At 38.4% G+C, this 243,793-nt stretch overlaps 1 protein-coding gene across 1 annotated transcript; it reads left to right on the forward strand.

The window, feature by feature from the left end:
- Window positions 1–104,110: 104,110 nt before the first annotated feature.
- On the forward strand, window positions 104,111–243,121 carry PDE5A (phosphodiesterase 5A). Its single transcript, XM_089911296.1, is given in 24 exon segments — window positions 104,111–105,032; window positions 123,077–123,665; window positions 134,522–134,611; window positions 162,739–162,810; window positions 164,462–164,551; window positions 167,796–167,933; window positions 170,228–170,295; window positions 178,463–178,571; window positions 180,059–180,146; window positions 190,778–190,953; window positions 194,142–194,201; window positions 197,565–197,567; window positions 205,404–205,451; window positions 205,454–205,543; window positions 207,323–207,469; window positions 212,169–212,294; window positions 213,699–213,793; window positions 221,959–222,046; window positions 225,733–225,833; window positions 227,516–227,593; window positions 229,462–229,525; window positions 234,810–234,884; window positions 236,388–236,471; window positions 238,608–243,121. Coding segments are annotated over 24 exon segments (2,739 nt in total). The 5' UTR covers window positions 104,111–104,910; the 3' UTR covers window positions 238,746–243,121.
- Window positions 243,122–243,793: the final 672 nt, after the last annotated feature.

Below are 243,793 nucleotides of genomic sequence, written 5' to 3' on the forward strand. Positions count from 1 at the left end.
ATTTTTCTAAGTTTTCTCTGATACAATATTTTTTTAGAACTACCTTTTCTTTTCATTATTCTAGATATCACCATTTTGCCTCTCCTGTGTTAGAGCAAACACAAATAGATGAGAGAAGATTTAGCAAGTTAAAAATAATAAGCACTTTAAAAAAAAAAAGAAGACTTGGTAAGGATTATTTGATAATGTGTTCTTCAGTAAATCTATTTCTTGGCTACACCTATTAAAAAAAAAATCACACCCAAGGACGATGTTAGAGTACAACTATTGTGAAAGCACTCTTTATCAGCTGCCAATTGAAAAAAAAAATCTCAGCAGGCAATGAATTCAGTCAACATAGACCTTCTGAGTTTCAGACCTGACCTGCTGAAAGGAATGAATAAAGTTAAGATGCTTTTACGTATAACTTTTAATTCTGCCAGATTAAACACCTACATCTCTTTTCCCTAAATTATTAACATGTCTAGGTAGGGTGAGATTATTCAGAGGTTATTTTTCAAAAAATTTCCCAAACTCTGGCACAGGATTGGCAATATCCCTGTAACGTTCTTTCATTTAAAGAGTGGTGCTGAAGGAGAAAAAAATCATTTTAGTTACACACTGTAAACTGTCTAGCTGACAAAGAGCTTTCATAAGGATATTTGTTTCGGTGAAATAAATTGGTATTGATGCAGAGAAACTGATTCGAGAGAAAAGGATGCCAAAGAGGAAACAATGGAGGGATATAAATCAAAAAGTAATATAAGGAAGAGATTTAGTGACTAGCAGTAAATTGCTTATTCATGGCCATTTATTGATATTATACTTCCAACAAGATGCTATAAGTAATACTAAAATCTTTATATTTTAGAGGCACATTTAATATTTACTCAAAGTCTTAAGGAACTCTTCACTCTATTTAATATACTTTTTTGCATATCTGATATAAAATTATAGATATAGCAAATATAGTGTATCAACTGAAAAAAAAATACACAACCTAAAAGTTGAGAATTATGTTTTATTCAGTGGACTTTCTGAGGACTTAAGCCCAGGAGTCAGCCTCTCAGATAGCTCTGAGGGACTGTTCTGAAGAGGTAAGGGAAGAACCAGGATATATAGGAGTTTTTACAACAAAAATCAGGTAGTCAAAACATCGAAAGATTACTGTTAATTAAAGAAAACCAGACATCTCAAGTTAATAAATTTAGCACTTTTCTGTATATGGGAAGATTCAAGAGTCTGGGTTCATTGAGATCATTTTTCCATCCTGAATCCCCTCAAGGGTGCACAGTCAGGGCAGCTGCAGTGGTTGAGGGCTAGATGGCCCCAACATCCCTTGTTTACTGACATGGCAGGCGACATTCTTATTCCACAAGCAAAAATATCCCATTCTTATCCCTACTGTTTTCCCTTCCCCTACAGGTATTTGGAGGGTCATAAGGCAGAGTGTTTAAGATTTCATGTCCACACTTGGTAACCAGTTTGACAACCTCTTAAGGTCCGAGGATTATTTTATGGTCAGTACAAATTTAGTCTTAGCCAGTATGCCAGAGCTGGCTCATCCTGTCTGTAAGACCCAATTATTAAACTTTCAGGAGGTTTTGGAGCCAACCAACAGCACCTTGGTAGTTTGAAATTGGCTATGTGGGAGTATTTACACCATGTTAATTGTCACACACACACACACACCCCCAAGCCTGAGAGACGGTTAATAAACATTTACCAGTACACTACTGGCCAGAGCTATTCTTTGACTTATGAAAACACCAAGGAAAATAAAACCAATTATATAATTCAGCTTTGACCAAAAAGCTCTCTAAAACATTTTATGTGTTTTTTTTTAACCAATAATTTTAGAATTTCAGGAATTGGTACTATCAAATTTAAAGAATATAGGCCAATCAAATCATATTAGATTAGGCTTATCTGTAAATAATTCTTATTTATTTTAAAGCTTGAAATAATGTCTTTCAAAGAAATATATTCACTTTATGCAGATGCATTCAGTTAAGTGAGTTCCATGAACTCCAATCCCTTCCTTCTGTCCCTCGTCTGTTTTGAGGATTCAGCTTTATTGATTCCACAATTTGACATCCTCAGAATACATTTGTCTTATGAGTAACTTTATACATAAAAAAATATATTTACATTATTAGCCATTTGGGATTATTCCTCTTGAATAAAGACCAAAAAAAGTCAGAAGACAATACAGTTGACCCTTGAACAACACAGGGGTTAGGGGCTCCAACCCCTGAGCAGTCAAAAATTCATTTATAACTTTATGTCAGCTCTTCATATCCATGGTTCCATATCCGGATCCAACCAGCCAAAGATTCAACCAACTGCAGATCATATAGTATTGTAGTACATATTCAGTGAAAAAAATCTGTGTAAAAGTGGACCCTCGTAGTTCAAATCCATGTGTTCAAAGGATAACTAACTGTAGTCAAATCGATAGAAATCAGAGTGACTGTAAATGTGAAATGTAAAATCCCCTGAGGAGGAGAGAAGGAGACAGCTTCCCAGGCTCAACATTATTTGGAGACAGCTGTGGTCAGGGAGGACTTCCTGGATGAAGTGATGACCAGATTGAGATCTGAAGGGACACCACACTATAATGATTGAGACATGAGCTCTCATAAATTCCTAATGGACAATAAAAAGATAGTAATACATCCGCACATGAACCTACTAAAATTTTTCCCAACTAAATTTTTATAGAAAAAACAAGGCTGTTTTATTCACTTTGGCTTTAGTTTCACATTTGAGGAAAGCACAATGCTGGTAAATACATCTTCTCTTATTTCTCTGGTGAAAAATAGGCCCTGGATCTCTGCATAGTAAGTACTTAGCACCTTTGTGGCAGTGTCAATATAAACCAGATTCTGAGGGTATCGTCTACGTTTACAGGTGGACAGGGTTCACAGTGAGGTGAGAGAGCTTAAACTTTTCTTTTTTCCTGGGTTTGGCTCTTGCTTAGTATCCCTCAGGAAATGAGCTGTTAAGGGATGTGCTGCCACATCAAAATTCTGAAAGAAGATACCTTAAAACCATCAAAGTAAACCTTCCTTTGGATAATTTAGCAGGCTGATTATAGCACATTTCATCACTGACCAACAGAACAGAAATAAGTACTACAGCCAAAGGCTTGTTCCAGAAACATTTCTGACCAAATAGTTTTCTCAAGCTTTAGCTTTGTGGGTTCATATTTAATCACTTCAGCACTTTGCTGGTTAAACTCTGATACGAAATGTGAATCCCAGAAAAGTGTTTCATCCCAAACAGCTGGAAAATTGGTAATTCCTTTTCCCCTACCACTTGCTGTAGATTCAAAAAGATCATTCCAAATTGCCACTATTTATTCTGCTCAATAAATTGTCTTGTTCTGTGGTTTTTCAGGAACTTTAACCAACAGTCCTAGTACCTTTTTGTAAATGTTGTCTCATTTTAGATAACTGCTTTAAACAAATGATCTAATCTCAGAAACAAATTTATGCCAGCAGATTCAGACACAAGCCCTCCAGAGCACTGGTATCTATACTCCACATAACACGTAAGAACAGAGTTTCCTAGGTCAGGCAGGACAAGACCTCCACACCAGTGAACTCCTACCTCCTCTCTGATTCACATCACCATTATGTACAATTTTTCTCTAAATCGGTTTCTTTTAAAATAAATCAAGTATTTTTGTAAAATTACAGATATTATAATACTACTGATTTTCTTTGTTAAAATATTACTTCAATGACACTAACGCTGAAAAGTTATAAATGGCAAACGGCTTTTTCTTAGAGCATACAAGATACCAGATACACTGCTGCTTTCTGTGAACCAGTGATGTTCATGAACTTGATCAATGTATAATCATTTAAAAATCCATTAGGATAGAGTATGAGCCAGCTGGTGTGAATCTGGCTGTGTCCACCACTTTTTAACATCCGTTAGGGCAGTGGCCAAGTGTCACGTACCACAGCTGGATTCTCTCTGAGTGAATGGCAGTTGACCAGAGGGGAACTGAAATGCAAGGGTTCCCTGAACATATGCTCTTGACTCTAAATAATTTATTTGAGGCCCTTGTTTTATACCACTAAAACCAGAGTGTCCAGGTATGAGGGGGTCTAGCCCAGATGGAAGCCTAATCAAGTGAATCTCTGAGTGGGCCAAGCAGAACCAACCCCGTCCATCCCTTTCCCCAGGATCTTAGAGCTGATGGTCTCAGAAAGTGCTTTAGCCCTACCTCTCCCTTTAGTTCTGGGCTCTATGTCCAGCCCCCTCATCTAGACCCATTTTTAAACTGCTAGGAAACTCTGGGTAGACGGCATATCCATGTGGAGCACACATCTGTATGATCATTCTCTGTATGTGTTTGGACCCTTTACTATGAAAAAGCCATCACAGGCCCCATTTAGCCATCTGATTCCAGGTTGGTTCCCTGTCAGACTCCAGGAATTTTGTTAAGCAAAGGAAGAAGCCTCTCCCAGTCAATCTTAACCTTCTGATGCAGGCATGTTAGTTCTAGATAGCCCCACAGACCTAAGCTACAGTAAGGCCATCAGAGCATTATATGATGCAGGGCCTTTCTTCACGTTAGCAGCAATAGCTTAGATACTGAGAACAAGGACGGGTCTTTTTCCTCCTGTTGTATTACATATTTTATTAGTAATCTAATAATCACAATATTAATATGTTTGTGCTGCTTAGTCAATGCCAGTGAGTTTACACTGTCAGTATTTTGTATCACTATTTATCCTTAATATTTTTCTTTGGGAGTGCCTTTGAACTAAACAAAGAAGGATAATTCTTCCTGTTTTTCCATTTCCTTCTCCATCTCCCGTCCTTTGGGCTGTGTTATACAGAACACTAATTTATAAAAAGAATGGTCTCTCAGAAGTGATGAAATACAAAAACGTTAAGCCCCTTCATTGCTATGTTTGTTTCAAGTCTTACAACACTGAATTCTAATTTAGTCTCAACATTCTAAATTAACATTCCAAGGATTCTTTTATCTAGCAATGATGCAAAATACCAAGTTGAGAGTCAATCACAAGAAGCAGACATACAATTTCTACATAATTTATGTTTGGCTTTGCATTCAGGCGCCTGGGAGAACACTAGAACAATAATGTTTGCCGTTTTCAGGTAACTTCAGTTTCCACTGTGCAATATAAAACCATTCGAATAGGATTTTTAGCATTCTTTTCATTACTTATTAGACTCTCATTTAGTGAGACATAGTGTGTATATGAATATGTCAGCTTATTTCTCGTTTCCCCCAAATACATGATATTATACTTTCAAGTTACGGGCTAAAAGTAGAAAAAAGATTCACAAACATTGTTTATGTTTGCTTTTGCCTGACTAATGGCAGTTGTATCACATGGCCCTGGCCAATGCTTGGGGAAGGCTGCCAAGTACACACAGACAGGCCAAACGTCAGTAAAGATAAGCAAGTCACAATGCGTGGTTTGTGGTGGCACCAAACACCTGCTTAAAATAATTCCTCAAAATAAAAGAAATTCACTTAAGGGAAACGCAGCTTATTTTAAGAAATTTTCCTCTGGTATATTTCTTCTTTTTAAATTTCAATAATATCCTGTTGGATAGTCATTTTTGTTTGGGCAGCTTCTCATATGAGGGCCATAAATCACAAGGAGACACAGACTTGGTCTCCTCTGTCCCACACAAAGGCAACCTGGAACCCTTGATTAATGCTTTGCTTTCAAATTAATGCTAACTGTTGTTACATTAACTTGGGAATAAATTAAAACTATCAATAAGAAATAATAAATCTCAGAAACGAAATTGAGTTATTTGTAGTGAGGTGGACGGACATAGACACTGTCATACAGAGTGAAGTAAGTCAGAAAGAGAAAAACAAATACCATATGCTAACACATATATATGGAATCTAAAAAAAAAAAAATGGTCTGATGAACCTAGGGGCACGACAGGAATAAAGACGCATACATAGAGAATGGACTTGAGGACACGGGGAGGGGGAAGGGTAAGCTGGGACGAAGTGAGAGAGTAGCATTGACATATACACACTACCAAATGTAAAATAGATAGCTAGTGGGAAACAGCTGCATAGCACAGGGAGATCAGCTTGGTGCTTTGAGACCACCTAGAAGGGTGGGACAGGGAGGGTGGGAGGGAGACGCAGAGGGAGGGGATATGGGGATATATGTATACATATAGCTGATTCACTTTGTTATACAGCAGCAACTGACGCAACAATGTAAAGCAATTATACTCCAATAAAGATGTCAAAAAAAAAAGAAAGAATAGATCTTTAAAAATAACCACGCTCGCAAGGGTTAGGGGTTGTGGTGTGATGAACTGGGAGACTGGGACTGACATGCATATACTGATGTGTATAAAATGGATGACTAATAAGAAAAAATAATAATTAATTAATAAAAAAAATAATAATAACCACGCTTTAGTAGAATAAGTTGAGCTATCAAAGTGCGGCTATACCTAGAGCAACACTGCAGTGAATTTAACCCAAAGGAGTTACAACTTAATAAAGATATATGAGATGGCATCAAAGCATTTTGGCAAAATATTTTCTGCCACTTTCATGTAGTTTATTTTAAAATATGTTAACTCAGTCTCCAGAATTTTAAAAAAATATCTTAATATCTTCTATAATGTAACTTTAAATAGCATTAGCATTAGTACTTACTGGACTCTTTCCAACATTAGGGTTATGGGTTGAAATTATTGCTTTAATCTCTTGAGTTGAGACATCTCTACTTTCAGCACTTGAGGCAAAGGAGCAGGAATGGCGATGCAACAGAGAGTACGCTGATTTTAGCGTTAACATGTGACTGATCTTAACTGACAAGTCTCTCTTGTCTATTATCACGGCTCTCACCCCATTATCTCTGTCTAGTTCCAACCTTCATTATTTCTAACATGGCCAGCGACAGTAGCTTCCTCTCAAGGCTCTGGGCCTCCAGTCTCCCTCTCCCCCAACCCACCCACTACTCTGCAGGAATCTGGCCATTTGACACCTTTCCTTAAAGCTTTGGCAATTGTTCAACTGCCTATTGTACTTGACTCTATTAAGTAAACCAATTTTCTATTAGGTAAATCAAGTGATAAACCAATTTCTTCACAATTCATCTTTAACCATCGCCTTATCTTTAACCATCCCTTATGCATTCTAAATACCCTGAACTGTATCTTCAGCCTTATCTTTAACCATCCCCTATGCATTCTAAATACCCTGAACTGTAATTTTTACCACAATGGCTAAAACACAGACTGTGTGATCAGACTATCTCAGTTCTAATCCCAGTAGTACCACCTTCTAGACGTGCGAGCTAAAATTAAGCGCTTAATTTCTCTAAATTTCAGTTTTCTCATCTGCAAAATTGGTACCAAAAGGTTGCTGTTAATATTAAATGACACAATTACTCAATAAAGAGTAGCTAGTACTAATCACAGCAAATTAACACTTCATTCACTCTCACACGCCTTTACCCAAAGCTATTTGCCTGATGTGGCCCTCCCACCTGGCATCCTTTTCTCAATGAATTCCTATCTGTCCCTCAAAGTCTGGTTCAAATGGCAACTCTCTTTGAAAGCCTTCCTGTACCGTTTCACTTAGAAAAAGGTAGTTGCCCCCGCTGTGGTAATCTTACAGCATTTTGTGCATATTGCACTGTTACAACATGCGTCTTCCTAGATCTATATATACCTTCTCCCCTACACTGTAAGATCTGCATGGGAAACAATAATATCTTTGCATCCTTGTATTATGGGTTGAACTGTGCCCTCAAAAAAACGATATATTTAAGTCCTAATACCCAGTACCTCAAAATGTGGCTTTATTTGGAAATAAGGTTGTTGCAGATATAATTAGTTAAGATGAGATCATACTGGAGTAGGATTGGCTCCAATCCAATATGACTGGTGTCCTTAGAAGGCAGCAATATGAAGACAAAGAGACAGAGAAAACACCATGTGAAGGTGGACGCAGAGGTTGGAGTGACACATCTACAAGCCAAGGAATGCCAAGGATTGCTGGCCTTCACCAGAAGCTAAGAAGAAGAAAGAAAGGATTCTTTCTGAGGGCCTTCAACCAACACCCTGGTCTCAGACTTCTAGACTCCAGAACTGTGAGACAATAAATGCCTGTTGTTTTAAGCCACCCAGTTTGTGGTACTTTGTTATGACAGGCCTAGGAAACTAACACATATTCCCAGATTTAGGGAAAAAACTCCAATATATTTGTGTTGAAGAAACAAAAGGCTTTAAGAATTTCACTTAATCAATTTGGATTTACAAAGAAAAATAGGAGCACATGTAGATGGCTGTATTAGATCATCAAAAATTCTGGCTCTAAGAATCTATGATTCTGTGTGATTTCCTATTTTAGAGTCATATTTTAACTTCCCCATCTAAAAATTTCTAAGATGATAGATTCTTAAGACTTTGAAAACTTTGCTACATTTCTCCTTGCCCTGTAACCTACACTGATTACTCATAAAACGAAAATTATTATTAATCATCAAGGCAGTGATATAAAGTTTTTCAACAGATGATTCATAAAAATCACATAATTATTCATCTTTATATGTTATCTGTAATCTAAGGATATTGCGTCTGAGATGCTAGAAAATTTTTCTCAAAGCATTGTTACTTACAACATATTTGCTCTTAGTGGTCTATTAATCTATTATAGTGTTATGCTGATATGTGCCCTACACCTAGAAATATTAACTTACACAGAAATAAGAGTGGAGTGTAAAGACAGATAAAACTAACCTTATATTTTAGGCCAGAATCAAGGTCTACTCTCTACTTTAGAAACTGTAGCTAAGAAAGAGGAAGAAAAAAACCTAGAAGAATTTGGAACGAGAAATGTAATTTCAGTCATTGTCGTTAGAAGGGATAATCATTATATAACTAAAAATTCCAAAGTATACAAGGAAGGCAGAATGCCATACTATTTGTGCCTAAAATAACACATTATTATAAAGTAAAACAATTTCATTCTTAGAGCATCGAAAATCCAAGACTATGAAAATGTGCTTTCTGAGATCTCTCTAAGCCTTAACTTTAAGAATCTGCAGTGAAGGTGCTAAATCTGTCATAAAGTAGAAAGCTCTGCCCTCCCTGAGCCAAACAAATATCCAGTTTTCTGACACCTACATTTACTGCTGGCTCTAAATAAATATCTCATCTTTTATTGTTCAGGTCTGTGAGCACAAGAAGGAAGCCAGTTCAGCCAGTCGAAAGAAGAAAGCCAGAGTGACAGTCCAGTTCTCTGGCTTCTGGAATTCCTATGAGTGTACATGTTCTATTCAGTAATCCAATAATCAAACAGCCATGCAATAATCAATAATCACAGGTTATGCTTTATTCCAGGCCCACCATTAGTTTTCTGTGGCAGCTTTGGGTAAGTTGCTTTTTTTCTGAAGATCAGTTTCTTCGTTTGTAAACCGGAATAATGACAGTGCCTGCTTCCTAGGATTTGTTGTGTGGATTAAATGAGAAAAAGCTCAGAGTGCTTAACATAGAGCCTGGAATATAATAATCACCCAATGAAAGTTAACTGTTATCTTCAACATCATTATTACTGGGGCGGGTAATAGAACCAGGAAGCAAGTTAAGGGTAGGACCATGCCTATTAATGGACACCTGATACTAACACTCTAGACGAGTGACTGGCAAACTAAGCCTGTGGTTCAAGTACAGTCCAAAGCCTGCCTCTGTAAATAATCGTTTATTGGAACACAGTCACTCCTGTTCTTTTACATGTAGTCTGTGTCCACCTTCCCCTGAAGGTTGAGTAGTTGTAAAAAAGACCATATAGCCTGCAGATCCTAAAATAGTTATTATTTGGTCCTTTCAAAAATAAATTTTCATGGCCTTCCCTGGTGGCGCAGTGGTTAAGAATCCGCCTGCCAATGCAGGGCACACAGGATCTAGCCCTGGTCCGGGAAGATCCCACATGCCGCGGAGCAACTAAGCCCGTGCACCACAACTACTGAGCCTGCACTCTACAACCCGCGAGCCACAACTACTGAACCCACGTGCCACACCTACTGAAGCCTGCGCACCTAGAGCCCGAGCTCCGCAACGAGAAGCCACCACAATGAGAAGCCCGCACACCTCAACTAAGAGTAGCTCCAGCTTTCTGCAACTAGAGAAAAGCTCTCGCGCAGCAACAAAGACCCAACACAGCCAAAAATAAATAAGTAAATAAAAATAAATAATAAATACATTTGCTGATCCTGCACCAGGCCCTTGCTACCTCAGCATGTCAAAAATGTAGACACTCAGGTTCCTCAGACCTACTGAACCAGAATCTGCACATTTACACAACATCCCCAAGTAACTCACAGGCACATTAAAGGTTGAGATGCACTGGTCAAGGCCAGGAGTCAGCAAACTTTCTGTAAAGGCCCAATAGTAAATATTTTAACCCTTGGGGCGATGCATCTCTGTTGCACCTGTTCAACTCTGCCTTCCTAATTTGAGAGCAGCCATAAACAACATGTAAATAAATGGGCATGGTTCTATACCAATAAAACTATTTATGAAAACTGAAATTTTAATTGCATATAATTATCTTACGTCACAAAATATCATTTAAATTTTTTTCAAACATTTAAAAATGTTAAAACATTTTTTAGCTCATTGACCATACAAAAACAGGCAGCAGGCTGGATCTGGCCCATAGTCTGCAGTCTTAGTCTAGGCTACTGGCACATCACTGCTGAGCCAATACTTTGCCCCTCCCCACTAATTCTCCCCAAGACTCTAAACACCTATTTACATTTTCTAGCTCATGTGGCTTTAAAGAAGTTACATGTTACTTATCTGACTTATCCTAGAATACATTTCTGTTCCTCCTATATAATTTCTAACTTGTAATATATTTCTGTAAATATTTCTGTCAAATGATGTGATGGTATACTACATCTTTTTTCATGAGCAGAATAGAACATAGCACAGAGAAGCTGAGCTAGGAAGAGATGTTTATAGATCTATCTACCTATCAATAGATTTCATATATATGTGTGTGTGTATACACACACACACACACACACACACACACACACACCTGCCTCTGAAGGAATGAAAAATTGATCTTGATGAAGAACTCTTTGGCCCTAAATTTGAATCAACCACATTAAGCATTTCTAAATATGCCGTCAGGCTTCAAGAGTCCTTATTTGATATGCAAACCTTATGATATACTGAGATTTTAAACAAATCAGTATCATAAAAGAAGCTTAATTCATAGAAGCCTTTAATTAATGTTTAAAGCTTACTGAAGTTGAGTTCAATAGAGACCTGTCACTAATAATGGGTAGATAAGAGGTCTTGGTTGAATTAACATAATATTAATAATTTAGGATCAGCAATTTAAGAAACATGAAAGTACTCAAAATTCATCAAGAGCACAATCTATATGAACTATTTGAACAACCTTAGAGGAAACATTTATATTTAAAATTTTTAACCTGAATGAATGTTAGAATAGGTTCTGACTCCTGGTCTAGGCTAGTGCCACATCTTTATATATACTTTTGTTTTTACCTTATTGACTCTTTTTTATCTTTCTACCATCATTCAGTTTTCTCTCTCCTTTCATTTGTTCTGTGAGACAGGCTAAGATAAAGACCTTTTTACTTAATCTGACAAATCCTTTAACTGTAAATCATTCACTAATGAAGTATTTCCCCCAGTGTATTAATTAGGAAGACTTCAGCTACAAGAAACAGAAAATCCTCGCCTAACAAGCTGAAGCCTTATGAAATTTATTATTTTATATAAGAAATTCTGCGATGAGGCAGCTTGGGGGTTGCTAAATTCAATGTCTCAACAACATCATGAAGTACTCAGGATCTTTCCATAGTTCTATACTGCATTCTTCAGGATGCAGGCTTGTCCTTAGGCCAACTACCTTGTATCATAACCACACAAAATAACATCTAGTAAAAATAGTGTCTTTTTTTGTGTGTCTCCTTTTAATTGTGACAAAAATTTTCCCAAAGTTCCCCAGAAGATTTCACTTCTTGCACTAACCAGAAATGCATCATACCTATTGCCAAAATATGAACAGCCAAGAAGAATGGGAAAGCATATGGCCATATTGAAGAGGTTAAATTGTCTGCACAAAAATCCCATATTGGAAAGAAGGAAGGAGGAAGGGTGTAGGAGTTATTGAGTAGTCAAACAACACTAATACTGCAACTGGAATTTGTACTTAGCAAGTTGTCACTAATAAAGCATAACCCATTCATCAGCCAGGGTTAAGCTGAAGGTAGCTAATTAATTTTCAAGAAACAGATAACACTGGGAGAGTCTGACTGTGACCGTATAACCCAAACATTGGCGTAATATAGATCTGAAGCAGCCAAAATGTAATTACAGAATTAAAGGCACATACCACAGTCTGAGAATAGCTATAGGGTTTGGCAAAACCTAACCCTAAAACCTTTCATAGATCAACGTCCATCATGTGATTCAGCCAGCTGGTATCTATAACCGCCACTCTGGCTCCAGCCAACTTTCTCAACGATACGATCAGTTCCAATTAAAATAATTGCTAACCGATTAGAATCTGCATTTTTTTTTAGATTCCTTTCCATCCAGCTCAGTCAAATGTTTGTATTTTAATAATATTCCATTGGTTCCTGAATTCCCCTCACATTTTTGTTGGCTCTTGATCATAAATTTACACTCATCAATAGCAACCAACACTTGCTTTTACAGGTGGGATATTAGGGAGCAGTAGGGGCTGTGGAAAAAATGAAGAGCATATGCTCCACTTATGGGACCAGCTGCTTCTCTGCTTAGGTCTCTTAGCTGATGCTAGTGATTTTCAATATGGTGAGATTTTCCAATTTTTCAAAAGAAATCAGGAATCTAGATGTTTAGGTAGCAATCTCTCAATTTGTCAGTGTTGGCAATTAATTACTGGGTACTGCTTACACAAAGATATTCATTTTGTGAAAATTCCTTGAGCTATAAACTTCGATTTGTATATTATTCTGCATTGAAGTATAATATGTACTTGATCACAAAGTTTACTTTAAAACAAGCAAAAACGAAAAACCAAAATAAAGCAAAGTTAAGTTAAAAACACTCCAATATGATCTACAGGCTATCAGTCCGTGACCACTGGGGAAGCTATCTCCTACAGCTTCATTTCAGGGTGCTCCAGGTGGGAAGAAACAAGGATTGGTCAATTCAGTGGCTGATGGGCGATAAGAGGACTAAAATAAAAAGAGAAGTTGGTGTAGTCTCTTCCTTCTGTCTCTCACTGTCCATCCTTAGTGTCTACCCAGCAGCAGAAAGTACAGAAAGCTTGGTGAGAACAGAGCACTGTTTCTGAGACCCAGCTGGTGAAGGGGTAGCTATGCAGACTGTTACTGTTTATTTTTCCCAACTATTTCCTCAAACCAGGAAACAAAAACCTATTCTAAATATAACCTATTCTAAAACTACTCTAAAATTTCCAAATATAACATAGAAAGTTCTCAAACAAATTTCCTTTTGTGTAATTTAAAAGTCTAAATTAGAAACTGACTGATATTTGTTAATATACAGTAGGACCTGACATGTTTCAGAGATACTTATCTTACTTTCCTGTTATGTTTTGCTCTTTTTCATAGGAATATAGTTATATGTTGGGTAATTTAGGATGGGGGTATCTCTCAGTGGGCTTCACAACAAGTAGTTTTGCTGACCTACTTATTTTAAGTATTTTGCTGCTAAAAATGTGACAGTTATACTTTCTTTTTCCCATGAATGTGGGAAGACACATTTAAACATTTCAACTTGTGAGAATCTGCTTACTTCCTCTGCAGAACATTGAAGAAAAGAAAGTTGCTACTTGAACAGAAAGATTGAAGCATTTAAATATGATCAGATATCTAGAAATAACACACTCCATAAAGAAATTGTGAGAAATCACAACATAAATATATTGTAAATGAACAACTCAGAAATGTAATATAAGAGAATAGGAACATAAGTGATGCTACTAAAGCAACCTTATTAGAATAAGCAAAACACCACCAGACAAATTCTATTGGATTTTTTTTTCACAAAGACTAGAGGAAAAAATAAGATAAAAACTGGTGGTATTAGAGTTTGCCATTCTTTAAACTTAAGGGTGAATTGTAGCTTGAGAATTTTCTAAAGGTTTAATGAATAATTATTTCCCTTTAAATCCAAAGTTTTTCCCTAATAGCTTTTTGGAGAACTATCTGATCCTTGACAGTACACAGCCCTGGCTTATGAATAAGGCAAAAATAGTTTATGAGGGAAGGAGTCTTCTATGTATAGACTTGTGTGTGTGTACATGCTTAAACTGTTTACAATGGAAACGTAACCAGAATAAAGATAAAATTACCGACTGGATTCTTAAATGACATAACTACTGCCTCAGAGTCTTGGGAAAACTATTGCTCAGAAGCTTCCAGGATTCCAAGAAATCAACCAGGAAGTCTAAGAGAAAATGTAGGAAGATTTTAATTAAAAGTTCATTATCTAATCTAAGGTGATTTGAGTGCTTCTATAGATGTTTATAAGATTTTATCACCTGTCGTTAAGGTTCATAAAACACATCATTTATACACACAACAACCATATAAGTCAAACTCTCTAAACTTTAAAGTTACCATCTAGCTTAAGAACATCATTTACCTTGATTTAGTACATTGCTCTAGATTCTTCCTAGATGGAATAGACTAGATATTGGGAAAGCAGCTAAAGACACAGACAAGCTACTGACCTTTATCTTTTCTCTCTAAAAGGCATTTAAGGGCTTCCCTGGCAGCTCAGTGGTTAAGAATCTGCCTACCAATGCAGGGGACACGGGTTTGAGCCCTGGTCCAGGAAGATCTCACATGCCACATGCCGCGGAGCAACTAAGCCCGTGCACCACAACTACTGAACCTGCTTTCTACAGCCCGCGAGCCACAACTACTGAATCCCGTGTGCCACACCTACTGAGGATCACGTGCCTAGAGCCCGTGCTCCACAACAAGAGAAGCCACCGCAAAGAGAAGCCCGTGCACCACAACCAAGAGTAAGCCCCGCTCGCCGCAACTAGAGAAAGCCCACGCGCAGCAACGAAGACCCAAAGCAGCCAAAAATAAATAAATAAATTTATAAAAAATTAAAAAATAAAAAATAAATACAAGGCATCTAACAGAACTTCCTGTTTCAGACAGGTAAGATGTTGGTTTGTGTATATTTTCATCTATACTAAGTATTGAGGCTTTGGAATCGGAAAGATCATTTTGGTCTTTCAAAAAATGAAGGGAAAGTGAGGCAAAAGACATTTTGCGTGTGTGTACTAATCTGTTCCTTTTGCTACTTTGGTTTTTGGAATGGAAGGTGAGATCCTATTGGAGATCAGACCCTAGCTTACTTCTTGAAGGCCCTTCCGATCCTGTGAAGTACATGACTCCATGAATACTTGCACAGACCCTAACAACAGCAAATTCAAATTGTCCCATAATAAGATGCCCTTCAGACAAACAATGACTCTTGTAGTCTATCTGACTTTTACTTCAAAACAAAATACAGGGTAGGAAATTTTCCAAGTTCTCATGCTAAAATTTATTGTCTGCTACTCACCAATGTTCCACATACCTTTATTTCAATCTTTCTTCTTATATTGAGAAAAGTTGAAACCTCCCCATCACCAGTATCAGCTGCTGTCATGAAGCTATAGTGAACAGCCTCCTGTGTTCACAAAGCACCTTACAGATCCTAGCATTCTTAAGCACTCCTGGTTCTTCGGCCTCAGACTCTTTTGTCCAAAGAGGTCACGAAGAAGCAAATTCACTGATCAACATTTAGTTTGTTGGTTTAAAAAGAAGACATTTTGTGATTTATAGAGAGCATTCCACCAACACTATAAGCCATGCATGTGGAGTTCCAGAATACATAAAACAAAATCTGTCTTATTTTTATAATTCCAAATATCAACATGTGATAGAACAAACAGTAATAACAAATACCTATCCTGTGAAACGCAAATCAACACATACTCTCTCACTTCATGCACACTTCTGAAATTATTTCCATACTATCTAGTTCTGTAACCTTAAGCCCAATGGATGGGGGTGGGGGAAAAGCACAAACACGAAACCATCACTCAAGCAATAGAAAGAACATACCCCAGACTTACTTGTTGGTAAGATTTCTAAAAGCTAAGAATGGAAAGCGTAACAGGAAATAATAGTGTGTTTATAAACAGCTTGTTTACGGACCAAACGAGTTAGTCCATGAAAGTACTAATGTGGTCAAATCCATTGTTAAAATATCCCCTTATCTTACACAGCTTACAATTACTTCCAAATGTCACTCGCCTTAGTGACATTTCCCTTTCCTTGTTCTCTATCGCAACATGGTGTGTAAGTAATAATGAACTGAACCAGGACTGGAGGCGCCTAGTGACCCAGATGGTTTTCCCACTGGCTATGCCGGGGCACGGCTTCTGCTCCTTCTGCGACCCTCCTAGTTGCCGAGAGTGAGCCTGTCCCTTTAACCACCCCCCCATGCCCCCCATAACCAGGTCATCTTTTAAGTCCTGAAGCTCCTCCGTTTTCTTGATTCCTGCCCTTTTTTGGGGGGGGGGGTACGCGGGCCTCTCACTGTTGTGGCCTCTCGCGTTGCGGAGCACAGGCTCTGGACGCGCAGGCTCAGCGGCCATGGCTCACGGGCCCAGCCGCTCCGCGGCATGTGGGATCTTCCCGGACCGGGGCACGGACCCGTGTCCTTTGCATCGGCAGGCGGACTCTCAACCACTGCGCCACCAAGGAAGCCCATTTCTGCCTTTTTGAAGGAACTCTGGGTCCCAGGTTTTTGTTGCTGTTGTTTTGTTCTGTTTGGTTTTTGTTTGTTTGGTCCTCCTGGTCTCTGTGAATTTTCTTCGTATTTGACCCCAGGAATCTGAACTTCCCGCCCCCCCCCAGCGCCCCCCGCCCCTTCCCACTTCAGGAGTGACTTAAATGACGGAAGGCAAAGTCCGAAAACGATCAAATTCCAACAGAGTCAGGGACCATTACAGACAGCCTTACAGCGGACACATGCCTGTGACTGTATCCGAGGGCACCGAAAGGGAGGAGGATGCCCTCGAATGCACCGTTGTTTGGAGGAGTTGCTTAAGAATGGCCAACTGGTGTTTTGCCAGAAATTCGGTTTTCCCTTCTATTTTCCTCAACGTGCGAAGGACTTGCGGGGTGAACTTACTCCTTCTAAAACATGTATGCCCTTTTTATCTCAACTCACTCTTCAAGCCTGAACTTGTCAAAGTCTCTTGCAAAAACACATATCCCCATCACGGTACCCCTTACCCACCTCCCCTGGAACATTCCGTCACCGAGCTCGCTGTGTTGCTCCCTAGACTCGTCTGATATCTACCCCTCCCCCACCCCCCGGGGGCAGGCAGGGCTAGGACACCAGGCTTACCTTGGTCACAGGAGGCACGGGGCAGGTGAGGGTGGCAGGGACAGTGGTTTCTGAGTGCTCAGGAGCTGGTGGTGTTTGGAGGGAGCCGTCCTCGGTTAAGCGGCATGAAGAGCAGACGGAGAGCAGCGTCCTGGCTCCGCAGCGGGAGGGCTGTAAAAGCAGACAGCGCCGGCACTTGCAGGCAGGCCATTCCGGTGGCCTCCTGCCCCACAGCCCCTAAGTTTCTGATATTGGGAAGGAACGGTGGCCTTCCCATTGCTGAGACCTTCCTCGCTCCTTGACGGGCTCATGTGGGCGCCTGCCCCGCTCTCTGCCCACAGGGGGCGCAGGGTCTCCCGGCTGCTGAGCGCCTTCAGCTTGCGCATGTGCAGTCTGCTTCCCAGAACTGGCCTGTGCCGGTCTGATCCTGTCACGGCCTGTTGGACCAGAGTCTGGCTCGGCACAGGTGAGCCTCGTCCAGGAGGTAGACCCCACCCCGTAAGCCCCTTCTACCCATTGACCGGCGCAGCTGGCAGGATAGCTTGAGCCAGACCCCTGCTTGCCCTATCTGGGATGTAGAGAAATTGGAACCCATTTGGATGTGTGTGTGGTGGCCACTGCCCTAAACATCAAATTTACTGTGCTGTCCCCGCTTTCACTGGGGCCCAGCAGAGGGAACGGTTTTCACAGTACTTGGCGTGCCTCCCTCCCTATCAAGATTCTTCCTCATACCGTCAGTCCGTCAAACCTGTGGTCCATGGAAATGCAGCTAGGGACAAGCGCCGAGGAGAAATGGGAATCTCTCCTTGGGAGAACAGGAGGAAAAGGCTAGAGAACTTGGCACCCGCGATGTCTCATGCCCTAGGAGAACAGAGGTCAGGAAGCAGTCAATGCTGTCTGGCCCAGCGGGCTGCGGGAGAGGAGGAGGATGGTGACTCCAGCACAGCTGGTCTTGGCTGCTTAGGGGCAGAGATGTAGGGAAGAGGCTGGGGCGGTATCAAAGGAGAAGCTTTCCCTGCAGATCCAAGAAAGGAAATTATTTTGGGAACTGGAAAGGAAAGACCTGGGATCCTTTCTTCTTTTCCAAGGTCCTTAGGAGCAGTCATTTTTAAATTAATAGTCGTCCTTCCAACGGTATTATACGAATTCAATATGATATATGAATTTTAAGAATATAATTCCATTTTTCTCTCTCATTCCTTGTGCCATAATTTTCATGCAATTTATGTCTACTATATGTTACTGTTTATTCAGACACAGTAGCTCCTATGGTAAGTTTTTATTTAACTTTTTAAGAAACTGCTGAACTGTTACCCAAAATGAGTGTGACATTTTACATTCAGCAATATGAGGGTTCCAGTTTCTCTACGTCCCTGCCAACACTTGGAATTGTTAGCATTTTCAGTGTAAGCCATTTCAATGGGTGTATAGTGATGTTTAATGGTGATTTTAATTTGCATTTTCCAAATGATTAATGATGTTGGGTATTTTTTCTTGAGCTTGTTAGCCACGAAGTGTCCAAATCTTTTTCTTTTGTCCATTTCTTAATTGGGATGGTCTTATTATTGAGTTATGAGAGTTCTTCATATATTCTGTGTATACATGTGCATTTACACACTTTGTCAGATATATGTTTTGCAAATATTTTCTCCCATTTTGCAGCTTGCCTTTTCATTAGCAGTCTTTTGACAAGTGGAAGTTTTGGTTTCGATGAAATACAATTTATCAAATTTTTCATGTATTGCTTATGATTGTTTTATCTAAGAAGTCTTTGGCGAACCCAAGATCATAAAGATTTTCTCACATGTTTTCCTCTAAAAGATTTATGGTTTTAGCTCCTATAGTTACATAAATGACCTATTTTGAAATATTTTTTGTGTGTATATGGTTTAATGAAAGAGCTGAGATTCATTTTTTTCCATACAGATATCCAGTTATACTAGTACAGTTTTTGGAAAAGACTATCCATTCCCCCTCTGATTTTTTGATACCTTTGTTGAAAATCAGTTGATTATGTGTGTTGCTCTGTTTCTGCATTATCATTTCTGTTCCATTGATCCATGTCTATTCTTCACCATTATTATATTGCCTTGATTACAATAGCTTTGTAAGCCTTGAAATCAGGTGATATAAATCCTCCAGTTTTGTTACAGTTGTCCATAGGTATCCACAGGGAATTGGTTCCAGGACCCCTGCCCCCCCACAGATATCAAAAGCCATGCATGCTCAAGGTGCTTAGATAAAATGGCATAGTATTTGCATATAACCTTCACAATCCTCCTGTATACTTTAAAACATTTTTAGGTTAATTGTAATACCTAATACAGTGTAATGCTATGTAAATGGTTGTAAATGCTATGTAAGTAGTTGCGTCGCTGGTGCACGTCAAATTCAAATTTTGCTTTTTGGAACTTTCTGGATTTTTTGGGGGGCACGGATATTTTTGATCCACAATTGGTTGAATCAGTGGTTGTGGAACCCATGGATAGAGAGGGTCAACTGTATTTTAAAAAATCATTTGGAAATTCTAGATCCTTTGAATTTTCCTAAAAATTATTCAATAAGCTTGTCAATTTCTACTTGCACTCATTTATGAAAGATATATTTACTGGATATAGAATTTTAAGTTGACACTTTTCTGTCACCATTTTAGAGAGATAAGTCCAGTATCTTTAGAATTGCAAATTTATGACAAGAAGTCTGCTGTTATTTTTATCTTTGTTTTTCTGGATGCAGTGTATCTTTCCTTCCTTGATGCTTTTAAGATTCCCTCTTTAACACCTTTTCAGCAGTTTGATTATAATGAAACTTGGAGAGATTTTATTATGTTTATTTCACTCGGGCTTCATTTTGCCTTTTGGATCTGAGGGTTTATAGTTTTTTTTAATCAAATTTGGAAAGCTTTTGGCCATTGTTTCTTCAAATATTTTTCTCTTCCTTCCCTTCTTCCCTGGAAATTCAGTTGCAAATATGTTAAATCATTTGTTATTGTCTCACAGGTCACTGAGAACTAACGGTTTTTAATCTTTTTTTTTCTCTGTGCTTCATTCTGAATACTTTCTACCACTGTTCAATATGTATGTTGGATTTGTGCTGTTTAAAAGTTCTTGTCTGTTAATTAATTTTACTATCTTTTTCATTTTGGATCTGTTGTATCGACTTTTCTCCAAGTTATGGGTCATGTTTTTTTGCTTCTTCAAATATGCGGTAATTTTGTCTGGATGCTGGACATCATGGTTTTATGTTTTTGAGTGCTGCATTTTGTTATATCTTTTAGGGTGAATCTGAATTACCTATAGTGCTTATTTAGCCCCACTCTTAAGGTGAGGTTCTTCTGGGGTCTCTACTAAATGCATCATATATTCACGAAGGTCTCTTTACTTTAGATTATGGGAACTTGAATGATTCTCAGACCTGAACTCCAGAAATTTTTACAGCTTACAGCTCCCTGATAATTGTTCTGTCCTCTGATATTGTTCGTGTCCAATGATATATTTTTAGATTGATATTCAACCAAAGATTCAGTGGGACTCCTCTGAAGATATCTGGAGCACTTCTCCATAGCTCCTTCCTCCTAGGCAGTCTGTTCCACATATTCTAGTTGCCTTGGCTTCCCAAGTGATAATTTCTGTCTCTTCAATTCACTGACATACCCAAGTTTTGTTTGTATTCCCCCCTTCTTCCTGTACTTCAGTGGAAGTTACTTCCAGGCAGAAAGCCTGGGCAACAGTAGGGCTCACCTAACCCATTTCTTTCTCTTTCATCCAGGATTACTGTCCTGTGTTGCCTACCATCAAGTATCTTAAAATAGTTATTTACTAAAATTTGTGCAGTTTTCTAATTGTTTTTGAATGGAGGGTGATTACATATCCTTGTTATCTCTCATGGCCAAAATCTGACATAACTTAGAATGGGGTTTGGTTTTAGAAAATTCTGAGATTTAGTACCTTTGAAATAGAATTAAAACATACATTTGGCTGTTTAAAAAAAAAATGCAGCTACCTTTATTATTTAATCTCACACATCCTCTGAAGTCTAATTCCTTCTACAAGCAGGAAAAGATAAAAATAAAATTGGACTAATAAAATTAAGTCAACTTCTTTTCATTTTAAAATATTTTGGGGAAAAAAATAAGTCAATTACAGGTTAGTCACAACCGTTTCTCCCCTCTTACAGAGACTTCTCTAAATCTCTTTCCTCTACAACTGGCTTGTGGGTCCAGGCCAACATGGTGGTATAGAGAAAGCTCTTTGGTCCACATGCTGTCTTTTTTTTTTTTTTTTGTGGGGGGGCTACTCGGGCCTCTCACCGTTGTGGCCTCTCCCGTTGCGGAGCACAGGCTCTGGACGCGCAGGCTCAACAGCCATGGCTCACGGGCCCAGCCGCTCCGCGGCAGGGAAGCCCCCACATGCTGTCTTAAGCAATTTTTCTTTTCCTCCCTTATCACTGAATAGCCCACACCAATGCCTGCTGATGTATGACCGGTCTGGTCTTTTTCCATGGTTTCATCTGCTACTGCTGCCTCTGGATCTTATTATGTTCCCTCATCCTAAAGTCCTTATAGTGATTCTTTTCTGTTTTACGGATGGTCTCAATCTGTGACCTTTGTGGGAGGCCCAGGAGCCATCAGCAGACTTTCCTCACCATTTCACAATATGCAGAATTCTTTGAAGCAGTCTTCAAACATTGCCTCAGACATTGCTCTTCTTCCCAGAGACTACATAGCACCAACACAATGCTAAATGCAGGGTTTGCTATAGAGCTTACAGCATTTCTTCTTCCCTCTCCCCAGGGCATTAGCACCCAGGCAGGTGAGTATGTCACTCATATCTATACTCTCCCACTTCTCTTTCTCTAGTTTTCAAATCCTGTTCTTAGTGAAAAGGAACTCCCCATCCTGTTATAAGGAAACTTTCCTTGCAGTATAGTCCTTGTTCTCTTCATGCTGTGGCTTATAAATACAATACTATAGGGTTGAGTGAACCAAACCCAGACTTTTACTTGTAAAGAGAAGCTTTTGAGCCTTATAAAACACTCTTGTTCTTTAACAAAGCATGACTTCATGAATAAAGTCTTGCAATGGTTTAAAAAATGTCAGCTCTTAGACTCAAAAGAGGAATAAAAGACCTCTTTGTTCTGTACCTACTCTCTGAAGCAGTAAATGCCATTGATTCAACAGATAGGGCAGGCATTAAACACCCAGGGACTAGGGAACAAAAAAATAAACACTGATTTAATACCTGAAAAAATATTATCCTTTTACCTTCTTTATAGTAAATCTTTGCATGAGGATTGGCTTTCCTCATATCCTCTTCCTCTCTTCTAGCATCCACATGTTGTAATAATAGTGAGAACTTAAATGTACTGATTGCATAAGTTATGTCAGGCACTTCTCTAAGTGTTTTAACTTCACTTAATCCCCATAACAATCCTATGTGGTATGTATTATCATTACCTCTATTTTACAGAAAGGAAAGCTGAGGCACAGAGGGGTAAAGTATCTTGCCCAAGATGACATAGACACTTTATCTTGGATAAAATTATGTAACCTTTAATTTTCAGAATTTTCATCTGTAGAATGAGGATAACAATTATAATAATATAAATGAGGCAGTATGTATAGCAATTAAGCAAAAGCTTCCCAGATCCAGACTACCTGGGTTCAAATTCTGTCTCTGAGTTACTAGCTGGTACCCTTGGGTTCCTTGAGCTCTCTGTACTTTAGTTGCCTCAACTATAAAGCAGGAAGGATGGTAAATGTATCTGCCTCTGAGGATTATTATGAGGATAAATGTATTAACATAAGTAGAGACTTGGACCCAAACATGGCACATTACAAGTTCTCAATAAATGTTAGCTTTTTTCAAAGGCTCACCCTACCTTATCTGAAATCCTGGAGACGAGGCCAATTTTAGAATTTGGAGACATTTTTTAGAATGGCAGTATGGAACATTACCCTAGTAGGGTCTGAGAAACACCCCTTGACCAAACATTAAAACTTCTATAGCAAAATGCACAAATATTTGCTTTTAATGGGATAAATAAAAACTGAAAATATCCTCATGTCAGTTCAGGTCAGATTTTGCTGTTGAATCAATTATTTCAAGATTTAAGTTTTCAGAGATTTTTATTTTAGACTTCAGATGAGGTATTATGGACTGTATTATTTCATATTGTTCTGAGGATTAAATGAGGTGGTCTATGTAAGCTAAGTCAAGCACAAGGCCTGGCACATAGTAAGTTCTCTGTAAGTGTGCATTTGTCATTGTTATTGAAATTAATACCGTTAGTATTACTATTATAGTGAATCCACAAAATATTTACATCTAGAGCAGTAGCTTCATAGTTCCTTTACAGTATTCTCCTAGACAGTCTTACAGATAACTTCCTATGAAGTTCCTTGATTTCCTTATTCTATCATATTTTATGCCTGGGCATGAAACTCGGCTATCCTCTTTATCTCCTCCACCTTCCTTGGTGAACAGTCCCTTATTTGATCCCCCAGCCTTGTCACTGTCTCATCAAGTCACAGTGAATGAAAGAACACAGCCTCCTAGAAAAAGGAAGAAAGAAAGAATAAAATAATGCCTGTCGGGCTTCCCTGGTGGCGCAGTGGTTGAGAGTCCGCCTGCCGATGCAGGGGACACGGGTTCATGCCCCGGTCCAGGAAGATCCCACATGCGGCGGAGCAGCTGGGCCCGTGAGCCATGGCCACTGAGCCTGCGCGTCCGGAGCCTGTGCTCCGCAATGGGAGAGGCCACAACAGTGAGAGGCCAGCGTACTGCAAAAAAAAAATAATAATAAATAATGCCTGTCATTTGTTGAGTATTTGCTCTGGGATCAGTGCTAAGTACTTTATATAATTATTTTTTTATTGAAGAATAGTTGATTTACAAGGTTGTGTTAGTTTTAGGTGTACAGCAAAGTGATTCAGTTTTATATTTATATATATATATTCTCTTTCAGATTCTTTTCTTTTATAGGTTATTAAAAAATATTGAGTATAGTTCCCTGTGCTATACAGTAGGTCCCTGTTGGTTATCTATTTTATATATAGTAGTGTGTATATGTTAATCCCAAACTCCTAATTTATCCTCCCTCCCCCACTTTCCCCTTTGGTAACCATAAGTTTGTTTTTTGTGTATGTGTGTCTGTTTCTGTTTTGTATGTAACTTCATTTGTATCTTTGTTTTTAGATTCCACATATAAGTGATATCATATGATATTTGTCTTCCTCTGTCTGACTTCCTTCACTAAGTATGGTGATCTCTAAGTCTGTCTATGCTGCTGTAAATGACATTATTTCATTCTTTTTATTTATGGCTGAGCAATATTCCATTGTGTATATATACCATATCTTTTTTTACCCATTCATCTGTCGATGGACGTTTAGGTTGCTTCCATGTCTTGGTTATTGTAAATAGTGCTGCAGTGAACATTGGGTGCATGTATTTTTTTGGATTATAATTTTCTCCAGATATATGCCCAGGAGTGGGATTGCATGATTATATGGTGGCTTTGTTTTTAGTTTTTTTAAGGAACCTGCATACTGCTCTCCATAGTGGCTGTACCAATTTACATTCCCCCTAACAGTATAGAAGGGTTCCTTTTTCTCCACACCCTCTCCAGCATTTGTTATTTGTAGCCTTTTTGATGATGACAGTTCTGACCTGTGTGAAGTGCAAATCATTGTAGTTTTGATTTGCATTTCTCTTAATAATTAGCAATGTTGAGCATCTTTTTATGTGCCTGCTGGCCATCCATATGTCTTCTTTGGAGAAATGTCAATTTAGATCTTCTGCCCATTTTTTGATTGGGTTGTTTGGTTTTTTTGATCTTGAGTGGTGTGAGCTGTTTGTATATTTTGGATATTAATCCTTGTCTGTCGCATCATTTGCGAATATTTTCTCCCAGTCTGTGGATTGTCTTTTCATTTTGTTTATGGTTTCCTTTGCTTTGCAAAAGCTTTTAAGTTTAATTAGGTCCCATTCATTTATTTTTGTTTTTATTTCTGTTACTCTAGGAGACAGATCCAAAAAGCTATTGCTGCAATTTATGTCAAAGAGTGTCCTGCCTATGTTTTCCTCTAGGAGTTTTATAGTATTGGGCTTTACATTTAGATCTTTAGTCCATTTTGAGTTTTTTTTGTGTGTATGGTATTAGATAATGTTCTAACTTCATTCTTTTACATGTGGCTGTCCTTTTTTCCCAGCACCACTTATTGAAGAGACTTTTTCTCCATTGTATATTCTTGCCTCCTTTTTCATAAATTAATTGACCACAGGTGCATGGTATATAATTATCTTATTTAACTCTCTCAAGTACTTTATGGAGTAGGTCTTGTCATTCCCTCTTTACAGACTGAGAAACTGAGACATGGAGAGGTTAAATGATTGCCCAATACTTTAGAAAGAAGTCCCTGAAATTTTTCTTGTGCTTCCTCCTCCCCTCCTCCCCTGTGGGAAAGAATCATAGTTTAGTCATGTTTTCTAAAGGATGCAAACTGTTCCAAAGTATAAGAACCACTGAGATTATAGATATTATTAAAATAGTAGATATTATGGGTAGGATTAATGAGTGCAATCAGCTTCTAGATTCAAGTGAGATATATTTGCAAGTCCACCTTCCAACCTAGGTAGTGTAACATTGTTGACTCTGTGAAATGGGGATTAAAAGACGTCTCCAACAACATACAAGGCTGTAACCCTTTCTTCTCAGCTCACCTTCAGCATTTTCCCCACAACCTCTATCTTATTCCCTCCCTAAATCCTTTTTGTGTACTCTTTCCAGTCTGTCACCCTCACCAGATTAAAATCTCCTTTGAAACCAAGGGCCATGTCTAATTCTTCTTTCTATCCATCCCCAAACTACAATGTTTTACACATAGTGACTTCTTGATATGCTTTTGATGAAACAGAAACTAAAGCAATACCTCAGGGGAAATCTCAGACTGGCATTTCAGCCTCAACTGTGTCCTTATTTTACACATACATCAGTCTCAAAATCAGCTACAGCCCTTACATTCCTTTGAGTTCCCAGAAACAGAAGAATCTGAGGTTCTTGTCAAATAACTATAAAAGAACATTTTAAACAGTATAGTATTTCTCCAGGCAAACATCCTCTTAATTATTCCTGTTCTCCAGTCTCAGAAATTATAAACTGCACTCCCCTTTTCCTCCAGTTCTGTGTGTATGATGCAGATGTGTAGAAATAGGCTGTGGATGGAAACCCTCAAAAATTAAGCCCAAATCAATTCAAGAATTAAAAAAGAAAAGAAATCCACAAACAATCCCTGTCATTTCTTTATTTTTCAGTATAGCTTTCCTATAAAACACACCTATATAAAAATGATACAATAAAAGATGTTTAAATGATACGACTTCATCCCAGTCATCTATGGAGCATATGCTATATAGCCATTTAATCTGAGTCTTTCTGTTCTCCAGAAAACCATCTTTGTCTCTTTTCCTTTAGTAAGGACTTTATTTGCATGACAGTTTGGGTCTTTGTGGGATACTGGCAATATTCTAGGATAGTGAACACTCAAATTTATGTTTCCATATTCACTTAAATATCTGCTGGGATCAGCATGTTCACATGGGGGATTGAGGGGCAGCAGGAAGTGGGGGGTGGGAAAATTAGGAGGCTTGGCTCATTTGTTTTTATCTAAATTACGTATCACAGATCAATGAAAATAAAATCTTTTTCAAAAGATGATTTTCATACGATTAAGAGAATGGTAATTGTTTAGCTGGTAAACATATTAATAAATTTGTGGAGGTAACTGGAGGGAGGGTTAGGGCACTAAAAGATGGTTCCCCAAGGCTCTTTTTGGCGTAGCCACCATTCATATGCTACTTTATATGTTAAACCACATGATTCCGCCACTGAAAATGTAAATAAAATTTGAATTTTAAATTAATAAGCATTGAGAAGTAGAAGGCATTTCTTTTCTTTCTTTTTTCTATTTTTTTCAAGGGCATATCCATTGACCATGCTACATATTCTGGGTAATACGAAGATACCAGAGATTTCAGGGTAGAAAGTATATGCCTAGCCCAAACTTTGACCCATAAAAGTCTTTAGATTGCATCTTATAACTGTTGTCAAATGAATTTATTCAAACAGCAAAATCAATTTAATCATATATTATTTTAGTTTTTTGTTTTGTTTTTAATTTCTTTTTGGCTGTGCTGGATCTTCGTTTCTGTGTGAGGGCTTTCTCTAGTTGCGGCGAGCGGGGGCCACTCTTCATCACGGTGCGCGGGCCTCTCACTATCGCGGCCTCTCTTGTTGCGGAGCACAAGGACAAAAGTTTTGAGGAAAAGGAAAGTTTCTTTTCACCTTATGAATAGTAAATCCAAATCAACTGAATAAGTTAAGAAATTAAAAAATTCAATAAAGAGTTTCAGTTTTCATTTCATCTTGTATGCAATAAACATTAAATTCTAATTTAGAGAATTTAATCTAATCATCTACTATTTAATATTTGTAGATGACATTTATTTCTCATTTAAAAAAATTTTAAATAAAATATATCTAAATTAGAATTTTTTTTTTTTTTTTTTCGGTACGCGGGCCTCTCACTGTTGTGGCCTCTCCCGTTGTGGAGCAGAGGCTCCGGACGCGCAGGCTCAGCGGCCATGGCTCACGGGCCCAGCCGCTCCGCGGCATGTGGGATCTTCCCGGACCGGGGCACGAACCCGTGTCGCCTGCATCGGCAGGCGGACCCTCAACCACTGCACCACCAGGGAAGCCCAGTAGATGATTTTTAAGCACTTCTATTTTGTATAATCAATTTTTAAATTAAAATTTTATAAAAAAGAGAAGAGAGCATTTTTAAAAAAATAAGGAAGACGGGTGAGACATTTTACAGTTTCTCAGTTGCAAGGAACAGCACTTCCTTATCTCATGATGCCAAAAGCTCCCTGCGTGGTGTACTGTGTTTTATTAGATAGAATGTGTCTCTCTCTACAGCAGAGCAGTGATGTTACTTTCCCAACAGCTGATGGGGTCAGTCTGCCTCAGGGCACTCACTGGACCACAGGTTATTACATTCCCAAGACTGAAGACCCTCCTTTTCTTTCCCCAGCACTTAATGCATCGTTTCTCTCTTTAGAAATTCAGGCTTCTTCCTCTGAGAAGTAATACGAAAGTCTGCTGAATTATGGCTCTTTCAAACTGGAGCTTGATCTATCTTTTCTTTTTTAATTCCTGGAGAGTAGATGGAAAAAATATGTTTAATTCCCGATGTAACTCTGACCTCCATTTAATAGAATGGACATTTGAAATTTTTGCATTGAAAAAATTTGTTACACAGTTATTTTAACTTTATTTCAAGAAGACTAGACTTCTGTTGGATTGAAAGTTATGGGTAAAATTGGGGAATAAACGATTCATTAACCAGGAATTGTCACTAACCTAGTTTATTTTAAACACTGTAGATTCTACAAGAGAAAAACATTCTCCTCCAGTTTACACAGTAATGAATGAAATTATGTATGGTGAGGGATCATTTTTGTGGCTCACAACTCTGGAGCCTGTGGAGCCAGAATGGACAAATGAAGTGAAGGTGCTTTGATGTCTAAATTCCATTGATAACTTTTAAACAAAAATAACAGTAGAGTGAGTTGTGGAAATAGCAGTGGAAGAGAGTGGATGTCTCAAGAAAAATATTCACACAATTGTTTAACATTGAACTGATCAAACAAAATAAAATTGTGAGCCATTCTCTTCTAAGGAAAATAGGATGTTTACATTCTTAATTTTTCTTTTTATCTGAGTCCAAGTATGGAGAATCTAAGAGTCTAAGGCTGGCTGGATCTCCCTATAATTCTCCTTCAGAGAAGCCTTCAGTGAGGAATTAAGAAAACCAATATTAGGGAAAGGAAGCTGTTTTAGTGGGAATGTGGAAAGCTGGGAGAAGGGGCTAAGAATATAAAACAATAAAGTCTAAAAGGGAAATACATCCAAAAATCTAAATTCTTTCTCTTTTGCTAGCTACTTGACTAGTGTCAAATGACTCAACTCTAGTAAATTTAAGGCAGTAGTTTTTAATCAGGCATAAGCATCAGAATTACTCACAGAGCTTTTTCATAACACAGTTGCCAAGATGCCACCCTAGGCTTTCTGAAACAGAAACCCTGCAAGTGGGACATGGGCAGAGATCTTTTTTTGAAAAGTTCCCCCAGTTACTCTGAAGCATACTTCAGTTTAAGAACTACTTTTCTCATATAGTCCATATTTCCCCCAGGCCTCACCACTCTGGCTTACAAACAAAACCACAATAACAACTCTGATCACCCTCCAGGTGTAATTGAGGGTCTCATCCACCCATTTCCTTAGTCCCCAAATGCATAGCACAGGGTTGAAGAGCACTCCTCCAAGATTTTTCTGCCTGTCCTCCCTTGCTGAGGTCCTGGCTAGCAGTCACTTGAGAGTGGTACTTAACACTGGCTCCCTACTCAGAGTGCTGACTCCCATCCTGGTTCTTGCAAAGTAAAACCCCTCAAACCCAAACAGGCTTTGTTATCTCAGAACAAGGCTGTGTTATGCCTAGACATGGTGAAAGGATGCTCCTTCACAGTCCAGAGGCAACGGCTCACTGAAAGACTGAGACCTAATCACAGAACTAGAGAACTACTCCCTTCCCCACACACCTCACCACCATATTAATAAAGGTCTATTTACAGCAGTTACTTTTACCACTAAATCATGTTCAGCTCTCAAGAAAAATTACAAGGCATACCAAATGGCAAAAAAACACAGTCTGAAGAGACAGAACAAGCATCAGAACCAGATATGGGGGGGATGTTGGAATTATCAGACCAGGAATTTAAAACACCTATGAGTAATGTGCTAAGGGTTGTAATGAATAAAGAAGACAGCATGCAAGAACAGATGAGCAGTCCTCAAAAACCAAAACAAAGAGAACAAAGAGTGAACAAAACAGAACAGAATATCCAGGGACTTAGGACAACTACAAAAAGTGTAACATGCATAATGGAAATACCAGAAGGAGAAGAAAGAAAGGAACAGAAGAAATATTTGAAATAATAATGACTGGGCATTTCCCCAAATTAAGGTAATATGCCAAGCCACAGATCTAGGAAGCCCAGAGAATACTAAGCAGGATAAATGCAAAAAACAAAAACAAAAACCCTACACCTTGGCGTATCATTTGCAAATTATGAAAAACCATAGATGAAGAAAAAATTCCTGAAAAAAGCCAGAGGGGAAAAAACACCTTATCTATAGAGGAACAAAGATAAGAATCACAGCCGACTTCTCCAAAGCCATGCAAGAAAGAAGAGAATGGAGCATAATATTTACAGTGTTGAGAGAAAATGATGTTTTTCCCTAACCTCTAACCTGCTTCATCACCTTGGCCCCTAAGCCACATGATAGGTGCCTTGGTGCCAGTGGAAACAGATTCATCTTGCAGTCCATGTCACCATCAGGATTCATACTAATTCCATGGGACCCATTAATAGAAGAGACAGCCTCCTGTCCACCCATATCCCTTTCCATTTCTATCTCCAGACACCCTCCTCTTTGAAGATAGTTTCCTTCTATGTAAACTACCTCACCAAAATAGCCTCTTTGAAATTTTAGCTGCACCTTTTCATCAAACACATACCAAAATTCCAAATCCCAGTTTAGGTTGAGATGAGATCCCTATTACACTAGTAATTCTTTTACGACAATACCCTTTCTCTCAAGTTACCTAAAATCTAGCTAAGTCCAAGGGGATCGCAAGGTCTTAGATTAAGTGAGTTGTTAAACCTCTGTGGTTACCCAGAAAATGTAGTTAACATCTGTATTTTCAAACCCAAGGACCAAGTGTCTTTTGGATTGCCCCATGGATAAGGGGAGGGAAAAAGATTGAGAAGGCGTTGGGTAGAAAATGTATACTCAGGTCTCCAATCTTAAAAACTATTTGAAAAAGTCTTTAAAAAATGATACAATGACTTTATCTACAAAACAGAAATAGGCTCACAGACATAGAAAACAAACTTATGGTTACCAAAGGGGAAAGGAGGGGGGAGGGCTAAATTAGGGATTTGGGATTAATAGATACTACTATATATAAAAGAGATAAACAACAAGGACCTACTGTATAGCACAGGGAACTATGTTCAATATCTTGTAATAACCTATAATAGAAGAGAATCTGAAAAAATATATATATATATATGAATCACTTTGCTGTACACCTGAAACATTGTAAATCAACTATATTTCAATAAAAAAATAAATTACAGAAACAGAAAAAAATATTAAAAAAACAGAAAACAAAAAATTGCCTGTATCATATCATCAGTTCCTGATCTCCTTGCCCCCTGCAAGCCTCCTCTGCTCCCTGCTTCACCCCCACTTCCCAAATCTTCTTGTCAGGGTTTTTTACCTTTGCAAGTGTCTCCACCATCAGCCAGGTGTTCAAGTTAAAAGCTAGTTGTCAAATCTGGCTCTTCCTTCTCCTTCCTCTCACCTCCCACAATGGATCTATCACCAAGTGCCATTATACTCTGAATTTCTATTGACTCTATTGTCTCTTTTTCTCCATCCCCACCATCTCTAGTCCAGACTTGACATCATGAAACTAATGCAATATGCCACAACTGATTTCCTCAAGTCCACTTTCATACCCTGAAAATTTTTCTGTGGTACAAATGGAGTAATTTCTTTAAATGTCTGCTTCCCTCCCTATTAAAAATCTTAAAATCTTTTTTGAACGTCAAAGTCTTCAAATATAAATTGAGTATAATGATTTCTACACTGATGGTTATTATAGTAATTTGAGAGAATGTAAAATATATGTATAGACAACATGTATATAAAAAGCCTGATACTTTACTTGGCATGTATCAGAAGTTATTATTTTTTTCTCTCTAAGGTAATTGAGGGCATTGGATTAAATGGAAAAACAAAAGTCCTTTTCAGCTCTAAACTTCTATGATTGTATGTTACTAAAAGAAGCTGGATGTACCTAAATTTTAAATTTGATGCCATACTCTTGAGATTTTCTATTGGTAATAAAATACTGAACCAGATGGATACAGATATGACTCATAATAGGCTATGTCAAAGATGATAAAAATCACTCTTGTCTACATATTACACTTTGCCAGCCCCAGCTCTGTCATCATTTTTCTCCTGGGTCATAGGTTGCTGAAGGATTGCTCAGGCTAGGGAGTCAAAAGGAAAGAGTCAGAGCTTCAGATAAGTCAAGCCTTAAAACAAACTGAAATAAGAGATTTAATATAAGCACCACTCATCTTATCTTTGTCTCAAATGGGCAGGGGTTAGAGGGGACAAGTTTCCAAAAGTGGAAGTGATGGATCATGTTTTTCATGTTAACCCTGAAGAAAGGAGAAAGGAACAGTCATAGAGAGGTGTAACAGATGGTCTTCTTAGAAAGCTTATACTTTATAATTTAATCGAACTGAATTGAATTTAACCCCCACTCCCATTCCAGGTTCTCCTCCACAGGAATCTGAGGGTCAAGACACTGGGGAATGAGAAATTTGTAATATTTCCTCTGGTTCCTAGAACTATTTCATGTCTTCTGAACCTGTATGTATATATATGGTAGCTGGTGAATGGGTTGGCTCCTAAGTGTGGAGTAACTACTAGGCAAGGGATATGGATAAAGAATACAGAAGGAAAATGGTGTTTCTCAGCACCTTGAGATTCAAAATGGAGCTGTGAAACATACATCTATATGTATATATATAGTAGCTTCTTCCAAATGCATAAGTCTATGTTCTGCTCTTTCCCTGATCGTCTTCTCCACATTCTGAACTGCTTCATCATTCGTTTCTTGAAAGGGACCCCTTGGATCAATGACCTATCACATACTCAGTCATTCCTGGAATTTCCGCAGACTTGGGAATCACACCATTTCCTTTTCAATCTGTAGTAGATAAACATATCTCTCTCAATGAATGAAGCATGAGTTTATTTGCTTAAGATAAATAAATAAATGAATGAATGAAGTTTGAGAACTCCCCACAAAGTTGGTTCTTACAGCTTGAATCTCAGAGTCTTCATCTGTAAATTGTGGGTAGAATGCCTACCTTGTTGATTGTCACAGGAAACTGAGAGTTAGAAATGAAAAACCTTATACTCTGCTTGGCAGAGAGTAGGCAGTTATCTTTTCGCTTAATAAAGCTCAGCGATATCCCAAATTTGGAAATTAAATTTGCACACAAATCCCTAGGACTAGCATCGTAAGGATTTTTTAAATAGTTCATAGCTCATGGTTCCAATATACATGTTTAAAAATGTCACATAATTGATGACATCCATTAGACTTCCAAGGACATACTTGGCTTTCTATTATGAATTCCAATACTTGAAAACCTTGGGGGAAAGTCTTCTGTAATAGGGTATGTCAAATACAAGCTCTGTTTTTGCTTATTTATACTAAATAGCCTCTAACCTCCGGTTCACTATGCTGTACGAGATTTATTTACAAAGTCTTCAGCCAGAGCTAGAGTTCCATGAGTTCTGAGTATACATGAACTTCCCTTTAGCAAATTATTTTGGGTCAGTTTCTCTGACGTGACTTTGATTTCAGCATGTTTGTCCACTTATGTTTAGAAACTACATAGTTATGAACAATTTTTTTCCAATGAGAGCTATTTTCTTTTAAGAGTATACTATTTAGAACAAAAACTAAATTTATTGAATACATTCCCACTTGGGTTATAAATTAAGTTCTGTAGACAATGATCATTACATCTTAAGCAAGTCAGGAAGTTATATAATTTTCAAAATGTGTAGTGAACTCAGTTGACCCATATTTTGAAAAGCATTCAGATTTCTCCCTGTGGAATAATATGAATCACACACAAACCCACACTTACCTAGCTTTTTTAAAATGTAGGAAAACTCAGGTTTCTTTTGCTGAGTAAATTACATGTTATTCTTCAAGATAGTTGTCGTGTGACTGCTTTAGTTGGCTAACCTTGTGTTCTCACCCAGATATCATATTATTTTAAAATAAATTGTTTTTATATGAGGTATGGGGTGGGAGATTCTGAAAGTACAAAAATCCGTACCCAAATCTTTAATATTTAATCAGGTTTTTTCAGCACATTCACAAAAAAAGCAAGGTAAGCATATTTGAAAGTTACATTCATTCTTACAATTCATTTTGATACTATTCTTTGTAGAGCATTTATAATATTATTTCCAAAGTGACATGTTCACATATGAAACTTCATATACTGAAAATGCTACCTCCTGCAGAAATCTAACTCAACTATAGATTTAGTGATAAGCTGAGACATTGGCTTAGCTTGAGACTATCAGGTGTGTGTAATGATAATGTAACCATAAGCACCTGTAGAACACTTTACACTATTGAAAGTGCTTTTACATTATCATTTAATCACAAATAGTTACAGACTTCAATAAATTTTTTTGGATTGGTCAAAATGTAGAAAAAAACCCTAAATTTATATCTCAAATAACTTTTATTAGTATTTTACTGATAAGGAGATAGAGCATTTAACCAGAAGAAATAAATACAGGTTATGAACAAATATGTCGGAAAAACGGTTTTTCATTTAACTATAAAAATGCATATACCATGACTACTATCAGCTCTACTGAGTTTACTCTTTTGAATATATAACTACATTATAACTTGAATGGGTTCAACAAGGGCACTGGCCAGATGCCACAAAGCTTAGGGACTAGAGCCTGACGTGTTAAAGCTCAGTTAGGAATTCAACAAGAAGGAGCCAAAATCCAGAGAGGAAATGGAGGGTGCAAATCATTGTTCTTAAGAAGCACAGTAGTCATAGCTGGGGAAACCAAGTATGTGTAATAGAACCACAGCCTAGAGCAGGGCTGACCATGAGAGGCTGATCCAAGGGGGCAACAAACAGATCCAACTGGAATGGAACGGGATCCAAAGTCCTGGGATTACTGGGTGTGGAGTTGGAGTGTGAATTGTATGCCCTCATGGGTCAGCTGGTACTCAGTCAGGTACAGGAGGTAGAACTTACTTAAAGGTGCACATTAGGGAAGACGGATAAAATAGATCAAGTCTTGTTGGTCTTCACTTTGTGGTTATGAAACAGTAGGAATAGTGATGCAATTGCTGACTTCTTATTGATTTGGAATATTACTCAGACTGAATTTTTAGGAATCAGTTTCTGTAATTAACATTTATAAGTAATTAGAGAAATTAGAATGACTATTAAATATCTACTAAATTCCCAATAAAATTACTTTTAGGTCATTTTGAAGAGGATAAAGCTTAAATCCTCCATCCTGATTAATAGGAAGAATAAAAGTATTTCATAAAAGCTTTAGGCCTAGCACATTGACATGATAGATATTAAAAATTATTTGTTGATTGAGCATGCATTATTTCTGATTTGTTGCAGTTTGGGGTGACTCCTTTAATAGTCTTTTAGTAAGTGAAAATAAATAACTGCAATTCAATATTGTTTTGTTTTGTTTTCCTATTTACCTATGTGATTATATAATTCCAGCAAAGCCATTTGCAGGATTTTGAATTCTGATTTTAATTATACATATAGGGTCTTTTTTTGACTAAAAACTGTACTTAATTATCCCCTCTTTTGTTTTCACAGAGGATGTTTCTGCCTTATGTTAGTTTTGATCTTTAATACATACATTTTTCTGAAAAATGTTCTGAGACATTTTTGTGTCTCATGAGGTTAAGGGAAATAAGTCTCCATCAGAGGATGTTGGTTGATACAGGGAAAATAACATGGTAAAATAGCAGGTCAAAGGTAAGTTTTCAAAATGCACACCTCCATTGACTCCATGTGAATTTGTGTGATCCACAGAATCAAACTCTGGAACTGCTGGGAAGCAAAGAAACTACAGAGCAGGCAAAGGAGCAGAAATATGCCAAGGACTCAAGGGAAATTTCAGGCATAAAGAATAATGACATCTAAGGGCCTAAATAATCAAAAGTTGCACCTTATTGCATTTTGGCGCCAGTGTGTGCCTTGAATTAAATATTTGAAATAGCATTTTATTCAGAGACAAGTATATAAATTAAAAAGTGAAATTAAAATGCCCGCAACTAATACCAATATAGAAAATCCATTTCTTCTCCTCTTCTCCTGACCCCTACCCCACAGTCGGAGGTTGACCTTCACTATTTGTTGGCTCAGGAAGAGAAATCACACATCACCCCCAGAAGCTGACCTGACCAGGGCAGGAAACATTTCTCCTGGGAATCATACAGCATTTATAAGTCTCTTGATAGCTGCATCAATGGTGTCTAGGTTTGCCTCTTTTAGCTCCTATTTTTCTATGCCCTCCAAACCAGTGCAAGCAGAGAGGCTTTTTTCCTAGTCCCAGTGCAGCCCCAGAATGGCTGCTGTAGAAGTGAGAGATTGGGAGACATGATGTTGATTCAGTTAAGTCTGATCATCAAGACTGGATTTGTGAGAGGATTTGGGGAGGTAGATTTCTCTTCTGCGCCCAGAACAATATGTTTTTGCACTCTTAGATGCCGCACAGTAAATTTAATGGTAACTGTGTGTTTATTTGTATGTGGCTAGGTGTTTTCCAATATCCTGAGAAAGTGCTGAAAAATACACATGCACATAAACCCATACACACTTAGTGGAGAGGCAGAAAGACCAACTGAACTGTAGTAAAGCTTAGCTTAATCTTCAAACTAGAGAAATGGCATCACCATCAATTAAAAAAAAAAAAACGTTCACAGTCAGACTGCCAGAAACCTCACGCAGGCCAAAGGTCCTCATCATGGCAGCCTTGGAGATCATCAGGAAAATTCTCTTAGAGACTTTGGCTGCTTAGCTCCAAGCGTCAACAGGGACAGTGATGTTATTTTTTAATACTTTTTTAAAATATATTTTTTGCATTTGCCTTATTTATTTTTTTGCTGCGTTTGTCTTCATTGCTGTGCGGACTTTCTCTAGTTGCGACCAGTGGGAAGAACTCTTTGTTGCGGTGCGCGGGCTTCTCACTGAGGTGGCTTTTCTTGTTGTGGAGCACAGGCTCTAGAGCACAGGCTCAGTAGTTGTGGCGCACGGGCTTAGTGGCTCCGCGGTATGTGGGATCTTCCCAGACCAGGGCTCAAACCTGTGTCCCCTGCACTGGCAGACGGATTCTTAACCACTGCGCCACCAGGGATGCCCCAGGGACAGTGATGTTAATCAACAGTTAGCTATCCCGCCTTTGCCTCACCTTCACCTGCCACCACACCCACACATATACCCACGTGTATTCATTCCTTAACACCTTCTGTATTGAGGTGAGTGGTCCCACATTTGTCTCCTTTCTGCTCTTTCCTCAGACCAGAGTGTCAAGATATGAGCATATGTACACAGAAACACATGGCAATCTCCTAAATATTCATTTGGCTAACAGTCCAGCAAATTCCAGTACTCTGAGGATTAACTAGTCACTTTATTTCTTTTGGAAAGCTCTACTATAACTGAAGCCCAACATTTTGTTTATGTTCCACTGTTTATCTTCCAAGGAACATGCTCAAATGTACTCATCATGACAAAGTACCTGCTGTGGAAATACATTTTACAATTGTGAGACATGAAGACTTTTTTTGGAGGAAGAAGGGTTATTATCGAATTTTTTAAGATTTTTGATCCCTTGTACGAGTGGACAAAATATAAGATTCTTAGAGATTTTAAACAACCTAACTTTAAGTAGTGTTTCCAGCCCCTCTTTAAAGTTAAGCAGATCCACCTTTATGTTAAATGGATTATTTGAAACCTGTAAATACAAACAAGTTTCATTTAATTGTTTTGACCTCCTCCTCCTGCAACAGCACTTTTTGAAGAACTGCTAACAAACAGTAAAAGAAAGATTTGCATTTCAGAGCCCTTTCTTTCCCCAGCCGTGCACTAGTGTGGGTTCTAATGAATAATGCAAAAAAACTCAGTGGCAGTAAGCCAAAAAGAGAATAAAGAAAAGCAAAGATGGAGATAAAAAACAACTCCACAAACTATCCCATTAATCCTTGAATGACTGGGAATTGATTATTAGTGAGCTCATTTTTTTTGTTTCAATTATTGACTAGAGAAGGCTGGCTTTGCCGAGCATCATAAAGCATGATTGAACAGAGGCTCTCTCAAAGGCTCAAGTCCCTATTTTTTCCCTAAATGGACGTTAACTAGAACTATACAAGTCATATAACGTTGAGAAAAGAAATTAAGATTTTAGTTTCTTCTCTAAATATATTTTCATGAAAGTAAATTGGAAATAAAAGAACTCAGGGACTTTATTGCTTGTCTCAATGGCTAGATTTTGGGCATTTATATTTAAACAAATAACTCTAATATGATGTAAGTGCTATATTCAAAATATGTGCTATGGAAGACAGGCAATAAATTATATCAGTAGTAATTAAGATGTATATTCTTAGCCTTTTTGACCCACATTTTATTCAATTATCAGCATTCAACAAATATTTGTTGAGCACATATTATATGCCAAATATATCCATCTAACAATGCCAACTATTATCTCCAATTCTCTTTTAAAACAAAGATTATTAAATAAATGGGGATTAATAGAGAGAGCAGATGATTTATTTGTCTTAGGAACATGAGAGGGAGAAAGAATTTAGAGACCTGGATGGACCAGAGGTGTGATGATAAATGTTTAACAACTGGCTGTCCAGGGTTTAAAAAAAAAAAGGAAGCCCCATTTGTAGTGTTTGTTAATTAATGTGGTGTTAATACCACCACCACATTTGATTTCAGTCTACCAACCTGACATCACTGAATGTGGAGTTGGGAAGAGACAAACATAATCCATTCTCCTGATCCCTTATGAGCCCACTCTAGCACATCATTGTTAGTACTCAACAATGACTTTCCGGGGTCACCCTGAGAGCCTATCTATGACTACATAACAGGAAGAACTGGGAGGTTAAATAGCTTTGCAAAGTGACTCATACATGCCCATAGATATATTTATATTTGCCTACATTGTCTTTATCTGTCTTCTGTTAGAGCATCCAGTCTCAATAGCTGTCTTTCTTTAGCCCTCTGCTACACTGAGCAACTGACCTCTGCTACCACAAACAGAAAAACAGCTTCTGCTACGGGAAGCTGGCAGTAACTTTGAGCTACTTCTGCAATATGTTCCACCGTTTTGTCACACAATATTAAAAAGAGGTGTACTAGGGGATGAGATTTAATAAAATCAGTAAACGTTTCTGCTTCATCAAGGAAATTCTTAAATAAAACTTGCAGTTTTCAATGAGAATATGTTAAAATAAGGAATTCAATGACTATAAGCCTTAATTAGAGCTAAATTTCCAGAAGTTCACCCACTATTGCTTTTGTACCATCAGTACAAATGTCAAAACAATTTAAAGGGCCAATAATATCTTAGTTTTATCATGAAAATAATTTTTACCTTGCAGGCCTCATAAAAGCATCTCTGGGCCTGCTAGGGGTCCATGGACAGCACTTTGAGAACTACCACTCTAGTCTAAAGTCACAAATGTCTCTTGGTTTGGTTATTGCAGTAGGCTCCCACATCCATTCTGGCTACCTTGTAATCTATTCACCAACAAACAGCCAAAGTGGACTTGTAATATGGCAAATCTAATCATGTCACTTCCTACTCAAAACCCTCTTATGACTTCCCATCACTCTTAGGATTAAATGAAAACCCTTATCATGGTTGACAGAGCCCTCTATGATTTGGTTCCTGCCTTACCGCTGCAGCCTCATCTCCCTCTGTTCTCCTCTTCAATCTGTTTGCAACAGCTACGTTAGCTTCTTTCTGTTCTTCAAACACAGTAGATTCATTCTAGCCCCCAGAGTCTGCATGTGCTCTTCTCTGTATTTGTAATGCTTTCTCCACTCTCCATTGACCTGATTAACTGGACTTATCTTGCAGTTATCAACTTAAATCTCACTCTTAAGAGGATTTCCTTACCTGTCCCTTGTTAGATCCCCTGTCGTAAAAGCTCACCTTCTTGTAACAATATAATTACTGATGTACTTGTTTTTGAGATCTGCCTCCTCCAAGACCATAACTGTTCTCAAGGAAGAGACTATGTTTGTCACGCTCTCCATAACAGATTAAGGGGTTTGAACGTTCTCTGATTTGATTGAAGGATGTTACCTAGTATGAAAAAGAAGGAATTGGAACTTTATCTACACATAAATGTCAGTCTTTCTGCTCCTTTCACTGTGTATAGCACTGACCGACCCTTTGGACCTCAACTGAGGGAGCAACAACCTTGAAAAGACTTTTATTATTTAAAAAAACATGCAATCTGGAGGTGCAGAGAACATGTCCCTCATTGCCCCTAGGAATTAAGTTAGAGCCAGACCAGCATGGTTGTATTCAAAACTGAAACTCCAATAGTGAAGATTTTGTTATAGGGATAATTTTGTCATACCTAAATTTCTCTTTCCTTTAAGATAATGTCTTTCCAAGGAGATTTCTAAATTCTTCATTGAAAGAGACTTCAAACAATCTATAGATGTGTTCCAGCAAATATCTGAACTCTGGCAGTAAGCATAGCTCAAATGTGGACTTCCACTACACATTATCCAGTCATTTTATTATCTCATCCATTCCTCCATTTTAGTAAAAATATTGAAGTATGTACTAGCTCTGAGTCAAGTCTATAACTTTCTGACTTTCCGGAAAAACTATCATACTCCCAAGCTTAACACCACAGTAAGTCTTACCTCTAGAAAATATTGTAGCTCTCCTTCTATTAAAGAAAAGTGTGCCAGAAATTAACTCTAGGAGGCTCAAAGTTCTTCTTTGGAGTATGCCCAGTGTGACTTGCACGTGTCTTATGCCAGGTGGATGACCAGCAGGTGACTGTAAACAGCAGCCTAAGGAGGTACAATTAGAAGTTAAAAGTTTTAATTATTTTTGGTTGGTTCAAAATAAGGCACCAAAATAAGACTTCCCAAAATACACCTGTAAATATTCTTTATTAATTCTAGTCAAAATGAAATTGATGCATCTTACACAATGCAATGTATGAACAATTCATATTATCAGAATTCCTTGGTGATGAAAAGTGAAAGTTGTGGTTAAATGGCTAAATATTTTATTTAAAATGTCTCAACTACATTTAGAAGCATGTGAGACATTGTTTCCTTTTTCTATTTCCTGCAGTATTCCTCCCAAAGCTAGAGTTTGTTTTAAAAAGATAAAGATTAAACACTGCAGTGAATTACGTCTGCGCTCATGTGCAAACATCTTTTTCTTTTTGCTTGTCTTTGTGAATATTTGAAATCTAATATTTATTACATTGTGTTTGAAAAAGAGACAGGTTAAAATGCAGCTTGAAAAAGAGAAGTTGGTAACTGTAAGAGATCTAATTACAACGAACCTCCTATAACTGGGTCAGCAAGAGGCTAGGAATGAATTTATCTGTGATGGAAATAGGAACTTTTCTGGAACATTTAAATAGCTGATACTGTGCCATTGCCTTGGATGTAATCAGTCATTTTTTTAGATTAAGTTTGAGAAAGGAATCCCAGGTTGAAAAGTTCAGAGCAGAAGGATAGTATCTAGAGACGAGCTAGGAGTTGTGCTTGGAAAAGTAGACATCGCTGATTGCTGAAAGGAAGAAAGCAGCAGGAACCCCAATCCTGTAAGCGTGGAAGCATCAAGGAAAAATTCCATCCTCTGCAGCAGTTGGATGACATTGTTCCTGAATGGTTTGGAATTTACCTATGTCCTTTTATATTTACTGTTTCTAATTTCTTTTTCTATTTGTACTGTTTGATTTTAGGCTGTTCACCCAACTGATGAGTCACATAGTGCTCCATAGTTCTATTAGGTCTCCTCTAAGGAAATTTTTGCTCACAATAGCTGTAAGACTAAATGACTTATCTATGGTGTATTATACACAGATTTCTTGATCGCAAAAAAGCTGATGGCACAATTTGTACATTATCCTGCTTCTTGCTTTTGATTTTCTCCTTGCTTCCTTTAGGCATACTTTTCCCATGGTTAATGCCTTCTCCAGAGCTAGAGCAAGACTTCAAATTCATGCCAGTTATGTTATTAGATGAACACTTTGAGAAAGATATGGAAAATAAGAAAGTACCAGCAAAAGTGAGGTTTTTAAATAATCTATGAGGATAATTGATTCATATTATACATTCTTTCTCTAGAATAGCACTGTCTGGTAGAACTTTCTCTGATGGTACAAATGTTCCGTATCTGTGCTGTTCAGTGCAGTTACTATTGGTGCAACTGAGTAACTAAATTTTTAATTGTATTTCATTTTACTTATTTTAAATTTCAATAGTCACTATATATATAACTGATTCACTTTGCTGTACACCTGAAACTAACATAACATTGTGAGTCAACTATACTCCAATAAAAATTTAAACAAAATTTAAATAGCCACATGTAGCTAATAGCTACTGTACTAGTCAGAGCAGCTCTCAAATATGCCTTTCAGTTATCATGCTCAGCTATACAACGTCATTTCATTAATTCCCAAACTAGCAATTTAGGAACCATGATTATTTGACTTGAACTAGTATATCGCTGACTTTTTGAACTATGAAGAAAATGGCTGATAATCAGATTAATAATGTAAAAAATTTATAGATCAAAAGGTCAACTTTTATAGGGACAGGAACTCATTACAAGACCTAGTTTAGAACTATTAAAACTATTTATAAATTAATATAGATAATAAATTTGTTAGATGATGAATCACTTATAGTATTCATTGATGTGAAGCAGGTCTAAATGGACCTTTACTTGGAAACACTCTTGTGATGGTTAATTTTATGTGTCAACTTGACTAGGCTAAGGGAAGGCCAGGTAAAACTTATTTCTGGGTGTGTCTGTGAGGGTGTTTCCGGAAGAGGTTGGCATTTGAATTAGTAGACTGAGAAAAGAGATCCTCCCTCCGCAAAGCAGGTGGGAATCATCCCATCAGTTGAGGGCCTGAATAGAACAAAAAGGTAAAGGGAAGGCATCATTCTCTCTTCTTGAGCTGGGACATCCATCTTCTCCTGCTCTTGGACATCAGATCTCCTGATTCTTGGACCTTATGACTCTGGGACTTAAACTCTCAGCTCCACTAGTTCTCAGGCCGTTGGGCTCAGACAGAATTATACCACCAGCTTTCCTGTCTCTCCATAACTGCGTAAAGCCAATTCCTATAATAAATCTCCTATATATATATCTGTATATATTCTGTTGGTTCTGTTTTTCTGGAGAACCCTGCCTAATACAACTCTTTAATAGTTATTCATTTATTTGAACTGTATGCCAGACACTGGACTAGCGCTGGAGATTTTTAAAAAGACTTGCCTTCAGGAAGCTCATTTTTGTCCTAGAAATTAAATATGTATCTTTGACTTATTATAGTTTAATATTAACATAAATATATTTACCACCTTGAAGATATGCAAGGACATTAAACCATTTAATGTCCCCCCAAAAAAAGCTCATTTTTAAAGATGCCACCAGCACTTTATCTACTGTATGTCATATGTTTCTGAGCTTTTTCCAGATTAGTACAAAGTAATGTTTTTTAATATTTCATTTAATTGTATTTCATACTGATTATTATTTATATGATTTATAGTTTCTTTAATATATTAGCATATAGTATAGTATATATGTGTGTATAATATATATCTCCAATATTTAAAGTTTTGGCTACATTTTTAGGTAACAATAAATTTAAAACTTTCCAATATTTAAACCATGATTTAGTTTTATATATAGTATATAGCACTAATGTACTAGTAAGTACTATATTCCTCATAATAAGTACTATAAGTTTAACTATACTTATATAACTATAAGAATAACTACATGTATTAAAATAGAGATAAGTAATAGTAATTTCTCCTTTTAATTTCTTGCATTATTATTTTAACACCTTATATGTGCTATCATTAATAAAAATGATGAATTGATTTGCATTTAATGAAAGGGACTTAATATGTTAGCCTTTCCAGGAATATTGAGCATTGGCTATGGGGCCAGACTGCCAAATTGTTCAGTTCCTAGCTCTCTCACGTACTAAATATAACCTTGAGCAAGTCATTAAACTTATCCGTGCTTCAGCTTCCTCACTGGGAAAGTAGAAAATAATATTTGCCTCTTCATGGAGTCCTTGTGAGAATTACCTTAAAAGATTCATAAAAAGTGCTTTACATAGTCCCTGACACATGATAGTGCTCAATAAAACTTTATCTTTATTATTTTTTTTTTTACTGCTACTACTATTGGGAGTGTTGCAAGACATAGATACAATTGAGACCCTGTGTCACCTACTTAGAGGAGATATTTGAGGAAGGGGAGCTTGCCAATATTCATGTATTATTATAGTATACCAGGTAGTATCTGTCTTCACAGAAACTAAGCCAGAGTTTAAATATCAGAAGATTTTTACTCTAGGTATCTAAATTTGTAGATAAAATCTTCAAATATTTTCATTTCCTTATAGAAAGTTAATTTACTTATATTTTTCCTCTCAGTACAAGGTTAGAAATTCCACACTTTTGTAATTTTGTACTTTATTTTAAAGAATGTATGTTTAACATGGAGTCATTGCAGAAGATGTCTCCCATGTTGAAAACAAATTTATTTTTCTCTTAAGGACATGTGTAAATGAAGTTTGAAAATGTAGTATTTACCCTTATGCCTCTAAAGCCAAGGAATGGATATATTAAAAATGTGAAAAACTTCTAAGAAAACTTTTCCATAATAAATACTGTCCTAGAAAGGATGTAATATTTGAGAAAGGCTATGATCCAAAAGCATGATCAGAAATTTTCAAATAGAGCATTGAATTAGATCTCTAAATGCCACCATGCACTCAGTAAACAGATTTAGCTGGCAATGCAAATCAAATTGGGAAAACTGAATACCTCAGTAATGCTTGCCAATTTCTCAAGCCTCAAAGATTTGTATCTTTAAATTCATGCTTAAGTCAGTATTATAGTATATGGAATGTTCCATGAGCTTAGTTTAAGCCCTACATTACAAGGTATGCACTTGTAATTCCACTCCTCAAACTATAGGCTTATAGGACATTTGAAGGAAATAATTGGCTCCAGATATAATCTATTTGCCCTGATTGATCTTAACTGTTTAAAAGTACATGCATAGAAAATAAATGGAAAGTAAATTTTAAAAATATAATAATAATAATTGGCTACAAACTGGAGAGCTAAATAGGGAAATGTGAGCAGTAAGTGTGCTTTTGAACCCGTTTCTCTCTTTGCATTAATTTTGAGACCATTAGCTGCTATAACAAACTTACAAATGTATGATAGCTCAAATACAGTAAACATTTATTTCCCACTCATGTTAAGTCCAAAATGGGAATTCTTTGTTGACAGATGGTCTTCTTTGAGCAGAATTCAGAGACCCAGGTTTCTTCCAGTTTTGGATCCATTATTTTCAACATGTTGTTTCAATATGTCAGGCTAGTCTTCAGCTAATCAAAATGGGATGGAATAAATATCATCAAGTGGAGTGGTTTCCTGGACCAGGCCTGGAAGTAGACCAGGCCACTTCTACTCATATTCCACTGGTTGGAACTCAGTTACATGGCCACACCTCACTTCAAAGGAAGCTGGGAAATATAGCCCAAGATATGCCCAGGATGACAGGCAACAGTGCCACCCTCCTCTGGATAATCTGTACCCTGCAGACTATAGTTTCCTCTCCTCAGTCACTAGTGCTCTCCTGGTTGTTTCCATCACCTCTTCAATTGCTGGAGGAAACTAGTCTATTTAATTCACAGTTATGTGTCAGCCCTGGATGTGCATTTTAAAAGCAGAAGACTGGAGAACGATAACTCCATAAGAAGACAGATGGAGGAGTTTTGTTGTTTTCTTTGTTTTGTTTTTGGTTGTTATTTTGTGGGCTGGGTTGGTTGGTTGGTTGGTAAAACAGGATCAAAAAATAAGCAAGCACCTTAGTCTACAAAAAAAAGACAAATTCTAAAAACCAGTCAATTTTTTTGGAAAATTGTGGGGGGGAGGATACAAATGAAAGAATAGGTAGTATAAATAGCATCTATTTAATTCTGACTTTTTTCTCATGTCTTTAGCTATTCACAATGTAAAGTACTGGCACATTGGTGTCTCTACTGGTATTAAGTAAAAGATGTACCTCATCAAGTCAACAATAGAGACCATGTGTCTTAATTCCTACACTGAGTTAGCATATATAAAAGTAGAAATTGTAAGTGCAGTATGTTCCAAAACTGAAATCTTGACTTTCTTTCACAAACTTGCTCTGCCCATAAACTTTCCCTTCTCTGTATTTGTTTTTAATAAATTTATTTATTTACTTAGTTTTGGCTGCATTGGGTCTTCATTGCTGCGTACGGGCTTTCTCTAATTGCGGCCAGTGGGGGCTACTCTTCGTTGCAGTGCACAGGCTTCTCATTGCAGTGGCTTCTCTTGTTGTGGAGCATGGGCTGTAGGCGTGCCAGCTTCAATAGTTGTGGCACGTGGGCTCAGTAGTTGTGGCTCGTGGGCTCTAGAGTGCAGGCTCAGTAGTTGTGGTGCATGGACTTAGTTGCTCCGAGGCATATGGGATCTTCCTGGACCAGGGCTTGAACCCGTGTCCCCTGCATTGGCAGGCAGATTCTTAACCACTGCACCACGGGAAGTCTTCCCTTCTCTGTTGATGAAACTTTATCCCAAAGTTGCACAAGACTAAAACTGTAGAGTCATTTTTGACTTCTCTCCTTCTCTCATACCTCTTATCCAAGCTTCTCTCTTCTCTTATCCAGGAAATCCTGTTGACTCTATATTCAAAATACCCAGAATATGAACACTTCACTGCTGGTTTGAGCCTCCATCCTCTCTCACCTGGATTACTGAAATAGACCCCTAACTAATTTCACTGCTTTTACTTTTGCCTACTCCCCATCATCTAGACCTCCATCTCCCCTACACACACTCAGAGACTACTGTCAGCCCATGGGGTGGGGGAAAGAAGCAAAAGTTGAAGGAGTGAGATTAGTTAGGATCTGCTGCAGTAATCCAGATAAGAGGCAATGAATGCTCCTACCACCTTCCCTCTCAATCAGTCCACTTTAGCCTGAATGTCCTATAAATATTTCATTGTGTTTCCCATCCTCCTACACAGAATTTCCAAAACCTCTTAAGCCAATTTTTCATTTTCTTTTTTTTAAATTGAGGTGTAATTTACATATAAAATTATGTTAGTTTCAGGTATAAAACATAATGATTTGATATTTGTATATATTGCAAAATGATCACTACAAGAAGTCTATTAACATCCATTACTACACATAGCTACCAATTTTTGTTTTCTTGTGATGAGTGCTTTTAAGATCTACTCTTTCAGCAACTGTCAAATATGGAACACACTATTTTTAACTACAGTCCCCATGCTGTGCATTACATCCCCGTGATTTATTTGTTTTATAACTGGAAGTCTGTATTTGTGCCTTTTGAGCCCCTTCACCCATTTGCCAGCCCCCACCCCCACCTCTGACAAACACAAATCTGTTCTCTGTGTCTATGAGCTTGTGTTTTTAAATATTCCACATATGAAATCATATTGTGTTTGTCTTTCTCCGTCTGACTTACCTCACTTAGCGTAATGCACTCAAGGTCCATCCATGTTGTAGCAAATGGCAGGATTCCATTTTTTTAATGACTGAATAATATTCCATTGTATGTATAATACCACATCTTCTTTATCCATTTATCTGTCAATTAACATTTAAGTTGTTTCCATGTCTTGGCTATTGTAAATAATGCTGCAGTGAACATGAGGGTGCACATATTTTTTTGAATTGGTGTTTTTGTTTTCTTCAGGTAAATACCGGAGAAATGGAAATGCTGGATCACGTGGTAGTTCTATGTCTAAATTTAGGAGGACCCCTCCATACTTTTTTCCACAGCGGCTGCACTAACTTACATTCCCACCAATGGTGCACAAGGTTTCTCTTTTCTCCACATACTCGCCAACACTTGCTATTTCCACGCCCGGTAGTTTCTTCGTAACCACCTTTGCTGTAGACGTGTTTGCCAAAAGCATTCTTGCTGGAAACATTTTCGCCACATAACTACTTAGCCACAGGCAGTTTTGCCATAATAGTTAAAATAACAAAAAATAAAAGAGGGACATTAAAAGGGACATAAACAGGAAACATCAAAAATGAATAATAAAATTAAAAAGACTATCGCAAAATACAAAATACTTGAATACATTTAAAATCTGTGAAGATTCTTGGCAATACTGTGCAAATAACTTATTTTATTTTGTGGTTTGTACCTAAGCACTTGTCTTCAAAGTCTTTTTTTTCATAGTACTTTGTATCTTTTTTCTTGTTTTTTTTGCTTGTTGATCCTTCTCCTTGTTGAGCATCACACTTTTTCTTTTTCACTAAAATTTCTTCCTTCATTAAGATAGACTTTCCAAATACTAGAATGCATATTTATAACTGAGCTTTGTATTGTGTTGTGAAAGCCTTCCACACTGTTGTTTGTTCTTGGAATATTATGTCACATGTCCATTGAGAGACATTACAAAATTCTATGGGAAATGTGGACCTGGCCTCTTTCTCCTCCCATGTAGTGTGTTTCAAAATAAAAAACCAATTCTTGGTGTAAAATCGTCATCATCTGTCATGCTTTTTGTATGTCAAACCAAGCTATCAACCAGTTATTTTATCTTTTACAGCAAAATTGCCTTACAGCCAACTAGTTATGCAGCAAAAGTGCTTGTGGCAAAGATGCTTATGGCAAAAGTACCTAGAAACATTATTTCTTGGTTTTTAAATAATAACCATTCTAACAGGTGTAAGGTGATATCTCTTTGTGGTTTTGGTTTGCATTTTCCTGATAATTGGTGAAGTTGCATTTTCCTGATAATTGGTGAACTTTTCATGTACCTGTTTGGCATCTGTATGTCTTCTTGGAAAAATATCTATTCAGATCATCCTTCCCCCCACCCCATTTTTAAATCAGATTGTTTGGGGGTTTTTGCTGTTGAGTTGTATGAGTTATGTATTTGGGATATTAACCCTTTATCAAATACATGATTTGCAAATATTTTCTGTCATTCAGTAAGCTGCCTTTTCGTTTTATTGATGGTTTCCTTTGCTGTGCAGAAGCCTTTTAGTTTGATGTAGTTCCATTTGATTATTTTTGCTTTTGTTGCTTTTGCTTTCGGTGTCAAATCCAGGAAATCATCAACAAGACTGGTGTCAAGGAGCTTACTTGATTTTTCTTTTTTATGTAATATATAGTACTCTCTAACATATCTTATGATTTGCATAATTTTTATGTTCATTGTTTGCCTCTCTTCCAGAATGTACACTCCACAGAGCAGAGATTTCTTTTGTCATTTTTTCCTATTTCTACCTTTCCAGTGCCTAGAAGAGTACCTGGCACATAATAGACACTCTGTGAATATTTCTTGTATGTTGAATGAATTTTTCTAGACAGCAATATATAATTTTAAAAATTGATGATCCTGTCAGTTTTAAGCTTTTCTAGGTCACTATTACATGCTAAAGAAATTTAATCAAACTCCTTAGGACCGGGACTTTCCTGGTGGCGCAGTGGTTAAGACTCCATGCTCCCAATGCAGGGGGCCCAGGTTCGATCCCTGCTCAGGGAACTAGTTCCCACGTGCATGCCACAACTAAGAGTTTGCATGCCACAACTAAGGAGCCCATGAGCCGCAACTAAGGAGCCCACCTCCCACAACTAAGGAGCCTGCCTGCCACAACTAAGAGACCTGGTGCAACCAAATAAATAAATAATTTTTTTTGAAAAAGAGAGACACCTAGTTCTAAAAAAAACCAACTAAAAAATTCTTGGGGCCAATATTTCTCAAGATGTATTTGATGGAAAATTAATTTCACAAAGTGCTCTTGCCAGACAAGTTTATAAAACATGGCATACCATACCTCTCTCTTGGAGATTTGCAAAGTCTATTAGTATATTATAGTCTCTGAGATAGCATGCTGTAAAGAAACCTATTTAACTCTAATGCAGCTTTTCTCAAATTTACTTAATGTAACTCTTTTTTCATGGAGCAGCTATTAACATCCAATGGAATTATTGCTCTGAAGCTCATATTGGGGAAATATTGCTCTAGACCAATGGTTTAAAAATAAAAATATCCAAATGGGATTTAACCCAGAAATGAAAGATGGACTCAACATATGAAAATCAATCATTGTAATATACTATATTAACTAAATAAAAGATAAAAGCCACATGATCATCTCAATAGAGTCACAGAAAGCATTTGACAAAATCCACAATTCTTTCATGATAAAAACACTCAACAAATGAGGAATAGAAGGGAACTTCCTCAACCTGATAAAGGACATTTACAAAAAAACAAAAACAAAATCAAAACCTCAGCTTACATCATACTCAATGGTGAAAGACTGAATGTTTTCTCTCAATGATCAAAAATAAGAATGTTCACTCTTAACACTTCTGTATAACATTAAACTGGAGGTATTAGCCAGGGAAGTTAGATAAGAGAAAGAAATAGAAGCATCCAGATTGGAAAGGAAGAAGTAAAACCATCTCTATTTGAAAGTTACATGATTTTTATGTCACACAATTAGAATAACCAAGTTCAGCATGGTTGCAGGATACAAAACCAGTTTACAAAAATGATCATTTATATTAATATACACTAGTAATTAACTAGGAAATGAACTTAAGAAAACAATTCTATTGATAATAGTATCAAAAAGAATACTTAGGAATAAATCTAACAAAATAAGTGCAACGTAAGTACGCTGAAAACAAAATATCATTAAAAGAAACCAATGAATACCTAAATAAATGGAAAGACCTGTTCATGGATGGAAAGACTCAATGTTGTTAAGATGGCAATACTCCCCAAATTGACCTACAGATTCAACACAATTCCTATCAAAAATATTAGTTGACATTTTATTCAGAAATTGACATGCCCATTCTAAAATTCATATGGAGATTCAAGGGAACCAAAATAGCAAAAAAAAAAAAAAAAAAGGCTAGAAAACTCACACTTCCAGATTTCAGTACTACAAAGCTACAGTAACTAAGGCAGTGTGGAACTGGCGTGAGGATAGACAAACAGATTAAAGGAAAATAATTGAGAATTTTACAACAAATTAATTATGGAGATTCAAACCCAGATCAGGCATGAAAATCCATGTTTTCCCCACTACCATTTAATTTTTGTTGTTGTTCTCTGTATTCTCCAAAATACCTACCCCAGGATCATGTACCTAGTAATCAGTCAATAAGTAACCAATGTGTGAATGAACAATGCTTCTGGTGATGACAGCTATCTTATAAAGGAGTGAGTGGTATGTAAGGAAGGATAATTATATCTTTAAGTACAACCCACCAGTTACCCTGAAGTCAAAGAAAGAAATTAAAAGCTATAGTTGTCTGTGTGCTGAATACAAAACACAGATTGGGTTTCTATGCTCTAACATCCTTCACCCTTCAGAATGGATTGGTAAGAATATAAGTAAAAATTATCAGCCTGAAATATAAGACACTAAAACTTAAGATCAAAACTAAAATTAGAATAACCAGGAGACTTTCACCTCAGATTCTAACTTTTCCTGCCAACCTATCATTTTCAGCGAGATTAAGATCAGTGTTGGCTGTCTGGGAGGGGGAACATTACATATACACTAATACACATGAATTCTCCTGGGAAGTCCTGGGAGGCACCGTAACTTTTAAGATCCCTGGAAATTTTTAGTCTTGAAATAGATTCACCAAGAAAACAATCCTGAAGAGTTTAACATCGTCAGTAACTAATGTGCACTATCTCAAACCTGGCTCCTCTGACACAGAGAATGAAATGCTACCGCAATCAAGCCTGACAGTAATAGTGTTGAAACACTAAGTGGCTTTCTAACAAATTTAGACTTGACAGTTATTTTCTCTTTCTCTTGTCTTAGTGGATTAGTCCGCAAGAACTCTGCACATTTTCTGGCTGCTGAGGGAAACACACACTAACCTATCTGCCTGCAGGCAGCCATCCAGGATGGATGCCCTGCAGATGAGGCTGTAGGGTGTACTTGTGACAGCTGTTTGACAACAGTGGGGAAGGATGTCCAGAGGAGATTGTGGGTGACTGCTAGGCCAAACTTCTCAACTTCTCATTAGTCTCCTTTTATAGACTTAAGAGCTAACCACAAGCAGTTGCATGCTTTGATAAAAGTAGATCATAGAAATGGAAATAAATGCCATATTTGACACACATTTTAAGCTCATTTCTTTGGACAGTTGAATGTGAACCATTGTCTTCTATGGGGCAGTAATGTCTAACAGGTATTTTTAAAGGCTTTATATTTTATCTAACATTATTATATAAATTAAGCCATTTTAGGTAAAACAAATAGCATCTGAATATTGGTATTTCAATGTTTCTAACCTATAAAATCATCTAGAATAATTTGCTTCATTTTTAGAGCCTAAATTTTCCTGCTTATGAAAATAGCAATAATAAAAATCACCTTTCTGTTTCTTGTGTTACCAGGAAAGCTATTGTGCAGATAGTGTAAAATATCCCTCTGGTATCAATTTAGCCTTGAATGAATGATGTGGGCCTGAACTAAAAGAGTACAGGACCTTATAGGGTGCCTTCTTGGGAGCCGAACTTAAAAGGTTAATTTGTCTTCCTCTGCTTTTAGCTTGTTATGTCATATATGTATTTTATAAGAACCTGCCCAAGCCCTTTTGGAATAAAGTGAGGGTATAAATAATCAAATTTTAATTAAATAGTATAATCATTTAGTTGGATTTTCTTAAGCACATGCTAAGTGATTACAGGGATGAAACAAGGAAACAGTAGAAAATTTTAGTGTTTTATTTAGGAACAGCAGATTGTTAACCACTTAAAATACATAGACCACATACACATAAATAAGGCTCTCCTTAACATTTGGGAGAAATTTTAAAATGAAAAAAATACTGGGAGTGAGAATCAAATATTTATTAATACACTTTTATACTACATGTTATTGCCAGACACTATGCTGGTTGTTTTACATGTATGATGTATGTTCTATTATTACCACTATCCACATTTTACAAAGGAGGAAACTGAGGATCAGAATGGCTAAGGACCTTGCCTGAAGTCACACTGGGAAAACGTAGCAGCCAGGGTTTGAAGCCAGACAGATTGGCTACGGGGTCTATTACACAATTAGGCTGCATTACCCCTCCAAACAGCACAAGACAGTTGTGTAAATAGCTCTGTGATTCTCAGTCCGGAAGGCTCAGTAGCATCACCCTGGAGAGGGGTGAGGGAAGATTAATACACATTCTGATATATGGGCCCCATTCAGAAATCATCACATATATTTTCTAAAATCCCTACAGGTGATTCTATTCTTGCACCCTATGTTAAGAACTACTGAAATAGATGAACCATCAATTTCAGTTTATAAACTAAAGAGCAGCAAGGACTTCGAAGGGATAGTCTATGTTCTGAGCAGGCTTTTTTTTTTTCAACAAAAACTTTTCCAAATATATATTTTCACTATTTCTTTTTTTAAAATTTTTATTGGAGTATAGTTGCTTTACAATATTATGTTAGTTTCTACTGTACAGCAAAGTGAATCAGCCATATGTATATATATGTCCCCTCTTTTTTGGATTTCCTTCCCATTTAGGTCACCACAGAGCAGTGAATAGAGTTCCCTGTGCTATACAGTAGGTTCTCATTAGTTGTCTATTTTATACATAGTATCAATAGTGTACATATGTCAATCCCAATCTCCCAATTCATCCCACCCCCCACTTTCCCCCATGGTATCCATACGTTTGTTCTCTACGTCCATGTCTCTATTTCTGCTTTGCAAATAAGATCATCTATACCATTTTTCTAGATCCCACATGTATGTGTTAATGTATGATATTTTTCTGGCTTACTTCACTCTGTATGACACTCTCTAGGTCCATCCACGTCTCTGAAAATGACCCAATTTTTTTTTTTTGCTGTACGCGGGCCTCTCACTGTTGTGGCCTCTCCCGTTGTGGAGCACAGGCTCCGGACGCGCAGCCTTAGCTGCCATGGCTCATGGGCCCAGCCGCTCCGCGGCATGTGGGATCCTCCCAGACCGGGGCACGAACCCGTGTCCCCTGCATCGGCAGGCAGACTCTCAACCACTGCGCCACCAGGGAAGCCCCAAATGACCCAATTTTGTTCCTTTTTATGGCTGAGTAATATTCCATTGTATATATGTACTACATCTTCTTTATCCATTCCTCTGTTGATGGACATTTACATTGTTTTCATGTCCTGGCTATTGTAAATAGTGCTGCAATGAACAATGGGGTGCTTGTGTCTTTTTGAATTATGGTTTTCTCTGGGTATATGCCCAGGAGTGGGATTGCTGTGTCATATGGTAATTCTATTTTTAGGTTTTTAAGGAACTTCCATACTGTTCTCCATAGTGGCTGTATCAATTTACATTCCCACCAACAATGCAAGAAGGTTCCCTTTTCTCCACACCCTCCAACATCTATTGTTTGTAGATTTCTTGAGGATGGCCATTCTGACTGGTGTGAGGTGATACCTCACTGTAGTTTTGATTTGCATTTCTCTAATGATTAGTGATGTTGAGCATCTTTTCATGTGTTTGTTAGCTGTCTGTATGTCTTCTTTGGAGAAATGTCTATTTAGGTCTTCCACCCATTTTTGGATTGGGTTGTTTGTTTTTGTGATATTGAGCTGCATGAGCTGTTTGTATATTTTGAATATTAATTCTTTGTCAGTTGCTTCATTTGCAAATATTTTCTCCCACTCTGAGGGTTGTCTTTTCATTTTGTTTATGGTTTCTTTTGCTGTGCAAAAGCTTTTTAAGTTTAATTAGGTCCCACTTGTTTATTTTTGTTTTTATTCTCATTACTCTATCTGAGCAGGCTTTTCAAAATCTTTGGAATATAGGAATGATTAAAATGAGTGCAGTGTCACAGTGATAAATACAGTAAAACAGTTTGAGAATAATCACGACCCAAAGAAACCAAGCCACATACATACAGGTCCCAAGCTGTCACTCTTCTGTCAACAAAAGACATCACAGTTGCAGCAGTAGGAGTTAGATTCTATATTCAAGAGAATACGGAAATTTAAGTCCAGAGGTGAAGGAAGGCAGACCAAGGAATACCTCTCTTACAGCATGTGTAGGTTGCACTTTCCATTAATAGAAATGGAAAGAAGTACCAAAGAAGTACCATTGTAAGGTAGCCACCCACCAAGCTAAATATACAGCTGCATACTGCATGTTTACTACATGAAAAAGAATATCCTTTTTAACCTATGTTTTATGGTCAAAACTCTGTGAAATATCTTTAAATTTGTGATAGGAGATCACAGAGATTGAAGGTTAATTTATTAAGTTCATTTATTCTGTACTTAAAAACAAGACTTTATTTGGAGGAGGAGAGAGTAAGAGTAAAGGAGCAAGGAAGAGATTAAGTGAAAGAGGCTAAGTAAAGTAGTAAATTAAAACTAACGTGTGTATTTACCTTGAGAGTTGTTGATTCCTCATGGAGACATATGATGCAGTGCCTTTCAGTGTCAACCCTCAAACCCTTTCAGTTATTTTAGTTCCTGGAGTTTTCCAGAGGCACAGAGGATTTAACAAATTACAGAGACTACCTATGTGAATTATTCACTGGGTGTTTTTGATGTATTTCATTCATATCCACACTGCTAAATGCAATTGTGTTAGGTGCCAAATTCCTGAAAAAAAAGGTAGTTATTTTCTCAATAATGTTTAGATGCTTCAGATCTTTGGGGACATGGTGGGGGTATAAAGAAGTAAATTAATATCTGTGCTCAAAGGCTCCCATGTTTATTCCTGCACTGATATCAACCTGATTTGCTAATGAGGTGACAATAAAATGGTAGTTATAGTTCCCTACTTATATTTCACTATGAGGTTCTTAACTTAAGGGAATAAACTGCTATTTGTGCCCAGAAACGCATTCTTTCACCTAATTTTATCTTGACTGCCATGTAGTAAAAAAATCCTTAGCCTTTATGTGGCTGATTTTTTCCTTTCTTTCTCTTCAGGCTTTACAGTTTTTTGGAGCAGTTTTACTGTTTGAAACTATAAAAGAGTTCCTTGAGAATTTGGAGGACTAGCTCCATATCAATACGAATAAGCCAAAGGACAACATTCTGCATCATCCTTCAAAGACTTCTATTTGCGAGGTATTATACCAAGTTGTTTGATGCTAAGGGGAGAATCTACCAAATGATAAGAAAAGTGATAGCCAAAATAATAATAATAATAATCTGTCATTATTGATCATTTGGGCAGGCTCTAGGCTGTCATTTTCCCTAGCCTAAGTAGTTTGAAGAGGCAGCCTAAACAAATTAATACTCTGGGTAAGATTACAGAGCAAATAGTATTTCAAATAAATATTTGCTGGCGTGGTAAAAGCATCTGGTGATCTACAAGGTATTGTTCAGGGGGGGAGTGTTATCTGAGGAGGGTCATTGCACAGAAATCACGAGGGCTCATCTTTCCCTCTTAACCTGCACTCCGCAGTGTCTGAGCTTGCGCGGAAGACCTAGACTCCTCCGTGAGGCAGGTGGGCAAGTGTAGGTGGAGTCAGCTTTGCCGAGCCAACACCACCTGCAAAAGGGCTCCAAGGTGTCCATTTTGAGTCAAAGCTACGGAACACTGCCTTGGGTCTCAGCTCCATTTTCGAACTCAGCTTTAGCAGCCATTAATACACTAACTCTTTCTCAACATTTGTGTCTACTTTCTACCACTTGGAACTCAGAGAAGAGAGGGTGTGACTCATCGACTCCTAACTTTTTTGTTTTTTGAGTCCTAACTTTCAATGGCCACCTTAGGCAAGTTGCTTCACCTCCCTATATTTTTTAGGAATAAAATGCTCAATACTAAGAGTCCCTTCAGCTATTTCAACTTTACTAAGTAACACATTTTTTAAAGCCAGCTGCATCTGGCTGTAATCAAAAGTAGTCGAATGTGCATGGATGTTGAGAAAAGGGAACCCTTGTGTACTATCGGTGAGACTGTAAATTGGTACAGCCACTATGGAAAACAAAATGAAAGACCCTCAAAAAATTAAAAATAGAACTATCACATGATCCAGCAATTCCACTTCTGGGAATATATTCAAAGGAAACAAAAACACTAACTCAAAAAGATATCTGTGCAGCACCCTCTGCCCGCCCCCCCATTCATAGCAGCACTACTTACAACAGCCAAGACATGGAAATATCCTAAGTGTCCATTGTTGGATGAATGGATAAAGGAGATGTGGTGTATATATGCAATGGAATATTATTCAGCCATTAAAAAAAACAAGAAAATCCTACCGTTTTGTGAAAGCACAGATGGATCCTGAACACATTGTGCTAAGTGAAATAAGTCAGATAGAGAAAGACAAATACTGTATGATCTCACTTATAATCTTAAAAAACAAACAGAAAATGAAACTTATAGAAAAAGAGATCAGACCTGCGGTTACCAGAGGCAGAGGGTGAGGGAGGGGGAATTGGAGGAAGATGGTCAAAAGGTACAAACTTCCAGTTATAAGATAAGGACTAGAGATGTAATGTACAACATGATGACTATGGCTAACACTGAAGAATGATATACAGGCATATTGTATTATTGTGCTTTGCTTTACTGCACTTCAAAGGTATTGTGTTTTTCACAAATTGAAGATTGTGGCAACCCTGCATTATCAGATGATGGTTAGCATTTTTTTTAATTTTTATTTATTTATTTTATGTTTATTTTTGGCTGCGTTGTGTCTTCATTGCTGTGCACAGGCTTTCTCTAGTTGTGGCGAGTGGGGGCTACTCTTCGTTGCGGTACACGGGCTTCTCATTGCGGTGGCTTCTCCTGTTGTGGAGCACAGGCTGTAGGTGCACAGGCTTCAGTAGTTTTGGCACGCAGGCTCAGTAGTTGTGGCTCACGGGCTGTAGAGCACAGGCTCAGTAGTTGTGGCGCACGGGCTTAGTTGCTCCACAACATGTGGGATCTTCCCGGATCAGGGCTCGAACCTGTGTCCCCTGCATTGGCAGGCGGATTCTTAACCGCTGCGCCACCAGGGAAGTCCCTGGTTAGCACTTTTTAGTAATAAAGACTTTTTAATTAAGATGTGTACATTTTTTTAGACATAATGCTATTGCTCACTTAATAGACTACAGTATAGTGTAAATATACTTTTACACGCACTGGGAAACCAAAAAATTCGAGTGACTCACCTTATTGTGATATTCGCTTTATTGCACTGGTCTGGAACCAAACCTGCAATATCTCCAAGGTGTGCCTGTGTAGGCAAGTTGTGAGAGTAAATCCTAAGAGTTTGCATCACAAGGAGAAATTTTTTCCCCCTTTTTTTGTTTCTCTTCTTGTTTTATCTATATAAGAAGATGGATGTTAGCTGAACCTATTGTGATAACCGTTTCACAATGTATGTAAATCAAACCATCATGCTGTATGCCTTAAACTTATACAGTGATGTATGTCAGTTATTTCTCAATAAAACTGGGGGGAAAAAGTAGCCAAATGTGCATTTCTCTAAAAACACCACACTTACGTTCAGGTCTACAAATCTGTGAGACTTTAAAATAGGAATTAAAGATACAAAATAAATTCTCATCTACACCATTTCCTTCTATTCCTTTAAGATAGTAAATCAAATATTAAAATATCTTCTTTCCCATTAAAGGAATTTTACAATTATTATTTTCTTATTCCATTTAGGGTAAAGATTGCATCTAGAAAATTTAAAAGGTAAAAAGAAAAATACTTTATGAAAAGATATATGGATCCAGCATGTATTCATGAAATAAATACTCCAGGGCCTATCATCTCCAAACCAAATTGCTGTGAATCAAAAACTCAAATATGATTGCAAACAATTGCAGCGACATATTTTTGCCTAAAAAGGAAAAGGTTAGAAAAGAGAATAATTTCGTCTTTTGAACATCTAGATGTGCTAAATACTATGTTAGAGACATTTATATGTTTATGTAATTGAAACCCCTGCAACAGTTTTGTGATGTTGATATTTTTATCCCCATTTTTATAGAGAAGTCAATTGAAGTCCAGAGAGATTGAACACTTGCTCAAAAACACACTGTTAGTAAGATCTAGAGTTTGAATCCCTATCTGATGACCCCAGAACTCAAGTCTTTTCCAAATCATTCTCACCGTGTGCTGGCATGAGTTACACTGGGTGGTGGCAGTGGAAAGTGTGTGTGCACAGCTATAATGACAGCGTGGTTTTTCACTTCTGACAGGATAAACTCCCTTTATACTCCCATCATCTATGTTTTTTTTCAAAGAGCATCTATTCAGTCATAAGGCTCACATCCTCAGGAAGCAATTGTCCCATCATTCTTAGAGGACTGTTATTTCCTTAAATGTTAGGTGGAATGAGGTCACACATCAAGCCCATGGCAACCAGTCTTTGTTTAATGTTTGATAATGCATTTGTCTTAAGGTCAAATGGGATTATTACCAGAACTATACTGAAACATAAAAGCAAATGGAAAAGGGACACAAAACAGGGTTGGGTCAGAACTCAAAAAAAAAAAAAAAAGAAAGAAAAAAAACCCATCACAGAATGGATTTGATATTGAAAAGACAAAACCTGGGGAACACAAAAGCAGTAATAGAAATATATTTTACAAATGTCATAAAAATTTGTTTAAAAGACAGATTTCAGCTTTGCAAAGCAAAGGAATGAAATCAAGAAAATGCTTGCTTCTTTGCTGTAGAGGGAAAAAAAACTAGTAACAGATGACATCAAAAACACAGACTTCAATTTTACTCCTTCATATATTACATTTTATTGAAAAAAATAACATACATATAGGAAAGTATATGCATTAGCCTACATATACATAAGTATACATCTCAGAGAATTTTCATAAAATGAGCACACCTGGATAACCACCACCCAGATCAAGAAATAGTACATTTCCAGGATTCCAGAAGTCCTCCTCCAGCCCCTGGCAGTTCCCTGCCCTGCAAAAGTAACTCTCCTGACTTATAACACTATAGATCAGTTTTGCCTGTTTTTGACCTTCATGTAAAGAGATCATAGGGGCTTCCCTGGTGGCGCAGTGGCTGGGAGTCCACCTGCCAATGCAAGGTACACGGGTTCGTGCCCCGGTCCAGGAGGATCCCACATGCCGCGGAGCTGCTGGGCCCATGAGCCATAGCCGTTGAGCCTGCGCGTCCGGAGCCTGTGCTCCGCAACGGGAGAGGACACAACAGTGAGAGGCCCGCGTACCGCAAAAAAAAAAAGAAAAAAAGAAAAAAGAAATCATACAACGTGTACTTCTCTGTGTCTGACTTCTTTTGCTGGACACTATGAGATTTCACCCTTATTGTTACATGTAGCAGTTGTTCATGTTCATTGCTAAATAGTATGTCATTGAATAAATAAAGTGCAGTTTACTTATCCATTCAATATTTATAGATATTTGAATCGTTCCCAGTTGTGGCTATTATGAATGCTTAAGAATATGCATATTCATGTACCTGACTTTCTGTAGTTCACATATCTGCCGTATATGTACCAACGAGTGGAATTGCTGAGTCATTGGCTGTGCATTTGTTCAGTTTTAATACTACGAAAAGTTATTCTGAAGTTGCTGTATCAATTTACATTCCTGCTAATGGTATATGAGAATTCTGGTTGCTCCAAACCGTTGCCTGAGATTGGTATTGTCAGCCTTGTTCATTTTAGACATTCTGGAGGGCGTGCAGTGATATCTTAGTGTGGTTTTCATTTGCATTTCCCTGATGACAAATGAGGTTGAGAACATTTTCACATGTTACTGGCAATTTGGATACACTTTTTTTTTTTTGTCAAGTGTCTCTCCATGTAAGTCTTTTGCAACATTTTCTAATATGTTTTCTATCTTTTACTGATCTGTTGAAATATTTTTTTGTATTCTAATTCTGTTGGTTTGTGTATTGCAAATATCCTCTGCTTTGTGGCTTGCCTTCCTTAATATTATATTTTATCAACATAAGGTTTAATATAGTATGATTTATCAGTAGTTTCCTTTTTGATTAGTGTTTTCTGTATCCTGCTTAGGAAGTCTTTCCCTACTCCAAGTTCATGAAGTTATTCTCCTGGGTTATCTTTGTAAACTTTTTTGTCTTACCTTTCACATTTAAATCTTAACATCACTTTGAATTGATTTCTGTGTGTGGTAGGAGTTTCCTTTCTGAAAAAATACCTGTTCTAGTCGGTCATCCAGGACAAGAGGTAGCACAACAGGAAAATCACACTAAAGTGAAAAAAACAATTTAATTGTAAAGCAGTCTTAAAATATTGTATATGTTTAGATTACTTGTGCTTGAAGATGGGATCCTTATTTATGAAATATATTGGCAGCTGTCACTATAGAGTCAGCAGCTTTATTCTGAAAGGATAAGAAAGAAAAATAAAGTGACTTTTTTTGGACACTAAAGAATACAAAGCCCCTAGTTATTTATGGTGGTGAGGGGGTAGGCAACTCCCTATTCAGAATGAGTTCAGGATCTTTGGCAAGTGTTTTACAGTCAAAAAGAACTAGGTTTATATTTCACTCCTACCACTTACCAGCTGTAACTGCTGCAGTTATCTAACTCAGTGTCTGTTCTCATCTGCACAATTGAAGTCATACCCATCTCCCTGGGTTAAAGGGAGGAGACAATTAGATACCATATATGTTTTATTCATTGTTGTGTCTCCAGCACTTACCACAGCATATGTCACACAGTAGGAGCTTAATATTGCACTCCCACCTGTTTACACTGTCATTATCAGTTATCTACACTCTATTTAGAATAAATAGAGGGGCTCCCCTGAGGGTAAAAAAGCAAGAGGTCATGAAGCAACTTCGAAAACATGAGACTATCTACTTTCGTAATTTGGTCAAAGCAAAATTAGTAAGACAGCTTAATGTTGATACTCAAGAAGAAAGTAGAATATCATTATTTTGAAATGTCCTTGAAAGGCCAGAAATAGAGTAATTAGCATGGCTTTGCAAACCCAAGTAGTGCTGGAAAGACCAATTTAATTTCTTTTCCTTATATATAGCAATGCTGATAAAGGGAAAGCTCTTTAATCTAATCACTAAGGGCTTTCATTTCATCCTACCCAACATTCCTGGGAATATACTAAATTCTTGCTCCTCAAAGTGTGGGCCTTAGCCCTGTATCAGAAGTGTAAATATCACCTGGGAGCTTGCTAGAAATGCAGACTCTCAGACCTACTGAGTCAGAACCTGCATTTTTAGCAAAATCCCCAGGGGATTCTTAAGCACCCTAACTTTGAGAAGCACTGGACCAGACAGCAGATTAAAGTGTCTACTGATCTGATAACCCACACTTAAAAAATAAAGCTGGGAATGGAAGCAAGGATAGAAAGGAGGCGGGGGGCTGGTGTCAAGCTGAAGAAATGGTAACCATCCTGTATTATAAGGTCAGTTTATTTGTTAGCAAGGTCATTTTGACTGCAAGTCCCAGGAACTGGGCACTGCATGCTCTCAGCCAGGGCTATTTATCTTTCCATTTATCACCATTTTTTGGTTCTTTTCTCCACACACACAAAAAAATCAAAATGATTGGATCTTACTTTTACTTTTGATTTCTATCTTAGCTTAAAGAGGACTGCAGGCAAACTGAAGGGAAATAAAATGGAGGAAAGGAAGGAAGCAAAGTCTCTAAAAGAAATTGCAGCTGACATGCTTCATGGTCTCTCATTCAGATACTGATTTGGCCAAAAACTATTCTTCTCATTCTCTGACTTAGAGTCCTAAACTCAGAGTCCTAAACTCTTTATCTATACTTTCTATGTCCTCCCTTTGAAGAGAAAAACAGCACGAATGGATTGGGCTAAAGAGTTTCTACAAAAGTTTTTTTTTTGTTTTTTGTTTCTTTTTTGCGGTACGTGGGTCTCTCACTGTTGTGGCCTCTCCCGTTGCGGAGCACAGGCTCCGGACGCGCAGGCTCAGCGGCCATGACTCACGGGCCCAGCCACTCCGCGGCATGTGGGATCTTCCCGGACCGGGGCACAAACCCGCGTCCCCTGCATCGGCAGGCGGACTCTCAACTACTGCGCCACCAGGGAAGCCCCTGCAAAAGTATTTTTTGTTAGTTGGTTTGTAGAAGTAAACTCTGGTGAACTGAATAAAAGAAATGGGTGGCCCAGATCACTGTAGTGGTCTAAGAACCTAAAAGTTTGTGAATTGCTAGGTGGTTAAGTCCATTCTATTAGTGGGTACCCCAAAGACTTACTGTTTACGGTTTAACTATCTTTCTTAAAGAATGTTGGTAAAAATAATGATAATAGTAACAATCACTAGTATGTATGGATTGGTTAATGTATGCCAGGCACTGTGCTAAGTGTTTTGGATATAGTCCCACATTTAGTTTTCTCAATAAGGTAGATGAGTTAGGGAGATTTTATATCAGTATTCATTTACTGAGTCCCAGAAGGTAAGAGGAAAGTAAAAGTCACAATAACACAAAATATTCACTAATAAGTTGACCACTTATAGAACGAATTCCCACTCAAACAAGCATCACTTCTATTTAATGCCAGCATCCCAGTCCAGGAGCCAAAGTTTTTGTCTCTCACTTTCTTGTTAATTGTATCACACATCCAGCACCACAGTGAAAACCAAAAACAAAGTATAATTGTAGATTTTGGAAAAGGTGAAGTTGATAAAAAAATATGTTGGGGGCTTCCCTGGTGGCGCAGTGGTTGAGAGTCCGCCTGCCGATGCAGGGGACACGGGTTCGTGCCCAGGTCTGGGAAGATCCCACATGCCGCAGAGCGGCTGTGCCCGTGAGCCATGGCCGCTGAGCCTGTGCGTCCGGAGCCTGTGCTCCATAACGGGAGAGGCCACAACAGTGAGAGGCCCGCGTAACGCAAACAAAAAAAACAAACAAAAAAAATGTTGGAACACTGTTCAGATCACAGGCAAAGACATTAACAACTGAGGACCTGGCAGAATTTAGAATAGTTAACAACTGGAAAAGAGAAAATAAGCAAACTTTTCGCAGGTTATGTTCTTCATAAAAGAAGAATTAATCAAAAGATTATGATCCTGCTAAAAAGCCACATGTGAAGTAAAGATTGTCTATTATGATATTATATAATTTTACCCCCAAAAGTATACCAAAAATTAATAACTGATTCATTCTTTATGCAAATAAATAACTTTTTTAAATGTTAACTATGAATCAAGAGGAATTCATTTTCATATAGTTTAGCTTGAATTTTTAAAGATGAATTTGCAAACTGCATGCAATTTGCTATGAATAATATAAAATGATATTTGAAGTGTATTCATTTTAAGTGGGTTTTCCTTTCAGTATCAATCCTGCTCAGGTAAGAAGGCTCTCCTATTTTATTATTATCCTTTTTTAAAAAATTGAAGTATAGCTGATTTACAGTGTTGTGTTAGTTTCTGGTGTAGAGCAAAGTGATTCAGTTATACATATATATATACATATTCTTTTTCATGTTCTTTTCCATTACGGTTTATTACAGGATACTGAATATAGTTCCCTGTGCTATACAGTAGGACCTTGTTGTTCATCTATTTTATATATATTAGTTTGTATCTGCTAATCCCAAACTCCTACTTTATCCCACTCCCATCCCCTTTTCCCGTTGGTAACCATTAGTTTGTGTTCTACGTCTGTGAGTCTGTTTCAGTTTTGTAAATAAGTTCATTTGTACACTTTTTTTAGATTCCACATATAAGTGATATCATATGATATTTTTTGTTCTCTGTCTGGCTTACTTCACTTAGTGTGATAATCTTTAGGTCCATCCATGTTGCTGCAGATGGCATTATTTCATTCTTTTTAATGGCTGAGTAATATCCCATTGTGTATATATACCCCATCTTCTTTATCCATTCATCTGTTGATGGACATCTAGGTTGCTTCCATGCTTGGGCTATTGTAAATAGTGCTGCTATGAACATTGAGGTGCATGTATCTTTTCGAATTAGTGTTTTCATTTTTTCCAGATATATACCCAGGACTGTGATTGCTGGATCATATGATAGCTCTATTTTTTAGTTTTCTAAGGAACTTCTACACTGTTCTCCATAGTGGCTGCACCAATTTACATTCCCACCAACAGTGCAAGAGGGTTCCCTTTTCTCCACACCCTCTCTAGTGTTTATTATTTGTAGACCTTTTTTTTTTTTAATAATTTTTAAAATTTTATTTATTTATGGCTGTGTTGGGTCTTCGTTTCTGTGCGAGGGCTTTCTCTAGTTGTGGCAAGCGGGGACCACTCTTCATTGCGGTGCGCGGGCCTCTCACTATCACGGCCTCTCTTGTTGCGGAACACAGGCTTCAGGTGCGCAGGCTCAGTAATTGTGGCTCACGGGCCCAGTTGCTCTGCGACATGTGGGATCTTCCCAGACCAGGGCTCAAACCCGTGTCCCCTGCATTGGCAGGCAGATTCTCAACCACTGCGCCACCAGGGAAGCCCCTATTTGTAGACCTTCTGGTGATAGCCATTCTGACCAGAGTGAGGTGATACCTCATTGTAGTTTTGATTTGCATTTCTCTGATAATTTATTAGTGATATTGAGCATCTTTTCATGTGCCCATTGGCCATCTGTATGTCTTCTTTGGAGGATGTCTCTTTAGGTCTTGTGCCCATTTTTTGGTTGGGTTGTTTGTTTTTTCAATATTTATTTGTATGGGCTGTTTGTATATTTTGGAAATTAAGCCCTTGTCAGTTGCATCATTTGCAAATATTTTCTCCCAGTCCATAGGTTGTCTTTTTGTTTTGTCTATGATTTCCTATGTTGTGCAAAAGCTTGTAAGTTTGATAGGTCCCATTTGTCTTTTTGCTTTTATTTCTATTGCCTTGGAAGACTGACCTAAGAAAACATTGGTACAATTTATGTCAGAGAATGTTTTGCCTATGTTCTCTTCTAGGAATTTTATGGTGTCATGTCTTATTTATTTATTTATTTTTGGCTGTGTTGGGTCTTCATTGCGTGCAGGCTCTCTCCAGTTGTGGTGAGCGGGGGCCGCTCCTCGTTGTGGTGCGCAGGCCTCTCACCGCAGTGGCTTCTCTTGTTGCGGGGCACAGGCTCTAGGTGCTCAGGCTTCAGTAGTTGTGGCACGTGGGCTCAGTAGTTGCGGCTTGCAGTCTCTAGAGTGCAGGCTCAGTAGTTGTGGCACACGGGCTTAGTTGCTCAGCGGCATGTGGGATCTTCCCAGACCAGGGTTCAAACCCACGTCCCCTGCATTGGCAGGCAGATTCTTAACCACTGCGCCACCATGGAAGTCCCATGTCTTTTTTTTTTTTTTTAATTTAATTTTTTTGGCTGCGCTGGGTCTTCATTGCTGCGCGTGGACCTTCTCTAGTTGCGGCGAGCGGGGGCTACTCTTCGTTGCGGTGCGTGGACTTCTCATTATGGTGGCTTCTCTTGTTGCGGAGCACAGGCTCTAGGCACGCGGGCTTCGGTAGTTGTGGCACGCGGGCTCAGTAGTTGTGGCTCGCGGGCTCTAGAGCGCAGGCTCAGTAGTTGTGGCACACGGGCTTAGTTGCTCCGCGGCATGTGGGATCTTCCCGGACCAGGGCTTGAACCTGTGTCCCTCCCATTGGTGGGCGGATTCTTAACCACTGCACCACCAGGGAAGCCCCCCCCATGTCTTATATTTAAATCTTTAAGCCATTTTGAATTTATTTTTGTGTACGGTGTGAGATTATGTTCTAACCTCACTGATTTATGTGTAGCTTTCCCAATACCACTTGCCAAAGAGACTGTCTTTTTTCCATTGTATATTTTTGCCTCCTTTGTCCAAGATTAATTGACCTTAGGTGTGTGGGTTTATTTCTGGGCTCCACAGTCTGTTCCATTAATCCATATGTCTGTTTCTGTGCCAGTACCATGCTGTTTTGATTACTGTAGCCTTGTAGTATTGTCTGAAGTCTGGGAGGGTTATTCCTCCAGCTTTGTTCTTTTTCCTCAGGATTGCTTTGGCAATTCTGGGTCTTTTAGGGTCCATATAAATTTTAGGATTATTTCTTCTAGTTCTGTGAAAAGTATCATGGGTAATTTGATAGGGATCACATTAAATCTTTACATTTCTTTGGGTAGTGTGGCCATTTTAACAATATTAATTCTTCCAATGCAAGAGCATATGATATCTCTGAATCATCTTCAGTGTTTTATAGTTTTCCCCATATAGGTCTTTTCACCTCCTTGGTCAGGTTTATTCCTAAGAATTTTTTTTTGGGTGGAATTTTAAAAGGGATTGTTTTTTTACTTTTCCTTTTAGATATTTCATTGTTAGTGTAAAAAAATGCAACTAATTTCTGTATGTTTCTCTTGTCTCCTGCTACCTTGCTGAATTTGTTTATTAGTTCTAATAGTTTTTGTGTGGAAGCTTTAGGGTTTTCTATATGTAGTATCATGTCATCTGCATATAATGACAGGTTTAACTCTTTTCTTCCAATTTGGATACATTTTATTTCTTTTTCTTGTCTGATTGCTGTGGTTAGGACTTCCAATACTATGTTGAATACAAGTGGTGAGAGTGGGCAAACTTGTCTTGTTCCAGATTTTAGCAGGAAGGCTTTTAGCTTTTCACCATTGAGTATTATGTTAGCTGTGGGTTTGTCATAAATAGCTTTTATTATGTTGAGATGTGCTCCCTCTATACCCACTTTGGTAAGAATTTTTATCATGAATCGATGTTGAATTTTATCAGATGCTTTGTCTGCATCTATTGAGATGATCATGTGGTTTTTGTCTTTTCTTTTGTTGATGTGGTGTATCACATTGATTGATTTGCGTAAGTTGAACGATCCTTGTGACCCTGGGATGAGTCCAACTTGATTGTGGTGTATGATTTTTTTTATGTGTTGTTGGATTGTTCGCTAAATTTTTTTGAGAATTTTTGCATCTACATTCATCAAAGATATTGGCCTGTAATTTTCTCTTTTGGTATTATCTTTGTCTGGTTTTGGTATCAGGGTGTTGGTGGCTTCATAGCATGACTTGGGGAGTGTTCCCTTCTCTTCAATCTTTTGGAAGAGCTTGAGAAGTATCAGTATAAATTCTTCTTCATATTTTTGAGAATTCTCCAGTGAAGCCATCTGGTCCCAGACTTTTGTTTGCAGGGAGATTTTTTCATTTTGTTTTTTTTTTTTTAATTACAGATTCTATTTCACTTCTAGTGATTGGTCTGTTCAAATTATCTATTTCTTCTTGATTCAGTTTTGATGGGCTGTACGTTTCTAGGAACTTGTCCAATTCTTCTAGGTTGTCCAATTTGTGGGCATATAATTGTTCATAGTATGGTCTTAATGGATTTTTGTATTTGTGTTGTATCAGTTGTTAGTTTTCCTCTTTCATTTCTTATTTTGTTTATTTGGTGGTGCTCTCCCTTTTCTTCTTGGTGAGCCTGGCCAGGAATTTGTCGATTTCGTTTACCTTTCCAAAGAGCCAGCTCTTGGTGTTATTGATGTTTTCAAATTTTTTTTTAAGTTTCTATTTTGTTTATTTTCTCCCTGATCTTTATTATTTACTTCCTTCTGCTGACTTTAGGTTTTGTTTGTTTTTCTTTTTCTAATTCTTTAAGGTGGAAGGTTTAAGTTATCTATTTGAGATTTTTCTTTTCTTTTTTCCTTTTTTTTTTTTTTTTTTGAGGAAGTCCTATATTGCTATGAACTTCCCTCTAAGAACTTCTTTTGCTGCATCCCATAGATTTTGTATGGTTGTGTTTTCATTGCCATTTGTCTCAAGGTATTTTTTAATTTCCTCTTTGATTTCATTGTTGACCCATTGGGATTTTTTTAGTAGCATGTTGTTTAGTCTCCATGTAATAATTTTTTTTTCTCATTTCTCTTTCTGTGGTTGATTTCTAGTTTCAAGCTGTGTGGTCAGAAAAGATGCTTAAAATAACTTCTGTCTCCTTAAGTTTGCTGAGGTTTGTTTTGTGTCCTGCTATGTGGTCAATCCTAGAGACTATATCATGCACTCTTGAAAAGAATGTGTAGTCTGGGTTTTGTTTTCTTTTTTTGGATGTAATGTCCTGAAAATATCAGTTAAGTCTAACTGTTCTATTGTATCATTTAGGATGTCTGTTGCCTTATTGATTTTCTGTCTGGGAGATCTGTCCACTGATGTGAGTGAGGTGGTAAAGTCTACTATTATTGCATTCTCATCAACTTCTCCCTTTATATCTGTTAATATTTGTTTTCTGTATTTAGGTACTCCTATATTGGGTGCATATATGTTAATGAATATAATATCCTCTTCTTGTATTGATCCTTTTTTCATTGTATAGTGTCCTTCTTCATCTTTCTTGATGGCCTTTGTTTTTAAAGTCTATTTTGTCTGATTTGAGTGTTGCTACCCCGCTTTCTTGTCATTTCCATTTGCATGAAATATCTTTTCCATCCCATCACTTTCAATCTATGTGTGTCCTTTGCCCTAAATTGGGTCTCTTATAGGCAGCATATTGTAGGCTCTTATTTTCTTATCCAATCTGCCACTCTGTGTCTTTTGATTGGAGCATTTAATCCATTGCCATTTAAGGAATTATTTATAGATAGGTATTTATTGCCATTTTAAACTTTGTTTTCCCATTGATTTTATATTTCTTCTTTGTCCCTTTTTCTTTTTCCTTTTGTGGTTTGATGGTTTTCTTTTGTATTATACTTATGTTCTCTTCTTTTTGGCTTTTGTGGCTCTGTTTTATGTTTTTGATTTGTGGTTACCCTGTTTTTCAAGTATGTTAATTCATTCCTATCTCTATTTGCCTTAGACTGGTAGTCATATAGGCTCAAACACATTCTAGGGGAAAAAAGTCTCCATTTTCTTACTTTCCTCCCCCACATTTTATGATTTTGATGTCCTCCTTTACATCTTCATGTTCATCCTTTTGCTGTTCATTGTGGTCATCACTTTCACAGAAATTTTTTTAATTCTTTTTTTTTTTTAATCTGAGTACTGGCTTATTTAAGTGATTTACTTTCCAAATGTGATTTTCTCTTTCCTATAGATTCTTACTTCTTTTCTCTTTAGAAAAGACCTTTCACTATTTCCTTTAGGATAGGTTTAGTATTGCTGTATTTTTTTAGTTTTTGCTTGTCTGAGAAAACTTTTCTCTCTCCGTATATTCTAAATGATAATCTTGCTGGTAGAGTATCCTAGGTTGCAGGTTTCTCCCTTTCAGGACTTTGAATATATCTTGCCACTCCCTTCTGGCCTTCAATGTTTTGGTAGGGAAATCAGCCTTTTGGGGGTTCTCTTATAATTAACTCTTTATTTTTCTCTTGCTGCCTTTAGAATCCTCTTTATTTTTAACTTTTGCCATTTTAATTATAATATGTCTTTGGTATAGGTCTGTTTAGGTTCATCTTGTTTGGGACCCTCTGTGCTTCTTGTAACTGGATATCTGTTTCCTTCTTTAGGTTTTGGAAGTTTTCAGCCATAATTTCTTCAAGTACTTTTTTGATCCCCTTTTCTCTTTCTTTCCTTCTGGGATCCCTATTATGTATAGATTATAGTGCTTTATATTATCCCCTAGGTCTTGTATATTGCTTTCATTTTTTTCATTTGTTTTTCTGTCTGCTGTTCTGATTAGGTGATTTCCATTATCCTATCTTCCAGATCACTTATTCGCTCTTCTGTATTATCCAGTTTTCTATTGATTGCCTTTAGCTCAGCTTTTGTCTCAGCAAATGGGTTTTCTAATTTTAACTGGCTTCTCTTTATAGTTTCTACTTCCTTTTTCCAGTAATCTGCATTTCTATCAATAGCCTTTCTCAATTCCTTCAGTATTTTCATTACCTCCTTTTTGAACTTGGGATCTGGTAGACTGGAGATATCTGTTTCACTGTTTGTTCTTTCAGGGGAATTCTCTTTATCTTTTAATTGGGAGTGGTCCTTCTGCTTCTTCATTTTACTTATATTTCTCTGAATCTATGAGTTTAGGAGAAACAATTTTCTACTGTGGTCTTGAAGGGCTATTTTTATGTGGGAGTATTGCCTGCCACGTCTTTCCTCAGTGTGTGTTGGCCGTTATCCCCCTGATAAGGGGTATTTTTGCTGTTGTGGTGACCAGAGCCTGCACTGGATGTTGAGTGGGTCCTCATCTTTGCTCTATGGTTGTCACAGCCCTGTCAGGAGCAGGGTCTGCTCCCCAGGTGTTGGAATAGACACCCCCCGATCCATTTCTGGACTGCAGTATGAGGTAAGCAGGACTAGAGCATTCCTGCTGGAAGAAGAGTCACTGAGTATTCCTCTGTAGGAGCTGTTCACCAGGAAGTGCACTCCGTGGTGTCACCTGTCACCCATTGTGTGGGCTCACAAAGTACATTGTGTTTGGCACTGCCCTCAGCCCGTGGTCAGGCACTGGGACTGCCATAGTTGCGCACCTGGACCTGCCTTGGGAGCTACTGAGTCAGTCCAGGCCCTGGCCCTGCCTCTGCATACTTGACTGCAGTAATCCACTCAGATGTCCCACAGGCACTGAGTTTACAAAGCTGCCTGTGGTACGTAAATGCACAGATCACACAGCTGCTGAGACACTCAGATTTCAGCCCTGCTTCTGAAGTCATGCGGCCCCTGGGAATCCACTAGGATTTCAGCCTTGCCTCTGTGTGCAACTTGATGGTGCTTGCGTGCTCCCAGATCTGGTAGAGGTGGAGCTTCACCCAGCGTGTGCACACCAAGAATGAGACTGCTGTGGCTGTCCCTACCTCTCCCTTTGAGCGCACAACTTAACGATGGGGCTTCAATGGTGGAGCCAGGCTCCTTCCTGATCACACCCCCAGTTGTGGCTTGGACCACACTCCAGCCCCTTCAGGCTGTCTTCATGCAGCCAAGCCCAGTTCTCTCTCCAGGTCTGTTCTCTGAAGCTTGAGTTTCAGCACCCAGGCCCTGCGCTCACCAGCCACCGTGAGGCCTCAGGCTGGGGACTGCAGTGAGATGGTCAGGACCTTCTGTGCAGGTCTCTCTCTGTTCTTCCCACTATAATCCAGCTGCTTCACTCTCCTCTGAGGCTCTGAAGCTCCCTTTCTGTCCCAGCTCATCTTACTGCTGGTGAAGGGCCTTCCCAGGGTGAGTGAAACTTTTCTCTTCACAGCTCTCTCCTAGGGGCGCAGGTCCCACCCTGATTCCTTTCTTTTTTTTTTTTTTTTTTTTTTGTCTTTCATCCTACCCAGTTACGTTGTGATCTGTCTTGCAATTTTGGTTGTATGAGATCTTGTGCCAGTGTTCAGTAGGTATTCTGTGAGACCTGTTCTACATGTAGATGTATTTTTTATGTATTTGTGGAAGGAGGTGAGGTCCACATCCTTCTATTCTGCCGTCTTGATCTGGCTCTTATCCATTTTATATACAGGAAAACTGAGGCTTTATATGGCTTTATAAATTGACTAAGATCACAGCCAGACATCCATTCTGCAAGATCTAGTCTTAGTCCTTCAGAGTATTGCTACTAAAATTAGGATTCTAAAATCATTTCTAATAATAAGAAGTTGAACAATGAAGCCAACAAAATGAGACAGAAGAACTTTAAATTCCTGACCTCTAAAGTTGTTGAAAATAATATGATGATATAAGACATAGAATAGGACCTGGGGAACTCACTGATTTTATTATTTGGGGGTCAAGATGCATCTTCTTCCTTAGAGAAAGTGAATGCAACTGGTAATGAGAGAAAAAGTTTTCTAAAGATATGGTATTTGGTGGATAATTTAGTACAAAGCAAATCTGAAAGATGAGAGAACATCTATAACCATAAAACCATGTCATCCAAGCCCAATGCTACATTCTGCTCAAGTTTATGGACTGTGACCATGTCATTGATTGCACATCCAAATTGAAACAAACGATGCAGTACCTATGGGAACTCTGGATACAACCTTTCATTTATATACATAACTGTAGGTCCCAGGTGTACATGCTAATTGCAGCAGTGACAAATCCCCTCATGATATAAACTGCATGATAAATGGAATATCTGCTGGGCACCACATCTTTTAATTCCAGTTGCTAGAATACATAGCCTTGTCTATTCTTACTTTTCATATATTTGAGGAAATTTAATCTGCTCAAATTTTTAGTTAGATAAACATGATATCCTTGGGGGAGAGGGGAGAGAGAACAATTTTTTATGGTTCATTATCAGAGCTCCCACTGGCTCAAATTAAATGTAATTTTATTAAAGATGTAAACAACAAAAAGCAAGGAAGTTTAATGGTGAGAAAGATGTACTTGAACTGGGGAAGCTGGATGCTTTCCAATATCAATCTCAACTTGAAAACAATCTCAATCCTCTTAGTATAACAAAGAAATTGCAAGACACAAAATGCATACATAATTTGCTTTACTTTTTTAAAAAAAATGTCACTGTATATTAACAGACAGAAATATGAATGCTTATTACTTTAGACTTCTAGGACAAAATAAAATAATTGTGTATAGTTGGTAAGATGAATTACATGGTGATTAATGTTTAGTTGTGCACATTTGCAAAGGTGAAGTGACACTAAGCTGAATGTTCCAGCATGCACTCACATGAGGGTAAAGTTGTAATATTTAAGCTAGGATATCTAAGGTAAGGTTGCATAGAATGGGTGGATTAGGCTTTATACAACTATATAAACGTATGATAGCTTGAAGGAAAAGTCAGGGAGGTTTTTGAGAATATAACGCTTTAATAATAATAATAATAATAATGAAAATCATAGGCACACCACTATGGATCCAGGGTGAATTAATTGTGAATGAATGAATAAATGAATGAATGAAGTAATTAGGTAATGACTAAGCTAAAAGCCTACAAACAAAACTGAGAAATGCTTAAAGTGTATGAATGCAAGATCACTGGATGAATATTTATGTAAGCATAGGAAAAACAGAGCAGTCACCCCAACAGAATATATTTGAACGTGTCAACAGAAGTCTCTCAAAAGCCCTAACACTGCAGAAAATGGCCTGCAGCATCTGGCCCTAACTTATCAGCTTGGAATATCCATCTGGGCAAATCATTGTCACCATTTTTTTGTGTAAACTAAAATAATCATCTCCTCAACTAGAGACTAGAGTCCTGGCCACAGTCACAGTCACCTCATTTGAAAGACTCAACCAAAGGAATGTGTGTGTAAAGGTACAAACAGGCACCATAGCAAATGTCACTTCACCCTACCATATGTTCAAATAAATCATCCAATTTGTAAAACCCACTATCTATATTGAATACCATGTTAGGCAACAGAAAGGAATTTATAGTATGTTTATGAAAGTTTTCAAATAATACTAAGACAGGTGGGTTAATTACAGACAAAAACGAGGTGATAGCTAGTTACCAGGAGAGACTGGTTAAGAAAAGGAAAAAAATCTAAAGAGTCACAAAGGACAACAAATTAAATGTGCTATCTCAATCCTTAGCCCTACACTGTCATATAACGCTTACATATAGGATAAATAGGAAGATGGGAGCTAGAAAGTATTTTTCCCTCAAAGTTAATCTGTGTCAAATCAAGAGCTTTGTATTTGGGGGCCTTATATTGCCCCCAAAATTGGGAAGCAGGAGAGCGTCTTGGAAGAATCTTAGGAATAATAAATAATTTAAAATATGCTAAGTCTTGTGAAACGTTAAAGATGTTTAGATAAGAGAAAAGAATAGCTGTCTTCTGAGAGTCTTAACCTCACATTTATTTCAGTGTAGTATAAAACAAAATATTTGTTTACTGATTTTAGATAGAATGGAACTCTTTATAACTTTTTTACAGGAGGATGATATCAAACCCTTATAACCACAATGAGCTACCACTTCATACCCACTAAGAAGGCTGTAATAAAAAAAGATGGACAATAACAAGTATTAATGAGGATGTAGGGAAATTGGAATCCTTATATATAGATCATGGAAAAGTAAAATTGTGCAATCACTTTGGAAGACAATTTGTCAGTTCCTTAAAAAGGTAAACAGAGTTATCATGTGACCCAACAGTTCCATTCCTTATATATACCTAAGAGTATTGAAAACATATGGCCACATAAAAACTTGTACATTAATATTCATAGAAGCATTATTTCACAGTAGCCAAAAGTATCAAAACCCAAATGTCCATCGATTGAAGAATGGGTAAACAAGAAATGATATATCCATACAGTGGAATATTATTCGCTCATAAAAAGGAATGATATGTGCTACAACCTGGGTGAACCTTGAAAACATTATGCTAAGTGAAAGAAGCCAGACATGAAAGACCACATATTATATATTTCCACTTATATTAAATGGTCAGAATAGGCAAACCTATAGAGGTGGAAAATAGATTAGTTGATCTGGAGAAGGGATGGGGTTGGGGAGTGACAGGGAATGGGGTCAGAGTTTCTTTTGGGGGTAATGAAAGTGTTCTAGGATTAGAAACTTTTGGAATCATATAGTGGTGATGGTTGTACAACTTTGTGAATATAGTAAAAACCAGTGAATTGTACACTTTAAAAGGGTAAATTTTATGATAGGTGAATTATATTTCAATGTAAAAACTGTATATGTGAGTAACTAATATTAGGAAAATAGTTATTATATTTTAGAAAAATAATGTTTTATCTAAACTAAACTAAACTTCTGCAGTTTAAAAATATTCATTAAAAGGATAGTGCACATCAGCTGTTCCCTCTTCTTTAGAAAAGATGAAATAAAAATAGTGGACTGAAATGATAAGATGAATTATACAAGGTCACTGCCTACATAGACTTCCCTGTACAGTGGAATAGAAAACATGCAGACAAATAATTACACTACATGAAATACATGGGGGAAAAAATGAGAGATCTATACAAAGTAATATAACATACAAGAGAGAAGGTCTATCTTTTGGTGGCATCAGTGCTTAAGGAGCTTCAAAGTCAGTATAAATTGATCTGCGTCTTGATGGAAGAGTGCATCTTCCCCAGACACACAGGGTGTGCAAACACATGCAGATACAAAGAGCATGTCGGCTTCATGGGTCTGCAAGTCATTCCGTTGGGCCAGAACTTATAGTTTTTGCAGAAGAGCTGATGTGGCTCAAAAGGTTTTGTGTTTACAAGGAATGAAACTATGAGCTTTATTCCATAGGAGATGGAGAGCCATCAAAGATAATACTCAAGGGCTTCCCTGGTGGCGCAGTGGTTGAGAGTCCGCCTGCCGATGCAGGGGACACAGGTTCGTGCCCGGGTCCGGGAAGATCCCACATGCCGCGGTGTGGCTAGGCTCGTGAGCCATGGCCTCTGAGCCTGCGCATCTGGAGCATGTGCTACGTAACGGGAGAGACCACAACAGTGAGAGGGCCGTGTACCGCAAAAAAAAAAAAAAAAAGGATAATACTCAAGGAAGTCAATTATTCAGATTTAATTTTAAGCAGATCATGCTGGCAGCAATGTGGGTCAAGGATTGGAGGACTACAAGGCTAGAGGCTGAGATATTCTTAGAGAGTAAATGGTTAAGGCAAGTAAATGATGAAGCACTATTGGCAGGAATAGAGATAAGGTGACCAGGTATGGAGATACTTAGAAAGGCACGGTGAGCTGAGGGAAGAGGAGGAATTGAGAATGACTCATTTCTGACTCAGGCAGGAAGATGTTTGTTTGTGTTGTTTCCATTTCTAATAAAATTACATTTAAATTGTAATGTTGAATTTGAAGTGTTTGCTCCAGGATTAGAAATCTAGTTGGTAGAATTTTTGAGTTTTCAGCGAGGGGGAGAATGTCTGGGCTGGAGATATATATTTGAGGGGTCATTAGAACATTCCTGAACTAATGGGGGTGGATAAGATTGAGCAAGAAGAACTGATAGGAAAAAGAAAAGAGGACAAAGGCCAGAAACCATTAGAAGCCTAGATTATGGATAAGGCAGCACAGAGCCTGGCACACATTGCTCAGTAAGTATTTGTCAGATGAGTAGACAAGTGAACATCACATTTGCTCCCGAGGATAGCAGGTAGGAGGAGGGATTGAATATGGAATCAAGAAAGAAGGATGCCACAGAATCTTCTTTCCTAGTTGTTAGTAGGTCACAATAAGAAATAACAATCAGTGCTCTACATTGGTTGGGCATAAAATTTTGGAAATTTTAAGCAAAGAGATGAGATTGCTGAGGAAATAAGTATGAATAAAAAGAAGGCTGAAGACTGAGTTCTAATCAGGAAGAGGAGGTAGATCCAGCAACTAAGAGAGACAAGCAGCCAGTGAGATGGGGGTAAAGGGAGATGGGAGTGGTGTCTTGGAAACTAAATGAAGAAAACAGAGAAGGGGCAGTCATTGCTCCAAATGCTGCTGATAAGTCAAGATAAGACTGAGAGTTTTATGTTGGATATGGCAGAGTAGAGGTCATTAGTGACCTTAACAAGTGCTCTTCCATGAAGCTGAAATGGCAGAAAACCTAACTGCAGTGGGTTTAAGAGAGAGTGCTGTGGAGGAGTCAAATATGTGGGTTCAAATAAAAGATCCAGGCAGAGAATGAGGAAGTGAAGAAAATAGAAACAGGTATGGAGTTCTAGCACACAAGTGAGTAGAGAAATGGCAGAGCTGGTGTGGGATGAGGAGTTCTTTTTAATGAGATGGGAGATATTCCACATGCTTTTAGCTGGTGGGAATAATTTAGTGCAGAAAGAAAGGATGATGCAGAAGAGAGAAGAGATCAGCCTAGCCTCAGAGAGGTTAAGGAGGAACAGGACCCAGTACACAAGCTGGGGGGTTGGGGGGAGGTGGTTGGTAAGAGCCATGCTACTGCAGGAAAAGCAGAGGATGTGGATCCAGATGTAGGAAACTCAGTAGATTTGGTAGAATTTAATTTTGCAGATAAGAAAAAAAAATAGTAATAAATAACTTCCCAAGAACCAGGAAGCCAGGATAGTTAATTTAATTTCTGTCTAAAAATTGTGACATGTTAAATGTTGGCCTAAAGGAGACATAGTATTATTCCTTAAAAATAATACTATTATTTTCATAAAGTAATTTGTCTCTTAGTAAATGTAAGAATAAAATGCTATAAAAGTTTGAATATAGGAGGTAGCTGGTTTTTACATATCAAATAATATGACAGCAATTATATTGGAATCCATGTAAAGGAAACTTTAACACAACTGGAAGATTTCTAGGGTCACTTAACTATCCTGACATTAAACAGGAAGCCATCAATAGCAATATTTACTTTAGGAATACATATCTGGATCCTATGAATAGTCCAATTATTCTTCAAAACATGAGTTACCTTCCCTTATATTGGGCAATAGAGCATTGCCTATTTGGGTCCTAAAGCAAAAGAAAAAAAGTATTATAAGCTCTAAGTCAATTAGCTTTTGTAGAACTAATTAATATAAGGGATAAATTTATCTGAATAGAGTCGTATTTTTATTAGATAGTGGAAAAAGCCTTGAGCAGGCAAGGTAATAGAGATTTCAGAAGGCACTAGGAAACATTTATTTTCTAAATTCAATGCTCAACAAATGTTGGATATGATTATAATTATCACTATTCATGTTTTCACTAACTTGTTTTGCAACTAAAGTTTCTTTACAGTTAGTGATTAGTTTTTCTTTACTGTAAATAAAGCAGTTGGGATACTGTCTGCACCTTATCAGGTGACAATGTGACTTAAACAACCTGGATTTTTATGTCCAACAGGGAAAATAATAATATTTAAATATTACACTTTGCATATATATATTCAATAAATATTTGTTAATTTGGTTTAAAGATTGTACCTATTTCACATGAAGTAATAAATGTTTAACATAATAAACCATCAATCCAAGAAAAGGTTAGAAAATAGTTACTATAAAATCAATTGGAGGACTTCCCTGGTGGTGCAGTGGTTGAGAGTCCACCTGCGGATGCAGGGGACATGGGCTCGTGCCCGGGTTCGGGAGGATCCCACATGCCGCGGAGAGGCTGGGCCCGTGAGCCGTGGCCACTGAGCCTGCGTGTCCGGAGCCTGTGCTCTGCAACGGGAGAGGCCACAACAGTGAGAGGCCCGCGTATCGCAAAAAAAAAGATCAATTGGAGACGACACTGTGATTATATACAAACAAATTCTGACCAACAGAACAGATGTCCTGCTACTTAAAAACATAGAATTATTGCTTTTTGCAAAATACATAAATACAAAGTAAATGTATAATGCAAAGAAGAAATCTCTCTGGGATGCCAAAAGTCAGTTCTCTAGCTTACATAAGAGCTGGATTGTTTTTACCCCTTTATACCAAATAAATGTACCATAAATGCTAGTTGGGAAGGAAAGCAAGCAAACTTAATCTTTTTTTACACAAAAAGTAAATGCTTTTTTTAAAAAGTTAATAATTTGATTATAGACCATAAATAATCACTTAAAACAAATTCATTTAAATTTTAAAAGTACATCTGGTTCCTATTTTTATACTCAAGAGCATTATTCAAGGCACAAGTGTACTTTTAAATTTGAGTGTAAGTGAAATGGTATTTCATAAGTGCCAATTAGGTTTCTCTGCTACATCTTTAAACAACATGGACACATAATTTTAGGTTAATTGCTTGAGTCAGTCTCACTTTGAAATCCCATATTGATAGTTCTGTGATCATTTCAATTCAGAATGCTTGCTAAAAATTATATGTATTGCTGTCATCTTCTCAAGGACCAAATGTTCTTTTTAAGGTACCATAACAACTTGAAACAAATTTTAATGGCTCTGATTCTAGTGATTCTCTTTAACTGTACCCAAAAAGGAACTCATGGCCTTTTCTTAATTTGTTGGATTTTTAAAAATCAGCTAATTTTTTAAAAATTTTAATCATGTCATGTGTTAAAAATATGCAGAGGTTCTACAGCAATTCATACACAAATATATACCCATCTTCACTCTTCACCTTCCTTTACCAGGTAAATTATTACTTGGGCTTCTTGCTATCACAGGAAACTTGTAATTTCACAAAACACACAATGTACAATGTTAGGGAACTGAAACTTGATGACGTAAGATGAATGGGTATATTTGAACTGGCAAGTTTTTAAACTAATGCGGTCCTTAGGAGGTGTTTATTTGGCTTGGCGGGCCCCTAAGTATAGACTTCTGGGTTTGCATAGGTCTTACCATTTTGATACAACGAGCAAGGACTATCTTTCTTACTTGTGTTATTGACTCAGCACCAGAATAAAGTGTTGACAGTACATAGATTAGGATACTTTCAGCAGCAAATGACAGAAAACCCAACTCAAACTAACTTAATCAGATATTTATTAGCTTACTTAGCCAGAACACGAGAAGAAGGAGAGATGTTTTGGTTTCTTTATACACTCCCACACTTTTAAACGTAAGAGGAGATTGCAGATTTCTTTGTGACAGGGATGGGGTGGGGGGTAGAACTAACTCCCCAGAGATCAGGCAAGGTTAAGGGAGGGCTTGGCTGCTGTTTTTTTTTTGGGGGGGGGGGTGGAGGGGGTACGCGGGCCTCTCACTGTTGCGGCCTCTCCCGTTGCAGAGCACAGGCTCCGGATGCGCAGGCTCAGCGGCCATGGCTCACGGGCCCAGCTGCTCCGCGGCATGTGGGAACTTCCCGGACCGGGGCACGAACCCGTGTCCCCTGCATCGGCAGGCAGACTATCAACCACTGCGCCACCAGGGAAACCCGGCTGCTGTTTTTAAATGCAGTGTTTTTTGTTCCCTTTCTAGAAACCAGCTGCAGCTTTAGGTCAGAGCACATTAAAATGAGCCACTTCTGAACAAGCAGCGCCCAGGCCCCAGGCCCTGCTGTGAAGGCCCCGGCAAAAGTCAGGGCTTCGTCCACATGACGTTCCTTCCCGTGCTCGTCCAAGCGGTGCTCTGCCTCAGAGTTCAACTTGCATCAGGTCACCTAGCAGAGATCAGCCATTCCTGGGCTCAGTGAGGAGGTTTGTTCATTTCAGGTGCCCTTAGCAAAAGACTCCCAAGACATTTAAGTGGCCAAAGCTCATTGATTAATGAGGAGAGGTATGCCATGTATAACAGAGTTACGCAGTTCCTGGATCAGGAGCGAAGTTTGCTTAAGCAAAGCTTTTGTTACCATTAGCCTGTCGCATCCAGATTTCAAGACTGGAAAGGATTTGCCTCAAAAGGCACTCCAAAAATTGAACTGAGAAATCCCAAGGAAGCTGCCTGAATCTCCCTGTGTATTCTTATTCAACATCATGTAAGGGACCAGACAAATCAAATTGGTGGTTTTTGCCATGTGGCTGACAGGGTCTTGGTGCTCCGGCTGGGTGTCAGGCCTGTGCCTCTGAGGTGGGAGACCCGAGTTCAGGACATTGGTCCACCAGAGACCTCCCAGCTCCACATAATATGAAATGGCGAAAGCTGTCCCAGAGATTTCCATCTCAATTATAAGACCAAGCTCCATTCAACAACCAACAAGCTCCACTGCTGGACACCCTATGCCAAACAACTAGTAAGACAGGAATACAACCCCACCCATTAGCAGAGAGGCTGCCTAAAATCATATATAAGGTCACAGATACCCCAAAACACACGACCGGACTCAGTCCTGCCCACCAGAAAGACACGATCCAGCCTCATGCACCAGAACAGAGGCACTAGTCCCCTCCACCAGTAAGCCTACACAACCCACTGAACCAACCTTAGTCCCTGGGGGCAGACACCAAAAACAACAGGACCTATGAACCTGCAGCCTGTGAAAAGGAGACCCCAAACACAGTAAGTTAAGCAAAATGACAAGACAGAGAAACACACAACAGATGAAGGAGCAACGTAAAAACCCACCAGACCAAACAAATCAAGAGGAAATAGGCAGTCTACCTGAAAAAGAATTCAGAGTAATGATAGTAAAGATGATGCAAAATCTTGGAAATAGAATGGAGAAAATACAAGAAACGTTTAACAAGGACCTAGAAGAACTAAAGAGCAAACAAACAATGATGAACAACACAATAAATGAAATTAAAAATTCTCTAGAAGGAATCAATAGCAGAATAACTGAGGCAGAAGAACAGATAACTGAGGCAGAAGAACAGATAACTGACCTGGAAGATAAAATAGTGGAAATAACTACTGCAGAGAAGCATAAAGAAAAAAGAATTGAGGACAGTCTTAGAGACCTCTGGGACAACATTAAACACACCAACATTTGAATTATAGGGGTTCCAGAAGAAGAAGAGAAAAAGAAAGGGACTGAGAAAATATTTGAAGAGATTATAGTTGAAAACTTCCCTAATATGGGAAAGGAAATAGTCAATCAAGTCCAGGAAGTACAGAGAGTCCTATACAGGATAAATCCAAGGAGAAACACACCAAGACACATATTAATCAGACTATCAAAAATTAAATACAAAGAAAAAATATTAAAAGCAGCAAGGGTAAAACACAAATAACATACAAAGGAATCCCCATAAGGTTAATGGCTGATCTTTCAGCAGAAACTCTGCAAGCCAGAAGGGAGTGGCAGGACATATTTATAGTGATGAAAGGGAAAAACCTACAACCAAGATTACTCTACCCAGCAAGGATCTCATTCAGATTTGACGGAGACATGAAAACCTTTACAGACAAGCAAAAGCTGAGAGAATTCAACACCACCAAACCAGCTTTAAAAACAAATGCTAAAGGAACTTCTCTAGGCAGGAAACACAAGAGAAGAAAAAGACCTACAACAAACCCAGAACAATTAAGAAAATGGTAATAGGAACATACATATCGATAACTACCTTAAATGTCAATGGATTAAATGCTCCAACCAAAAGACATAGACTGGCTGAATGGATACAAAAACAAGACCTGCATATATGCTGTCTACAAGAGACCCACTTCAGACCTAGGGACACATACAGACTAAAAGTGAGGGGATGGAAAAAGATATTCCATGCAAATGGAAATCAAAAGAAATCAAATATCAGACAAAATAGACTTTAAAATAAAGACAAAGAAGGACACTACATAATGATCAGGGGATCAATCCAACAAGAAGATATAACAATTGTAAATATTTAGGCACCCAGCATAGGAGCACCTCAATACATAAGGCAAATGCTAACAGCCATGAAGGGGGAAATCGACAGTAACACATTCATAGTACGGGACTTTAACACCCCAGGTCCACCAATGGACACATCATCCAAAATGAAAATAAATAAGGAAACATAAGCTTTAAATGATACCTTAAGCAAGATGGACTTAATTGATATTTATAGGACACTCCATCCAAAAACAATAGAATACACATTTTTCTCAAGTGCTCATGGAACATTCTCCAGGATAGATCATATCTTGGGTCACAAATCAAGGCTTGGTAAATTTAAGAAAATTGAAATTGTATCAAGTAGCTTTTCTGACCACAATGCTATGAGACTAGATATCAATTACAGGAAAAAATCTGTAAAAAATACAAACACATGGAGGCTAAACAATACACTACTTAATAACCAAGAGATCACTGAGGAAATCAAAGAGGAAATCAAAAAGTACCTAGAAACACATGACAGTGAAAACACAATGACCCAAAACCTATGGGACGTAGGAAAAGCAGTTCTAAGAGGGAAGTTTATATCAATAAAATCCTACCTCAATAAACAAGAAACGTCTCAAATAAACAACCTAACCTTACACCTAAAGCAATTAGAGAAAGAAGAAACAAAAAACCCCAAAGTTAGCAGAAGGAAAGAAATCATAAAGATCAGATCAGAAATAAATGAAAAAGAAACGAAGGAAACAGTAGCAAAGATCAATAAAACTAAAAGCTTGTTCTTTGAGAAGATAAACAAAATTGATAAACCATTAGCCAGACTCATCAAGAAAAAAAGGGAGAAGACTCAAATCAACACAATTAGAAATGAAAAAGAACAAGTAACAACTGACATTGCAGAAATACAAAGGATCATGAGAGATTTCTGCAAGCAACTATATGTCAATAAAATGGACAACCTGGAAGAAATGGACAAATTCTTAGAAAAGCACAACCTTCCAAGACTGAACCAGGAAGAAATAGAAAATATAAACAGACCAATCACAAGCACAGAAATTGAGACTGTGATTTATAATTTTGCAACAAACAAAAGCCCAGGACCAAATGGCTTCACAGGCGAATTCTATCAAACATTTAGAAAAGAGCTAACACCTATCCTTCTCAAACTCTTCCAAAATATAGCAGAGGGAGGAACACTCCCAAACTCATTCTACGAGGGCACCATCAACCTGCTACCAAAACCAAACACAGATGTCACAAAGAAAGAAAACTACAGGCCAATATCACTGATGAACATAGTTGTGAAAATCCTCAACAAAATACTAGCAAACAGAATCCAACAGCACACTAGAAGGATCAAACACCATGATCAAGTGGCGTTCGTGAACCCAGGAATGCAAGGATTCTTCAATATACACAAATCAAACAATGTGATAAACCATACTAACAAATTGGAGGGGAAAAACCATATGATCATCTCAATAGAGGCAGAAAAAGCTTTTGACAAAATACAACACCGTTTATGATAAAAAAAAACCCTCCAGAAAGTAGGCATAGAGGGAACTTACCTCAACATAATAAAGGCCATATATGACAAACCCACAGCCAACATCATTCTCAGTGGTGAAAAACTGAAACCATTTCCTGTAAGATCAGGAACAAGACAAGGTTGTCCACTCTCACGACTATTATTCAACATAGTTTTGGAAGTTTTAGCCACAGCAATCAGAGAAAAAAGAAATAAAAGGAATACAAATTGGAAAATAAGAAGTAAAGCTGTCACTGTTTGCAGATGACATACTATACATAGAGAATCCTAAAGATGCTACCAGAAAACTAGTAGAGCTAATCAATGAATTTGGTAAAGTAGCAGGATACAAAATTAATGTACAGAAATCTCTTGCATTCCTATACACTAATGATGAAAAATCTGTAAGAGAAATTAAGGCAACACTCCCATTTCCCACTGCAACAAAAAGAATAAAATACCTAGGAATAAGCCTACCTAGGGAGACAAAAAAAGACATGTATGCAGAAAACTATAAGACACTGATGAATGAAATTAAAGATGATACAAATAGATGGAGAGATATACCATGTTCTTGGATTGGAAGAATCAACACTGTGAAAATGACTCTACTGCCCAAAGCAATCTACAAATTCATTGCAATCCCATCAAACTACCACTGGCATTTTTCACAGAACTAGAACAAAAAAATTCCCAAATTGTATGGAAACACAAAAGACCCCAAATAGGCAAAGCAATCTTGAGAAAGAAAAACAGAGCTGGAGGAATCATGCTCCTGGACTTCAGGCCATACTACAAACTACAGTAATCAAGACAGTATGTTACTGGCACAAAAACCATAAATATAGATCAATGGAACAGGATAGAAAGCCCAGAGATAAACCCACGCACCTATGGTCACCTCATTTTTGATAAATGAGGCAAGAATATACAATGGAGAAAAGACAGCCTCCTCAAAAAGTGGTGGTGGGAAAACTGGACAGCTACATGTAAAAGAATGTAGTCAGAACACTCCCTAACACCATACACAAAAATAAGCTCAAAATGGGTTAAAGAACTAGATGTAAGGCCAGACACTATAAAACTCTTAGAGGAAAACATAGGCAGAACACTCTATGACATAAGTCACAGCAAGATCCTTTTTGACCCACCTCCTAGGGAAATGGAAATAAAAACAAAATAAACAAATGGGACGTAATGAAACTTCAAAGCTTTTGCACAGCAAAGGAAACCACAAACAAGACCAGAAGACAACCCTCAGAATGGGAGAAAATATTTGCAAATGAAGCAACTGACAAAGGATTAATCTCCAAAATTTACAAGCAGCTCATGCAGCTCAATATCATAAAAACAAACAACCCAATCCAAAAATGGGCAGAAGACCTAAATAGACATTTCTCCAAAGGAGATACACAGATTGCCAACAAACATATGAAAGGATGCTCAACATCATTAAACATTAGAGAAATGCAAATCAAAACTACAATGAGATATCATCTCACACCAGTCTGAATGGCCATCATCAAAAAATCTACAAACAATAAATGCTGGAGAGGGTGTGGAGAAAAGGGAACCCACTTGCACTGTTGGTGGGAATGTAAATTGATACAGCCACTGTGCAGAACAGCATGGGGGTTCCTTAGAAAACTAAAAATAGAACTACCATATGACCCAGTAATCCCACTACTGGGCATATACCCTGAGAAAACCATAATTTAAAAAGAGTCATGTACCACAATGTTCATTGCAGCTCTATTTACAATAGCCAGGACATGGAAGCAACTTAAGACACATGAATGGATAAAGAAGATGTGGCACATATATACCATGGAATATTACTCAGCCATAAAAAGAAACAAAATTGAGTTATTTGTAGTGAGGTGGATGGACCTAGAGACTGTCATACAGAGTGAAGTAAGAAAAAGAATAATGAAGACCGTATGCTAACACATATATATGGAATCTAAAAAAAAAAATTGTTCTGAAGAACCTAGGGGCAGGACAAGAATAAGACGCAGATGTAGTGAATGGACTTGAGGACACGGGGAAGGGGAAGGGCAAGCTGGGACGAAGTGAGAAAGTGGCATGGACTTATATATACTACCAAATGTAAAATAGATAGCTAGTGGGAAGCAGCCACATAGCACAGGGAGATCAGTTCCGTGCTTTGTGACCCCCTAGAGTGGTGGGATAGGGAGGGTTGGAGGGAGACCAAGAAGGAGGAGATATGGGGATATACGTATATGTATAGCTGACTCACTTTTTTATACAGCAGAAACTAACACACCATTGTAAAGCAATTATACTCCAATAAAGATGTTAAAAAAATAAAATAAAATAAAAATAAGGGACTTCCCTGGTGGCGCAGTCGTTAAGACTCTGCCTGCCAATGCAAGGGACACAGGTTGAAGCCCTGGTCCAGGAAGATCCCACATGCCGCAGAGATACTAAGCCTGTGCTCCACAACTACTGAGCCAGCGCTCTAGAACCCGCGAACCACAACTACTGAGCCCGCGTGCCACAACTACTGAAGCCCACCTGTGTAGAGCCCGTGCTCCACAACAAGAGAAGCCATGGCAGTGAGAAGCCTGCACACTGCAATGAAGAGTAGCCTCCGCTCGCCACAACTAGAGAAAGCCTGTGCGTAGCAATGAAGACCCAACGCAGCCAAAAATAAATTTAAAAAAAAATGTTTAAAATAATAATCCTTTTAATCAGTTTGAGCTTACCCTCTATTTTCTTCAGAGATCCTGACTGAAACAATTGTAAATAATCACGCGAGCCAGGTTCTCCAAAATAGTAACTCCTACAGGTAAAACCACATTTCATTTTGTGGGTAGCCTTTCCTCTAAGCACTTCTGGAATCAGAAAGAGGGTAGGGGGCTGTGAGGGGTTTTCCAGACTACAGACCCAGCTAGGCCCACGTAGGAGTGAATGAGCCTTCACATGGTTCCAACCCCAGCCTGCAGGGCTTCCACCTGAGACTCCAGGTGTAGTGAATTAACGACCCTGATGTACCCCATCTGAATTCCTGACCCACAGAAACCATGAGACATAAAAACTTATTATTGTTGCTTTAAGCCACTACATTTTGAGGCACCTTGTTACACAGCAACAGGTAACTAGTATACTTGTCCTCTCCAGTGTCTGTCCACTGAGGAACTCCCAACCTCTTTCTCTTTTTCGCTGTCCATCATCTCTGACACCTGTGAGAAGAGGTGGTACCAGCACTCACTGACCCTAATCACACAGCAGAGCAGGGTGACTCATTTCTCCCATTTCCTAAGTCTTTCCTGGCAAGACTCCACAGCATAACACAGTGGTAAAGAGTGTACACCCTCTAGCTGAACTGTGTGGCTTCAAGTACTAGCCTAGCTCTGCCACTTACTAGCTGTGAGCCCTTGAACCAGTAATATAATCTCTACATGCCCCAGCGTCTTCATTTGTAAAATGGCTGATAGGGTTATTAGGAGGATCAAATGAATTATTATTTGTATATTGTTCCAGAGCGCCTTATATATAGAAAGTGTGACATAACTGTTTGTTAAATAAAATAAGACAGTATGCCAGCAAATGATCACTTTCCTCACAAAGCAAAAGAATGGGTAAGAGTCACTGAATTCAGAAAACGTAAAGGATGGCATTAAAAACCTAGTCTCTTCTAAAGTATTCTAAAGTATTTCATTAAGGGTAACATACTAATTACCTGATACGACTATATACACATACTGTTTTGCTAATTTGTCTCTGGCTTTCTAAAGCATAATTTTGAACCTCCTTACATAGACTGTATGTAGCTTTCTCCCCTGCTCTTTAATAAATCTTGAGACCTGTATATCAGGTCTGGTATATAAGCCAAGATCCTAACAGGAAACAGATGACACTCGGAGAATTTAATTGACTTTTTTTTTGAAAGGTGGAGAAGATTTTTAAAAGGCAATAACAAAGGATAGTACACCTAGAGATGGCAGGGAGCCGTTAGCTCCCACAGGCTGTAAGGCAAGAGTAGTTCTATGGAGAGGGTTGTCTGGAAGGGACTTTGGCAGAGGGACACAGCCAACCAGGGCTGACCCAGTTGGGAGGTTACCAGGTGTTTGGTTACTTATTGCTGTGAAACAATAATCACGTATTGTGCTTACAATTTTGTGGGTCACTAACTCTGGCAAGGGCACAGCAGAGATGGATTATTTTTGCTTCACAAAAGCCTGGAGTCTCGGCTGGGGTGGTTTGAACAGCTGGAGATGTTTGAGACAGCTTGACAGGGGTCATATATCTGGGGCCTCAGTACGGTTGTTGGCTGGGTTCCTTGGTTCTTCTCCATGATATGCCTGCTGGGATTGCAATATCCTCCAAGATATTGTCTTCACTCACATGTCTGCCTCGGAAGGCTGGAACAACTAGGGGATGGCCAGCATTGCTCTCTCTCCTCCGGCTCTCCCTATGTCTCCCTCCAGCAGGGAAGTCTCAGGGTAGTTGACTTCTTACAAGACAGCACAGAGCTCCAAGAGTGAGTGTTCCAAGAGAGACCTAGGTAGTGGGGGCTTCAAGGCTTCTTGTGATGCCATAGCCTCAGAAGTCTCAAAATGTCACTGCCACTGCATTCAATTGTTCAAGCAGGCTACTTAGGCCAGCCTTGATTAAAGGGGAGAGGGGAATTGGACTCCACACTTCCATGGGAGAAATAGCAAAAAACATTGACGTCATGTTTAGTTTACCATATCAGGTTATTAAAGATTCTGAGCTCATTTTCCTCCATGCCTGCCGTCTCTTTCTGATGCTCCCTATAAACCAAGGCAGCCAATAGCCAGAGGGCAAAAGAGCTTTTTTTTTTAATTCTGCTAAAATCTAATAAACTGAGAAAATTTACAAATTTATAAATATACAAATTTATATTATACTTTTATAATCACATATATTATTAAAATCAATACAGTCATATTCATATTATTTTTAAAAATTGAAGTATAGTTGATTTACAATGTTGTGTTAGTTTCAGGTGTACAGCAAAGTGATTCAGTTTTATATATATGTGTGTGTGTGTGTATATATACACACACACACACATATATATATATATATTCTTTTTTCAGATTCTTTTCCCTTATAGGTTATTATAAAATATTGAGTATAGTTCCCTGTGCTATACAGTAGGTCCTTGTTGGTTATCTCTTTTATATATAGTACTATGTATATGTTAATCCCAAATTCCTAATTTATCCCTCCCTCCCCCTTTCCCATTTGGTAACCGTCCGTTTATTTTCTATGTCTGTGGGTCTATTTCTGTTTTGTAAATAAGTTCATTTGTACCTTTTTTTTTTTAGAATCCACATATAAGTGATAGCATATATGTCTTTCTCTGTCTGACTTCAGTTAGTATGATAATCTCTAGGTCCATCCATCTTGCTGCAAATGGCATTATTTCATTCTTTTTTATAGCTAATATTCCACTGTATGTGTATATATATATATATATATATATATATATATATATATATACCACATCTTCTTTATCCATTCATCTGTCGATGGACATTTAGGTAGTTTCCATGTCTTGGCTATTGTAAATAGTGCTGCAATGAACATTGGGGTGCATGTATCTTTTTGGATTATAGTTTTCTCCAGATATATGCCCAGGAGTGAGATTGCAGGATCATATGGTAACTCTATTGTTAGTTTTTAAAGGAAACTCCATACTGTTCTCCATAGTGGCTATACCAATTTACATTCCCACCTATAGTGTAGGAGGGTTCCTTTTTCTCCACACTGTCTCCAGCATGTATTGTTTGTAGACTTTTTGATGATGACCATTCTTCCTGGAGTGAAGTGATACTTCATTGTACTTTTGATTTGCATTTCTCTAATAATTAGCGATGTTGAGCATGCTTTCATGTGCCTGTTGGCCATCTGTATGTCTTCTTTGGAGAAATGTCTATTTAGGCCTTCTGCCCACTGTTTGATTGGGTTGTTTTTTTTGATATTGAGCTGTGTGAGCTGTCTGTATATTTTGGAAATTAATTCCTTGTTGGTTGCATCATTTGCAAATATTGTCTCCCATTCTGTAAGTTGTCTTTTCATTTTGTTTATGGTTTCCTTTGCTGTGCAAAAGCTTTTAAGTTTAATTACATCCCATTTGTTTATTTTTGGTTTTATTTCCATTACTCTAGGAGATGGATCCAAAAAGATATTGCTGCAATTTATGTCAAAGAGTGTCCTGCCTGTTTTCCTCTAGGAGTTTTATAGTATCCTGTCTTACATTTAGGTCTTTGATCCATTTTGAGTTTATTTTTGTATATGGTGTCAGAATGTTCTAATTTCATTCTTTTACATGTAACTGTCCAGTTTTCCCAGCACCACTTATTGAAGAGACTGTCTTTTCTCCAGTGTATATTCTTGGCTCCAAAGGAACTTGTTTATATGGTCCTTATAGGTCAGCCTTGTGGGGAACAGAGTAGGACCTGGAGGAACAAACAGAAGATATCCAGCATACCCAATGAGTCTCTTATTCCTCAAATACTTGTTTTAAGGCTTTCAAGCACTGTGCTAGAGTTATATAGGAGTGTGTTCTTGAGAACATAGGAATGACCAAGAGGAGAGGATCATATAAGCCCTTCATTACCTACATTTGTATTTCCTATTATTGTACCTTTCATTCTTGCAGTCTTAATCTGTGTTCATATAGAACAGTGTTCTTTGGTTTGGGCTAGAATTTCATTCCCTACATACCCTCAATTTCTGGTGCTTCAATATCCCCTCCAGTTAGACTCCCCTCCAACTGGAATCCCACCATTGGAATATTCCTGGCAAATCGTTCTTACACAGGGTGGGTAGCAACATGTTAGTCTGTGTGTGCTAGCATGCTGGGGCTTGGGATGCAGTGCATTTGTACCCCAAGAGTCTAGCAATGTCAGATACTATGTCCCCTTCCATCATGAGGTTCTATTTAAAAAAAATTTTTTTCTTTTTGATGGAAGGCATGGAATGGTAGAGTATCAGGTGAAGGCCTTAAAATCATACTCTACATCCTTTTCTGTTTGGTTTATCATCGGAATCAAATAGTTAATACCTTTTTCAGCAAAGACTAGGAAAGTAGCATTCTTCTTCTATATCTTCCAGAATTTTTTGCTATCCAGTAATTTTAAAACATATTACAGTTTCTGGTTTTTTTTTTTTGCGGTGCGCGGGCCTCTCACTGTTGTGGCCTCTCCCGTTGCGGAGCACAGGCTCCAGAGGCACAGGCTCAGCGGCCGTGGCTCACGCGCCCAGCCACTCCGCGGCATGTGGGATCTTCCCGGACCGGGGCACGAACCCGTGTCCCCTGCATCGGCAGGCCGACTCTCAACCACTGCACCACCAGGGAAGCCCTACAGTTTCATTTTAAACTAAGTCTCATCACAATTTTCCAGATTCCCCAAGTCAGAAAGAGCTTTTTTCTCCTGAACTATCCACGTACTTCTAGTGACAGGTGGTGTCAGACACATTCATATTTCAACAGGATGTCTGACCCTTCTTGTCCTGAGATTAGGTGATTCTGAAGAATGGGTGGTAGGAATATTCTTATAATTCATTCGTCCAGCAGGGCAGCTAGCAAAAACTTAACAATAAAAAGAATTGACTTTGAATCAGATAAAGATATCCCCCTTAAACCAAACTAAATGTATACCTATGAACTTCCTCTTAGCTGGATCCCCAAAACGCCTTCAGCCACTCCAGTGATATTACTGAAGAAGTCCGAGGAGGAATTTTGGGTGGAAAGAGTCAGTTGTCTCAATCAGTCAGCAGTTAAATAGTTGCAATGATGTGGTCACATTGCTAGGGACCCACTCAGAGTCTCAGAAGGGGTCCTGTAAATGAATGATCCTGGAAGCTCCTGTAACTTTGGGATAAATCCACCCCTGCCCCTTTTGCAGACGAGTTTTCCTCAGGGGGAACCATTGCTCTTCTCTGCCTTTGTACCTAGATCAGGGGCATCCTGATTCAGCTTGGCACACTGTACCCCTCAAAGTCCCGCCGCCCCCAGCCGCCTCCCAATGCTAAATCACAGGTAATAAAGATACATGTTTCAGTTCCTCTCTTCCAGATGTTCCAAATTCCTTATACAAATTCATTCCATCCTAGGGACCTTTTTTACTCAAGGGGTCCTAGGGCATGGCAGCCTTTTGTTTCAACTGTCATTCCCCCTTCAAACAAGGGAAACCTTCCTATACCACATGTACATAACTAAAGGCAAAATATCCCGTGATTTTTAGCAGAAGACCTGATTCAAAGAAACTGTCTGCCTCCTTTCTTACAGGTTGGAAGTGCTCACTTAATTTTTAATTTCCCCCCCTCAAAGTTTACCTACAGGTATTGCCTGCCTCAACAGGCACCCTGTTACTTTTTTTAGGTGACTACAGCAAATACATGTACATATATTTATCAATTACATACTATAATATTTTAGGTTATTATGTGGAGCATACACAATTTACTGTTCTCAAGGACCTTATAATCTGGTATTCAATACTTTACTTAACATTAAGCACCCAGCATGTGCCAGACAGTATTGTGGGAGCTGGGACCCAGTGGTGAATAAAACAAACTCAGCTTTACGGAGCTTACAGACATCAGGAATAAACAAACAAATAATAAATATAGAATATAATGTCAGAGTAGATAAGTGTATCAAGAAAAATATAGCTGTGTTTGACAATGGTCTGATCGTGTGTCCTATTTACTTACTCAGAAGACCCTTCCGAGGTGATACGTGAGCAAAGATCCACATTAAGTGAGAGGTTGAGCTATGCAGCTCTGGGTTTTTTCAAGTCAGAGAGGGCAGGTGTGAAAGCCCAAATTTGGGAGATTTATTTTATCTTAATAACAATAAAAATCGTTAATGAGCTACAAGAGCAGTGAATAAGACATCAGAAACATTATTCGTTCATTCAATAAATGATTACTGAGCCCTATTATGTTCCTAGGGATATAAATATGAACACAAGGTCCCAGGGGTGTTCAACTAAGGCTAGCATGAATAAGACACAGGGCCTGCCCTCCAGAAGCTCATGTCTTGATGTGGAAATAAATTTCAATTAGAGGATTACAATACAGGGCAATGGTTGAGCAGGTGCTATGAGATTACTTAAGAGGTATACCTAAATGAGCCTTGGGTGGGAAGTGGGACCCGTAGAGGGCCTGGGAGTGTGAGTTTCCTGGAGAACTTAATCTCTAAATTAAATCCAGAGGGAACAGTAGGAGTTACCCAGAAGCCAAAGAGAGCAAATTTCAGCCTCTTGCAAAGTCCTGGGAAAGTGAGAATATGCTACATTTAAAGAAATGTGGCACTGATGCTTCTAGAATAAACCAGGTTCAGATCACAAATGGCTTTATATGTCCCGCTGAGAAGACTGTCCTCTATCCAGAGGATAATGGGGAAACACTAAAATGTTTTAAGAGGGAAGTGACTCCATCAGGCTTACACTTTGGAAAGATCACTCTGCCTGCAACATGGAGAATGCATGGCTTCAAGGATAGAAGACAGGAAGTGGGCTGGAGAAAAGGGGATGGATTTAAGAGTCATGATGTATGATCAATCTTCAGGACTCCGTGATTGTTGGAAAAAGAGAAAATTACGAAATGATTTATTTACACCAAAAAGGTGACTTCAGAGAACAGACTTGGAGTCAGTTTTGAAACTGACTGTGCTGGATTTGAATAGATGGAGTAAGGAGTTTAATAGAAAGGAGAGGGCTAGAAATCCCTTCATGTAGCTATTCTCCAGGTAAGAACTATTGAGCTCTAACTGTGTGCTGGGCACTCTGACTACTAAAGTATATTTATTATATCCCACAATGGAACAAGTCTATGTGAGCCATTGTTACTACTGTTACAGAGGAGGAAACTGAGGCATTGGGCAGTCACACAGCTGGCAAACAGGGTTGTGTAAATTTCCAATCCGGATGACAAAAAGCAGTGCCACTACTTTATAAACATTTCTCATTTTACCAGAAAGAAAAAATGTGTTTCCCACCAGATCATAGATGAAGTAATTTTGGCTATTTAAAATACACGACGAAACAGGGCTTCCCTGGTGGCGCCTTGGTTAAGAATCCGCCTGCCAATGCGGGGGACACGGGTTCGAGCCCTGGTCCAGGAGGATCCCACATGCCGCGGAACAACTAAGCCCGTGAGCCACAACTACTGAGCCTGCGCTGTAGAGCCCGTGAGCCACAACTACTGAGCCCTCGTGCCTAGAGCCTGTGCTCCACAATGAGAAGCCACCGCAATCAGAAGCCTGGGCACCGCAACCAAGAGTGGCCCCTGCTCACCACAACTAGAGAAAAGCCCGCATACAGCAATGAAGACCCAACACAGCCAAAAATAAAATAAATAAATTTATTTTTAAAAAACATAGTAAAATATACAAAAAAACAAATTCACTCTCAGCATAAAATAAAAACACCAAAATAATGTCACTACTGAAGAGATGCAAAAAGTCTAATGCAGACTCTGAAAGCATTCAAAGAGGAATTTCCCAAAATGTTTTGAGCAATGGCAACACAGTTTATAAAAACATATGGCTGGGCTTCCCTGGTGGCACAGTGGTTAAGAATCTGCCTGCCAATGCAGGGGACACAGGTTCGAGCCCCTGTCCGGGAAGATCCCACATGCCGCAGAGCAACTAAGCCCGTGCGCCACAACTACTGAGCCTGTGCTCTAGACCCCATGAGCTACAACTTCTGAGCCTGCGTGCCACAACTACTGAAGCCCGTGCACCTAGAACCCATGCTCTGCAACAAGAGAAGCCACCGCAATGAGAAGCCCATGCACCACAAGGAAGGGTAGCCCCCGATCACTGCAACTAGAGAAAGCCTACGCCCAGGAATGAAGACCCAATGCAGCCAAAGATAAATAAATAAATAAATATTAGAAAAAAACAACATATGGCCTTCCAAGGTAACTATTGCAAAGAGAAAATCACTTGCATTGATCAATTCTAGAGTTTTAAGACATTATTGAAATGTTTTTCAGGTTCCCAGACCTAATATGAAAGAAATTTTGCAGGCTTTACTCTCATGCTGGAATATCTTGCACAATACTTCTAATATATGCACCACCTCAGTGATTTCATTGACAGAGAAGAATGAAAACAAACTGAAGGAATTGCGGCCTGTTCTGTGGAGTATCTCCTTCTTTCGACTGACTTACTGATTACCCTTCTTGGAAGTGCTATTATTTAAAGACAACATTTTATGTAAGCATAGCTGGAAATTTTATCCTAGAACTTCCAAATATTATGACTGCATGTTATCACCTTTAAATATATTTTCCATTTCCCTATAAGAAAGGAATGGGAAAATTGAGTCACTGTGACTATATCTATCAATAAAAGGACTGAACTTCTAGCTTCATCTAGATCTCTGTACAACCTTTGTTTTTTTAAAAAATGGAGTATTTTCAAGGCATGTATCAAAGTGGAGTGAAAATTTTTGTACACCTTAAGTATCCCTAATTTGGCGGTCTTGAGTTTTAATTGATTTTACTAAATTGTAAAATGTTGATTTTTGTTTTCAAAGAATTGAGTCAAAGAAGTTTATCCAAAAGTTACTCCTAAAAGGTGAATGTTATCTCCAGTCATGAGGTTCTTTCTTTTTCTCTGGCATAATAATTAAGTCACACTTTTTCTTATATATTTGGAAAGAGGCAGGCTTCACAATGGTGTCTATGCAGCCATCTGAGATTTTTTTAAATGAGGCTGAGCATCAACTAAAAAGTTTTTATCTATAACTTATAAAGGAAAGACAAATGATTCTCTAGGCTAGAATCAAGATCAACAAACCTGTATCTCTTGGCTTTCTTGTAAAAATACACATTTTTGTTCCTTTAACCTTCAAAGAGTTTATTTTAAATGACCTACTTTTAAACTGGTTTTTAGTTAAGTGTGTCACACCTGGATACAGTTAACTTAAAAGTGTTTCACTCCTTGCTATTTCTTTCTAAACTAATTATTTTATTTTTAGTCATTCTGACTAGCACAGGATATTTTCTCTAGAGAATGAAATCTTTTCTTTAGTAGGAAAGTGGATGAAAAAAATATAGATTTGTTCTGGATGTAGGTGTTTTAGGTTATTTCATGTTTCTGTGAATGGTTAATATTATATATCAATTAAAACGACATCATTCCTCTGTTTTAACATATTCTCCATATGCAGGTGAAAGGGCAGTGAGTAACCTCCAGGTTCCCCTCGAGGGAAAAAGTCCACAGTTGTTTTTCATCATGAATCCATCTGTGTTGCATCCCTCTGTCAGGAAAGTGTGTCTAGTATCTGTCCAAAATCTCTCCTGTTTTAATGTAAGTCCATTTCCTCTATGTGTGACCTTCCTTGATATGAAGAACAGCTGCTTGCCATCCTCTGTGTAATGTCTTTTCACATGGATCAGCCTTTGTATATCAAAGTGAATTCTTGGCTGCTTCAAGAGGCTTGGGTAGAAAACCCTATGTTTGATTTGAGGGGAAAATGCTGTGTACTGATTGGAATCATGGCACTGCACTATAACACAGTTTTATTATTCATCGGTTGGCTCTGTCTTTGAAATTGAGAATTATGGTCTGATTTAAATTCACGCATTTAAAATATTAGGCTGAGCCCTACTGTGCAACAACTTGAAACATGTGCTCCACCGCTGTCCTCAGAAAACTGCTATATCACATGAGCCTAGTGCTGCTAAGAATAAGCTGATCTTATTAAGTGTGATACGACTTCTAAAGACCACTAAAAGAAATAACCCTTCCCCAGAGATCAACTGCTGACATATTTACATACATACAATAAGCAAAAGTACTGCCAAAGTACTCTAAGAAAAAGCCCACATTTCTTTTTAAATTGACCCAGCAAATATCTACTGAACACATGCTATGTCCCAATCATGGTGCTTTATTATACAGTATTATTCTAGTTGGATTCCTGAGGGGGCCTCCACGACCCCCTCATCCTGCTGTTTACACCCTGGTATGATCCCCTCCCCTTATGTGAGGGCAAAACCTTGACTTGCTTCTTTCAACTGAAAAAAATGTACAACCTGAAAGTTGAGAGTTATGTTTTATTTGGTGGCCTTACTGAGGACTATATCCCAGGATACACCCTCTCAAACAGCTCTGAGGAACTATTCCATAGATGTAAGGGAGGAACCAGGACACAGAAGAGTTTCTGCTGGGAAACAAAACAAAACAACAACAACAACAACAAAAACCATGTAGTCGAACATCAAAAGACTACTGGTAACTAATCACATACACACACAAAAACAACAACAACAAAAAACAGACAAAACCCAGACATTTCATCTTAATGATTTTTAGTGCTTTTCTATTTATGGGAAGATGCAAGAGTCTGGGCTCACAGAAATTGTTCCTTTGTTATGCATCTTAACTATCAATATCTAGGGCCAGTATCCTGCTTTTCTCCATCCTGTGGGCACACTGTTGAGGCAGCTGCAGTGGCTGATGGCTTGATGGCAGGCAACATTCATTGTTTACTGAAATGGCAGGGAACTTGTTTTTGTCCACATTTCCAACAAATAGAATATGGCAAAGGTATGCATGTATTTATGTGATTATGGGTATGTGACTGTTTGATTACATTATTATAAGCTTATACTGCCCATCTTGATGGAGGCTGCCTCCCTTGCTGGCTTTGAGGAAGCAACTGGCCATGTTTGGAAAATCCGTGTGGCAAGGCACTGACAGTGGCTTTGAGAAGCAAGAGATTGGCCTCCAACCAATAACCTGTAAAGGTCTTCAGCCAGAACCCAGCAAGAAAAAGAATTTCTCAGTTCTACAATCACAAGAAATTGAATTCTGCCAACAGCCTGAGTGATCTTAGCTGAGGATCCTTCTCCAGTTGAGCCTCAGATGAGACTGAAGCTCTGGCTGATACCCCAACTGCCTTGTGAGACACCTCTGAGCGGAGGATCCAGCTTAACCAACCTAGACTCCTAATTCACAGAAACAGAGGTAACGAACGTGTGTCGCTTTAAGCCACTAGTGTTGTGGTAATATCATTGCATAGCAATAAATAATGAAGAGCTCCTCAGTCTTTGTCTTTCTTGACCTTGAAATCTTTGAAGCATACAGGCCAGTTATTTTGTAGAATTTCTCAATCTAGGTGTGTTTTATGTAAATCCCTCAATCTCATCCTCATGATTAGATTCATGATTTTGGCAGTAATGACACAGAAGTAACATTGTGTCCTTCTCAGGATATTCTATTAAAAGGTGTACACTGTTGGTTTGTCCCAGTATAAGTGATAATAAATCGAATCACTTGGTTAGAGAGGCATCCACAAGGTCTCTTTGTTGTAAAGATACTATTTTCCCACAGTAAGTAATAAGAAACCTGTGAGGAGATACTTTCATTTTATTTTATTTTACTTATTTTTTATTTTTTATTGGAGTGTAGTTGATTTACAATGTTGTATTAGTTTCTGCTGTACAGCAAAGTGAATCAGTTATACGTATACATATATCCACTCTTTTTAAGATTCTTTTCCCATATAGGTCATTACTGAGTATTAAGCAGAGTTCCCTGTGCTATACAGTAGGTCCTTATTAGTTATCTATTTTGTATATAGTAGTGTGTATATGTCAATCCCAATCTCCCAGTTTATCCCTTCCCGCCTTACCCCTGGTAACCATAAGTTTGTTTTATACATCTGTGACTCTATTTCTGTTTTGTAGATAAGTTCATTTGTACTGTTTTTTTTAGATTCCACATATAAGTGATATCATATGATATTTGTCTTTCTCTAGAAGTCTGACTTACTTCACTCAGTATGACAATCTCTAGGTCCATCCATGTTGCTGCAAATGACATTATTTTGTTCTTTTTTGTGGCTGAGTTACATTCCATTGTATATATGTACCACATCTTTATCCATTCCTCTGTTGTTGGGCATTTAGGTTGCTTCCATGACGTGGCTATTGTAAACAGTGCTGCAATGAACACTGGGGTGCATGTATATTTTCAAATTATGGTTTTCTCCAGATATATGCCCAGGAGTGGGATTGCTGGATCATATGGTAGCTCTGTTTTTAGTTTTTTTAGTAACCTCCATACTGTTCTCCATAATGGTTGTACCAATTTACATCCCCACCAACAGTGTAGGAGGGTTCCCTTTTCTGCACACCCTCTCCAGCATTTGTGTGTAGACTTTTTGATGACGGCCATTCTGACTGGTGTGAAGTGATACCTCATTGTAGTTTTGATTTGCATTTCTTTAATGATTAGTGACGTTGAGCATCTTTTCATGTGTTTGTTAGCCATCTGTATGTCTTCTTTGGAGAAATGTCTATTTAGGTCTTCCACCCATTTTTGGATTGGGTTGTTTGTTTTGTGATATTGAGCTGCATGAGCTGTTTGTATAATTTGGAGATCAATCCCTTGTCAGTCACTTCGTTTGCAGATATTTTCTCCCTGTCTGTGGGCTATCTTTTTGTTTTGTTTATGGTTTCCTTTGCTGTGCAAAAGCTTTTAATTAGGTCCCATTTGTTTATTTTTGTTTTCATTTTCATTAGTCTAGAAGGTGGATCAAAAACGATCTTGCTGCAATTTATGTCAAAGAGTGTTCTGCCTATGTTTTTCTCTAAGAGTTTTATAGTATCTGGTGTTATATTTAGATCTTTAATCCACTTTGAGTTTATTTTTGGGTATGGTGTTAGGGAGTGTCCTACTTTCATTCTTTTACATGTAGCTGTCCAGTATTCCCAGCACCACTTTTTGAAGTGACTGTCTTTTCTCCATTGTATATTCTTGCCTCCTTTGTCATAGATTAGGTGACCATGGGTGTGTGGGTTTATTGCTGGACTTTCTCTCCTGTTCCACTGATCTATATTTCTGTTTTTGTCCCAGTACCATACTATTTTGATTACTGTAGCTTTGTAGTATAGTCTGAAGTCAGGGAGTCTGATTCCTCCAGCTCCATTTTTCTTTCTCAAGATTGCTTTGGCTGTTTGGGGTTTTTTGTGTTTCCATACAAATTGTAAAAATTTTTGTTCTAATTCTGTGTAAAATGCTATTGGTAATTTGATAGGGATTGCATTGAATCTGTAGATTGCTCTGGGTAGTATAGTCATTTTGACAATATCGATTCTTATGTGAGGAGATACTTTAAGCTATGTAGATATCCCACCCATCATCACAGTCTCATTAATTAGTTTTAGCAACTATTAATAATTTTCTAATTACTTGTTTCCTTTTATATTTATTAGTTGGCATTCTACTGTAAGGAACATTCCTTTCTCTTCTATTATTTGCTTATCTAGTTATTTATTTATATCAGTATGGAATCACAGTTTCTTGTTTTAGTCAATGGTTTAAAATTTGCTGCTATCAGTATATATTTTGATATTCCAATTGCTTCAGACTTGTACATTTGAAGCCCCTTTCATATATGTCCTCTGTTCTGATATGTTGGTATCATTTCTAAGTCTTTCTTATTTTCTGTCAAAACAAGATTTTCCAGGCATATTTTGTACTTTCCCTGTCACAAACCTGGAATCTTTCCTCCAAAGACTCCTGGTGTCTTTTAAAGTGAAGAGTGGTATTTAGAAACCAAAATCTGGGACTAAGTGTACTCATTGTCACATGAATGTCATTGCTTCTAGTATCTCTCAGTGACAGTGGAATATATACTGAGATAAGTTTATTAAAATATGTGCAAGACATGTACACTAAAAACTGTAAGACATTGCTGGGAGAAATTTAAAAGATCAGAATAAATGGATAAATATACTATGTTAACAGATTCTAGGACTCAGTGTTATTAAGATGTCAATTATGAAGATGTCTTCTGCTTAGCATCTCACAAGGCTGCAATCAATTTATTGGCTGGGATCATGGTCTCATCTGAAGCTTGACTGGGGAAATATCTGCTTCTGCGCTCACTCCAGTTGTTGGTGGCATTCAGTTCCTTGCCGTTATAAGAGTGAGGAATTCATTTTTCTTTCTGGATAGAGCTCCTTGTAGGCAGTCAGCTGGAGGCTGCCAACAGCTCTTAAAAGCTGCCTGCAGGGCTTCCCTGGTGGCGCAGTGGTTGAGAGTCCGCCTGCCGATGCAGGGGACACGGGTTCGTGCCCCAGTCTGGGAAGATCCCACATGCCACGGAGCGGCTGGGCCCGTGAGCCATGGCCGCTGAGCCTGCGTGTCCGGAGCCTGTGCTCCGCAAAGGGAGAGGCCACAACAGTGAGAGGCCCACGTACCGGAAAAAAAAAAAAAAAGCTGCCTGCATTTCCTTGTCATGTGGGATTTCCCCACATGACACATGCACACACACACACCCACACACATTTAATTTTTAACCTCCAATTCCATTTCAACACCACAATGTACCTTCTAGGCTTCCTGTTCAACAATGGGAAACCTAGATCCCATTATATGTGCAAATGTATTTACTCAATTTTTTCAAGCCTGGAACATATAGGTTTGCTGCAAGGAAACAGAAGATATTATGTGGTATTTGAAAAAAAAAAGGCAGGAAAGATGTCATGACTTTTATAATTCGTGTTCTCTTTTTTGGAAAAGGAATTTGATCATCTGTGGTTTTGTTTGTTTTTTCTAGTTGTTTGAATAAAACCTTTAGCAGTAGAGGTCAGTAAAAATCATGCAGAAGCTTGTAAGCCATGTTAGAGAGTTTGGATTTTATTCAATGGGAATACATTGGAGGGCTTTCTGTTAAGTCATTGCATGTTTGTTTGTTGTAAGTAGCATTCACATCATTTTCCAAGTTATTTCCTGGTAATGTTTATTATTTACTCATTCTTCAACTTATTCTAAAACAAGATTTGAGATGGTTAGAGCAATCCATACCAAAAAGTTAGAACATACATAAAATAATGGGGCAAATTGGAATAAAGAATAAATGGAGCTGGAGAACGAAAGGCCAGGGTGAGGCCAGTTCAAAATATGCTTAACTTAAAGTACTTTAAAGTCACAAGAGGTACTGTTTTATCTGAGTTTTCTAGAGTCTAGAACATTTTGAAATGACTCATCCCCCATCCCTTGAGATATACTCACTCAGGTTAACAGGCCTTCACAGTAACCCTCAACCCAACATCTACACCACACAGAAATGAGACTCATGATGTGATAGTCCACAGATTGTTTATCTTGCACAAACTTTTCGGAAGCCTTCCTGATTTCTGATAATTTAACCCTTTGAAGTTAGGAGAGAAAATGGACATTTGGATAATGCCTGTTTATTTAATCATGGTAGCCAGCCAAGGCAAGCAATTCAAGCCAAAAATCCACTCCATCTTTAGTAGGACGTAGAGTTTTAAATTATAATTGACCTCTTGAGAGGAGAAACGCACGGCTTTCCACAAGGAAAAACTGAGCACTTTCGTTCATGAGCACTGTAATCACTATCATAGTAACAAATTAGAAGAGAACTCTCATTTTAAAATCTGATACAATTTATTATACATTACTTCATTCTCTGCTCCCTTGCTTGGTTTTTAATGGTTTGTGGCTACTTGCATACAACAATGAAGTTTCAAAGAAACTGAAGTTACAAAAGGACAATTATTTAATGCAGGAAGTATAAACCATTGCATTGGGGGATTGGAAGACATTTTTTAAAGTTCTCATATTATCTGTTTAATGATGTGTTTCTATGTGGTGAGTAATGTCTTACATTCTTGCCAAGAATATTTTGAAAAGAGTTTGTAAAAAGTATGTCGGCTAAATCACTTTTGGTATATCACTGCTAATGGTGTCATTCGCACGTTGTGAAACACAGCTCCAGTTTAATTTTGCCAAAAAAATTAGGTCATGGCAAAATACCATACTAAAACTGCATGGAGATGGGGATGAGGATAAAGCAAAGGAAGACACCAATTCTTTTTTGTAAAGCATGATAGGGATTGGACAAAACAGGGTAGTAAGGCTGAGCCCTTTTAAACAGATACTTTTTTCGTGGTGTGTGTGTATTAATTCCAGTTCAGTATAAATGATGAATTAACTTAAAATTGGGCTAACTGGCTGCTCTGGTACCTGAGTAGTGCCCGTACTCTCAAGTTAACCTAATTGTACGGAGACGCCCTTGTTTTCTGACTTCATACACAAACCATCGTGATTATTGTATTTCAACCTACCTTTTTCTTTTTCCAGTCAGGAAAAGGGGCTTAATGCAAATTAAGCCTTTGATGAGAAGGCACTTAATTTATAATTATTATTGTTGTTATTATTAACATTAAATCACGGGAATGGTTTTGTTAGAAGTTACCCACCAGGACCTGCAAATCTATTGAGGTGACACACGCCCCAACTCTCCTTACCCAGGAGTGGTCCTTGGCTGGGGCGCTTTGAGCCACTGCGCTGGCAGAGCTCCGAGGAAGGTGCGTCCCCGCTCCTCCCAGACCCATGCGCTGGGCTGGTGGAAAGCGAGGCGGGACAGTCATTGTTCTCCCAGGCCTGAGGAAAAGTGCCCGGGCTACCACCACCTCTCATTTTCGGGCGAAAATAACCCCAGCTACCGCTCTCTGGGCTTGGGATGGTTCTCCACAGCGCGACCTTCCCTTTCCTAGAGTGGGACGCCCAGCGAACACACCCAGAGTCACCTTTGCGCGCTCCTCTGGAGCCGGCTCGGCACACAGCGCACCCCAGCGGCCGCCTTGGCTTCCTTCTAGTCCTGGCCATTAGGCTTCCGGAGAGCTCGCCAGTCGCCGCCGCGGCCGCCTCGGAATCTTGGGACTGGAGAGACTGCGAGAGCTAGTCTCAGCCAGACCCCAGGGAAAGCGCGGGGCTGCTGCACCCCGCCACACCTGGGAGCGGTGAGGACCGGGAGAGGCAGGGCACGGCAGGAGGGTGGCCCGGTGCCTGAGCAGCTTCGCCGAAAGCCGGCCGGACTGGAGCAGGGCGAACGGGGAGGGTCTCGAGGCAGAGTCCAGCTCCTCCAAGGGAGGGACCCCAGCTGGGGTGGAAAACCAGCACCAGCAAGCCGCAGAGACGCGCCGCGCCGATCATGGAGCGGAGCGGCCCCGGCTCCGCGCGGCCGCAGCAGCAGTGGGACCAAGACTCGGTCGAAGCGTGGCTGGACGATCACTGGGACTTTACCTTCTCTTACTTTGTTAGGAAAGGCACCAGGTAAGAAGAGGACCCACGGAAGACCCTGCCGGGGCCTGGAGCGTGACCTGGGGCTGATCTCTCTCCCCTATTGAATTTTCCCCTTCGTTAACCATTAAACCGTCTCCACTCTCAGGCCCTTTGCTTTTGAAGTAGGGCCATGATCCTGTTACGGTGTAGAGACCTCGACTTTAAGGCCAGTACAGTAGAAAAACCGTCGGATTCGATCCAACTTGCTCACAAAGTTCAAATACAAAAATGAACGTGCCGACTTCCCCCCCCCCCGCCATACACACACACACACACACACACACACACACACACACAGGCTGGCAGCCCTGGTATTCCCTGGGAGCAAGATTATTTTCATATATCTGCGCTCACAGGCCTTCCTCTAGCCCTTCTCTAGCCTCCTGGTTCCCCTAAATCTCCTTAGCGAAACCAAAACAGTTTTTAAGCCCCTTCCCTGCAGCTCCGGAAGCACCGTTTCCAACGCGTTCCCTGTGGCTCCGCTCCTCCCCCGTCTCTCTTCGCCCCGGCCCTGGCGGGGCGGGGAAGCCAGGGTAGGGGCGAGACCACGAAGAAGCCCAAAGGCAGCAACATGCCGGAACCTTCCCAAAGTGAGTGCTGTCGCCTTTTGCCCCCTTCCAGTCCCCTGGTTGTTCCGCGCTCTTCTTTTCCTTCGCTTTTGCGCGCAAGGCGGCGCCGCCGAACGGGCTCCGCGGAGGGGTTCGTGGCGTGCACACAAAGGACGGTGGGGAGGCGCGGCGGTGAGCGGACCTCGGCGGGTGACAGGTCCCGCGGCCCGAGGCGACCCCAGAGGCCACCTCTTCCTGGTCCGGAGCCAAGCGCTGGGGCGCCTGCTGCGGAGGGCGGGGAGGAGGGAGCCTGTCCTTTGGGAGGCGGGGTCCTGTCCTTTGGGAGGCGGCTGCTTAGCGAGCAGTCGGGGCGCGCGTGGGAAACGCTCGCGGGAGACTTAGAGAGGAATTGAGGCTGAAGCCGAGGGGCTAGGAGGGTGGAACGGAGAGTGCGTGGCGGGCTGGTGCCCCGAAGCCGGAGGAGTTGGTGCGAAGCCGGGGCGCGGGCAAGGCTGCTGCGCTCGGACTCGGGCTGACTCCCAGACGCACCCCTTTGGAGAAGGGGCCCGAACCTCGCCGTCGCCGGCTCCCGGCAGCGGCCTTCGGGCAGCTGACGCTGGCCGCCTCGCCGGGAGGGAGACGCACGCGGGGCGGTGATGGTGAAAGGGCCGGCCGGGACTGGGCGCTGGGCTCCCACTCGCCGGCGCACCGCTGCGACTCGGCCGGGCGCTCCCAGCCAGGGGGCGGCGCAGCGCTGGGCGAACGGGCGGCCGCGGGCGGTGGCGCGACCGCGGGGGCGGTAGGGGAGCCGGCTTCGCGTTACCGGCCTCACCTGGGCACGTCGTCGCCCCCCGGCGCCTCCTGGAGTCCAGGGTCTGTCGAGGCCGCCTGATCTGCACCTCCAACTCACCACGTTTGCTATGTTGCCTTTTGGGGACAAAACAAGGTACTTCCTTCAGCATCTCCCCGTCTTTCCCACTTTCCCCGGGGGCGCGGTGGGGGCCGGGTGCTGGGGGGTGGCGCCCGGGTCACACCGGCGGGCGACGCTTCACTGAAAATGGACTCTATGAGATTTTTGTCTTCCTTTACTTTCCCGTGGATGTAATACTTTGAGGTCTTAGATGGGGCTCTTTTTAACTCTACGTCTTCTAACGAACGTTCAGAGTTGGTGTCGATTTGATCACTTTCGGAGGTTTTTAATAAGAGGCGGTGGCTTCGGCGCAAATCTTATCTCTTCTGTTTAATTACTCCGCTCTCCTTTTAAAATCCTGTTCGCCGCTTTCACCTTCTATCAAAATCCTAAATCTGGAGCGACCAGAGGATAAACCCTGAATGAAAAGTGGTTTCTTTTCGAAGAGGACTTTTCTGCGAGTTTGGGGTGAGGCACTAAGACCATCTAGGTCTGGAATTATCGATTTCTGGGAGCCAACAGTTTTTAGAGGTCACCTTCTCGTAGGCCATCTGTCCCCGGTTTGCTTTCACCCTTGCACACTTCCACTCTTCCGCCCTTAATGAGCTATAGCGCATAGAATGGGGAATGGGCAGGAGAACTGGGCTGATATTTTAAATGTGTAGGGGGATGTTCTTTAGAGATGTTCTTCAGGCAGATTATTAAGAAAGAACAAAATTACTTATTTTAAAATCAGCGTAAATGTCCTTTGTCTCCCCCCCCCTTTTAAAGACATAAACTTGGGATTGTTTGGCGGTAGGTTTTAACTCATACGTAAAAACACTTCACTTTGAGAGCCTGCCAGAACTTTGAGTTACTTTTTTTTGGAAAATAAATTGAATGAGTTAAGTTACATTTCTTTTCACATTACTTTTTTTCCCAAGTAGCATAGGATTAAAATCCCAGTTCTCAAAAGTACACTGCTTAGTGTAAAATTTAGACCTTCAGTTAGGGTTTTTATATTACAGTTGATGTTGACAAGAGGCTGAACCCTTTCTGTGATATATATGTGTGTGTATACAATCTTGAGAGAAGAGTTTATGTTGAGTGTAAGCCGGAAAATGAAAGTGTAAGACATTCAAGAGTAGGGCAGGCCCTCAGTTTTAGGAGTTGCAAGGCGCTGAAAGTTGTCAGTGTGAAGAATATAGTCTAAGTCTTATGCGTAGCCAGAGGTTTTTCAAGAAACAGTATTCCAGTTTGGGCTTATATTTGATGGCATTAACTGGAAACTTAAAATAAGAATCAGAGATTGGGCACTAGTTGATTATAAAAAGGCCGACCTGCTGAACACGGTGTGATTCACATGGTTGTGGTCAAATCTTATTACAGACACCTTAACTTTACAGCTAAGTCGTTTGTTTGTTTGTTTGTTTGCTTTAACAAGAAGATCACATTACTTTGCTTTTTTCCCTTTTGTTACACAATGTAAAAAATGAATACTGTATGTGATTCAGGAAACCCATGCAACAGAATAGCTCTGTAGAGGCATTTGGTGAGTTTTAAGATTTTAAATAAATTTGAATTCACTGAGATTGGCCATCTGTGCCTGTAAACAGTCTCATTGATAGAACTGTTTCTACCTTATTTGATTTAATTGTTGTTTGACATTCATGCATGCTTCTCTATTCTCTCCCCAGACTGAATGGTCTGCACTCAATAGTAGTCACTGAATAGAAGGAAGGTTCTGGCACTAAATTCTCATTTAAACACCTGTGAATTTTGGTTGACCTTGAAAGCAATTATTGCTGCTGTATTACATTGTTTCCTATAATTATCTTCAAATACAGAGCTAAGCACCTCCTTAAAAGCTATAGCTTGCAGCACACAAATAGATGCTTTTCACCAATCAAAACCTGTTTAAGTGAATTTTGAGAGTGTCAGTTGAACGATTCGTAACATAATCTATAGGCATAAAAATTACTTGGAGACTAGTAACTAAAACCTATGGAAAACCTCCACCCTCGCTATCATAGAAAACTTTGCAGTCCTACGAGTTTGAGATGCTGCGTTCATTAAGGGCTTTAATGCTTGTGCATTCACAGATGAAGCCTTTCTGGTGCTAATGCCACTTTAACAGCTGTTGTTATTTTTGACAGCTTATTAGAATAACTTACCTTTCATTAGTTACTAATCAGCTCTGTGATTGTGCACGATGTTTTAGGTCATTTAGAATTGTGGGGGTAATATGATTGACTTTTTATTGCTTTGTTTTGTACTAGACAAAAGCTTGAGAATATTTGGCATATACTGGAAATAGGAGATACTAAGTGAGAACAACTTTTTATGACCACTTGGATCAAAGTCCAGAAACAGAAGTTTTACACTCGCATGTAGTTTTCTATGATAGACCTTTTATTTGACACTGCAAAGCTGTGGTGAATTAGTTGATGTTCCAGGTCCTGAGTTTGGGATTCTTTCTTTCTCTCTTTCTTTCTTTCTCTCTCTTTTCTTTCTTTCTTTCTTTTCTTTCTTTTCTTTCTTTCTTTCTTTCTTTCTTTCTTTCTTTCTTTCTTTCTTTCTTTCTGTCTGTCTGTCTTTTCTTATTTTTTCTCATCTCTAAAAGCTGTAACTTTTTTTTGCAAGATATTATCAAAGTCAGATGATAGGTGTAAAATAAATATTGCTATTCAATCTTAAAAATGATTGTTTCTATGATCATATAGGAATATAAACTCACAATTTTCAGACACGTTTTGTTAAGCATATTTTGTTAAGCAGTCACTAGTGTTGAAGATAATAAAATCCTGTGGGTATTGACTCAGTCTGGCTTTGATATTATTTCTAATATTTTCATTATAGTAATTCTAGTGTAATAATGTCCTTTTATCCTTGTATTGCTTATAACCAGGGTCCTTATAGCCAGCTCGAAGGTACCTTTTAGTGCCCTAAAAGTACTCATGTGGATTGAATTTGGATAGGATTGAATCTGGAAGAATCCGTAGGAGCCCCTGAAATGATGTTTCTCATTGCTCTTCTATGAGTGTTCTCAAGGCTTCATATTCAGTTCCATTTTTAAAGCCCCCAGTACAAGATCATGATTCCTAAAACTGTGGTACAACTAATGCATTGCAATTAGTCATTCAAAATAAATCTATTTGCTTAGTATAACCCTTAAATAGGCTTGTGGTACAATTCAGTAGCTTTTTTTTTCAGTTTGTGATCTGAAGATCTATTGGAATTGCCAATATTTTCTTAATATCGTCTTCAGTACCTAAAGATGAGCAGTTTTTAGCATTTTGATTATGTTGTGCAACAAAATTTCCTTTTTAAATAGTTCCACCTAAAGAAATGACTTGAGTCTGGTCTCTGATATCATTTCTTTTAAAATATTTGAAAGTGCTTTCAAATTGTATGGGTAAAGTTTGTACCTTCACCCTTATCTGATTACAGAGAGTATGTCTTACTAAGTTGCTTCCCTTCCTCTATATTTGAAAATGTGAATTAACTTAAAACTGATTGAACTTCCTGCTACATTTTAATAATGCTTGGAAAAGAGTTCTTTCATACTTGAAAAGGCTTAAAAAAAAAGTGCTTGGTATTTATTAGTTTGTCCCCCAAATATTTTTCAAACTAACAGTTTATTAAACCTGTAACTGTTGTGTTGAGTTAGATTTTTTTCTTTGTTCTCAGGGCTAATTGTAGGATAAAAACTCATCTTAGGATAAAAGCCTGTGGTAAGGACTGCAGGGCAATTAAATAAATCACTGAGTTGATTGATATTGGAGGGTTGAAAAATGACTAAGTTTTGAGTTTAGAATGCAGACTAGCTACTGACTTTGCAGGACTTCCTGTGAGATTACTTTAGCTGGACAGATGTAGATTCAGTTGACCAATGTTATAACTGATTGATGTGGCCTTGGAAATATCTGTTAAATCAGGTTCTCAGTTAAAAAAAAAAAAGTGCCTGTGAATTACAACATAAGAATAAAAATTGAAGAAAGTCTTTCCACTTGAGTCATTCATTTGATATTTAGTTCTGTAATCTTATTTACCGACTTGGTATTCTCATTTTATTTTGAATCATTTTTTTCATGGTGTGAGTGCTTTATTCATTTTCTCTAACTGGTAGGAATTTATACTTATTGCCAACTAAATATTTAAGGCAGGTAAAGAAAACTGAGTGTTAAGTTCATAAGAGTCATTCTGATGAATATTCTAAAAAGCTTTAAAAAAGCCATATATATGGAGATATAGATATCCATGTGCCCCATTTGTAGTTTGTAGTGAACATGCTTTATGAAGTCTTAGGTGCCATTGTTAGCTTCTGTGTTCTTTGAGACCTTTCTCTTGATTCTGAATTGTAAAGTAAGATTAACATTTTGCAAATTGTCTTCTCTGAATAATTTTGTTATTATATTTTGTAATAATAAGTATACTGAGGTCATAAGAAGAGAAAAACTCCTGATTTTTTTTTCTTTTTAATGTCTTTATTGGAGTATAATTGCTTTACAGTGGTGTGTTAGTTTCTGCTTTATAACAAAGTGAATCAGCTATACATATACAGATCCTGATTTTTTAAGCTGATGAAATAATTAAAACACACACACAGGATCTTTGAATTTTAGAGTTGGAGGAGATCATGTAGTTCAGTGTCTTTCAAATTTTTTTTTTTTTTTTTTTGCTCGGGCCTCTCACTGTTGTGACCTCTCCCATTGCGGAGCGCAGGCTCAGCGGCCATGGCTCACGGGCCCAGCCGCTGCGCGGCATGTGGGATCTTTCCGGACCAGGGCACGAACCCGTGTCCCCTGCATCGGCAGGCAGACTCTCAACCACTGCGTCACCAGGGAAACCCAAGAAAGACATTCTTATTGATCCCCAGTATCTTAGTTAAAAAGCTTTTGGTCACAAGTGACAAAAACTCAACTTGAACTCGTACATAATTAACTCACATGATGGACGTTCCTGGAGATTGGTTTGGGTGTGAAATAATCTTGTCAACATTCTTTTTGTCTGTATGTCTATCTAGTCAATCTGTCTTCCTTCCTTCCTTCCTTCCTTCCTTCCTTCCTTCCTTCCTTCCTTCCTTCCCTCCCTCCCTCCCTCCCTCCCACCCTCCCTCCCTCCCTCCATCTGTCCTTTTGGCCCTATGCTGCATTGGCTTTATTCTCCGGTAGACTTTCTTCGTGAGCTGGAAAAGTTTCTTCTTGGCAAGTTTATGTGGGTCTTAAATTTCTCATGTTTGAAAACTACCTTCTTATCCATATCAGCCCTCTCAAAATTATTTGGCCTTGCTTGCATCACTTGCCTGCTCTGGGCCAGTCATTGTGTCGGGAAGAATAGGGTTCCCTCACTACTTTGTTGGGGCATGTAACGCATAGTGTGATATGTCAGTGGGGGGGGGGAGGGGAATTCCCCAAAGAAAGTGATGTGAGTGCATCCAGAAGTTCCAGATATCTGCCATACCTAGTATTGACTTTCTTTCATTTTAATGTGAGTTAAATGAGGAATTCTTAAGAATAGGTATAATTTAATCATAGCATTTATGCAACTGTAATACCAAAATAAATGTATAAGTTAATTATGAATAAAATGATAAAACTCTAGCCAAATGCAAATTGACAACATTCATACTTGTAGAGTGAATGTGGCCCTGATTGGGATGCAGGGGGGTCTGGTAAGGTCAGCTTGCCTTTGCTACAGTTGCCTTGTGATGATTCATTTCTCCCACTGGGTCTCTCATAACAATCATGAAACTTTTAGTCCTATAGCACGATACACCAGCTTTTGGTTTTTATTTGGTTTGAAAGTACATTTACATATTAAATCTACCTCTTTTCTTTTCTCTTTATCCCAGAACCATTGGGCGGCAGTGTGATTGTAAATACAAATATAAACTTGACTGCTAAAATTGCAGGATAGTATTTGATTATAAGGTGGTCATCCCAGTAATTTAAAGTATACATCTTTTACTTTTTTTTTTTGGTTTTAATTGTCATTAGTGTGAAAACGCAAAATTGAAGCATTTCCATAGACAAACTACAGATCTTCAAAACATAATTGCTCTGGACTCTCAGGGCTTCTCATACCTCATATTGGGCCATGCCAATCTAGTCCAATCTTTCCCATCTCTAAGCTGCTAAACAAATCGGTTTACATATTTACAGCATAGATTTTGGTTATTAGGTTTTCTTTCAGATGCAAGTAAGTTTTCCTTTAAGGAACATTTTCCATACATGTGATTGTGAATGCATGGAAAATTACAAAACATTTCTCTTCCAACTCTTGGTCAGATTTGAATGTAAAACCATGTGAAGCAGTTCTGCATTTTATTTATATTTGGTCCCAGTAAGCTTCTCAGATGTTTTCATAGCTGGAGAAAACTTGGGAACATTAAATAACTTTAGACAGCATTTGTTTCTAATCCATGCCAGAAGTAAGGGAACTACTCACTGTAACATCAGAGTAGAGATTACTGGAGGAATCACTTGGAGGTGTCCCAGATAGCCCCTGTTTCATTTGATACACTGTTATAGTAGGTTAATCTTTTATTCTTCTAAACTGTTGCTTTTTTTCTTTTTTTTTTAAATTGAAGTATAGTTGATTTACAATGTTGTGTTAGTTTCAGGTTTACAGCAAAGTGATTAATCTTTTTCATATTCTTTTCCATTATAGTAAACCATTGCTTCTTAAAGGGGATGCTGTTTGGCATTTGGTAGTGATACTTTTTGTTGTTGTGAGAAACTGTTCAGCGTATTGCAGGATGTTTAACATCCCTGGGCCCCAGACACTACATGTCAGGAGCACCTGACTATTGTGACACACACTTCCAAATGCCCCCAAAAGCTGGCACCAGTACTTGGTTGGGAGCCACTGTTCTGAACTCTTTAAAATTTACTTCAATTTATGGTGGTTAAGGGCCCCAGATAGGACAGATTTAAGCTTCAACCCCAGAACTACCTCTTTCTTAAAAGTATGACCTTTAGGTACTTTATTTGCTTTCTCTGTGAAATGGGAATAATAGCATTTACTTCTAGGGTTCTTAAGAAATTTAAAGGAACTAATACATATTTCCTTATCTTTCATAGAGTGATTTTCAGTAGTTTACTATTTATTTTACCTTGAGAATCATCAGTACCTTAATTATAATTGCAAACTTTGAGAGTCACCCCCTTATTCTGATAAGTGGGGATTAGAACAACAGAACAGGGATTTAATAGACTTTGTGTCCTTCTCATTTTTTAGAAGAATTTTTGTTAATGGTTTAAACAGAACCTTTTGTGGATTGTGTAAGGTACTGGAAAGGGAATTGGAATGGGAGTCCAGACCTCCTGACTGTGTCCCAAGCTTTGTGACTGGCCCAGGTTAATAAATCTTGGCTTTAAAATGGGAGGTAGGAGGGGGTGAGAAATCAAGGCAGAGAAATTCATAAATGAGTTTAAAAATCTCTTTCAGCTCTAAGCATTCTTGATTCTCACCAGAGGAGCAGAGTATCAACTTCTTAGATTGAATAGTTTCCTTTAAGTATTTTCCAAGTATGAGTGGTGGATCTAGGTCAAATTTTACAAACAACGCAGCTAGAACTGTGTAAAATAAGGATCCAAGAGCAGGAGAAATATCTAACATTATATTTTATGTGAGTTATTTTTATGTTTTTCCTACAGATAAAGCACATTTCCATATAAATTATCAACCGTCTCTTTTTAGACAGGAAACTAACACACTCTTTGTAATTCTGGTTTTAGTGGTTAATTCATATGAATGATGAAAAAAGCACTGGAGAGAAAGAGAAAGGGGTGAAGTTTTAATAGGAGACTTTAAAAAACACGACCATGCATTGTGTTTTGTGGGTCATTCAGGGCTTGCAACTTTTTCCTCTGTTTTGTTTGAGGCACTCTGTAAATCTCCCCAAATGTTACTGTTCCTGGGTAACCTCCTTGAGACCCAGGCATCAACCTACTTACAGAATTCCCCCAAGTAAGCCCCCTTGGGTAGGAACTAAAATGGATCAGCTTTAGTCCCCAGATCTCTTGTAGCAGAGTGTTGAAGCATTGTTTTATCAAGTATTAAAATCATTCTCCAGTTTAGAATTATGGTTATTATGAAATATTGCTATGGTTTTTATTATAGATAATTAGTTGTATATCACATTTGTTGTCAAACAGTTTTATTATATCTGTGATATTTTGAAAAAATTGTCCCCCAAATTCTATAACTTATTTTTAAAAATTAAGTTCTGAGTAGTAATAGAAAGTGATTTTTCTCAACTACATGTTCAGCTCTTAATCTTTATGTGTTACTCAGAAAATTTGTTATATGTAAGTGTGGTTATTGGTCTAGGGAGTCTATGTTTTTTCAATTCTAATTTGAGAAAATACCAACATTAAAACAATTTTTTTTTTTTGCACAAGTGTTTCTATAGAGAAATTAGTGCTTTTAAACTAGGAGCTTAAAAAGAAATAATGACTAACATCATTATTCTGTAGAAAACCATGAATAAATTCTTTTTATTTTTACAAAAACATTAATTACTTTTGAAAATATATTCCAGTCAATGTTCGATTAACTTGGGAATTCCCTGGTGGCCCAGTGTTTAGAACTCAGTGCTTTCACTGCCAAGGACCCAGGTTCAATCCCCAGTCTAGGAACTAAGAACTTTGCAGTCCATGTGGCACGGCCAAAAAAACAATGTTCAATTAACTTAAAAACAGTAACTATCACATATTAAACACTGTGTACCAGACTCTATGCTATCACTGTATAGGCATGATTTCCCTTAATTTTCTTAAGAAGCCTGTGAGGGTTAATGCCATTATCTCCATCTTATAGAGAGAGTAAATAATGCACCTGAGGTCTTATCTTAGAAGCAGCTCCAGAGTTGAAGCCTAAGTCTGTCCCACCTAGGGCCCTTACCCACCATTTTCTACTGAAGTTCAGTATCACTGTTAATGGAAGCAATGCAAAGACTCGTAGATTTAATGTCATGAGGAATTTAACTCAGGAAGAGGCTAAAGACCCTGGTCTAAAGACCCCAAATGTCTGACAATGGAAATGTCGAGCTCAGCCTTTTCCTGCAGGAGCTGCTAGGACCTGGCCGCCTGGCCTTTTGAGTGCATGCACTCATGTAGTTTCGTAGTGTGCTCTACCCACGTTGAAGCACTGTCTTGGAGAATGCAGTGCTGTTAGTGCTATAAAGAAGCCTCATGAAATCAAAATGTGTTAAATGTTATTCCTCGTGACACTGATTTTTATATTAAATCATCATTGCATGGACAGTTTGAGCTGCAAGAGTCTTCAGTAAAGTAGAATATTAAGACAGTAAACTTCTGATTGGATTCATTGTTTTAAAAGAGTTGAGATTTAAAATCCAAGTCACATTTATGGTAAACTCATGACAAGCTTTTATCTTGGCTTTATTTCCTGGTGTCTAATTAATATCAATCTTTTGGGTTCGTTACTTGCTCAGTATGGGAAAGGGTTCCTTAGTGAGCGCTGAGCAGCAGCTGTGATACCCACAAGTTTGAAACCACAGATGGTTTTCACGTGCGTGTTACCTGAGAGCAGTAACTCCCAGCATTGATTCTGGTACCCTCCAGGGTTTCTCTAGTTATTTTAAGACATATTGTAAAAGTTTCAAAACAAAACTAAATTGAATTTACCCATTTTAAAAAGATATATAATACATCTCATTTTTGAGGTAAGCAATTTTTTGTGTAATAAAATATGGAAGGAAATAAATGACTGGAGGATAATAAAACAGATTTTGGTGAGGAGAGAAGGAATGATTTGGATGGGATGTTAAACATCAGGATCTTGTCATCGATTATAAATTCTCAGCATTAATTTTTATTGTATTTCCCTTGGCTGTGGCTTTATTTCAAGGGTCCAGGGCCTATTGTTTTTCATTAACAGCCTTGTAAAAGTTAAATCAACTCAAAGACTTCAAGAGGGCCACTCTGCTTGTGATTGCAGGACAGTTAACAAGGACTTGCTTATACATGAAAGCAGAGTCTCTAAGTCATTAGCGCTTGGAGCAGAGGGTAAAATACCTTTGTGGAACTTGCATGCATTTCATTCTTTCTGCTCAAATAGCTAGGATGTAACTTATGGAGAGTTATGATGTAACTCTTCTATTTAGGGGGAGAACTTAGTGGGATTCTATAATAAATGACAATCTGCAGTATCTGCTTTGGACAAGGACTTTGAATGCTCAGGATGCATGTAGCCAGCCTATTTCCAAACGCTATTAGACCCACTCGGCCTGTGGACCCATACCACCTGGAACACGACCTCTTTCCCCCTCACTTCCTCTGATTCTCTTGGCTGAACTTTATGAGGAAATGAACAGCCATTGCTCTTTACCCCAGCCCTATGTCTCCATTGGAATGAGTACTAAGGGTCTAGGAGATAGCAACATCTTAAAAATATGGAAGAGATTTTGAAATGCTTCCACATGCATTTACTTTTCCTTTTTTAAAAATTTTATTTATTTATTTATTTTTGGCTGTGTTGGGTCTTCGTTGCTGCTCGTGGGCTTTTCTCTAGTTGCGTCGAGCAGGGGCTACTCTTCATTGCGGTGTGCGGGCTTCCCATTGCGGTGGCTTCTCTTGTTGCGGAGCACAGGCTCTAGGCACGTGGGCTTTGGTAGTTGTGACGCACAGGCTCAGTAGTTGTGGCTTGCAGGCTCTAGAGCACAGGCTCAGTAGTTGTGGCGCACGTGCTTAGTTGCTCCGTGGCATGTGGGATCTTCCTGGACCAGGGCTCAAATCCTTGTCCCCTGCATTGGCAGGTGGACTCTTTAACCACTGCACCACCAGGGAAGCCCCACATGCATTTTATAACTTGTCTCAGACATGTGGTGAGTGAAGCAGTAAGAAGTCTTTCCCCTGTTTGAAAATGGGGAAGCTGAGGGGCAAAAGGAGATGACAGGAGTTGACCAAACTAATAATCATCACCTGCTGGCCTATTGATAACATAAGAAGTTGTGGGAGTCTTCATGACCTGTTCATACAGCTGACCATTTTTATAATGAAGGACTTGTACTCTGGAGAAAACGGCCTCCAGAGAAGTTGTGATTGGTTCAGCCTCACATCTGTGTATTCTTATAGTTGGAACTAGAGTTGTTTCCTGATGGACAGTTTGGTATTCTTGACTTTATACTGTGCTGAAGACAGTCAGCACCTTGCACTTCATGAAGAAGGTAGAACAGGCAGTATTTCCCGTATTATGTAGAGGATGAAATTGAAACTCAGAAGAAGAAAATTGTTTGCCACTGGTCACAAATCCCATTGGCAGCAAATGCTAGAATAATGATTGGAATTTTGGATTTATGGCTGAAAAACACAACTTCTTGGAGTGCTTTGTAAGTCCCAAGAATTTTTAGCAATTAGTCAACCTCCGTTTTATAAGTAGATTGCAGTTTGTTTTTTTCTCTATTAAATATATGGTATGGTTTGGACAGTAAAATGAAAAGGCTTGATTTAAGGAAGAATTTTATGCCACAAATTATTAATCCAAGAGCTTTCAAAAGGTTCAGTTATCAAACACAGGATCACAATGTGGTACACAGGATCCTTTGTGCTCTTTAAATGATAAAATTAGTATTAGTGGTTTAATAGCCTGGAGCTCATTAGTATGCTCCACAGAACCTACCTTTTCTTTGTTGTCTATCTGCCAATAATTTCAGTTGGGAAAAACAGAATATCGAACGACTAGTGTGGCCAGCTAAAATACAGGACACCCCGTACAATTTGAATTTTAGATTCTACTTATATTAACAAATTATTCATTGTTTATCTAAAACTCAGTTTTAACTGGGTATCCAGTATTTTTATTTGCTAAATCTAGCAGCCCTGAGAATTACTCTTCTCTTGAACACATTTATTATACATTCTTTTCAGTGCATCATTTTAGGTTTATAAACCATGACCTGTTTTCAGAGAAACATAGGCATTGGATTCAGTTAGATTTTTTTCAGGATACAATCCTTAAGAACATTTGTTCTCTGAGTCCCTTGGGGCAGTGTTTTTACCTCAGTGGTTTAGTGTGCCATCCTTTTACGATCTGGATGGAAAGAATTAAGTTAGAGAATGTGTATTATAAGTGATTTTATTCTCTATGCCTTGTGTGTTTAAATTTGATTTTTGATTCTTTCAGATGCAGCTAGACATTATGAAGTGTCTTCATGACAAACATTGGTGTTCTGGGAACTTTTATAGTCTTACAGGCTGTAAGACTGGGAATAGGAGACCTAGATTTGATTCCTGATTTTGCTGCCAGCTAGCAGAATGTGTGTGGTTCAGCCATTTAATTTAGCTGCATAATTGAGAAAGTAGGATTGTTAGTGCCTGCCTCACCAGGTTGAAATAAAATGGTGCTTTTTTTCCTTTCAGTATCACTAATGTAAATACTTTTCAAAATCTCATAGACTCAAGGAAGAGAAAGAAGGGAAAATAGAGATCCTGTCTCAGGCCATAGAGGTGATTTGCTCCAGTCAGAGCTACCACCCAGGTTTCTTGAATCTCATCTGGTATATTTACCCTCGTATTTGACATGTTCATCTTTCCATCTTTCTTCATTCACATGCAGTTACGTATAACTTCATATGACAGCGAATACAGTACGTGTATAAATTAACTTCTGGACACAATATAAGCTTCAGTTTAGGAAGGAGAGGTCTGGGCTTGCTCACTCCTGTATCCCTGGTGCCCAGCCTAGTTAGTGCTAGTTAGTGACACTCTCAAGGACCTTCATGAGAATAATCCATTCTAGAGAAAAAAGACACTTAAAAGTGAATCCAGTTAAAAGCGAAAAATATCACTGAAAAGGTTTTGATTGGAACTTTATCTTGAAAAATGGAACCACAGGTTATGAAAGTAAATTTACCTTATTTTGGACTTAGTAAAATTTAGATTATAATGAAAACTCCAAGCTAATTTGTAAAATACACAATTTTCTGGCAAGACTATGCCATAAACCAATATCTTTACTTCTTATTTGACATTTGCAGCAGGATCATAGAGTCTTTTTCCCCAAATATAGGTTTTTAAAATTAATATTTGAAGATGTCATCAGTTCTTCCAGCAGCCCTTCTTAATCTAGAATGCAGTTATTTGAATAGAATTCTCTTTTCAGGTATTTGTTATGTCATGATCCTTGCTGTTTTTTAATTTTTTGATTGTTAACAGTTTTTTTTATTGAGCTTAACCCTTAATTATCAGTGGCTTTATGTAATATTAGAATAGTTCTCCAACATCACTTTGGTTTACTTCTAGAAATTCTGTATCTTACATAAGAGTTTAAATTTCAGTCTGCAGGTGATTTGTATTTGCAGAGATTGAAGTATTAAAAAACCATCAACAGGAAATGATAGATATTAGTCTTAGGAAGGACGGCCCACTTCACACAGCCACATAGGTCATGCACTGCAAAACGTCAAGGGATGCCTGACGGGAGAGAGGTGTGAGAGATGATTTAATTTTATTTACGGTTGGTTTATAAGTGATTGTTTTGATGTTATGATAACATATGTTTTCCATACACAGGGATATATCTACAGGGACTCAGATAATCAATAATGTGGTCATGAGAAAACCCTTTCCCCCATGACTGGTGATTAATAAAAATTGTTGATTGAATCACTGAATATACCAGGTCTACTGTTCCTGTGTCATTTAATACTGAGTTAATCTCTCCAAGAGAATATCTAGAAATACAACACTTGTGAGACTATTAAATATAATAATACAAAACACCTAACAAAGAATTTTTGGACACTGGCTCTGTTTAAGACATATATTAGGCCCTACAGGATATATGAGGGTAAATTAGCCATGGTCAGTTATGAGGCTTACATCCAAGGGGTGATGAACATTAATAGCTAAAACACAATGTTGATTTTCTGTAACAAATATATCAGCATTCACATTTTCAAAAGACTGTTGTCCCTTTTAATGCAGGTGATTTAGGAGTCGTCATTTATTTATTCATTCACTTCACTCAAATATTTATCAAGGACTCAGTATGTGACAGGCGTTTTCTAAGTACAGGAATGCAGTCGTGAAGAAGACAGACAAGTATGAAATTTACATCTCATCGGAGGAGGCAATAAACCAACAGATTAATAAACCAGAAGAATAGATGATAGTAAGAATTCAGATAGTTTTGGGGGGAGAACATAACGTGTCGGCACCACCTGAGGTGGAGTGATCAGGGAAGACCTGTCTGCACAGGAGATGAGGAAGCTGTGATCAACCAGGTGCAGGTGAGGAGAGCTTTCCAGACTGGGAGCAGTCTGACGTGCTTAAGGAACGTCAGGGAGGCATGGGTGAGAGGGACTATGGTAAGGGACTGAAAGAGTTTGAGTTTTATTCTCAATTCAGTGAGAAGCCAAGTAGGGTAGTTAAGATGTTAAGGTTTACTTTGTTTGAAGATGACTCTGGCTACTGTGTGGAGAGTGGATTGAAGGGAGGCTAGTATAATATCAGAGAGACCAGTTAAGGGGCAGTGGCCGCAGTCCGAGGTGAGAGATTGTGGGGTTTGGACCAGGGAAGTGGTACAAGAGATAGAAATGAGCAGATTGGACTATAGGGTTTTAGAAGTCAAGGTGACAGGACTTGGCTGCTGGATTAGAAGAGAGAGTTGAAGGAAACAGAAATCCAGAATAATTCCTAGATGTTTGGTTGAATGACTAGGGAGATGATGGTGCTACTTACTAATACGAAGAAACCTGGCAGGGAGTGAGGCTGGTGCAAGATGAAGGATGGGGCATTAGGAATTCTGATTTCACCATGTTAAGTTGTCTGTTTAGACATTCACATGGAGCTGTCAAGTAGGTGGTTGGATTAAAAAGTTGATCACCATTTTCCAATGAGAAGGTAAGAAATAAGAGGAGGCTGTGTTTCAGGTTTGTAACTGAAGTAGTTAAAATGCCTCTTTTTATATTGATTTGAGAATTTAAGTTGCATGTACATATTTTTAAATAACATGATATGTTAATTTAAATGTATCACTTTTTTCGTGTCTTACATTTTACAAAACAGTTTATTCAAATGCTTCCTGTACATTTTTCACATGCACGTCTGCAATCAGTGTCTTTGGCACTACTACTGTGATTTTGGAGGTTATGTAAGCATTTCCCAAAGTATGTTCCCCTCATTGCTATCGAAGTTTTTGAGATACAGCATTATTTTAATATCAATGTATGTTCTCATCACTGGAAGTTTTGTCTCAAGCCATGGCATGCATTTATAAAACGTTAGGCAATTATATTTTAAACCACTCTGTGCTAGAGGTATACCCCGGAGATGTGTACGATATACTTACTGCATTGCTTTTTAAAAAACTTTTGTTTAAGTGTCTGTATCCCTACACTGTCCAAAATAGTACACTGTCAGACTTGTTTATCCCAGCTCTTTGGTGAAAATAATCAGTAAGTCATTGTAGAGTGGAGATTGCATTGCTCTTATAGGCCAGTTCTTTTAAATATCCTCAGTGGTAGCAAGTTTTTGTCTTTTGAAAGTAAATTTGAGTTTTGGAAAAAGTCAAGTCTAATGCATAAGCTATATATGAAGTTAGCCATTACTCTAGGTTTTTTGCGGTTTTATTTGCTTGTTTTGAGAGGAAGGCTCTGTGAAAAAGAAGATCTAACTTTCAGATAAAACTAATATTCATATATGGCTTATGAAATTTTTTAGAAGTTAGTTTCAAAAGAAGAGTTTCAAAAATGTCTAAAGTAATGGCACCATCAGTTGGCATAAGATTACAGCTGCCCAAGAGGAATTATTTCAGTTGAACAACAATCATTTGGATATATATGATTCAGTCTATTTGTTTTAAAAAATCACCCACTGTGAAGGCTTTATCTCAGACAGGTTTCTTCATGGGATGGCACATTAACAACATAAATAATTTAAGTTTTCTCGGGCTGAATTTTTTATACTAGTTATGCTTACTTTTTTGTTTTCCTCCTTTATACAAGGAATAGATAATCTAGAAGAAGAGATCATTTTTACCATTATCTGAACAAACATTATCAGGATGATATTAATGAAAATCTACAATATTTTTACTACATACCAGATCAAATTGTTTATATTTTTCATTTCCCTTTCTAAATCTAATGTATATATAGCAATATAGATAACAATTATCTAAAATTAAGCATATTAGCTAGCCAAATTCAGATAAATTTTAAAAAATATTTAACTTCGGAACAAGATGTGTGTTTTAAATACCAAATTAATTTCCATATCTATGTTTTCCTAAGACTATTGTTAAATTTAGTGTCTTTTACTTTAATACAAATTGATTTTGAGAGGAATAGACTTGACACTTGATGTGTGGTAAATCAGATATCTGAAAATACATGTATATAGGAGTCAGGCTTTATCAAAGTGTTCATTGAAGCAACTGTCCTCTACAGATTTTCAGAATAAAACTGTCTTAAATAAACCATCTTGTTTTTATTTTCTATGACAGATTGAACCATTACTGCCTCAGTTTACCATGAGAGGATTTTTAGAAGCTTTCAGGGGTAGCAATATTTAAGGAGGAGTGTTCTTCCTTAAGTATTTACTGTGTCTACATGTTCTTTTCTGCAGAGAAATGGTCAATGCATGGTTTGCTGAGAGAGTTCACACCATCCCTGTGTGCAAGGAAGGCATCAGAGGCCACGTGGAGTCTTGCTCTTGCCCCTCGGAGCAGAGTCCCCGTGCAGAGAGCAGTGTCCCTGGAACACCAACCAGGAAGATCTCTGCCTCCGAATTTGATCGACCTCTTAGACCCATCGTTGTCAAGGATTCTGAGGGAACTGTGAGCTTCCTCTCTGACTCAGAAAAGAAGGAACAGATGCCTCTAACCCCGCCACGGTTTGATAATGATGAAGGGGACCAGTGCTCGAGACTCTTGGAATTAGTGAAAGATATTTCTAGCCACTTGGATGTCACAGCCTTATGTCACAAAATTTTCTTGCATATCCATGGCCTCATCTCCGCTGACCGCTATTCCCTGTTCCTCGTCTGTGAGGACAGCGCCAACGACAAGTTTCTTATTAGCCGCCTCTTTGACGTTGCAGAAGGTTCAACACTGGAAGAAGCTTCAAATAATTGTATCCGCTTAGAGTGGAATAAAGGCATCGTGGGACACGTGGCAGCTCTTGGTGAGCCCTTGAACATCAAAGATGCATATGAGGTAAATAAACTGTTGGAACAGAGGCAGGGTGAGGGGTGGAACACAGTTGGGGCATTGGACAACTACTGTGAATCGTGGGGATATTTGACACTGAGATGTAATAATGTGTGTACTTATTTAAAATGGGAATATATGGCAAGAACTTTCCCATCTTTTAAATGTCAGAGTTTCTTCGCTAATGTCTGGGTCAAGGATAGAGGCCCGAGAGAATTCTTGTCCTGTTTTTCTCCTTAATGATAATTTAACATAGGTCATCTCATAGTTGTATTCTTTCATCTTTTTACCTGATCACTCTACATATCCCCTATGTATGTTATCTCCATGTGAACTTCTGAGAATTTACTAATATTCTAAAATGATAGTTCCAAAAGCCATCAGAAAACCAAACCCATAGTCTTTTTAAATTCATTCATTCAGTTAATCATATTCATTCATTTGAACTCCCATTGACAGCAAAGTCTGATTTTCTTTCTTTCCACTCTTTCATTTGTTTTATTAAATAAATAAATTTACGGATAGCTTCAAAAAATGGAAATTTTTGCCCTACAGTATTTCGATGGAAAGATTTGATATTTATTCCACTTTTACTTCAGTTATGGACTTAAAGATTACACTATATGATTCTTGAAATTTCCCAGTTAAAATTAATCTTTTATTACTAGAAATAGAGGTTTTAAACAAAGCATCTTAATTGAATGATACTTACTATGTTTATGAATTATGTTCTAGCTACTTATCACGTGGTACACTATGAAGTTTCCATAGTAATACTAGCTTGAGGCTCTTCTGTGTAATTTGAGGGGTCATAGATGTTTTAGTCACCCCTGTATTCCTGATGCCTAAGACAGTGCCTGGAACATAGATAAGTCTTAATAAATAGTGATTGGGAGAAAATTATAGTAGATGAGATAAATAAGTAGAATGGAAAGCAGGTCATAATAGATCCAGGGAAAATGTGTTAGGTTCAGGGAAGCAGGAGATCACATATAATTGGGGAGACGGAGAGAGGTTTCTTTGAGGAAGCAGTGATTGATGTGGACCCTGGAAGATGGGTGAGATTGGAGTAGATTGAGTTGTGTGCATAGTGAGATCCAGATGTAAAGAGAAGTTTGCAGAAGAGACAGGAAGTTGGACCATGTGGTGCTCGTATGGAAATGTGTGGGTGATAGATAGTATAGATGTTGAGGAGCTGCTGGAGATTACTGGGGTCTTGAATGCCAAGCTGAGGAGTATATGTTTGATTCAGAGCTATGAGGAATAACTGAAGATGGTTTGAAAGGGGAACCGGCATGATTCAGACTGTGATTTATTTTATTTTTATTTTTTTGCGGTACGCAAAATAATACTAGTTAACAAAACCTACTAATTCTAAATATAAACTTTTGAAAAAAAATCATTTTTTTCGTAGTGACATAAGATTTTATGTCTTTTTGTTTTGTTTTGTTTTTTGCGGTATGCGGGCCTCTCACTGTTGTGGCCTCTCCCGTTGCGGAGCACAGGCTCCGGACGCGCAGGCTCAGCGGCCATGGCTCACGGGCCCAGCTGCTCCGCGGCATGTGGGATCCTCCCGGACCGGGGCACGAACCCGTGTCCCCTGCAACGGCAGGCGGACTCTCAACCACTGCGCCACCAGGGAAGCCCCAGACTGTGATTTAGAAAGATGAATAATATGGTGGTCATAAAAGGAATTGGGGAAAAATACTGGAAACTGGGAGGATAGGTTATTTTAATAGTCTGAGGAAGTAAGGACCTGAACCAGGGCACTGGCCTTCAGGACCAAAAGGAGGGAATGGATTAACGATGAAGAAGCTGAATCTGCTAGATTTGGCAGCTAATAGGAGATGGAAGTGAGGAGAAGAGAGGAGTTGGAGAAGACTCGGGTTTTGAAGTTGGTTGAATAAATAATGGTAACTGGTGGGGAATACTGAGGGCAGCGATCTGGGGAGAGATGTGATAGTTCGGATAGATTAGATCCTGAGATAGGTGTCAGAATCCACTCTATATCAGCAGTCTTTTCCATTTTGATTCTTCACGGAGCTATCTCCATGACCTCTTTGAGCTCTGTGAGTAACATCACACCATGGCAAACTCCAAGAGGGGTATTAAGGACACAGCTGCAGAATCGCTGCCAAGTTTGCAGAATTCCCTTCCTGTCTTAGGTGACAGCTGGGTTTCCGCTTTTCAATGGCACTATAGTCCCAAGTACAGTAGGACCATAAATATGCTTCAGCTTTGCTGAGAAAGCCTCCATTTGTCTGCATGATCCTAAGTTTCTCCAGCCCTGAGGATTTCTTCATTTATATACAATTTATTTAATCTGTTTACCATCTTTAGAGTTTTGATGGTGTAGTTTTTGTCTTGCAGTTAGTAATAATTTAATTCTTGTACTGCCATCTGAAATAGGCCCAGTGCCCTTGATTTGCAGTGACCCCAGGGTGAAGCCTCTTAGCCTGTGGATTTCTCATGTTGCTGCTTCACCCTTGACACCCTTGATCTGTGTTTATAGAGGCCTTGTAGAAGTTATTCCTGTCCCAGGAATTTCATTAGAAGTTGTGGGATTGACCTGTGACATAATTTACATTGGTATTAACAGTGGAAGTCAGTTGGCTAGTGGCTAATTCATTACTTAGCTCACTCATAGCTTGAATAGTCAAAATACTGTCTCATAGCCTTTTGTGAAAATAATCAGAATATCAAAGTATCTTCTATGTTTTCTGAGTCCTACTTCTTTAAATATGTGTCTGTAAAAATGACACATTTCTTTAGCTTATGTGACCATAGAACACTTAAAAGTTATGATGTAGCAGTAGAAAACCAAGAAGTGGCCACGAAATAGAGTAGTGCTCAGATTGAAGCTCAGAGTGAAATAATAGTCTCCTAGATAGATTAATTGTAAGAAATGGTCAACATTTGATTCAAAACTTTGTAACAGAATGATATAAACTTGGAGATTCAACTGTTTTATTACTAATAAAATAACACATTCATATTTTAAAATATAAGACAAGATCAACACCTTAGACCAGTGAGTCTCAATTAGATCACAAATACCAGTGATGTTCAGTCACACATCATCTCCTCCTTCATCAGCCCATCATTCACGCAACTTTCTCGAATATGGCAGAGCATTTCATAATAATAAAATATTAACACATAATAATCAGAGCAACTGTATAAATGTGTTGGCATTGTCCTCATATATAAAAACTAGGTATCATCCAGTATCTAGATTGGATTGTGTATTAGTCAGTGTTCTTCAGAGAAACAGAGCCAGTGGGATAAATAGAGATAAATAAGAAGTGATGTACTCTAGGAATTAGCCACTTGGATATGGAGGCCTAGAAGTTCCACAGTCTGCCTGCCATCTGCACGCTGGAGAATCAGGAAAGTTGATGGTGTAATTCAGAGTCTGAAGGCCTAAGAATGAGGGGGGCCAAGAGTGTAACTCTGGTCTGTGTCTGAGGCCAAAAGCTTTAGAACCAGGAGCTCTGATGGACAGCAGGAGGGCAAGAGAAGATGGATATCTTAGAGAGCAAATTTGTCCTTCCTCTGCCTTTTTTGTTCTATTCAGGTACTCAAGGGATTGGCTGATGCCCACTGGCATTGATGAAGATCTTCTTTACTCATTCTACTGATTCAAATGTTCATCTCTTCTGGAGACATCCTCACAGGCACACCTGGAAGTAATGTTTTATCAGCTATTTGGGTATCCCTTAGCCTAGTCAAGTTGACACATAAAATTAACCATCACAGATTGCCTGAACCCCTGGTTCCACGTCTTATGGAAGCCTTAAGACTCCGCAAGATTTCCTATGTCAGAGGATTTCTATTGTCTACACAGCCCTCTTTTTCCTAAGTCAACTGGAATGCAAAACCTGGGCTCTTCTCCTGTTTCCATGGGACAGCCTCTCCATGGATACTCTGATTGCTAGGGAGAAAACTTGGAGGATCTTAGGGAAGGGTCACATTGTCACTCATGTGGCCTTCACCGTGGAGCCGCTACTCCTCCCACTCGCACTTCATTCCTTCCTTTTCAGTCCTTTTCCAGGTAAATAAATCTTCACCATCTCTCATCCTGCAGGTCTCACTTGCTGCTCAAGTGAATTTCTGGTGAATAAAATTATTTCCAAAATGAATTTCAGAGGAAAGAGATAACAATAGCAACTGTTCTAATTTTGATAAATTCTTTAGTTTTGATAAATTATTAAATTTGATAATTTTGTCATGGTGTAATTGTGCCCCAGGGAACACAGTTTGGGAACTGCTATATCTTTGTTCAATGTTCTAATAATCTCTAGGTATTCCACTTTGTGGAAGAAAACCAGTGCATATAATTTGGCAAGTCTACTGTATTATTTCCTTTTTGTTTCCTGTTATTTTTATTTTTATACCATTTCAAGCTTAAAGAAAAGTTGCAAGACCAGCATCAGAAACTTGTGTATACGCTTTACCCAGATTCTCCAATCGTTTATATTTTGCCCCATTTGCTTTATTCTTTTCCTATATATAATACATATAAGTAATATATGCAGATTATTTTTTTCTGAACCATTTGGAGACATTTTTACTAAATATTTCAGTGTATAGTTTATAACAAGAATATTCTCTTAAACAACTGTGATACATTTATCAAAATCTGGAAATTTTATGATACTGTACTATTATCAAACATTCCATAGTCAAATTTGGTCAGTTGTTCCATGAATGTCCTTTATAGTTATTCTTTTCACTCTGATCAAGGCTGTAATTCAGGATTACATATTGCACATACTTGTCCTATCTCTTTGGTCTCCATTAAATCTGGAATAGTTTCTCAGTGTTTCTTTATCTTTCTTTACATGTAGTTTGGAAGAATACAGGCCAGTTATCTTGTAGAATGTTTTTCTTGAATTGATTCAAGTCAGGCAGTTTTGGCAGGAATACAACAGATGTTGATCTTGAGACCTAGTTTGGTTTTACAAACAGCAATCAATTCTTTACTTCTCCTACACCAACTGGGGTGTCCTACAATCCAGCTCAATTCTGACACTAGCTCCTGGAGTTCATGCAGACCCCACAGGTTAAGGACTCAGTCCCACAGTGCCGTCCCCACTTCAGATACCAGCCCTAAATAGGATACCCAGGCTAGCCACACTTATGTCTGGCTGACTACAAATTCCGGGGTTCCCTGCTCCGGTTTAATAATGTCCTAAAATGACTCAGAACTCAGGAAAACACTAAAGCACTACTTAAAATTACAGTTTTATTATAGAGGATGCAATTCAGAAATAGCCAAATAGAAGAGGTGCATAGGGCAAGGAGCAAGGCAGGCGGGGGACACAAAACTTCCATGACCTCTCGGTGGAGGCCGGGGAAGGGAGAGGTGCACCACCATCCCAGCACACAGTTATCTCCACCAACCCAAAAGTTCCCTCAGATCTGATGGCACGGTTGATTAAATCATGGCCACTGGTGATTGGACTCAAGCTTCAGCCCCCTCTCTCCTATCCAGAAGTCAGTGGTGGGGCTGAAAGTTCTAATCCTCTAATCACTTGGCAGCCAGCCCCCATCCTGAAGCTATTTGAGGCTATCCCCCCCCGCCCCCCCACACCCCCGTGGGTCTTCTCATTAGCATGAACTCAGGTATGGTTGTAAGGGGTTTGTTATGAATATAAAAAGAATCTCCTATCACTCAGGAAATTCCAAGGGTTTGAGGAGCTCTATGCTAGACCAGTATATTTTTTATTATACCACAGACCTTCTTAGCATATGTTACCAGGTAGCATATGATGTTACTCTACCCCAGTATTAATGATGTTAAATTTGATAACTTGGTTAAAGCGGTATCCACTAGGTTTTTTCACTATAAAGTTATAATTTTCCCATTGTAATTAAGTATCTTAAGAGGAGATATTTTGATATTGTGTAGATATTCTATTCCTCATCAGTACCTTTACCAGTTTTGTCATCCACTGATTTTCCAACTTCATAATACCTTATATATATATTAGTCGGCATTCCAATGTAAAGAAGAGCTTTGCCTTCTTTATTCATTCATTATTTATTTATTTCTATCATTATGGACATTTTTATTTTGTTTAATGAGTTATGCTCTGTTACTATCTTTATTTATTCAAATTCTCAGATTATATCAGATTTACCGGCTCCTATGTCTTTTTGATATGTCCCCATCACTCTTGGCATTTTCTTGCTTTCTACGGGAGCTGAAAGTTTTAACTGCTTAACAAGATGTTCCAGACTCATCTTTTACTTTCCCTGCCCTAGCCCTATGAGCATTCTTTTTCCCAAGGAGCCCTGGTTCCTTTCAGTGGAGGGGATGGTATTGAGAAACCAGGATCTAGGCAGTAGGTGGGCTCACTGCTACTAGTTTATCAGCAGACAGAGCTAGAAAAAAATATATACACAGACACTTATATTTTATTTATTCCTATATGTAACTACTCACTATATGATAAACAATGAATTCTTACCTCCAACTTCAATCTAACACCTCAAGGTATATTTTTTCTTCCTCTTTTCTTAATATATATAATATAATATTATATATATTATATATGTAATATATATATATGTTCTTTCTCAGATTCTTTTCTCTTATAGGTTATTAGAAAATATTGAATATAGTTCCCTGTGCTACACAGCAGGCCCTTGTTGATTATCTGTTTTATATATAGTAATGTGTATATGTTAATCCCAAACTCCTAATTTATTACCCTCCCCTTTCCATAAGTTTGTTTTCTATGTCTGAGGGACTGTTTCTGTCTTGTAAATAAGTTCATTTATGTCTTTTTTTTTCTTTTTTAGATTCCACACATAAGTGATATCATATAATATTTGTCTTTCTATGTCTGGCTTACTTCACATAGTATGGTAATCTGTAGGTCCATCCATGTTGCTGCAAATGACATTATTTCATTCTTTTTTATGGCTGAGTAATATTCCATAATACACACACACACACACACACACACACACACACACACACACACATAACAAATCTCTGACAAAAGAGGCAAGAATATACAATGGATAAAAGACAGTCTCTTCAATAAGTGGTGCTGGGAAAACTGAACAGCTACATGTAAAAGAATGAAATTAGAACATTTTCTAAGACCATACACAAAAATAAACTCAAAATGGATTAAAGACCTAAATGTAAGACCAGATACTATAAAACTCCTAGAGGAAAACATAGGCAGTACACTCATTGACATAAATCATAGCAATATCTTTGTGGATTCGTTTCCTTATTCTTCATATATTTGTGCATGTGCTTAAGCCATGTTCCAAGCTCTTTACTCCCTTCTGTAGAATCTCTTATCTTTCTCTTCAAGCTGAAGAACTCTCATTAACATTTCTTTAGTACTGGTCTGGTGGTGACGAATTCTCTGATTTTGTTTATCTGAAAATGGCTTTATTTTGCCTGTAATCTTGAAAGATATTTTCACTCTCTAGACGATTCTCAATAGTAGTTTTCTTTTAACACTTAAAAAGTTCTCCCACATTTTTCTGGTTTTCACTTTTCTTATGAGAAGTCTGCTCGGCTTCATTTTTCACTTTATATGTTTCATAGTATATATCATTTTCACACTGTATATATTTAAGGTTTTCACTAACTTTGGGAAATTTTTGGTCATGTGTTTAAATATTTTTTCTGCTCCATTCTCTTCTCTTTGGACTCCAGTTGTATATATGTTAGACTATTTGATGTTGTCCCACAGGACACTGAGGCTCTGTTAACTTTTTACAGGTTTTTTTTTTTTTTTTTGTCCTCTCAGTCCTTTGGATTGGATACTTTCTGTCGATCTGTCTTCAGGTTCACTGACGCTTCCATTGTTTCCAATCTGCTGTTAAATCCATCAGTGAACTCTTGGTTTTAGACTTTGTACTTTTCAGTTCTAGAATTTACATTTGGCTTTTTAAAAATACTTTTTCTTTCTGCAGAGATTTCCATCTGTTCATTATTACCATATTTTCTCTTCAGTCCTTAAATACATTTATAATAGCTGCTTTGAGGTCCCTGTTTATTAATTCCAACATCTGAATCATCTTGGGGTCATTTTCTATTGACTGCTTTTTTTCTTCACTGTGGGTTTCAGTTTCCTGTTTCTTCACATGCATTGTGATTTTCTTTATTGTATGCTGGACATTGAAAATGTTTTGTTGCAGGGCATTTGGATTATATCAACTTCCTTTAAAACAGAGCTGACCTTTGTTCTTGTAGACAGTGGAGCTACTGGAAGATCCTTTCGGTCCTGTCAGGTTTGGTGTTATTATTTGTTAGGATGGATCTACTTTAGTTTTAAATTTAGTCTTAGGGAATGCTGCTCAGGTCCTTACCCCCCAAGGAGTGGCCTTTCTGTGTCTCAGCTGAATGCCTGAGGTGCCTAGTGAGGTATCTCCTCTGGTGGGTAGAACCCCAGTGTCTTCAAACATTTTTAGAATTGGTTATCACCATTCACTTTCAGCCTTCAACAGGTAATCTTTGCTAGGTCTCTTAGAGTCTTGCCAAATACATGTCTGTGAAGTGACTAGCCACTCACTCTTCTGCCACTCCTCCTTTACACCCCTAACCCCACCCAAAGCACAGCCTCTCTTATCAGGTACTTTGCCTTGCACATACCAGCCACTTTAGAAGCCCTGAATTCAGTTCTATTTGGAACTGTTACTCTGCCTGCCCCCAGGATACCACCTGCCTGCCCCCAGGAGGAACTGGATTATTGCAAGGCCATCATGTGTATTCCCTTCTTCACTGTGTGTAGTTTAGTTATCGCATGTATTTGGTCTAATCTTGTATTTTTCAGCAGGAGGGCAAGTCTGGTACTAGTTGTTTTAGTATGGGAGATGGATATCTAAGCTTTGTGGGTTTTTTTACACTGTCATGTTCTCATAAACAGTGAAAGAAATAATCACAATAATAATGAAATAATAGTGCTCCATTTTTCTTTCAATGTTTACTTGGACCTAGAGGGGTTAGAAGTTCTCTATGTGTTTATAGCCCCTGCACTGAGTACATTATTAAAGGAAAAATTCTTTGAGATGCCAAAATTCATTTAAAGTGATTTTGAAGTATACATTACTCCTACCTCCTTCAATGAAGAATGAAATCCAGGGCTGCTGTTTATTTTAAACTTCCAGTATGCACAAAAAAATTCTATGAAAGTGCTACTAATTTCAGACTCTTGCTTTGATTAGATAGTTGGGTTTAATCCTCTTTTTTATAAATTGGTCTTGTAATTCAGATATTCATTAACAAAATAATTGCTGAGGATACATTTCTATTCATATTTTGATTATTAGCTTGTAGAATAATTCACTATATAAATTAATAATTTTTATCTTCTTTTAATTTGTCCGTGTCAGTATCCTGTCTGCTTTCTTTAGATACCTTGCAATATAGTATGCTATTTAAGAACTGTTTTTTGGAAACATTGAGCCAAGGTTTTCTCTGTCTTTCAGTATAACTTTGAGCATGTTTGCAGAAAAACTAAAAATGCAGTCGTGTATATTTATAATATAAAATATTTGTATTGATTTTCTACCATTTTATAACTCTTCTTTTGAAATTGCCTTTAATGCCATGTTTGGTCCTCCCATGGGGAAAATCGGCCTCATTTCTGACCCGAGTTGATGGAATCGTTTACTTCATTCACAGCTTTGGCTTTGCATGACTTTAGACTAATTAAAAAAAAAAAAAAAAGGAAATGACCTTCAAAGCTGAGGATTTTTCCAGTGTGACTATGCCATATTTTCTGAAGGGAATTCCAAAAGCAGAGTTTTTAGAACAATAATGCTATTATTAGGTTGAACATGTAAGTTCCCAAGGCTATTGCTTTGAAGGGAACAATTTTCATTCAGATGTTTATGTTCTGGTATGTTTGCTTCTGTTCTAATTGTATCTCATGTACTGGTCTGTGTCCATTTCCTTGAGTATATTTTTCCTCCTACCTATAAGGTTTGCTTTAAACTATAGTAAGCTAAAAGTGATCATGTTGGATAACTGTGATATCATTTGTTAATGAATTCCTTCATTTGTTTAACAGATGTTTTTGAGTTCCTGTGCTAATCTTGGGAATACAGTGTGGTGAACCAAAAAAAGCCCCTCATAGAATTTACAGCCTACCTTTGATCTTCTCAATCTGGTTTAATGGAAGATAGCCTGTATCTTTCTTTCTTTAACCCACATTTAGAACTTTTACACCTTTCAGCAGTCCTTTGTGATTATTGGATGTGGAAAGATGTACTTTGTAAAAGGGGAAAGAGATTCAAAAGACTGAGGAATTGTTTGTAGTCTGATGAAGGCCATGCAGTTTTATTATATACAAAAAGAAAGATAAGATTTTAATTCTTATGAAACAACTGAGATAGAAATACAGAATACTGAGGAAATATATATATACAGTCATTACAAGGGAAGTCAAGTCAGTATTGAAAAGGTCATTTTGGAGGTGGTGGGTTTTATAGGAAAAGTTTCAGACCAAAGATGCTTTTCTTTTTCAGAAGAATCAGTGCGATGGGAATAGGCAAATTGTATTACAGAGGAGGAGAGTTGCCACTTTTTCCTGAGTTTAAGTGAGGCTATCTAAATTGGTTAATATTTTGCATTTCCTTTATTTCTTAACATTTGTTTACATCTGTATTTTTTTCATAAATACTAGCTGCTAAAAAACCCTTGAATTTATCTTTGTCAAAGATGATATGTACTTTATGCTTTGATGCCTTTTACAATAATAAAATTGTCATTCAGAGCAACAAGGTGAGTCGACAATTAGATTTCTCTAATCCTATAAATCAGAAAAATCAAATCAATCTTTGAACAGGTCAGTCACTAAATTGAATTTCTTCTTCCTTACTAGGATCCTCGGTTCAATGCAGAAGTTGACCAAATTACAGGCTACAAGACACAAAGTATTCTTTGTATGCCAATTAAGAATCATAGGGAAGAGGTAAGCCAATTTTCCATTTTATTCTAAAAGGTCATTTAGAAACATTTTTCTTTTTGAAAACAATTTTTCACTTTGCACACTTACGAAATAATGCTGTAGTGACAAGTTAACTATAAAGTGCTTAAATGTTCTGCTTGATGTTTTTTATTTAGACTTTAGTAATAGGGTTGACTCCTGATACTTTGACTTAGAAATAAATTTTAGACTTGTCATTTCTTTTTATTTAATAAATTTATGTATTTATTTATTTATGGCTGTGTTGGGTCTTAATTGCTGTCCATGGGGTTTTTCTAATTGCGTTGAATGGGGGCTACTCTTTGTTGCGGTGCACGGGCTTCTCAATGAGGTAGCTTCTCCTGTGGAGCACGGGCTCTAGGCTCGTGGGCTTCAGTAGTTGTGGCACACGGGCTCAGTAGTTGTGGCTCATGGGCTCTAGAGCGCAGGCTCAGTAGTTGTGGCACATGGGCTTAGTTGCTCCACGGCGTGTGGGATCTTCCCGGACCAGGGTTCAAACCCATGTCCCCTGCGTTGGCAGGCAGATTCTTAACCACTGCGCCACCAGGGAAGTCCCTAGACATGTCATTTCTTTACCCCTCTTTCCTGAGGACCTTACTGAATCCTAAGATGTATAATTGTGGTTGTAATCAATTTATTTCATGTTATATTTTACACCTCTGAATAACGCTTATTTCATAAATGGTTATCCAATGGCAGTGGTAATCAGCTGATTTTTTTGTTTGGGTTCAAAATGAGGTTTTGAAAAAATAGAAATTGTATATAACACCAAGCAAAATTTATTGTGAAATTGTAACAAGCAAATGAAAATAGGTTGGTTTATATTTCACCTAACTAGTAGGTTTGGATTCTGTAAGCACTGAATTCTCTCTTCATTTTACATTTATTTGAGAAAAAAAATAGTTAATCATCATTTAAACTGAATGCTTCAATTGAGTGTCCTCAGCCCTGTCTACACATTACAATCAACTGTGAGACTCTAAAATATTACCAATTAAATTAGAATCTCTAAGGGCAGGGTCTAGATACGGATACATTTTTAAAGATCCCCCAATAATTCTAAAGTGTAACCAGGGTTGAAAATCATTTTCCTAAGTGAAAACAAATAGGTTGAAAGAGCCCATATTTGTGGTTCTTAACCTTGGCTGCACATTAAAATCACCTGGGGAGCATTTTGAAATTCTAATGCCCAGGTTTCACCTTAAATCAGAATCTCTGGTGTTGGGACCTAGGCATCAGTATTTCTTAAAGCTCCCAGGTGGTTATCATGTGCTGCTAAGGTTGAGAACCACTGCCAGGGATACAAGAAACACTTTGCTGGTTCTACTTGATTTATATTCAGATTCTGACATCTTTCCTCGCCGTCCTCCACCCAGTCCTTTACCAAGTCCCATTGATTTTTTTTTTTTTTCTGTTACTGTTTCTCATTTTGATCTCTTTCTTTTCATTCCTGCTGCCTGTACCATAATTCAGATCTTGAAGTAATGCCTGAACTTTTAAAATATTCTTGTGAGGGGTTTCTGTACTTTAGGTCAATTTCCCTTTAATCCACCCTGCATATGCCCTTGGGAATTTTCCTAAAACACGGTTTTCTAAATCAGTGCTTCTAAAACAATAATGTGCATATGAATCTTAAAATGCAGATTCTGAATTCAGTAGGTCTAGGTGAGACCTGAGTGAGATTCTTTTCTAACAAGCAACAAGTTGATGCTGATGCACTGGGTCTACAGATATTTTGATGAACAGGATCCTAAATCAGTCACTTATCAGTAGTCTAAGATAAGTCCTCAGTGCCTTAGAGTTGCTACATGGTTTTTTAAGAGGGTAGTTACAGCCACAGTTACTAAAAATTCCTGCAGCTACAACATGCATATGAGATTCAATAATTAATTAGCTAATTAATTGTGAATGAATAAATAAAATTGAAAAGCCCATGCATGGACCAGTGGTGCTCTTAAGCAGACTGCTAGATAAAGCAAATAAAAAGCATGTCTTATGCAATATTGGGGACATAGTTATACTAAAAAATTATTTGTTGTTCATCTAAAATTAAATTTGACTGGACATCCTATATTTTATCTGGCTGCCCTAGTTATAAACCAAGGATTATGATTGTGTGCACTTAAAAAGATGATGTTCAGCTTTTAATTTGTAAGTATGTTTTAAAACCATGGCCTGAGAAACAGCTTTGTACTGGGTGAGAGATTCAGCTTGAATCATGCTCTGGTTAAATATCTCTTTTTAAATAGCATGAACAATGGGGATTGTGGGAACCCATGAGAATGTGCAGCAAAATCAACAGAGTGAAGTAGGTGAGACTGCCCTTCTGTAAGAGAGCATCCTCTGGATACACGCGTTTCTGTCTTTATGACTACCAGTGAGGATGATTTAAACTAAAACAACAATAACAAAAATCCCCACTGTATTGAGGTATAAATTACGTACCATAAAATTCACCCATTTTAAGTGTATAATTTGATGAGTTTTTGACAAATGCATGTACAGTTATATAACCACCACTATAATCAAGATACAGAACATTTCTGTCCCCTCAGATATTTCCCATGTAGTTGACCTCCTCCTCCCTCAACCCCCAGCCCCTAAGAATCACTGATCTGTTTTCTGTCACTGTTGTTTTGCCTTTTCTAGAGTGTCATATAAATCATATAAGTGGAGTCATACAGTATGTAGTCTTGTGTGTCTGGCTTCTTTCACTTAGCATAATGCTTGTGAGATTCATCCATGTTATTGCGTGTCAGTAGTGTGTTCCTTTTTATTGCTGAGTGATTATTCCTTGGTATGGATCTGCCACAATTTGATAATCCATTCATCTGTCGATAGACATTTGAGTTGTTTCCAGTTTTTGTCTGTTAGAAGAAAAGCCACTGTTTGCATACAGGTCTTTTTGTGGACGTGTTTTCGTTTCTCCTTGGTAAATATATAGGAGGGGAATTTCCAGGTCAAATGGTGGGTGTATATTTAATTTTATAAGAAACTTCCAAGCTCCTTTCCAAAGTGGCTGTACCATATTTTGCTTTTTTACCAGCAATGTATGAGAGTTGCAGTTGCTTCACATCCGAGGCAACGCATGGTATGGTCAATTTTTTAAAAATCTTAGCCATTAAATTTGATTGCATGAATGAATAACCCCACTCTCAGTCGGGGGTCGTCTGCTCATTAACAGACCTGATTAAAGTGGGTTCAGCTGCAGGTCCCCAGATTGTGATTGTCCAGAGCTCTCCTTAAGATTTCTCCTGGGCTCCTCAGCATCCTCAGGGCGATCTTCCTCCCTGCTCCTTCATCCTCTCCTACTGTCTGTTTCACCCTATGATAACTTGATATGAAGGCTGAGCTCTTCACTGGTTTCCACAAAAGTTTTTTCACATGAAGCATTTCATGAGATAAACAACCTTCCGTAACTTCACTGGAGTCTTAGTAACTTTACTGATGGGAAGGTTTCCAAACAGCTTTTTAAACATCTTGCTGACCCTCCCTATTCTCTGTCCTCTCCCCCTTGTTCCCTCTCCTCCCACGCTCACCCTGCCTGGTTTGAAATTATTTCCTGTGAGAATTATTTCTTCAGAAAAAAAGGAATGAAGAGAAACAGTCAGAAAAACAGGCATACTCTCAGCATGGCTGTTGAAGTATAAAAAGTACTTTGGCTGACCGAGAACCAAGGCCCCTAAGAAGATGCCATATACGACTTCCAGAATTATCCTTAAATTTATAGCTATATAAACAAACTCAGGGCAATGTTTGCTGTTGTGTACACGTAATAGAAAGTACTCTTTCTCCCACGAAGCTTTTGAAATCAAAATGGAGAGTCACAGTAAGGCTTTGGGGAGTAATTGTTAAGATTGCTTGCTCTGGGCTTGAATCCCTCACCACTTACATGATGAGTAACCAGGAGGGAGCTGGTTAATCCCTTTGATCCTCAGTTTCCTCATCTGCAAAATGAGGGTTATGAGAGGACCTGCCTCACAGGGTTGTTGTAAAGGTTAAATGTGTTCGCGCATGCAAAGGGCTTCCCATACTTTCTGGCACACTGGGAGTGATCAATAAATGTCAGCTGTTATTTTTTAAAGGAGACATAGAACTAACTGAACTCTTATGAGAAACAAGGAATGATAAAGTTGTATGCAGAGGTCATCAGCCACATAATAACCAAACAGCTGGGATCAAATGACAAGCAGCTCGGTCCCTGACTTAACTGGTCTGTTACCCTGTAACAAACTTTAAGCGTAAAAGAAAAGTACTTTTCATTGTTTTTCCTCATAATATGAATGAGGCAAAGTAAATTTGGTTTCTTCTCTTTGTATTAGTCCAATTGTATTGAGTAAGCCAACACTGATTCCAACTAGTTACCAAGGAACCTAAGAAGAAATGTCATTACTGACTGTTTATAAAACAGTCCTTGGTACCTTTTAGTGACCCCAGTTACTTAAGGTACCAACTCTGGAGAGCTGCCTGAAGGGAGCAGTTGAATATTGAACACTAAAGTCTGAACTACAACATAGTCCAGAAAATTCAGGAAGATTTTTAAGATTCAGTAAAATGTATAATCACTTCACCCGCCTCTAGTGAAGTATCTCAACTAATTAAAATTTTTCAGGAGTTCTTTTCATTAGTGTTATAAGCATAATAGTGCAATGCTTTTTTAGGAGTCAGGATCATAGATATTCCTAAAACTTCTGTGACAGATTTTTTTTTTAAAATGACAGAGGATAAGTTTTTGCAATTTTCCCCTCTCCGTACTCCCTTCTAAGACAATGGCGTTAACTGGCAAAGTGTGTGGGGTGGGGGGGGGAGTGGGGACTGAAGAAGCTAGAGGAAGCTGAAATAATTTATTTTGGAAAGGTCAGAGAGCTACTGGCTAGAGAAGATGAATGAAGACAAAAAGTAAAGGGGTCTGGGGAGAGAAGAGAGCCAGCCCAGGCTCTATAACAGAATGGCTTGAGGGACGACAGAGTAGGACTTTGGAAATAACTGCCTATCCTGTGGAAACCATTCTAAGGACTTGACATATATTAATTCATTTAATCTTCATAACAACCATAGGAGGTAGTCATTATTTTATTCCCACTTAACAGATGATGAAACTGAGACACGGGACATTTAGGGAACTTGGCCAAAGTCACATAACTAAAAACTGGCAAAGCTGAGATTTAAATCTAGGCAAGAGGGTTTCTTAAAGTTCTGCCGTGGATGATGACTGCACTCTCCTTCCTTCCCCCTCAGTGTTTTCTTGAGCCTCTGCAGTAAACATTTAGGTTACTATTGATTTGGGGGTGGGAGGTGCACTGATGTGAGATGTGGCTCCGTGTAGAAGCAGGGCTTGAAGGTGGAGACAAGGAGACCTGGCCATATTCTCATGGCTCTTCAAAGTTCAGTGTTGCAACCACCCTGCAGAAGGACTCTTTAAAATGAGAGAGAGTGGAGGCGGGGAGAAAGAAGGGCAGGGAGCAGGGGGGGGGGAGAGAAAGAGGGGTCAGAGTCACATCCTCTATAATGTCTTAAGAGGAGTCCATCCAGTAAACAAGAAGAAATCTTTACCAGGGATGAAAGGGTTACAGGAGCATGTTTGATGTTAATCTGGGCCAGTGTGCTCTGTGATATGCACAGGAAGCATCATGAAAAAAATGTGCAGCAAGTGTGTGAATTTTTAGAGCTGCTGTTAAATTTCTTTCAGGCTTAACACTGGATTTTTCAGACCTGGGCACTTGGATCAGTTTTTTTATTTTTGTCACATGCATTAGTTATTTCCATAATCAGATGGTTCTTTTATGTTTAGTAAAGAAGTGCAGGGAAACTCAACTCTTTCTCTCTAAGCTCAGATGACCTATTTCTGAAATACTGCCCTCTCTTGAAGTATTGCTTGTTATGACATGGTGGAGATGAGTGCTTTTTTTTTTTTTAATTTATAGGGGCTGCACCAATGAGGTAGAAGCCAGGACATTGTGAAATAGTGCAAATTCTGTGAAAATTTCGTATTGATCTGAGGTAGAGATTATATCCAATAATGTCAGGCTAGGCTGATACCTGTTTTCTCTTGATTGAATGTCAACTCCAGTTATTAAGTAAAAATCTAATTTGGAATCAGAGCTCTTATCCTCCTTCTCTGTTTTTATCATTTTGATTTTATTTTATCATATTTGATGATATAATTCTTTGATGCAAATATAGCAGTTGTAATAAAAGAATTATAAGTTTTTTTTACAGTGTAATAAAGGAGCATTTTTATCTAACCAATTGTTTATATCTTCTTTTAAAAGAACAGTGAAAAACTTCAAAAAATATCAGCGAATTTTATGAGATTTTTATGAAATAAATATAATGCTTTGATGAATCAAAGAGATTTAATGCCTGCCAAAAATCATAAAGTAAAGCATTAATGGAAGCAAATGTGTAATTCCAACTTATATAAAAGTAAATGCTTTCTAGAATTTAAGCTACATAACATTTTTTAAATTTTTATTTATTTATTTTTTTAAGCTACATAATTTTATCTGCTCATCCCCCGCCTAAGTTAAAAATATTCTCATCCCCCCCCCCCACAAATTATCTTGTTTTGAAAGTAATTGTTGAATCACTGCACTGCAATATGTAGAGTCCTGGTCTAGGCAGTGAGGATATTAAAAAAATGAAGCACGGAAGATACTTAGAAACTTTTTTTTCAATTTCAATAAGAGGGAGATCTTACATACCAAAAAGCAAATATCAATACAAGGTAACAAAACAAATGTTAAATGAGTTAAATATTCAGCACCCAAGTTCAAAGGAAAGTCTGTGAATTTCAAGAACTGGAGGAATCACAGGAAGAATGAAAGCTGTGGTTTCATACAGCAGATCCCTGCTGTGTTTATCCCACAGGCTTAAGAGAGGAAGCTTGAACATGCTTTCTGTGAGAGGGCGGAGACAGGGTAGATGCTTGCTTATGATATTCTGCTCTCAATACTGACTAGGGCTTTTCTTAAACTTGTCATGTAAGCTTGGAACAGATGAAGAACATTACAGCTTTATACATAATCCTACAATTGCAAGTCAGACTGGATGAAAATACAGCTATAAGAATAAGCAGAGTTTAATTGCAGACTGTCAGCTGATCTAGATCTATTTTAGTCTTAAAGAATTGGCTAGTTACATGTTATTTGAAAACTTATAAATTGTCCATTGCATTTATTCCCCTGTGATATTTTCTCATAGCTTTGTTTTAGCAACAAAACTAAAATACTCCGAAAAGTTTCCGTCGGTTCTGGACTTGATATGGTGATGGTGAAGATCTTTTCTTTTTCTTTTTCCACATTACCCTTTAAATAATAAACAAGTGTATTTTACAAAGAAGACGGTAACCGCTTTCCTAAGGGAAAAAACATTTCTCAAGAGCATCAGATGAAAAACATAATGCTAGTAGGTTCAATCCCTGAGGTTACACTACTGATCCAGGAGAAGAAGAAAGAGTGAATAAAAGCTTGAGGCTGAAGATTAAGTTAATGGTAGGCTATATTTACCCAAATCTCATTTTGAATGCTCAGAAAATTTGGTTCAGACTGAATGCTCTGATTTATTCAATATGGGGTTTATCTTCATTGGCAGTTTTAGAATAACCATTCCAGCACTTGTTGGAATGCATTGCATTTTTAATTTGATAGAGCATTTGTAAGTTTAATTTTGAGAATTTTTATATAGATCCTGAATTATGACTAGTAGAGGTCTGGAACCAGTTGCAGATAAGCATAAACGATTTCTTTGTATAATATCTGACCCAGAACCACATAATTAGACCTGGGGATGGATTTTGATTATTAAATAATTTTCATGCATTCTTAAAGAGTTAAGGTGGTTGTCAGTGAAATTGCTGCGCGCTCTCTCTCTCTCTCTCTCTCTCTCTCTCTATATATATATATGCAAACATCTATATTCATCTAAGAGCCAAGATTATATAGGTAAAGTGCTTTATAAACTATGTACTCTGTATTCCTTCTTATTAAATCCTCATCTAAAAGTTCCTACTTGTTTCTCATCTACCATAGAGTGGAAATTAATATTCTAGGCAGAATTTAAATAAAAGTATAAATGTTATCTTATAAAATTTTTGAATCATAATTTTCTTTTTTTTTTTTGGTGTCACTTGGTAGCAGTGATAAAATGAAAATGACCTGGATTTAGAATTCCAGATCCATTTGATTATTACAGATTATTTGATGATCGTAAGTATATTAGTGATCTTTTGCAGCATAACAAATTACCCTAAGCTTAGTGATTCTGAACAACAGCCTTCATTATCTCAGTTTCCGTGGTTCAGAAATGCCAGAGCGGCCCAGCTGGCTGGGTGCTTCTGGCCCAGGTTCCCTGCCTGTGGCCGCACTCAGGAGGCAGCAGGGGGCGCCTGACTCACGCTCGAGCGTTCACTTCTCAGAGGGCTCACTCGCGTGGCTTTTGGCAGGAGGCCTCAGTTCCCGGCCAAGCGGGTCTCTCCACAAGTCACTCCGTGTACTCAGCACGTGGCAGAGTGAGCAAGCCGGAAGCGGCACTGCCTTGTATGACCAAGTCCCCAGACCAGTTCACCTTCGCCTCACGATAACCATTCATCAGAAGCCAGGCATCAGGTCCAGCCCGAACCCGGGGAGGGCAGTTAGGCTCCACCTCTTGAAGAGAAGAGTATCAAAGAATGTGTGGAGATGTTGTGAAACCACCAAAAATACTATGCGCATTTTGAGGCTTTAGTCTCTTTCCTTAAAAAACTGTTCATATGATAAATGAGTAACTGTGCTTGTTAATTAAAATAATATCTTAAACAAGGGCCTACTGTATAGCACAGGAAACTATATTCAGTATCTTCTAATAACCTATAATGGAAAGAATCTGAAAAAGAATAGTGTGTGTGTATGTGTTTGTGTGTGTATAAACTGAGTCACTTTGCTGTACACCTGAAACTTTATAAATCAGCCATACTTCAATAAAAAAAATCTTAAAAATTAGTACTTCTCAACCTTTCATATACTAAAAATAATATGAACTACCAGAGGTAACACAGACTAGGTTTAAATAAGGTGGCAAGTTGGGGTATGTGCTCTGCCAGATTGGCTTGAATCAAAGGGAAAAGAGGAAGTAGAATTGAAAGAGGAGGGCTGAGGAGAAGAAGAGGAAGATGCTTGCTGTTTGAGCTGCAGCAAACATCGAGGTATTAAAAGTCTTCTAAAATGTTATGTCGCAAATGCAGGTCTTCATGAGATCAATGTTTGTGTGTAGCTTAGGTACTTTGCTTCTTTTTTTTTTTTTTGCGGTATGCGGGCCTCTCACTGTTGTGGCCTCTCCCTTTGCGGAGCACAGGCTCCGGACGCGCAGGCTCAGCGGCCATGGCTCACGGGCCCAGCCGCTCCGCGGTATGTGAGATCTTCCCGGACCGGGGCACGAACCCGTGTCCCCTGCATCGGCAGGCGGACTCTCAACCACTGCGCCACCAGGGAAGCCCGGTACTTTGCTTCTTAATGCCCATGGAAAATGCTCACTGGTGCATCCTTATTATTTCTCTGCACCATTGTTTTCTGCCTCTCTCATGGATCAAGATTGGAGGGAACGTGTCTAGTAAATACCTTAGCACTGGAGGCGAGGCTGTGCAGCCAAGCTGAGGCAAGATCATGAAGCGTCCTCAAGCTGCCATGCGAAGGAGGTGCTGGTTTTTTGTTTTTTGTTTTTTTTTAAGCCAAGAAACATTTGCTGTCATTTAAAGATCTGTGTGGCCATAGCATTAAGGGTGAAGAGTTTTCTTTGTTTAATCTCTAACCAGAGCCACATAATTTGATACTTGATAGGTTTTGATTTCCATATTTGTTCATACACGGAGAAAGCCCTGGGTCTGGAAGCAGGGAAGTTGGTAAGGAGACTTTTGCATAATCCAGACTAGGAGTGGATTTGTTACACTTCTGTTTAGGTGGTTGAGGGATTGATTTGATGGAGGGTTAAGTAGAAGGAAGAATCTAGAATACTTTCTAGTGGGGAGAATTGTGATATTCCCTAAAATAAAACATGCAACGGAGAGAATTGGTTTGTGGGGATCAAAACCATTAGCTCTTTTGTGGGGGGTGTTATTTTACTGTCTGTTCCTTTCTCCTCTCTCCTCAAGTCTCGGTGTTGCATCACCATCTCCACTTTCATCCGGTGGTCTTGCTCACTCTTCCAGTGAAAAATAAAGCAGTTACGGGAATAACTCCACAAGAGAACTTCCCCATTCTCTTTCCCCCTGCTCTTGCGTCTGAGTTTACATCCTCTGGTTTCCCTTTTACATTAACCATCTGTGAAATAGCCAAAGTCAGTCTCGCACTTGTGCACCAGATCACATCCCATCTCATGTGCTCCAAGACACGGCTCAGCAGCTCTCCCCTCTGTGACCAGAGTCACCAAAATTCCCCTCTCTACCAAACTGGTTTATCAGCATACAGACACGCTGTTATTTCTCCCATCTTAAAAACAAAAGCAAACGCTCATTGGACTGCATATCTCCTTTCAGAGATCACCATTTCTCTGATTACCATCAGAGCTAAACTCTTTGAAAGAGTTGTCCACGTTTGCCATTTCCATTTCCTCCCACCCTCCGGAGCATAATCCACCCAAGCCTTCACCCTCACCGCTCTGTGGAAACCACTCTTGGCAGGGTCGCGTGGCGTCCATAGGGCAGGAGCTTACGATCATTTCTCAGTACTCACTTTACCTGGCAGGGCGGCAGCATGTGGCCTTGTTGATCACTCATTCCTCCAGGACAGATTGTCTTCACTTGCTCTCCAGGACCTCAGACTCCCCAGTTTTTTCCTTCCATCTCTCTGACTGCCTCTCTGTCTCCTTAGCTGGGGCCCACTCATCACAACACTGCTAAATGGCTCAGCCCTGGACCTTCACTCACTGCTTATGTGATCTTATTTACTCTCATAGTTTTAAATACCATTTGTGTGCCAACCGAACTTACATTGCAACTGTATTGTTTCTTCAATTTAAACTCATATATTCAACTGCTTACTTGACTACCTATATGTGCCTAGTGGGCATCGTGAACTTAATATGTCTAAAACATCACTGCTAATCTTCCTTCCCACTAAACCTGCTCTATATTCATCCCCACCACACTTAACTTCTCTGTCATCCCAGCTATTCAGGCTAAATTCCTTCTTTCTTTCTCCCCCAGGAGATATCCAGCTGATCAGGAAACACTCTTGACTTTCCCTTCAATCACTGCTCTCCACCTGTACTTCTCCCACACTGGAGCTTCAGTGTGGAGCCATCAGTATGGAGCACCTGAATTATTATAGTAGCCTCCCTAACTAGTGTCCCTGCTTCAAGCCTTTAACGCCCTTCAGTCTATTCTCAACACAAATTTTAGAAAACATGCTAGATCTCATCCCTCCCCTGCTCAGAACCCTGCAGTGGATTTCCACTTCACTCTCTAAGAAAGGTCCCCCATGACCTGGCTCCCGAAGCCCCTCTGATATCGCCTATTGTCTCCCCCTGCTAATCCTCTCTAGCACACTGTTGTTGTTTTCTCTGCACCCCAGGGCCTTTGCACTTGCTGTTTCCTTGTCTGAAGTTCCGTTGCCTAGTTCTCCACATGGCTCAGTCTGTCACCTCCTTCAGGTTTTTACTCAAATGACATCTCAGGAAGACTTTCTTCGGCCGTCCTTATTGACTATCTACCATTATGTCTATCCCTGCTGTTTTCTTCATGACACTTAAGCACTTAATCACCATATTAACTTACGGGTTGATTTCTGTTTCCCCTCCCTAGACTGTAGGCTCCCATGAGAGCAAGGTGAAACAAGAATGCTTCACAGAGGAGGTGACATTTAAACTGCATCTGTGGTATGCAATAATGGTAGCTGACCTGAGAACTTCTTTTTCAAAAATGTTTCTCTGCCATCTTGAAGCATGCAAACCAAAGTAGATTGACAAATTAAGGGATTTCAGGTAGAAATTTAATCAAGGCTATGTGGTAAATAGTAGTAGGAGTAGGATCTTCCTGCCAACCCTTAGAGATCAGTAATAACTATTCTGTATTGGTGTTATCCTCCGCATTTTAGATGAAGAAATATGGACTTCATCAAGTTAAGGAAACTTCCTGATATTCCATCTCTATTAAGTAGCAGAGCTGGAATTGATACCCATGTCATCTTATTCTAAGGCTGCATTTTTCTCACTGTGAAATAATTACCTTCTTTCATCTTTATTCATGATTGTACCTGAAAAGCTACCAGCCAACTCCTTACTGTTTTAGTTTTTGAAAATGCAAATTATGGACTGGAATAATAGAATAATAAAATCTAGAGTTGCCAACAATGATTCCAAATTAATTGCTTGTATATTATCTGGCATAGCTGTGTGGAGGAGGGCATGTCTTTTTGTGCTGGTAACACCTACAAGCTAGGAGTTTTGCTAGTGAGACTGGTGTCTGTCTGCATCTGAGCTTTCATATGTGATTATCTTTTCAGGCTCATCTTCCATTTGGAGGAAAAAGCACTTAGAGGTAAAATATTATAAGTTATATTCTCTATACGAAGGATTTGTTGAGTGTAAAAAAATTATAAACACACATTTTTCCCCTGGATCTCTTAAGTTAAATGTTAGGAATATCTAGCTTCTATGATGTGAATATCTAACTGGCTAGGATGCAGTTAGATGGTCCAGTAGAGGCAAGAACACTGATCTGAACATTTAGTTCAACTCCCACTGAGATGGCATTCCTTTGATACCAACTTTAATTTGCATGTGAGACTCAGCCTATTCAGTGTTTTGATGCATGAAACTTGCTTTTTGCCACTTTTGCTGTGTTATTTCTCCTCTGTTTGTATTAGGCCCACATTTATGAGCACACCCCTTTACCCTGTAATTATCAGGAAGCTTTACTAGCACAGCACCTGGCCAGGGTATAGAGGCATGGACCTGTTGTAAGTGCAGGCAGTACTGGAACAAACTCAATCCTGGGTTAACAGAGTCCAAATCCAACAACACTGTCCAGGGTGTGCTTTGCAGGCCAGCATCTGGCGGAATGCAGGACACCACTCTGAAAATAAATCATAGTTATTAAATAGATCCAAGGCTCTGAAGTCATTTTTGGCAATGTCATGTGTAGTGGTGGGCATAACAGTGATAGAGTTATTCTGATACAAAGTGCAATTTGTACAATATATATTGAGGACACATTTTTTTTAATTGTTATTTTGGACTTATTCCTGAATAGGCAGAGAGATAGAGTTTGAAAGAAAGAGTTCCGACTCTAGCAAAACAACTGTCTTGAGTGCTGGTTTAAGATCAGTGATTCCTTGAGCAACTTTCTTCACTAATCTGTGCTTAAGGTGACTTGTCTGTGAAGCTTCAACATGAGGTACAGACACACAGTGGGGGGTTTGACAGTGGTCATAGTGAGACAAGAAACGTGACAGTGTCCACCACAGAGCTCGTCACCTAGTGGAGGTTCAGAAAATGGCTGTTCCCTCCCTTTGGAGTGTTGCAAGGCCAGACAAATGGAGGAATGGAAAGTTAAATAAAAGTGGTAAACACTGAGCGTACCCTGCCATAGGAAAGACAGCAGGCTCCTTTCTGCTATGTACCCTTTGTGTCTCTGCAGTTTTTAAAGGGCATAGAAGGAGACTCTGCTCACAATGGTTATGTGCTGCTCTGTCTCAGGCCTGAATCTCTGTATCCCAATGGACAGAAAGATCTGATTAGAAGGCAGCAGGTCCCTGTGGTTCTAAGACCTTTACACCTCATTGCTTAAAAGCTGGTGTGGCAGAGAGTTTGGTATTTGGCAAGGAAGAGGAAATTGTGTGTGTGTGTGTGTGTGTGTGTGTGTGCGCGCGCGCGCACGCACGTGCAAAGGGATAAGAATAAACGCTAGGATTGAGAATTATTCCCAGCTTCCCCTTGTCTGGAAGGAATGCAGTCTCAGGTTGGCACCTCTCCCACTCGACATTCCCAGGGCAGGACAGCTACTGACCCCCAGCGGTGGATTTGTCCTGGCGCCATCTGGGGAGCATCCGTCCTGTCTGATAGCACAGAGCAGATGGTCAGGACCTCAGCACGCTCCAGGACAGCTGAGAGCTCAGCACGTGGACCACCACTTTCAAATATCATCAGCAATTACAAATTTACTTTTAAGACTTTCAAATACTTTTTGAAAAACAAGGTAAAGTTTACATACAGTGAAATATGCAGATCTTCATGTACAGTTTGATGAGTTTGACAAATGTTTATTCATCTGTATAACACCCCAGTCAAGACAGAGAACACTTTCATCACCTCTGTCAATGCCCACAACCCATGGGCAACACAGTTCTGATTTTTATCATCATAGACTAATTCTGCTTTTTCTTGAATAATCTGCTTATTTTTGAAACTGCATTATTACCTGTTTTCCCCTGAAACATAGGATTCTTTATGTTACGTAAGTAGTTCTTGGCTATAAAAATGTGTCTTTAAGGTTTATAATCGAAGTCAAAGAAAGCAGAACTTTTAGCAGCCACTTTGGATTTGTCTTTGTTTCCTTCTTTCTTTTTTTTTTTTAAATTTATTTTATTTATTTATTTTTGGCTGAGTTGGGTCTTCATCGCTGCTCATGGGCTTTCCCTAGTTGCAGTGAGCGGGGGCTACTCTTCGTTGCAGTGTGTGGGGTCTAGGCGTGCGGACTTCAGTAGTTGTGGCACGCAGGCTCAGTAATTGTGGCTCGCGGGCTCTAGAGCGCAGGCTCAGTAGTTGTGGCACACAGGCTTAGTTGCTCCGCTACATGTGGGATCTTCCTGGACCAGGGCTCGAACCTGTGTCCCCTGCATTGGCAGGCGGCCGGGAAGCGCTGTCTTTGTTTCTTAAAGTTATAGTTTTGAAATTGTTCCATTCCCTTTGATGAAAGCATGCCTTAAAAAGATAAGCGTATGGGGCTTCTCTGGTGGCGCAGTGGTTGAGAGTCTGCCTGCCGATGCAGGGGACACGGGTTCGTGCCCCGGTCCGGGAAGATCCCACATGCCGTAGAGCGGCTAGGCCTGTGAGCCATGGCCGCTGAGCCTGCGCTTCCGGAGCCTGTGCTCCGCAACAGGAGAGGCCACAACAGTGAGAGGCCCACGTACCGCCAAAAAAAAAAAAGATAAGCGTATGTATGGGGTCTGAAGACAGTCTTGGATGTACTGGGAAACCAGTGGTCATCATGATTCCTCTAGTTTAAACAATAGTGCTTACGAACCTGTATTTTATATACATAGTGCTGGTTTCACTTTCCCCTGCGGGGGAGTAGCAGGAAAAACACAAGCTTTGGGATCAGACCTGGAGAGCATCTGGGTCTGTACATTCTTGCACTACCTATTTAACTTTTCTGAACATCAGCTGCCCTTGTGATAAAATGGGAATAATAATATCTACCTGAAAGGGTTGTGACAAAGGTTAGATGGATTAACAGACAAAGTGCCTGTTACGTAACAGGCCCTCCCTTTTCCTTTTTTTAAGTGGCAAACTTTTTGACATTATAAGTTTTTTTTTCTTTATTTTTTCTTTTTGGCTGTGAATAGGTTTATTAATTAACTATTTTAGGGCCACTGGCCATCAGTCATGTATTTCTGATGCCAGTCATCTTCAGAGCATTGCTCTTTATATCTTTCAACTTCCTAGAAGCTTCCCTTCACCTTGGCTCCCTCTTCCTGGCCACCCAGGCTGTGAGAATAAACTAAAATCATCCACTTCTATACGCGTTCCTGTCTTGTCTTCCAATCCTGGAAGATCGATAAACATACTCCTGAGAGAAATAGGTGTAGCGGTGCCTGTACATACAGAGGGATAAAATGAGTCCCAACCAAGTAAAGTCAGTCTTACCATTTAAAGAAATATCAAACCTTGATTCTCAAACTCATTAACGAAAGCCAGACAACCCAAAACAACAAAAAGGTCAAAATTGGCAAAGGTACACATAGGCAACACAGAAGAAGAAAACCAATGTAGCCAATAATAACTAAAAAGCAATAATAATTAAAAAGCTCTCTAGTAATCAGGAAAATGCAAATTAAAGCAATAATGAGATACATTTTTATACCCAACAGATAGACAGAGGTTAAAAATTTAGCCTCATAATACTAGGGGTTGGTTAGGATGTGAGGTTAGCAGGAACCCTTATACATTGCTGATAAATATAAATTTCTGTAATCCTTTGAAGATTTCATCAAAGAAACTCTTGCATATGTGCACAAGGAGACCTATACAGAGACGTTCAATGTGGATTATTTGTAATAGCAAAAAATTGCAAACAACCCAAACATTTGGGGATCAAATGAGCAAAATTTGGCATGAAATACAATGAGACTGGGAAGGAAAAAGTCCAGTTTGTTGTTATCTTAATTGAACTTAAAAAAAAGAGGAAACATTAACACATATTAATGCTTAGTAGTTCTATATCAATGGCTCTCAAAGTGTTTTTTCTCCGTACACCAGCAGCCTTTGGCATCACCTGAGAACTTTTAGTAAAACAAGTTCTCAGGCGCCAACCCAGATCTCTGACTCTGAAACTCTGGGGGTGGAATCCAGCAAGCTGTGTTTTAACAAGCCCCATTTTACCACTGTTCTAGATGACAAAGACATGGATACTTACTGTACTTTTAAAATTAAAAATTAAAACTAACAATCTCAAGCTTTTCTTTCCCACTCTCCCAAAGCCGTTTTAGGCTATAAGTTTCAACTCCATAAGTAAAGGCTTATTAAGAGTATGTATTTCTTACTCACACACAAAGTTTTTGTATGTGGACAGATCTCTTAATATCAAGCAAAGAGCAGAGAAAAAAATGGGCAAAAAAAATTTTTAACATCTTTACTGGAGTATAATTGCTTTACAGTGTAGTGTTAGTTTCTGGTGTATAACAAAGTGAATCAGTTATATGTATACATATATCCCCATATCCCCTCCCTCTTGCGTCTCCCTCCCACCCTCCCTATCCCACCCCTCTAGGTGGTGACAAAGCACCGAGCTGATCTCCCTGTGCTATGCAGTTGTTTCCCACTAGCTATCTATTTTACATTTTGTAGTGTGTATATGTCAGTGCTACTCTCTCACTTTGTCCCTGCTTACCCTTCCCCCTCCCCGTGTCCTCAAGTCCATTCTCTACGTCTGTGTCTTTATTCCTGTCCTGCCCCTACGTTCATCAGAACCTTTTTTTTTTTTAGATTCCATATATATGTGTTAGCATATGGTATTTGTTTTTCTCTTTCTGACTTACTTCACTCTGTATAACAGACTCTAGGTCCATCCACCTCACTACAAATAACTCAATTTTGTTACTTTTTATGGCAAAATAATATTCCGTTGTATATATGTGCCACATCTTCTTTATCCATTCCATCTGTCGATGGACACTTAGGTTGCTTCCATGTCCTGGCTATTGTAAATAGTGCTTCAGTGAACATTGTGGTACATGACTCTTTTCGAATTATGGGTTTCTCAGGGTATATGCCCAATAGTGAGATTGCTGGGTTGTATGGTAGTTCTATTTTTAGTTTTTAAAGCAACTTCCATACTGTTCTCCATAGTGGCTGTATCAATTTACATTCCCACCAACAGTGCAAGAGTGTTCTCTTTTCTCCACACCCTCTCCAGCATTTATTGTTTGTAGATTTTTTGATGATGGCCGGTATAAAGTGATACCTCAGAGTAGTTTTGATTTGCATTTCTCTAATGATTAGTGATGTTGAGCATCCTTTCATGTGTTTGTTGGCAATCTGTATATCTTCTTTAGAGAAATGTCTATTTAGGTCTTCTGCCCATTTTTGGATTGGGTTGTTTGTTTTTGTGATATTGAGCTGCATGTGCTGTTTGTATATTTTGGAGATTAATCCTTTGTCAGTTGCTTCATTTGCAAATATTTTCTCCCATTCTGAGGGTTGTCTTTTCGTCTTGTTTATGGTTTCCTTTGCTGTGCAAAAGCTTTGAAGTTTCATTAGGTCCCATTTGTTTATTTTTGGCTTTTTTTCCCATTTCTCTCAGAGGTGGGTCAAAAAGGATCTTGCTGTGATTTATGTCATAGAGTGTCCTGCCTATGTTTTCCTCTAAGAGTTTTATAGTGTCTGGCCTTATATTTAGGTCTTTAATCCATTTTGAGTTTATTTTTCTGTATGGTGTTAGGAAGTGTTCTAATTTCATTCTTCCACATGTAGCTGTTCAGTTTTCCCAGCACCGCTTATTGAAGAGGCTGTCTTTTCTCCATTGCATATTCTTGCCTCCTTTATCAAAGATAAAGGTGACCATATGTGCGTGGGTTTCTCTCTGAGCTTTGTATCCTGTTCCATCGATTGATTTTCCTGGTTTTGTGCCAGTATCATACTGTCTTGATTACTGTAGCTTAGTGGTATAGTCTGAAATCAGGGAGCCTGATTCCTCCAGCTCCATTTTTCTTTCTCAAGATTGCTTTGGCTATTCGGGGTCTTCTGTGTTTCCATAGAAATTGTGAAATTTTTTGTCCTACTTCTGTGAAAAGTGTCATTGGTAATTTGATAGGGATTGCACTGAAACTGTAGATTGCTTTGGGTGGTATAGTCATTTTCACAATGTTGATTCTTCTAATCCAAGGACATGGTACATCTCTCCATCTGTTTGTATCATCTTTAATTTCTTTCATCAGTGTCTTATAGTTTTCTGCATACAGGCACACAGGTTTTTTGTCTCCTTAGGTAGGTTTACTCCTAGGTATTTTATTCTTTTTGCTGCAGTGGTAAATGGGAGTGTTTCCCTAATTTCTCTTTCAGACTTTTCATCATTAGTGTATAGGAATGCAAGAGATTCCTGTACATTAATTTTGTGTCCTGCTACTCTACCAAATTTATTCAGTAGCTCTAGTAGTTTTCTGGTATCATCTTTAGGATTCTCTATGTATAGTATCATGTCATCTGCAAACAGTGACAGCTTTACTTCTTCTTTTCCGATTTGGATTCCTTTTATTTCTTTTTCTTCTCTAATTGCTGTGGTAAAACTTCCAAAACTATGTTGAATAATAGTGGTGAGAGTGGGCAACCTTGTCTTGTTCCTGATCTTAGAGGAAATGGTTTCAGTTTTTCACGCTTGAGAACGATGTTGGCTGTGGGCTTGTCATATATGGCCTTTATTATGTTGAGGTAGGTTCCCTCTATGCCTACTTTCTGGAGCATTTTTATCATAAATGGGTGTTGAATTTTGTCGAAATGTTTTTCTGCATCTATTGAGATTATCATATGGTTTTTCTCCTTCAGTTTGTTAATATGGAGTATCACGTTGATTGAATTGCATATATTGGAGAATCCTTGCATTCCTGGGAAAAACCCCACTTGATCATGGTGTATGATCCTTCTAATGTGCTGTTGGATTCTGTTTGCTAGTATTTTGTTGAGGATTTTTGCATCTGTGTTCATCAGTGATACTGGCCTGTAGTTTTCTTTCTTTGTGACATCTTTGTGTGGTTTTGGTATCAGGGTGATGGTGGCCTCGTAGAATGAGTTTGGGAGTGTTCCTCCCCCCTATTATATTTGGAAGAGTTTGAGAAGGATAGGTGTTAGCTCTTCTCTAAATGTTTGATAGAATTTGCTTGTGAAGCCATCTGGTCCTGGGCTTTTGTTTGTTGGAAGATTTTTAATCACAGTTTCAATTTCAGTGCTTGTGATTTGTCTGTTCATATTTTCTATTTCTTCCTGGTTCAGTCCCAGAAAGTTGTACTTTTCTAAGAATTTGTCCATTTCATCCAGGTTGTCCATTTTATTGGTATATAGTTGCTTGTAGTAATGTCTCATGATCCTTTGTATTTCTGCAGTGTTAGTTGTTACTTCTCCTTTTTCATTTATAATTCTATTGATTTGAGTCTTCTCCCTTTTTTTCTTGATGAGTCTGGCTAGTGGTTTATCTATTTTGTTTACCTTCTCAAAGAACCAGCTTTTAGTTTTATTGATCTTTGCTATCTATCATTTCCTTTATTCATTTTTCCTTTATTTCTGATCTGATCTTTATGATTTCTTTCCTTCTGCTAACTTTGGGGTTTTTTGGTTTTTCTGTCTCCAGTTGCTTTACGTGTAAGGTTAGGTTGTTTATTTGAGATTTTTCTTGTTTCTTGAGGTAAGATTGTATTGCTATAAACTTCCCTCTTAGAACTGCTTTTGCTGCATCCCATAGGTTTTGCGTCATCGTGTTTTCATTGTCATTTTTTTCTAGGTACTTTTTGATTTCCTCTTTGATTTCTTCAGTGATCTCTTGGTTATTTAGTAGTGTATTATTTAACCTCCATGTGTTTGTATTTTTCACAGCTTTTTTCCTGTAATTGATATCTGGTCTCATAGCATTGTGGTCAGAAAAGGTACTTGATATGATTTCAATATTCTTAAATTTACCAAGGCTTGATTTGTGACCCGAGATATGCTCTATCCTGGAGAATGTTCCATGAGCACTTGATAAGAAAGTGTATTCTGTTGTTTATGGATGGAATGTCCTATAAATATCAATTAAGTCCATGTTGTTTAATGTGTCATTTAAAGCTTGTGTTTCCTTATTTATTTTCATTTTGGATGATCTGTCCATTGGTGAAAGTGGGGTGTTAAAGTCCCCTACTATGATTGTGTTACTGTTGAATTCCCCTTTTATGGCTGTTAGCATTTGCCTTATGTATTGAGGTGATCCTATGCTGGGTGCATAAATATTTACAATAGTTACATCTTCTTCTTGGATTGATCCCTTGATCATTAGGTAGTGGCCTTCTTTGTCTCTTGTAATAGTCTTTATTTTAAAGTCTGTTTTGTCTGATATGAGAATTGCTACTCCAGCTTTCTTTTGATTTCCATTTGCATGGAATATCTTTTTCTATCCCTTCGCTTTTAGTCTGTATGTGTCCCTGGTCTGAAGTGGGCCTCTTGTAGACAGCATATATACGGGTCTTGTTTTTGTATCCATTCAGCCAGTCTATGTCTTTTGGTTGGAGCATTTAATCCATTTACATTTAAGGTAGGTATTGATATGTATGTTCCTATTACCGTTTTCTTAATTGTTTTGGGTTTGTTATGGTAGGTCTTTTCCTTCTCTTGTGTTTCCTGCCTAGAGAAGTTCCTTTAGCATTTGCTGTAAAACCGATTTGGTGGTGCTGAATTCTCTTAACTTTTGCTTGTCTGTAAAGGTTTTAATTTCTCCATCAAATCTGAATGAGATCCTTGCTGGGTAGAGTAATCTTGGTTGTAGATTTTTCCCTTTCATCACTTTAAATATGTCCTGCCACTCCCTTCTGGCTTGCAGAGTTTCTGCTGAAAGATCAGCCGTTAACCTTATGGGGATTCCCTTGTATATTATTTGTTGTTTTTCCCTTGCTGTTCTTAATGATTTTTCTTTCTTTGTATTTAATTTTTGATAGTTTGATTAATATGTGTCTCAGCGTGTTTCTCTTTGGGTTTATCCTATATGGGACTCTCTGCGCTTCCTGGACTTGATTGACTCTTTCCTTTCCCATGTCAAGAGTGACTATAATCTCTTCAAATATTTTCACAGTCCCTTTTTTTTTCTCTTCTTCTTCTGGGACCCCTATAATTAGAATGTTCCTGCATTTAATGTTGTCCTAGAGGTCTCTGAGACTGTCCTCAGTTCTTTTCATTCTTTTTTCTTTACTCTGCTCTGCAGTAGTTATTTCCACCATTTTATCTTCCAGCTCACATATCCGTTCTTCTGCCTCAGTTATTCCACTATTGATTCCTTCTAGAGTATTTTTAAGTTCATTTATTGTGTATGCATCACTGTTTGTTTACTCTTTAGTTCTTCTAGATCCTTGTTAAATGTTTCTTGTATTTTGTTCATTCTGTTTCTGAGATTTTGGATCATCTTTACTATCATTACTCTGAATTCTTTTTCAGGTAGGTTGCCTATTTCATCTTCATTTGTTTGGTCATGTAGGTTTTTACCTTGCTCCTTCGTCTGTAACATATACTTTTTTGTTGTTTCATTTTTTTTTTTTTTTTTTGATGGGTGGGGTTGTATTCCTGCCTTACTGGTTGTTTGGCCTTAGGTGTCCAGCGCTGGAGTTTGCAGGCAGTTAGATAGAGCTGGGTCTAGGTGCTGAGATTAGGACCTCTGGGAGGCCTCGGTCTGATTAATATTCCCTGGGGTCTGAGGTTCTCTGTTAGTCCAGCGGTTTGGACTCGGAGCTCCCAGCACAGGAGCTGGAACCAAGATCCCACAAATCGGTTGCTGGGGGTTCCTCCCATCCCCTTAGGTGTCCGTGGTCCCCCACTGGTGCCTGGTAGGTGCTCTAGTTGTGTGGAGACACGCATTCTACATCCTGCTAGTCCGCCAACTTGACTCCGCCCTTTGTAACAACTTTAAATGGAGTATAATCTAATGCATACAGATCAGGAAGCTGTCTTAGAGAACAGCATTCTCTGGCCCATTTCAGTTCCTCCTAGATCAACAAGCAGGGTGACGGCTCCGGCCCAGACCAAAGAAATCTACCACCTCGCTGAAGGTGGGGGCTCAGGTCCGGGCGACCGTGAGAGGAGAGGCCAGACCTGTCCAAGGCAACCCCTCTGAAAGCCTGAGCCAAACCTGTCCTTTAATGGGCTCCGTACATCCCAGAGCCCTCCCTTAACATAGGCCTCACCAAGCACACCGAAATGGGCAATTTTTATTAACTATTATTCAGATGTGAATTGTCCAGTAAGTACATCACCTAAATAAAACTTTGATATCTGACACTTCTCCCATTATCATCAAGAACAAATATCTGTGAAGCATTGAGTACATTCAGAGTCTGATGCTTCCTTAAGACATAAGATATAAATCATGTCCTTAGGAAACAACTGAGTTGGATGTGAACAGAGAAAATGAGGTTAAAAATGAGAATAGCTCATTGTCAGATCATAGCACCCTCAGCTGTAACACAGAATTTCAGAGGGCTTTGGAGGGAAGCTTTCTGGAGGCAGCCTCACCCGAGAAACTAGAAGGTAGTATTTCAAGGAATGACGTGAGCAAAGGTCTTTGTAGCGTTCTACTTCAAAGGCCCATGTAAGTGATTTTAGTTCAAGTTGAGCCTATGGAATGAGAGTCTTCAGTTTTTGTCCTATAGATGGACGCATGGAAGTATTAAAAGCTTTGAGCAATGAGATGACTTGTATGTGCAAAGTAGTGTTCCAGGAAGGGAAATTTGGACTTAAGTGTCATAGACGGACTGAGGCAAGAAAACAATTAGCCATGAGATGCCAGGGCTTTCAAAGAAAGTGAGGATTTAGATGGTGAAACATAAGATATAATGTGGGGTCAGGAAGAGTGAAGAAGGAATGGGAGCATGTTAATGGAACATATTAGTTTCTTATTGCTGCTGCCAAAAACTACTGGAAATTTAGTGGCTTAAAACAACACAAATGTATTATCTTATAGTTTTGGAGGTCAGAGTCCAAAATAGTTGTCACTGGGCTGACACAAAGGGTCGGCAGGGCTGTCTTTCTATGTGGAATCTCTAGAGAAGAATCTATTTTCTTGCCTTTTCCTGCTTCCACGGGCTGCCCACATCACTTAGCTTGTGGCCCCTTTCTATCTTCATAACCTGCAGCCGTGGGACTTCCCTGGCAGCCCCGTGGTTAAGACTCCACGCTTCGAATGCAGGGGGTGTAGGTTCAGTTCGATCCCTGGTCGGGGAACTATGATCCCACATGCCTCAAGGTCAAAAAAACAAAAAAAAACATAAAACAGAAGCAATATTGTAACAAATTCAATAAAGACTCTAAAAATGGTCAACATCAAAATAACAAAAAAGATCTTATAAAAAAAAAACAAAAAACCCTGCAGCTGCATCTTAAAATCTGTCTGACTCTCCTGCCTCCCACTTTCCATCATAAGGATTCTTGTGATTGCATTGGGCCCACTCAGATGATTGAGGATAATCTCCCTGTCTCCACATCCTTAACTTAATCACATCTGCAAAGTCCCTTTTGTCATTAAGGCAGCATAGTCATAGGTTCCAGGGATTGGGATGAGGACGTCTTTGGAGGCCATTCTTTTGCCTATACCACAAGGAATATGACCATAATTTGCTGATTGCCTAGGATTTGGAAGAGAGGTGGAAAAGCCTGGATTGGTCATGTCAACCCTCTCAGTTTCATTTTACCTGTAAAACAGGGGTGGGCAAGAGGATGGGGGTGGGATTCCCTTCCAAGCCTAACACTCTGACTAGAATGTCAGCTCCATGAGTATAGGGATTTGTGTCTGTCTTGTTCACTATTGAGTCATCTTCATTGTCTAGAAAGTGACTGGTATATTAAAGGTACGTATTAATTATTTGCTGAGTAAAATATTTGTTGCTGAATGAATGACCGAGTCAAGAGAAAGTTTGAAAAGAGCACTGGGAAGAATTCTCCACTGGCTCCTGTCTACGTTAAGTTCTTGTTTTCCTGGTGAAGTAAGGTTTTCAGCTTAGGTTACAGATGGTCTAGAATCCTGTCATTATAATAGACATTCTGCAGGTGGGACAGAGGGATAGCTAAGATTTGTAGAGTTTGTTCCTTTTCTCCCTGGCTTTTAGCCTCCATGCTGAGCATCCCCTGGAACTAGGAACAGGGAAATGTATAGTAGGGATTGATGTATGGCCTCAGTAAGGGTCGGGGCAGCTGCTGACTGAAGAAGAAATTGCTCGCTGTGGCAGTGATCACTTGTCCCTGAAGCGACCAGCTGTCACGTTCCTCACTGATCACCCAGCGAGAGTCAAGTCTTGCCCTTTGCATTCCTAAAAGAACACTTGACCCTGTGAGGACATAATATTCATTTATGCTCTCAAAAGTTCCAGTGAAATAGAAAACAGAGAAGTTTCTTTGTGCTTTAAAAAAAAAAAAAAAGCATAAAGTATTGGTGTTTGAGAGTACTGCAGGTAGATAGCAGGTAGGCAGAAGTGATTGGGCTTCTGATATGGAAGCTAAAATTTGTAGGGGCTTTGCCTCTCAGATATGAGGTCTGACAAATTCTTGCCATAAAAGCTGTCTTTGAAAACTGACATTTAAAAACCTTGTCTTGAAGAAAATTAATTTGTTTAAGGGAGCAGTAGATGGTAGAAGGAGGAAAGACTTTTTCTCAACACAAGGAGGCCAGGGGGTGCAGGTTTTGCTAGGCTCCTTGAAATTTGGAGAATCAAAGTCTTTTTGTCTTTTACTGTCTTATGTTACCTTGGACAAACACTATACCATTTCTCTGATTTTTATCTGTTGTTTTTATCAGTGGTATTTTTAAAATGTTATCCAGCTAAGTATTGAGGCACATGTGAGTACCATATTTATTTTCCTGATCTAATAGTCCCTTGAAAGAACTTGCCTGGTTTTTAAAAAAATAATTAATTATATTTAAATAATCATCCCTTAAACAAATTAACCTCTAATGTCTAAATCTATAAAATTACTAGCGAGAGAAATAATTGGTCACCGAAAAGGGTGAAAAATTCTTCACTGGAAGTCTTCATTCCATGAAGTTGCCTAATGATTAATATCTTGCTCTAATGTTAGGGGGACAAAATTAAATATAGTAAAGAGCTGGTGTTCAGGGGGTACAAAGTAGGGTGTAAAGCCTGTGAACAAGACTTCTGATCAGTTTGCCAGACTGAACAGGTGCAGAACACCACCCACCTCCCCATTCTGCCAACAAGTAGAGAATAAAGTTTCACCAAAAGCGATTTTAAAAATTACAGATGAGCTCAAGAAAGGGAAATCCCCAGGTATCAGAAACAAAGAGGGGAACCCAAGGTAAGCAGTGTGAATGACCGAAGTCCAGATGGGCTTCGGAGATGTGAGATTCAGGATGGTAGGGTGAATGCCTGCGGGTAACATCTGCAGGCAGGGGTGATGCATCCCCTCCACAGGCACGGGTGAGGGCAGGGAGGGGAAACTAAACTCCCAGGGGAAGCCTAGGTCTGTAAAGTTTCCATCCGTGGAACCAGGCCTGGAAAACTTTTCAGCAACGAGGAAAGCTTGCCTCTGCCTGCAGCTACGAGACAAAGAAGAGACACCAGTGAGTCATGAGAGTAGGGCTTGTGCCCCACAGGGTATGGAGTTCAAGTTCATGCCACCAGTGCAGTGCCAGACAAGCAGCAAGTCGCTATGCCTGACACTTCATGACTCAGGGGACTAAGGCTCCCATGGAAAACAGTCCCTGCTATGGGTGAACTTACACTCAAAACTCAGTATGTTCTAAGAGATGAAGGACAGCTGGCACTAGTATTTAAAGGAAAAAAAGAGGAAGAGGGGAAGGAGGAGGAAGAGGCGGGTCTGAGAAAAGAATCAAATAGAAATTCTCGAAATGGAGAACGGTTATTGAACTACGTGAGCAGTGTTGTATTGGTTGAAAATCGTCTTGCTTGTAGTACATTGACTCACACGGCTCCAGGTACCAACAGCACATCAATACATGCTTCTTTTAATACTGTATAATTATCTGAGAAGGTTTGCATAACAGTCTCTTTATCTGCTTTAATCTCTTCTTCCTTAAAATGAAGATTTAAAAATTTAACTCTTTTATCAAACCATGTATTAAAGACAAATAAAAACTCAAATGTCATCATTTCTGAGAAACCTTCTCTTTTATGCATATTTGGTCTCCCTTCTGTGCTCTTAACAATCTGTGGGCGCCTGTATCATCAAAGTGATCATATGTGTGCTGTAAATATATGTTTATGTATCACCCATTCTTGATTCTTGAGCTCCTTCTGGGTAGTCTTTCTCCCAGTTTTTATCACTCCTTGGTGCACAGTGGTCACCACAATATTTGTTGAGTAAATGAATGAATGCTTAAAATGAAATCACCAAGTTATACTGGTAGCACTATGTATTAGACCCCAGTGACCCTCAAGAGGCTCCCATCAATTATATTCAAGTGAATGTGCCTGGCTGCAGTCCAGACGTTTTGACCTCAGACAAAAGCTTTTGTAGGCATTTTGTCATTGAGATTGGAGCATCGAGAAATCTGTTAGCCAAGAGCTAAAGAGTGTAAAATAGGTACAGGATAATTGGATGATTCTGCTTTTTAAAATCAACATCTCTTTACTCTGTCGTAGGGTGGGGAGGAAACGTGTTGAGAACAGAAAACTACATCAGACAAGAATGTATTTCTCTGTCCTTGCTCTGCTATCTTGGAAGGCCATTTTTTAGATCCATTTCTTAAAGCTATGGGCTAGAGTGAGCTGAGAAAAAACGATGGACCATTCACACAAAACTCAGGACTTTAAAGTATAACCATTTAGAGGATAATAGCTTTTTACACTGATATTATATTGTAGAAGGAGGAAACAAGTAGAATTTATAAGTAGTAAAGAGGAAGCAAAAGTAAGTTGAAGGTCTTTAAAAGACTAATAAAGTAATAACACAAACTTCAAGTTGGAACTAAATGGGTAAGTAAAATATACTTTTAAGTAGGAAGATGAGAAGGTTCTTAAAAGTCTTGCTAAATGTGTTGTGGAAACTTAAGACATATTCCCAGAGTTTAGCTCAGTCTTCTTAAGATATAGTTTATCTTTCAAACACCTTCTGATTTGAAATAAGGCTCAGTCTGTTTTTCAATAAAACTTCTTTCCACCAAAGTAAGTCTATTGAAGGTAAGATAATTTTCAAGTTCAGAAATTCCAAAAGAAGTTGGACAACATCCCTACATTAAGAATTATTTTTACCCTAATTGGTCCTCCTGCATTTTCAATTCTGTAACTGGCCGTTGGTCCTATTTCATTTTTAGTAAAAGATCATTTAGCCCATTTGAAATATTATATTTAAAACCAATATAAAATGTTAGTTTAATCATATATTCTGTTTGAAATGTGATATAAATTTAATGTTTATTTTTTATTCAAAAGCCATGAAAAATATTCACATAAAAAGTGATTGCCAATAATTTCTTTCACAGGGCAGCATGAAATCCCAGAATGAAATATAGTTTGGGACCCAAGAAGTTAGAAACATTTGAACTCTTATTAGGAAAAAAGAATGTACAGAATGATACAGGACTAGTTCAGATGCTAGGGGTTGGTTTTGATTTTGTAGCTTATCGTTATTGTAAAGCACATGTAGAAATTATTCTGTAAACACGCTTTGGTGAATTTATACCAATAATTTCAGTCAGCGAAATTACCAATGTTCTCTTCTTACACCAGGTTGTTGGTGTAGCCCAGGCCATCAACAAGAAATCGGGAAATGGTGGGACATTCACCGAAAAAGATGAAAAGGTACCAAAACTTGGGTCTGGTATGATCTCAATTTAGGAAGATGCTTTCTCTTTAGAGTTGTATAGACCTCTGGTATTAGTGATTGCTGAAATTGTTGACCACAAAAACATTATGGTTTAAAATGATCCGAAATGTTCAAAAGTGTCTCTTGCCTCTGACTAAATCAGTGCTGACCTGAGTTGTGGAGTAGTTGTGGTCTTCAGTCAACAGAACCCCATCCCCACTGCCTCCTCACCATGCCACCAGGCCTCCCCCGGGGCTGTGTGCATGTTGCGGCCATCCGGAGGGTGATACGATGTTCTAACTCTCTCATTTACCTTTCATCACTGCTATAAAGAAATTCAACCTTACGTAAAATCCCTAAAGCACTGCTCCAAGTTCAGTGCTCCAGGTCAGCTTAAAATTAGAATTGCCTCCTGGCGAAGCAAATGCAGAATGTTTTATAAGCTTTGCACGCAGACGGTGGGGTGCCAAGGTGTGAATTCAGGCTAAATGATGTGAATTTAGCTTCAGAAAGAGTGCCGTCAGCATTATTTTATTACCCTTCTCGTCCAACTCTGAAGGAACACATTCCTCACACCACATCAACATGCTTTCCTTTTAAGGACAGAAGCCCTTAAACCTGTTTATAACTTCATTCTGTCAGTAGGTCTTGTTATTTCTCTCCTTGAATATGCAATTATATGTATATCATGGAGCCCACTGAGTTCTTCCTATTCAAGCCCATTGCTATTTCTGTCACTCCCCTGAAAATTAGTAGGAGCTTTTGGAAGACATTCCAACAAGACAGAGTTATTTTTGTCTCATGTTGTAGGCTGTGTTGGCACTAGTGTTGGTCCCTGTGTCTTAATTGCTTCAGAACATAGCAAGTACCTTTTTAAATCAGTGTAATAGACATCTAGTCTCCTATTCCGTTAATGACACCTGAGGATATTTGGTGGGGAACATGGTTCTAGATTGGCTATTTATTCCACTATTTGTTTATAGTCCATTAATGTAAACCCCTCTTGAAAGATTTGAATTCTTAGGCTGTATCATCTCTTGGCAAAATAAATTCATGATTGTGAATAAAGTATGCCATGTAAGGATTTCCTTTCATCAATAATTAGTATAATTGTGAGCACATCACCTTCGTATAGTATAATGAGGGTGATAGATCATCTTTAAAATGATATATTTAATACTAAATTTGCAATTTAGTATGGGACTAATATTGGCAATATTATTGCCAGTATTCTCCTAACAAGATTGTGAGCTTTCAGTTTGCCCCAGTAATAAGTTACAGGCTATTTTTATGGTCTTAGCTGAAACCCAAGTCTTAATATCATTTAGAGACTACACCAAATTTTGCATAGATTGAATTTCAGTTTCACATGGTGTAAAGAGATCTGTGTCTCCTCTCTTTCTCTTTGCTAATTTCCAACTACTGTATGACTTTAGGAGACTGTGTTAACAGTTGTCATCTACTGGTTGTACCATTTAGCTAACAGTTGCTTTGCATCGGTTCCTAATTTTATGCGGAATAAACATTTGCGTTTCCAGATATTTATTTGAACTGTAAATATTTTTGAATGTTGTTTGTGTTTCAAGCAATATAACAAGACAGGTTATTGACAGTTCTTATTTGGCTGTTGTCTTGCCTGTTTTCTAGGACTTTGCTGCTTACTTGGCATTTTGTGGAATTGTTCTTCATAATGCTCAACTCTATGAGACTTCACTGCTGGAGAACAAGAGAAATCAGGCAAGTCTGATTATTAAAGAGAGAGTATAGAAATTCTTTTTTAAAAAATGGTTAAATTGTTATCCAAGTTTTATATATATATATATAATATATATATAATATGTGTATTATATATTATATATATATATTTATATATATCATTAGAAATCCATACCGTGCAGATTCAATTTCTAAATATTTTAACTGTTTCTTCTAATAGTTATTTTTTCCATTTTGTATTTTCCATGAGCTGTGGCTTTATCACTGTTAACAGATGAAGATTTATTTAACTTATACCACCCTTTACTTTGCCGTTATGGTACCAGTATTTTTATGTCACTGTTTAAAGTTATTGGATGAGTTGTGCATGTAATATTAAGAGTTTTAGTTCTTATTCTATCAATTAGAGACATCATCTCTTTTTTTTTTCAGAATATGCTTCTGTATTTTATTATTCATATTAAAACAAAAGATACAAAATGTGAACATTATTGTAGAGAACTTCTAGAAGCATGGGAATAAGCTCAGGAAACACTGTAGAACACTGTTAGACATCATTTCTTATTTCATGCTTTATAAAATGATGATCTTAGCATCCCTCATCTCTCCTTCCCAATTACTACTCCTTACCTCTGCTTTTCCTATCTGGACTTTTTCATTTATATTGCCCACATTGATAACATATTTACAGATGGTCCTCAACTTACACTGGTTAAACTTACAATTTTCCGACTTTACGATGGTGTGAAAGCTATACACATTCAGTAGAAACCGTACTTCGAATTTTTAATATTGATCTTTTCCTGGGATGGTGATATATGTCATGGCACTCTCTCATGATGCTGGGCAGTGGCAGTAGCCACAGCTCCCAGCAGCCACACCATCACGGGGGTAAACAACCAATACACTTAAAACCATTCTGTCCCCACACAGCCATTCTGGTTTTCACTTTCAGTACAGTATTCAATAAATTACATGAGATATTCAACACTTTATTATAAAATAGGCTTTGTGTTAGATGATTTTGCCCAACTGTAGGCTAACGTAAGTGTTCTGAGTATGTTTAGGGTAGGCTGGGCTAAGCTGTGATGTTCAGTAGGTTGGGTGTATTAAACAGATTTTCAAATTTAAATATTTTCAACTTAACAATGGATTTATCAAGATGTAACCCCATCATAAATCCAGGAAGATCTGGTATTGTGCTACAACCATGTTTGACTTTTCTAAAGCTTTGTCTAGGTTAATTCTAAAGTTGCAGTTTAAAATAAATTGTTTATAAGTACCATGATGTAAATGTTGTTCTTACTAATTATGTAAATGTTGTTGTTCATATTACCTTTGTTATATAACTTAGTTTTTCTTGTTGTTTCTGAAACCTCTTCTTTTTTCCTTGAACTGTTTGCTCTAGTGTAGCCTCATGTTGTTGGTCCCCCTCCCCCTGCAAACTCTCCATTATTTAGGCATTCTCTTGAGTTCTTTTTCATGGAGAATCCTCAAATTGAGGTTCTCTTTCTTCTTTCAAGCAAAACTATTTTTCCCCATGCCTGCTGCAGAGGGGTCATCATAGAACTTTCCTTCAATGCTTTCTTAGAAAGACTCCACTGGTTATCCACTGGATCCCAGAACTTTTTTTCTCAGTTTACTCCCTTGTTCTAGTGTAGAACATTCTCAGTTAACTGCTTGAGAACCTGTATTGGTGAGGTAAGCTCTCTGAGTCCTTGCATGTATGAAAATATCTATTGTACCATCCTACCAATTTGGCTGGGTATAGAATTCTGCATTGAAAAATTAGTTTCTCAGAATTTAAAGGTAGTACTGTCTTCTATTAGCATTCATATTGTTCTGATTCTTAGTGCTTTTTTTTTTCTATAAGCTTTTTGGATTATTTATTTATTGTTGTTTTGTAACTGAATTTCACCGTATGATTCTTTTTTTCATTCATCATGCTGGTACCTGGTCATTCCTTTCAGTCTGAAGACTCAAGCCCTTGGGTTTTATGTAATTCTTTTTCATTATCTCTTTTTTTTTTTTTTTTTTTTTTTTTTTTGCGGTACGCAGGCCTGTCACTGTTGTGGCCTCTCCCGTTGCGGAGCGCAGGCCCATGGCTCACGGGCCCAGCCGCTCTGCGGCATGTGGTATCTTCCCGGACTGGGGCACGAACCTGTGTCCCCTGCATCGGCAGGCGGACTCTCAACCACTGTGCCACCAGGGAAGCCCTTCATCATCTCTTTGATAATTCATCTCCCCCACCCTTTAATTTCTCTGTTTAGAACTTATGTTAGATTGTGGACCTTCTGCCGACTTCAACTTCAGCATATTCCTGACATCTCCCTGCTCCATTTTTGCCACCCATTAATCCAGTCCTCATTTTTACAAACATACTTGTGATTCTTGTCACTTCTCTCCTGCAATCCATCACAGTCCAAACTGCTTGAAAAGAAGATAGGACTTTTGAGGTTCTTTCTTCACTTACCTCTGCAATTTCATCTCCCTAGTTCTCCTCTTTACACTCTATATTCTCATAAAATTTGATCAAAACTTGCAATATGCTACTTTCTCTCAAGTCAGTTCTTTTTGATTGAGATATTTTCCTTCCCCACTTAACCTGAACAATTCCTGCTCATCTTTCAGGCCTCAGCAAGGATAGTATCACCTCCAATAAATTTTCTATAATACCCTTTCTCCCCCGCTCCTTGCACAAATATTTTGTGAGACTAGATGAAATCCTGTGTAAGTAAAGAAAAGAGAAATTATCAGGAAAAACACAAAAGGAACTCTTAAAACTTTGTTTATTTTGGACAATATTTGCTGTGCTCTGTGAAAATGTTGGCAATGTTGATAAATGTTGATCTCAGAAGTTTGGATCACCAAAAACAACAGTATATTTTATGTATCAGACACTGTTCAAAATGCTTTATAAATGTTAACTTATTTAGTCCTCACAACAGCTCCATGATTTTGGTACTATTATTATCCCCATTTTCAAGAAACTTGCCCTAGATCACAAAGCTAGCAGGAGGGGAAGCCGGGATTAAAAACGGTTGGCTTTGGCTTCAGAGTCTGTGATCGTAACCAGTGTACTAATTGTCCTAACAACCAACAGGGAAATTTTGTTAGTAAGCAGAGACTTATGTATTTAACACTTGAATGGGAACTTGGTTGTAACTTGTTAGATTATATGTAAACAACTTACAGCCCATATAAATCATTGTATTGCTTTAATAATTACAGTTACTAATAGTAAGCTCTTAATTGTTTTGTCTAGGTGCTGCTTGACCTTGCTAGCCTAATTTTTGAAGAACAACAATCATTAGAAGTAATTCTAAAGAAAATAGCTGCCACTATTATCTCTTTCATGCAGGTGCAGAAATGCACCATTTTCATAGTGGATGAAGATTGCTCCGTGAGTACAGAGTATGACTTTTTTATTTTTAGAAAGACAAAAATTTATATTCCTTAAAACACTGCTTTAAACCTCAGGCTGGCCTCAGAACTCTCTCTCAAACCCAACTGAATATGGTTGTTTATGTAAAGCCAATCCAAGTATGAGCTGTTCTGGTTGAAAAGGGGTAGAGGTGAGGTTGGAGGATGCCTTCAGTGCACCCTTTCACCTTGTTGACCCTCCACTAAGTATTACAGTTACCATTGGTAATGTCAGTGTGTTGCTTTTGTCAATGGCTACACTACCTTGATGGAGAAATACATTGTCACTACAGTGTGCAGACCTTTTTTGGTTGAGAATAGTTGTGCTCTATTGCTATGAACAGGTAGACCACCTTCTGAATGGGTTGGCTATAAAAATTTCTTTTCACCAGCGATTATGTAGAAACCAAAAGGCATGGCCCAATGGAGGCAGTGCTGCTAAAGGTACCTATTAGTCCCAAATTCTTTTTTTTTTTTTTTTTGTGGTACGCGGGCCTCTCACCGCTGTGGCCTCTCCTGTTGCGGAGCACAGGCTCCAGACGCGCAGGCCCAGCGGCCATGGCCCATGGGCCCAGCCGCTCCGCGGCACGTGGGATCCTCCCAGACCGGGGCACGAACCCGCGTCCCCTGCATCGGCAGGCGGACCCTCAACCACTGCACCACCAGGGAAGCCCAGTCCCAAATTCTTTACCCACCGTGGAAAGCCACTAAACTGTGCTGATTGGTAGATTTCAAGCCATTGATTTGTAATGTAAAGAGACAGGATGTGTGTAAAGATGGAGTGTTCTCATACAGTGCTGGTTACTTCTAGACAGGCCACCTGAGTCTGCTGTTAGCATCAGGGCCTGTAGCCCAAGGCTGTTTTCTTTTATGCAGTTTCTTTTCCTTCTCAACCAATGAACCACTGTTTTTGGCATATTTCTTTTTGATGTAGTTGTTTGCTTCCTTTTTCATTTAGACCCTGAGAACAGGCTCTTCATTGGTGGCTTAGGAAAAAGAATGGGAATTCTCAAGTGTATAAAGTCAATTACAGTCCACATATGATATCTGAATTGATGGTTTTTTGGGAAGTAGAATAATAAAAGATATTTAAAACTTATATTTTTAATTATTTTATTAGATAGTAAGATCGTACTGTGTGATGCAACATTATCTGAATCATCGTGTGTGTGTGTGTGTGTGTGTGTGTGTGTGTGTGTGTGAGAGAGAGAGATTCTCATTAATAGGAAATCAAATAAGAATTCACTATGCTATGAGATAGTATTCTCATGGATATTATTTAATATTTTCAATCAGTTATAAGCTCCTTAATATAGAGATAATTACAAGATTGGAACTATCCTTTTACAGTTCAGGTCAGAACTCTTTAATGCAGTATGTCAGTTTATCATTTTTGCTCTGTGACCTGCTCTTTGGCATTTAATTTTTGAAAGTTATACATAAGGGCACTCCTTTTTTTTAGACAATTTAAATATCACTTTAATTAACATTCAGCTCATCCAGTTAACCCCTATCACGGCAGCAGTTGACTGGTGTCAGTGTTGCTTTAAAATATAGCTCAGCAGTATTGCCCATTAATATTTTTGCTCGCTTTTTAATGACTTAATTTGGTGGGTGTAGCAATTAAGTGACTTGATGTTCATTTATACTGTAATTATTTTTTGATTAAAAATATTTCAACACATGAGCAAAAATCCAAATGTGAACAAGAAAAGAAATGTACTTAGTTCTTCTGTCCCCAAATTAAACTGATACCATTGTTTTATTTGTGTTTCCTTCTAATTTTTTATTCAGTTGTAAATATAGTATGGGTTCAAATGTGTATTTTGCTTTTTAATTTAACTTCAAAAATGCTTCTCTGTGTCGTTAAAATCTTCATAATTTAATGATCTCATAAAATATTACTGAATTAGGTGTCTTTTCAAAAGACCCAACAGTAGCAATCAATGTATGCATAAAAGCTAAAACTTGAGGATTTTGAATAAATATAGAGAAAATCTGAAGCTAATTATTTATTAACAGCTGGCAGAAGAACAAAAGCTCAAATAAGCATTTTTGCAAGTCAGTATCAGAAACAACAGCAGCATGTTCTAAGTAATAGGAGGTAGACTTGAGGATGTTGTGAGCACTTAGGTCAGTTTTGTCTGAAAAAGTGAAAAGAAATTGCGAGGATTGGTGTCTTCAGTCAGTTCCACAGGCTCATGTCTGTATTTAGATAGTTTTCATTATATTCTCAAACTTATTTCTCGGTCTGTGTCGTTGCTCTGTTTTCAGGATTCTTTTTCTAGTGTGTTTCACATGGAGTGTGAGGAATTAGAAAAATCGTCAGATACTTTAACAAGGTAAGAAAACTTAATTATCTGTCTGTCTTTATCACAAGTGTGTAATTCTGGCTACATAGTTATTTCACGACCTATTTAACTTAAGGCATAGAAGCTACACCTGCTTTTTTCCTCCCACAAATAATTTCATTTGTGAAAAGACTTTACTATTTGATGTTATATGTCCAGGGTTTTTTCCACTGCATTTGACATGTTGGAGAATTCTTTCATAGAGTGAATGGTGTCGCAATTAGTATAGGCCTGGGTACAGTGTGTTTTGTGAACTGACTCATTTAAGACCCACAAGTACTATATTTCAATTATATTTTTTCATTGCATATTAGATCCTCACTGGAAATTTGACAGGCTTCTGAACACATTTTTTTCTATGAGTCTATTCTGCTTTGGAATCAGCCATAGGATTTAACTAACACCAGAAGGAAGCCTGTGATCTCAGTCACACCAATACATGTACCCTATGGCTAGAATCAGACCAGATCTCTATTGTGGTTCATTTCTTTTTCATGTTTTCTTTTTTTAATTTTAAAATTAGTATTCATTTTTTGGTGGTTGTTAACTGGTACGCAGGAACAATAGAAAGTATTAACATATCAAGGTTATACTTGTTACTGGCCCAATTGTATATTTGCTTTCTGAAGAATTTTAAAAAGGATTTAGAGTAAATTACCAAGTGTCCTTGTCATATTTCCTTTTGCACCCTTAGCAAAACAGTGGTGGTTTTTGCTTAAGCAATAAAATAGTCTAAGGAATATAAGTCTGCCAGGGTAAAGCGTCAGGAATTCTTGGGCATAATGCTGGTTTTATCACATTATTCCTTATTCATTTGTTTCAAATTATTTCACTCCCTAAAATAATTTGTGTCAATTTATATTACTCCTAATTATTGATATTATAACCGAAAAGCCTCATATGATCATGGAAATAGAACATTATTTTAGCTTTACTATTTGACATTAAATTTCCAGATTTTTTACTCTTCAGTTGACTTATCAGAGAATTATTTCATATAGGTGAATGATGCCACAGTTAGTTCTGTCCTCAGTAACCAAGCTCCTTGGTGGTGATACTTCAAAAATAACCTCTGTGCAAATCTAAACTATAGAACATTCTATAGGATAACTGGCCTGGTCTCTTCAAAAAGTCCATGTCATTGAATAAAATGGAGGCAGGGACTGTTCCCAGACCTAACAGCCAAATGCAGTATGTGAACCTTGATTAGATCCTGGTTAAAAACAAATAGCTATCAAAGACATTTGTTAAGCCAGTTGGAAATCTGAATATGGACTGGATACTAGGTGTTGGTGGGGAATTATGCGTACCTTTTCTTTGGAATTAGGAAGATATTGTGGTTAGTAGGAGAATGTTCTTATTTTTAGGAGATTCAGGCTGGTGTATTTAAGGATGAAGTGTTATGATGTCTGCACCTTAGTTTAAAATGGTCTGCCAGGGTGGGGGTGGGGGTGATAAATTAGAAGGTCAAGGCTAACATATACACACTACTAAATATAAAATAGATAACCAGCAAGGATCTACTGCATAACACAGGGGCCTATACTCAATATTTTGTCATAAACTATAAGGGAAAAGAATCTGAAAAAGGGAAAAGAATCAGTTATACATATATATGTATATGTATAACTGAATCACTGTGCTGTACACCTCAAACTAACATGACATTGTAAATCAACTATACTTCAATTAAAAATTCCCAACAAAAAATAAAATAAAATACGGTTCAGCCAAAAATAAATAAGTAAATATATCTAAATTAACGTATTTAAACACATAAATGTTTGCACACACATATATAGATATAGCAAATGTGGCAAAACATTAAAAATTGTTGAATTTAGGAATAGGATATTCATTTTACTTTCAACTTTCTTATGTATTTCAAAAGTTCATCATAAAAAATTGGAAGAAAATGTTTGTGATAAAAACTTGGAAACAAAGTAAAATGAAAATCACCTCTGTAGATCATATAAAGTGCCTGAGTTTGCAACTGCACGAACAAAATACTTAAGTGCACAGCCTGGTTTTGTTCCGACCCTCCTAATTAAGACTGACCCCATGGATCAGTGTGAGGTCTGCAGAAGCTGTCTTCTGCCCTCTGTACCCTTTCCTTTCTTCTCTTAACTTTTCTCGCATTTCCTGTCCTCTTCCGTGTTCCCCATCAAGATGGAGAAACTGTTGACTACAGTGATTTAGAGTTGTTAGTTTAAGTGATTATATTTAAATCAAAACTCATTTCAAGACTGTTATTTTAACAATATGATTATTTTAACAATATGAAAGACCTTTTCTTCTATTAAAAGAATTTCAGGAATTAGCAAAGGAGCAAGTGTAACTTGGGGGCAGGTGAGGAATGGGTTTGACTCAGAAGGTACACCTAACTTAGGCCTTGACTGGTGACTTGGGCGTGGGATGGGTAGTCAGGGTACATAAACCATGGTATCTGTACCCAGAGATTTTCTGCTACGCTGGAGTTTTTGGTTCACAAAGTTAGAACAGAATAGCTGATCTTTATTTCCCTCTTGGCATTGCTGGTAGTGAACTGAAGTTTATATCCCGTCTCCACATCTATTCTTTTCTAAGCTTCTGTGTGTATATTTTCTGGCATATTTGACATTGTTTTAGTTGAAATTGAATCCTTTTTGAATATGTGATAATATGCACATGTCCTGGAGAGTATGTATGTATCTTTCTTAAATACTGGTATTGGGCTATACTGCCTAGGACAGTTATGAAGTCTTAGGAGGAGCATTAATAGATACTATTTTGATTTTATGATACCATACATTTTTGTTGCTTTTTATAAAGAACATTTTAGAAAGCTTCTAAACCTGTAAATATTTGATTATTTTACTATTTGGCTTGAATAATAAATTGCTATATAGACAAATAAAAAAAGAAATATATACATGTATATTTATGAATTTACATATATACAGAGGACAGTAGGAAAATCAGTATGATAATGCACATTAAATGTATAAAATGATGGGAATTCCCCAGCGGTCCAGTGGTTAGGACTCAGCACTTTCACTGTTGGGGCCTGGGTTTGATCCCTGGTCAGGGAGCTAAGATCCTGCAAGCCGTGCAGCATGGCCAAAAAGAAAAATATTTATATAAAATGATGAATTATCTACATTTACCTTTGAATATTTGTATAGCAGCATATGCCTGTGTAATTTTATTTTATGTATTCACATTTGATTTTTGTTGTGAAGTCAGACAAGTCCTCATTTCTCTGATAGCTGAACAAGCCCGTGACTTGGTATGATAGTGACCTCTACTGGTCAATATGCATTAAAAAAAAACTGAGGTCCTACTATATATATATTTAAGTCTTAGTATTTATTTATTTATTTATTTATTTCATCTTGATCTTTTGTTAGCACTTTTACTTTGTTTCTGATGAATATCGCGTTCCTTCTCTGTAGGAAAAATGGAAGATATCTTTCCACTTTTAAAAATTATACCAAGACAGTCTTAGTATAAAGATCGTTTTATAAAGGATAAATAGGTCAGCGTGGTTACCTTAAAAGAGACTAATTTACATGGATCATTTAAACTGATTCATTAACTGATTTTACAGTAATGAAAATTATTCAACACCAGTGCCTTACATTAGCTAATAGTTAGCCTTTATTATAATGACGCAATAAAAGTCCTCTTAGTGATGTAAATATGGTTTTATTTTAATAAAATTAGATTTCAGGCTTAATTTTGTGAAAATTCCGAATTAAAATGGTGTTTAGTAACTTCAGCTTTTTGAAGGACTAAGTGGTATTGGCTCTTGACCAGCAGATTCTGTATTATGTTTCTAAAATTGCTTATTGATAGAATTTAGGCCTCTCCAATTCTCACTATTAAACACTTTGTCAATCCAAGCACTCTTCCATGAGATGAAGTGCTAGGCAATTTGATGATGCTAGCAGTAAGCAAATCATCCTTTTTAGGCAGTTATGTATCAGTGAGGTACTTTTCCAGCCAACCCACTAACTGCCTTTTATAAATTAAAATAATGTATTGAAGACAGTTTTGAAAGAACTGTTTACACTTAATATTTTGAAATGTTAAGTGTAAAAATAAAAAATATTCAGGGTGAACATTACACATAATTGTTAGAATCATATCATCACTGGGATAAAGCACAGTAAACTGTTGGAGTTTGGGTCACCCAGGAATTCAGAAGGGAAGCTCATTTCCAGATGGTGGGAGGTTTTAGAGTTTCTATGCTTCGATTCAAAGGAAAAAGTGAGTGTGATGGGGTACAGTTTATGTTAGCTCTTAATTTTAAGAAATAGGTATTTTAGTGCTATAATTCCATATCAGTTAACTTCATGTTAATTTTAAATGCACATTTTGTCATAAAATGACAAATACATAGAATTACTCCTTTAAACTCACTTTCTTGGAATACATATACCAGTTAATACTTATTAGTTATAACGATATTGGAAAACAATTATAGTTAAATACAGTAACACCCACTATTTTTTAAATAGTAGAAAGGTTTTTACTACTTTAAAAAATCGTAGATACAGAGTGTAAGAGTATAGACTCTGAAATCAGACTGATTGTATTTAAACTTAAGTTCCACCACTTACTAGCTATAGTGCTTTGTGTGAATTATTTAACCTCTCAAAGCCTCAGTTTCTTCATCTGTAAAATGGAGATACTGATGGCAGGATTGTAGAAAGGACCAAATGAGTTAATGCACATAAAATGCTTCAGAAAATTTCCAGCACATAGTAAGTAGTCAGTAAGTGTTAGTATTTCTGTGTCTCTTTGATGTGTTATTTCTGTCTTTGGTTCACATAACCTGAAGTGATTCCCATTTACATCTAAAAGCACAGAAGTTTCTCAGTGTTTCCAAGCTTCGTGTCCCTGACTGTCTTCCCAAGGATGTACTCACGTACACCTCCCTCGATATCCACTGTGCAAAAAACCTTAGAGGTCTGAGTTAGCCCAGGCCTTCCAAGAAGCAGATGCCAAGACTAGATTAAATGTGTAAGACATTTATTAGGGGAACCCCATGTGAGAGTAAAGGGGGAGGGAACTGGGAGGGGATGAGAGAGCCGTGAGCTCCCCACACAAGTCTGACCCAGAGTGAAAGAGAGGGTAAAGAAGGAAAGAGCATTGTGTGGAAGTGTCTTAGGCAGCCGAGCAGTTCTAAGGAAAGTTTGGCCAGGCTGTTGGGGAGTTCTGTAGCCAAAGCATCCTGGGTCTCCCAAGCCTGGGCTACCTTAGTGCCCCTGCTGTGTGTGCTCCGTCTTTTTCCAGGAGCAGCCCTGGGAAGTGTGTCTGCAGTACAAACACAGTCCTGGGTTTCAGAGCACAGTGACTAGAGACACTGGTCATTTAGGTCTCCTGCAGTTGTAGGTCTGAGAGGCACATTTGCAAGACTACCAGAATATTCCTGTTATTTAAAGGAAGATCCTATCCCTTTGCATTGCACTTTCAAAATCATCCACTACCTGTCCTAACATCTTCAGCCTGAAACCATCACTTTATTCCTAATAATCTGTAGCTGTTTAATGTTTCCCAAATATACCTAGAACTCTTCCATTTCAGCAATGTTTTTATACTGTTTTTCACCCTCCTTTTCATTCTTGACGTCTTTCTATGCATCCTTAAATCTTACCAGCCTTTTGCGCATTTCCCTAATACCCGTCTTCTCCAACCCACTCCACCAAGGAGTTATCTGTCCATCTTCTCCACATGTGGTGCTTTCATTGTTACCAATTGTATTAGTCAGGATTAGGTTTGAGTGTGAATCATAAAAACCCAAAGTAAAAATAGCTTAAATAAGAATGCAATATTATTACTCTCTCCTGTAAAGACCCAGAGGCAGGCAGCTCAGGCTCTGTGTTGCTGCTCTGTTCTACAAAGGCCTCAGGGACCCAGGTACCTGCAGGCTTTCTACTCTGCATCTCTAGGGAGTGGCCCTTCCCTTCCAGGGTCCAGGATGCAGCTCCAGCCTTCATATCCACGTTTCAAATGGTAGGATGGGGGGCAGGGAAAGAAGGGGCAGAGAGCATGCCTCAGCTGCCTTTTAGGTAAGCTTTCTAGAAGCAGTCACATTTCCTGTTGCCTAGAACTTACATCGTCACATGATGATCCCAAGCCACTGGGGTGGCTGATAAATGTAGTCTTTATCCTCAGCGGCCATGTGTCTAGATAAAGAGAAAGGGAGAAGAGTTACTGAGGGACAGCTGGGGGCTTCTGCACTAGACTCTGCTCAAAGAGGACATGCAACTAGACACTGTATTATTATTCATTCTCTGTCACAGTCCTCTACGAGATTACAAGTGCCTTATGACAGCTACTGACCTCTAGAAGTTTGTCTCCCCATGATGCTAAGGGTGCCTCTCATGGACGAAGTGCTCAGTCTTTTGTTATTGAGGGGAGGAAGTAAGAATTTATTAGCACTTTTTACAGAGTAAGAAATAAGATGCTATCACATAACCTTAATAAATCTAATACTAATTTTTCACTAAAGTAACCATCAGGAAAACTTAAAATTTTCAGGGAATTGAAAAAAGAGTTAGGTTTCTATTGATTTAAAAGTAATTTTAATACTCCTGCTTCTCTGTATCAGTGCCTATACATATGAATTTATGACCTCTGGCAAGTTGCTTAACTATTTGGGTTTCATCTGTCTCCCACTGTTGACATAACGATGATGATAAGAACAATAAAAGTCGTCATCATCGTCATCGTTTTAAAAGAGGTTTGGACAAAGATATCCTCTCCAGTGTGTTTCTTTCTCTCTGTAACTACCTTTTCATTTTTCTTATCTTTACTGCAGTTTCTTGTTCTCTTTTCGTGAGACTTTTGCTGTCCATGAAATATTTGTGGTTTTAAAATAGTTTTGTTAACCTACATCCTACACTTATAACCTTTTCTTGGGATTCTACCCAAATAATATGCATGAAATAGAAACCCAGGAATGTCCTAGGTCTGTTGTGTCTGACATTTCGCATGCCTTCCCACATTATCAATCTAGGCTCAGAAAATGTTAAGTCTGAAGTTCATGTATTCCTGTGTTACTATTGTCATTTCCCTTTCATTCTTTATCACTTGTATATAATACTGGACATACGGTCAGTACCTGATTTGACCAAATTACTATTAACCTAAAATGTACAGCAAAGAAAGGAAAGACTCAATTATCTTGGCCAGGAATGAGGCCACGACTTCAGGAATCTTTGTGGAATCACAGTGATTGAGAACATCATTTGAAACCACTGTCCTAGAAGCAGTTTGGCAGGCTGAGTGAGAAGGATGGAAGACGGGAAAAGATTAGCACTTGGAGAACTCAGACCAAGTGGACATTTTTCCTGAGGCACATATTTTATTTTGAAATGTCTCCCACTATTAGACTTTCCTATTTTCTTCAGTTAGTGATCTTACAGTTAATACAGGCACATACTTATAGCTGGAGTAAATTTCTATAACTTGACCCTCTTTGCGGAATTCATCCCCATCACCAAGGAACATAGGAAGTTTCCTGATGAAAAGATGCGTTCTGTTCTGTTTTCCCAACTCCATTACTGGCACTGCACTTATGAACCCTGTGACATCAGGTTAACCTTTTATGATCAACCTATTAAGCAAGAAACTGGGAAAATGTTGTAAGTTCAAAAAATGTTTTTTCAATTTAAAGCAGAAAAAAGAAGAGAGAAGAGCTTAATAAAATTCTTCTAGGCCTGCTCGATTTTTCCCTTGGTCTGAAATGTGTAAAAGATTGTTTTATTGGAATGGATAGACTAAATAAATAACTGAGGAAGTAAAAACAGACACTAGACTTTAGTCATTCTGTAATCTGATGAGACATAGGGAAAATTCATATGGATTTTAAACAGCACAAAAATCAACATGCCCATTAACAGTGGTAATAAGATTACTTAATGACATTTTAAACTTGTTTTAGATAGCTGAAAAATTGTGGGTCTTTGTTTTTTCAAAGCATTTCAGTTATAGTAACTACCAAAGTTGTAAATCATCAAATATGTTTAAAGCTGCATTTTCCAACTAAGATATACACTTTGCTCTATAATTTAAGACTGGTATGTTTCTCTTATAATCATCTATTTGACTCTGTTTTGCCTGCGTTTTTTCACTGCACAGAAAGAACTCATCTCTGTTATCTCCACAGGGAACGTGATGCGAACAGAATCAATTACATGTATGCTCAATATGTCAAAAATACTATGGAACCACTTAATATCCCAGATGTCAGTAAAGATAAAAGATTTCCCTGGACAGTAAGTAACCCAATTTTAGACTTGGAGCTTGAAGGCTGTTTTCCTATCAGATCTGCACTTAAACTAGTTACTCTATTTTTTTTTAATTTTTTAAATTTATTTATTTATTGATTTTTGGCTGCATTGGGTCTTCATTGCTTTGTGTGAGCTTTCTCTAGTTGCGGTGAGCGGGGGCTATTCCTCGTTGCGGTGTGTGGGCTTCTCATTGTTGTGGCTTTTCTTGTTGCAGAGCACGGGCTCTAGGCACGTGGGCTTCAGTAGTTGCAGCATGTGGGCTCAGTAGTTGTGGCTCACAGGCTCTAGAGCACAGGCTCAGTAGTTGTGGCACACGGGCTTAGTTGCTCCGAGGCATGTGGGATCCTCCCGGGCCAGGGCTCGAACCCGTGTCCCCTGTATTGGCAGGTGGACTCTTAACCACTGCGCCACCAGGGAAGTCCCAAACTAGTTACTCGTAACTGAAGGACTGGCCCTAGAATTGGCTCTTTGGGAGTGATCCGTGCTTTCCGTGATCTGAGGAAGGAGAATAAAACAGCTTATAATATCTGTTGAGAGGTTATCAGCTGTACTTGAGTACTTTTCTCTGTACTTTTATTAGTTTTTTAAACATGTATTAATGAACTATCATAAACTAATTTTGAGGTAATTTAACTATTACCTACTTAATGACATTCTTTAGATAGTATGGCTGGAGTTCCTGAGTTTACCCTCAACAGTTAAGTTTCATATGGCTTAAATGCCTATAATTGGTAATCTACCACAGTGAACAGCTCTGTGGAAAACTGAGTATCTGTTTTCCTCGAGAGCAAAGCTACAAGGGTCAGTTTCTCAGACACTGAAAACTTTGAATTCTAGTATTTTTTCTCATCTAACTTCAGAAAAGCATTGCAGTTTCAGGCAGCTGCCTTGACTTCTAGTATTTTTTCTCATCTAACTTCAGAAAAGCATTGCAGTTTGAGGCAGCTGCCTTGACTTTGTTATTTGCTTACCTAGGAGACCTTTTTAGAACGTTAGCGATATGGGCAATAGATAACAGTGGGAAAACTAAACAAGGACAAATTTGTAACATGTAGAATCCTAGGTGGTGTAATGCTTTTGACTTCTGCCCCTCTTATTAAGTTATTTCAGACATCCACTACACAGGGATAGTAAAACTGAATAAATACTTTGCTTACTATTACTGTAAGCTGCTTGGAGAGTTTAAAATGGAAAATAAAAGAAATACAGGTAAATAAAATGGAAAACATGGAAAAAAATTTTAAAGAAAATAGGATATTTAGTATTTTTAATAATGTAAAGACTGATTGCTTTATGGTACATTTATGTGAGCTTCATTATAATTTGTACATTTTCTGCACTCTGATGTTATCTCCAGCTAATAAAAGATGAATATATTAGTGGCTTCCGAGGTCCAATGTAGTTTCTATAGCATCTAATGGACAAACAGTCTTCTCGTAATATTTAGCTGTCTTGTTTTTGTTTTTGTTTAGAATGAAAACACAGGAAATGTAAAACAGCAGTGCATTAGAAGTTTGCTTTGTACGCCTATAAAAAATGGAAAGAAGAATAAAGTGATAGGTAAAGCCTTTTTGTTGACCTCTACTCTGCACTTATTAAAGAAAAACATGTATTCTCAGAAACTTCTTTCAAGTGTAAATTTAAAGACTAAAATGTTTGAAAAAAGATAAAAATTGGAATGATAAAAGAATTTTGAAATAATTTTATATTGATAAGTGTCAACAAACATTTCTTAAATATCTTATTAACTATGATGTATTTTGGTAATTGTAATCCTGTTTCAATAGAAGTTTGGTTTAAGAATGACATGTTGAAAGTTAGCAAACAGAGAGATCAAGTCGATGATGTATATTGTTTTAGGGCCTTACTTCTTGGTTTCTGGTTTTTCTTTTTTGAATACATGGTTTAGATTGTAGGTTGTATTCATTGAACACTCCGCTGCTTTAGGCACTTGGGATAAGTCAGTGAACAAGCAAAAACCCCTGCCTCAGGGAGTTTACATTCTTACATGAAGGTTAGTAAAATATGTCTACTGCAGGAATGATGGAAGGAGGCATTCTCAGAAAAATGAGATGATGTTTCCTATTATCGACATATTTATTTCTTGGCATTGCAGGTTATATTAAACGTAGAACAGAAAATGTGAGGTTTTATATGCCAATCGTGCATGATTGACACTGTGAAAACAGTCTGAACTGTTAAATATTCTCCCAAGAACTTGGAACAGAGGCTAAACTTTTAAATAAAAACCCTAACGGAGCAAGGCTTAGCTATATAAATTTACCTTAAAAATTCTGATGAGTTTCCAGGTTGTAAGATTTGACTGTAATTTTATTAAAGAAGAGTGTTGGTCAGAAAGGTGCGGGGGTGGGGGGGAATCGTTCATGAAAATGGGAGGAAAAAAGGACAAATATTGAAAGTGCCTCTCCAGTTGTGTGCAGTAGTCAGGGGACCTTTGCCTCTCACATGGAGATGGATGAAGAAGGTTGTAGCAGTGTACAGGGTATGCTGACCACTTGGCAAGGCCAGCACTTGCGTGGCGATGGATGCAGCAGGTTGTAGCTGGTACTGCTCGGTGATTCCAGTCCGTCTGCTGGCATGCGTCCTCACTGTGAGATGGATACACGGGCTTATGCCATTAAATAACCCACCAGTCTGACTTCCCTTGTTCTGATTATTTTCTTTCCAAGATATGTTAACTCATAGGAAGAGAATGCATTCTTCATATCCTCTCAAATACATTGCTCGCTTTGCCAGTTGTTTCTTATTGTAAATCGGTGAACTGGGCTTGAGGCAATGGGCTGAGGTGCAGGTGCGCGTACTCGGGTTCCTGGGACAGATCTATTTCTTGTTGGACATTGATACTATTCTGGTTTTATAAATCAGTCTTGTGAACTTAGGTACTGTTCTCTACCCCAGAGAGTGGGATCTGTCCTCAGCATGGTAAGCTAGTTTGTAACCCTACAGGGCTGGGCTTGCTGACTCCAGTGCATTGCCTCATAAAGCCTCTTGGAAGCCAGCCTGGCGATTCCCTGAAGGCTGTTCATCACCTGCACGCTTCTCAGCTCTCAGAGAAAAAAGTAGAGCTTAGTGAATCCATATGTCAGCTCTCTTTTCAAGATTATCACCGATCAGATCTCTAACATAACAACAGAAGAAAACTGACAAGGGTGCCCTACAATATGAAACTACATAAATGTTTAGGATATAAAATTTTATATTCTAGGAGTTAGGTAGGTGAAAACTACATTATATATGTTATGCTTCCTTTTTTTAACATTTTTTTTGAATTTTATTTTATTTTTTTACAGCAGGTTCTTACTAGTTATCTATTTTATACATATTAGTGTATTTATGTCAATCCCAATCTCCCATGTTATACTTCTTTAAAATGCTTTTTGATATAAATATAGAGCTTACCACAAGCTGCCTTTGACCTTTGAAAATGTGAAATGGATTCCAGAAGCGATGCATCATTTACTAATAAGTTCTGATAAGAAGGAGGACAGAGTGGCAACTTGCCACATCAAGGCACATCATCGCTTTTTCTCAGCAGCATCTCTTTGGAATAACTGGGAATGGGGAGTGGCCGAAGGAAGTTATACATCAGGCTTTTTCATCATTTTACACATGTGATAAGTAAGAGGATTTGGGGGGAGTGCAAAGGTCCCTGGATGGGAATAGGGCTCACAACATCCGGCTGGCTCCACTCTCACTTTAAGCATTTAAAAGGTTATTGGGGCTTCCCTGGTGGCGCAGTGGTTGAGAGTCCGCCTGCCAGTGTGGGGGATGCGGGTTCGTGCCCCGGTCCGGGGGGATCCCACGTGCCGCAGAGTGGCTGGGCCCGTGAGCCATGGCCGCTGGGCCTGCGCGTCTGGAGCCTGTGCTCCGCAACGGGAGAGGCCACAACAGTGAGAGGCCCGCGTACCACAAAAAAAAAAAAAAAAGGTTATGGGCTTCGAGCCCTGGTTCGGGAAGATCCCACATGCTGCAGAGCTACTGAGCCTGCACTCTAGACCCCGCGAGCCACAACTGCTGAGCCCCTGTGCCACAACTACTGAAGCCCACACGCCTAGGGCCCATGCTCCACAACACGAGAAGCCACCACAGTGAGAAGCCTGCGTACCTCAAGGGAGAGTAGCCCCCGCTTGCCGCAGTTAGAGAAAGCCCGTGCGCAGCAAGAGCCAACGCAGCCATAAATAAATAAATAAATTTATTTTAAAAAATAAAAAGGTTATGGCCACATTATTCAACTAACTAACCTTTCAGATCCCTTCAGAATCCACATTCTGTGTTCCTGTCACTGTTTCAGACAAGTGAACAAAGAAAAAAATACCAGTTGAAATAATCAGACTTCTCTTGGCATACATTTTGTGTCACCCTGCTTGATAACAGAGTCAAAAGTAAGTAAATGTTGTCTTTGGAAAGGAAAAATTCCCTGCCAATAAAAAGAAAGAAAGAAAAAATGATTTCCCTGGTGGGGTTTCTGGGGGGGCATTTTCAGGTTAATTTCAAGAGGGAATATTTCCAGTGTTCCTTGCCGTCTTTATAAGTGTGACAAAACAGAGAATTTGAATTCTCAACTATACTTTGTACTCACAGATGCAGCATGGAAAATATCATGGCCATAGATCATTTTTCTTACATGTCACACAGACCAGATTCTGCGAGCATGTAATTCTAATACAGAATCCCCACAGAGTTTCCATGCAGAAAGACAGACGGGCCCATGTGTTTTTGGTAATCTTCTTTCCCTTCCTTTTTTTTCCCATTACTGACAATTAGATGAAATTATAGACGTTAGACCAGTATGGGGCCTGTTGTATCACCACATGTATTCCCTGAGGTATTTTTTCATATCAAATGTTTTCTCAGTGCTCTGGCTAACAGAGTGTTTCCACCACTTTGTTTTCAACACTGTTAAGAAGATACTTCCTCATTCAAATTCACTTATTTTAACCAATTATATCCCCTATTTATTAGACTAAATTTTCCATGTCAATTTCAGGGCATATTTTGAAGAAATTAGTTCCATTCCCATCCAAAAAATATTGTTGAGAACATCTCCACTTTAAGTAGCTTACATTTTCATCTTTTTTTTTTTTTTAGTGAAAAAGTAATAAAAATCATAGTGTTATACCACACGTTGTTTGACAGTGAAGTATGAGAGGGGAATATGTATTTCGTACTGAATATATTTTCTCAACTGATTTCCGTCCTAATGCTCTGCTCATCTATGTGTTGCAATATGATCCCAAGGCATAAGTAAATATTGTAAAATTATGTAAGTTTAAATTTGACTTCTTAATTTTATTTTTCATATTAAATTATATCATTTGGCAATATCACTAACTATTCATTTGTTTTTAAAAATATTTGCTGGGATTTTCCTAATGCAAATATTACACTGTGCAGTGTCGTCCATGGTACATACTGCTTATATTGCTTAAAGTATACAGTTTTTCCCAATTAAAGAATTGTTAATTATGATTAGTGATAAGAAGTGCCAGGAAATAAGGCTGTAGGGGCAGTAATAATGGGAAGAAAATGAGAAAAAAATAAAACTAGGAGATTATAGCTCAAAATTATAAAAGTGAAAATCTATAAAATAAAAATAAATATAAGGATTATAGTTTCAAGAATTGATTGAAGAAATAGAAAAATAAGAGAAACCTCATAGTAGCCCTGGAAAACAGAGACGCTTACCTTTATTGGACCAGAAACATTGAGGAATTTCTAGAAGATAGGAAGAATATACTATTTGTAAGAATATATTTTACACAGAATGGGAAAAATTTGAGTAGAGATATCAGTATCAGACAATGTAAATTTTAAGGTAAAAACATATAATATACAGAATCACTTTGCATTGATTAAGTTAAATTCACAGAGGAAAGTGTAATTGTCATAAATGCTTCTATAAAGTAAGTAACATCATTGACATACAAAACCCAAAGCTATTAAAAATACAAGGAGAAATGGACAAAATGGTGATCATAGTGAGAGTCTTTAGTACCCTTTTCATAGAATGTTAAAGTACAGGAAAATATAAGGAAACATTAGAATTGATTAATACAGAAAATGAAATGGATTTAATTGGCATATAAATATTTACTTTTATATTTCATAATTTAAAAACACAAATTCCTATCAAATATTCATCAGAAATTTACAAATATTAGCGATACACACACATGCAACACAAACTTAGTCATTTCTGAAAAGTAGAATTGACAACCACTGTCATGGATCACATTGCATTAAAACTAGAAATGTGTAATAAAAGGATAAATTGGAAGGAAAAAGCTCACTTAGAAACTGAAAAACATTCTTCCAAATGACAAAGAAGAAATCAAAAGTCAAAATGAAAGTATAGCATTTTAGAAAATTAGTGGTTGTATCAATTTAACATAAAAACTCAAGGTACAAGGTCAAAGCTATATATATAGGAGTTATATAGCTTTAAATATTTTGCCATTATTAATTAGGACATAATGAAGTTATTTGAACTAAGTGTTCAACTGAAGAAATTAGAAAGACAGCACCTTTCTCTTTCTCACCCTCTGTGCTGCCCCCAAAGTAAACAAATAAATAGGAAGAAAGTGAGCAAAGAAATTGAAAAGATAAATTTATGAAATGAGAGGGGATAGTAAAACGAGATAATGGGCAAACACAATAATAATAAACACAGATAATGAGGGAAATAAAAGAAACACAAATAGGAATGAGAAAGGAAATGTAATTACAGATACAGAAGAAACTTTAAAAGATGTTAGATAATACAATGTACCAAAAAAATAATATGTTTTGATGAAATGGAGAAATTCTATAAAAATTGGTAATAACCAATACTAACAGAAGGAGAGTTTAAAATTTTTCATAGAAGAGGGTGTGGGGAAAAGGGAACCCTCTTGCACTGTTGGTGGGAATGTAAATCGATACAGCCACTATGGAGAACGGTATGGAGGTTCCTTAAAAACCGAAAAATAGAACTACCGTATGACCCAGCAATCCCACTCCTGGGCATATACCCAGAGAAAACCATAATTCAAAAAGACACATGCACCCCAATGTTCATTGCAGCAATAGTTACAATAGCCAGGTCATGGAAACAACCTAAGTATCCATCAACAGATGAATGGATAAAGAAGATGTGGCACATATATACAATGGAATATTACTCAGCCATAAAAAGAAACAAAGTGAGGTGGATGGACCTAGAATCTGTCATACAGAGTGAAGTAAGTCAGAAAGAGAAAAACGAATACCGTATGCTAACACATATATATGGAATCTAAAAAAAAAAATGGTTCTGACGAACTTAGGGGCAGGACAGGAATAAAGATGCAGACGTAGAGAATGGACTTGAGGACATGGGGAGGGGGGAAGTGTAAGCTGGGACGAAGTGAGAGAGTAGCATTGACATATACACTACCAAATATAAAATAGATGGCTAGTAGGAAGCAGCCACATAGCACAGGGAGGTCAGCTCGGTGCTTTGTGACCACCTAGAGGGGTGGGATAGGGAGCGTGGGAGGGAGACGCAAGAGGGAGGGGATATGGGGATATATGTATACATATAGCTGATTCACTTTGTTATACAGCAGAAACTAACACAACATTGTAAAGCAATTATACTCCAATAAAGATGTTAATTTTTTTTCATGGAAGTAGTTGAGAAAGTTATATTTTTAAAGTCACTAACAAAACAAAACAAAACAACTCTTGCCCAAAGTAAATTGTTACCAAAGCAATCAGAGGACAGGAAAGGATGAAATAAGGTGAGGCATGGAAAACGCAAAGGCAAAATAACTTACAAAATGATATGATTGTTGAATGAAAAAACCTAAAAGAATCAGCTGAAAGTACCTATCTAAAAAGAGACTTGTGGAAGTTCCTGGCTATCAAATTATTAAAAGAAAATAACTTTTTACAAGCCAAGACAAATTTGTTAGAAAATAATAATGGAAAAATCATCCTGTTTACAATAGTAACAAGGAATAAACTTGGTCAGAAATAGGAACATCTGTATGAGGAAAACTATAAAAGTCTACTAGATAACTTGAAAGTCTTTAAGTTATCTTTAAGTAAGTGAACTGATATAACACTTCCTGACAATAAGAATCTATTATTTAAGATGTTAACTTTTTGCAGATCAGATTTCTATCAATTTTAATACATGTCCTCATAAGATATTTTTTTCAGGGGGTAGAGGAGTTCTTGACCAACATATATAAAATTCATCTGGAAGAATAGCATAAAAATAATCAAATAATCAGAGTTGATGGATAGAGAATTGCCTTGTCAGAAATTAAAATAATGCTGTATAAGTAACATTATTAAAAGTATTATATGTGTGCTAGAAGAGATGGCAAGATTGATGGAACACAGTAGAAAGTCTAAATGCAGACTCAAGTCTGATATGACAGTTGTGTTATTGTGCATAACAGAGTATATTTCATTGTTTCTAAGGTGCCATTGGTTGAAAGACACCATTTTATATATCTTTAAGAAAGAGAAAAATGATTTCAATTACATAATGACAAGCAATTGATTAGGATGCATACTGATTTCATAACATTTAAATGTGAAAAAAGTACATAGTTGAAATAAGTATGAATTTATTATTTAAGGTGACAATTCAAATTACTAAAGAATGGATAACTATTTATGTTTTGCAAGAATCCAGTAGCAATTTAGGGAAAAAATTAAAAGATTAAATGTGATAGAATGAATCTGTAAAAGTGCCAGAGGAAAATATAGGCTTGTATGTAATTTTAAAATGGGGAAGCTTCTTTTAAAAGCAAGACACTATAGTTGAAAACTTAAAAGATAACTGTTTTAGTTACTTGAGAAATGAAATCTTTTCTACAACCAAAAAACTCCCTAAATTAAGATAATTGACAAATAACAAGTGCGAAAAAATTATTTGCAAGGTAGGTGACAAGGGTAGAAGGGTAAGTCTTACACATTAACAAGACAGGATGCTAATTTTGGAGCCCATGTTGTCCAGGAGAGAGGACAGGAGACCACAAGCAGGATATAAGAATTGACACCCTGCTCTGCCAAGAGGCCAAAAGGAAAACTGTGGTTGGTAACAACATCCGATCCCTGGAATTATAGAAAAGGAAACATAAGTGTGTGTTTAGAAACTGTCTAGTCCCTTCAGCATAATTTCCAGAGATGCCTTCAGTGCCAACTAGCTCTCAGAGCTGCTGTGATGACCGTGTGAAATAATGTCTAGACAAGTACTTTGTGAACTCTAATATTAACACTGATAGTTTGCTATCTAACTGTACTTCTTCTTGGTTTTCTCCTAATATATTTTTGAATGTTTTATTTTATTTTTGTATACAGTTATTGGTTTTCGTTGAGTGATTTTGTTTTATTTTTGGTTCTGCAATAACTACTTTGTTTTTATATATAAGTGATTCTGATTTTATATGGCTTACTAGTAGATGTGGCATTTCAAATGACCAGTTTTAAATTTCATTATTGTACTCTTCATCCACTCTTCCAGATCTTTAATGAATAAGTTGTGAAAACCATCTGTAAATGGGCCCAAGCTTTACATTTTCTCAAAGAACCCTATTTGTTTGTTATGAACCTTTTCTTCTTCATAGCTTTTTTTTTTTTTCCGACTTGGGTATTTTTGTTTGATAGAATTAAATTTTATGAAGGGTGTAAAGAGATCAACAGGATTGTCTTGAATGCTGTATAAATGTGACTGCTTTCAAAGAAGGATTAAATTATGTTCCTAAAGGGATAATTTGTCTTTACCCATTTTCTTGCCCTGAGCGTAACTCTGTGTCTGCGTGTCTGTATCTATAGAGGTGGATTGTGACACAGACACACTTTAGCTGTTCTGCCCTGAGCTGTGGTTGTTACAGCCAACTCTTCCTACTTGTACACTTAACATGCCATTTTAGTACCTTTCAATTCCTGAGGTATTAGTTAATACCGCTTAATATATTCATTCAATGACCGTTGTCTGAGGCCCAGATTTGAACCACTGTCCAGGAAAGAGTTCCTTACCTCGGTCCCAGGCCCAGCAGACTGCCTGATGGCCACGTCTCAACCCCTCCGGGTTGTCTTTTCCTTCCCATACATGCAATCAATCTTATGCAGTGACAAAAAGAAAAATCTCGGTTATGAAAAATGGCCATCAACTAGGAGAAAACTTTAGTAAAAATTGAAAGGCAGTCACATTGTGATGTGAGGATAAGGCACAGAATGCGTGACCCTCAAGAAAATGTGATTTGGGAGATAGCCAGAAGCCTATATAAACAGTTCCATATTTATAATTTGGGGATTCACAAAGGTTGGAGGATATAACCCAGGCGTTTTTACCGTACATGGGACATGGTCTTTTAAGATAATGAATACCGGTTGCCATATTTACTCACAGTTTTTACTTGCAGTGTCCAGATTCATTATGTCTTGTTTAAAATTTTTCTTGATAATGGAATGTGTTAGAGAAGTAATCTCTGCCGTACTAATACAGATAGATAAGGATGCCTTTACTGTCTAAAGTAGAAAAACTCCCACAAACAAAAAAGAGCAACATGAGAAAACAGATAATTTGTAGGGTTAAAGATAAAGTGCACACCAGTGGTAATAAAGGGATTTCATGTGCAACCATGCATCATCACGGACGCTATAAAATCCTTTTGTGCTCCAGGAAAAATAAGATATAACAGAATATAGACTTCATGGGAAAGTGGTCTGGGTCAGAGCCGCAATCCTTCATTCTTTCATTAACTCAGTAAACATTTTTTGAGTCCTGCTATATGCCAGGCATTGCTGGCTGAGGAAGTAGAACTGAAAAAATAAAATCTCTAAGCCCAAGATATGTACGTCCAGAAAGAAAGACAGAAATAAAATCCCCCATGATACTCCAAATGATAAAGTTAAGGAGATAGAAAGGAGAAGTGCCTGCCTCACCCGGGAAGTGGGAGGCCTGTGGGAGCTCGCTGTGAAGGGCTCTATTGGACAACAGGAAAGAGAGCTGTGTAGGGATCTATTGGACAACAGGAAAGAGAGCAGTGGGGAGCAGTATAGGCCAGCGGAAAAGCATAGGCAAAGGTGTGGGCAAGCAAAATGCAGTCAGGGAACTGCTAGCAATGATCTGACGGGGGTGAAAAGGCACAGAGCAGCAATGTGGTAATAAACTAGCCTTTGGGGCTAGGCTGAGCTGGGGTTTCAATTTTAGACATAAGCATACTAGCTAAGTGACCTGGAGCATATGACTTAACCTTCCTGAGACTCAGTTTCTTCATCTGTAAAATGGGCATGGGCACACCTTTCTCACAGTATAAACTGTGCAGACTAGAGTTCATGTGTGTATTAAAGCACTGTACCTACATGCACATGATGGAAGTCTATATTACATATGCAGAGACAGAAGAGATGAGGACTTTAACAACAGTGTGTTACCCAGAGGTAGAAGGTCATCAAACTCCTCACAGAGACCACTAGCCTCAGAGTCCCATAGAACAACTAGTTCAATAAAGATTTGATGTAATCTTCCATTCATATCAACTACGTGTTTGACTTTCTAAGAAAGGCCAGGATTTGGGAGGTTAGGTTACGATTGTCTCCAAAGATTAGTTCTGCTTTTATTTCTAACTAAACAAACATTTCTATGTGCATTTATTTGTAGTATCAAAAATGATTGGAAATATGATTCTCCTGGATGCAGAGGTGCATATTTGAAACTTTAGACTGTCTATGTAAATTGTCTGTTTCATCCATTCTATTTTGTATGTAATTGTGTTATTTAACTTCTGGTTTCTCAGTAAGGAAAGGCAGTCTGTGTGACCCAAAATTCTGATGTGCATCAAAATTGCTCTCTTGGCAAATGTACAAAAATCCAATTAGTTTCCAAAGGACAAATTGTCTTTGGGGACTCAGCTGATCTGAAATTCGCGACCGAGTCTGGAAGAAAATAGTACTCTAGGATTTTTTGAACACAGACAACATACATTTAGGGCTATGTGAAACAAGTTCTCATGTAAATTGATTCAGATGACTTTTCTAGCTTATATTTGTGAGGATTCGTTTACTTATTTGGAGATACCAAGCATTCCTAAGAGAAAAGTGTGAGACAGTCTTGTGGGGGGGGGTCTTAAAGTCAGTGAGAGCTGTGATGATGAATAGTAACATTTGCTTGATTTCTTGGGTTCTTACAGGGGTTTGCCAACTTGTTAATAAGATGGAGGAGACCACTGGCAAAATTAAGCCTTTCAACCGAAATGATGAACAGTTTCTGGAAGCTTTTGTCATCTTTTGTGGCTTGGGGATCCAGAACACACAGATGTACGAAGCAGTGGAGAGAGCTATGGCCAAGCAGATGGTCACATTAGAGGTGGGCTGACACTTACAGGACTTCTCAGTCTCTATGGCCAAACTCTCAACTTACACCTCTCCCTGTAACAGCTCTTGGTGTCTGTTATATCACTGTATCCTTACGACAGTCATGTGCTTTAGATGATCAGATCCTTCTCTCATTTAAACAGCTGAGGTAACTGAGACCCAGAATATTTTAGAAACTTGTCAGGGGCCTTATGACCAAACCAAAGCTCCAGCCGTTGGTCCCTTCATTCCTCTGCTTTTTCGGCCAGAAGCAGTCCTTGACCTTAATAATCCATTCACACAGACGTCTACTGCCACTGCACCCCATCTGTCCCTTCCCCATTGCCTGAGCCTCCCCATCTCTCCTTGTGAGCAGTTGTATTCACACATTTTAAAAAACAGAAACAGAAATCCTAAGCACTCAGAATCAGAAATGAGGAAAAGTGAAAGTCTTTCAAATTACAGATTTGTGGATCCCACTTCTGAAAATTCTGATTCAATAAGTCTTGGGTAGAGGCTGGGAATCTGCATTATTACAGAGCTCCCCCAGGTGACTGTGAATGTGAACCACTGGCTTGGGGCACTGACCTCAGGCAGACTCCCTCCCAAGCAGGACAAGCCTACCCAAGTGGGCCAGCCCTTTCCAGATGTACTTCACTAACTGCCTGAAGATGTTCACTTCGTGTAACATGGAAATTTCTTACATCATAGACCAACTTAGGGAAATAGACTTCATAAAGGGCATTACTTAGTCCTTCATACACTGGTGTGAAATATACTTTAATGTTTGCCTACTCTTAGCTAGTAGAGATCAGTGGAAATCAATGTTTGGGATATGGATCATTAACTTTTCCTCCAACCCCTAATAAACAGATACCTAACCTAAAGAGCTAGAAGGCTATATAAGTCAAGATTTACCAATAACCAAGATGGTATGCTTTACTTTCTAATGTGAATATATAACACTAATAGTTTTGCTATAGTGTTACGTAAGAGACCTTGGCTTAGAAACCGGTAGAAATCTGTTTCAAATACACACCCACATATGTATGTGTGTGTATATATACAAACAAATATACATATATTTCAAATTACATATATGCACACATGTACATATATGTACGTGTGTGTGCATGTGTATATACAATTTTTAAGCAAATTTTTTTTTACTGTTTCCATGGCTTTGCACTGAAGAATTGAATCTAAGCCAGCTATCAATTAGAAGTTATCTCTTTTTTAAAAAACTTCCTATTTGGGAAATTTCAAACATAATGCTAAAGTAGAGAGAATAGCTTAAGGAGCCCCCATGTGTTCATTAGCTGTCTTCAGTAATTACTGACCTGTGGTTACTATTATTCCGTCCATACCCTTGCTCACTTCTCTGCACTCTTCTTCCCTATTAATCCATTGATTATTTTGAAGCAAATCCCACATATCATTTTATTCAAAATCTCTGAATATTTTCCTGATTGAGATTTATTTCTATTTTTACACTATGGTTTTACTTCAGTTAAATATGAGTCATTAGGCTTTCACTTAACATATACATTTCAATTTCAATTCATTATAGGAAGGCATATGTACAATCACAGGTTTAACCTTGAAAAAATTTTTTCTTCTGATGTATTGGATAAAAGCTAAGGACATGAACCCCTCATGTTTTCTTATGACAGGGAATTATTTTGACCTGGAAAACATCATTATAATGACAGTAAAACAACAACAATAATAGCTAACCTTTATCAAATGCTTACTCTGTGTTCTCACTTGTGTTAACAAAATTAATCCATACAACCCTACGAGTAAGGTGCTATTTTTATCTTCAGTGTGTGACGAAATTAATTTTTTTAACTTAGAATGTCATGTTATTCCTTTCTTCACTTATCCATGTTGCATTGCACTGATTTATATTAGACGAATTCATGGTCATAGCCTTAGCCTTTCTCAACAAACCACCTCTGTGCTGTCAGCAGCAGTTTAGCCATGACCTGTCCATTTCACAGGAGCAGGAGACAGCAACTCCAAGGTTCCTGAGGTTTCCTAGTGATTAATGGTTCAAACACTAAGACAAATCAGGCGTATCACAGTATTATAGCATTCTGAATCACAAGATAGTAGATGTGTGTACCATTTGGCTTTAGATTTTGAATTGCTTAAAATTTTAAAAACTAGTTCAAGGGAAACTAGTTTGGGTTGCTGAATTACTTGGCTCACCATTTAAAGTCTGAACATGGGATACCTTTTTATCACTGATTTTAAAACTTTGAGGGATTTTAGTAAATCTGTGTTGACTCTGTCAAAAATGAAGTTTTAAAAATGTGTTTTTAAAATATGATAGTTTAAAATGCAATCACTACCTTGGTTTAAAAGAATGTCTAAAATATTATTCCATTACTTAAAAGTTATCACTTTTGAAAATGGGAATGAATGATTCTCATGTTAAGTTATAAGAAGACAGTAAACCTGCCTTACCATCTTCTTACAACTTAACTCACTAGGGTGATGGGAAGTGTACTAGATTGGGAGTTGAAAGCTGGGTTCTAGGCCCTCTTGTCTTCTCACCGGGTGTGAGCTCACAGCCAAGTCATGAGGATCCCTGAGCCTAGGTGTCCTCAGCTGTTAATGGATAGATTTATAGACCAGCCCTACTCTTCTCAGTTCTTGAATCATATGAGTGTAAAAGGATCCTTGAGTCTGTGTGACATTATATCTCCGCTGTGCAGTTTTTCCTTATGAATTCTGCAGTGGTTACATACTTCATCTGAGAGCCACTTCTAGGCTACTTTCTTTCCAAATATCAACGTTAAAATGTCAGTTTATGCAGAGGTCTTTTATCTTGATTCTGTACACAAGTAAAAATAACTGAAGTCAGTTTTTTTTAAAAGAAAGTGACCCAAAATTTTCTGCCAAGTTTGACCTAATGTCTTATAAATAATGTGTTTGTTATATCAACAATGTCAGAGGAAAAGTGACAGTTTTCTTTGAACATAGGGAGTATAACTTTCTGTTTCCGTAATAAGCATTTGAATCAAAGTCTGGGATTTTCTCTCTGTTGAAGAAAGCAGCAAACAAGATATGATGTTCTGAAGAGTCTAGCTGTCTCTGCAGGAAGTTTTAGCAGAATCTCAGGCTTGAAATTGTGGTCTGTGTTTGGTAGTCCTCTTTTGTATAACCTGCATTCCTTCTTTTCTCGCCCTGTAGGTTCTGTCATATCATGCTTCAGCTGCAGAGGAAGAAACACGAGAGCTCCAATACTTAGCGGTAATCCTCTTCCTCTTTCTTTGTAGAAATGACTAACTAGAGGCATCTAATTAATACATAAATATGCTTCTCTCAGGACAACTGCTTCTACTGGTAATGGTCCCCTAGACATTTAATTAAATGTGGTACATATTTATATGGACATTTATAAAAATATCTAATCAAATCTACTTTCTTGCAGGGCTAGAAACTCACTAATAACACAGAGCAAAGGATAGCATCATATTGATTTTGTAATACATTATATGATTCTGATATTTTTCCAATAATTGTTATAATCTTTACATCTTTCTTAAGCCAAAATTAAATTTAGTTTTCACTTCATGGGGAAGTGTGGACAGGTGACTGCAAGGTGGTTGGTTGGTTAGAGTAATAACAGCAAAGATTTTATAGCTTGTAACTGATAATGTACTCTGTGTTATTAAGAATTGAGAGACTTTAATTTCTGATCATATGGCTTACAGAATGTTATTTGAAATTGGGTTCAAATAAGGTCAGTTGCTGAATTCTCACTACATTCTTATTTAGGATACTATGAGAGAAAACCACATTGATATGTAAGTGGAATATCACGTGTTCTAGGTCTTGATTGAGACTGCCTTGGATGAGATTAATGAAAATTCGAGCCACTTACACATTGACAACCAAGACTGACCCTCTGAGTTTAAATTTACTTGAGACAACATAAAGTCTATATGAGATTTGATGAGAGTCACGTAAGGAATGAGAAGGGTCACTGAGATCATTGAGATTCTTTTTCTTTGTCGTCATCATCATGGCTTGCCAAATGTTCACCCTCCATGCCCTTACATACATTTTCTCATGTAAACAGGACAGCTGTGCTATGAAGCAAGGGACGTGCTCACAGTCGCAGTGGCAGGAAGTGGAGAGTCAGGATACAAACTCACACTGTCTCTCTCCAGAATGCATGCATATAATCACTGTCTTATCTGTGATGGGCTGTTAGGGAGAGAGAAGGCTAAAGATGATTCAGATGTCCTGACCTTGGTAATTCAGAGAGTGATCATCCCATTCATTAACAAAAGTGGAAATATTAAGAAAGAAAACAGATAGATTTGATTTAGAACATGGTAAGTTTGAGGTAAGTGAACAACCAAATAGACATCTTCAACAACCAGGAAGGGCAGGTCTAGAGTGGGGAGGGGCTGGTGGGCAGAACTAGAGGCGGTGATTTGGAAGTTAAATCATGGGATCTGGGGGAGTCCCGTGGTAGTGAAAGACTGGGAATGGAGCAAGTTGGGGAGAGTGCAGAAAGATGTGCAAGGCTGCAGGCAGAACTCTTGTGGGTATAGGTTTAGATGGAAGGTGTAGGAAAAGAAACCAGCTAAAGCAGCGAAGTGGGAGTTAAACTGGGAGGAAGGTTTAGGCTAGGCAGTGGCACAGAAGGCTAGTAGAACAGTTTTTACAAGAAAGGAGATCCCATCATTTGTTATAGGAAGGTTGAGAAATAGGACTGAGAAGGCTGCTGGATTCAGTGATTAGGTGATTGTTTAGAAGGCAACTTCAGGAGTGAAACTGCAAAGGGTATGAGTAAATGGTGAGAAAATGGAGGAAATGAATACAGACTATTTTTAAAAATATGGTTTGTATGAAAGAGAGTGAAATAGCCAAGACAGGTGTTGGCTGCATCATGTGAAGTTTTTTACTTGTTTTGTTTTGTGTTTGTGAGAGGGTTTGCTCACAAGCAGGAAAGCCAGCATGTTCTTGGACAAAGGCGTAAGGTCCAGGGTGAGTGTGAGACTAAGAAATTTAGTCAATTTCTTTCAAGAAATTGAAAGAGGTCTGGACCTTGAAGTGGCCTAGATATTAAAGAGAAAAGGGATAATAATAATAATAGTAGTAATAGTAAATAATAAATAATAATAGCTACACTTAATTGAGCACTTACTATATACTTACTATATACCTGGCATGTTTGAAGTTCTTTGTGTGTGTTAACTTAAGTGTATTAAATCCACAGCCATACTATAAGGTCAGTTTTAGCATTTTGAAAATGGAATTTGAAGTTGAGAGGGTTTAGATTGTCCTCCTCAGGATCTCCCAGATCGTGAGTGATGGTGCCAGGACTAAATCCAGGCAGTCCAGACCCAAAGCCCACACGTCATTGCACAGCACTGGAGAGAATGCGCTAGGAAAGAAGGAAAGAGAATCAGGACTTGTAGATGTTATTTAAATCACCGAGTAGGAAGCTGAGTCATCTGCCAAGAACAGTTGAAGGAACTTGAGATGATTTCATCTGAAAGATTAAGCTTCTCTAGGGGTTAGCCTCATTCGAATTGGCTGTATTTCTTTTGCTCACGGTGATGTTTGAAGGAATGAGACGTTTTTCAATTATTTACAAAGGTTTAGAGGTTTAAAGTATCTCTCACATCAGACTTAATTGCCCGTTTGTGTAATCCTCGTAGAGTGATAAAGTTTTGAACTAACTGCATACTGTGAGCTGGAAATGATCGCATGGAGAGATACATTTTGAAGTGCTTGCAGGCTTTGTGGGATTATTAAGTTAGCTCTAAAATGAGGGCAAGGGTACACTTCGTTGTTTTAGATAAATAAAAACTAGCAAATAGAGTCATTTCTAAAGATAATGCTTAAAAAAATCCATTAGGATATTAAACTTTGCTTTTTACTTTGAAAATAGCATAGTCTTTCAGAAAAATTTGAAAATTATTTTCTCAATTATGTTAATAATTTTAGCCAGAGAAAAACACTTTGGAAAAACTGAGAATTGCTATATTGCAGTATTGTTCAAAACCATCTGTTGTTCCGTTTGGAAAATAGATTTCTGGCAGCTGCGTTGAGAAATTTAGGATAACATAGCTTGTAGGTCAAATAATTCATTTGAATTGGTTGGAATTCAGCAACTGATTTCAATTCCGTTTTCTATCATCCTAATAAAAATTCCTTTGCAGCCCCAAATACACAGGTGTCTGCATCATCCAGAAATTACCAAAATTGCTGTCTTAGTCATGTGTCTGATGGTTTATCTCAATTTAAAACCTAAAATAAATTGAAAAGCTGTCAAATGCTTCTCAATTTTTATTTTTAGAAATCAGTTCTTGAAAGAATTAAATAATGTGCTTAAGTATACTAAATATTTATGCCTATGTTCAGAAAAGTTTTCTAGTCATAAAAGTATACCAAAGTTGACAGGAAATTCAGAATCCTTTTTTTCCCTTGCTTGAGTTTTTATCCCATTTTTAATCTTATTTTCTCTTGGCTTAAAATTGGGTGTAGCAGAAATAGGGCCTCAAACAAGCATTTTGCCATATACCTTTTAATGATCCTTACAAGTTACTGAGCTAAAAATAAAAGGACCCCAGCTGACCTGGTTATGGTTATTAGAAAGTTGTTAGTTAAGATATCAGAATGAAATAAATGTTTATGTATTACAAGTAACTGAATATTTGATTGATTGATTGCCTTTTCTGCCTTCTCTTGCTAGAAGAACAGTAAATAAATACGTTTTAGAGTTTAGTTTTTTAAAATAAACTTCTCAGTTTTGTCATGGAGTCAGTGCTGATTCAGTTCCAATCCCTACAGCTTCTGTTTTATAGCAGTTTCTTTAATCACACGTAATGTATCTCAAAGCAAACTGAGACCCTGTTGTGATCCTGAAAGGTCTTCTGTATCAAAATAGAGAGAGAGGGAAAAGCTGGCCACTTAGGCAGGATTTCCTAGGACAGAATTTATACCTCATCTTGACCTTAACCTTTCAGAGCCAGAAACTTCAAGTGAACCCTCTTGATCAGGCATGTGTGTGAATGCTGCAGGTAACAGCAGTAAGGGGCAGAGCCAGATACCTGACCCAAATCTCTATTGCCTAAGGCAGCGTTAGAGTATAGAGCCACTTCCTTATGTCAAGATGATCATCACATTCCTTCACTTTGGGGGAAAATCTCTATGGATAGTCAAATTATAAATGGAAAATTTTGAGCAGATAATAATAAAGAAGAGTTGACCCTATGATCTAGATAACTAGTGTCACTGAACTGTAGCCAACAAGGCATCCAGTAAGGCATCTTCTTCCTTAAAAAGTGCTAGAAATACTCTGGAACAATTTGGGTCCTTTGGACTTCCTGTACACTGTCAGTTGATGCATTCATTTTTATAGACGTCTATAACATGAATATATCTTTTCCACGTTGCAAGATTTAATAGATTGTTTGGTCCCTCCTACTTTCATTTGACAAGCAAATCTTACCTATTTTGCTTTGATTTTACTAGTGGATTACTTCCAGTGGTAGTCTTAGCTCCAAAGTATGGCGGCACTGTTCTTGAGCTTCTTATATACTAATTAGATGCTAACCAAATCTGAGTGTATTAGTCCCAATTGTAGTCACACATTTTCTCTGAAGTTTTACTTATAAGCATATATGTATTTTATTGGAATCTTGACATTATTATGTGCCTTCATTACATGGTTTTGAAAAACCTTATGCTCATTATTCAAGTTGTTTTTATAGTCTGTGCCTCTTCCCTATTGAGATTTAAAGGAATCCATTTATATAATGTTAGAAAGAAGGAAAAATAATAAAATATGTTAATATAGTTATTGAAGAAAATATGCTAATCTAGTCCTGCTAGGCCTTATTCACTTCTTTATTCTCTTTAAGATTTGGTTCCACGTGCTGAGTTGGAATATTCACCTCTCTTTGTATTAGTAGGTTTCTTTCTCATTCATATTTGGATCCAATTCCTTCTTAGAGAAAGATATATTCTAACAGCCTTGTAAACTAATTGTGTGGGGTTTTTTTTTGAAAACACATTTTCTGTGCATGTTAAACATGGGGAAGAGAGACATTAGCCTTCTGTAAAGAGACCCAGACCCAAACTGCTCTGCATAAAAGAGTGCCCCAAGAGGCAGGCTAGTGATGGGGACTGATAAGGAGAACTTAAAATACCTGACTGAGCATCTCTCCTTGTGGCTACCAATAAACTCATCAAATACCTACATTAATTTTATTCCTGAAAATAATTTCCTTAAAGAATGGATCCTTGAGGAAAATCTCCTTCCCTCTTAACATCTGTATCGAATAAACATCAAGGAGTAATGTAACAAAATGCCTTCATAAAACACTGAAGCTAATTGGAAGAATTTGACATTTTATGGAAGACCAAGTTCAGTGGCTGCCTTTCTTTCAGACTGAATTTAATAAATAACTTTCTGAATAAGGGCCTTTCTTAAGAGTTGACCATTAGGAGTTGTTTCTGTAATTTCTATTTTAGCTCTTGAGATTTGATACTTCAGACCTCAGGCAGGCAGAATGCCTTTGATTGCAGTGTGACCTTTTTTGTGTAAAGATTATACAGTTGAGCAAATTGTATAGCCACATGTCTTTATTTTCCTCCAAGGTTACCAGAGACTTTGCCACAGGCTAAATATATAAACCTTTTTCATGAGACATCCACCAAAAATATGAAACTCAATAATTTTTAAATGACCCTTATATTTACCATACCCAAGAGTATTATTTTCCATGAACATGTGATTTATGGGCTTCAAGGAGACTATACATTTTATAAACGTATTATTTCCTATAAAGTTTCATTTCCACGCTTGTGTAAAAGGGACCCCAGTGTGTCCCTTTTTGTTGTGTAAATGGACTTATTTCATAATAAGAAATAGTTGAATAAAAGAAGGGCTGTCATTTGTCTTAGGTAAGGTACTGATAAAGCTCAGGAACAATTCTCTTTGACTTTAGAAAAATAGGTGACCTTACTAGTCAGGATTCTCCAGAGAAAAAGAAACAGAAGGAGATTTTATATATGCGTAAATGAGAGAGAGAGAGATTCTGAGGAGTTGGCTCACATGCTTGTGCGGGCTGAGAAGTCCACAGTCTGCTGTCTGCAGACTGGAGACCCAGGAAGACCAGCGGTGTCATTGAGTTGAGTCTAAAGGCCTGAGAACAGGGGAGTTGATTGTTGAAATCCCAGGCCCAGTGCCTGAGAAGATAGGAGATACCCCCATTCCAGTGGGCTTGGAGGAAGCAAGAAGGGGCACGTTCCTCCTTCTTCCACCTTTTGTTCTGTCGGGCCCTCAGTGGATTGGATGATGCCCTCGCATGTTGGGGAGTACAATTTCCTTTACTGAGTCCATAGATTCCAATGCTCGTCTTATCCAGGAACACCCTCACAGACACACCCAGAAATCATGTTTCATTTGGGCACCCTGTGGCCAGTCAAGTTGCGACATAAAATTAACTATTACAAGTGACTAAAAAAGGTAGTTAAATGTGTACTTACATTCTCTGTCATTGTGTTGTTAGGGATCACTTACGCAAACTTATTAGCATCCTTGTGTTGTTGCACTTAAACGATATATTTCAATTTTTTGTGTGTCTGTCTTCTCCATCAGACTGTTAGTTCTTGAGTCATAATAATAGCTACTATTTCGTGATTGCTTAACAGGAACCTGGTTTACATGTTTTGTTGAGTAACTGAGTGAATGATTCTGGAAAATTCAGACTTTTAGGAAGCCTATAATCTAGCATGAAATAACACAATTCACGATCCTTCAATGCATTCAACAAGATTATGCTTTCTTTTTTCTTAAAGTGATTATGAAGCTAGAAATAATTTAATAGTTGTTGAAATGAATAAAACAGTGGCTAACTGGTCATAGAGCTTTCATTTTCATGAATATAGCATGATGGTTAAGAACGTGAGTCTAGAGAGAGATGTCTAGGTTCAGATTCCAGCTCCGTGATCTCGGGTAAATCTGTGACTTCTCTGAGCCTCAGTTTCTTCATTTGTAAAAAGAGAATAATGAAAGAACTTACCTCAGAGAGTTGTAGTGACCAGAGTTCCTGGTACATATGCCTCCCCCGCCTATTATGTGTCAGTTATTATTAGTAGTGGTGATAGTGGGAGGAAAAGCAGTTCTCCTAACGTAGTAGGAGCAACATTGAGGCCTTCATCTTCTCCGTCATGTTCCAAGCCTTTTCCAAGCCATTCTAATTATGCACCATCAAGAAAGTTGTTGGGGGATGGAGGGAATGAAAAGTGCCCACCAAACTGAGAAGGTATCTTGAGACTGAAAAACAAGGCAGGCAGCTCCATACAATCAATGGATCAGTTCATCGTAGTGTAACTTACAGGGTAGGATCGGATGGACAACAATTTGGAAGCATTCACAGCTGCACGCCACCCCACCGAGGGGCCACACCACCATAACCATTTATGGTTAATCTAGGGTATACGGGTATGTGGGCATGTGCTTGGAAACAGGGAGTGCATTCCTAAGTCAAGATTTATGAATGGGTAGCTAGTCTCAGGGGCGCTGGGAATTCGTCAGTGAACGTCTTCATCATTGTTTGGAGCTAACAGAGCATAGAGGCCACCTGGACCTAATGATTGTTAAAAATATCTATTAACTACAAAGCCCTTGATGACGCAGAAATGATTTACCATATAGTACAGTCCTGGGGAGGGTCAGTGGAAGGACAGGAGGAACTGTATGGGCCCAAGATGGTGTCAGTTATGCTAACAACCATACAAAAGTATGCACTCATTTTTGAATTAGCCAAAAAAGAACAACAGGTGGGTGGAAAACAGGTAGGAAGAAAAAAGCACCATGTGTTCTAAAATAAATGTAAACCTGTTGTTTGTGAAGTGTAACCAATTCTCTACTTGAGGGGAGTTATCTAGAGTTGACCATTTTAAGTAACATCCTACCCAGAGCTGCTAAAAAGTAGAAAACTTTTGGTCATTGCTTTCCCATCCTGAGTTTCCAGTGTTCTTGCAAGTGAATCAATCAAAATTCAATGACACTTAAAACAAGCTGAAGCTGAGTTTTTAAAATTACAGTAGCGAAGTATTCATTGTGCAGATGAAAGAGGGAATTCAGCTATAAAAAAAATTTTCAAAAGTAAATAAAGTGAATAATTGAACTGTAAGAGAAGAAGGCACAGTCTATAATTTATCCATTGTGTCTCACTCAGCATGGTTCATTACTAATGTTTGTGTTATAGCTCTTTGCCAAATTAAAGTAAATATTATGAAGAACTGATTAGGTGCTGGGTGATCACAAAAAGTTTTTCATTTATACATTCACATTTATCTCCTATTTTATGTGGGTATTATATTAGGTGTTCCAAATATAACAATAAGTAATCAATCTCTGTCCTCTTGGAACTTAAAGAATAATGAAGGACTATATGTATAACTTAATTATATAATATTATATAATTATCAGAAAAAAAGCTATGACTGTAAAGTATAGGCATCATGAAATTATATACTATAGACACATATTCTAGAGTGAATGGTTTGGGATATGTGTAGTTATCCACATCTTCTTAAATGTCTCGGTTCCATTCTTGGTGCCCCACTTGCTCCTGATCAGTGCTCTAACGTTCACATAAGAGATACGGCAAGTCGGTGATTTCATCCTACACCGTCATTCAGCAGCCCACAGGATAAGATTGTGCGTGCGTTTCGAGATCTGGCTCACTTTGGAAACTTTCATGTAAGCCAGAATCAGAAAGCCACTAGGCCATCTCCTTCAAGAATCAACCATCGCAGCATATTTTGGGAGTGAGAAAGCTGCTGCCAGAACTGAAGTCTCCACAGCTGCATAACACCTGCTGGAACCACATTTTAGAAAAACGGGTTCCTCATGTGGTAGGCACTGTGTTAGTTTGAAATTCAAGTATACCTCATTGAAGAAACCAAATTTCATCTGGAACCCTAGCTGAAAGGGAGTCAGGGAAATATATTTTTGAGCTTTCTTAACTCTTCAGAAAATGAAGGCTCACTAGGAAAAGGTTGAAATAGATGTTATGTTAATGGAATCTTGCTACAGTATCTACCACAGAGACCCGGAAGTGAAAGAGACAGCATTAATTAACCTTGAAAACAAATGGCAAAAACATAGACACCTCTCCCCACCTTGCATAAAAAAATCAAATGATGGCAATTTCCAAAAACTCAATTTTTCATTTAGAGCATTATTGCAGTAAGTATAGAGGCTACCACATACCCATGAAAAGCATAGTATAACCGTAACAGCTAAGGAGCACCATCCATTTACCTTAAATGGTGAGAGAGTCAGAGATGGAGCTTGGGCCTGTACAGGAAGGTCACTGGCAAGATTTAGATGCCACTCACAGGGTGGCCTTGGATTCCAAAGTGAGAAGGCAGTTATAGATCCTGGAGTCCTGTGGACACAGAGATAAATTAAACCTTAGAGACAACCCCCTCATTTTACAGGTGAAAAAATGGGCAGAGGTTGAACATCTTGTTCAGGGTGACAAAGTCAGGGGGACATCGGGACTAGAACCCTTAATAGCAAACATTCCTTTACCATGTGCTTCACCTTGCTTTCAGGTTTCTCTTTTTATGATCATTATCTAATGCCAAATGCAGATGTGGCAGCTGATCTAGGATAATGCCGGCTGGTGATCAGTTTATTATATAGATCCTCATCAGTCAGATGGCACTCAGAACAGCTGGTTTTAATTAAAGATCACTGAGCAGTTAAAGTATTTTTATAGCTCTGAATACTGCTTCCTTTAACCCAATCCAGTCCTACTCCTGAGGATATGTCCAGTTCCACCCTTAGTGAATTTCACTTCCAGAGTTTTGTTTTGTTTTGTTTAATTTTTGCAAGAATGGTGAAAAGGGATCAAGACTTTAGAAAAAAAGAGTCATAAAAAAGGAACTTGAATGAAGAATTTCCTCTAAAGAGTCACGAGAGGTAACTAGTTTCTTTATGAGTTTGAGTGGCAGATATAATTAAAGAACTCAGAAGAAAAATGACTTTGTACTACCAAACGGTTTGCCAGGTTGAATCTTTAACCCAGGGAGCTTTGTATATCCTTTATATTCCGTATTTGGTTAATTTCACACAAATTAGAACTCCCGACCCTAGAAAGGCTTAACTATGTTCAGATGAAGCACTAAAGTGTCGAACTGCTGTTGCCTGAGAGTTCACAGGCGCTGTGCTTTCACGTGGGGAAATAAGCAGTATTGTGCAGTGTTAGGTGGTATCGTAGTTCCAGAAGTTCAGATTGGATTAGTCAACCATAATACATATACACATTTATAGCTTTACAGAATCTATAAAATATGTTACTTGTTTGTCTTCACCGTCATGATGCAATAAGTTATATTATCCCCCAAAGAAAAATAAAGTCAGAAGTCTCACTTTGCAAATTCTAACAAATCAAACGGTCAGTGAAGGAAGCTATAAAAATCCAGAATTGTATATACATAACCTCTCCCAGAAATACCACATATTTTTTCCCTGCTATTAGTAAGATGTAGACTATTTCGTTTTATAAAATGGTAAGTTAGAATGACAGGCAATATGTTTTACTTAAAATCCCCTTTATCCCAAGCCCTTTCAGGGCAGACAGAAAGTTGAATTCTCTTGTGATGGTCAGAGAAGCAGTTTACGAGAGCTTTAAATGATGTGTGACTTTCTCATGGCTTATTAGCAATCGATCCCAAGAATTCCGAACCTCTGTATCACTGACCACAAGGTTCTGAAGGAAAATGTCTGCACATCCCCCCAGGTCAGCTTAGAAAGGTTGAGTCGTGGTGTGACGTGGCTGAACAAGCAGAAGAGAAGCGTCTTTGCTCTCAGGAGAGAGCTGTCGGGAGTTAGAGTGTACAATGGAGCGAGGCACAAGCCATGTTGGCCGTCTTCATCCCGTAGTGTTTAGAATATCCTTTGTGGAAGGAAAGAGGGAAAACTTCCTGCTCTAAGAATAATGATGCCCTAAGGAACAAACATCTGTTCTCTTGTGCAATGTTTAAGGGAAGCAGCTGTCATCTGCTCTGAGTTAAAAGGTGGGCCTACTCCCACCTCCACACTTCCCCGGTCCCCTCAAGCTGTCTGCTCCGTCTTGATGTTGGAGGCTGGTGTAAACAGCGCTACCCTTTCTCGGTGCATTTTCAGCCCTCCTTTCTTCCCGTAGTTCAGCCCACGCATTAGCCTGTCGAATTGACTGAACAGAAGGCGTATTTCCTCGTGAATTTTGGGCTTGGGCAAAAGAGTCTTGGTTTGGAGTATGAAAAGGGTGACATTCTTTTAAAGTTTAGTCAGGTCTGGTATATGTCAGTAAAACACGAGGGTCCCGATGAGCAGAGAATGTGCCCGCGCCCTCAGGCTGATAGGGAAAGTTCTAGATTGCTCCATAAGGTTTTAGTAGTTTTGACCTTTTTACGTCACAAAAGATGGAGGGAAGGCAGAGAAGTGATATACCAGATTCTCAGAAGAAATTTAAGGGGTTTGGAAGGAATCAAGGAAAAAACATTGGAAAGAACCTGGTTTTCTTCCCTCTGCCCCACACCAAGTTAAAGCCTCTTTTCATCACGTCAATCTCAGCCACATCTGGCTAAGGCAGTTACAGTGCTGGCAGAGTGAATAGTCAAGGGGATGGAGGAGTAGGGTTCTTACAAGTTCTCATGCCGGCAGGGCCGCGGCAGGAAATCTAGGAGAGAAGCCTGACAGCTTTGCTCAGTATGAGGGAGCCGGGGGGCCTCGGCTGTGGCCAGCATTGCTTCATGGGAATTGGGGCTCAACGTGGCCGGATTTTCCAGGAGACGCCAGAAATCCTGTTTTATTGTTAAAACTCTCCCAATTTTTAAATAGTATAACAAATTCGGTGGTTTTTAAAAAATATTCAGTACCAAACCAAACAAATTGGAATGCATTTGCCAGGTCTGCTAGTTTTCTAACTCAAGTTTATGGGCTCCACTCTCCTAAGAAGTTTTGGGACCTTAAAACCAGAACTTAAAACTCAAATTAAGTGAAGGGAATAAGATTTTTTCCCTTCCATTCATTTAATAAATATTCATATTAACAAATACCAAAACTGTATCCATCAGTAGACACAATGGATACAAAGATGTGTAAGGTACAGCCCCACCTGTCAGTCGCAGTGTACTTAGGAGACAAACAAGAAATTACATTATAGTGAACTTCGTGTAATTAAACAGGTATTCCCAAGGTGGGCTTAGCTCTGAAGGGCATTTAACTCTTCTTTGGATGGGAACTGTGTCTTAAGTCCTTTAGTTAAAGAAAGTAGGAGAAGCGGGAGGTAAAAGGAACATTGATTTAAAAAAAAAAAAAAAGAGCAAGGTGTATTTGAAGAAATTGCAAGTGTTTTACTACAATTAAATGACTAACAAATCAAAACTGAGGATGCTAATTAAAAAACAGATCCTCCTCCAAAAAACCAGTTTCTTAACCCATCCCAGGCCTACTGAATCAGAATCACTAATTCTATTTTTTTTTTTTTTTTTTTTTTGCGGTATGCGGGGCTCTCACTGTCGTGGCCTCTCCCGTTGCGGAGCACAGGCTCCGGACGTGCAGGCTCAGCGGCCATGGCTCACGGGCGCAGCCGCTCCGCAGCATGTGGGATCCTCCCGGACCGGGGCATGAACCCGTGTCCCCTGCATCGGCAGGCGGACTCTCAACCACTGCGCCACCAGGGAAGACCGCTAATTCTATTTTTAATAGGCACCCTAGGTGATTCTTGTGGTCAGGATTGGGTAAAGTAGGTTCTGTTGGTCTCTAGATAAGAGATTGTGTCAAATCTGAGAGCAGCATAGTCTGTCTGCATTGGAAGCCAGGCTCCAGTCCTTACCTGGCTGTGCTACCATGGGTAAGGAAGTGTTCATCCATGCTCATGTTTCTGTACTTGAAAAATGGAGCTAGAGTATCGATTTCATAAGGTTGTCTTGAGAATTAAATGTAAAATGCTTAGAACATTATCATTATCCTGCTCACCACTTATCCTCTGGGACGGGGCCAATAATTACTCAATAAGTATCTGTTGAACGAATAACACTGCGGAGGTATAAAGGGGCAGGATCACTGGAGTCCTTAGTTCTGCCTACTGTTCTAGGTACAGTTACTCTCTCTCCTCCACCTGGCCTACCTGGAACCATATTAGTTACCCACATGTGGCTCAGTTTAAAAAAAAAAAAAAAGGAGTAACTTCTACATTAAAAGATTTCTAGTATATGACATTAAAAGGAAAAAAAAATAAACACAGTGTGCTATTTCCCCATAGCAAAGCAAGAAAACTTTGTGAATCACTGCTGCTTTAACAGCTTTATCTCACTTTCTTCTTCTCCCCTTACCTAAGGCTGCCATGGTACCATCTGCCCAGACCCTTAAAATCACCGACTTCAGCTTCAGTGACTTTGAGCTATCTGACCTGGAAACGGCACTGTGCACAATCCGGATGTTCGCTGACCTCAACCTTGTGCAGAACTTCCAGATGAAACATGAGGTAGGAATGCAGTGATGTCCTCTGGAAAGCATGTGTGTGTGTGTGTGTGTGTGTGTGTGTGTGTGTGTAAGGGAGAGAATTAGTTTTGGATGCTAGTATGGAATAAGGATTTTTAAGTTTCAGAGATTCATATACTGTCACCTAATGCATACCCAGGGTGTTTAAAGAAAAGTTATCAACCATTAAAAAGACATGTATTGGGTTCCCACATGTATCAAGCACCAGGTTGAAGAATAGGGGAGAATATTCCCAACAGTGAGAGCAGCATGTGCAAAGGCAGGATGACAGAGAGCGGAGTTGGAGGCATGGAGCACTGGTGAGGGGGTGAGAGTGGTGAGAAAAGCAACCAAGAAGCAGATTCTGTAGAACCTTGTACACTGTTCAGAGGAATTTGGATTTTATCCTGAAAACAATGGTGAGTCACAGAGGAATTTTAAGTAGGGAAGTAACGTGATCTGATTGTGGAGGTTATGATAACACAGTAGAAAGAAGGACCAAAACAGAGTGAACTCCTTTGGAAATGAGGGAGTGAAGAGGTTGACGTGAAGCCAAGCTCTTGGTTCAAACAGGGTCACCCATATGGAGTGAAGATGAAAACTGATTTTAACCCCCATCGATTACCTTATTCGCCTCTCAGAAAATAGCAAGACTGAAATCAATACCTTCTAATACCAGTTGGGAGATATCAGGGAATTCTATTCTGTTTCATAATGGCTACGTGTATCTCATCAAAGAATAAGGGAGAATAGAAAGGCCGATACGAAAAAAAAAATCAGTAATTTGCCTTTAAAACTACTTTTTTTCCGGTCAGTTGAATGTCTAGTCTCCTCGTACAGATTTCCTATCTGGAAATGTAAATACCTTGAAGGCCTCCACTATCCAGCAATCCATTCATTCATAAAATGAAAATTTATTAACAGTAAGCAGTGTATCCTGTACTGTGCTAGGTACACATTTCAGTGATGATCCGTCCCTGCTCTCAAAGCCTCACTGAGGCATGAAAACTGAGGGCTAATATAGCTAAGGTTAGTACAGTGTCATTTCTGGTATTACTGGGGGCCCGAATCTAGTTCTTTCTTTAATTTAACCGGTTTATACTACTCTTGGGTGAAAACAAAGACCAACTGTCTGTAGACTCTTCTCTAGTAATACTTCACTCCTATAAGAGCGTGTTAAGAGATCATATCATTTAATTATTTTAAGAAGCTCTCAAGAAAGGTTCTTTGGTTATTATTGTCCCTGTTTTACAAATGAAGAAATTGACATAGCATGGTGGAGTAGAAAGTTCATGGATTTTGAGTCATAGCTCGACTAGTGATTACCTCTAATTTCTTTGGGCAGTTAATCTCTCACATTCTCAGTTTTGTAATCTGTTAATTGGGAATAGTGGTATGACCTCCCCAATGGGAGTCCTGTGAGAATTACACATGCATTTGTGAGATTGTCTATTTGCATGCATGTGTATGTGTGCACACTTGTATATTTCGATTAATACACAGGTGTAGAGTACATGTCAGTTATCCCTTCCTTAGACCAAATTTGACCATGGTTATATTTCCCTATCAGATTTCTCTGTTGTAGGTTATAGGGCTCATTTTAAAAAGCCTTTTCTATTAATGGAATGAAGATCTCATTTAGAGCCAGAAGTTCTAAATGCAAATCTCAGTTCTGCTTCTTGCTAGTCACGGGACTTATAAACCTAGATAGCGACTCAAATCCCTTTCCATTCCTGAGATCGCCCATACTTTACACTAGTGCTGATTCTGTTGAAAGGGCCTGGACAGAACAGAAATATGATCCTTGTACCTATTTATGAAATTCTTATATAAGTTGATTTATTTCTTATTTCTTAAAAACATAAGCTTTTAGATAGCATTTGAGTGTTGGGTATGAAGATAGTCACTAAGAATTTCTTTTACAGTCTTTATTTTTACCTTTCCTTGAATGTTTATCCATTAGGCAGATATTTCTCCTCGATGTCTCATTCATCCACTCTCCTTTTCTGTTTGAATAACTACTATTCTAATTCCGGCCAACATCAACACGAACATTGCTATTATTCTGGTTGGCCTTCCTGCCTTAGTGACTCTTCTGTTTTGTTTATTTGAGATATTATTGTCACTGTACATTTCAGATATAATTTTAGGATGATAAAATTAAAATGTTACTGCTAGAGAGGATGTTAAGCACCATGAAGTGCCCCGACAAAGAATATTTCCTACTGAAAGTTATGTCAGATCTTCCTGTCTCTGCTTGGCTTCCAAATCTTGAGTTACTCTCCTATAATTCTTGCTGATCTCTGAAGCAGATTCTTCAACTCTACTCCAACAAATCTGCGTGTGCTGTACTTGTTTTCCTTGACCTTCTGTCTTTTACGTGTCATTCAATGGACAGGATGGCTCCACTTCCAAGTCTGCTCCAAGTATGTTGTGCCATAACATACTTTTCCTCAGAGCCTGACTTAAAAATCTCTATTTCTGGGAGAACCCTAGGATTGACTTCATGCCACTTGGAATGCTATTGACAGTTTATAAATTTGTGCTCTCATTTTTATGTGAATTTATTTCCTTTATATGTGCGCTTTTGTTACTTTCACTCACTACTGATTGAAATTCTTGAAGGCAGGAGCTGAGCTGTGTTTTCTCTTTCTTCGCTTTCTCCCATAGCATCTTAAGGATGCCGTGCAGGACTTAGGAAGCCTTTGTAATGTTGGAGACTGATTCAGTGTATTGAGCATGCTCCCTAGGGTCTTCCACAGTGCACATAATTACTCAGTAGTCCTGTACAAAAGATTGTACTACAGATTTGAACACGCCAGGCATGTCCAAGCATTAAGCAGATCTGACCATAATTTTCCTAAACGCTGTTAAGAACATTTGATAACAGAATCCAAAACTGTACTTGAATCTAGTTACTAATAGATACAGTTGGGTATCCATTGGGTTACCTAGTTCAATAGGCCCATTTCCATAGAAGCAGTATAGGGAGTTCCCTGGTGGTCCAGTGGTTAGGACTCAGCGCTTTCACTGCCATGGCCCGGGTTTAATCCCTGTTCGGGGAACTAAGATCCCACAAGCCACGCAGTGCGGCCAGATAATAAAAAGCAGAATAGAGTAGTCCATCAGAAATTAGGTTTCATAAAGTCATTTTGGTCATTATTTCACATTATATGCATAAGTGCCTATTTAATTATATCTACAGATTTATGATTAGTAAAGAGATATGTCCATAGGTTAAATTTCTGGGTTTTCCTGCTTATTTTCCTTGACTCTTTAATTAGTCACCAGTAATTTTCCATGACACTTCACTTTCTAAGCATATCAAAGAAAATTAATTGCTCTTACTTAAAATTCTCCTAATAAGATAAATCTATCATCTTCGGGGTCGACTTTGTTGAGAAATGGTCATGCTGCAGTGTACTTCAGGTTAGCATGTCAACCTTAGGCATACGGAAATCCTCTGGGAAATATGGTTACTCGGGGGTGAAAGAGCTAGGGGACATTTGGGTTCTTTTTATCAGAATTCCCTGTGAACTGCGTCATAGAACAGGAACAAAGAGACCTGAAAAGAAAAGGGAGGATATGAAAGCATTGATTTTTCTGCCAAATCCTCTATAAACAATTTCTACCAACAAAGAAGAAACCTTGTTTTTGGCCTACTTTTGCAGCCAATCAAACTGTGTTGAATACTGTTAAAGCAACATTCGTTTCCCTGGTACTTTTTCTATTCCCCAGGGCAATGCCCTTTGTGTTTGAAATATCTCCAGTGATACACGTAGGGAGAAGCACATATTTATTTTTAGAGATCCCCAAAAGTATAGTAAATCATGCAGTATTGAAGAGAGGCAGACTCTGATGCTAACACAAACAAAATTATCAAGCTTACAGCCCATGAGTCCCTGGGGATTGTACTGACTACACCACTTCGGAGTTGAATTAAACCCAGCTTGTGAGATTTTTCTGAAATCTATCCTTTTTTTCCCCATCTTTTAAAATATGTGTATAACACACACACACACACACACACACACACACACACACACACCCAGGGCTTTATGTTGCATATATTATTTTTTGTTAATTACTTCTTGGTAACCAAGCAGTAACTCTGCCTGAATATTTAAGCATAGTTTAAAAGGGACAAAGATTGGGACTTGGAGCTCCAGTTTGTCCTTGGACATGTGCTGTGTGCCTTGCCGCCAAGCCATCCCCAGAGCCTCGCACAATTACCTTTGCAGACATACAGAATGGGAGCATGAGAAGAACTGGAGACTGGCTGCTTGCATGGCTCCCTGAGAGTGAATTCATGCACGTGTGACTGCCTCCTTGGACTCTCCTAATTGATGACACATGGACATAATATCTTTTAAAAAGCTAGTCTGTGCCCTACCCATGACAAAAGTACCTTTCTTCCAGCTGCCTTGCATTTCACATCTAATTTAGTTAGCATGGTGGTTTGCATGGTAGGCTCTGAAGTCAAACTGCTGAGGTTTGACTTTTGGGCCCACCCTTTACAAGCACTGTGACCTTGGGCAAGTCTCTGAATGTCACTTTCCTCATCTGTACAATAATCAAAATGGTAGTGCCTCCCTCAGTGTCCCGGGAGTTAGATGTAAATGCTTTGTACATTGCGTGAAGATTAATAAATGTGTGATAAACGTCAGCAGTTATTTTTACTACTTACGCTTTATTTCCTAAAGGTTCTTTGCAGGTGGATTTTAAGTGTTAAGAAGAACTATCGGAAGAATGTTGCCTATCATAATTGGAGACATGCCTTTAATACGGCTCAGTGCATGTTTGCCGCACTAAAAGCAGGCAAAATTCAGGTACTTCTTAGAGCCATTTATATATTTAAGACATTTTGTTGCTTTGCTGCAAGAATACAGCATATTCTTTCAAGTGTTTTTTTAATGTGCACTAATGACGATTGAGAATAATATTTAATGCCACTTACAAAATAAATTACATTTTGTTAATTAAGGAAGACTGGTACGGCAAAATAATTTCTAATTTTCTTTCATATATAATATATATGGCCTATTTTTAAAAATCTTTAAAATAGCTTCATGTTAAACTTAATAGCCTTTGGGCAAATAAATGCTTCCTTCAGAAGAAAACTCTACAATATAAGAAAAGTATCAAATTTCTCATGTTCACATTCAACCTGCTCCATAGTAGAATTCCTCAAAAACCACTCAGGTCCTGAACTTGGCTCCATAGATGAGTCCAGGGTTCTCTGTCACATTTTCTCTGGAGCCCTCTGTTAATTTTTTAAGTACTATTTCATGGAGAAGGTTTTGGTTTCATATACATTGACCAGAGACTGTTTACAGGAAGATCAGTGCAGAAAACGTTCAAGTAATTCGTTCTTTTCTGGGCCAAATTTTTCATATCTCTGTCTTTAGATTCTAACTTCAATGGGAATCGACAAGTTATTCTATGTCAGTGATTCCAGGCATACATCATAAAACTGTTTTTAATTCAGAGCTTCCATGCTCTTTTTTATTTAATAAATTCTAAAAATGTTATTCTCTGTCTCTACTTTCATAGAGTGCACATTTTAGCTGGCTAGAGCTAAAAAAAGTGATTGTTGTCCAAGAAGCCATATCAGATACCATAGTAGTACTTTCCTGCCATAGCAAACATTTATAAGAAATAGGGTGGGGCTTCCCTGGTGGCGCAGTGGTTGAGAATCTGCCTGCCAATGCAGGGGACACAGGTTCGAGCCCTGGTCTGGGAAGATCCCACATGCCGCAGAGCAACTAGGCCCGTGAGCCACTATTACTGAGCCTGCGTGTCTGGAGCCTGTGCTCCGCAACGAGAGGCCGCGATAGTGAGAGGCCTGCGCACCGCGATGAAGAGAGTGGACCCCGCTTGCCACAACTAGAGAAAGCCCTCGCACAGAAAACGAAGACCCAACACAGCAAAAATAAGTTAATTGATAAACTCCTACCCCCAACATCTTCTTTAAAAAATATATATAGACTATAGGTGGACAGGTTATTGATTATTTGAGGCATTTGAACTTTTTCTGTTGATAATGATAGTCCCATTCTGAAAACCAAGTACGACTGATAGCCTGCAGAATAGGATTCTAGCGTGAGTCCTATGTGACTAGAAAGCACATATGTAAAGCACTAAGGAGAAAACCACGTGACTGGTGGAAAGACGTGGTATAATGCGCTTTACCAAATTGTTCTTTTTCTTTCTTCTGCTCTTCGGTCGTGCAGAACAGGCTGACTGACCTGGAGATACTCGCACTGCTGATTGCTGCCTTAAGCCACGATTTGGATCACCGCGGTGTGAATAACTCTTACATACAGCGGTAAGGCATTCACCCCAGCAACAGGAGAGATTGTTTCTTTTAAATTGTAGTTTTAAAAGTAAAAGCCACAGCATAATTTGATGGTACAAAATTTCAGTTGGTCAAGGTCCCATAACATACTCTGGGTTTTATTTAAGGGAAATGGAAAAAATAATGCAAGTCCAATATTGTGTTGGTAACATCTCTGGCCTGAAGTTCAAGAACTATTTATGTTGAGAATCTTATTTCATTAGATAATTACCAAGCGTTTTGCTTTTGTTTATATACACCCAGCTTAGGAGCTTCATTGGAAAACTGTTAAGAGTAGATCAGAAAAGGTAGAATTTCACCCTGGAATAAAAGATAATAGTTAAAAAGTGCTCAGCTCTATCCTAAGTACTTAGTAAATGCTGCCTAGAAAGAGGCTTTGGTCTTAGCGAAGGCAGTGGAACACAGTGTTGGAGACTTTGGGCTCTGGGGTCAGACTTGGATTCAAATCCTACCTCTGCCACAGAGTTCCTGTGTGACCATGGGCAGGACACTCCTCTCTCTACACCTCCATTTCCTGGCTTGTGAAATTGAGATAACAGCATTCCTACCTCATAGGGTTCATGTAAGTTTTAAGACATAACACACATCACTACCAGGTACAATGCCTGGTACATATCTAAGTGTTAAATAAATCTTAGGAGCAGAAGCCTGCATTTTGGCTGATTTTGTGAGTAAGATACTAACTCTTCAGACAAGCTTTTCAGGCTCCCTTCTGAACCACGCTTAAGTAACATTTGCAATGACAAATGAGATAATAAAGGTGATATCACTTTTCATCAGATTTTTGAGCCACTGTGACATTTTTATTTTCTTGAAGCAAGTTAGTTGAAAGGCATACGTTTTAATGGTGAAATCTCTTACTACAGAGCATTTTTAAGGTATGCAAGTGATTCAACTAATGCATAGATCTCTCTAGGAAATTCCACATGTCTGATATCTTGAGGGAATTTCAGAAAGCTCTCTAATCACATTCCCTTTATCTAAATACAGTAAACGGAAAACTTCATGTAAAAAGAATTGTAGCGATGTAGCAACCGTGTCCTCTGCTGACCTTTGATGGAAAAAGATAGCAAGCTCTTGCCTGACTATCAGAGGCTTGCTGTCTCCTCTTTAAAGTCTAATGTTTTGGAGAACTGACTGGGTGACATGTCCTTTGTACCCTGTGCTTTGTCATGTGATTGTGGTCCTGAGCCTCACATCGACACAGGAGTAATTATGGAAGGAAACAACGACGTGAAAAGATTTACAGCGCAGAGTCAAGCACTGCCTAAGGATAAGAGCCAGCGGTGCTGCCTTCTCTTCCTGCCTCAGCACTGAACATCATATCATTAGGATATGGATTATTAGTGTATGGATTGCCATACTGCCCTGCTTTGGAGTGAAAAAAACCACTAAGCTATTTTTTCCTTTGTTTATTTAAAAATAATTACCCGGAAAAACATCTGGAGAAACGTCATCCTCTCTTTGAAAAAAAAAAAGTCCTGGGAAAAAGTCAGACCACACAATCTTGCTTTCACATACACCGCAGAGCAGACTTACACTAAGTAATAATAACTTTTAAAAAAATTAAAGGAGTTTCAGAGATATTTATTTCTTCCTACATCCTTGTGGTTTGAGTAAAGGAAACCAAGAATTTCCCAGGGATGTTTCTTTTTTTTTTTCTTTCCCTAGTGGTAAACGAGTGATACCTCCAGTAAGATTTTCTTAACCAGGGGACTCTTTGGAGACTAAGAGCATCAGAAACATTTCCATATAAAGAACTAACTTCTAAAAAGGTGTACTGTGTCCAGACCTCATCAGATATTCAAACACTCTATAAAGAAGACCAAAACAGTAAGACACAAAAATAAAAGTAATATATCAAAAAGACAAAAAAGCCCTCATATGGTAGCAAAGTTAGAAACTGAACTCTGTCATTTGTGCTTGTTGAACATCTTTTCAGAAAATTAAATTGAAGTAAGATATTCCTTGTTTAGGAAACTGTGTTTTGATTCATTATCTGATTCTTTGATTCCTTCTTGGCTTAGGAAGATTGCCATTATGAAGAGCGCTTCAAGTACGCCAGTGAAATATTTGAGAGAAGAGTTCACTTCTTGTGCTTTCTTCTCCCACATGGGTGGATGGAGGCAAGAGTGATTCCAGATAGTTATTGAATTATTCTTTTAAAAATAGGCAGTCATAGGAACAAAATGGCTGAAGTGCAGACATCTGCTTATGTAGAGAAATTTCCCCACGTTAGGCCTGCCGTCAATATAAGAGGACTCTTGTAGATGCATTTATTTGGTTAGATTCAGGATTGGTGTTTTATAAATATAGTGAAATTATCCTACATTTTAGGCAAAGAGATAATGTGCAGTTACTGGGGCCTGGTACTTTGCTAGGCAGAAAGAGAGCTATAAAAGTATAAAATTCGGCTTCTGTTATCAAGGAATTTGCACAGTTTCATGAAACAATGGTGATTAATGCCAGAAAGTATCTAGTAAGTCCTGTGTTGTTTGATAACGTGGGCTATAAGTGGTCAGTAGAGGAGACTGACGATGATCAGTGTAGCCCATCCTTACTGTTAATGGAGGAGGTGAGACTGCAGCCGGATCTCTGAAGTGTGTAGGATTTGGAGGGGGAGAGCATGAAGGTACTCCAGGAACACCATGAAGTGGGCATATTCATGGAACAGACATGATGGCTAGTCTGACTGGTCAGAAGGCTCACTGACTAGGGATGGAAAGTAAGAGGATGAACAAGTGGAAGTTAGAAGACCCTTCCGAGGGAGAGCTGGAAAACCAAGCCGTGCATTTTATATTCGGTGTAGTGAAAAGACAAGGAGCCATTGCTGCAGTGGGTAATGAAGACATTGTTTAGGAAGAAAAGTCTGTAAGTAAGGTACAAGGTAAATGGGTAATAATTAGAACCACAGAGTTCCAGCCAGAAAGCTGTTAGGTAGGGGAAGCCAGGTGTATGTGAACATCACATATTAGCTAGAGAAAGGAAGAGACTGAAGGAGAAAATTGTTTAAATATTGAACAGCTAGTTATATGCAGGAATGAAGGGGTAAAATCATGACTCTGGGTCCAAGAAATTAACAATGATGGTGCCATTGACAACAATGAAGAACTGAGAAGTGTGTATGCATGTGTGGTGTCCTTTGGGAGGGAGGATGGAGGGGAAAGGATTTTTGGCAATGAGGAGAAAGTAATACACAGTATGGAGGTTAGAAGAGGTAAAATGACCAAATGAATGTTTTTTTCAAGATTAGAGATTCAGCAAAATCAATAAAAAATTTCCTGGTACCGACAATCAGATCATGTATAGTTGTCCTGGAAGAACTTGTCCTGTACCATGGTCCTCTCTGCTCTGTGACAGAGGAACAGGAGTGAGCTAAGGTCGTGAATAGGCACGGTGGTAACAGGGTCAGCACGCTCTTAGAGGCTTAAAAGAGCAGTAAAGACAGCACAGGAATCACAATTTGTGAAGTTCACACTGAGGAGAGTCTATTTTAGCCAGTGAGATCATCCTTGGTAAGGTCGGAGGGCTTGAGAGACTAGAGATCTGAATATGAATAAAGTGCAAGTTCAGTTAGTCGCTAATAATAATAGTAATAATAATAATAGAAGCTAACACTTAATATAGGTCTTATCCCATGGCATTTGGAACTCCTTCTAGCACTTATGTACATGAGCTCATTTGGTCCTTAGACGACCACGCAGGAGCTGTGATGGTTATGGTGCAAATTCGAATCCTGACTCCTCTCACCTTGTGACCTTGGGCAAGTCATTTAAACTCCCTCTCTATGTTTCCTTCTCTGTATAGTAGAATAATGACAGTGCCTGTCTCACAGGGTTTCTTATAAGGATTAAGGAGTATAAGTAGATGTAAAGTGCTTGGAACAGTACCTGGCACAGACTATGCTCAACACGTTTTAGCTATTTTCACAGGGGGATACTGTTAAGGACAGATGGGAGTTGAAGATCTTGCTTTTTTTTCCCCAGGGAGGGACAGGGAGTGGCAAAGAGACTATGCCTGGTAGCAGCTAGGAGCTGTGGAACAAAGAAGGGACTGTCTATTGTTGATGTGAAAAAAGGGCAATCAGCAGAGTCAAGAAGGTCCAAGAACTGGAGTCACAAGGTCAAATGAATCATCAACTTGAATATCTGTGATCACAGAGAATAGGAACATAAAATAACCCCTGACTCATAGAAGGCAATAGTGATGATTTGCATAGAAATTGTGAAGTTAAGAATTAAATGGGTTGGGACTTCCCTGGTGGCGCAGTGGTTGGGAATCCGCCTGCCAATGCAGGGGACATGGGTTCGATCCCTGGTCCAGGAAGATCCCACATGCCGCGGAGCAACTAAGCCACAACTACTGAGCCCACATGCTGCAACTGCTGAAGTCCGTGCACCTAAAGCCCGTGCTCTGCAACGAGAAGCCACTGCAATGAGAAGCAACAAAGAGTAGCCCCCCACTCACTGCAACTAGAGAAAAGCCCGTGTGCAGCAACAAAGACCCAATGCAGCCAAAAAATTTAAAAAAAATTTTTTAATGCCAAATTTAAAAATAAATACATTACCAAAAAAAAAAAGAATTAAATGGGTTGACATGGGTCACAAAGTGTAGCTAAAAGATTTGAGCCCAGAGCAATATATGTGGATGAGAAGCCAGATTAAGGACCGTTGTCAGAATCAGTGAAAAGGAGTACTGTGCTGGGGTGGCTGTGTTTTTCTCACAGAACTTTCATTTTCTATTGATTTCTAAGATTCTGTACTCCTGAGACATTGGTTTGATTTCTGCATTGGCATCCTTATGCCACTCTCAGAGATGGACCAACAACTGCAGGACAAGAGGAGATGCAGGGAGGGCGTGCTAGCCCATGACTGCTCACTGACGTGTGGGAATAACCCAGCAGCAGGAGTGGTTTAATGGGTCCTTGTGACACACCCTCAAATAAAGAGGCAACGAAGCCTTGTGTTTGAAAGAGTAAAAAGTAGCAGGATATAGAATGCATCGGTTTCCATGAATATCTTTGTAAATGGGAAATTTGGGGAATTTGTCACCCTTTCATTGATTCATAAATCCATATTTTTAGAAGTAAAGGCAAACACATAATTTGCATTCATCTATCTTACAAGCCAAGAATTTTCTCTAATGTGAAACCGTCCTTTCTGCACCGTCTAAAAATGTAATGTGCGTTAGAAGTTTTAAACATGTCTGTGTTATATCCACCTAATCGCATTTCTAGTCCAGCTTCTAACTGGGTTGGTGAGTGGATACTGTGTGCAGAGCACTGTGGGTCACAAGCCAGTGTGATGCAGTGAAAAGGATGCGTGTGAATCCCGGCTCTGCCTTTTCTGTTGACCTTGAACAAGTTAGATAATCTCTCTGTACCTTTGGTCATCTAAAAAACAAATGCTAAAATGCCAGTTTCAGAGGTCTCAGCCTGGGTCACCCAGGAGGCACAGCCTGAAACAAAAGCTGGCGTGCACATAGCTTATTAGCGCGTGCGATCCCAGGGAGCAGGAATGCAGGCCTGGGAGTGGGAAACAGAGAAGGGAAAGCCAGGAGAAGGACGAGGTATCCAGCTGTCCACCCATGCAGGCAGCTGGTGCTCAGTCCCACCAGGCACTTTTGAGAAGTCTTACGACATGAGACCCAGAACTGTTCGCAAAAGGACAGAGACTGCAGGGGGAGGGGCAGCTCCACAGGCTGCCATACCCCACTGGTCACAGGGGACCTCCAGAGGCCTTAACTCCACACGCTCCAGGCTGAGTGAGTGTGAGTGCAGAGAGCCCTCCTGTGGGCGGAAGTGAGAGGTATTCTCGGCGGGCCAGGGCAGGCGCCTTCTGACGGGCTCCTCGTGCAGTTTGTTAGAGCAGGCGTGAAGCTGGACACTACATCAATGGCTGCAGTATGAGGTGGGACCGAAGATTCTGATGTGGTGAGCTGAAGTGTCCTACAGAGGACTATTGTAAAAATTAAATGTAGACTACTTAGCACAGTGCTGGACATGGCATAGGCTCTCAGTAAATAGTGACTGGTAGATTCGTTTTCCCTAATGATAACAGACTCAAAAGGAATACAGGATAACGGGTAACAGACTTATAAACACCTAGCAGAATAAAACTGATACTAAGCTAATACTGGATGTGCTTGGATTCCTCGTATAAACGACAATAACAGATACTCTAGAAGCTTTTCCTTTTCTAAGTGAAGGGAATGAGGAAGGCGGTAGCTGTACTGAAGTTGACTTGAGCTTATCCGGTCTGAGTGATGAGAAAATGCTATTGCCAAAATAGAGACTATAGAATACAGGCAGGATTTGGAGGGAGATCATCGATTCTGTTTATGCTAGGCCCTCTCTTATCCCGGGCCATCTCCCTGGAGCACCTCATCCACTCCTGTGGCTTGGATTTCCAAGCATGTTGATGTGATCCACATCTCTCTCTCCAGCCCAGACCCGAGTTCAGACCGTTATACCCATTTGGTTGTACCTCAGGCACCTTAAAATTAATAGATCCAACACTCAACTAGTCCACCTTCCCCTCCTTCATCCCCCATCTCTAATCATCTTCTCCCTTTTTTCCTATGTCAGAAATGACAAAGCAGAAGCTTAGCCTCCATACTTTCCCCCTTCATCTCCCGCATCCCCACTAGCTCCCAACATCAGGATTCATTGCCAACTCCTAACTAATCTACCTCCTAAGCAGCTCTTTTTATTTGGGATTCCACCACTCTAACCCAGGCTGTCTCTTACCTGGGTTACTAGTTTCCCACTAGTCTCCTAACTAAATCCCCGTAGTCTCCATGCATCTCCGGTCTTGGTTCCAGCAAATTTATCTTTTCTTACAAATCTGCTCATTTTAGTCCATCCATTGCCTTCCCACTGTCCAGTGATAAGCACAGTATCTGACCCATGGTACAACTCACTAAATACGGAAGGAACAAAGAAGACAAGGCAGGAGTTCACTTGGGAAAGGTTACAACAACAAAACATGGCAGTTTGGAAGTCAGCAATATCCGTGGTGGGTTAAACACTAGTAGATGAGATCACCCATTCTCTTACCTTTATTTTCGTTTTACTGTTTTTGTTTTCCCTTAAGCTTCTCTCACTCCAACTCATTTTTTCCTGTGTTACATTTCTTGTCTTGGGTAGGTTCTCTGTCTTCAGCAAATTAAGTGCAAAGTAAAATAATGATTCATGTACTAGTACAGAGGAATAACAAATCAATTGTATTATCTAACACTTGAATCGTGCTTTACAATTCATAAACCCCTGTCCTATTAATTCAAGAAACAGAGACTTTCAAGAGCTATAACTTTCTGTCTTCCTTTTAAAGAACAAAGAGTGCAAATGGTGCTTTATGTTCACATGTGAAGGGTCATGAGAAATAGGTGGGCTCTGCTTGTCATGCTTTAGAACTTAATTTGTGACTCTGTTACATATAATGAATTGACTATAATATTCCTCCCCTCACTTCACTCAGCCAAACGGTCTTTACCATTTTCCCCAAGTTCATTTTAGAGCACCGCCAGGATGTCCTGCATTGAAATAACCTGGATCCCACGTTGGGAACTTTTTCTGACTCAGCTGTCTCCTTCCTTCCTCCAGAAGGGGATGTGCACCCACTGTCCCCCATTTCCTTGCCTCTCATCACTCACACCTCAGCTAATTCCATCTCAGTTGACTCTTTTCTTATATACAGGCACACATAGGGACGCTGACCTTCAGCCTTATTTCAGAAGAAAGGCTTGCATGGAAATTTATTTCAGATTTTAAATTAATTGCACTTTTGAAATTGAAAACTATTATTGGCACAGCTATTTCAGAGATTTTTTTCGTGTGTAGAGAAAGTAATCCTTTGTCCTTATTCCTTCTACTATTTTAATAAATATTAAAACCAATCAAATTGTTCATACTTTGAACCGGCATCAGTTAACATTGGTATTTGAAAACAATTTGACTCTTTATATGTATTTCCCAGAGATTCCCTCACTCTTCTTAGCAAAAGGAGAGAAAATTGTTAGCTGGATTAATTTTTGTGAAGTAGCCTCTTTTTCAGTTAACCAATAATAAGAAGAAATTGATAACTGATATACTGGGGAAACTGATAATTTTTTTAAACTTTCTTCAACAAACCCAGAAGTGAACACCCACTTGCTCAGCTCTACTGCCATTCAATCATGGAGCATCATCATTTTGACCAGTGCCTGATGATCCTTAATAGTCCTGTAAGTACCTAATTTATGGTTGTAGAATTTTAACAGAGCGCTTTATAAATTCAGTTTTATTTTTAAGTTTTGGATTTATTCCCAGGAACATAAATTCTTGAGCATGCTTTATTCCTTTTTGGGTAAGAAAGGCAAAGCCAAAACATTTGAGATCTTCGCAGCCTCACTTCTCTAGAAACCAAAACTGTCTAAATGTTGCCTGAAAAGGGAAAACTGGTTACTCACCTCCATTTGGTTATTCCAAATTAGAAACAAACAAAACTGGTATTTTATGGCTCTCAGTTCTGTTTTTGTTTTTGTTTTTGTCAAATGAAGTGGTTTATACTACTCTCAAAGGTTTTCTTTCATAAGGCAGTACCTTTTCCTCTTTTTATGTAAACTTTTGACCACTAATAAACATTTTCATTAAGGAATAAAGCTATTCAACAATTTGGCTAAATGAATATTTATCAATGTAAGAAAGCATATAGTATGTTACTCTAGTCATATTTATGTTAAGGAAAATAAGGTTAAAATGATATATGCCAAAATGTTCGCAACGGCTTTGTCTAGTTAAACTATTAATACTTTTTTTATTTTCTGGTTTTGATTTGTTGTTCATTATTCACATTACCCATTGTATGCGTGTATTACCTTTATAATAAGAAAACAGTGAAAGTTGTAGACAATTACGTTGAACAAGCACAAACGCATGGTATATAATTTTAAAGCAATTTTACCTCCATCTCTTTACATTTGCCCAGTGGCACTAGTTCCTCCCTGAGCCCCAGAAAACACAGGCAGCCCATGACTTTTGTGGTCACTCTTTGATAAGTTTTACCCTCTAGTTACTACTTCAGGTCCTAAAATATAGCATACAGTTCTCAATTTAGAAACCAAAATGTGCAGCCCTATGTAGTAGTCCAGATGTGGGGCTTGATTTAGTTTCAGGTTCTCTCTTCCCACCCTGGTTGGCTCCTTTCATCCCTCCCTTATGTTTCTTCTGACTCCTTCCTCACCCCCAAACCCCCATGTCCCTTCCTACTCCCCCAGACTTGGAGAATAAGAAACAAGAGACTGGTAGTGTGATGAGTGTCCCCCTGTTTGTGCCTGGTAGGTGTTTAAACCTACTTCTTTTCTTACGAGTAATTCCATGATCCTGGCCGAGCGCCTTAGCTGTGTGGCTTTTCCACTGACGTCGCCTTAATATGAGTGATCGTCTCTGTCCAGTTTATCACCTTACGGCTCCTTCCTCAGCTCCTGGAACTCTGATTGTTGGCTTTCAGCTCCTTTCTGCTAAGGTTCTTTTGCCTTCTTTGTGGTCCTCTTGAACAGGACAGGACTTAAACCAACCCCATGCCTCCAAAACTCAGAGAAGGCAGCCCGTCCTGTTCAGTAGCAACCTCTCCTTCACTGCTGCATCAGAGCATCTAGCCAGCCTGTGTCTTGCCTTGTAGATTTTCCAGACAGGAATCAGACACAAGGGTACTGGAGCCCACCCCACCCAGTAGACTCCAGCAGGCATACGCCATGACTTCAAGCCACTGTCTCTTACTTGAGTGAAGGGGAACGCAATCGCACCTGTTGGTGCGGGTGAAGGGATAAGAGTTATGTGGCCAGTTTGGGCACCTCCTTATAAATTCTGCACATGCTCCAGTACAGACTGCTACAGATGTGACTGTTTAACGTGAATTAGTTGATGTATGATTGGGAGGTAGGGGAATGATGTCAGTAAAATGTATAAGTTGTACTGTTTCATGAACAAGTTCTCTTGGGTGAGGTGCCAGAATTATGGGAGTTGAATTTTGACCTTCAGCAAGGAAGGAAGAAGCCCTCTGCTTGGCTCCTGCATGAGCAACCCTTTCGGTTCTGTTTTAGAAATATTGAAAATGGGCACTTAGCCCTGAGGTGCTCTCCCTCGCCTTGGGCTGCTCTGGGCCCACGGGAAGGAGGTTGCTCTTCCTTCAGCACCTCCTTTAGTACAGCCCCATTGTCTCCACCATCCGTCTCCGCCATCCAGTTCCCCCTGTGCTGCTTCTGGGCTTCCACAAACCACCATTTCCACTCAGCTGTTTCTGTGCTTCTTTAATGTCCTCAGAGGCAGCCCCCAGACTTGCTAGCCTGGCCTGTCCAAGTTACCTCCAGAGGTGCCAGTTCTTGATTTGGTTTGTGCTCTGGTTATAAAGTTACATAGGCTTTGAGTGGTCTGCCCTAACACTGTTTCTCCCAAAAACCATGTTATTTTTAGTGTGGGTTTTTTCCGAACTGAGACTTCTCAGGAATGTGTGTGTCGAGTTATAGCAGCAACATCTGTACCTTCATTGGAATTTGCTGTCTTTGCCCTTCAGCTCAAACTTCATTTTAATATCCTATTTAGTTTTAAACAAAATATGCTAACCTTTTAAAAAAAACATATTTTACAGTATGCCTATCATAGCTCTGTTATTAGATAACATAAAACTTATGTAATATATTATTACTTAACATAAAAGGAATCTGGTTGTATATATGGCTGGCCTCACATTATAAGGCCCATCTATATTCTGTCTTTGTAAGCACCAATACACAAGAATTTACAGCCTTTGTTTTTGGAAGGGAAAATAAAAATACAATACCAAAAGACATTTCTACTTTTCCACTTGAAATAGTTTTGTCTTAAAATAAATAAAAGTATCAGAATATAGTTTTGTTTTGCCCAGAATCTAAAGTGGCTTAATATTTAAAAATAATGTTTCTTGTGTAATCACAGATTCATTAATTAGACATATACCACAATTTCAGCATCAGTTATCCTCTAACCAATGTTTGAACCTGGCTCAGCAGTTTCCTTTCTTCAGAACAAATCCTTTACCTCCAGACCCTATTTCTAAGCTTCTGGGTTTTTTTCTCAGCCCTGAGGTTTAGGAAGCACATCTGACTCAATTTAAAGATGTTGTTTTGAGTATATTCTGGGTACCCAAGGTATGTTTTACTTAGTTCAAGATTAGAGAGTCACTGTGCTTTAAATTACAGGCAAGCAATAAAAAATGATTACATAGCAAAAACTTTAGATAACTTGCACATGGATTAGCCACCTTTGAAATATTCCTTATAGATGTTTCAACTCTTGCTTTCTTTATACCACCAGTAAGCACATCATTGCTCACACCCTCTACCCATCTGTATTGGCATGTTCCTGAGGAATACACACTGTTCTCAATATGAAATTAAAATTATATGAATCTGCACCAGAAATGTTATTGGATTTATTACAGAAGCCATAGAGAAATGATTTTTAAAATAATCAATTGTTTACAATTTCCTCACCCTGTTCTTCACATCTATTAATACAGTTTTTGATTTTTCAAAGTTTTACTTGTTCTCAGATCATAGCAGTTACCCTGCCCAAAGGAAAAAGGTATATAATTATTAGATTTGGGGCCTGGACTAAAGCCTAAGGAGTAGAAGAGTTGGAGAAACATGCATACTTCGGCCCATGAACCATCATGAAGCTGTTTTTTCTTGTATGACAAGGCGATGAGGGTGGGTGCATAGAGAGGAAACATTATTTCACGGTATTTACTTTATGTAAGCAGGTGTCTTCTATCTTCCTGAGTTCAGAATACTAGGCATGTGTTTAAGAGATGTGACTATTTTTTCAGATTTTGTTCTTATCAGCAGCTTCTCCAGGTGGAATGCTAACGATGGTTTTCTTTTTTTTTATAAAGGGCAATCAGATTCTCAGTGGCCTCTCCATTGAAGAATATAAGACCACACTGAAAATAATCAAGCAAGCTATTTTAGCTACAGACCTAGCACTGTACATTAAGTAAGTTTTAAGAAATATGTTGATAAATAGGTCTTGGATGTGTTTGTATTGTTTCAAACTTTAAAAATCCACACTGGGGTATTTTTAGATTATAAGGACAAATGTCCTGGCAAAGCTGTCTACCAAACTATGGAGCAGTTTCTCAAAGGAAGCCAGAAAAGTCTACTTCTTCTGCTTACTTAATGCTATAGAAATTACAGAATACAGAGTTATTTCTGATGTTTGTCTCTGAAATAATGTGCAAAGCAAATAACCATCTCAAGGTCATTCCAAGCTGGGTTGGCCAACCTAAAGATTATGTAGGCCATTTGCTTTTCCTCCTTTCCTTCTCTCCCCCAACTTCTGACCATTTCACAATTCCTTTATACTGTCATCCAAGCTTACATGGGCTGGAAAAGGAGCTGAGTGCCAGACAAGTAAATTTTGTTTCTTTTTATTGGATTTTGGCAAAAGAAGGATATTAATGCAGAACTTTAATGAAATTAATGATTCAAAAATTAAAGTATGCATTAGAGTGTATTAGGGATGTAGGTATGTTTGCATCATTAAACTGCCTTCCTAAAAGCAAGGAAAGATGTTGCTGCCTTTGGGCAAGCATTCGTTTCCCACACAGAGACTGAGGTCTTTGCTGCAAGTTTGGGAGTGAGGGGAGTCCGGCAGTCACACTCAAGGGATTTCCCAGGAACACAGGCCTCTCTCCCTCTGTACAAGGATGTGCATTATGGTTTTAGCCACTCTTTTGAGAAGTAAAAACAAACAGAAGAAACACACAAAACCATATACCAGATATCCACTGCTGTGCATCTGAAAGTAACTACATCTAAAAGAGTCTGTTTCCTTGGATTTTGGAGCACTTTAAAGTTAATTAGGGTAAAAGAAAATATAGTAAATTTCAGTGTATTCAAAATGATTGCAGAATAAAGACTATCAAATTACCAAGAATTTGAAAAATACCTGTAACCACAAAGGCTTCCCAACCCTTGTGGAGACCCACAAGGGTCTCCCCTCTGAACCCTTTTGAAACCTCTTTTCATTTTTGGTACTTATTCACAGACGGGCAGTTTTGTTATGTAAGTTTCTCTTACGTTTGTGTCTTTGACTAGATTTTAAACACTGAAAGGAACTCATGTCTAATAATTTCCCAAGACGCCTAACAATGTTGAGCACATAGAGGTATTCACTATACAGTGAATGAATATTAGTTTATACTTTACTTGGTCATTCTTTGCTTCAGAAGGACTTCACAACTTTTTAGTGAAAGAGTAATTATTATGAACATTTTTTACCCTATACCATAATATATGTGAATGAGGTATAAGAAGTTAAACTGAAAGCATATAGATCTTATTATGCCATACGCAAAATTTCTTAAATCATTCTTGGCATCAGACTTTTAACTCATATTGGTTCATTTTCTTAAAATCATGTTCAAGAATTGAAATTTCCATTATTTGTGATTCGTAGTTAAAAACGAGGTGAGATTTAATGTTTCAACCAAAGAATATGGTAGAAGAGAAGGTAAGGTATTTAAGATTTTTAAATGATAATTTTTATTCTAAGATGAGAAAAAACCATTAGAGATTTTTTCCCCCAAAATTTTACTCCATGAGTCTTTCTAGACCAAAGGGATAAGAGCCTGGGGGACTCATCATAACTACGAAATATTTTTCTTTATTTTAAAGGAGGAGAGGAGAATTTTTTGAACTTATAAGAAAAAATCAATTCAACTTGGAAGATCCTCATCAAAAGGAATTGTTTTTGTAAGTAGGATTACTACCCTTAAAGCTGAAGTTTTGCTAACTAATTAATTTTATTGCAATTATTTGTTACAATGTGATGATCTTAGAGGCTGTCAGAATTCTTGAGTGTTGTACAGAAATGAATATTTACTTGAAAAGAAATGCATTTGCAAATTCAAGTGAATGAATCACTTTTGTCCTAGAAGGACCTTTAAAATGTGGTAGAGTATCAGTACCAGGCTATATAGAGTTCCCTTGTTCATACTCACAATTCTTTGGAATTGAAGACCTGAAAATAGCATCCTAAAGAATGCAGGAGCGGGAACATGGCTGTGAAGTGTTTACTTCTCTTACGTGATAGCAGAGTAGCACTGTCAGAACTTAAGGGTTTCTGTTTTTCCTCACCTGTTCCTCTGTCCCTCCCTCCCATCCTTTGCTATTACTATCACTGCCTTTGTCATGACAAGAACTGGATCAATAAAAAAGAGCTAAGTGTCAATAATAAAGAAAAGACAGAGGTAGTAATACTAAGGATAGTGCTGTATTACAATTTTATAACCAACATTTCTTTAAATAGATTGGTATTACTTCACATGCAAACAAAGATGCAAATTATAAGGAAACATACAAATGCCCAGCTGTCTGTTCTCTCTAGTCATACTTCACCTAAGAGTCTCAATGTGTTTTTAGAACAGTGCCTTAGAAAAGTACAGACACGCTACTGTGATTCGTGAAGTTTTTCTCAATGACAAAAGCGGAATCTGACCACAATTCCAAGACTGTGCCACAGTTTTCACTGCTCCACTCTCCTAACTTCTGACCTCTCGGCAGACAAGCACTCAGGACATCTAGTGCTTGCGTTGCCTCTTCCACTCTTCACAGTCCAGATTGTAGTTAAGCTCACACAGGTGCATAGTCTTCTTTGGGGGAGGCAGTTTGTTATTGGCAAGTATTATTGAAATCCTTCATGATTAAAGATTTTCTCTGGTGCACTCATTACTTGCGAGGGAGTTGGTATAAGAGATAGAATTAGAGGCAGAAAACTGTTTTCTTTGTGGCCTAATATGGTTAGGGAGAACTTTTGGGTTGGGTTTCCCTAGAGGGACAAGTGATACAGTCCTTTACCTTGAGTGCTTCTATATGACAGTGATGGCCTTTTTGCCTATGTCTTCAAACAAATTAAAAGGATTAGATGGCAGATATTTGGACCTGACGTGGGAAAACACTGCACTAAAGAGAGAACTATTTTCATACAGTAGTTTTATATAGTATTGAGTTGTAGAGCACCTTGTCACAGACTCCAGACTCCACTATGGTTTTCAACTTCTCTAACAAGCGAAGGAATAACCAGCATCATCCTTTCATTTCCCTCTTTTCTCCAGCAGATACTGTTCAGTAATTCAAAGGCTTTTCACATAGGAGTCACTACATGTGTTCAGTGAATCAGGATGACCCACCATAGTTCTTGCTGTCATGGAACTTTTATCAGTAGGACAGCTGAAGTTATCCTTTAATGGTTAATTATTAGTAATCAGTGTGTTTTCATCATACTGTCACTGAGATTGGAAGACCAAAGTAAAAAAAATAATAATAGCAGGCAAGTTTTTGCTCAAAGGTTAATAACTTCTCTCCTGCTGCTAATCTGGAGATAAATGAGGCAGTGTGAAGGCAAATTCCAGTAGTTCACTGGGTAACCAAAACAATGACACTGTGATATCACTGTATCAGCCCTGCTTCTATGTAAATTCTATTTCTGTTTCTCTAGTCTATAAACTGCCATCCTCATAGTTTAGAGGGTTTTAATTTAACTTTTTTATTAGTAACTATTTACTAGGGTTTATATTCACATAAAAGTAAACAGGAGTATTGGGCTTCTTTTCCCTTAACAGAGCGATGCTGATGACAGCTTGTGATCTTTCTGCAATTACAAAACCCTGGCCTATCCAACAACGGGTATGTTGCTTAGTGATGATAAAAGTAAGAATTAAAAAGTCAAAATAAGAAAAATCTTTGCTCTGAAATGTAGTTTTTGAAGTATTTGGGGAACTTTTTATCTAAATTTTAAGTAGTATTAAAAGCAGATAATTGGACATAAACAGGTTTTCTTTTTTAGAGGACTCATTAGCACTTAATAATATTTGTAAGATATATTAAGAAAGAAAGCATCTATATTAACACAGCAAAACCTAGCTGTTGATAAAGCTTAATTCCAATACTACTGCTGGCTTAGTTGGGGATTTTTTTTTAACACATCCCTTTAATAATATTAAAGTTTAGAAGAAGCAAACTTAATTTTCTTACGGTTAGCATATTAGGCTATACCTCAACTCTAAATAGGCATTAACAAGTAGAACTTAAACACTTCTGGTGCTTAGAAGTATAGAACGTGTTGATATAAGATGTCAGGAAGGATCTGATCAGGGCCTGTGGCTAGGAGGCTAGAAATACATCCTCTCTCTAAATAAGTAAGTGCTGTAACATTTTGCAGTGGCGATAAAGGCCCTAAGCTAAAAGAAGGGGTGGGTATATATGCAATGATGTGTATGTTGTAGTTTTATTTTTTGAGATTACATCTTGAATCCTAAATGTACTACCTGAGATTATTGACCACTGCTGTTGGTCACAGCTCTGGGCTGCATAGTCATGGAGCCCAGTAATGACAGGCTCATCTCATGAAACAAATGCTGAGAAAACAGTATCAGGAATGCACTGTCCAATGTGCCAAAGCTGACATGCCACAAGCACTCAAGAAATGTCTTTATAGACCTTCCTGCTCCATAATAAATAAGACTATATGCCCATTTCCAAATTGGAAAGAGAATGGAAGAGGGAACAATTTGTCTTTTCATTTACTCTTTCTTTTTTCTGAATGAAACCCTGAAAAAGTACAGCAGTGAAGTTGGGGTCCAGACATAAAAAGCAACACTATAAAGCCTCTATAATTAAAACAGTTTGGTATTGGTGTCAGACCAGTGGAACATAATAGAACATTTAGAATTGCATAGAACGTTTAATATATAATAAAGATAGCATTTCAAATAACTGGGGGGAAAATAGACTTTACTAAATAAGGTTAGGATGATTTTCCCATCTTCCATAGCCAGATGGCAAAAGACGAAATTGGATCTATTCTGCATACTTCCAAATGGGGCATAGAGTTCAGTGCAGAGAATTAAACCATGCAAGTACTAAATAAAAACGTGTATGGATTCTTTTATAAACAAGGAGTGAGAAAAGTTTCCTAACCATGGCTCAACATGCAGAATCAATAAAGTAAAAGACTGACAAATTTGATTACAAGAAAATTAAAAAATTAAGAAAATTTTTTGCATGGCAAAGACACTATAAGCAAAGAAAGACAATGAAAAACAGGTAAAAATATTTGCAACTTTTATCTGATAGATAGTTAATATCCCTAATATTAAAGAACTTCTTAAAAATAGAGAAGAAAAAGGCCAACAACCCTACCGGAAAATGGGCCAAAGATTTGAACAAAAAGTTGATAGAAAAAGAAATGTGAATGGCTCTTACTCATTTGAAAAGGTTCTCAGAACCTCAATCTTAAGGAAAGATGCAAGTTAAAACTACACTGACACATGGAACTTCCCTGGCAGTCCAGTGGTTAAGATTCCGTGCTTCCACTGCTGGGGGCAGGGGTTCGATCCCTGGTCAGGGAACTAAGATCCTGCATGCCACGTGGTGTGGCCTTAAAAAAATGAAACAAAACAAAAAAACAAACAATCAAAAACTACACTGACACAAAAGAACTTGTACAGAATCTCATTACAATAACAGCGTTACTCCTAATAGTCAGAAACTAGAAACAATCCAAAAGTCTCTCAACAGGAGCGTGGATAAATGTATTGTAATACACTACTCCTTCACACAGTGGAGTACTGCTCAACAGTGAAAAGAAACTGAAACTGATACAGGCAACTACATGGATTAGTCTCATCAACAGTAAACTGAGCAAAAGAAGCCAGATACAAAAGAATACTGTTATGTCATTTATGTGGTGTTCTGGAAGAGGCAAAAGTAATTGATAGGATAGTGGTTGGCTGGGGAGGGAGGGAAGAAGGTGCAGGGATTCACTGTGCAAGGGCCTGAGGGCACCTTCTGGGTGACAGAAATATTCTGTTTCTTGGATGGGGTGTGTGTTACCTAGTTACATGCATTTATTAATATACTGAACTGTATACCCATGGTCTATGCAATTCACAGTATGTAAATTCTACTTCATTTAAAAAAAGCACTGAGACACCATTTCTCAATTGTCCAATTGGCAAACACCCAAAGGTTTCACAACATACTCTGTTGGGGAAGCTGTGGGAAAAAAAGGAATGCAAAATACTATAACCCTTTGGAAGTATATGAATACACAAATTCATTTACCATTACTCCTAAGAATGTTATCCCAAAAATGTACTGGCAAGAATATAAAAAGACATTTACACAGGCCTATTCATTTTAGTGCTATTTGTAATAGCAAACACTGGAAGTAACCCAAATGTTCATTAATAGGTTACTGATTGAATAAACTGTAGTACATTTACATGATGAATCCTTTGCAACAGCAAAAAGAAATGAGAATTCTCTATATACTACTAGGGAGTGATTACAAAGATATATTATAAGTAAAAAAAAAAAAAAAGCAAGGCAGAAAAAAATTGGTATGGTATCCTACCATTTATCTGAGAAGGAGATGAAATAATATATGTACATATTTGCTTATATTTTAAAAAAACAGAAGGATTAATCACAAAAAAGTTAATTTTTTCCCTCAGGGGAAGGAGGGAATAAGATAGAGGGAACAGAGATATAAGCTAGAGTTGCTTGCATGTACTTGTTTTGTAGATTTAATTTAGAACCATGTAAATTGCTCTTATAGTTATAAAATAAATTGAATTTTTAAAAAATCACTTAACCTTGAAAGTAAAATGAAACAAAATGATTTTGGTTGCAGAAACACACTGAGAGGGACTGTTTTATTCCAAGTGACATTAAAACAGTAATTTGACCATATAACTCTGGTGAGATGTACACTGAGAACAAAAAGAACTCCAAAAAAAGAAACCTTTAAAACTGTTTTTAATCATATTAGTGGTAATTTTGTATAGATATTCAGTCATCATTGTGGGTGATGTGGGATAAAAGCAAATGAAAAATTATATTGGTATTGTTGAGAAGTAGGATTTTCAGCATGAGTAGAAAGATAAAGATCTAAGGTGGATAAGGTTTTGCAGAAATCCCATAGTTCTGAATTTGAATAGGAAATACTGTATGAACTTACGTTGTATCTTAGCTCCATCCATTAAAAGGGCTTAAAAAATAATGATCACCCTGGTAGTAATGAATGAACCTAGTGCCCAGATTGAGGTCTCCAAATACTTCATTTTAAAGGAATTAGGCCTCCACAATGAAATGGCTGATTGTGGTTCCAAAGCAGGCAATGTACAAGATGAGCCTAGAACATCTTGTTATAGCAGAAAGCAAGGATGCTATCAAAGACTGATGAAGCCATGTCAAAAGAACAAAGAAGCTAACTTAATATGCTCTCAACTGGCCAAAATGGAACAACGTCTGAGTGTCAGTGAGGATTGAAATACATTATAATGTTTAAATCCAAGAGTTCAAAATAATAATAAAAACAATAAAACAAAACCTTCCATAGCCATCTTTGGTGGATGCTTGAGAACCAAGTTATTTTTTTTTTAATAGTAACTAAAGTAGAGAAAATCAAGTATTTCTCGTGCTTTACTTATACAAATTGTACTTTAGGGCAGGGGTCCCCAACCCTCGGGCCAAGGACTGGTACTGGTCCATGGCTTGTTAGGAACCGGGCCTCACAGCAGGAGGTGAGCGGCGGGTGAGCGAGTGAAGCTTCATCTGTATTTACAGCCGCTCCCCATCACTCCCATTACTGCCTGAGCTCTGCCTCCTGTCAGATCAGTGGTGACATTAGATTCTCATAAGAGTGCGAACCCTACTATGCTCTGCGCATGTGAGGGATCTAAGTTGCATGCTCCGTATGAGAATCTAATGCCTGATAATCTGAGGTGGAGCTGAGGTGATGCTAGCGCTGGGGAGTGGCTGCAAATACAGATTATCACTAGCACAGAGGTTTGACTGCACAGAGACCATAATAAATCAGTTGCTTGCAGACTCATATCAGAACCCTATCAGTGAGTGACAAGTGAAAACAAGCTCAGGGCTCCCACTGATTCTGCATTATGGTGAGTTGTACAATTATTTCATTATATATTACAATGTAATAATAATAGAAATAAAGTGCACAATAAATATAATGTGCTTGAATCATCCCAAAACTATCCCCCCCGACCCTGGTCCGTGGGAAAATTGTCTTCCACGAAGCTGGTCCCTGGTGCCAAAAAGGTTGGGGACTGCTGCTTTAGGGTAACTAAATAATTGATATGAGGAACTTTATTTTATTTCAGCTATAAAGGAAAAAGGAATGATTGCTTTGCATATTACCTTTTTGCAGCCTCTTAATTAGTGAATCTAGACAAAGATCATGAAGGGTTGTTAATCTCACAAAGAGAAGCAACCAGGCATTATACAGCCCTTGAGAGAAGTACAGGGCACTGCCTGTGAAACAGTCATGGCAAAAAAAAAAGAAAAATTCAAGTCTCAATCTAATCAAGTGTCTAGATCTCATTACTGGTGTATGGAAATACAGGGTACAGAGAAACATTAAATTTCATCATGCGAACACAATCAACAAAATCCAGACAGTGGAATACTGCAGGATTAACAACCCAGTTTATTCAACAACAACCAAAATTATAAGGAATATTTCTAAAAGGAGAAGAGGAGGAACTGGTAGATTAAAAGAAACCTAAAAGGCATATCAATCAGTCTCAGTATACGGACCTGTTTGATACTGTGTTTTACACAGCACCTCATACAACAGATGCTTAATAAATATATCGTTGATCATGCATACAGATGGGCACACGGTACTTCTTTTCCACTGATTGATGAAGTTGAAATAATGTTGCTTTTTTCTGTGTAATTATAGAAGATTACAAACTCCAGCCTTTGTGATTAGGTACACATTAAAACAAATAAAATTTCTATTAGTTGTTACTGCTTTATTCTAATTTTACTGATGTGGTTGAAAGCTACAGCTTTGATAGATTTTATCTTCATTTAAAGTCTCTGTTTTACAGAGTAATATGCTTTTATTTACCCAAACTTAGTCTGTTATTGATTTCAGATAGCAGAACTTGTTGCCACTGAATTTTTTGACCAAGGAGACAGAGAGAGAAAAGAACTCAACATAGAGCCTGCTGTAAGTATGAGACCTTGCTGGTAGGAATTACTCATATACATTTTTTATTGTAGACTCTTTTTAGGCTTCTATGAGATCTTAGGAACAGAATTTCTCATTATTTTTAAAAACTTTTCTTACTAGAAGATTATACATGTGTGCTACAGAAAACAAGCAAATAACAAGTCATCATATTGTACCTATATTTTGTAATTTACTTTTTGCATTTAAATATCATAAGCCATTTTTCATTCTAACGGATGCTGTCTTATATATCATATATAATGGTTACATGAAATAGATGTAACCATAATTTACTTTTTGGTACAGTGTTTGCAGAGTTCACTATTACAAACAGCACTTTGATAAACATCTTTGTTGCTAAACATCTGTGGGCCATTTTTCATTACCTTGTTAGGATAAATTCCAGAACTGCTGTGTTGCAGGGCACACAGATTTTAAAGATTTTTTGATACATACTGCCTTTTTGTATAGTGTAGGGAATCTCCAATACAAGAAGATTCTTCTTAAACCACTGGAGAGGTTTTTCCTGGAAATGAAGCATAGAGTCTTTTTTTTCAATTCAAATGAACATTTACTGAGCCCACATTAAATGGGACATGGTTACGAGATGCCCCTCCTCCGTCTGTGTACCATTCCTTCCACTCTGCCTTTTTTTTTTTTTTTTGCGGTACACGGGCCTCTCACTGCCGTGGCCTCCCCCGCCGTGGAGCACAGGCTCCGGACGCACAGGCCCAGCGGCTCCGCGGCATGTGGGATCCTCCCAGACCGGGGCACAAACCCACGTCCCCTGCATCAGCAGGCGGACCCTCAACCACTGCGCCACCAGGGAAGCCCTCCACTCTGCTTTTTATCCTCCACTGGGTACATCCTATGTCTCATTAGTCTTTTGCAGTTATTCAGTCTCCTATTATGTAGTAGTGGGCTTGTTCAGAAGCTCAGAATCTTCTCAGAAAATGGTGGGTAGCAGAGTGATGGTCGCAGCTAATGGAGAATTTGCTTCATTTTAAACAAGCACTGACACATACTTTTTGCTCCCCATGGAGGTGCTGGGCTTGTCCGCTGCACCAGTCATGAGCTCCTGGGAATAAGCAGCAGTGACATCTGCATGATCTTCACTCAAAAAGCTCTCTGTGTGAATTGAATTGTAATCAACTGTGGCCTCAGTGGCTTTTTCCACAAAGCTGAGAGTGTTTGATTCCACATCAGTAGACAGTTTGAAAGCACGTGTGTTCTCCAAATACATGTCAGCAGTGGACTCTAGGTTAGTGCCTGACTGTAGGTCAGCAGTTGATTCTAGGTCAGTGATCAATTCTGGGGGTCATGTGGGGAAAGTCACAGCCGGGGCGAACACAGGAGAGAGGACCAGGGCCTTCCTGAGTGTGGTAAGAAGGCAGGTAGGCAGGTATCTAGCCTTCCTCAGCTAACCCAGTGATTCATCTTTTTAGAGCCAACTTGCATTGTGTTCTTTAAATGCAGATCTGTGTGTGTCTGTGTTTTCAGGACCTAATGAACAGGGAGAAGAAAAACAAAATCCCAAGTATGCAAGTTGGATTCATAGATGCCATCTGCTTGCAACTGTATGAGGTATTTATTATGAAAACTACTAGACTTGCTAAAATTTGACCATGTTATGAATTAAAACCTAAAGTAAATTGAAGCGACTAACACCAGGAGTATATTTTTTGCGTCTTAATCAACAAACTAGAAATAAAATTATCAGGATAATTTCTTTTGCTAATGAACATGCTGTTTGTACTGAATAAGGAACACATTTTATATTTACTGTTTCTCAAAAATGTTAATTCATTAATGTATAACTACCTAGCGAGTGCCTACCACGTGCTGGGATCCAGCAAATTCGTGTAGGGAACGCTAAGAAAAATCATGTGTGAGCGCTACTGCCCTCAAGGAGGTATACTGTGCATACTCTATGTTCTTTTTAAGAGCATATTATTTTTAAGTCTGACTTTTGGCCTAAATAAGGAAAAATAGTTATCTAACTTTTTCTCATTGTCATAGTGTGGCTTAAGAAAATTTTTATGACGATTAAAAGGCAGCGGCTAGAAGAATATTGCAGGTTCCCATTTCCATATACGTGCTGGCTTGGGGTTTTGTTTTGGGTGTTTTTTTTGCTTATTTATTTATTTTTTGGGTAAAGATATTCTCCCTAAAACATCCAATTTACTAGTTTTGATGTTCGTGCCCCAAATATAGAAAGTAGATGCTGTCCTTGTCTTTAGAAGTTTAAACAGGAAACTGTCTTAAGTTTTAAGTATTTGGGAAAAGAACATTTATCATGGTGTAATCATAGACTGTCAAGACCAGAAGAAACCCTAGAAATCTTCTAATCCAGACATTTTCACAGATTCCGTCATTGAATCTGTAAAAAGTCCAACTTCCAGGGAGATGAAATGTTTGTCCCAAACAGGTAGTTAGTGGGAGAACTGTATTTAGAATCCAGTTCTCAGCCTGAGTCCAGGGTTCTAGCCAGTGGATGAATTTAAGAAAGAAGCTGTGGCTGAGGAGGGAAGGACGGGAGAGACAGCAAAAGAAAACAGGACAGAAGAACACTGGGTGTCAGGCCTCTGCACCACTGTCTCCCCACCTTTCTCAGCAATCTGTGCAGAAGTGTGTTCAGAGCAGTGTCTCCAACATCCCTGAATATCTCATTCTTTCTATAACAGATGCTTTTCTTGTGGATTGGATTAATAGTTCCTCAGTTGTAGACACTAATGTCTCTCTTGATTTTTTTTCCCCATGCCTGTAAATAATAGTCAAACTAACAGTCAAATCACCCATTATAGATTTCATCCTTCTACATTTCCTATTTGTGCAAGGATTCATTTTATTTGACTCTCCTGTTGAATTCTATTTGATATAGACATGCATTTTTACCATTATTACAGAAGTAATATGTTGTTATAGAAAAATCAGAATACGAAGAAGCAAAAAGATAAAATCACTTATAATTCTACTACTCTGAGATAACCACTGTTACCTCCTTTCGGTGCATATGCTTTATGACATTTTCACAAATTTTTCATTTAACAAAAATTGCTCTTTGCAATCCATAATATAAGATACACCTTTCTGTTTCAAATGTGTTTCTATGACATTTTTAATGGCTGCCAAATAGTAACACGATATTCCTAACCCCGTTGTTGGGTATTTAAGTCATTTTCAATGTTTGTCTATTACAAAGAAATCTGCAGTGAACATTCTTGTAGCTAAATATTTATGGTGCTGTAGTTGGTAAATAATAATGTTGTTACATTAAACATATACACAGTTATAAATTAACCTTTATTATAATTTTGGATAAAAATCTACTTAAGTACATTGAATAAAGTCATTTTATAGAAAAACAGAAAAACTAAGCAGCTCTCAAGGCAGTCAACACTTAGGGAGAACCATTTGCACTACATAAAAGCAAATGGATTATTTCTCTACAGAGCCGATTCCACACAGATCTCCCTCCATAGCTCAATAATGTTATTTTGGAATGTGTGTTTGCTCGCTCTCTCTCTCAGCATGTACTCCCTGTCTGTATAGCTTAAGAGGAATCATTCATAAATGATCTGTGCTCACACAGTTTGTGAGAATCCCAGCAGTGGGCCTGCTTATGAAGTGAGTGTACAATGTGGCCCTTTGCGTCAGGCCTGGGGAGAGGGCTTATTTCCTAGCTGCCATCTAGTTGTTGGCTTTCTTTTCTTTCTTTAGGCCCTGACCCACGTATCAGAGGACTGTTTCCCTTTGCTGGATGGCTGCAGAAAGAACAGGCAAAAATGGCAGGCTCTTGCAGAACAGCAGGAGAAGACATTGATTAATGGGGAAAGCAGCCAGGCCAAGCGGAACTGAGTGGCCTATTCATGCAGAGTTGAAGTTTACAGATGGCGTATTCTGCAGTATGCCTAGTTTTGCTATACACTGTACAGATTTGGTGTATACTTTGCCACTGCTGTATTTTTATTTTTGCACAACTTTTGACAACACAGCATGAAATGTTTTTAGAGGACTATTGCATATTTTCTGTATATTTGTTTTATGCCACTGAACTGAGATTATCAGTGACACCTACTCTTAGCACATGGATAAGAGCCCTGTTTGTGATATTTTGTGTACTGCGAGGTACAAGTTGCATTCTTGCACTGAGGCTGGTTTTTTTGGGGTTTTTTGTTTTTTCTTGCTGGGGATTTTAAATAATTGGTTTTGTGTTTTCTGAATTACCAATCTTTCAAGAATGTTTGGAATCGTTTTTCTTAAAAACAGGCTAGGAGCAAAGTGAATATATTCTGTGACAGTTAAAACCTTCATAGACTAGAGAAAAATATTGGCTGAGTGGTTTTTAAGAGGAATGGGGTATATTTGTCAACACTGTATTACCTTAACAAAAAAAGTTAAAACTCTAAACAAATGGAAAGTACTATAAGGTAGTACTGTAAAGAAAAGGCATTATTTAATTATTTTGCTTTTTTTGTTGTTAGAGAACAGGCAGGAGAGAAATTTCTCATTTCAATGCAATAAATCTATCCAAAGGCTACCCATAAACTCGCTTTGATCTAACCTACCTGATGGAAAGCAGGGGAAACCTTGGGAGAAGATCCAGTCACTGACTTTGAGGGATGAGTGTGATGCAGAAATGGAACAGCCGAGGATGGCTGCCAGTGAAGAGAACGTTCTGCTGGAAGACACTTCTGACAGTCAGTGAGTGTTTTGAATACTGAACTTCCTTTTTTAAATAAATTCCTTATCATTCACCTTATAAGCCATAGCTTGTAAGTCAACACTTTAAAACTCAACAGGAGAGCGAGAAAAAGTGATCATGGGAGCATTAGCCTGAAGTGAGAGATGACTGTATAAGATAAGAGGGTACAAACTGAATCATATTTTTTTGTTTGTTAAATGGAGTACAGAGAAAAGTACAAACAGCAAAGGGCTATCCTTGATATTAGGGTCAAAAATTAAATCGACGGAACAATATGGTAAGAAACCTTAAGCTTGAGTAAACTTAGCAGTATTGAGTTTGTGACTGAGAAACTGCCATATCTTGGTTTACAGGACTAGTCAACCCAGAATCACAGAAGTTTGGGTATGCACCCTAAACACTGGCCCTGAGCTTGTAGTTAGTGGTATCTACTTCTCACAGCTTTTAGTACATTTAGAAAATGTTAACATTTTCTTAGAATTTGAGCCCATTTAATTGTATTCCCACTGTACATGTGTGCCCCTAAAGACACTTTTATTACATATTGGAGAAGTAGATAATGGACTGAGAACCTAGTTCAGGAAAAGAAAATCTGCTCTAAATATGCAATAATGTTTGTGGGCAAGAGTAGGAAGAGAGGTATTTGTTTGATCTGTTCACCCCCCTCCCCACCCCTGAATAAAGTTTCTGAGTTTCTATAACTAGTTTGTATAGAAAAGCTCTTGGGGATATGATAATGCAGCATTCTCAAAGACTTTTCATTAAAACATGTTTTCCATAACCATTTGTTCCCTAAACTACCTAAAATTCAACATATTCGTTAAGTTTTAAAAATTCTGAGTGTGTATACGTATCTTGACATAAAGTGGCTTTATTCTTACCCTTCAGGTTTTAAAAAGAAAGCAAAACAAATTGTATTGCCATTACTTTGTAGCGGTAAGGGCTATGTATTACTGTTGTGACACCTGTATTTTCAAGATGTTATTCTGTTTTATGTAATATACATGAGATCTGTGAGGTTGCCTCTTGGTGGCACTGGTGTGTAACTTACAAAGACTGTCACTAAAATAATGTATCTACATACTGGTATACACCTATGCATGCAGACACAATTCCTTAGTACAGAAAAATTGTCTGAAGAATAGCAGTCTTTAATAACCTATCTTTTTGCCGTACACATTGTGATTTAGCAGTTATGCTAAAATCTGTAGTCAAATACTTTAGTAGTTTGTTTAGAGCCCTCTAATATATGTCACTGAGATTTTTAAAGACACAGTAGACTGTGCGGAGGATTTGTATGTGTGTCATTTTAAAAAGCAAGAAGGTGTATTTGGATTATAAATTTTTGGTTTACTTTTAGATAATGGCTTATTTTACCTTACTAGTTTAGAAACTGAAAGAAGTGGGGCAGTGACATACCTATTTCATTTGGGGGTATTTTAGTTCATACAGAAGAAGAGTGCTTCTTTAGGACTGGTTACTTGGTTCAAATAATTCTTAATTTTTTAGGAAAATCACTCCATACATGATTACCTGGTACATGGGCATAAATTTTCTTCTTATATGGATATTTCCTTTCCAGTATCTTCTCAAGTTGGAAAAAATATATATATGTAGTCTTCTCTCACCCTACCCTATATTTATATTACCTGTAATCTAGCAAGAAGTTGTTTTTGCTCTAGATTAGTTTGTTTGTTTTCATTATAGCTGAGTACCATGATACCATTTCATTTCAATTTTCAGCCCCAAAAGTTCCCACTATTTTACTAAGTTGTGAGAAGATGTCTATAAAATTGCCTGGTCTTGTACTTTTCACAGGATTGGCCTTTGCCAGCCACAATCCTGTGTGAACTTGTGTAAGTCTCTTTAACCTCTGTGAGTGTGAACAAGTTGTGCTGTTGAAGGAGTTATGTTTGGGCTAAGCCTTGTCTCAGAGGAGGATGTCACAGAAGGCAGCTACTGTGTAAGCCCTAATGGGCCCTGGAGACCACTGTCAGAAATGGGATAGCAGACCAAAGAGCAAGGTATCTAATCCCTTAAGTCATTTCCTGTGTTGAGTTTCCAAGACTGAGAAAAAGATAGTACATTTCTTTGGCTTCTCATGCAGATCACTAGATGTGTGAGATTTAGAGCTGTTTGAGCACCTCATCTCACGGTACAAACCCTGGACGATGATGTTTCACCACTGATCTCTTTACTATGAAGAATGGTTTCCTTCCATAGGAGTGTCGGAGAAAAGAAAGTGTATGAAAGTGTACTGGAAATAATGGATTGTGGGAGGAAACCGGTTACAGATATATTCTTGCCTAGCAGTGAAGTGCCTTTATTTTCAGCACAGAGCACAAATGTTAGACCTACTCCAATCTGATGTTCAATTTTCCTGTGTTTTCCACCTGATTGTACTCCTCAAGCTTTACAGGCCATCAAAAGAAATGCTGTTTGTTTTGTTTTACAAGATTGATTTAAGAAGGTGGGGTGGGGGGAGGGATGTAACTGCTCTCCTCTCCTGGGAACAACTACAGTTAAAACAAGGTGGTATAATGTAACTGCTCAGTGTTAGACATGCCTCGATCCACCTTTTATTGAGTTCCTGCTGCATGTCAGGCACTGTGCTCCACTGGGGAGAGAGAGCAGTGACCTCAAGGAGCTCACAGTCTCTGCAGGGAGTGCTGGATAAGAGACTTACCAGCTTCTGATCCTGCCGATTTAACGTGAAAATATAGGGGACAGTTATCACTTTCATTTCCATCTATAACATATGTATTACTTAGTTTTCCAAGGACCTTCTTTACCTGGAACTTATTAAGAATCTGTCAGTCAGTGAACATCTTGTCTTCTTGCAAGCATGAATCACTTAGCCTGCTGATAGCTTAGAGAACACCTTATGTAAGTAAGGAGTCATGTATTCCACTATGTAGATTATTTTTCCATATGCTAGCCAGGGAGAGATTACTCAAGAGTTCTCTTAGACTGTTAAATTGCACACCGTTTTGGACCCCTTCTGCTCCAGCGTAGGGAGTGAGGAAGAAAGTATTAAAGCTCACTTTGCCCTTCCATATGCTTCTCAAAAGTCTGTGTAAACATATCTTAATAGATGTTAAACACCATGTAAATAGATGAAAATATAAATTTCTATTTCAGTTTAAGAAAAAGCTTATGAATCATCACTAGCCACTGTTAATATCTATTTGTATTCTTACACCTTTTCAATACATTTGAACAAATATATAGTTTCTGGCACTATTTTTGTACTAGGATAAAGGAGTTACTATGTATATTATGTTTAGCTTTTAAGTCATTTTTAAATAATTGTGAATGTTGATTTCTTGTCTTTCCTCTCCCCCCACCATGAGAACCATTTCATGTGACTCTCCTATGACAAAATCACTTTAAAGGAACACTTACCCACCTACGATCCCTGTAAAGTCAAGAGACGGTCAGGGTGGTTCTCCACTGCGCAAACTCTTCGCTTGTCAGTTGCCTCCTCATTTTGCCATGCTTTGTAAGAATAAAAAGAAGAGTGAACAAGCAGGTATGAGTGTTGTGTGATTATTAGGGACTCTGAATTTTAGGCAGGGAGAATGGGCCCAATAGTTTGAGAGACTTTAATCAAGCTAACCTGTGGTCCTGTTAGCTGAAAAAGATGTGGCTTAATAAACTCCTTTCTTTCCTCAGCCTAGACACCTCAGTAATAGTCTTCTTGTTAATATTCTTTGCTACCAGCTTGAGGGCAACATTTTCCATACACCTCACCACTTCTCAAGTCCCTAACAATTCTATACAGGGTGATGATTGTTACCATCCTCAGGTTGCGTGCGGAGCTAAGGCTTAGGAATTAAATACTTGCCAAATGGCATGAGCTGCATTCGATCCCACATCTGTCTAGTTTGAAAGCAGGTATTTATTCCACTTAATTCTCTTTTTGAATTTTAATAGTAAAAGGTCCCAAATCCACTCTTAGTGGATCAAATGGGCTACCTAGAAGCATTAGGTACAAGATTTCCCACACCTAGCAGATCTGGTTTTGTTCGGGATTTTAGAGTTGTTATCGTTCCTTTAGTTCATCTAGTAATAGCTAATGCCGTGCCATCACAGGATCCCAGGGACCACCGTGCTTCAGTGCTGCTAGTCTAGAGGCATGGAGGTATAATTATATGCAAGATTTCTGACTCGTTATTTACTTTTGCCACTAGACAAGCCC

The sequence above is a fragment of the Delphinapterus leucas genome, chromosome 5 (genome assembly GCF_059928025.1).
Source record: "Delphinapterus leucas isolate spDelLeu-1000000601 "Yukka" chromosome 5, BTC_Dleu_Yukka2, whole genome shotgun sequence".
NCBI classification, from domain to species: Eukaryota; Metazoa; Chordata; class Mammalia; order Artiodactyla; family Monodontidae; genus Delphinapterus; species Delphinapterus leucas.